Consider the following 288,358-nt stretch of genomic DNA (forward strand, 5'->3'; position numbering starts at 1 on the left):
TCAGCCCTCCTAATACTTCCCTGAGCCCATCTCGATCCAGCGATGTTGCAGGAGAGTCTCTGCAGCCCAGACTCTTCCTCCACATTGGCTGAGACAGCAGCGCGACACCTTTGGCTCCCACTGCTGTCAAAGTCAGTGAGCCAATGAGGAGAGAGAGGGGGCAGGACCGAACCGTGCCTTGTAAATTAAAAAACTGATACTTTAGTATCACTTTAAGGAAAAAAACACCCCACTAACTGTTCCCTCCAGCCCTAAACACTTACCTGACTCTTCTCACTGAATCCACCGCTGTCCCGGCTTCAGCAGCACTCTCCTCTTTTCCTAGTCTCACAGGAGGGTCTGGGAGCAGCAGGAGCCATAGGTCTCTGCTGCTCTCAGTCAAACTCCTGTGGGGAGGGAGCAGGGCAATGGCCTACCAGCACTGTGTGTCTAGGTACACACACAGCCTGGTTCAGGAGTGTGCCCACACAAGGGGGCACTCAGAGGAAATAGGAAGCGCTGGCGGGGGACCGCCAAAGAGGAGGGAAGGAATCGCTCTGTCTAATATCATTGCACAGAGCAGGTAAGTATACGCTCTTTTTTTAATTTAAAAAAAGTCAGCCTTTAATGTGTATTTAAAGTGGTTCTAATGTCAAAATGTTTTTTTAAGGTATAAAACACTCCACTATTTGTTCTGCCCCTTTGCCCCTAAGCACTTACCTGACTTTTGTCACCACTTACCACTCCAGCTCTGTCCCGTTTGCAGCACTGCTCTTTTGACTTCCTAGTCTCACAGGAGACACTGAGAGCAGTGGGAGCCCTAGCCTCCTGCTGCTGTCAGTTAAACTCCAGTGGAAAAGGGAACGGGGCATGACTTACCAGTGCTGTATGTGTCTATGGATGAATACAGCCTGGCTCAGGAGCACGCCTCCATGGGTGACTCCATAGCACATGGCTTGCTAAGGGGGCACTCGAAGGAGGAAGGAGAGGACAGCGTCAGTGGGGGACTGCCAAGGAGAAGGACTGCTCTGTGAAATATTGTAGCACAAAGCAGATAAAAATAACATCTTTTTTACTTTAATTATAAAAAAAATAGCTTTTAAAATGTCACCTATGGAAAAGTCAGGGTACTGAAGTTTTTTGTTGTTTTGAAATTTTAATGCTTGACATGTTGGGTCTTATATTGTGTGCAACAAAGTTTAACGCATTTTTTATTTTAGTTTATCGCATTTTTCACTTGAAGGCATTAAATCAACCGACAAGGAGATTTCAAAGCCATTTCCACCTGAGAGGAAGGAAGAGATCCTTAGGCTGAAGATCCGTGCACAGATGGACCGAGCATGTGATTCCTTCAGCCTCAGATCAGGAGGGCCAAGATTTTTTGACCGAAGGCAAGGTGAACTCCGAATTGCAGAGGAGTTTGGCTACGTGTCCAGGTAAAAACACACACTGGTCAACATACATTGACTGGCATGCACTGACCTACACTAACAGAAGACATCCAGATGTACATAAACTGACTGGTACATGCTTTATAGAGATGCACACAGACACACAACCAAATTAGGAGAGAGTAGATCACACACACACAGATTATAGGATGAGGCCTACTACAAACATACATCCAACATTAGAAAAATGATGACTAGCATCCAGTAGGGTAGCTTAGTGTAGTTTAGTGTATGTCCTGCCCTAGAAGAGTCTACCTTGTCGTGGTGGGCAGGCTTGGAATCTCTTGGTCAAAAGTGTGTCAGTGAATGGAAGAGAGGATCACTACATCTTCACTTTTGCCCAACTGATTTCACCAAAGGACTCTTGAATTAATCAGAGTTCATGATATTAGTTGTATAAAGAATGGATGTTTATAGGTCCATGATTATACTTTCATAAACTCACAATAAAAGTTGGTATGTTTTCATTTGAATGGCTTCCTCTTTTGTTTAACCCTTTCATGACCAGGGGTCATTAACACTTGAATGCAGAGGCCACATTTAGCAGTTTTAGCTCCAGTATGCAATAGTTATCCTGTGAAAGGCAATAAACAAAGATAACTAAAATTGCAAATATGTAGGCAACCCATCAGAGGTAAAATAACAGCCCTACATTTTTTCTTCCACTTCTGGTGTGTGTTTTGGGATGTATAATAGGTATTGATGTATTTACATGTGTCTTAACCATATATGTACAGTATGTGTGTACTAAGAGTAGTGACAAGATCCTCTTTATGGAGACATCAGGAGTCTATTAGCTGCACCCAAAGAACAAAATGTAATTTTGAATCCTGTAATGAAACATTCCTTTAAACTAGGAAAAGGTATCACGTTCTCATGTTATATCCCTACACATTCCCCTCACAAAGCATCTAGGGATAGTAGGGGATGGTTTCCTGTTATCCACGGCTAGAGAATTTGCTCTATTCAGAAGAAATGTTTTTCTGCCCTCCACAATCTATACTATAGTATTGGGCCTTTCTCTAGTCTCCAATACAATTGTTAAATCCTCTATTTTAAAATATCATGCTTCCTAATTTAAATAACTTTAATAGTGCAACAGTAACCAATAACATTTTGCTCCTCAGGATATCTACTTTTGTATATACCCTATACAGTGTGCCTTTGGTCTTGTTGTCATTCAACTCCTGAGAGGAGACGAGCATTAGAGACAGAAATATATTTTTTCAATATTTTCAATATTACTGTAGGAATATAAGTAAAAAAATAGCCTTGGGTTGAGCTTTAACATTTTTTCCACGGAAACATCAGAAATATTTCCATTGAACTTGACCTATTTCCCAAATCACCTATATTTATTATAGGGGACTTCTCCATCCTGGCTAACATATACAGTATCTCACAAAAGTGAGTACACCCATCACATTTTTGTAAATATTTTATTATATCTTTTCATGTGACAACACTGAAGAAATTACACTTTGCTACAATGTAAAGTAGTGAGTGTAAAGCTTGTATAACAGTGAAAATTTGCTTTCCCCTCAAAATAAATCAACACACAGCAAGTAATGTCTATACCGCTGTAAACAAAAGTGAGTACACCCCTAAGTGAAAATGTCCAAATTGGGGCCAAAGTGTCAATATTTTGTATGGCCACCATTATTTTTCAGCACTGCCTTAACCCTCTTGAGCATGGAGTTCACCAGAGATTCACAGGTTTCCACTGGAGTCCTCTTCCACATCACGAAGCTGGTGGATGTTAGAGACCTTGTGCTTCCACCTTCAGTTTGAGGATGACCCACAGACGCTCAATAGGGTTTAGGTCTGGAGACATGCTTGGCCAGTCCATCACCTTTACCCTAAGCTTCTTTAGCAAGGCAGTGGTCAGCTTGGAGGTGTGTTTGGGGTCGGCATCATGTTGGAATACTGCCCTGCGGCCCAGTCACCAAAGGGAAGGGATCAAGCTCTGCTTCAGTATGTCACAGTGCATGTTGGCATTCATGGTTCCCTCAATGAACTGTAGCTTCCCAGTGCCAGCAGCATTCATGCAGCCCCAGACCATGACACCCCCACCACCATGCTTGGCTGTGGGCAAGACACACTTGTCTTTGTACTCCTCACCTTGTTGCTGACACAAACGCTTGGCACCATCTGAACCAAATAAGTTTATCTTGGTCTCATCAGACCACAGGACATGGTTCCAGTAATCCATGTCCTTAGTCTGCTCATCTTCAGCAAACGGTTTGTGGGCTTTCTTGTGCATCATCTTTAGAAGAGGCTTCTTTCTGGGACGACAGCCATGCAGATGCAGTGTACGGCATATGGTCTGAGCACTGACAGGCTGACCCTCCCACCCTTTAACCTCTGCAGCAATTCTGGCAGCACTCATAAGTCTATTTCCCAAAAACAACCTCTGGATATGACACTGAGCACGTGCACTCAACTTCTTTGGTTGACCATGGCAAGGCCTGTTATGAGTGGAACCTGTCCTGTTAAACCGCTGTATGGTCTTGGCCACCATGCTGCAGCTCAGTTTCAGGGTCTTGGCAATCTTCTTATAGCCTAGGCCATCTTTATGTAGAGCAACAATTCTTTTTTCAGATCCTCAGAGAGTTCTTTGCCATGAGGTGCCATGTTGAACTTCCAGTGACCAGTATGAGAGAGTGAGTGCGATAACACCAAATTTAACACACCTGCTCCCCATTCACACCTGAGACCTTGTAACACTAACGAGTCACACGACACCTGGGGAGGGAAAATGGCTAATTGGGCCCAATTTGGACATTTTCAATTAAGGGTGTACTCACTTTTGTTGCCAGCGGTTTAGACATTAATGGCTGTGTGTTGAGTTATTGTGAGGGGACAGCAAATTTACACTGTTATACAAGCTGTACACTCACCACTTTACATTGTAGCAAAGTGTCATTTCTTCAGTGTTGTCACATTAAAAGATATAATAAAATATTTACAAAAATGTGAGGTGTGTACTCACTTTTGTGAGATACTGTATGGTGTGACTAAATGGGGATCTGAACTAGGCTTGTCCTCAGGGGCAGGATGACTGGCAGCAAATGTGGGAAATATAGACAGTAATATTACACAACACACCAAGTTTATAAAGGAATGAGTCTGGATTCAAACTAAGATTAACAGTTAAATACTGTTCATCGTAATTTTTAAATTTGCACTAACAGTTACATTTTCAGGACACGCTTTCAGGGGTCTACCATCTTCTTCTATGGTCCAAGCAGTATTGAAACACAAGATCTGCAAGGATTGTTTGGAAATCAATGCAAAGTACCCATGTAAAATGAAACTTTAAAAGGAGCCCTTTGTTGTGTGCATTATGTCCTGGTTTTGTTTCTCTTATCTTCCGATATCACAAACACTTCCATTCTCTTAGTGGTGTCTAAATATCTTTTTTTTGGACTGGGATGTTCGTTTTGTCTATCTTTTTTTTTCATCCTGTTGTGCCTGGTTTAGACAACCTTTGGTTGGAAATGAAATCCAGGTTATTGGAGAAATATATTTATACATGTAGCGCTGACAACTTTTGTTTTTAGTCATAAGTGTGTTATAAAGGTATAAGTTGATCTAGTGCCATCTTATGGACAATTGAAAAGGTACAACACTTTTATGTTTCATGATTAAGAGAAGTGGCATGGAAGTGATTGATTGTTTACTTCTGAACATTAACTATGACCTACCCACAATGCTCCTGGACAAGAGAAGAACTGAACTGTATTGTGGGAGGATATAAAAGGGCTGGGAGCGGCTATCTTAAGTCTCTTGTTCCTGGGACGCGTGGCCTGCCAGCAGGACTCTGTGGGTGTGTGTGTCCCACAGGGTTGCGGCCTACCTTGTGAAGGAGCGGAGCAGCAGCAAGGATCCTGCCATCGTATCACAGTGTGCTGAAGCAGCAGAAGTGATTGTTCCGGAGACCCGTGGGGGAGGTAACCGAGGACTCCTGGTCGTTAGTGAACGGAACAGTGTGACGGCGTGGTGGTGGCTCCATACGGACTGAGAACTGCTGAAACGGAGACATCCATCTGCCCGGATCCCGTGTGGTGAGAGGGTTAACACCCGGAAGTTTGTTTAATATTACACACACTTAGAACTTTCACAGATTGTTGCTGGGACAGATAGTCCCACAGAACAAGTTGAGTTGGAGAATGTTACCTTTGCATAGACTATAATATTCAAGAGCTAACACTAGATGTCTATCTTCTTCGTATAAGAACTCTTAATCAGTTTGCTGGATTATAATTGCCTTTGTGTATTACCTTACACTGCACAACACCTCAGAAGAACTCTCTGTGGATTACAATTATCATTTCATAGCTAGCGAAGATTGAAGACGTCAAGACTATCTCTTTTATTGCAGGGCCCTGCATCTAGTTACAAAGGGTAGTGACTTTACGGTTTAGAGCAGGGGGAGCTCCCTGGAATAAATATATATTTAGGTATATTCTGTGTATGTTACCAGTACTGTCATAACTATTTACTATACTGTTACACTACGTTGGTGTGATAGTGGAGTCACCGTAATAACTTTCTATATAAAATATATCATTTACCCAAAGAAAGAAGTCATTTTGGTTATTACAGAAGTTTGTGTGCAGTGTTGTTATTTATCCTGCAGGTGGAGCTACAAGCACACAGGTAGAGGTAAATATAAATATAAGTGTATATTGTGGGTTAAAGTTGGTACTAATATCATTACAACACTGCACTACAGCTGTGTCAAGGGAATTGAACAACTTAAGAGGGGTGAAGAGAATAGAGGACAGGCCCAATAATAAACCAGCAGCTCCACCGTGAGTTATTGCTACATACAATAAACCCTTACTGAGAGAGAAAAAAAGATTAAGATGAAGTTGTTAATTGGAATACAGCTGCCATAATATTTAACAAAGCCAAGATGGATGGGATACATACAAAGTTTTTCTACAAAGATGAAATCTAAAGGTCTGATAATAACTTGATGTGCGGTCCATGATGTGAGAGCAATAATAAATAAAATTTAAATATAACAGACCCATCACATCAAGTCCACACACCATGTTAGGATAGATACCACCTGCAGACAGTTGTTTTATAGTTGTTGATCTGGCTGAAAGCTTTCTGTTCTGCCATATACAGATTGTTGGTCCTTTTGTTTTTATTTATTTTTATTTTTGAAATCCAAAGCAGGATGTGTGGATTGTGAAATGATGCGCCCCTTTTCCTTGTAAGCAGAAGAATACTTATTATGTTATGACATCAGGAAAATATTGTTAGATGGAAACTAAGGACGTGTGTTATCTAGCTAAAACTAGCAACAGAGCAAGAAATGAGAAATTATAATATTGCCAGGAAAAAGTTGTCTTTTTGAAACATAAAACTGGAGTTCTTACACAAACAGCATGATAGAAAACAAGCCATTGTAATATATTTATGCAAGCTGGATCCAGTAATGAAGGGTTCACCACGATAAATTAGAGCTGTAGATAAACGAAGAGGATATTTTGGTATTTTTTAGGTGCAAAAATAATATCAAATATATTATTTAAAAAATCATTTTTTTTATTTTGGAAAGCAAAATAAAAAGTGTTTTTAAAAACAAGACATTTGGCAAGTACAGTATATCACAGTATAGGCAGGACAGCACTGTAAGGTGGATTTCCCAACATGTTTCACCCATATGTCGGGCTTCTTCAGGGGAAGCTGTCCGGTTTTGAAGTACAAGCCTTCTAACATAAGAGACAACAAAAAAGAAAAAAAAATCATATATATGTCAACTAATTTACAGTTATATATCATATATATTGCAAAATATTACATCCGTTTAATTACATACCAGTTTATATGCACATGCACCTCTACTTTCGGGGCGAAGCTTCTTACCTGTATTGCCTAAAATGGATCCAATTATCCCCACGCTTTTTAGATGGCTATCTGCGCCAAAGGAACCATAGCTGACCAGTGGCCACAGGGGAAATAATAGGACCAGCTATAAAAAATATATATTAAGGTATATCAGAGAATGTCAGAGAGGAAAATATTTTTCCAAACTGAAAAAGATGATATAAAAAAAGAAGAATTTTTAACTTACAAATACAAATTCTGCAAAGAGCTTAATATCCAAGGGATTTTGAAATGCTGTCATTAAATTCTAATGTTGATCTTCAAAGCTGACTGCAAACCAAAAAACAGGGAGAGAAGATGTAATGGACAAGCAACTAGCTCTCGGAAAGACAAACAGCCAATATAAGAAAGAGACAACTGATTTTACAAAAAAAATATATATAACACAGTAAAAATGCTTGCTAAAGACACAGATAGTGCCCTTAATATACTGACTTCTAAACAGCCAAAAGCTAGGTCACAACAATGGCAGCCTTATGTACCCCCCATCTGGCCTGAAGGACCGGAAGCGTACGTGTAAACTGCGCCGCGCATGCGCAAGCCGCGTCATTCACGTCACTCCATCCATCGTCGCCAGGTCCTAAGACTCAGTTATAGAGACAGGGGGAGTGATTCCCTCTGGTTGTGGGAGGGGGAAATCACCCATGTAGAAAACAGGGAGAGATCCACGGAGGGAAGGGGAGTGATACAAAAACACAGTAGCAGCACAGTGAATCGGGTGCCCTGCCTACTAGGTTAAGACACCCTGGGCGTCCATGTGGCCTCCATGATTGCTCAAAATGGGCCAAAAGCACAGGGCAATACAATTATTGTGGGTCTAGAAGGTTACCATATCAGGAAAAGGATGGTTAAAGGGTCAAGCAAAGCCATGAGCGTAGAAAAGCAAGTGCATGTACAATAAAACTTTATTTAGTACATAATATACACAAGCAAAATTTTATATAAAATAGACTCTAATAGTAATAATGTTGATACATAATAAGAATTATTCTAACATACACTAAAAGATCATTTTGTCAAAATTCTACAGAAATTTACTAATAAAGATAGATTATGAGATATCTAATTTGATTACTATTTAATTATTATAATGCCAATCAGATTCCATCAATAGGCCAAGGGGGGGCGAATGGAGAAGGAGGGTGGGCAGAGATGTAAAGAACCAAAATGATGACAAGGGAAAGGGAAGGGGGGGGGGGAAGGAAGGGGGTGGGGAAAAAGGGGGGATGGGAAGGGAGAGGGGGGAGGGAAGGGGGGGGGGTGGGGGGGGAAAGGGAGGGACGGGGGGATGGGGAGGGAGAAGGGAAGGGGGGAAAAAGGATGGGTAGGGGAAAAAAGGGGGGAAAAGAAGAAGAGGGTAAGATAAGAATACAAATAAAATATAATAATAACAACATAAATTCAGAGACAGTAGGTCAGGAAGGCAGCAATGTAAGCAATTACAGTATTTAAAGAAAGGGTTTATAACTTAACATTTAATTTAATCCAGGGTAAGTTGTAGCTTTCAGTAAATGAATCCAATGTGATTCTAATTGCAATCATTTTTGTTCATTGCTGCCTCCCCTGACATCAGTAGGAATATGTTCTAAAGCCATAAATTTTATGGTATCCAATTTGAAGCCATGGAACAATCCAACATGGCGACAAATTGGAGTTCCCATTTTACGTTTTCTAATAAGAGATACATGGTCATTGATTCTTTTAAGGAAGGGACGCTTTGTCTTCCCGACATAAAAACACTTGCATGTGCATTGCATCATATGAACAATGCCAGGAGTTTGGCATGTCACTCTGTATCTGATTTTGTGAATATGGCCATTTGGTAGTTTCATTTAATTATTATTTAGAACAAAGCGACAATTGTCGCATTTCCTGCAAGGGAAAGATCTAGGAAACAAAATAGATGAAGATGGAATTTTATAGTGACTTTGAGTTAGTCGATCTTTTAAGGATTTGGCACGTCTATAGGTAATTTCTGGTTGTTTTCCAACATACTTACTTACTATAGGATCTGCCAATATTTATTAATAATTTGTCTCACCTGTCTATGCTGTTTGGTGTAGGATGTAATTATTCTCACTGGTTGAGATGTAGATTTGTTTTTTTTCTTGTGAATCAAGGTATCTCTCACATGGACTTTAGCTCGATTAAAGGCCTTTTTTAGAGTACTATGAGTATAGCCTCTCTCTCGTAAATGGGAATATAGTAGATTAGCTTCTTTCTGAAAGTCCTCATCCCTGCTACAGTTACACTTCAGTCTCAAATACTGACTGTAGGGGATGCTGTTGATCAGGGACTTGGGATGAGAGCTGGATGCATGTAAGATGGCATTGCTTGCTGATGGCTTCCTGAATAACGATGTACTCAGGGAGCCATCAGTTTCTATAAAGATCTGAATATCCAAAAAATTAATGGATTTCTAATCGCATGACATTGTAAACTTGAGATTATATGTATTATCGCCCAATATATTCATAAACAGTTCTTGTTGAGTGCCTGACCAAATCATCAATAAATCATCAATGTAGCGATGGAATGTCACCACATAATCTAGATATTTAATAAGATCAATTGTTTCCTGCGCATAAGAAAATAGTGCTTTAACATGAGGACTTAAATAGGTGTCAGTTAGACTACTCGCGTTCTCAGTGAGACAACCACATCTTTGAGATGATGGGTCGACCGGGAGGATTGGTTAGAGACTTATGTACCTTAGGTAAGGCATAAAAGGTTGCAACGTTTGGTTCCTGGACATTTATAAAGGTCCAGGTTTGTTTGTCAATCAGATTTTTTGAATATGCCTTAGCAGTAATATTTCTATATTCTCTACAGTAAGAGTCAATAACTGTCCGTGAAATTGTTCTATACCATTCTCGATTTTGGAGAATGTGTAGACACATTTGTTCATAATTGCTACGATTCATAATTACAAGGTTTCCACCCTTGTCAGCTGACTTAATTATAACCCCAGTGTTTTTCTGTAGGGAGATCAGTGCCCCTCTTAGTGGAGGAGATAAATTGTCAGAAGAAGACTTCGACCAAGTTATTTCCTCTACCTCTTTCATTATTTGTTGCACAAAAGCCCAAATATTAGGGTTGTTACCTAATGTGGGAAAGTTCTTAGATCTCGGTTTGAATAATTGTAGAGGGGGGGAAACATCTAATTGATGAAGTCTTTTCTGATAGAATGGGAGGATTTAAGGGTGAGTCAATAGAGTCACCACCTTCCTCCCATAATTCCATCAATTCCTGTATGGCCTGGATTTCTCTAATTGTGAGGTCATTATTGCCAGTTGAAGTGGTATCATGATCTATATTGGTTGATTTATGATAGATCGTTTTGAACATTAGCCGACGAGCATATAAGTGGATGTCTTTGATAACATCAAATTGATCCACGTTAGTATCAGGACAGGAGGTTAAGCCTAATTGTAAAACTCTAGATTCATCAGTAGTTAGTACATGAGAGGAAAGATTCAAAATTTGAAATTGTTTTCCCTCATCAGAGGCTATATTGCCAAAACTCACAGATTTGCCGGACTTCGATGTTCCGTTATTGTGGTGTGGATGGTGGTGTGGATGATAGTGTTGTGGATGATGGTGTGGATGGTGGTGTGGTGTGCATGGTGGTGTGGATGGTAGTATGGATGGTGGGGTGGTGTGGATGGTGGTGTGGTGTGGATAGTGGGGGTGTGTGCAGTGGGTGGTGGTGTGGTATGCATGGTGGTGTGTATGGTGGCATGGTGTGGATGGTGGTATGGATTATGGTATGGATGGTGGGGTGGGGTGGTGTGGATGGTGTGTTATGCATGGTGGTATGATGATATTGTTGTGGAGGGTGGTGTGGATGATAGTGGTGTGGAGGGTGGTGTGGTGGTAGAGGGTGGTATGGATGATGGTGTTGTAGAGGGTGATGTGTGGGGTGGTGTTGTGGAGGGTGGTGTGGAGTGGTGTGGAAGGTGGGTTGGTGTGGTGTGGATGGTGTTGTGGAGGGTGGTGTGGATGGTGGTGTGGATGATAGTGTTGTGGAGGGTGGTGTGGATGGTGGGGTGGTGTGTGGTGGTTTTGTGGAGGGTGGTATGGATAATGGTGTTGGAGGGTGGTGTGGAGTGGTGTCGAAGGTGGGGTGGATGGTGGTGTGGATGGTGGTGGAGGGTGGTGTGGAGTGGTGTCGAAGGTGGGGTGGATGGTGTTGGAGGGTGGTGTGGAGTGGTGTCGAAGGTGGGGTGGATGGTGGTGTGGATGGTGTTGTGGAGGTGGTGTAGAGTGGTGTGGAAGGTGGGTTGGTGTGGTGTGGATGGTGTTGTGGAGGGTGGTGTGGATGATAGTGTTGTGGAGGGTGGTGTGGAAGGTGGGTTGGTTTGGTGTGGATGGTGGGGTGGTGTTGTGGAGAGTGGTATGGATAATAGTGTTGTGGAGGGTGGTGTGGTGTGTGGTGGTGTTGTGGAGAGTGGTATAGATAATGGTGTCGTGGAGGGTGGTGTGGAAGGTGGGTTGGTGTGGTGTTGTGGAGTGGCGTGGAAGGTGGGTTGGTGTGGTGGTGTTGTGGAGGGTGGTGTGGATGATGGTGTTGTGGAGGGTGGTGTGGAAGGTGAGTTGGTGTGGTGTGTGGTGGTGTTGTGGAAGGTGAGTTGGTGTTGTGGATGATGGTGGTGTGGATGGTGGTGTGGTGTGCATGGTGGTGTGGATGGTGGTGTGGTGTGCATGGTGGTGTGGTGTGGATGGTGGGGTGGTGTGCATGGTGGGGTGGAGTGCATGGTGGGTGGTGTGGATGGTGGTGTGGATGGTGGCGTGGTGTGGTGTGCATGGTGGTGTGGATGGTGAGGTGGTGTGGATGGTGGTGTGGTGTGCATGGTGGTGTGGTGTGGATGGTGGTGTGGATCGTGGTGTGGTGTGCATGGTGGTGTGGATGGTGGGGTGGTGTGCATGGTGGTGTGGTGTGGATGGTGGGGTGTGTGCAGTGGATGTTGGTGTGGTTTGCATGGTGGTGTGGATGGTGGCGTGGTGTGGATGGTGGTATGGACAATGGTATGGATGGTGGGGTGTGGATGGTGGGGTGGGGTAGGGTGGTGTGGTGTGGTGTGGATGGTGTGTTGTGCATGGTGGTGTGATGTGGATGGTGGGGTGTGCATGGTGGTGTGCATGGTGGGGCGGATGGTGGTGTGGTGTGGATGATGGTGTGGATGGTGTTGTGGATGATAGTGTTGTGGAGGGTGGTGTGAATGATAGTGTTGTGGAGGGTGGTGTGGTGTGGATGGTGGGGTGGTGTGGTAGAGGGTGGTATGGATGATGGTGTTGTGAAGGGTGGTGTGGAAGGTGGGTTGGTGTGGTGTGGGGTGGTATTGTGGAGGGTGGTGTGGTGTGGAGTGGTATTGTGGAGGGTGGTGTGGAGTGGTGTGGAAGGTGGGTTGGTGTGGTGTGGATGGTGGTGTGGATGGTGTTGTGGTGTGGATGGTGGTGTGGATGATAGTGTTGTGGATGATGGTGTGGATGGTGGTGTGGTGTGCATGGTGGTGTGGATGGTAGTATGGATGTGGAGTGGTGTGGATGGTGGTGTGGTGTGGATGGTGGGGGTGTGTGCAGTGGGTGGTGGTGTGGTATGCATGGTGGTGTGTATGGTGGCATGGTGTGGATGGTGGTATGGATAATGGTATGGATGGTGGGGTGGGGTGGGGTGGTGTGGATGGTGTGTTATGCATGGTGGTGTGATGATAGTGTTGTGGAGGGTGGTGTGGATGATAGTGGTGTGGAGGGTGGTGTGGTGGTAGAGGGTGGTATGGATGATGGTGTTGTAGAGGGTGATGTGTGGGGTGGTGTTGTGGAGGGTGGTGTGGAGTGGTGTGGAAGGTGGGTTGGTGTGGTGTGGAAGGTGGGTTGGTGTGGTGTGGATGGTGTTGTGGAGGGTGGTGTGGATGGTGGTGTGGATGATAGTGTTGTGGAGGGTGGTGTGGATGGTGGGGTGGTGTGTGGTGGTTTTGTGGAGGGTGGTATGGATAATGGTGTTGGAGGGTGGTGTCGAAGGTGGGGTGGATGGTGGTGTGGATGGTGTTGTGGAGGTGGTGTGGAAGGTGGGTTGGTGTGGTGTGGATGGTGTTGTGGAGGGTGGTGTGGATGATAGTGTTGTGGAGGGTGGTGTTGAAGGTGGGTTGGTTTGGTGTGGATGGTGGGGTGGTGTTGTGGAGAGTGGTATGGATAATGGTGTTGTGGAGGGTGGTGTGGAAGGTGAGTTGGTGTGGTGGTGTTGTGGATGATGGTGTTGTGGAGGGTGGTGTGGAAGGTGGGTTGGTTTGGTGTGGATGGTGGGGTGGTGTTGTGGAGAGTGGTATGGATAATAGTGTTGTGGAGGGTGGTGTGGTGTGTGGTGGTGTTGTGGAGAGTGGTATAGATAATGGTGTCGTGGAGGGTGGTGTGGAAGGTGGGTTGGTGTGGTGTTGTGGAGTGGCGTGGAAGGTGGGTTGGTGTGGTGGTGTTGTGGAGGGTGGTGTGGATGATGGTGTTGTGGAAGGTGGGTTGGTGTGGTGTGTGGTGGTGTTGTGGAAGGTGAGTTGGTGTTGTGGATGATGGTGTTGTGGAGGGTGGTGTGGAAGGTGGGTTGGTTTGGTGTGGATGGTGGGGTGGTGTTGTGGAGAGTGGTATGGATAATAGTGTTGTGGAGGGTGGTGTGGTGGTGTTGTGGAGAGTGGTATAGATAATGGTGTCGTGGAGGGTGGTGTGGAAGGTGAGTTGGTGTTGTGGAGTGGCGTGGAAGGTGGGTTGGTGTGGTGGTGTTGTGGACGGTGGTGTGGTGTGGATGGTGGGGTGGTGTGGTAGAGGGTGGTATGGATGATGGTCTTGTGAAGGGTGGTGTGGAAGGTGGGTTGGTGTGGTGTGGGGTGGTATTGTGGAGGGTGGTGTGGTGTGGAGTGGTGTGGAAGGTGGGTTGGTGTGGTGTGGATGGTGGTGTGGATGGTGGTGTGGATGATAGTGTTGTGGATGATGGTGTGGATGGTAGTGTAGTGTGCATGGTGGTGTGGATGGTGGGGTGGTGTGGATGGTAGTATGGGTGGTGGGGTGGGGTGGATGGTGGGGGTGTGTGCAGTGGGTGGTGGTGTGGTATGCATGGTGGTGTGTATGGTGGCATGGTGTGGATGGTGGTATGGATTATGGTATGGATGGTGGGGTGGGGTGGTGTGGATGGTGTGTTATGCATGGTGGTGTGATGATAGTGTTGTGGAGGGTGGTGTGGATGATAGTGGTGTGGAGGTAGAGGGTGGTATGGATGATGGTGTTGTAGAGGGTGACGTGGAAGGTGGTTTGGTGTGGGGTGGTGTTGTGGAGGGTGGTGTGGAAGGTGGGTTGGTGTGGTGTGGATGGTGTTGTGGAGGGTGGTGTGGATGGTGGTGTGGATGATAGTGTTGTGGAGGGTGGTGTGGATGGTGGGGTGGTGTGTGGTGGTTTTGTGGAGGGTGGTATGGATAATGGTGTTGGAGGGTGGTGTGGAGTGGTGTCGAAGGTGGGGTGGATGGTGGTGTGGATGGTGTTGTGGAGGGTGGTGTAGAGTGGTGTGGAAGGTGGGTTGGTGTGGTGTGGCTGGTGTTGTGGATGATAGTGTTGTGGAGGGTGGTGTGGATGGTGGGGTGGTGTTGTGGAGGGTGGTATGGATAATGGTGTTGTGGAGGGTGGTGTGGAAGGTGAGTTGGTGTGGTGTTGTGGATGATGGTGTTGTGGAGGGTGGTGTGGAAGGTGGGTTGGTTTGGTGTGGATGGTGGGGTGGTGTTGTGGAGAGTGGTATGGATAATAGTGTTGTGGAGGGTGGTGTGTGGTGGTGTTGTGGGGAGTGGTATAGATAATGGTGTCGTGGAGGGTGGTGTGGAAGGTGGGTTGCTGTGGTGTTGTGGGGTGGCGTGGAAGGTGGGTTGGTGTGGTGGTGTTGTGAAGGGTGGTGTGGATGATGGTGTTGTGGAGGGTGGTGTGGAAGGTGGGTTGGTGTGGTGTGTGGTGGTGTTGTGGAAGGTAAGTTGGTGTTGTGGATGATGGTGTTGTGGAGGGTGGTGTGGAAGGTGGGTTGGTTTGGTGTGGATGGTGGGGTGGTGTTGTGGAGAGTGGCATGCATAATAGTGTTGTGGAGGGTGGTGTGGTGGTGTTGTGGAAAGTGGTATAGATAATGGTGTCGTGGAGGGTGGTGTGGAAGGTGGGTTGGTGTTGTGGAGTGGCGTGGAAGGTGGGTTGGTGTGGTGGTGTTGTGGAGGGTGGTGTGGAAGGTGGGTTGGTGTGGTGTTGTGGAGTGGCGTGGAAGGTGGGTTGGTGTGGTGGTGTTGTGGAATGTGAGTTGGTGTTGTGGATGATGGTGTTGTGGAGGGTGGTGTGGAAGGTGGGTTGGTTTGGTGTGGATGGTGGGGTGGTGTTGTGGAGAGTGGTATGGATAATAGTGTTGTGGAGGGTGGTGTTGTGGAGAGTGGTATAGATAATGGTGTCGTGGAGGATGGTGTGGAAGGTGGGTTGGTGTTGTGGAGTGGCGTGGAAGGTGGGTTGGTGTGGTGGTGGTGTGGAAGGTGGGTTGGTGTGGTGTTGTGGAGTGGCGTGGAAGGTGGGTTGGTGTGGTGGTGTTGTGGAGGGTGGTGTGGAAGGTGAGTTGGTGTGGTGGTGTTGTGGAGGTGTTGTGGAGGGTGGTGTGGAAGGTGAGTTGGTGTGGTGGTGTTGTGGATGATGGTGGTGTGGAAGGTGGGTTGGTTTGGTGTGGATGGTGGGGTGGTGTTGTGGAGAGTGGTATGGATAATAGTGTTGTGGAGGGTGGTGTGGTGGTGTTGTGGAGAGTGGTATAGATAATGGTGTCGTGGAGGGTGGTGTGGAAGGTGGGTTGGTGTGGTGGAGTGGTGTGGAAGGTGGGTTGGTGTGGTGGTGTTGTGGAGGGTGGTGTGGAAGGTGGGTTGGTGTGGTGTGTGGTGGTGTTGTGGAGGGTGGTGTGGAAGGTGAGTTGGTGTGGTGGTGTTGTGGATGATGGTGGTGTGGAAGGTGGGTTGGTGTGGTGTGGATGGTGGGGTGGTGTTGTGGAGAGTGGTATGGATAATAGTGTTGTGGAGGGTGGTGTGGAAGGTGGGTTGGTGTGGTGGAGTGGAAGGTGGGTTGGTGTGGTGGTGTTGTGGAGAGTGGTATAGATAATGGTGTCGTGGAGGGTGGTGTGGAAGGTGGGTTGGTGTGGTGGAGTGATGTGGAAGGTGGGTTGGTGTGGTGGAGTGGTGTGGAAGGTGGGTTGGTGTGGTGGAGTGGTGTGGAAGGTGGGTTGGTGTGGTGGTGTTGTGGAGAGTGGTATAGATAATGGTGTCGTGGAGGGTGGTGTGGAAGGTGGGTTGGTGTGGTGGAGTGGTGTGGAAGGTGGGTTGGTGTGGTGGAGTGGTGTGGATGGTAGTGTGGTGTGCATGGTGGTGTGGATGGTGGAGTGGTGTGGATGGTAGTATGGATGGTGGGGTGGGGTGGGGTGGATGGTGGGGGTGTGTGCAGTGGGTGGTGGTGTGGTATGCATGGTGGTGTGTATGGTGGCATGGTGTGGATGGTGGTATGGATAATGGTATGGATGGTGGGGTGGGGTGGTGTGGATGGTGTGTTATGCATGGTGGTGTGATGATAGTGTTGTGGAGGGTGGTGTGGATGATAGTGGTGTGGAGGTAGAGGGTGGTATGGATGATGGTGTTGTAGAGGGTGATGTGGAAGGTGGTTTGGTGTGGGGTGGTGTTGTGGAGGGTGGTGTGGAAGGTAGGTTGGTGTGGTGTGGATGGTGTTGTGGAGGGTGGTGTGGATGGTGGTGTGGATGATAGTGTTGTGGAGGGTGGTGTGGATGGTGGGGTGGTGTGTGGTGGTTTTGTGGAAGGTGGTATGGATAATGGTGTTGGAGGGTGGTGTGGAGTGGTGTCGAAGGTGGGGTGGATGGTGGTGTGGATGGTGTTGTGGAGGGTGGTGTAGAGTGGTGTGGAAGGTGGGTTGGTGTGGTGTGGCTGGTGTTGTGGATGATAGTGTTGTGGAGGGTGGTGTGGATGGTGGGGTGGTGTTGTGGAGGGTGGTATGGATAATGGTGTTGTGGAGGGTGGTGTGGAAGGTGAGTTGGTGTGGTGCTGTGGATGATGGTGTTGTGGAGGGTGGTGTGGAAGGTGGGTTGGTTTGGTGTGGATGGTGGGGTGGTGTTGTGGAGAGTGGTATGGATAATAGTGTTGTGGAGGGTGGTGTGTGGTGGTGTTGTGGGGAGTGGTATAGATAATGGTGTCGTGGAGGGTGGTGTGGAAGGTGGGTTGCTGTGGTGTTGTGGGGTGGTGTGGAAGGTGGGTTGGTGTGGTGGTGTTGTGAAGGGTGGTGTGGATGATGGTGTTGTGGAGGGTGGTGTGGAAGGTGGGTTGGTGTGGTGTGTGGTGGTGTTGTGGAAGGTGAGTTGGTGTTGTGGATGATGGTGTTGTGGAGGGTGGTGTGGAAGGTGGGTTGGTTTGGTGTGGATGGTGGGGTGGTGTTGTGGAGAGTGGTATGCATAATAGTGTTGTGGAGGGTGGTGTGGTGGTGTTGTGGAGAGTGGTATAGATAATGGTGTCGTGGAGGGTGGTGTGGAAGGTGGGTTGGTGTTGTGGAGTGGCGTGGAAGGTGGGTTGGTGTGGTGGTGTTGTGGAGGGTGGTGTGGAAGGTGGGTTGGTGTGGTGTTGTGGAGTGGCGTGGAAGGTGGGTTGGTGTGGTGGTGTTGTGGAATGTGAGTTGGTGTTGTGGATGATGGTGTTGTGGAGGGTGGTGTGGAAGGTGGGTTGGTTTGGTGTGAATGGTGGGGTGGTGTTGTGGAGAGTGGTATGGATAATAGTGTTGTGGAGGGTGGTGTTGTGGAGAGTGGTATAGATAATGGTGTCGTGGAGGATGGTGTAGAAGGTGGGTTGGTGTTGTGGAGTGGCGTGGAAGGTGGGTTGGTGTGGTGGTGGTGTGGAAGGTGGGTTGGTGTGGTGTTGTGGAGTGGCGTGGAAGGTGGGTTGGTGTGGTGGTGTTGTGGAGGGTGGTGTGGAAGGTGAGTTGGTGTGGTGGTGTTGTGGAGGTGTTGTGGAGGGTGGTGTGGAAGGTGAGTTAGTGTGGTGGTGTTGTGGATGATGGTGGTGTGGAAGGTGGGTTGGTTTGGTGTGGATGGTGGGGTGGTGTTGTGGAGCGTGGTATGGATAATAGTGTTGTGGAGGGTGGTGTTGTGGAGAGTGGTATAGATAATGGTGTCGTGGAGGGTGGTGTGGAAGGTGGGTTGGTGTGGTGGAGTGGTGTGGAAGGTGGGTTGGTGTGGTGGTGTTGTGGAGGGTGGTGTGGAAGGTGGGTTGGTGTGGTGTGTGGTGGTGTTGTGGAGGGTGGTGTGGAAGGTGAGTTGGTGTGGTGGTGTTGTGGATGATGGTGGTGTGGAAGGTGGGTTGGTTTGGTGTGGATGGTGGGGTGGTGTTGTGGAGAGTGGTATGGATAATAGTGTTGTGGAGGGTGGTGTGGAAGGTGGGTTGGTGTGGTGGAGTGGAAGGTGGGTTGGTGTGGTGGTGTTCAAGAACAAATTGAACCTAAAGCTAAAATGGGACTTTAAATGAGGCAGTGAACTACACATACGCCTCCATCCCCAATACATTGAACAAAAGGGAAAACTAAATGGTGGGACTTTAAATGAAGCAACCACTACGTTGTATAAACCAATCAGTATACCAATGTTTATTAGTTGCAAGGTTTGTACATAACCCAAGAAATAATAAATAATAAACTAATATAGCAATGCACTAAGGGTCTAAATGAGCGGATCTAGACAATACAATGTAGTACACGATAAGTTCATTAACAAGAAAACAATGTATAACAGTATAATATGTTAATGAACAGTGGTTGACAGGATCAGGACATTCCACATCAATGCAAAGCTGATATAATAATGTACATAGTTTTAACCTGGGTATGTAAACCCCAATGGTAACAACAACAATATTAGGGTATAAAAGCAAGGGTAGATTGATTAATAAAAGTAGATAAAGTATAATACAAATATTGGATATAGATACTGTGACAACGCATCATAGGAAAGCTCTACGCGTTTCGTGGTTATACCACTCGTCAGGAGCAGATGCAAAATTAGGGGGTATCTATAATGAAATACAATTACCAGAATGGGTATAATATAAAATATACAATTGTAAAAAATGTATAAGAAAGGGAAACAAAAAAAGGATCCCAAACATTCTCACCTTGTTAAACTATAAAATATATGTAAATATACATGAAAATGGTATCCTAGGTAAGAGACATTATAGGGCACGTCAACCCCGGAAGCTGAGATGGAGAACCTCAAGGCACGGCAAAGGAACAGTGACCAGTAATGATTGTATGACAGGATGAGCCAATTTTTTAACTGTGGTATATCTAGTGTTTAGTATGAATCGTCTTGTAGCTAACTCCCAGGGGTATCTGTAGGAATCAATAGGTAAAAAATAGTAAGATGATAGAGTAAACCAGTTCCACAGCTAAAAAAATTGGAGAAAAAACTCCCCAAGATTGAAGTGTGTGAAAAGATAACAAGATAAATAAAAAATGAAAAAGTGTAGAAAGTATAAAAATAGGAAAGTGTAAAAATGAAATAAAGATGTGATAAGGGTATGTTTCTAAAGTATAGTGTAGCATAGGTACCTGTATAAATAGGTGTAGATAGTTTAAAATCCAAAAACCGTGCAGCAATAAATGCTTAGTGAGAGAAGCCATTAATAGTGTGAGCATGAAGATATGTGAGGTTTAAATAGCGGCCGTGCACTGGGGACAACCATCAACGTCACGCAGCGTAATCAAAGGGGGTGGCGCCGCCGTCCGAGCCACAATGTGTGCTCAGCGTTTGGCGCCAAATTACCCTTCCTGGAATACGCAGATGGACAAACGTGTCGGCGGAATGGCGTCAAGATGTGACGTCATCCGTAGGACACGTGGGCGTGGCGTCGACCCACAGCGGGTACCTACCCCACCCCCCGCAGGTAGGAGGGGAGGGAGAGGTCACGGTGCGGGTCGCAGCTTCCGGGTATGACAAAAGAAACCTCACCCCAAGCTGGTAAACATGGTCCCTGATGAAGGAATTGGCGTGGTGGCTAGAAAGGTCACAGATTGTAATAGAGTAGATATAATGTTTTAGTGATCTGCTTCCATCCCTAGTTGTATACAAGAACAAATTGAACCTAAAGCTAAAATGGGACTTTAAATGAGGCAGTGAACTACACATACGCCTCCATCCCCAATACATTGAACAAAAGGGAAAACTAAATGGTGGGACTTTAAATGAAGCAACCACTACGTTGTATAAACCAATCAGTATACCAATGTTTATTAGTTGCAAGGTTTGTACATAACCCAAGAAATAATAAATAATAAACTAATATAGCAATGCACTAAGGGTCTAAATGAGCGGATCTAGACAATACAATGTAGTACACGATAAGTTCATTAACAAGAAAACAATGTATAACAGTATAATATGTTAATGAACAGTGGTTGACAGGATCAGGACATTCCACATCAATGCAAAGCTGATATAATAATGTACATAGTTTTAACCTGGGTATGTAAACCCCAATGGTAACAACAACAATATTAGGGTATAAAAGCAAGGGTAGATTGATTAATAAAAGTAGATAAAGTATAATACAAATATTGGACATAGATACTGTGACAACGCATCATAGGAAAGCTCTACGCGTTTCGTGGTTATACCACTCGTCAGGAGCAGATGCAAAATTAGGGGGTATCTATAATGAAATACAATTACCAGAATGGGTATAATATAAAATATACAATTGTAAAAAATGTATAAGAAAGGGAAACAAAAAAAGGATCCCAAACATTCTCACCTTGTTAAACTATAAAATATATGTAAATATACATGAAAATGGTATCCTAGGTAAGAGACATTATAGGGCACGTCAACCCCGGAAGCTGAGATGGAGAACCTCAAGGCACGGCAAAGGAACAGTGACCAGTAATGATTGTATGACAGGATGAGCCAATTTTTTAACTGTGGTATATCTAGTGTTTAGTATGAATCGTCTTGTAGCTAACTCCCAGGGGTATCTGTAGGAATCAATAGGTAAAAAATAGTAAGATGATAGAGTAAACCAGTTCCACAGCTAAAAAAATTGGAGAAAAAACTCCCCAAGATTGAAGTGTGTGAAAAGATAACAAGATAAATAAAAAATGAAAAAGTGTAGAAAGTATAAAAATAGGAAAGTGTAAAAATGAAATAAAGATGTGATAAGGGTATGTTTCTAAAGTATAGTGTAGCATAGGTACCTGTATAAATAGGTGTAGATAGTTTAAAATCCAAAAACCGTGCAGCAATAAATGCTTAGTGAGAGAAGCCATTAATAGTGTGAGCATGAAGATATGTGAGGTTTAAATAGCGGCCGTGCACTGGGGACAACCATCAACGTCACGCAGCGTAATCAAAGGGGGTGGCGCCGCCGTCCGAGCCACAATGTGTGCTCAGCGTTTGGCGCCAAATTACCCTTCCTGGAATACGCAGATGGACAAACGTGTCGGCGGAATGGCGTCAAGATGTGACGTCATCCGTAGGACACGTGGGCGTGGCGTCGACCCACAGCGGGTACCTACCCCACCCCCCGCAGGTAGGAGGGGAGGGAGAGGTCACGGTGCGGGTCGCAGCTTCCGGGTATGACAAAAGAAACCTCACCCCAAGCTGGTAAACATGGTCCCTGATGAAGGAATTGGCGTGGTGGCTAGAAAGGTCACAGATTGTAATAGAGTAGATATAATGTTTTAGTGATCTGCTTCCATCCCTAGTTGTATACAAGAACAAATTGAACCTAAAGCTAAAATGGGACTTTAAATGAGGCAGTGAACTACACATACGCCTCCATCCCCAATACATTGAACAAAAGGGAAAACTAAATGGTGGGACTTTAAATGAAGCAACCACTACGTTGTATAAACCAATCAGTATACCAATGTTTATTAGTTGCAAGGTTTGTACATAACCCAAGAAATAATAAATAATAAACTAATATAGCAATGCACTAAGGGTCTAAATGAGCGGATCTAGACAATACAATGTAGTACACGATAAGTTCATTAACAAGAAAACAATGTATAACAGTATAATATGTTAATGAACAGTGGTTGACAGGATCAGGACATTCCACATCAATGCAAAGCTGATATAATAATGTACATAGTTTTAACCTGGGTATGTAAACCCCAATGGTAACAACAACAATATTAGGGTATAAAAGCAAGGGTAGATTGATTAATAAAAGTAGATAAAGTATAATACAAATATTGGACATAGATACTGTGACAACGCATCATAGGAAAGCTCTACGCGTTTCGTGGTTATACCACTCGTCAGGAGCAGATGCAAAATTAGGGGGTATCTATAATGAAATACAATTACCAGAATGGGTATAATATAAAATATACAATTGTAAAAAATGTATAAGAAAGGGAAACAAAAAAAGGATCCCAAACATTCTCACCTTGTTAAACTATAAAATATATGTAAATATACATGAAAATGGTATCCTAGGTAAGAGACATTATAGGGCACGTCAACCCCGGAAGCTGAGATGGAGAACCTCAAGGCACGGCAAAGGAACAGTGACCAGTAATGATTGTATGACAGGATGAGCCAATTTTTTAACTGTGGTATATCTAGTGTTTAGTATGAATCGTCTTGTAGCTAACTCCCAGGGGTATCTGTAGGAATCAATAGGTAAAAAATAGTAAGATGATAGAGTAAACCAGTTCCACAGCTAAAAAAATTGGAGAAAAAACTCCCCAAGATTGAAGTGTGTGAAAAGATAACAAGATAAATAAAAAATGAAAAAGTGTAGAAAGTATAAAAATAGGAAAGTGTAAAAATGAAATAAAGATGTGATAAGGGTATGTTTCTAAAGTATAGTGTAGCATAGGTACCTGTATAAATAGGTGTAGATAGTTTAAAATCCAAAAACCGTGCAGCAATAAATGCTTAGTGAGAGAAGCCATTAATAGTGTGAGCATGAAGATATGTGAGGTTTAAATAGCGGCCGTGCACTGGGGACAACCATCAACGTCACGCAGCGTAATCAAAGGGGGTGGCGCCGCCGTCCGAGCCACAATGTGTGCTCAGCGTTTGGCGCCAAATTACCCTTCCTGGAATACGCAGATGGACAAACGTGTCGGCGGAATGGCGTCAAGATGTGACGTCATCCGTAGGACACGTGGGCGTGGCGTCGACCCACAGCGGGTACCTACCCCACCCCCCGCAGGTAGGAGGGGAGGGAGAGGTCACGGTGCGGGTCGCAGCTTCCGGGTATGACAAAAGAAACCTCACCCCAAGCTGGTAAACATGGTCCCTGATGAAGGAATTGGCGTGGTGGCTAGAAAGGTCACAGATTGTAATAGAGTAGATATAATGTTTTAGTGATCTGCTTCCATCCCTAGTTGTATACAAGAACAAATTGAACCTAAAGCTAAAATGGGACTTTAAATGAGGCAGTGAACTACACATACGCCTCCATCCCCAATACATTGAACAAAAGGGAAAACTAAATGGTGGGACTTTAAATGAAGCAACCACTACGTTGTATAAACCAATCAGTATACCAATGTTTATTAGTTGCAAGGTTTGTACATAACCCAAGAAATAATAAATAATAAACTAATATAGCAATGCACTAAGGGTCTAAATGAGCGGATCTAGACAATACAATGTAGTACACGATAAGTTCATTAACAAGAAAACAATGTATAACAGTATAATATGTTAATGAACAGTGGTTGACAGGATCAGGACATTCCACATCAATGCAAAGCTGATATAATAATGTACATAGTTTTAACCTGGGTATGTAAACCCCAATGGTAACAACAACAATATTAGGGTATAAAAGCAAGGGTAGATTGATTAATAAAAGTAGATAAAGTATAATACAAATATTGGACATAGATACTGTGACAACGCATCATAGGAAAGCTCTACGCGTTTCGTGGTTATACCACTCGTCAGGAGCAGATGCAAAATTAGGGGGTATCTATAATGAAATACAATTACCAGAATGGGTATAATATAAAATATACAATTGTAAAAAATGTATAAGAAAGGGAAACAAAAAAAGGATCCCAAACATTCTCACCTTGTTAAACTATAAAATATATGTAAATATACATGAAAATGGTATCCTAGGTAAGAGACATTATAGGGCACGTCAACCCCGGAAGCTGAGATGGAGAACCTCAAGGCACGGCAAAGGAACAGTGACCAGTAATGATTGTATGACAGGATGAGCCAATTTTTTAACTGTGGTATATCTAGTGTTTAGTATGAATCGTCTTGTAGCTAACTCCCAGGGGTATCTGTAGGAATCAATAGGTAAAAAATAGTAAGATGATAGAGTAAACCAGTTCCACAGCTAAAAAAATTGGAGAAAAAACTCCCCAAGATTGAAGTGTGTGAAAAGATAACAAGATAAATAAAAAATGAAAAAGTGTAGAAAGTATAAAAATAGGAAAGTGTAAAAATGAAATAAAGATGTGATAAGGGTATGTTTCTAAAGTATAGTGTAGCATAGGTACCTGTATAAATAGGTGTAGATAGTTTAAAATCCAAAAACCGTGCAGCAATAAATGCTTAGTGAGAGAAGCCATTAATAGTGTGAGCATGAAGATATGTGAGGTTTAAATAGCGGCCGTGCACTGGGGACAACCATCAACGTCACGCAGCGTAATCAAAGGGGGTGGCGCCGCCGTCCGAGCCACAATGTGTGCTCAGCGTTTGGCGCCAAATTACCCTTCCTGGAATACGCAGATGGACAAACGTGTCGGCGGAATGGCGTCAAGATGTGACGTCATCCGTAGGACACGTGGGCGTGGCGTCGACCCACAGCGGGTACCTACCCCACCCCCCGCAGGTAGGAGGGGAGGGAGAGGTCACGGTGCGGGTCGCAGCTTCCGGGTATGACAAAAGAAACCTCACCCCAAGCTGGTAAACATGGTCCCTGATGAAGGAATTGGCGTGGTGGCTAGAAAGGTCACAGATTGTAATAGAGTAGATATAATGTTTTAGTGATCTGCTTCCATCCCTAGTTGTATACAAGAACAAATTGAACCTAAAGCTAAAATGGGACTTTAAATGAGGCAGTGAACTACACATACGCCTCCATCCCCAATACATTGAACAAAAGGGAAAACTAAATGGTGGGACTTTAAATGAAGCAACCACTACGTTGTATAAACCAATCAGTATACCAATGTTTATTAGTTGCAAGGTTTGTACATAACCCAAGAAATAATAAATAATAAACTAATATAGCAATGCACTAAGGGTCTAAATGAGCGGATCTAGACAATACAATGTAGTACACGATAAGTTCATTAACAAGAAAACAATGTATAACAGTATAATATGTTAATGAACAGTGGTTGACAGGATCAGGACATTCCACATCAATGCAAAGCTGATATAATAATGTACATAGTTTTAACCTGGGTATGTAAACCCCAATGGTAACAACAACAATATTAGGGTATAAAAGCAAGGGTAGATTGATTAATAAAAGTAGATAAAGTATAATACAAATATTGGACATAGATACTGTGACAACGCATCATAGGAAAGCTCTACGCGTTTCGTGGTTATACCACTCGTCAGGAGCAGATGCAAAATTAGGGGGTATCTATAATGAAATACAATTACCAGAATGGGTATAATATAAAATATACAATTGTAAAAAATGTATAAGAAAGGGAAACAAAAAAAGGATCCCAAACATTCTCACCTTGTTAAACTATAAAATATATGTAAATATACATGAAAATGGTATCCTAGGTAAGAGACATTATAGGGCACGTCAACCCCGGAAGCTGAGATGGAGAACCTCAAGGCACGGCAAAGGAACAGTGACCAGTAATGATTGTATGACAGGATGAGCCAATTTTTTAACTGTGGTATATCTAGTGTTTAGTATGAATCGTCTTGTAGCTAACTCCCAGGGGTATCTGTAGGAATCAATAGGTAAAAAATAGTAAGATGATAGAGTAAACCAGTTCCACAGCTAAAAAAATTGGAGAAAAAACTCCCCAAGATTGAAGTGTGTGAAAAGATAACAAGATAAATAAAAAATGAAAAAGTGTAGAAAGTATAAAAATAGGAAAGTGTAAAAATGAAATAAAGATGTGATAAGGGTATGTTTCTAAAGTATAGTGTAGCATAGGTACCTGTATAAATAGGTGTAGATAGTTTAAAATCCAAAAACCGTGCAGCAATAAATGCTTAGTGAGAGAAGCCATTAATAGTGTGAGCATGAAGATATGTGAGGTTTAAATAGCGGCCGTGCACTGGGGACAACCATCAACGTCACGCAGCGTAATCAAAGGGGGTGGCGCCGCCGTCCGAGCCACAATGTGTGCTCGGCGTTTGGCGCCAAATTACCCTTCCTGGAATACGCAGATGGACAAACGTGTCGGCGGAATGGCGTCAAGATGTGACGTCATCCGTAGGACACGTGGGCGTGGCGTCGACCCACAGCGGGTACCTACCCCACCCCCCGTTGCTTCATTTAAAGTCCCACCATTTAGTTTTCCCTTTTGTTTGGTGTGGTGGTGTTGTGGAGAGTGGTATAGATAATGGTGTCGTGGAGGGTGGTGTGGAAGGTGGGTTGGTGGAGTGGTGTGGAAGGTGGGTTGGTGTGGTGGAGTGGTGTGGAAGGTGGGTTGGTGTGGTGGAGTGGTGTGGAAGGTGGGTTGGTGTGGTGGTGTTGTGGAGAGTGGTATAGATAATGGTGTTGTGGAGGGTGGTGTGGAAGGTGGGTTGGTGTGGTGGAGTGGTGTGGAAGGTGGGTTGGTGTGGTGGAGTGGTGTGGAAGGTGGGTTGGTGTGGTGGTGTTGTGGAGGGTGGTGTGGAAGGTGGGTTGGTGTGGTGTGTGGTGGTGTTGTGGAGGGTGGTGTGGATGATGGTGTTGTGGAAGGTGGGTTGGTTTGGTGTGGTTGGTGGTGTGGGGTGGATGGTATGGATGGTTGTGTTGATGGGTCCTGGCATGCTGATCTCGAAGCCTACAATCTATACGAGCCTGCAGTGTAGTAGGTTTCCCTGTAATGTGTATAGAAATCCCTCCCATATCCAGAGTCAGTGAATGTTTACACACACAGCTTTACATCTTCTGTAATGAAATAGAAGAATATGACTGTAGTGTGACCCCCTCATAGAGGCCTGAGCCCGCTGTGTCTCCTCACACACCCACGGGGTGGGTCGCCCAGTAAACTTTGAGGCCCAGCTCGTAGCTAGCAGACCAGCACTGAGCTCTCCTACAAGCGGAAGAGTTAAAGCTGGGGGGGGAGGGGGCGTAACCTTGCTTCAGACAAACCCCGCCCAGATGCACCGCCACGCCTCATTTCGATCCGCTCGCCCAATGAACGCGAGCTGGGGGAAATGCGGGAAAATCCGAACACAATAAAAGCGAGAAAAAAAGGGGCGTCCTGCCTTATAAGGCGATGTGCACGCATGCGCAGAACATGAGCTCGGTCCGCCGGGTTCCAATTTGGAATGCGGCCCCGGAGATAGAGCTCAGGGGAGAGGAGCAGCAAGAGCGACGGGACCGGAGCACCGCACAACTCCGCCCTTCCTCCGAGCCGAGGAGTCAGCCCCCCGGATCCCGGAACTTTGCTGGATGCTCTGATCACGGGACCATGTTAGGGCACCAACAACAACAGCCGCCAGCACCGGCGCCACCGAGCAGCTTCTACTACTCCCCGGGAGGGAGCGGAGGGGGACTGGAGGAGAGCCAGCTGGTGACCTATGTGGAGGAGTACATGGAGTGTATGGAGACTCTACCTATGGACATCCAGAGGACCATCTCCGTCCTGCGGGAGATCGACACCAAGTACAGAGGTAGGTGAGCCGACACACGTGGCCGGGGGTCCCCCTTCTTTATACAAGGGGGGCATCGCCTCCTATAGGGGAACGAGCAGCATTCCTGTACTGCTGGAACCCCCGACACTCGCCGTCCTGTCTAGGTGTCACTCCTGAGCCTCAGTCAGCCATTTTGGAAGCTGGAAGTAGTGGTAGCACTACAGGTTTCAGCGTGCCGTGTGCTGGGGGATTTATTGATGTCCTGTGTGTACTATTACTGGCTGTGCTGGAAGACTCCAAAGGGGTTTATAGACTGTCTGTGTATAACTGGGTGAGCACCATGGCCGTGTGTTACATTTGTACCACCTCTTCTGTACTGTGATGGCTGGATACTGACAGGGGCGTCACTTCCGAGGCGGGGCTCTGCCCAGGAACACTCGCCCCCTGACCGTCCCCGCCTCCTCTGGGCGGGGCCTGCATACCACATGGATAACGTCATGTCATCCCCACCCGGGCCTGACATGGCCCGCCCACTCTATACACGGCAGCCTATGGATACACTCGGGACACGCCCCCTCCCCCTCGGGGCATGTCACTTATAGAGCCTTGTGTCATCTTTTCATCTAATGCACACATGGCAGCTGGCCGCCCCTGTTTATATGTAGCTTGTTATTGCTGGGTATGCGGCCCGTCTCTAGGCCTTGTGTACAACGCAGAAAGAAATAATGAGAAAGGTGTGTGTGTGTGTGTGTGTGTATATATATATTTTTTTTTTTTTTTTTTACGGGTCTGACCACGGATGCATTGTTATCTATCTATATTATCCTGCCAGGTATTGTAGGAGTGATGTGCACTTCCCCTCCAGCTTTGTCTGTACCTCTCTATGGCCTTTCAGCACATTGTGTAGTCTGTTTAAACTACAAGTCGGTGAACTGTGGAGGCAGGACTTGGGGAGATGAACCCCACCAGCTCTTATGGAGAAGGGGGGGGGGGGCTTTATCACCATGCTACTCCCTAAATACAAGTGTAACGTGTTCAAAAGGTGAACTTTAAACTAGGACAAGGCCTCTTTTACACCGAAGCCTAAAAAAAAACTTTTTTTTTTTTTTTTTTTTCTAGGCATACAGGGTTTTGTGGTGGTTTATTTTTTTTTTTTGTTTTTTGTTACTGAAGTAAATGCAGACCATTGTTCTTAATGTCTGTACACACAGATTTGTGAACATGCACAGCATATAGATCAGCAAAAAGGGGGGAAAAAAAACCTGCATTGCTGGGCAGTATTTATGCACATATATATGCAAATATGTGAGTACAACACCATAAAATCTAGAACACACATTTACTATATAGACTATCCTCGCATTTTTATGCAGAAATTTTCTACTGTTAATACATCAGCACCATATACAAATACCCTTACATCTGAGAGCAGTCATTTATTTTTATAGAGATGTGTAAAAAAAAAAAAAAATATATATATATATATATATATATATATATATATATATATATATTTCTAGCTAAAATGAGAATCACAATTTTTTTTCGCTTACAATAAAGATCACGATTCTCTCGGCGTAACATCTTTTCGCATCATACCAAAAAATTGGGCTAACTTTACTGTTTAGTTTTTGTTTTTTTCAAAAAAATTGCATTTGAAAGACCGCTGTGCAAATACAGTGTGACATAAAATATTGCAACAACCGCCATTTTATTCTATAGGTCAGTGATGGCAAAACTTGGCACTCGAGATATTTTGGAACCATGTTTCCCATGATGCTCAGCTACACTGCAGAATGCATGAGCATCATAGGAAATGTAGTTCCCAAACATCTAGGGTGCCAAGGTTCACCATCACTGCTCTAGGGTCTCTGCTAAAAAGAAAATATAGGATGTTTGGGGGTTCTATACTGATTTTAACAAGTGTCAGAAAAAGGTTTAGTCTTTAAGCACTATAAGACCATACATATACTGCAGCTGTGCGGCTCTTTTGTATGAAACGGCGTACCTGTACGTCATTTCGTGTAATAGATACAGGGCACACGGCTCAGGAGCTGATGCGTGTGCCCGGCGGCCGCAATGTACAGTACTGTATGGCCATTTCCCATTCGAGAGGAGTCGATCTAGCGATCAATTCTTCTCAAACAGGAATGTCGGAAAGTTTCATGTTTGATTAGCACTGCAGTGCTGATCAGTGTATTCTGAGAGCAGAGGAGTGCCCACTATCAAATTACAATAGCACAACAGGGAGGATTCCTCTTTCCACCTCAACTGTGGAAGGGGGAACCCATTTGTTTTGTTTAATATAACATTAATGCTTGTGGATTGTAGTGGATAATTACAAGAGAACCGTTATGGCAATGCCGCTTATTGTATATTTTATTGTACAAGGCCTCTGTCCTCCAACGGTTCAGTTATGTGTTAAAGGACTGGTGTGTACATGCTAAACCCAATCTCAGGTTTGATATACATCCTTACATATATGGTTAGCATTAGACATGAGCAAGAGATGTCCTTATGAGGGAGCAAGTGACCTTCTACCTTGATGCAGTGTATGAGCTGCTGTGGCCAGTTGCCAGGCCCTAAGACAGTCACTCGTAGTAGGAGAGCATGTCAGCAACCCATTGTAAGTTTATTTGCCACAGCCACCATCACATTCAAAGTTTAGATTCCACTTATTCTACAGTTTTTATGTATGAATGCACTTGAATTAAAGGTATAGTTCATCTTTTGAAAAGAAAATACATGCACCCCCATTGATAGAAGTAATCTATATTTTGCATTGAGGCCTGCAGAGCATTGCAGCTACGATCAGTGCAATGAGTGGGTTCCTGCTAACCCTTCAATTTCCCCCACTCCTTGTCCCACCCAGCCCTTGTTCTGTATAGAGGTGGGTACCTACCATTGCAGGGCTGAATGAAGTAAACCCCGGACTACAAGTGAGGTGACTTAACCGCACTTTTACTCCATTGAGATCTACAAGTTCGTCTACCATGGTGACAGATGAGACTTGTAGTCTTCCCATCCACAGATCCTTGTGAATGGATGGCACAACTGTGTGGGCCAAGCATAGGTCTTTTTAAATTCAAACAGATGCTACAGGAAGAAAAACTGTGATTTAGGTAAGTATGGGGTGGTTTAAGGTTCTGGTTTGGGGAATGTGACCGTGTTTAATTTTGTCATAACATTTTCATCTAACATCTTCATCCTGTGTAATTTTTGTAATACTTTATAGGTCTGCCACCTTATAGATATTTATTGTTCCTTTTTTCATCTGCAGAGGCGCTAAAGGAGATTGATGAGGTCTCAGAGAAGCATTCAAATGAAAGTGATCCACACCAAAAGAAGCGTTTACTGCAGCAACTACAGAGAGCTCTTATCGTGACCCAGGAACTGGGCGATGACAAAATTCAGCTTGTCACACAGGTGCTGGAATTGGTAGAAAATAGGACTAAGCAGATTGATGCCCTTGGTAAAGGCTTTTTTGAGTCGGATGAAGGTGAAAAACCTTCTTCAGAAAAGTCCAAATCTGAATCCAATACAGCCGAGCGCTCTACCCGGAGACCTCGCAGGCAGCGCAATAGCGAGAGTCGGGACTTGTGTCACATGGTCAATGGAACAGATGATGGTGACGAACCACCGAAGGAAAAGAAGGCCAAGTCTTCCAAGAAGAAGAAACGAGCCAAAGCCAAGCAGGAAAGGGAGGTGTCCCCGATTCCGTTTGTAGTTGACCCTAATGAGCCAACATACTGCTTGTGCAATCAAGTGTCCTATGGGGAGATGATAGGATGTGACAATGAGGAATGTGCCATAGAGTGGTTCCATTTCTCCTGTGTCGGACTTACCTATAAACCTAAGGGCAAATGGTACTGTCCTGACTGCAGAGGGGACAATGAGAAAACCATGAACAAAAACACAGAAAAAACAAAAAGGGACCGGAGGTCAAGATAATATTATATATATATTTTTTTTGTGGGTTTCTTGTATAGTTTTCTGGACTTCTCTTTTTCTTTTTGTATGTGGGAACAATGTTTTAGGTATAAGTGATACTAATTTTATTAGCATTGCAATATTAAAATTTGTTATGGCTGTAGTTACATGTTGTCTTTGTAAGATTCTCTATAGGGTAAGCACACAAAGAATTGCAGTCAGCTAGTTAGTAAACCACTAAATATTTAATCATAGTAAAATGTTTGCACAATTTGGTCTGTGCAGCACCAGATTGGAGAACAGTGAACATTAGAACGCAAAGCTTGAAGGAGCTGTAAACCCTCACATATACACAGTGAAGTGAACAACCTCAGATGATACACAGATGAAAAATCTCCCTAAATAAGTTTTACATGTATATCTGGTGTCTTCAGCTTTATATATTCTTTAGAAAATGCTTATTGTTAGAGATTTTCTCTTCCTTTTCAGCACTGTGGATGGATTCTTGGCATACAGCCAAGACAGCTGATTGGCGGAAAGGCACACACCCCCTCTCCACATAGACGAAGACTTGCAGAGCTGTGCTGTGACAAGTCAAGCTCTCTGCTAATCTATTTATAGCAACCTCCCACAACACAAATTTCAGGCTGGTTTTATCTTGGTTGAGGGAAAACTTGTCAGAAGTTATCATGCTGATAACAGAGCAACCAAACAGCAGAAAGACACAGGACTTAGTGTTTTGGAGAGAATCAAGAAACCACTACAGATATGTGCTTAGGTCAAATTTCATGAATCGGGTTTACATCCACTTTAAACTCCTATAATACTTGTATTTTGCTTGGACTTGGAAAGAAGTGAAGCCAAATACTGCAGGCAACAACCATTTTCTGAGAAGGCAATGGCAGCCTGCAAATTTCTCTCAGGCCTTCTTTAAAGGCGTGCCTCAATGTTTTTTGGGCAATTGCATTTTTACCTTCAATTTTTTTAAGACTGTTTTTTGTACTTGCGAAAAAAAAAACCTGAACACCAGGCCAGCCTACAAAAAATAGCATAACTACCTGCCTATCTCTTCATCTGTGTCAAACAGCGGCACTAAATTGCTGAAGACTTTTCCGCATTCAGCACACTTGGGTGTGTCCCATGATTGGTCTCCTGTCCCTCTTTGTGGTCCCCTCACTTGTGAGTCATTTAGTGACACAGGATCCGGTGGATGAACCAGAGTTCAGTGGGGGGACCACCCACATCTGTTGGAAGTTTGATTTCTGAAGGTGTCTCAGAATGATTATCTGTAACGCGAGCAGAGCTCTGTGGCATGGGCAGCAGGACAGATACCTAGTCATGCTTTTGTTTGCAGTCTTGACTTGTGTTTTAGTTCCTCATACATGGTGATGGTTGCTTTAACACTGTAGTGTCTGCCCTGGGTTTCCTGCAGCCCTCACTGGCTGCCGATGCTAACCGCCATTATAAATCTCCTATAGTGACATGTAGGTGAACAGGAGGAACGGTCGTCCAGTTAGGATGTACATCGTCAAGTACTAGGATTGGTATGATTTTCTTTTATATGCAGTGCAATGTCCCAGAAAACTCACTGACACAAAGAAATTAGGAATTACACTATACATATGTACAGCAGATGATTTTACTGGAAGAAAAATGTACAATATGTTTTACTGAAAGTTCAGTATGCAAGATCAAGTCTGTTTAAAGTATGATTTCCTTAATTGTATAGTATGAGCCTATATGCATCCTAGCAACCGGTTTAGAAGCTACATCACAGTTGTAGTAGGTAAAGGGGTTGGTTTGCTAAAACTGGAGAGTGCAAAATCTAGTGCAGCTGTGCATGCTAGCCAATCGGCTTCTAACTTCAGCCTGTTCAATTAAGCTTTGATATAAAAAAAAAAACAAAAAAACTGCAAGCTAATTTGATTTCTATGCAGATCTGCGTCAGATTTTGCACTGTCCAGTTTCAGTAAATTAACCCCATAGTAACACTGGCAAATGAGTGCACTGATTCTCCCGAAGTGCTGGATAAACTCATAGTAGCTGCTGCCACTGAATAAGCACACTATTATAAATGGAAGGTGAATGTTCCAAAACTTTAGTGATGTATTTAAAAACTAAAGTGGAGAGATTGTCCATGGCAGCAAATCATCTTAATTGTTTAATTTGAAAAGAGAACTTAACTGGCTGCTGTGGGCATTGCCTCCCATTTCCTTTTGCTGCTGTATGTTGGGCCCTTTCACACAGAGCGGAATCAGCGAGGGTTCTATCTGCTGATCCCCACTGAGTAGGCGCATGGCTGGCTCCTGTTGGCTCTGTTTATGCAGAGTGGACACAGACACAGCCTGCTCTCTATGTGCAACCAGATGTAAACAGACCACTTGTCCATTTACACCTGACTACCATCGATCCGCTAGATCAGGGATATGCAATCCGCAGACCTCCAGCTGTTGCAGAACTACAAGTCCCATGAGGCTTTGCAAGACACTGACGGCCACAAGCATGACACCCAGAGGCATGATGGGACTTGTAGTTTTGTAATAGCTTGAGGTCCGCTAATTGCATATCCCTGAGCTAGATGGATGGGGAACGGATCCCCAGGTGTCTGTTTTATATTGGATTGGATGTCAGCAGGTGTAAACGGACACATGTCCATTTACACCTGCTGCTTCATAGAGGACAATGGAGAGTCCTATTGGGTCCACTTAACTGACAGGCAGACCCAATCGGTCTGCTTGTGTGAAAGGGGCCTTACAATGAAGAAAACCTTAGCTACTGCTTAAAGTGGAGTTCCGACATTTATTTATTTATTTTTTTTTTTATGTCAGCAGCTACAAATACTGCAGCTGCTGACTTTTAAAATATGGACACTTACCTGTCCAGGGCGCCCGAAGCTGATCTGTGCCTCGCATCTTGGGTGGAGGCGCCGCCACCTTCGATAAGGGAATCGGGAAGTGAAGCCTTGCAGCTTCGCAGCCTGGTTCCCTACTGCGCATGCGCAATCCCACTGGTCCCTGCTGTCTTCTGGGACCCATGTGTCTCCCAGAAGACAGCAGGGGGGATATGGTGTAGATATCCATGGATACTGCGGCTATCTATGCTCGGAAGTGGGAGCAAATACCTGGATCTGCCTCCCCCCCACCCTGAAAGGTGCCAAATGTGACACCGGAGGGGGGGGGGGGGATTCCGAAAAGCAGAAGTTCAATTTTTGGGTGGAACTCCACTTTAATGAGCTGGTTTACAATAGAAAGGAAAATGTATTTCAAAGGAAAGACCTTACAGGGTTCAAATGTTGAATCATCTTTTGTACCACAGTTGGCTTTATAATAGCAGTTGTGCCTATTTCTTTAATGGCTAACCTGGAATGGTGAGCTTTAAAGAATACCGTATATACTAGAGTATAAGTCGAGGCCCTAATTTACCACAAAAAAATGGGAAAAACTTATTGACCCGAGTATAAGACGAGGGTGAGAAATGCAGCAGCTACTGTAAGTGGAAAAGAGGGTCAACAATGCCCATCTGCAGCTGTATACCTCCCTGTGTCCTGTGTATATGTGCATGTTTCATATGTCCTGTGTATGTGTGCATCCTACCTGTGTCCTGTGCATGCCTCTGTGTGCCGCTCTGCACCGATCAGCATGTGCTATTACTATTCGGCGGCCATTCACTGTTCAAAAGCCGTGCCTCCTGCCCGTCTGTGTTAGGCAGAAAACTCAATTTCCCAGCAGTCAGCCTATCACGGACATTCTCTCATCCTCATACCACGGACAAGGATGAGAGAATGTCCATGATAGGCTGTACACTGACTGCTGGGAAATGGAGTTTTCTGCCTATCACAGACAAGGAGGAGGCGCGGCTTTTGAATAGTAATAGCACACGCTGGCCGCCGTCTGCCTGCATGACACGCTGATCATGTAGGCAGACAGCAGTGACTCGAGTATAAGTCGAGGGGGGGCACTTTCAGCCCCAAAAAAAGGGCTGAAAATCTCGACTTTTACTCGAGTATATACGGTAACTCTCAGTAGGAATGTAAAAAAGATTATTAAAGAATACGTACACTTCTTTAGGACCTGTGCCTATCTGATGCTTCCCCTCCACATATCAATACTTACTGAGATCTGCGTCCTTTGGGGATTGTTTACATCCCTGGCTGCAAGTCTTACTTTTCAGGCTGTGCTCGTCCAGGTCTGCCTCCCAATTGGGAAGATGGCCCCATAGAGGTCTATAGAACTGTAATGTGCAGGTGCAGCCAGCAGAGGGAGCCTTACAGCTGACAATTTCACTCTCTGTGCCCTGAATAGATGGCAGTGGGTCTGGGCTTAGCCTTCAATACACAGGAGAGATGAGGAGGTTTAGTGCTGAAAAATAGAGGGGGGTGAGGCTCAGTGCTAGCTGTACCTTTTACCCCAGATTGGGGACAAGTGTTATGTGCACAGCATTCTCTGGGGGAATTTTTTTTTTTTTTTTTTTTTTACATTTTTGGTAAAAGTTCTTTTAAAGCGGAACTTAAGTCTTAGTTTTAAAGACTGCGACTAGGCAGGTTTTTGCAATATCTCTTCCGCAATAAAATCTGCCTGCTCGCAGACTTTAGAATGTACACGTTCTGGCACAGATCCAGTGTGGCGGGAAGACTGAACTCCTGTGCATGCACAAGAGTGAAGTTCACCTGCACCGGCCAATGAAAAATGGCTCGGCCCAGCACCCAGAAGATGACGTTGGCGAGGGCCGTTGGCTCTTTGTGGGAAAGGTAACTATTGTGGACTTTAAGTGTAAAGCATTGTTCATATTATTAATGCTACCTGGACCATTTATGTGTAAGGCCTCTTTCACACTTGTGCGACTTGGGACTGCAAAGTCCCATGACAACTCGTACTCCATGATTTCCAATGAGTATCATTCATATCTGTGCGACTTCAAAGTAGTCCCTGCACTACTTTGGTCTGACTTTGATGCAACTTGAGGTCCATAGACCTCAAGATTACACAGTCATTGCTTCAAGTTGCGGCACAAATCGCACAAGTGTGAAAGGGGGAAAGTAAGATTTTAGAATCTTGGGGATTGACAGTTACCACTAGGGTTGCACTGATTTTGATGCCGACACGAGTACTTGGACTAATGCTCTGATACCTGAATACCTTTGTGTTGCGATTTGAGCCCATACAAAATAAATGGGCTCAAATTACACTGCAAAGAATCTCATGCCCTCTTAACAGGAATGTGGTGCGATTCCTGTCTGAATTGCATGCAGTTTCCCGCACCGCTCCTGTGTGAACCCAGGTTTGGACTTCAGCCTGGGTTCACACAGGAGTGCTGCAGGAAACCATATGCGATTCAGACAGGAATCGCACTGCATTCCTGTTCAAATCACGTTTATTAAAGTTGGGTTCACACTTATACAGGTTTCCAATTTGCATAGCAGGAGATTGTGACCGTCTCTCTATGGAGTCGGTTTACATATCACCGGTGCGAATTTGCACAGGGGTCCTGAGTGCCTTCTGGTCTGTTTCAGATCCAAATTCAGACCAAAAATTCAGGCTGAAACGGAGAACGGGGACGCACCGGACCTCTGCTGTGTGCCGCATGCTGCAATAGTGTGAACCCAGCCTTAATGTGACTATTCCTGCCATAAGCATACAAGCTTTAATAATATAGAAATATTTACACACACTTCAAAATATAGCTGGTTGAGTACTGCAGCCATAGCATTACCTTGTTTCTCCTCTGACATTATATACCTGTGTATGATCTGATTTTATCGTACTGTAGCTGGCTGCATGTTACTGATGGTGCGTGTGATCCGTGCTAATATCCATGTTTACGACAGCTGCATTTCACCATGTTTAAGACATTTCTCATAGCCCATATGTAAAGTAATTAATATTAAATGTATTTATGGTTTTGGTACTGAGTATGGGAAAAACACTGTGAGTAATAGGCACCACATCCCTGAACAGAAATATAAATACAGAAAAGACTATAGGGATTTTAACGGTGCAAGCAAACTATGCATAGAGAAAAGAGTTTTTTTCCTAAAAAAGCAATTTATTATTCCAATCATTAAAAGAGGACGTACAAATTATACATAGTATCAAAATTTACAATTCTAAAAACATGGTGGTCAGATGGGATTGGAGTGTGTATTGTAGTTTGGCAGATGATACTTATTGCATACTAGCCCATGTTTCGCATTGTCGCTTTTTCAAGGGATATGCAAACTGGTAGTGATATCATCCGACACTCTTATTGATTCTAAAAGATAGAGAGATTACATAATTGACATGTACTGTTAAATTAAAGAAAAAACATAGAAAAATGTAACACACAAACTGCTACGCGTTGTCATCACTGAGCCAGCCTTAATTGTAATGCTTACCCCCATGTTCACCCAACACAGAGCCTCGTCAGAACCAGTGCGTACACACCCAAACCGGGGCAACGATGCGGCCCAAAATTTGCAACCACAGGGAACAGAAGGATGGAGCTGTGTATAAATTTGGGAAATGCCATAAATCAAAAAAAAGGAATAGTGTAGGGATATTAGAAAATTATATACCAAGATTGTAGAGATATCAGTGAAAAAGATATTCAAAGATATCACAGAGTCTTGGTAAATCACAGAAAGTGTGTTAATAGGATTGATTGGGTTAAAGAGAAAATATCACACTTACTCTGTTGATTGATCAGAGCAATGCCCAAAGAATGGAAATATTCATCAATTTCAATTGAGATTGTCGTTATGGGAAGTACTGCAATTTTGCTGGTAAATAAAGCTAGAGAGTAGAGTAAAAAGAAAGGGAAATTTTTACCACAAATGGAGAGATTAATTGGTTAATTACAAGACTAAGGCCCCTTTCACACGATCAGACCGTTCAGGTCCGCCTGTCAGTTTTGACGGCGGACCTGAACGGGCGATCCATGTTAGCCTATGGAGCGTCGGATGTCAGCGGAGACATGTCCGCTGACATCCGACCCGGTCCGATCCGCTAAAAGCAGACGTATGGCTCTACGTCCAGATCCGTCGCTGGCGGATCGGGTGAGATCTGATGAAAACGGACATGCTGTCCGTTTTCGTCCGATCCCTCCATAGGCGGCAGCGGCGCCTGACAAGCCCCTCCCCACTCAGTGAGCAGAGAGGGACCTGTCATCCGCCGGCTCAGCGGAGATCAACGGACAGATCTCCCGCTGAGCCGGCGGACCGAGGCGGGCTCCGTAGAAACAGAGTCCGCCTCGTGTGAAAGGGGCCTAAGTGGTATAGGCAAGGTTGAGATTTCTCCCTGGGGTAATGATGGGGGTTTAAAATTATCTCGTCTATTCAAGTTGAACTCCAGTAAAGGTGGACACATTGTCTCAAAAATTTGCATACTAAGGCTCGGTTCACACAGGGACGACTTGTCAGGCGACCTAGTCGCCTGACAAGTCGCCTCCTGTTCTGTGCTATGGAACCGTTCTAAGGGGAGCGACGCAAGTCGCTCCGACTTAGAAAAAGGTTCCTGTACGACTTTGGGGGCGACTTGCATAGACTTCTATACAGAAGTCGTTTTGCAAGTCGCCCGGGCAGTCGTGTGCAGGTCGCCTCAGTGAGGCGACCTGCAAGTCGTGCCGCCTCTGGTGTGAACCGAGGCTAAAGCAGCAGTTTATACATTTCTGAACTAGATTCTATGGGATCTAAAAGTGGTAGATAGGAGGTAAAGAAAAGGGTAAATATAGAGCGGTGTGTGGTGTATTCACCAGTCACTCACACTGCTGGGAAATAAGCTCCATCCTCCGGCGCTGACAGACTAAGCTGTCAGATATGCCGGCTTATATGCTGTTCCCCATCGAGCTGGCGCGTGACGTAGCCAGCTCGATGCGGACGTGTAGGCGCCAGTGCGCATGCCCGGGGGGGCCGGGGATCCTCGTCCAACTACAAACCCCACAAGGCACCGCGGCCGCGGACAGAGCCGACATGCGCAGATGCTGCGCACGGCAGCTCCGGCCACCGACACAGCGCGTCAAGGGCTGATGGGACAAGGGGAGGGACACCGAAGTGGACCTAAGCTGGAACCGATCCACCGGGAGAGCGCGACGCAGTGTGGGCACATCTCATGGATGTGCCCCGGGCGTTCGTGTGGAAATGCGCAGGCCCCACCGGTCCCAGTGAGGGTGGGAGGCTGGGAGCGATCTGGCAAAGGGGGATCAGAGAGGTAACAGATCGGATAGGAAAGGACCACAGACCTTCCAATCCGATCAGTGAGTCAGAGAGACAAGGCATTTAACACACATAAATTAAATCAACACTACGTACAAATTATCCATATCACATATTGTTACACAATGGTTAGGTATTTGAGTAGAAAATGACATATCGTTTTAAATACATACAATTTGTAATGAAAATAATTAGTCGTGTGTATATACATAAAAAAAGGGGGCAAGGAAAGAAGGGAAAGGTAATGGCAAGAGTGGGTAGGTGTAAGATGGAAATGACACCAAAAAGTATTGCATCGGTAGCCCTAAGGGTGTAGATCCAGCAGGCTTCAAGCTGGAGCAGTGAACGATCGACACTGCCCCCTCTTTCATCCAGCGGGATGTGTTCCAAGGCCCGGAATTTGATTGTGTTAGGATTAAAGTTGTGACATAAACCCACATGCCTGGCAATGGCCGTGTTCATTTGTTTTTTAAGGATGGGTTTAATGTGATCCCTGATCCTTTTAAAAATCCCGCTGGACAAAAGAGGGGGCAGTGTCGATCGTACACTGCTCCAGCTTGAAGCCCGCTGGATCTACACCCTTAGCCTCGGTTCACACCAGAGGCGGCACGACTTGCAAGTCGCCTCACCGAGGCGACCTGCACACGACTGCCGGGGCGACTTGCAAAACGACTTCTGTATAGAAGTCTATGCAAGTCGCCCAAAGTCGTACAGGAACCTTTTTCTAAGTCGGAGCGACTTGCGTCGCTCCGATTAGAACGGTTCCATTGTACTGAGCGGGACGCTACTTGTCAGGCGACCTAGGTCGCCTGACAAGTCGTCCCAGTGTGAACCGAGGCTTAGGGCTACATACTTCCCGGGTTTAAATGAGAGCCTCAGTTACAAGCCTTTCCTGTAAATCTGTATAGCTACCGATGCAATACTTTTTGGTGTCATTTCCATCTTACACCTACCCACTCTTGCCATTACCTTTCCCTTCTTTCCTTGCCCCCTTTTTTTATGTATATACACACGACTAATTATTTTCATTACAAATTGTATGTATTTAAAACGATATGTCATTTTCTACTCAAATACCTAACCATTGTGTAACAATATGTGATATGGATAATTAGTACGTAGTGTTGATTTAATTTGTGTGTGTTAAATGCCTTGTCTCTCTGACTCACTGATCGGATTGGAAGGTCTGTGGTCCTTTCCTATCCAATCTGTTACCTCTCTAATCCCCCTTTGCCAGATCGCTCCCAGCCTCCCACCCTCACTGGGACCGGTGGGGCCTGCCGCATCCACACGGACGCCCGGGGCACATCCATGAGATGTGCCCACACTGCGTCGCGCTCTCCCGGTAGATCGGTTCCAGCTTAGGTCCACTTCGGTGTCCCTCCCCTTGTCCCATCAGCCCTTGACGCGCTGTCGGCAGCCGGAGCCGCCGTGCGCAGCATCTGCGCATGTCGGCTCTGTCCGCGGCGCCTTGTGGGGTTTGTAGTTGGACGAGGATCCCCGGCCCCCCCGGGCATGCGCACTGGCGCCTACACGTTCACATCGAGCTGGCTACGTCACACGCCAGCTCGATGGGGAACAGCATATAAGCCGGCATATCTGACAGCTTAGTCTGTCAGCGCCGGAGGATGGAGCTTATTTCCCAGCAGTGTGAGTGACTGGTGAGTACACCACACACCGCTCTATATTTACCCTTTTCTTTACCTCCTATCTACCACTTTTAGATCCCATAGAATCTAGCTCAGAAATGTATAAACTGCTGTTTTAGTATGCAAATTTTTGAGACAATGTGCCCACCTTTACTGGAGTTCAACTTGAATAGATGAGCTAATTTTAAACCCCCATCATTACCCCAGGGAGAAATCTCAACCTTGCCTATACCACTTAGTCTTTGTAATTAACCAATTAATCTCTCCATTTGTGGTAAAAATTTCCCTTTCTTTTTACTCTACTCTCTAGCTTTATTTACCAGCAAAATTGCAGTACTTCCCATAACGACAATCTCAATTGAAATTGATGAATATTTCCATTCTTTGGGCATTGCTCTGATCAATCAACAGAGTAAGTGTGATATTTTCTCTTTAACCCAATCAATCCTATTAACACACTTTCTGTGATTTACCAACAAGACTCTGTGATACCTTTGAATATCTTTTTCACTGATATCTCTACAATCTTGGTATATACTTTTCTAATATCCCTACACTATTCCTTTTTTTTGATTTATGGCATTTCCCAAATTTATACACAGCTCCATCCTTCTGTTCCCTGTGGTTGCAAATTTTGGGCCGCATCGTTGCCCCGGTTTGGGTGTGTACGCACTGGTTCTGACGAGGCTCTGTGTTGGGTGAACATGGGAGTAAGCATTACAATTAATGCTGGCTCAGTGATGACAACGCGTAGCAGTTTGTGTGTTAAATTTTTCTATGTTTTTTCTTTAATTTAACAGTACATGTCAATTATGTAATCTCTCTATCTTTTAGAATCAATAAGAGTGTCGGATGATATCACTACCAGTTTGCATATCCCTTGAAAAAGCGACAATGCGAAACATGGGCTAGTATGCAATAAGTATCATCTGCCAAACTACAATACACACTCCAATCCCATCTGACCACCATGTTTTTAGAATTGTAAATTTTGATACTATGTATAATTTGTACGTCCTCTTTTAATGATTGGAATAATAAATTGCTTTTTTAGGAAAAAAAACTCTTTTCTCTATGCATAGTTTGCTTGCACCGTTAAAATCCCTATAGTCTTTTCTGTATTTATAATTAATATTAAAGTTTAGTCAGTGTTCCTTTTAATAGACACTTTACTCTGTGCAAAACTATTTTATTATAATTGATACTGAGATAACAAATATCTGTCAATAGTATGCATACAACTTGTCATGTGACTATTGATACAACTTGTGTGCCTGCCAAATGAAAGTGGCGTTTTGTTTCTTTCAACAAAACTATTTGTGACTGCTAAGGCCCACTTGCTCAGCCGGGGATCGCTCCACTGAGCCCTAAGCAGACGGTTGAAAAGTCCGTCTCCACTCATTGTGCAGAGTGGAGATAGACCCAGTCCCCTTCTCCCCTATGGGGAAAGTGGGTGAAAACAGACTGCCTGTCCATTTTCACCCGATCATATCTGATCCGCCAGATGGATGGAAAATAGGACCACCATCCGTCTGGATTTTGTGGACAGGATTGGATAGTGGCAGATGTCAGCGGACAGAATCAGATGATGTCAGAGGAAATGTCCCTGCTGACATCCACCCCTCCATAAGGGTGAATAGAGGGTCCAATCAGGTCCGGTCTGCCTGAAAAACTGATAGGCATACCTGATCAGACAGCACGTGTGAAAGGGGCCTAAGCCATCTGAATATGTGGAAGGAACCCTCTAGTACTGCAGCTAGGAAGCAGGAGGTTTTCTACAAGTGAGAGCTGGGAGGAGTACAATGGAGCATTTTTCAATGACTGTATGAAGATGAATGAGTGCAGGGCCCCCTCCCCTCCATGTGCTGCTGCCAAGAAACAGCAAGTGCTCTTTTTTCCTTTTATATTCTTAGTGTAAGAACAATGTGCAAAAGTGCTCAGAAACAATCTGTTTTCTGACTACACTTAACTGACAAACTCTTCCAATTGAGGACTGTTTTAATACACATTGTATACCCAGAGAAATTTTGCTTAATTGGGAACAGTTGATCAGTAAAATGTATTCAGACTACTGAAAGATCATATCGATCTTTCTGCAAATATACAGTGGGGTTGATTTACTAAAGACAAATAGACTGCACTTTTGCAGGTGCAGTTGCTCCAGAGCTTGAGGTAGAGCTCTGCCGACTTCCATCATCCATTCATGTGCAAGCAAAAATGCATTTTTCTTTAATTCTTTTTTTTTTGCATGTGATTGGGTATTCATTGTAAAGTGAGGCTTTGCCTCATTTACTAAGCTCTTGAGCAACTGCCCTTGCAAAGTGCTCAGTTGTTTTGCCTTTAGTAAATCAACCACAAGCAATAGGATCAGAGGGCCCAATACTAGGCAAAGAACAGTGATGTCTGATATTCCGGAATAACCTAGGATAGGTGTATTCTTATTTAGGGGGAATAAAAAAAATCTGGTTTGTTGCTATGGGTTACTTCACATCATCATTAAAAGAGAAGTTCGCCTTTTACACATAAATTTTAAAAAATGCAAATTTTTTAAAATGTATTATTATTTTTTTTTTTGCACTTAATATTTTTATGCAACAATATAATATACACGGATTTCACTTTTATAAATGTACACGCTTTAGTAACATTACAGTATTGAAGTTGGTATATAATGAGTAGTAAAGTCAACTAAGAAAGCAAATTAAACTAGAGAAACAAGGTTGGGTACATCTCATAAAGGTAAGAAACATAGGATAAATTTACATTAATGGAAGCAATTTAAACATCAAGGGTGACTTCCCAAAGGGTGGAGTACCAGTGGGGGTTATCGTGCCACTATTACAGATGAGCAGTACAAGCTGTGTGGTTGAGCCATTCTGACCACTGTGCACAGAAGGATTGGCTTTTGCCATTTTAAACAGAGAACATGAGTTCGTATTGGGTCCGAATGTTGAGGTGTAGCAGAAATTAGGCAAAATCTGGTGGTTCTAGGCATTTCCAACTGGATGCAATCACTTTCTTTGCAGCGATCAAGCTATAAATTATAGAAGGAAGATGGAAGTTAGGCCACTGTTCGTGCCGTAGTAGGAGTGCCATAGCTGGGTCAGGGGTTTGTTTGTAGCCAGTAATTGTAGAGATGAATTGGAACACCTGCTCCCAAAAGAGGGTGATTTTGGGGCAATGTCACCAGATATGCAAGAGGGAGCCTGTCTCACCACAATTCCTCCAACATGATGGCGATGTAATTCTGGAGAATTTGGAGAATTTTTTAACTGTAGAATGCACAGCGCTTGTTTTACGCAGCGGTGTGCATAGGCACATTACAATTAATGGGCTGTATTTTAGCTCAGAAAAAAAAAAAAAAAAGCTGCACTGAGCTTTTTCAAGCTGCAGTGTGCAAGAGGACTTACAAATCATGCTTCAACAAAGAGAATCTGCTGTTTCTCTGTTAAAAAGATTGAGATCAGAGCAGAAAAAAACACAATCATGTGATTAGTCTTATATCTGTGTGCCCTTTATAGCTAGAATAGCACATTTCTTGTCTGAGATATTTGTAAGTTTCCACTTCCTACTGTACAGCCCTCTGTTCACTGCAGTAAGGAATGGAGTTTGGTGAGAACAGAATTCCAATACTTCCCTTTCACCACCCACATTAAGGCCCAGAAACACCCATGGTAACCACCCATAGCCTGCCCTTGTTTCGTCAGATTAGGTGACCCGTCAGAATATGTAACGGAAGTGACGTTCTGTCGCCGCCATCTTGCTACACCCTGCACTCCTCCACAGTAAGAATACACTGAGAAGGGGGCAAGCGGACATCTTGTTACAGCCACTGGAGTTTAGCATTTCACACTTATTTTTAACAGTAAACAGGGCTTACAGGGTGAAATACAGTATCTAGAAATCCGACGGACTGTGTAGATTGCACAGGTTTGCTAATCTGACAGAACATCTCTGATTTCATAATTCAACATCTAAACAGTCTGACAGATTTCTAAATACTGTATTTCACCATACAGTGCCTTGCAAAAGTATTCACCCCCTTGGCATTTTTTTGTTTTGTTGCCTCACAACCTGGAATTAGCATGGATTGTTTGAGGATTTGCATCATTTAATTTACAGAACATGCCCACAACTTTGAATATTTTTTTGTTTTTATTGTGAAGCAAACAACAAATAGGACAAAATAACAGAAAAAGTCAATGTGCATAACTATTCACCCCCCTATAGTCAATAATTTGTAGAGCCACCTTTTGCGGCTATCACAGCTCCAGTCGCTTTGGATAAGTCTCTATGAGCTTGCCACATCTTACCACTGGGATTTTTGCCCATTCCTCCTTGCAAAACAACTCCAGCTCCTTCAAGTTGGATGGTTTGCACTTGTGAACAGCAATCTTAAGTCTCACCACAGATTTTCTTTTGGATTGAGGTCTGGGCTTTGACTAGGCCATTCCAACACATTTACTTGTTTCCCCTTAAACCAGTGGTCATCAACCCTGTCCTCAGGGCCCACTAACAGGCCAGGTTTGCAAGATAACTGAAATACATCACAGGTGATATTTGCTGCTCAGTGATTGCAGTATTCTAGTCTGCATCTCCCCAAGGTAATACATAAAACCTGGCCTGTTAGTGGGCCCTGAGGACAGGGTTGATGACCACTGCCTTAAACCACTCAAGTGTTGCTTTAGCAGTGTGTTTGGGGTCATTGACCTGCTGGAAGATGAACCTCAGTCCTAGCCTCAAATCACACACAGAGTGGTACAGGTTTTGCTTAAGAATATCCCTGTATTTAGCACCATCCATCTTTCCCTCAACTCTGACCAGTTTCCCAGTCCTGACTGCTGAAAAACATCCCCACAGCATGATGCTGCCACCACCATGTTTCACTGTGGGGATGGTGTTCTTTGGGTGATGTTATGTGTTGAGTTTGCACCAGACATAGCGTTTTCTTTGTTTTTGTTTTTGTTTTTTTTTACAAGAGAAGACATAGCGTTTTCTTTGATGGCCAAAAAGTTCAAGTTTAGTCTCATCAGACCAGAGCACCTTCCTCCATACATTTTGGGAGTCTCCCACATGCCTTTTCGCAAACTCAAAACGTGCCATTTAGTTTTTTGCTGAAAGTAATGGCTTTCTTCTGGCCACTCTGTCATAAAGCCCAACTCTGTGGAGCGTACGGCTTATTGTCATCCTATGTACAGATACTCCAGTCTCTGCTGTGGAACTCTGCAGCTCCTCCAGGGTTACCTTAGGGTCTCTGTGCTGCCTCTCTGATTAGAGCCCTCTTTGCCCAGTCCGTGAGTTTGGGTTGTGCCATATTCTTTTGGTTATGATAGATTTGATGGTGCTTCTAGGGATCATCAAAGATTTGGATATTTTTTTTATAACCTAACCCTGACTTGTACTTCTCAACAACATTGTCCCTTACTTGTTTGGAGAGTTCCTTGGTCTTCATGGCAGTGCTTGGTTAGTGGTGCCTCTTGCTTAGGTGTTGCAGCCTCTGGGGCCTTTCAAAAAGGTGTGTATATGTAATGACAGATCGTGTGACACTCAGATTGCACAAGGTGGACATCATTTCACTAATTATGTGACTTCTGAAGGTAATTGGTTGCACCAGAGCTTTTTATGGGCTTCATAACAAAGGGGGTGAATACATACGCACATGCCAATCATCAGTTTTTTATTTCTAAAAAATAATTGTATGTATACATTTTTCTAATTTTACTTCACCAACTTAGACTGTTGTGTTCTGATCCATCACATATAATTCAGATTAAAAAAAACTAAAGGCTGTAATGTAACAAAATAGGTAAAAAGCCAAGGGGGTGAATACTTTTGCAAGGCACTGTATATGCTCTGTTTACTGTTAAAAATAACTGTGAAATGCAAAACTCCAGTGGGTGGAACAAGATGTCTGCTTGTTCCCTTCTCGGTGTATCCTTACTGTGGAGGAGTGCGGGGTGTAGCAAGATGGCGGCGACGGGACATCACTTCCGTTACAAAATCTGACGGGTTGCCTAATCTGATTAAAAACCCTGAAACTACAGAGGCTCAAAGGATCATGGGAGATGTAGTATCAGGACTGGTAAAGGAAGGAAACAGGAAGTCAGAGAACTTTGAAATTTAGCCAGGAGAAGGAGTGACATCATTTACACAGAAACTTGCTTTATACAGCTAAAGGAGGTAAGTTACACACAATCTGATACGGGGGTTGTGACTAATTTACATGCACAATGCATCTGTTGTTGGGGAGGAAAAGCTGGAGTTCTCCTTTAAATAAAGGTACTCTGCTAATAAACATGGTATCCAGATAAAACAGATCACCTTACAATGCTGTTTTAGAGCCTTGCACCCTCAAAGTCTCTGCATGGTACTAATAGCTCTTGATATTGCTCAATAGATAAGCTCTTATAAATATTTCTTTTTTGCAGTAGTAGAAAAGAGATCTGTATTCATTTTCAGTTTCTAAATCTTTAGAGGTTGGTCTTTGTCATCAGGCTCATCCTCGCTGCTTGTAGAATCCTCGCCAAACAGACCTACGCCTCTGGTGAGGTTATTGTCTTTATCCTTTGATGCGACTTTCAGAGTGATAAGGGATGGAGTATCACTCATCCCAACAAGTATAGTCTTTCTATCAGCAGCTAAGGACAGACAGCAGATTTTACTGTCAGGGGTGAACACAGAGACTACCTTGCCATTGACCAGGTTCCACAAACTCACATCGCCTATAGAAAAAGACAAAATAGATCAAATAAAATTACAGCCATTTGACCGCTGCATTTTCTGATTACTAATATATCAAATTTTTTGTGAATTAAATTTTCTATATTTTAATGGAAACCTATATTGAGATAGAGGGCCCACCACTGCTGACCTCTGTAATCTCTAGTTATCTGTCTCTGGCTTTATAACATTGACCTAGAATGGAGCCTGCAAAAGTGATTCTAAAGGAGTTGTAAAAGCAAAAGGTTTTTTATCTTAATGCATTCTATGCATTAAGATAAAAAACATTCTGTGTGTAGCAGGCTACCCAGCACCCCCTAATACTTACCCTGAGCCCCTTCTCTATCCAGAGATGTCCACGATTCCCTTGGCCATCTGGGACTCTCCTGATTGGCTGGGGCACAGCCACGGCGCCATTGGCTCCCGCAGCTGTCAATCAAAGTCAGTTAGCCAATCAGGGGGGCAGGGCCGGGTCGGGGCTCCGTGTCGAAATGGAGACACGAAGCTCTGACTCGGCTTGGGTGCCTCATAGCAAGCTTCTGGTCTATGGGGGCACTCGTCAGGAGGGAGGGGCCAGAAGCAGGGAAGAGGGACCCGGGAAGAGGAGGATCCGGGCTGCTCTGTGCAAAACCAACTGCACAGAGGAGGTTAGTATAACATGTTTGTTATTTTAATTTTTTTTAAAGTGAGACTTTACAATCACTTTAAACCACACAATGTACATACTTCTGGGACAGTAATAAAGGACTGAACCCACTGGGTCAGCATGGCAGCCAGGAGCTAGTATTTTTTAGAAGTGGCAGCCTTCACAATTTTTCAATCAAGGTTTCTCTTAAGAGTACTAACAAGTATCCAAAGGACACACTTAAAATGTAACTTTAATCTAAAAATAAAAGTCCACGAACAGGCAGGATTTTTTAATTCAGAAGACACCTACTGTATGTCTCTGCATTAAAGTTCACTTACCTGCTTGTCCGCACTGTACCATAAGGTGTGCATGTGCAGCTCAGTGTACAAGTCTGGCATCTACCAAGAAGGATGAACTCCTGTGCAGTGCGTGGGAGTAACATCATCCTAGCCCATTCAATCAAAACAGTTGAAGATTAGAACCCAGAACAAACCAGGTCAGAAGATGTCAGCACAATATGGCAATTTACCCAATTGGTTTAAATTGGAAAATGTATGGATCCTAGCTGACAGTTGTGTAAATCTTATGTGGATATCTAGTTCCACATATCTATATATCTATCTATATTTAAACACAATGCTGTGAAAAAGTATTTGCCCCCTTTCTGATATTTTTATTTTTTTTTTGCATATTTGTCGCACTTAAAAGACTTTTTAAATGATGGTTTCATTTATTAAGGCAAAAAAGCTGTCCAAACCTGCCTGGCTTTATGTGAAAAAGTAATTGCCCCCTAAACCTAATAACTGGTTGGGCCACCCTTGGCGGCAACAACTGCAATCAAGCATTTGCGATAACCGGCAATAAGTTACATTGTTGTGGAGTAAATTTTGGCCCTAATTGTTTTAATGAGGCCACATTGCAGGGTTTTCCAGCATGAACGGCCTTTGTAAGGTCATGATACAGCATCGCAGTTGGATTTAAGTCCAGGCTTTGACTAGGCCACTCCACAACCTACATTTTGCTTTGTTTGAACCATTTGGAGGTGGACTTGCTGTTGTGTTTCGGATCATTGTCCTGCTGCATAACCCAAATGCACTTGAGCTTGATGTCACGAACTGATGGCCGGACATTCTCCTTTAGGATTTTCTGGTAGAGCTCAGAATTCATGGTTCCAACAATTATGGTAAGACGTCCAGGACCTAAAGCTGCAAAGCAGCCCCAGACCATCACGTTACCACCACCATGTCTGACTGTTGGTATGATGTTCCTGTTATGAAATGCTGTATTAGTTTTATGCCAGATATAACGGGACGCACACCTTCCAAAAAGTAAAATTGCTGTCTCATCAGTCCACAGAATGTTTGCCTAAAAGTCTTGGGGATAATCAAGATGTTTTTTGGTAAAGATGAGATGAGCCTTTGTGTCATTTCTGGTCAGCAGTGGCCTTGGCCTTGGAACTCTTCCATGGATGCTATTTTTGCCCGGGCTCTTTCTTATTGTTGAATCGTGAACACTGATCTGAGGCAAGTGAGGCCTGCAGTTCTTTAGATGTTGTTCTGGGTTCTTTTATGACCTCCTGGATGAGTCGTCGTTGTGCTCTTGGAGCCATTTTGGTTGGCCGGCCACTCTTGGGAAGGGTCACCACTGTTCCAAGTTTTCTCCATTTGTGGATAATGGCTCTCACCACGGTTCGCTGGCGTCCCAAAGCTTTAGATATGGCTTTGTAATCCTTTCCAGCCATGTTGATGGCTTTTTTTCTCATCTGTTCTTGAATTTCTTTAGATCACGGCATGATGTGTTGCTTTTTGAGATCTTTTAGCATGCTTCACTTTGTCAGACAGCTTCTGTTTAAGTGATTTTTTTATTCAACAGGTCTGGCAGGAATCAGGCCTGGGTGTGGCAAGTGAAATTTAACTCAGCTTTCTAAAAAAATGTGATTAATCACAGTTCATTCATGATTCAGCATGGGAGGGGGCAATCACTTTTTTAAATAGAGCCAGGCAGGTTTGAACAGCTTTTTTCCCTTAATAAATGAAATAATAATTTAAAAAATGCATCTTGGATTTACTCAGGTTTTCTTTGTGTACTATTAAAATTTGTTTGATGATCTGAATCATTTAAGTGTAAGAAATATGCAAAAAAAAAAAATCAGGAAGGGGCAAATACTTTTTCACAGCACTGTATATATCTATATATACACACAGTGGATATAAACAGTCTACACATCCCTGTTAAAATGTCAGATTTCTGTGATGTAAAACAATGAAACAAAGATAAATAATTTCAGAACTTTTTCCGCCTTTAAAGTGATCTATAAACTGTATAACTCAGGTGAACAACAAACTGAAATCTTTTAGGTGGTGGGAAGTAAAAATAAAAAACTAAAATAATATGGTTGCATAAGTGTGTATATCCTTCAACTAATACTTTGTTGAAGAACCTTTTGATTTTATTACAGCACTCAGTCTATCAGCATGGCACATCATGACTTGGCAATATTTGCCCAGGTTCTTTGCAAAAACACTCCAAATCTGTCAGATTGCAAGGGCATCTCCTGTGCACAGCCCTCTTCAGATCACCCCACAGATTTTCAATCAGATTCAGGTCTGGGCTCTGGCTGGGCCATTCCAAAATTGTAATCATCTTCTGGTAAAGCCATTCCTTTGTTGATTTGGATGTATGCTTTAGGTCGTTGTCATGCTGAAAGATGAAGTTCCTCTTCATGTTCAGCTTTCTAGCAGAAGCCTGAAGGTTTTGTGCCAATATTGACTGGTATTTGGAACTGTTCATAAGTCCCTTTACCTTGACTAAGGCCCCTGTTCCAGCTGAAGAAAAAATGCTCCAAAGCATGATGCTGCCACCACCATGCTTCACGGTGGGTATGGTGTTCTTTTGGTGATGTGCAGTTTGGAATTATGGCCAAAAAGTTATATATATATATATATATATATATATATATATATATATATATATACACACACACACACACACATACACACAGGGCTTTTTTTCTCAGAGAATAGGTGCAGGAACTCACCCTCCCCAGCTAACTCTCTGCCCCCAACCCCACCAGGAAGAGAAGTAAGGCGGCTCCAAATCTACGTATTGCTCAAGGCTCAAAAATGCACAGAGTACAGCACTTAGTAGTGCATAACACAGAGCTCAGGAGAGTGTACTCTGCAACGATGAGGTGTGTGTATCACACAGGGCACAGAAAAAAAAAAGCAGCACAAGGGACAGTACTTACATATCTCCCCTAATGTAACCATCTATTGCTCACCTCTGTGCCCAACATTCACATCTCACCTCTGCAACCCTTGTCCACAGCTCACCTATGCCCCCCATCCACAGCTCACCACTTCTTTCCCCCCGTCCACAGGGCACCACCTCTTTTTCCCCCGTCCTCAGCTTACCTCTTCTTCCCCCCCATCCGCAATTTACCAATTCCTCCCCCTGTCCTCAGCACACCTCTTCTTCCCCCATCTGCAGTTTACCACTTCTGGTGAAGGTGAACACATGGAGGAGAGTCAAAGGTGAACACATGGAGGAGAGTCGTGGCTTTGGGTCAGAGTGTACATCCCTAGATTGGAGTGTTTGTGTGCCTGGCTCCATCGAGCTCCGCCGAGTGGCTGTCAGTCATTACAGGAGGATTTCGGAGGTGCCGGAGATCTATCAGTCCTCGCAGAGGGCTTAATCTGCCTGCGTTTACGACCTCGCTCTTGAGGGGGTCCACCGGTTCGGGCAAGGGTTCCCACACACATAGAGTGGGAGCTTCTCCTCAGACCTGAGAATTTCTCTCCTTCTCCCCCTCTTCTTCTTTTGGTGAAGGTGGACAATATTGGAACTTACTACCTCAATTGATTTATTTTTTACTTAATTTTTTGCTTCTTTTGTCACAATCAATTTTTTCCTTCACTTATTTTGTGCATATGGACTTTTGTGAATGTTCACTATTTATAAAATTTCATTGCATTACATATCACTTATTGTGTGATTTTTTCATATTAAGCGCAACTTATGTTTTTATTACCACTTCTTTCCCCAGTCCACAGCACACCACTTCTTTCCCCCGTCTGCAGCACACCATTTACTTCCCTTCACAGCAGCACACCACTTCTTTCCCCTCTCTGCAGCACACCTCTTTTTCCCCCGTCCTGAACTTACCTCTTTTTCCCCATCCTCAGCTCAGCTCTTCTTCCCCCCATCCGCAGTTTATCAATTCCTCCCCCGATCCTCAGCACACCTCTTTTTCCCCCATCCGCAGTTTATCTCTTCTTCCCCCTGTCCGCAGTTCACCAGTTCTCTCCCCCCCCCCATCTTCAGCACACCACTTTTTCCCCCCGTCCGCAACACACCTCTGTACCACTGCCCAGAGCTCAGTTCTGCACCCCTGTCCACAGATCACCTTAGTACCCCCGACAACACACTTTTGTACCCCCTGTCAACTCTGCACCCCCCCACTTTCCCCCCATCCACAGCTTACACCCCAAGTCCACAACTACAGCTTGTCTCTACCCCCTTCCACGTTTCACTTCTGCACCCCAATCCACAGCTCTCTTCTCTTAAACTCTCCAACTTTCACCTCTTTACCACAGCCACCTCTAAACAACCTGCCAAATTTTGGCACTGTACCACCCCCCCCCCCCCCACTACTCAGCTCTCACTTTGCACAAACTCTTCCCCTTTTCAGCTCTCACCCCTTCTCACAACTTCACCCCTCTCTTCACAAATTCACCCCCACTGCGGTTCACAGCTGTCAAATCCCCCACCCATGCCTCTGTGCACAACCACTCGCCCCCTCCCTTCTCCTTCCATAGCTTTCGCTCACCTCTTCTTAATAGCTTGCTGTGCAGTGGTTAATGGTCTATTGAGTGTGCGCGATTTTTTCCAACACAGTGTAGTCCCGGATCCTGTCTTGCCCTGCCTCGCCTCTCCCCGCCTCACCTCGCCTGTCAGACTGTGTAGCACAGAGCCGAGGAGGAGTTTTAGACAGTTTTTACACTTCACTCGGCTCTGAACTACACAGGCGGGCGGGACAGAAGCCGGCTTTCGAAGCTCCAGAGAAACGTAAAACAAAATGCTGTGGTCACGGCATGGGGACTTGGGGCACCCACTGAAACATGTACTGCTCTACACATGTCCTGAGTGCCTGACACTGCCTTCTGTGTTCAGTGACAGGAAGGAGAGGACAGGGCTGCCAGAGGTGGTGGAACGTCGTTTCACCACGTCTCGGCAGAAAAAAAAGCCCTGTGTATGTATGTGTATGTGTATGTATATATATATATATATATATATATATATATATATATATATATATATATATATATATATATATATATATATATATATATATATATATAAGAATCCTCTTCGTTAGACATTTCTGGATCATTGTGCTTTTGTATTTTTTTTCGTCACAAAAGATTACTTTAGATTCAGTATTTTACATTATGTGCACATTCACGGGTTACAATCAAGAAATTAGTCCCGTAGCAGTTTGATCTTACTGCTTTATCAGCCAAAAGATTCTGTGCAGCCAGTCCTGCAATTTGTAACTGCTCTGCCACACTGCACAGGCAGGCCACACTACGTTTATAATTTAGTGATGATTCAACATTCTATGTTACTGCTTCACCTGCAGTCTGCACAATGGACAATGAATCTGCGGCATCACCTGTGCTCAATTAGCAGTGAGCTGACTCAGAGGCCCGGTTCACACTGGTGCGACAATCGCTCCGACTTCGAAAGCACAAGTTGCATGACATGTAAAAATCAACGTTTCACTATGAGAGCTGTCTTAACAGGTCCGACTTTTGTCGGTCCGACTTTTGAAAAGGTTCCTGCACTACTTTGGTCAGACTTGGGTCTGATTTTAGCGCATTGAATTTAATTGAAGTTGCATCAAAACCGGATCAGCATTTTAACTGATCCAACTTGTGACATACGACTTGTGCTCGGAGGCAATGTTAGCAATGCAAAATGTACTGAAAAAAGAAATTGTGTGGGGGTCCCTCCCCAATCTATACCAGGCCCTTCGGGTCTGTTATGGATTTTGAGGAGAACCCCACGCCAATATTTTTTTTTAAACTTCGTGGTATCCCCCCCAAAATCCATACCAGACCCTTATCCGAGCATGCCGCTTGGCAGGTCAGAAAAAAAGGAAGGGGGGGTGAGCGAGTGCCCCCCCTTCCCCTCCTGAACCACATGCCCTCAACATGGGGGGTGGGTGCTTTGGGGTTGATGAGGACAAGAGCCTTTTCCCCACAACCCTGGGATGTTGTTGTTGGGGGTCTACGAGCGGGGGGCTTATCAGAATCCAGATCCCAGCCCCCCTCCATGTGAATACATAGTACCCCTACCCATTTACCCAAAAAAAAAAAAAGCGTAGTGTAATAAAAACAGTCTTTGACATGTCCTTTATTAAAAAATGACTAATGTCCCCTGTGGTAGCTCCAACGTCAATCACAAGAACTTCCTCCTCCGCCGCCGACCCACTGAAAAAAAACAACTCCTCCTCCTCCCGCCATTCTATCAGCTCTGGTGTCTGACAGTTCTTATATAACTATAGGGCATGGCCATCAGTTGACATCAACCGGAGATCTTGCCCCCTTGCGACATCACCGCCCCGGCATGATGGGTCCGTGGCGTCACAAGGGGGTGGGGGGGTCTCCGGATGATATCACCAGATGGCCACACCCCCAAAGTTATATAAGAACTGCCAGACACTGGAGCTGACAGAATGGCAAAAGCTAGCGTTGGAGGAGGAGCATTTTTTTTTTCAGCGGGTCGCCGACGGTGGCAGCGGAGAAATTTATTATGATTGACAATGGGGCTACCACGGGGGGAATTAGTCATTTATAATAAAGGTACTATGTACCGAATGCTCATTCACATAGAGGAGGAGGGGGGAGAACTAGGGACCTCTTGTTAAAGGCGGCTTCCAGATTCTGATAAGCCCCCCCCACCCGCAGACCTCCACAGCCATGGGTTGTGGGGAAGAGGCCCTTGTCCCCATCAACAAGGAGACACAAGGTGCTTTAGGGAGGGAGGGGCAGAGCCCCCCCTGCCCCAAAGCACCTACCCCCCATGTTGAGGGCATGTGGCCTGGTGAAGTTCAGGAGGGGGGGGCGCTCGCTCGTCACCCCCCCCTTTCTTGACCTGCCAGGCTGCATGCTCAGATAAGGGTCTGGTATGGAATTTGAGGGAGCCCAAGGCCGTTTTTTTTTTATTATTATTTTGGCTTGGGGTTTCCCTTCAAAATCTATACCAGATCGAAGGGTCTGGTATGGACTGGGGGGGTCCCCCACGCCATTTTTCTTTTATAAATTTGGCATGAATTTTCATCCATACCAGAACCAAAGGAATTGTTTAGATTGGTCAAAGGACAAGTCGCACTCATCTCAAAGTCGGATCAAAATCGGATCCTGTTCATTAACCACTTGAGGTCCGGGCCATAGCCGAATGACGGCTAAAGCGCGGACCTCAATCTCCGGGAGGACGTCATATGACGTCCTCCCCTATGCACGCGCACCGCGCGCACCCTGCAGGGCGCGCGGTGTGCGCGCTGTGATCACCGAGTCACGGAGACTCGGGTGATCACAGATCCGAGTAAGGGGCCGGTCCCGGCCCCTTACCATGTGATCAGCTGTCAGCCAATGACAGCTGGTCACATGATGTAAACAAAAGCTCGGTGATCGGTTTCGTTTTCTCCTCACGCTGACAGCGTGAGGAGGAAAAAAAAGCCGATCACCGGCTCATGTCAAAGGGACATCGGTCCCAAAGAGGAAGGAGGCACAGATGCCTCATCTGTGCCTCCAAGTGCCATCTGCCAGTGCCCACAGTGCCCACAAGTGCCACCTATTAAAGCTCACAAGTGCCACCTATTAAAGCCCACAAGTGCCACCTATCAATACCCACAAGTGCCACCTATCAATGCCCACAAGTGCCACTTATTAGTGCCACCTAGCAGTGCTGCCATCAGTCAGTGCCCAATCAGTGCCCAACACTGCCACCGATCAGTGCCCATAACCGCCACCCATCAGTGCCCATCACTGCCACCTATCGGTGCCCATCAGTGCCGCCTCATCGGCGTACATAAACGAAGGAGAAAAATTAACTGTTTGCAAAAATTGATAACAAAATATTAAAAAAATATAATTTTTAAAAAAAAATTCTGTCTTTTTAAATTTTTTTTAACAAAAAATAAAAACCGTAGAGGTGATCAAATACCATCAAAAGAAAGCTCTATTTGTGGGAAAAAAATGATAAAAATTTCATTTGGGTACCGTGTTGTATGACCGCGCAATTGTCATTCAAAGTGCGACAGCACTAAAAGCTGAAAATTGGTCTGGACAGGAGGGGGGTTTAAGTGCCCAGTAAGCAAGTGGTTAAAGTCGCATGGAAGTCGGGCCAAAGTCGCAGGGCAAAGTCGGATCAAAAGTTAAGCGACTTTCGTGTTGCACCAGTGTGAACCAAGCCAGAAAGCAGGAAAACAGGACAGGAAATAGAAAAGTTGCTGTCAAAAGCCACAGTATGCAGTGTTTCTAGCACTATTCTGGAAATACCTACCAGATAGTAAAACTGCCTTGGACCCTCCTTCTATGATTTGAATTCTGCTGTCAACTGTGAGGTTAAGGTTTTCATATCCAGGGATGATCTTATGTTTATGCGTGAAAGGATCCCAGACCTTTATCCTAAAAATTGGAAAAAAAACAAACACATCAGTGCAGTCTGACATAATTCAAGAATGTGTGATAAATTGACAAATATATGTGTAAAATTTCATATTTTTTTTTCTTTTTACTATGTTTTTATTGAAAGTTTTCAGATTTAACAATAAAAAGGCAAATTAATACAAGGTACAGTGGGTATAGAAAAGAATCACCTCCTTAAAAAAAGATAACATTTTGTTGCTTTGCAGCCTAAAATGAAGCCAGACACAGTTTTTGTTTTATCCGGCTGTATTTATATCCAAGTGAAAGATATAACACCAGCATGTCAGGAAAAAATTCTAAAATAGAATCACTGAGTTGGAAAAAGGATCACCCCCCCAAAAAAAAATGACTCAATCAGGTGTAACTAATCACCTTCAACTGTGATCAGCTGTGGTCATTTTGATTAGCTCAGCATGAAAAGAGCTTTCCTGGAGCATTTCAGTCCCTGGTAGTGCAACTGAAGCCAACAATCAACTGTGTGGCAACGCACTGTCACTGGGATCCCGGGATCTCCGGGATAAAGATGTGGACAGACACAAGTCAGGAGATGGATACAAAAAAATGTAAAGGCTTTATCAATGCCTAGAAGCACAGTGAAGTTTATTATTAAGAAGTGGAAGGTATTTGGTACAACACAGACCCTCCCTGGATCAGGACGTCGCTCCAAACTGGATGAAAGAGCCAGGAGGAAACTGGTCAGAGAGGCTACCGAGAGGCCTACAGCAACTCTGAAGCAGTTTCAGGAATTTATGGCAAAGAATGGTCACTGTGAGCATGTGACAACAATAATACAAATTCTCCACAAATGTGGCTTGTATGGGATGGTTTCAAGAAAAAAATCCACTCCTCAGTAAAGGCCACAAGCAGTCACGACTGAGCTTTGCCAAAACGCACCTTGAAGATTCTGAGACCACATGGAAAAAGGTGTTATGGTCAGGTGAGAGTAAAAATTAGTTGTTTGACCTCAACACCAAACGCTATGTATGGTGGAAATCCAATACAGCTCACCATCCAAATAACACCATTCCTACAGTAAAGCATGGAGGTGGTAATATACTGGTATGGGGGGTGTTTCTCTGCAGCAGGGACTGGAGCACTTGTCAGGATAGAAGGAAAAATGGATGGGGCAAAATACTGTCAAATTCTTGAGGAAAATCTGCTGCCCTCTGCCAGAAAGTTGTCAATGGGAAGAAGGTTTACCTTCCAACATGACAATGACCAAAAGCACACAGCAAAAATGACCACACAGTGGTTGAATGAGAAAAAGTTGAATGTCCTTGCATGGCCTAGTTAGAGCCCAGACCTAAATTCCACTGAAAATCTGTGGAATGAATTGAAGACTGCAGTCCACAAACAGTCACCTTTAAATTTAACTGAGCTTGAGCAGTTCTGCAAAGAGGAGTGGGCAAATATTGCAAAGTCTAGACATGCAAAGTTAGTAGAGACATATTCCAACAGACTAAAGGCTGTAATTAAATCAAAAAGTGATTCAACAAAATACTGACACAAGGGGGTGATCCTTTTTTCTTTTTTCCATCCACTTTGATGTTATAAGTTGCACTGAGTAAATACAGCTAGATAAAACAAAAACCGCGTCTGTCTTAATTTCAGGCTGCAACGCGACAAAATGTGATTAATTTAAAAAAGGGGGGAGGAATTCTTTAATATACCCACTGTATATACAAAATGCATATATTAGAGTTAAAGTGAGACTAAACTCTGGTTTAAAAAACATACAGCATATTCTGTTCAAGTATGTACTCTTAACACAACACCTGTTAGAGGGTGACTATGTTAATTCTCCATGGTCCCACTGTATGTAGGAATGTAGCCACCCTCACTTTCTGACTCACGATAAACTATGGACTATGTCAATGTTTCTCAACCCTTTTTCTGTCACGACACCCTTTAGAACTATGTACAATCCCAGGGCATACCAGTCTGAGGGCTTGCATGCTTTTTTGTGCATTCCCGCACATCACATTTTTTCATGGGCTGCCCTATGCATGTGAAATACGCAAAAAGGTACCACCCCCCTCCTAGCACAAATCACCCCCCTCTAAATCCCCCCTCCTGGCACAACCCTCAATTCCCCCCTCTTAGCACAACCCCCCAAATACCCACTTCTGACACAATCCCCCCTCCCAAATTCCCCCTCTTGTCTGTATACCGGAGTTAACACAGGATCGCTTTCAGATCTGACTTCACAGGGTTAGATTACTGCCCCCACCCACAATTTCTGGTGCCCGGATAGGAGCAGTGTTGGGAGGAGATAGGGAGTGGTAATTAACCCTTGTACATTCAGATCTGAAGTAAACCTGTATTAGCTTGTGTGAGGCGGGAGAGAGCACAGCCCGCACCTCCTGCCAGCTCTGTCCTCCCCCCTGCTGCTATCTGTACTAAAGTCGGCAACCCAAAAAAACAATGCAAGCCGCAAAGACCACTTTTATCTTGTAGCGGACTGCCGGCCGAACACAAGGATACCGGGGTTATGGCAGCTAGCTGCTGCCATAACAACGATATCCATCCTCAAAGTGGGGACGTATATCGGCATTCGGCGGTCCGGAAGTGGTTAAAGGAGAATTATACAAAAAAATGAATAGTTGAACCCACAAGTGCCTTTTTTTTACTACTACTCTTTTATATTGGTTTTTGAAATTTACAAATGCAGCAATTTATAATTTGGATGAAAGATTTAGCACTGGGAAACACTTTTTTTTAAACATAAACAGTACACTTTATGTACAACTATATACAGTATCTCACAAAAGTGAGTACACCCCTCACATTTTTGTAAATATTTTATTATATCTTTTCATGTGACAACATGAAAAAATTACACTTTGCTAAAATGTAGTGAGTGTACAGCTTGTATAACAGTGTAAATTTGCTGTCCCCTCAAAATAACTCAACATACATCCATTAATGTTTAAACCGCTGGCAACAAAAGTGAGTACACCCCCAAGTGAAAATATCCAAACTGGGTCCAATTAGCCATTTTCCCTCCCCGGTGTCATGTGACTCGTTAGTGTTACAAAGTCTCGGGTGTGAATGGGGAGCAGGTGTGTTAAATTTGGTGTTATCGCTCTCACTCTCTCATACTGGTCATTGGAAGTTCAACATGGCACCTCATGGCAAAGAACTCTCTGAGGATCTGAAAAAAATAGGATTTTTATAACAGCTTACCTGTAAAATCCTTTTCTTTATCGTACATCATGGGACACAGAGCCATAGTAGTTACTATGTGGATTATAGACCACCTTCAGGTGATGGACACTGGCACACCCTAAGACCCCTTTCACACTGGGGCGGTTTGCAGGCGGTATTGCGCTAAAAATACCGCCTGCAAACCGCACATAAACAGCCTCCGCTGTTTGTTCAGTGTGAAAGCCCGAGGGCTTTCACACTGAAGCGGTGCGCAGGCAGGGCGGTGAAAAAAGTCCTGCAAACCGCTTTTTTGGAGCGGTGAAGGAGCGGTGTATTCACCGCTCCTGCCCATTGAAATCAATGGGACAGCGCGGCTATACCGCGGCAATACCGCGGCTATAGCCGCGCTGTACGAGGGATTTTAACCCTTTTTCGGCCGCCAGCGGGGGTTAAAACCGCCCCGCTAGCGGCCGAATACCGCTGCAAGAACGACGGTACAGCAGCGCTAAAAATAGCGCTGTTGTACCGCCGACGCCCCCACGGCCCCAGTGTGAAAGGGGCCTAAGACAGGAAGTCCACTCCCTATATAACCCCTCCCACTACTGGGAGTACCTCAGTTTTTGTAGGAAAGCAATACACGTGTATACCAGAAAGGGAGGGACCTCTGTGTCCCGTGATGTACTTCAAATGAAAGGATTTTACAGGTAAGCTGTTATAAAAATCCTATTTTTTTATGGTACATCACGGGACACAGAGCCATAATAGTTATTATGTGGGCCAACTGAAGGGAGGGAGACACAACAAAAATAGGGCATCATGAGACCAGAGGTCTTATACTGCTGCCTGCAGCACACTGTGCCCAAAGGCGATATTCTCATGACCTTTTACATCTACTTGATAGAATCTGGTAACTGTATGGACTGAAGACCAAGTTGCGACCTTACAGATTTGAGCCATGGAGGCTTGGTGATGCACTGCCCAGGAAGTCCTAACAGCCCTGGTGGAGCGCGCTTTAATATGAAAAGGTGGAACTTTCCTCTTTAAACCATTAGGCCCCTTTCACAAATAGCGCTGTTTTACCGCCGACGCCCCCTACCGCCCCAATGTGAAAGGGGCCTAAGCTTGAACAATCACTTGTCGAATCCATTTAGAGATAGTAGATTTCGATGCTGCCTGTCCTCTTTTAGGACCTTCAGGCAACACAAACAAAACATCCATTTTGAGCAGTCACCTTCAAATAGATTTTGACTGCTCTCACCACATCAAGAGAATGTAGTGACTTTATTTCCGCAGAATGGGGTTCTGGGAAAAATGAAGGCAGAACCATATCCTGGTTTAAATGAAAACCTGACACTACCTTTGGTAGAAAATTAGGATGAGGATGCAATACAACCTTATCCTTGTGAATAATTAAATATGGCTCTTTACAAGAAAGAGCAGCCAACTCTGATACCCTTCTTGCAGAAGATATGGCTACCAGAAAAACTAGTTTCCTTGTCAAAAAGGGAATATGTCGTATCGGCTCAAAAGGCTGTTTCTGTAATGCCGACAGGACTAAATTCAAGTCCCAAGGGTTCAGGGGTGACCTAACCGGAGGATTAAGCCGCGTTACCCCCTGAGTAAAGCTACGAACCAAAGAGTGTGAAGCAAGTGGTCCCTGAAATAATACCGATAAGACCGAAACCTGGCCCTTGATAATACTCAAGACCAGTTTTATTTCTATTCCCATCTGTAGACTTTCAAGAATTCTACTTATGGCATACTTCCTGGGGTGTCAACCGCTGGATTCACACCAGGAGACATATGCCTTCCAGACTCTATAATATATCACTCTGGAGGCTGGGTTCCTTGCATTAACCAGAGTAGACATCACTGAACCTGACAACCCACACTTCTTCAGAATCAGAATAACACTTCTGCCGCTGCTATTAATGCTCAGCCTGATGCTTTTAGAAAAAGTGTCAGGGAATGCCTGTGTCACCAACCTCTTATATTCCCCTTTTTGCTATTGTGTCCCTCCGACATCTGCAGCCAGCAAAAAATGGAGTGTTGGAGGACGCCAATGGTGTGCTAAGCCCCGCCCCTTCCATCACATCGCGGCCCCCCCTCTCTTTTCAAAAACAGGGTTTTCCGATGGGATCAGCCTGTGTATGTGTGTGAGTGTGGGGGGGGGGTGAGGAGGAGACCTGTAACAAGCCGCCGTGCAGGGGCGGTGAAAAAAATGGAGCCTTGCAGGAAGAGGGCGAGAGCTTTGTCCAGGTGGGGGTGTTTCGTGGAAGAAAATCCCCATCTTACCGGAGGTCTGAGCTGTTTGCTGGAGGGAAACCTGCTGCTTCTGTGACAAGCGTGATGTTTGAGGAAAGCATGACAAGGTACGTGCTCTATACAGCCCCCAGTGGTGACTCTTAGGCATGTTAACATTTACTTTCTTAAAGGAGACATATCATCAGAAAATTTAAATATTCCTTAGAAACCTCCACTTACCTTTCCCGCCGCAGGGTTTTCTGTGGTAAAAACCAACAGACCCAATCTTCACCTCTCACAGTGGGCTCCGTTACAAAACCTTCAGGAACCGGGGACCCTCGGGGAACCCACACTCCTGTACCTGTAAAACACCCCGCCAGAAAAAACTTTATGGCTGAAATAACCAAAGCGCTGGATCCCGGGGTCCAGCTCTCTAAAAAGAGAAGCGTTACAGGCAAAAACCTTGTTTCTTCCTCCACGAGGTCCGGGTACCATTCAATTCGGCCTGAAAAGACACTTTGAATGGATCCAGCTGCATAGCTGGCCCCAGCAAGGATTGCTCCAGTGGAGCTCAGCACAGCACATCCCCGTGACCAACACCTTAGACACTGCTGAAAAAACTGAGGTACTACCGGTAGTGGGAGGGGTTATATAGGGAGTGGACTTCCTGTGCCAGTGTCCATCACTTAAAGGTGCCTATAACCCATATAGTAACTACTATGGCTCTGTGTCCCGTGATGAACGATAAGAAATAATTGCTGCTCTACATAAAGGTGGCCTAGGCCAGTGATGGCGAACCTTGGTACCCCAGATGTTTTGGAACTACATTTCCCATGATGCTCATGCACTCTGCAGTGTAGTTGAGCATCATGGCAAATGTAGTTCCAAAACATCTGGGTTGCCAAGGTTCTCCATCACTGGCCTAGGCTATAAAAAGATTGCAAATACCCTGAAACTGAGATGCAGCACGATGGCCAAGACCATACAATGGTTTAACTTAGGACAGATTCCATTTAGAACAGGCCTCGCCATGGTCGACCAAAAAAGTTGAGTGCACGTGCTCAGCGTCATATTCAGAGTTTGTCTTTGGGAAATAGAATTATGAGTGCTGCCAGCATTGCTGTAGAATTTGAAGTGGTGGGGGGGTCAGACTGTCAGTGCTCAGTCCATACTGAACACACTGCATCAAATTGGTCTGCATGGCTGTCGTCTCAGAAGGAAGCCTCTTCTAAAGATGATGCACTAGAAAGCCCACAAACAGTCTGCTGAAGACAAGCAGACTAAGGACATGGATTACTCGAACCATGTCCTGTGGTCTGATGAGACCAAGATAAACTTATTTGGTTCAGATGGTGTCAACGTGTGTGGCGGCTACCAGGTGAGGAGTACAAAGGCAAGTGTGTCTTGCCTACTGTCAAGCATGGTGGTGGGAGTGTCATGGTCTGGGGCTGAGTGCTGCCAGCACTGGGGAGCTACAGTTCATTGAGTGAACAATGATTGCCAACATGTACTGTGACATACTGAAGCAGAGCATGATCCCCTCCCTTCAGAGACTGGGCCGCAGGGCAGTATTCCAACATAACGACCCTCAAAACTCCTCCAAGACGACCACTGCCTTGCTAAAGAAGCTGAGGGTAAAGGTGATGGACTGGCCAAGCATGTCTCCATGTCTCCAGACCTAATCCCTATTGAGCATCTGTGGGGCATCCTCAAATGGAAGGTGGAGGAGCGCAAGGTCTTTAACATCCACCAGCTCCGTGATGTCATCATGGAGGAGTGGAAGAGGACTCCAGTGGCAACCTGTGAAAGCTCTGGTGAACTCCATGCCCAAGAGTGTTAAGGCAGTGCTGGAAAATAATGGTGGCCACATAAAATATTGACACTTTGGGTCCAATTTGGACAGTTTCATTTGAGGGTGTACTCACTTTTGTTGCCAGCTGTTTAGACATTAATGGCTGTGTGTTGAGTTATTTTGAGGGTACAGCAAATTTACACTGTTATACAAGCTGTACACTCACTACTTTACATTGTAGCAAAGTGTAATTTGTTCAGTGTTGTCACATAAAAAGATATAATAAAATATTTACAAAAATGTGAGGGGTGTACTCACTTTTGTGAGATACTGTAGATCAGAACAAAATGAGGGATAAGTGATGAGGAAACAGAGACAGAGGAACATTGTTCCAAATTAGGGACAGTCCCTCGAAATCAGGGACAGTTGGGAGCTATGCATTTAGGTTTACAGTAGAGGTATAGGGAAGTCCTTACTTGTTTCCTGAGGTAACCCCAAAAACAATTCTGTCAGCTGTGTCAGTAATGGCCATGCAACAGATATTTGGCTCATTTTTCAGTCGTTTTTTGACCTAAAAAAATTAAAGAAAAATGTCATAAAGAAGAATTTATGCAAACACGCTTCCTCAGAAAATGTGTAAATTAAAGCAGTATTAAACCCAAACCAAAAAATGTAATATATTGCAGCTTTAGATGTGGTAGTTTTTCTTTTTTTAAGCTTTTTTCCCCTCTGTTTTCACCTGGTGCTCTGGCCAGCATTACACTTCCTGTATTAGAGTGCCCCCACGCTGGATGAATGAGCAACAGAGACACCTTTGGATAGCAGCATTATCAGTCTGGGGAGGGGAGGGAGTGTCATGCTAGGTTGGCGTTATTGTTCATTGGAACATGCGCACAATCGTAAGAGAAACGCGCTGCTCTTTAGCAGATGTGTGAGGGTGCCATTTAATTAGAAAATAGAAGAAAGAAAGCCTAAGAGCAGCACAGTGGCTAAGTGGTTAGTGCTACCGACTAGCAGCACTAGGGCCTCTGGTTTGAATCCCCACCACAGCATGACCTGCATGGAGTTTGTATGTTGTCCCTGTGCCTGTGTGGTTTCCTACCACACTGCAAAGACATGCTGGTATGTTAACCAGATCCTTTGCAATCAATGATTCATTATCTGAATGGTCTAAAGTTTTCCTGACAGAGGCTGCTTTTACTGACCTTCTAAAAATGCTAGTTTGCTGGCTGTCCTGCTCAGCCTCGTTCTTTAGTACAAACTGCATTTTCAGAGAGCTGCAATCTCATCCCCTACATATAGGCAAGGTAGCTTTTAAAACAAGCAAATGATTACATTTTTAAAATTAGGCCACATCTTAATGAAACCAAGTCACCTGTCACAAGAGAATTATTTAGGCTACCATTGTTTGTCTCTCTATTTAAAAATGTTGTTTGCTCTTCAGTTGGCCATTGGCTTGTCTATCGAGATGGTAGGAGGCATGCACAATCCAGATGTTGGCAGCCCAAAAGCAAATTGAGGGAGTGCCCAAGGCAGGCTGACAACACTGCTACTATTTGCAAGCCAGTGGCTTAGTGTTGTCAGTCTGAATCAGGAAGTGCTGTTCCTAGTAGGATCTCCACATAAGAAACTTTGCAGCAGATTCAGAAAAAAACTATTTCCTTAAGAAAACTATATACTGTGGGGGTTATTTACGAAAGGCAAATCCACTTTCCGCTACAAGTGCAAACTACAAGTGCAAAGTGCACTTGAAATTGCAGTCGCTGTAGATCTGAGGGGTAGATCTGAAATGAGGGGAAGCTCTGCTGATTTTATCATCCAATCATGTGGAAGCTAAAATGCTGTTTTTTATTTTCCTTGCATGTCCCCCTCGGTTCTACAGCGACTGCACTTCCAAGTGCACTTTCAGTGCAATTTCAAGTGCACTTTTCACTTGTAGTTTGCACTTGTAGTGCAAAGTGGATTTTCCTTTCGTAAATAACCCCCAGTGAGACATGATGGTAAACATACTGAAAAATAGACAAACAATAGCACTTAGTCAGAGGACGATGGGCATCCCTAGGGTAAAGGAACATTCCATCAGGAGAAAAATGAACCACGGGCCGACTGATCACTGCACTGTTGTTGCTGCTTCACTGTCCAATCACAAGCTGGGGGCATGGAGGTGACCGGGCTGAATTGCTTAGTATTGCTGAATTGTTTGCAGTAGAGGAAATTTAGACCACTAACCTTGCTCTGCTGTCTGGTAGGGCTGCAGAAATCTTAGGACTGGATGGACAGAAATACAATTTTTTTATGTGTATAAAATTCAACTGTATATAAAAGCTGAGGTTTAGGTTTGGCAATTTTTTCACATTCTTACACTGGTCCAGCTTGGACTAATGTAAGTACAGTGGGGACGGAAAGTATTCAGACCCCCTTACATTTTTTACTCTTTTTTATATTGCAGCCATTTGCTAAAATCATTTAAGTTCATTTATTTCCTCATTAATGTACACACAGCACCCCATATTGACAGAAAAACACAGAATTGTTGACAATTTTGCAGATTTATTAAAAAAGAAAAACTGAAATATCACATGATCCTAAGTATTCAGACCCTTTGCTGTGACACTCATATATTTACTCAGGTGCTGTCCATTTCTTCTGATCATCCTTGAGATGGTTCTACACCTTCATTTGAGTTCAGCTGTGTTTGATTATACTGATTGGACTTGATTAGGAAAGCCACACACCTGTCTATATAAGACCTTACAGATCACAGTGCATGTCAGAGCAAATGAGAATCATGAGGTCAAAGGAACTGCCTGAAGAGCTCAGAGACAGAATTGTGGCAAGGCACAGATCAGGCCAAGGTTACAAAAAAAATTTCTGCTGCACTTAAGGTTCCTAAGAGCACAGTGGCCTCCATAATCCTTAAATGGAAGACGTATGGGACGGCCAGAACCCTTCCTAGAGCTGGCCGTCCGGCCAAACTGAGCTATCGGGGGAGAAGAGCCTTGGTGAGAGAGGTAAAGAAGAACCCAAAGATCACTGTGGCTGAGCTCCAGAGATGCAGTCGGGAGATGGGAGAAAGTTATAGAAAATCAACCATCATTGCAGCCCTCCACCAGTCGGGGCTTTATGGTAGAGTGGCCTGACGGAAGCCTCTCCTCAGTGCAAGACACATGAAAGCCCGCATGGAGTTTGCTAAAAAACACCTGAAGGACTCCAAGATGGTGAGAAATATGATTCTTTGGTCTGATGAGACCAAGATAGAACTTTTTGGCCTTAATTCTAAGCGGTATGTGTGGAGAAAAACAATCACTGCTCATCACCAGTCCAATACAGTCCCAACAGTGAAGCATGGTGGTGGCAGCATCATGCTGTGGGGGTGTTTTTCAGCTGCAGGGACAAGGCGACTGGTTGCAATTGAGGGAAAGATGAATGCGGCCAAGTACAGGGATATCCTGGACGAAAACCTTCTCCAGAGTGCTCAGGACCTCAGACTGGGCCGAAGGTTTACCTTCCAACAAGACAATGACCCTAAGCACACAGCTAAAATAATGAAGGAGTGGCTTCACAACAACTCCGTGACTGTTCTTGAATGGCCCAGCCAGAGCCCCGACTTAAACCCAATTGAGTATCTCTGGAGAGACCTAAAAATGGCTTTCCACCAACGTTTACCATCCAGCCTGACAGAACTGGAGAGGATCTGCAAGGAGGAATGGCAGAGGATCCCCAAATCCAGGTGTGAAAAACTTGTTGCATCTTTCCCAAAAAGACTCATGACTGTATTAGATCAAAAGGATGCTTCTACTTAATACTGAGCAAAGGGTCTGAATACTTAGGACCATGTGATATTTCAGTTTCTCTTTTTTAATAAATCTGCAAAAATGTCAACAATGATTTTAGCAAATGGCTGCAATATAACAAAGAGTGAAAAATTTAAGGGGGTCCAAATACTTTCCATCCCCACTGTATGTATGTTCCATACCTGTGGGATCCCACCACTGCCATGATCTCCACAAATTTTTGGGTCCTGTGCCAAGCGGCTGCCCTGCTGCATTGTGAGCTTGCTTGGCAGGGGCACCATTCAGGGAACACTTTTTGTATTTTCTCAATGTCTGCAAAGTGTTCTCTGATTGTGATGTCACCACCCTGATTCTACACCTCGTCCAATCACAGAATGCTTTGCATTCATTAAGAATACGCAAAGTGTTCTCTGAATGGCACCTGTGCCAAGCAAGTGACCTCTGTTCACAGTGCAGCAGGGCAGCCACCCAGCCCAGGACCTAGAGACCTAGTGGTCAGGACCTAGTGGAGATCATTGTAGTAGTGGTACCTACTACAGTGATTTCCAGCTTCCAGGGGAATCCCACAGATATAGAACATAATGAACATACTTACATTGGTCCAACCTTGACCAGTGTAACTATGCAAAAAAGTACCATACCCGAACGTCACCTTTAAGCTGTCTGCCTGAAGTTCAGGTTTATGTAGAAATAAAACCTATTAAAGTCAAATATATAACAATTAATATATTACCAGTCCGTTGTGAAGGTCCCAGAGCGTTACATAACTATTTTTTTCAGCATCACAGTAGTTGGATAGGGCCAGGTAGCTGCCACTGTATGTCAGTGCAGCATTGTGCAAGAACAGCATTGATGTCTTGTCTTCTAGTGTGTGCAGGTGGCTCATCGTGTCCAAACTGAACACACAAAGGTGATGTGCATAGTATGAACATACGATCACCTGGAAAAACAAGACAACATTCAGAGGGACTGCAGAGTAACTGTTTATTTTCCTAACCAAACACTGAACAAAACATCTTCCATTATCAGATTTTTGTAATGTTAAAAAACAAAATGATCTCTATTTACTGTGTGATCAAGGTCGCTGTTAATAATCATGGAGCCCCATACAGCCTACCTGACGGGGCCCCCCCCCTTCAACCCCGCCCTCGACCCCACCCCTGACCCTGTCTTGAAACAAAATGTAGGTCTGCTGTTGCTTAAAAAAGCATGCGGGACCAACGTGCGTGTTTGCAATTGCGCATGAGGACAGAGGAGCGGTTTAAAATTCTTTAAAATTTAATTTTTTTATTGATTTTATTTACCACACGAAGAGCAGGCATTTTCTGGCATTTCTTATTTACATAAAAATCAGAGTTTTTTTTTTTGCTAGAAAAATAGTTGGAACCCCCAACCATTATATATTTTTCTAAAGCAGAGGCCCTAGAGAATAAATTGATTTTGCAATTCTTTATGTCACACGGTATTTGCGCAGCAGCTTTTCAAATGCAATTTTGGGGGAAAAATACACTTTTAAAAATGTTATTTATTTTTGACGCTTTAAAAGCCTTTACGGGTTACCACTTTAGATGTACAGAGGAGGTCTAGTGCTAGAATTACTACCTATGCTCAAACGTTTATGGTGATACCTCACATATGTGGGATGTTCGCCGTTTGCATGCCTGCGGGACTGACGCACGCGTTGCTAGCACAGGGGAGCGGGGCACTTAAATTTTTTTTTTCAACTATTCATTTATTTTATCTTTACACTGTTGCCTTTAATTATTTTTATCACTTATATTGCTATCACAAGGAATGTAGACATCCTTGTGACAGCAATAAGCATGTGACAGGTACTCTTAATGGAGAGATCTGGAGTCCATAAGACCCCAAATCCCTCCTTTACACTTGAAAGCATTCAAAACGCCAAGATCGGCATTTTTGACTTTCGACTTTCAAAAAATGACAGCGTTAAGATGCCGGTAAACTGGAAGTAATGTCATGTCATCGCTTCCAGGTTACAATAGCGGAGACCTGATCAAAGCCGATCCTGGCTTTCTTTGGGAAAGGTCTCCTAGTGGGACGGGAGAGCCTGAGCTAGCTGCGGAAGGCGGCAGAAGGGGGTGGCATCCCCTCCCACTGTTTGTAATAACAATCGAGTGGCTGGTCAGCCGTATCGGTTGCCATTACAAGAGAGCCAACCGTCAGCTCTAAAGAAACGGTACGGGAGTGATGCTTGCAGCTGCAGGCATTATCCAGGTACAACCACTTGAAGTCCAATTACTAGGTATGTGATTTGAGGCAAGTGGTTAAGAAAAAAAGTTTTACATTGTATCTTTAATTTTTTTCTTTTTATCTCTTTTATTGCTATCGCAAGGGATGAACAACATATTGATGAAGGGATAAACAAATGGTTGTTTTCATATTGCTATCCTGAAAGGTTCCCTTTATATATTCAAAAAGCCATTGCAGGATGCTGCATTATTATTATTTTTTTTTTTACAAAAAATAGCCAAATCTGATGCTTTTATCACATATTTTCTTTATTTTATATAAATCCTGATATGGGGTTTCTGGTATACAGTTACCTTTTCATTGTCACTAAGCAGGTACTGATCAATTGCATTATTCTTCTCATTTGCCAGCTGCTGCATTTTTTCTATTTCCTTCTTCACCTCTCTTTCCCTTCTGCGTTTCTTTGCAGTTTTGGTCTCATTGCGTCTTTCCCATGGTGTCAGAAGGACTGAAAAGCACAAAATGCCCTGTAAGGTTTCGACACAAAAGTGTTGCAAACACATGAAAGCTGTAGAAACTTCTGGTTGCAGAAGTGACTTACAAATACATAATAGTAACTTATGCTGGCTATACAGTTTTGATTCTTTAAAAATGTTAGATGGAAGCATTTTCCTACGAAGGTGACATGCACGCACATGTACACAAAAACACATACTCCAGAGACAGCCCTGATTGGATGACAAGATATCAACATCAGTATTGCTAATCTTCTCCAGCCTCTTTCAGCCACTTCCTGTCTACATGCCCTTGTTTCAGCTTAGGCTGCATGTCATTGCTCGGGACCATCATCCTGATAGTGTTAATGGAGGACCATGCCTACTCAAAGCGTGGCTTGTAGTCTTTTGGGCCACAGGAGCAGAGCTGGTTTTCACCTCATAACAGGAAGTGTTTAATCAAGGATTTTTATGACAAGATCACCAACTATTTTTTAAATAAAAGCTGCAGGTTTAAAAAGACTGAAAGTTACTTTTGAAATTACATTTAGGCCACGGTTACACTATTTATTCCATTCCATTAACCTAAGCACATTACATTTATTTATTTACACAGGCAGCTTGGGGGGTGGTAAAAAACAGGCAGCTGAGCCCCCCCCCCCCCCCGGTTGCCTAAACTGTAACACTACACAGCTGGATAGGGCTGTACACATGAAATGGTTGTGATGTTTCATGAGCCATGGCCTCTTTAACTTGAGATACAGAGTTTGACAACAGACGGCACCGCCTGTCAAACTTGACCATTGAGTTTAATGGGGCTGCACCACAACCGCAAGCCAAACACTTGGCTCGCAGTTGCAGTGCTGTCCAGCAATGTAAAATTTCCATTCTGTAATTAAAAAACAAAAAAGTAAAAAACAAATAACAGCCATTAAGGAGGCTGTAATAGCACCTTCTGAACGCTTGTCAGATGCAGCTATACCTCCTACTGAAAAGCAATTCACCACGGGCAGTAAGTTTTCCGCAAATGTAAAAGAAGGCTAAGGCAGCTCATTCATTTCAAATGGAAAAACAGACCTGCACTTCTTTTCAATGCACTGCACCACAATGCACAGATGTTGCATTAAGATGTGTTTGCAAGGTGCATTGGGTGTCAAATGAAGGACACCAAAATGCAACGCACCATGGTACAGCAGCCAACAGGTCTAATGCCGGACAATCCGACCGTGTGTGGGCTTCATCGGACCTGCAGCGGACTTTTTCGGTCGAAAATCAGACGGACTTTAGGTTTGGAACATGTTTCAAATCTTTCTGACGGACTCGAGTCCGGTCGAAAAATCCGCTCGTCTGTATGCTAGTCCGATGGACGAAAACCGACGCTAGGGCAGCTATTGGCTACTGGCTATCAACTTCCTTATTTTAGTCCGGTCGTACGTCATCAAGTACGTATCTGTCGGACTTTGGTGTGATCGTGTGTAGGCAAGTCTGTTCGTTCAAAAGTCCGTCGGAAGTCCGTCGGAAAGACCGCCGGACCTTTGATGCCGAAAAGTCCGCCCGTGTGTACCAGCATAAATGTAGCTTAACATTTTAAGGTTTTCATGAACTTTTTGTTTTTGAGTTTCAATTCTAACCCTCCCTACCGATAATTTCAAAAATCTGGAGAAAGAAGGTAGACTGAGTGTTTTGCCAATTGCTGTACACAATTATTGCAGATATTGCTCTTATCAAAACATTTTTTTTACTGATTTTAAGGCTGCCTGTCACTGTTTATTTTCTTATACATACTGATATTTGCATACCTCCCAACTTTTTGAGATGGGAATGAGGGACACCTATCAGCAAAAGTATGTAGGCATAGGACACACCCCTTGCCACACCCCCTTAAAGGAGAATTGTACAAAAAAATAAAAGATTGGTGAAACCCACAAGTGTTTTTTTTACCACTACTATTCCTTTATATTGGCTTTTGGAATTTACAAATACAGCATTTTAGAAATCAGATGAAAGGTTTAGCTCTGGAAAACACTTTTTGATAGATAAAAAGTGCTTTCTTATATACATTTATATAGATCAGACCAACATGAGGGACAAATGAGGAGGAATGAGGGACAGAGGGACTCCAAATCAGGGACAGTCCCTCAAAATCAGGGACAGTTGGGAGCTATGCATTTGTAAGTGTAGACATGTCCCTTTATAAGGACTTTATACCTGTCTCTTTTACAAGGTTCTTCTGCTGCAGTAGTTCCTTGTTGGTGTCCCCTTTGTATACATCACGTTCAGTCAATAGATCCATTGCCAAGTGCTTGTCCTTAAACTGAGGCCTTAGCCGATCCTTTATAAAACCCGTATCCATATTCCAGATGACAAAATGATCTCTGCAGAAGTAGTTGAAGATTGATATTCACTGTGTGACCTTATCATACATGTCAGGTAATATTTCTGTTACCTATGTGGGAGTCCAGGCAAATAGCTAAATGCACCACTAATTTACCTACATCTTTATTATTTTACCTACCAAGGGATTTGTAATTCCCTACAGATAGTCTTCCAGTTTACACACCTCTGCCACATTGCACAGTCAGGAAGATCACTCAAATATGTTCCAGATCTGCAGTTTCCCAAATCCTGTCCCTGCTAATTGGATACAGATAGTTTTTGCTGATTCATAATCCAATAAAGTCCAGTGAAATCAACATTGAAAGCGGAACTGTGCTGCTGTGCAAATTGCTGTAAAGACTATCTGTACAGAAAACAATTTAGCACATAAATAGCAAACATAAGAAATTACTTGGAGTAAGTTTTCGACTGTTCCATTGTTTGCTGTTGAGGACCCAAGTAAACTCCTCCAAAACATTCACTTTTGCATTGGATGTTACATATATTTTATATAAGAATGATTAGAAAATTAAAGTGTGTCTATACCAATTTTATTCTTTAAAGTGGTTGTAAAGGTAGATAATTTATGCGCTCGGCCCCTAATCTCCATGCAGGGTGCCAGACCCATGGATTTCAATGGGGTTCTTTTTTATTTGAAACACATGATTAGAGCCTGAGGCTCTAATTGGCTGAGTACTGCGCCCCGAGCCCACCCAGTTGTGTGATATTAGCAAATTAATATTTGCCAATTTCTTCCTGCTTCTCCTCCTCTAATTCTCCAGTCTTAAGACCCAATAGCTGGGGAGTCCTAAGACCTGATTGGCCGGGAGTCCTAAGACCTGATTGGCCGGAAGGAGAAGCGACTGCTGGGACTCAGGAGGAGATGCAGGGGGGAAGCCGATGAAGCCGCAACCTGGATGGGGTAAGTGCGGGGCTGCAAGCGATCGATCATTTATTTGCTGCCCCCCCCAAAAAAATTGAGCACCAGCCACCACAGATAAAAATATCTAATATCTACACCAATCTTGATCCAGCAATGTTGCAGGAGAATCTCGGCTGTCTGGGACTCACCCTCCTCATTGGCTGAGACAGCAGCGTGGCGCCATTGGCACCTACTGCTGTCAAAGTCGTTCAGCCAATGAGGAGAGAAAGGGGGCAGGGCAGGACTGCGACTCTGAATTGACACAGGGAGCTGTGGCTCAGCTCGAGTGCCCCCTTAGTAAGCTGCTTGCTGTGGGGGCACTCAACAAGAGGGAGGGGCCAGGAGCTCCAAAGAGGGAACCGAGAAGAGGAGGATCTGGGCTGCTCTGTGCAAAACCACTGCACAGAGCAGGCAAGTATAACATGTTTGTTTTTTTTAACTAAAAAAAAAAAAAAGGAGACTTTAGTATCACTTTAAGTTTTAGATAGAACATGGAAAGGTTAGAACCCCTAACAGGTTTTACTGCTATTTAGGGCTCTGTTAGAGAGATTTCCCTTACTGCTCAAGTTTTGAACTTTTTACCAGTAAAGTAATCTCTCAAATTGCAGTAAAACTTGACAGCGGTTCTAATCCTCCACCACTCTATCCAAACCTAAAAATGCTTTGGCTATAGATACACTTGGGATACACTATAGCTACACATAAGAGTTAGAGCATCATATTTAGCTTCAGGATAGTGGGAACAGAGGAGGTGGCAAGTGGGAGCTGATGAGCATAGCCTTTGTACAACAGTTTTTTTATTTTTAAGTTTAATTTATCATTTTAATTATTTAACTAACATGAAAAAATACTTATAAGTGAAAGAAAAGACTACTATAAAGCAGATATTAGTATTCAGCTTACAAGTTATATTAAACATTTTCATTATTTAAAACACCCAGTAAATGGGATATCTTTGCAGAAATGTATGCCTCTTTTTATTTTTTTTTATTAAAAACATTTTTCTGCACATCATAATCACACACAGGTTCATGTCAACCAGACAATACAAAGTTAAAGTGCAGAGTGAAAAAGCACAAAATCAAGTATCACATTTTCAAAGATATACAAATATCTATAGACTAACGGCAAGGTGAAGTCTAAAGAACAGCAAATATAGGTCTCTACCCCCTTCATGTAGAACAACACCAGATACATTGAAAATACATGGGGGCGTGGGTAAAAAGGGAGGGAAAAAAGGGTGTCCAGCTTCGCACTCCTTTAAAGGAGAAGAAGGAGAAGTCACGTGCAAAAGGAAGGTGGGAGGCCTGGGAAGGAATCATCATCTGGGATTTAGTATAAACTATGACCAACTTAACCATCCCAGCAAAAATGTATTCTAGGAGTTGAGCTTAGCCAGTCCAAGAAGTAGGTTGTACAGGTAGAAGAAAGAAAAGAAAAAAAGGGGGTGAAGGATTGAGGGTAAGAATGGGGGGGGGGGTCCGGGCCTCTTTTCATTACATTTCTGACTTGTATTAGCTCTAATCCAATGTCCAACTGTACTAACTGTACAACTGCTTGAGTCAAACTGTTGGATCCACACTTTCATGTGCATAATTGGAACAAGAGTGAGACACAAATGTTTCCCTGCTCCCACACTATACCATACCTCTACAAATGTCTGACTTACCTATTCTCTGAGAGACCCAGAAGAAGCCCTCCATCGAGTATCCTATATTCATGCTTTGGACATGGAATAATGTAAAGACCAGTCTTCCTGCTGACATATTTCTTCTTTAGCAGGTCATATGTCAAAAGAGTCTATAGCAATAAAAATATGTATTTTATATTTCACATAGCAAAGATTATTATAGTAAGCAAAAATGGGGTCTCTGAAGCTTATGATTAAATTATATAACCTTAAAATGATGTATGTGTAAGGGCCCTTTACCAAAATGATGCCAGAGTAAAATCCTGCAAAGCACTACACTGACATAACATTCAAAACAAAAAAAATCCTGTATAAAACCTTTTTATAAAGAGGTTATGGGACTGCTTTGACTCTGTTCCTCCACCATAGCAGCTAGGGTAATGAAGTATTGGGCTCCACCACATCACTTCCTCCTACAGGCCCAGCAATGTCAGTACCTCCTATAGGCAGATAATGCCTGCAAATTTTAGAAAGCGCTGACATAAACCATGCAGTTAGCTGTAGCACTGTGGGGAATGGGTGACAATGCTATTGAAATTTCACCACCTTTCTGGCAGTGTATCCAGCCCTTACTGAAAATGAAAAAATTCTATGAAAACTGTAAGGGTCAACAGATAAGCATCTTTGATGTCCACAGAAGACAGAAGGTCTCTCTGGTAAAGAGAGACAATAACAGCTATGATTGGTTCCATGCAGAATTTCCAAATTCAGATGAAGAACTTTAGAACTTTTAGACAAGGCTGAGTGAATGCTTCCTTTGGGTATGGGAATGGTGATCAAGCTGGAGTAAAAACTTTTGAAACCATTCTACCACAGGAACTGGGGCTATGACACTTTGATCTAAATACCAGAGAGGGCTCATACAGATCTGCTAATCTGTGTGGTTGAGAAAACGAGGAGGGTGCAGGCAGGAAAACTCCAGTTTGTAGCCTTGGGATTATACCTGCTAAACCCTAGCATTGGAAATACAAGTTGCACAAGTGTCCACAAAGGAGTCAATTTTCCCCAACTCTGGGATGTAGAGGCACACCTTCAAACCCAGGAAGGCTTGTTCAAGGAATTATTATGTATTGGGTGCCAGATCTTGTAGGTGGACTGGGAAAAAGGCTTAGAGGGAGTTGTTGAGGAGTGGAGAACAGAAAAGGACTGTTTCTTAACCGTCCACCAAGTCCACCAGAAAGAGGGAAGACTTAGAAGTTTATTCCAAAGGCCTCCACTGCTGATGAAGATAGGTGCTCATGCCACCAGTAGAGTCCTAGATAAAAATAGTATCTAGAAATAATCCAAACAAACCACAAACAAATCTCTGAAAAACCGTGGGGAGCAAATTTTTCTTACAAGTAATTTTCAGTCCAGCAAACTTTATCAAGGTGCCCATGCATAAGTACTAATAGGAAAAGCATGCACTAGCATACCAGGATGCCATTAGTAGACTAACATAGCCGAAATAAAAAATTACAGCCATTTGCCCATGTTTACTATAACCACGGAATTGACCAGAATAGAGAGATTTCAATAAAGGCAATTTGACCTGCCAGCCATAATTTGACAAGGTACAATTAAAGCAGGATGTGGCATTTCCAAATTTTGTAATAAAGTCACAGACGAAAGGTCAGACTTCATTATGTGCTCAGAGTTAAAACAACCAATGCCAGAGATAGAATGCACATAAAGGAGAAAAACAAATTCTTTGATTTGGACGTAATAGATGGTCAGAGAGGACAAGAGAGGGGTTCTGAGCAAACCACAGATGTTCTATATTACCAAAGGCAATCAGTAGGCCTGTAATGGGGCTCCGGCCAATACGTTGTCTTCTCTAAATATATTTCGGCCATGGAGAAACAAATGGAAGCATTCCACTGAGCACTCACAAATGACAGGAGTAATTACTGTATTGAGAACAACAGAGTCAAGATCTGCATCAGTGTATGGTGCTTCTTGGTAACCACTTCACACAAAACTCTACTGCATCTTTTACAATCAATGAGAAGGAGGAGGGAGCTTTTAAAACTAGACACCACAAGTACAAACTCATACCTTCCAACTTTTTTGAGATAGGAATGAGGGACACCTATTAGTAAAAGTATGTGGGAATAGAACACACACCCTGTCACGCCCTCTTAAAGAAGAATTATACAAAAAAAAATGATTTCTTAAACCCACAACTGTTCGTTTATACTGGCTTTCGAAATTTACAAATGCAACAATTTAGAAATTAGATGAAAGGTTTAGCACTGGAAACACTTTTTGAAAGATAAAAAGTGCATTTTATATACAACTATATAGATGAGACCAAAATGAGTGACAAATTAGAAGGAAAGAGAGACAGAGGCTTTGTTACAAATGAGGGACAGTCCCTCGAAATCAGGGACAGTTGGGAGCTATGCAAACTGGCTGTGGTCTATTACTCTGTGGTCTGCAATAGCATGGGGTCATCTGTGCTCCCTAAAGCCCAGAAATGCTGCGCTGGAATGTGTGGTAGCTGTGCAGCACCAGGCTGCATGACGAACTTTCACAGGAGACTCCTTTAATCCAACACAGAATAGCTACAAGTGTGCCCACCTGTGTTTGTGCGCTCAGTTACATGTGCACATTTCCACCTGTGTCATCGAGAAGGAAGGGCAGTGAAAAGTAAAACTGCAACATTTTCCATAAGTTTAATTAAGAGGAGTACTCCCCCATGTGGCCAACTGCAAAGTACATAAGCAAGCCTAGGGTAAAGAAGAAATATTTCCACAAAGAAATAACTGCTAGCATAAGCCTGCTAGAAATTCACAAGAGTGAGTTGCAGAGACAGGGACAGAAAATCTGTCTCAGCTCTGGTCCAATAACTCCTTATGGAATACCTAGTCATGCTGGGCTGACCTGAATAGTGGAGCCCTGTGTGAACTAAAACAGAAATGAGTAGTCACTGCCAAGTGCAGTGCTGTTGAAGAGAGAACACTATCATAGATTGTGATCTGGGATTCTACAATGTTTGGCTACCTGGAGTTTTTTTCCGGTTTTCCATATCTAGCTGTAGATAACTGGAGAATCTTCCAGAAAATCAGACCTGTCAGAGAGAGCCAGTAACTGGGAAAACCACAGCTTGGTGGCTGGCTGGAGAGACTTCCAGTAACATATCTGGCATGAATCTACCAGCAGCTGATGATACTGTAGATGAAAATTCTCCAAATGAACAGAGAATAGCCGACCTAAACAAAACAAGTCCACTCTCCTGAGGACACTTGCAACTAAGGCATGATGGTTGTGGACAAGGTTATTATGTGCTGGCCAAATGGGTATTGCCAGTGTCCATTATTCTTGTAGATGGCAGTATAACCCCAACAGTTTAAGAATTCATGTGTCCCTCAGTAGAGTAGAAGGAGCTGTATATGTTTGGTTTGTAATAGCACTTTAAGCTATTAACTAGATACTGTGGGGTACAGTAGGCATGTTACTACAATCAGCCTCCAATTTGATCATACTTGATTATGTGACACCCAACAAGCCCTGTTACTTTAAGTGGACCTGAACTCAAAAAGCAAAGATTTGCTGTGTTTATAGGAAACATTTACAAATGCTATTTGTGTCTAAACAGTACCCTGAATGCCTTTTGTCTAAATAATTCTTCTGAAAAATAGCAGTGCACTCAGTGTAGGGTGACCACATGTCCCCGGTTTCCGGGGACAGTCCCTGGATTGAGGACACTGTCCCCAGACGACATCTGTCCCTGGATTCGGGGGGGTGCCTATACTTATTGCTGACAGCCTAGCCCTAGCAGGACATGTAGCAATGTCAATATCCATCCAGCGTGGTTTGGATTGGTGGGCAAGCCGGGAGTGTACGGCCGCAATGACACAGAGGGAGTGGAGCTGTCAAAACCAAGCACTGATGTCGGGGATGGGTGGGGCCGATATACTGAGCTCCGCCCCCTCTGTTAGACAGCCCTGCATAAACAAACAGATGGAGTTTATGCATTGGTGGGCAGGGAGGAAGGTGGCAGGGGGCAGGACCAATTGTAACTAGTGTACATGTACCCACAGCAGTGTATAATTCAGGTTTATTATACACCGCTATGGGTACACATGCAGTAGTTACAATTGGTCCCACCCCCTGCCACCTTCTTCCCCCCCACCAATGCATAAACACTGGTGTTCTGCTGAGAAAGTTCCCCCCCGGCGGATAAGGACTCCCCTGTACTGCGAGCCGCCAAAAATAGCCAAAGCTGAACACCTGTGAGTCAGCTGTACATGGCGCCTGTAACAGGGCTTCGCTCGGCATATTTTTATTCTAATTCTATGTCCACTTGGATGGTGGGGCTTGAACCTGGACTCAGTGCGCAGGCACCGTGTAGAGCTGATGATCAGCTGTTCAACTTCTGAGACTTTCAGCGGCTCCGTAGTCGTTCGTACTGCGCAAGCACAGCTCAGGGTTGTCCTTATCCGCTGGGGGAACTTTCTCTGCAAGACACCGGCTATTTGTCTATGCACGGGCTGTCTGACAAAGGGGGCGAAGCTCCACATATTGTCCCCTGAACATCCAGACATCAGAGGTTGGACTTGACAGCTCCATTCACTCTCACTACTCAGTCAGTCTTAGGGCGCAAATGGGAAAACCTGGGGGTGTGTCTTGGATGTCCATATTAGAGATCAACATCTCTGTCCAGCAACCTTCCCTCGGGAGCTACTGACCTCCCCCTACAGAGCAGCACATATACAGAGACCAGCTGTATCCACCAATCACTGCACCCAGGGCATAACAAATCATCAAGAGAGGAGGGGAAGCTGTGCAGTCACCAAGCAGAGACACAGCTTGTGAAGATAGCAGGTTTTCTCACTCTTCTATCAAAACTCCATCTCAACTATCTGCTGCTCTTCTCCCCCCTGCAGAATCCTCACAATCTCTGGAGCGCACACACCACACACACACACAATGTTGCATACCTTGGCATTCCCCTCAGCAGCTGCTTTCTGTTAACTAAGGATGTACCAGAACAGTCTTTACAAGAAATCCTCGCTGCATTTATGGCACCTCTCACAGAAGTTATTAAGCTTTGGGTCACACTGTGCAGGCTGGTTGCAGGAATCCCATCTGTTTCTAAATTGCGCTGCTCTTCTGAGATGTCTGGGGAGTGCCATTCTGAATGGCAGCCCCGCACATCTTAGCCCATGCTGCGTTTGCCGAAACCACAGGAAAATCACATGGTCAAAAAGACCATGGGTTTTTCCCTGCCACTGCGTTTTTTGAGGAAAATGCGGCATGGCAGTCCATTCAAATGAATGGGCTACCCTGCCCGCACAAGTGTGAACCAGGGCTAAAGAAGAAGTAGGGTCAAAGCTCATTTGACTGTACCACTCCTATGGATCACAGGAGTGCAGTTTGTTCTGCACTTCTATGACCCAGATTCAGCCAACAGCGGGCTGAAGTCCGCTGTCGGCTGATATCACAGAGCTGGTACAGACTCTAGGAAGATTAAAGTCAGGATCCACCCAGATGCCTGACCAGCAGCTGGATCCGCCTCTCAGCATTCCACCAAGAACCTGAGCTCCCTCCCCCTCCACAGCCCAGCACTCCATTGAGCATTGGAGGGGCCGAGCAGAGAGTGACTGACAGTCACAGCTCTCTGCTCAGAGCGGAGGGGAGAACTGAGTGATCAGCGGTGTTTGATCACTCAGTTCTCAGTGTGGAGCCAGCATGGGACAGATGCAGTATCAGAATGATACCGCATCCACCTAAGTATGTAAGGGTTTCTTTTCCTTAATTCCTGAATTTTTTTTTTTTATCCAAATCCTCAGCCACTTGTTGGGTATTTGTATTTTTAAAGTAACAGTCTTTCATTCCCTAACACTGCACCCTCTCTCCTACCGGACGCAACATGGACATTTTAGTTTGCCTAACTGGCCAACACATAGCAGGCAGGTGGCAGGAGGAAAGCACAGGGCCAGATCTAGCCTGTCTGATGTTGGGGTGCAGTAAAAATTGTGAGAGGGCAGAGGATGGGAGATCAGCAGGCTAGTCTACAGAGGGCCAGCAGGGCAGATAAGGTTAGCAGTTTGCATGGCAGTGTACAGCAGCACCCACTGTCACTTTTTTAAAAGGCTGTACGGGGCTCCACCCAAATAGCTACATTAGTAATTTACAGATTCCTGTGAATATATAAACCATTGAGTACCATCTTCCACCATGGCATATGGGCTTGTAGTTAGCAGCTAAAAACATGGCACAGTAAAGTGGAGAGGACCGCTAGTTTAGTGGGGCAGAACCACCTCAAAAGTAGTAAAACAGGGACGGCAGGACCGAGAAGGAGAGTGGTGGGTCGGCAGCCTATGCAGGGAGAGTGTGAAGAGTCTGGGGAGCAGTAGTGCCATGGTCCCAAAGCCAGAAGATGTGCCGTCTGCTCAGGTGATCGGGTGAGAACAGGGCATACTCATTGCTGCTTGCTGCAGAGTACACTGCTGTGACAGGGAGAGGATTGCCATACAGAACAGCAGCAACTAGCCAATAAGGAGATGGATGAGACTGTTTCTTTGCAGAGAAGCAGCAGAGATCACAAATTAGATGTCTGCTATCAGGGCTTTAGGGGGACTCAACTGAAATCTGGGGGGGAAAATTCTTGCACCGGCTCTGGCCTTGCACCCCCGGCTTGACCACCAATTCCTGGCTGTGCTGGATGGATGTTCAGTTCACACTACTGCATGCCCAACTAGGCTGCATTCTTGCCTCGGCTCCTTTATGCTGGTAATCAGGATTTTAGAAAAGAAGTGTGCTATGTTTAATTAATTGGTATTTTTACAGTTTAACTAATTCCTGAACCTTGCACTCTGTACAATACACTCCTGAACCTTGCACTCTGTATGTAATGCATGCCAGAACCCTGTACTCTGTACATAGCATCCTCCTGAGTCCTGCACTCTGTACGTAGCATCCTCCTGAATCTTGCACTATGTACGTAATGCACTCCTGAACCTTGCACTCTGTACAACGCACTCCTCAACCTTGCACTCTGTATGTAATGCATGCCTGAACTTTGCACTCTGTACGTAGCATCCTTCTAAGCACTGCACACTGCATGTAGCATCCTCCTCAACCTTGCACTTTGTACATAATGTACTCCTGAACCTTGCACTCTGTACAGCGCACTCAACAGTGCACTGTAGAGCACACTTAATTTTTGCCCTGCACGTAGCATCCTCCTGAGCCCTGCACCCTGCACGTAGCATCCTCCTGACCCCTGGACCCTGCACATAGCATCCCCCTGAAGCCTGCACCCTGCAAGTAGCATCCCCCTAAAGCCTGCGCGTAGCATCCACCTGAAGCCTGCGCATAGCATCCACCTGAAGCCTGCGCGTAGCATCCACCTGAAGCCTGTGCGTAGCATCCACCTGAAGCCTGCGCGTAGCATCCACCTGAAGCCTGCACGTAGCATCCTCCTGAACCCTGCACATGCAGGGCCAGTGGTTACCAGTATACAGAGGACATAGCAAATCAAGTAAAACCACTGCAACTGAAAATAAAATCTCAAAAACAATAAAAGAATCTTGTTAGCAGGTTCCCTCATCTAACGCAAATCAATAAAAAGCAAAAAATGCAGCGCTGCCCTACACGTCATCTAAAAAAATTTACAAATGGACTTATAAGTGCAATGGTAACACCTATAGATGAATATGCAGTGTAAATCAATCAATGTATTGCAATATGAATATAGTAGTGATGGTGTCACCCCCTCTGTTTGAGAAATTTCAGAGCTTCAATGTGCAAATAATGGTGAAACCCCCTACATACAATAATAATAACAGCGATGCAAATCAAGCAGTGTAATAGAACCTAGTAGTGATGGTGTCACCCTCTCTGCAAAAGGTAAGAAATATTGCAGAGCTGCAATGTGCAAATAGTGGTGAAAACCCCCTATATATAATCATAATAAAATGTACAATTGATGTACATATTTTACATTTTATTATTATGATTATACATAGGGGGTTTCACCACAATTTGCACATTGCAGCTCTGCAATATTTCTTACCTTTTGCAGAGAGGGTGACACCATCACTACTATGTTCTATTACACTGCTTGATTTGCATCGCTGTTATTATTATTGTATGTAGGGGGTTTCACCATTATTTGCACATTGAAGCTCTGCAATTTCTCAAAATATTTTTGCAGAAGGGGTGACACCATCACTACTATATTGCAATACATTGGTTGTTTTGCATTGGATATTATTTTATAGGTTTTACCATTGCATTTATAAGTCTATTTGTAGAATTGTATAAAGGAAGTGTAGAGTTGTGCTGCATTTTTTGACTTTTTATTGGTATATAGAGGCTAGAACATACTGATCACCATAGTACGCCATGAAGAAACCTCCACTTTCTGACCGCGGCAACTTGCTGGCCACAACCACTTTTGGCCACGCCCACAGGTAGCGCACCGCATTAGCACCCTCACTTTTACCTCAAACACCACCATAGCACCCCCAAACAAAAATTATCTGGAGCCGCCCCTGCCGGGATTAGATTTGAATTTTGCCGCCTCATCCCACCCTTCAAGTTTTTTTCTCTATCTTAAGTGTAAGAAATAACATATATATCATACAATGATTCCATAATTACATACCACATACACTGCATATATCATTTAGGAAAATATGCTTATAAAATAATTTATCATTTGCCAATAAAGAAAATTTTAAACAATGTCCCCAGATTTCATTTTAAAAATCTGGTCACCTTAACTTAGTGGTATGTAGGTGTACTAAGGCGGTAGTATGCCTAAAGCCTTATAGCTGTATATCTTCAGTGTGAGATTTAAGGTACTACTGCCTCTGATCACTAATTTCATGGCATTCGGAGTGAGATTTGGTAATGCCACTACTGTGCTGCCCACTGTTTTCCTTGCTGGTGGCTGAATCCTGCTTCTACCAAGATGACCACCTCCACACAGAGACAGTGCACAGTGTAGGCCAATGGTAAAAATGGTAAGTCATTAATGGGGAAAGCTTAGTTGAAACGAGTAAATACTGGTAGCTAGTAATTTGCCTGCTGGCTGTCTTTTTTTTTTTGGTTTCTTCCAGGTAATTTCCTCTTTAACCACCTCACTACCGGGCACTTTCACCCCCTTCATGCTCAGGACAATTTTCAGCTTTTAGTGCTGTCGCACTTTGAATGATAATTGCGCGGTCATGCAACACTGTACCCCAACAAAATTTTTATTATTTTCTTCCCACAAATAGAGCTTTCTTTTGGTGGTATTTGATCACCTCTGGGGTTTTTATTCTTTGCTAAACAAACTAAAAAAGACCGAAATCTTTGAAAAAAAAAAAAGTTTCTTTGTTTCGGTTATAAAATTTTGTTTTCTCCTTCACGGACGGGCACTGATAAGGTGGCACTGATGGGCACTGATGAGGAGGCACTGATATGTAGAATTGATGGGCACTGATAGGCGGCACTGATGGGCACCAATAGGCAGAACTGATATGCAGCACTGATGGGCACTGACAGGTGGCTGTGATGGACACTGACAGGTGGCACTGATTGGCACTGACAGGTGGCAGTGATGGGCAGTACTGATGAGGTACTGACAGGTGTTACTACTGGGCACTGATTGGCACTGTGATGGGCACCTACATCCATTTCTGATGGGGCACTGACTGGCAGCTGATGGGCACCTTTTTGGCAGCTGTGGTGGCACATCTGATGGGGCTGTGCTGGTAATCATTGTGCTGATTATCAGCACAGACCCCCCTCTGACAAGGAGAGCCGCCGATCAGCTCTCCCTGTCCGCGCGAACCGAGGAAAGCCATTTACTGGCACTTCCTGGTTCACGCGATAATCAGCTGTGATTGGTCACAGCTGATCATGTGGTAAGGAGCCTCAGTCAGAGGCTCCATATCACGATCGGAGATGCAGTGTGCGCGGGGGCACGCGCTGGCATGTTATCCTGCTGGACGTCATATGACGCCCAATCAGGATAACAGAACCAGTGGTTAAAGTAGAAATATAGGCAAAACTTTTTTTTTTGGATATAGAAGGGTAGGGTAATTCCCCCTGACATTTTTTTTATACCATCTTTGTCCCATTGGAGAGCTTTACCTTTATTCCTGTCCCATAGCCAAAATAGGAAGTGAGGGGAAATCCCTGCAAATTAGAGGAATCTCCCCAGGTCACCAGAACTGGTGTCCCCATTGGAAGAATTCCCCTCTATTACTTTTCTCACAATTAGGGATTTTTTCACTTTCACTGTCAATGATTATGGTAAACAGGACAAATAGAGAGGGTGAATCTCCCCAAAGGGGGCAAAGGTAGCAATAAAAAACAGGTATTCTAATCCCTCCACGCTATCCAAACTCATAGTGTCCAATCAGAATTTGTCTTTCAAGTTATGTGAATACAGTAATAAAGACATGTTACAGGTTGTCGTGGACTATTGCACTTTGTAAAAACCAAAACTCTTTGAATGTCTTTCTCAGTCTTTCTCAACCTCTTTACTCCAGCTGAACCCTTGTAATAATTTTGAGGTCTCAGGGAATCCCCTGCTAAAATTAATCAATCAGAGATCAGGGGAATGAATGCCCCGTACATTCATAGTCAGTGGGAAGGGTGAACTTCTTACAGTGGTGGATGGAATGCCACCCTTACAGACCACTCAAAAGATCATTGGTGTTATGCCATTGGTTCTACCAAGTATCACCATACCCAGAACTATGCAGACACCATGAAATTGGAGGTCAATCAGCCACAGCACAGGGAATTCCTAGCAACCTCTGAAGGAAAACTAAGGTTCCATAGAACCCCAGTTTAGCAAGGCTGGTCAAACAGAAAAGATGGCCAATTTCTTTATAACAAAGTTACATTTTAACATTCCCAAATGGGAAAAACATATTCTTTAAGTACCCAGAAAACATAGGGAAATGGTATAGGCATATTAACCTTAACTACAAACCCTGTACTATTATGAAGCAACAATATTAAATTGTATAGTAGAAGATAATTTATTGTGCGCTGTACCTGAAATATAGGCCTAGGTGTGTCAGTGAAGGACGCCATTCCCCTGTCAGTGAGGATGTAGAGCTTCATGTCTCTGACCAGAACAACATCACTGCTCTCCATCAGGCCTCGCTCCACTCGAACTGCACTGCCCTTACATTTTGACTTCAGAATATTCCACACAGTGACCACTCCAGGTCTCACACTCCTGCAGATCGCATATCTAAGATGACAAAAGCACAAAGCCTTAATTCACAATATGCACACTAATACACTTGAAAATAAATGTAATTTCTTTTTATATTCGAGGTTATCACAAAAACTATCAATGTGTGTATCACTGACACAACATGCAACTTTAGACCAATAGAAATTTCTCACATTTTCACTTAACTTTCACTTGACTTGTGGTCAGAGGTGTTTTCAGATTAACCACAGATTTATTCAGATGTAGGTTTACTACATGTAAAGTGTAACTAAAGGCAAAACTTTTTTTTTTGTTTAGTTTTGCATAGAGTTGAGAAGGGTTAGAAAACCTGTCAGTTTTTATTGCTGTCAGTTCCCCCAATAGGGAGATTCACCCTCTCTATTTGTCTTATTTACCATTATCATTGAACGTGAAAGTAAAAGAAAATACCAAATTTTGGATTGACTTTAGAGGGGAAATCATCCAATGGGGACATTAGTTCTGGTGACCCTGGTGACATACCCAGATTTCTTCTCACTTCCTGTTTTGGATATGGGACAGGAAGTGAAGGGAGATCTCCCCAATGGGACACAGATGGGGTAATAAAAAAGACGGGGGTTATAACCCCCAGTTTTGCCTTTAGTTACACTCTAAAGTAGAACTCCAAAGCGTGATTATTGCTGTTTCTGTCCCTATTATGGAGATTTTCTATTGCTTTTTATGCTGCTGACACAAAATGGAACACCTTCTTTAGCATAGTGGAAAAGGATTACAATTTTCGTTACGGTTTTATTACTGGCAATACCCCTATATGGGAGATTTTCCCTTACTTCTTCACTAAGGGACAGGTGTTTCCAGAACAGGAAGTAAGGAGAATTTTCCCTTACAGGCACACAGACAGCAATAAAAGTTTGATAGAGCTACAAACCCTAACCCATTCTATTAAAAAATGTGTTTGGAGTTTAACTCACAGATTCCCATAGCTCTTCACAATGCTTATTTCAATAAGTCTAATTTTCCTGTATATACCTGTTGGAAGGCAACAAATAGAGGGGATCCGTAACCACCCTCGAATAATATTTATTTGCACCAATTACTTCAATACCTTATCTGATCAAATACTGTACTACTACTAATGGTATCATTATGTTTAAAATATAAATTGGTAACATACCGCATAGAAAAGACATCTGCAGGTGCTTGCAAGTCAAGTTAGATTTTCTGCAGAGCATTCATTAAGTACCTAATACTGGGGAAACCTGATATCCAAATAGCTCAATAGTCACAATCTCTGCCTACATTGGCCAACAGTAAGGCCCAGGTGGCAGGTGGAAGCAGGCACTGCTGGTGACCACATGAGGCTCCAGTATTTGGGAAAGTGGCTAGGTGTCCCTGAAGCTCCCTGCCCTGCCAGCACTCACAGACTTCATTCCCATACAGCCTGAGCGGCTCACACACACTTTCTTGGTTTCCAGTATTTTGGACTCGCAGAGAATCTAACTAGATGTGCTGGTCTTCTATATGTAGTAAGTTGAAATATTATCATTTTAACATTGGCACCGTTTTAATTGAAAACTGCAATTTTATGAGAATAATCTTACAAATAATTGTCAAATAAATCTCTAACAATTTCCTGAACCCACAATTCTTTGCCTAGCTCATTACAGTCAATCACTGGCGTCAAGAAATCTCTGTAAGTGCAGTCACCCACCTTGGAAAGTTCTTCATTGTAACAATCTCTTGGACCCCATCAGGTTTTTTATTCCTGTTGACATTGACAGTCAATGACTGGTCATTTAAACGATTTGCTAGGTTCCATGACCTTAAGAAACTCTCTCCATCACAGAAAGCTAAACAGTAGCGAAGATCGAAACATATTCCTATAACATTAAAATAGATATGGCACATTAATGGATCTTATGATCTAATTTATTCTATCTCTAAATGATATCCTATTGTAATTTGATGCAAATACAAATCAAAATTGCTACTGCATAGTCCAGACAATCCTTTCATTTTCTGGACTATATTCTAGAGCTGCCACTTTTTAATATACAGTAAATACTTAGAAAGTGGTACACTTCCTTGTTACATGTTCCCCTCACTGCTTCTGAAATCTAGTGAGAGTTTAGACACGGCAACTAGCTAGCTTCACATATCACATGGAAAGCATACTAGGAACAGTCAGTAATCAATTTATCAGTTATGCAGCGTACACACGGTCGGACTTTTCGACCGGACTTGTCCAACGGACGCCGACGGACCATATCCAGCAGACAATCCGATTGTGTGTGGGCTTCACTGGACCTTCAGCTGACTTTTCCAGTCGCAAATCTGACAGACTTTAGATTTGGAACATGCTTCAAATCTTTACGTCGTAACTCCGCCGGACCCAGAAATGCACTCGTCTGTATGCTAGTCCGACGGACAAAAACCGACGCTAGGGCAGCTATTGGCTACTGGCTATCAACTTCCTTATTTTAGTCCGGTGTACGTCATCACGTACGAATACGTCAGACTTTGGTGTGATCGTGTGTAGGCAAGTTTGTTCGTTAAAAAGTCCTTCAGAAGTCCGCTGGAAAGTCTGTTGGACAGGTCCGGTCAAAAAGTCCGCCCGTGTGTATGCGGCCTTAGAAATTTTGTCAGTATTGCTGCCTAATAAAATAGGCAGGGTCAGGATTTTTATATCACAACCTTTTGCAAGAAAAATGCCCTGGTTGTGCCCTATGCATGCATAGGGTGTTACTGGTCCCATTTATTGCTATTGCTGGAGCCACACTCATAATAGCCCCAGCCATGAAATGGGGTACAGCCCCTAGGAATAAATGCTAGTTATTTATGGTGATTTTCAAACATGGTATATGCTAAGGGCCTTAGGTCAGGCTTTTGGCAAATAAAACGCATGCATCGATTATACTTTATTCGTGTTTAGGGAGCTCCACTAACCTCCTGTAGGCACAGAAGACAACTTAACCATGTGTTTATGATCTTCAGTTTCCAAATTCCACACCACTATCTCTGTGGTGTTTGTGTTAGGCAGGCAAGAAAAAGCAACCACATGAGATCCTTGACGGTTTACAGCAAACTTGGTGATAAAGTCATTCCCACAGCCTTTCACAGTGCGAATATATGCAAACGTATTCACACTGAACAGCTCGATGTGCACCATGTCATGTGATTTCAGCGATGGATACCTGTAACATTTTTCAGAATGAGGTTTTAAATTAAAAAAAGCAATAAGGATAACTGATAAACATTTAGTTACATAAAAATAAAAAAGAACTTGGGTATACAAGTGTTTTTTTTCTGTTGTCCTTTGCTTAAAAGAGCAGATGAATGGTGGAAGGATTACTTCAACGATTTCATACACAAATTTCTCCACTGAGCATTGGGCATTCCATGGTGATGGTTGGTGCATGTCCTTTCTAATGAAAGAGTTGTACAAGCACGCACCTTCAGATTGTTTATATACAAAAGGGAAGGACAATGATCTAGTAAACTCTGGTGCTGACCTCTCCCAGTGGAAAACAGTAGTGATCCATCTCAGAAATTCCATTGTCCCATTGGGAAGGTTTAGGCACAAGATATCTGCAGCTGTTATGCCCCGTACAATGTCCGACCGTGTGTACAGGGCATTAGAGGGAAGGCCTACATATACAAACATTCCCAATCTGACTGTATTTTGGCAAACATCATTCTTCTGTCATTAGTGCCTTAAACACATTGACAGTGATTTTGTACACATAGGTTTATAAAATGCAGATGGGAGACTCCACTGCCAGCCATAATTTTATTCAAAGCGCTTTTCTTACTACCGAAATGTAAGTTGTTTACTTATTTTAATAAATCTGTTTTCCAAACGGTATTATGCTATGTGGCCCCCCTTCTTTATCCTTATATGAACTATCCATCTGAGATGACTCGTGGGAAGGTTTGCCATTCACTTTGAGTTCCGTCAGAAGTGTGGACATGTATTGAAGCTTTACCATCAGTCGTGAGGTTCCTCCTTTTGATTACCCGTTGGGGTTACAAACTTGATTGACTCATTGAACGTATGTTCCTATGAGTTCAATCCTTCTGGTAAGCCTTCATTTTGTCCTTATGTGGAGGGTCCATCACACTTTTGCATGTGTTATCCACGTGGTGAATAAGGAACTATACATATCTTGGGACTAACATCGGTCCTTTTCAACTTTTAAAACATCTAAAGAAACATCAGAGACTTTATTTTGCTCATTTTGTTTATTTGTCAAGCTAACATATTTTGTAACTTCTGTTGTTTGACACAGATGTTCTTCCTTTATTCTTATATTTTTATAAGTTTTTTTAAACCCACAGCGCTACACTTGTATATGCATTATAAAATGCAGATGGGATAGTACAAGTACTCGATAGGATACTGTGTACAAAGTTAAAGAATTTGTACATGCTACTGTAATGCCCTGTACACACAGTCGGACATTGATCGGACATTCCGACAACAAAATCCATGGATTTTTTCTGACGGATGTTGGCTCAAACTTGTCTTGCATACACACGGTCACACAAAGTTGTCGGAAAATCCGATCGTTCTAAACGCGGTGACGTAAAACACGTACGTCGGGACTATAAATGGGGCAGTAGCCAATAGCTTTCATCTCTTAATTTATTCTGAGCATGCGTGGCACTTTGTGCGTCTGATTTGTGCACACACGATCGGAATTTCCGACAACGGATTTTGTTGTCGGAAAATTTTATAGCAAGCTCTCAAACTTTGTGTGTCAGAAAATTCCGATGGAAAATGTGTGATGGAGCCCACACACAGTCGGAATTTCCAACAACAAGGTCCTATCACACATTTTCCATTGGAAAATCCGACCGTGTGTACAGGGCATTACTGTTGTGCATGTTTCATGAAAGTATTAAATGCAAAATTATTATACTTAGTTGAGTATACTGATATAGGTAAAACATTAAAATAAGTACTTCAAGCATTCTTGAAATGCTTTACTTCACAAAACAGGTTTTGTTATTGGACATGTTCATTAGTCAATTTGAAAATAGGTTTTTGTAGACTACTTAGTGTCTGCTAACAGTGAACTCATGCATTGGTATCAAATGGCTCAAATGTCTGAATGTGTACAGAACGCCCCCCAGAAACATAATTTCCTGCTTGTGAGATTGGCTCACTGATTTTCCCAGAAGTCTGCAAAAGTCAGATTACAGGCATCCCCTTCAACAAAAATTTCATTTTGGTGAGATACTCCCAATATAAAATCACATCTAAAGGGATGCAGGCACAGCAGCTTTCCTCATTAGAGCCCTGCAGGTGAAGCAGCTGACTAATAATTAAGAAACCACTCCCATTAGATTAATTAATATGGACACAGAAACACACAGGGATTTCTTCAGAATAACAAAAGGTTATCTGCAACAAAGTTTGTTAAAATTCTTTTTTTTCTCAACAAAAGTGGAGGTATTCTTTAAGTGGTGGATTGATGGGACTAGTAGTTTATACAATAAAGATAAGGTTATTTGTGATTTATTTTAAGTTTACAGAAAGTGACAAGGATACACCATTTCAAGATCAACGGGTATTTTCTGTACTTGCTGAGAATGTTCCTAGACATTTAAGGGCTGGTAAGCTGCAATGCTTTATATTTTTGTTTTTGAGTTTAGATACACTTTAACCAATATTGCCTATTTAGGCCTCTTGCATGCGACCATAAAGTACAGTGTATGAGTGTGCAGGGTACCTTTGTTGTTGTGACACCTGGGAGCTACAGCTACAGAGCGTTTTTTGCTCCTAAGAATGCATGCATAGCCATCAGCACCATCATGTACACAAACACACGTATGGGCGTATTTTTCAAAACTTAAAATTTTACATTTTAGCCACCTCCCATCCGCGCTATAGCCGAAAGACAGCTGCAGCGCGGAACTAATTTGTCGGGAGGGCGTCCATGGATGTCCTCCTGTGCTCAAGCTGCCTGGGCGCCCCCTGCAGGGCACGCGTGGCGTGCTCGGTGATCAGCGAGTCTATGAGATCGAAGTAAGGGGTCAATCCCGACCCCTTACCACATGATCTGCTGTCAGCCAATGACAGCTGATCATGTGATGTAAACAGAGCCAGTAATTGGCTATTTTTTCCTCTCCATGCTGGTAGTGTGAGGATAAAAAAAAAGCCGATCACCGGCGGCTGTGAGAGGGACATCAGTCCCGATTGTGGAGAGCCTCTGCAAAGGTTTCTGTACCACCTACCAGTGCCCACCAGAGCCACCTACCAGTGCCCACAGTGCCACCTATTAAAGTCACCACCAAAGTGCCTCTTCACCAGTGCTGCCTATCAATACCACCTACCAGTGCCCATCAGTGCCACCTACCAGTGCCCATCAGTGCCACCTATCAGGGCCCATCAGTGCCACCTATCAATGCCACCCATCAATGCCACCCATCAGGGCCCATCAGTGCCGTCTTATCAGTGCCTATCAGTGTCGCCTAATCTGTGCCTATCAGTGTTGCCTTATCTGTGCCCATCAATGCAGCCCATCAGTGCCCATCAGTTCAGCCTCATCAGCGAATATCAATGAAGGAGAAAAATGACCTGTTTGAAAAATTTTATAACAAACTATGAAACATGTTTTTTTTTTCAAAAATTTCAGTTTTTTTGTTTGTTTAGCAAAAAATAAAAACCCAAGTGGTGATTAAATACTACCAAAAGAAAGCTCTATTTGTGTGAAAAAAATGATAAACAGTACAGTGAGTACAGTGTTGTATGACGTGCAATTGTCAATCAAAGTGTGACAGCGCTGAAAGCTAAAAATTGGTATGGGCAGGAGGGGGGCTTAAGTGCCCACTAAGCAAGTGGTTAAAAAATATGCCCAAACGTGCGTGAGTACATGCCACAACAACAGACATGCAGTGTTTTACACTATACGACCATATTTTGTACTTTAGGTCTTGTTCCAGAGACCTTAAACAAATGGACCAAAATATATAGTCAATATATTGTTGCTGTTCACATAATTCACATATAAAATATATAATATCAAAGACAATTCAGGTTTTTATTTTGAATTTAATTATTATAGTTTATTATCTAGTAAACTTACTGGTAGTTGTATCATGTTACAGTGTATGTTTTACCTAATACTGCAAAGAGAACTGCCGTGCAGTAATTCAGAACAACCAATGAAAAATCAGCTGCAATTATTAGGATACTATGAAAGTGGTAAGTGAGGATTTCTGATCAGTTCTGTTGGTTCTCACATAAGCTCATGTAGTATAATTTATCTTCAGACAGCAATGGAAAGAGTAATGTCAGTAGGTCTCATTGGTCACTGTATACCTGCAGATGACTAGGAAATACTCCTTGGTTACAGCCACACCCTGAACTGAAGCTACTGGGTCTTGAGCAGTGAGTTTGGCAACAACAGCCCCTCGTCTGGCACTCAGCACCATGGCTTCCTTCCCACTCCTGTCACAAAAAAAGGAAAAACAAAGAATAACGTCTCCATTGCACATTCCTCTCCTCATAGTCATGCTGCACTGTGACCCTGAGAAAGCCATGCAGTGCCTGGGAAATATGTACTTTCTTTGTATTGGGCTTATCTTTTACATTTGCCAGTTCCCTTTTTCCAACTAAAACAAGCCTTAGTATGAAGATTTTGAGTTACCACAGAGGTACTTCCCATAATATCCCATGTACTCATATGAAGACCTATATGGTAATTTTTATTACCCCCAAGTAGCAGAACTGTTTGGGTTCTATGGGGCTGATTTACTGAAGACAAATAAACTACTCCCTTTGCAATGGATTTCTCCCCAGAGCTTAGTGAATGATGTGAAGCTCTGCTGACTTTCATCAGCCAATCGTGCATGCATGTGATTGGGTATATTTTGCAAAGTAAAACTTCACTACATTCACTAAGCTTTGGGGTAAATTCCCCTGCAAAGTGAACGGCCTATATGCCTTTAGTAAATCAACCTCTATGCCTCTTCCAACATTAGGTACAAATAACTGAGGGGATACAGAGGGGTTTAGTTTACTAAAGGCAAATAATTTGTTTATGTTGCAAGGGAAAATGCACTTTTGGGAATTTTGGAACTCTCTACTGCAGTTGCTCTCAGACTGCATGTTAGACACCACTTGGAGATGTATTACAGTGATGAGTACAGATGGGAGTTGTGGATCCAGCATCCCCAGGTTGCAGGACTTTGCAGGTTTTGCTGACAGCTGTACTGCATATTCCAATGAAAGCACGTGATGTACAGTATCTCGCAAAACTGAGTACAACCCTCACATTTTTGTAAATATTTTATTATACCTTTTTATATGACAACACTGAAGAAATGACACTTTGCTACAATATAAAGTAGTATGTGTACAGCTTGTATAACAGTATAAATTGGCTGTCCCCTCAAAATAACTCAACGCACAGCCATTAATGTCTAAACCGCTGGCAACAAAATTGAGTACACTCCTAAGTGAAAATGTCCAAATTGGGCCCAAAGTGTCAATATTTTGTGTGGCCACCGTTATTTTCCAGCACTGCCTTAACCCTCTTGGACATGAAGTTCACCAGAGCTTCACAGGTTGCCACTGGAGTCCTCTTCCACTCCTCCATGACGACATCACGGAGCTGGTGGATGTTAGAGACCTTGCGCTCCGCCACCTTCCATTTGAGGATGCCCCACAGATGCTCAATAGGGTTTAGGTCTGGAGACATGCTTGGCCAGTCCATCACCTTTACCCTCAGCTTCTTTAGCAAGGCAGTGGTCGTCTTGGAGGTGCGTTTGGGGTCGTTATGTTGGAATACTGCCCTGCGGCCCAGTGAGGGGGATCATGCTCTGCTTCAGTATGTCACAGTACATGTTGGCAGTCATGGTTCCCTCAATGAACTGTAGCTCCCCAGTTCCGGCAGCACTCATGCAGCCCCAGACCATGACACTCCCACCACCATGCTTGACTGTAGGCAAGACACACTTGTCTTTAGACTCCTCACCTGGTTGCCACCACACACGCTTGACACCATCTGAACCAAATAAGCTTATCTTGGTCTCATCAGACCATAATCCATGTCCTTAGGCTGCTTGTCTTTAGCAAACTGTTTACAGGCTTTCTTGTGCATCATCTTTAGAAAAGGCTTCCTTCTGGGACGACCAATTTGATGCAGTGTGCGGCGTATGGTCTGAGCACTGGCAGGCTGACCCCCCACCCCTTCAACCTCTGCAGCAATGCTGGCAGCGCTCATACGTCTACTTCCCAAAGACAACCTCTGGATATGACACTGAGCACATGCACTTAACTTCTTTGGTCGATCATGGCAAGGCCTGTTCTGAGTGGAACCAGTCCCGTTAAACCGCTGTATGGTCTTGGCCACCATGCTGCAGCTCAGTTTCAGGGTCTTGCCAATCTTTTTATAGCCTAGGCCATCTTTATGTAGAGCAACAATTCTTTTGTTCAGATCCTCAGAGTTCTTTGCCATGAGGTTCCATGTTGAACTTCCAGTGATCAGTATGAGAGAGTGAGAGCGATAACAAGAAATTTACACACCAGCTCCCCATTCACACCAGAGACCTTGTAACATTAACAAGTCACATGACATGACATGGCTAACTGGGCCCAATTTGGACATTTTCACTCAGGGGTATACTCACTTTTGTTGCCAGTGATTTAGACATTAATGGTCTTAAAGGGGACAGCAAATTTACACTGTTATACAAGCTGTACACTCACTACTTTACATTGTAGCAAAGCGTCATTTCTTCAGTGTTGTCATACGAAAAGATATAATAAAATATTTACAAAAATGTGAGGTGTGTACTCACTTTTGTGAGATACTGTAACTGGCTAAATGTACTTGAAGTAGACAGTGCTTCCACAGTGCTACTTTACCGCACTTTGGAGTTCCTGCAGTTGTTAATTACATTGTTTATCAAATTTATTGCAGTATTTGCTATTTACCCTGGGTGTAGGTCTCTTTAAAGAAACCCTGTCACCAAACCACACTTTTTAACAAACATTTTCTTATGTTTTATGCATGTTTTTTACCTTTAAAAATCTCTAGTGGAGACACCCAAAAGCCCTGAGGTTGCTCCTGGGCACCACCATCTTGGATGTGATGTCAGCAGACTCACTCAAGTGACATTCTATAGTATTCCCCTTCGCTCCTCCCCTGACAGCTACATAAAAGAATAGGTAGCAAGGTAAAGGGAGGGACAGAGAAGCTGGGCCAGCAAAGAAAGTATAATATAAACATGCTTATGTATTATGGTTGGTATACAAAAATACTAATTATTCTATAATTAAGATACAAGCAAAAGAGTTGAAAAACAACCCTTAGATTTTGGATGCCATTTTTTCCAAAAGTAGGTTTTAAAGCTGAAGGCCAGGCAAACAGATAAAAACCCATTATCTATTGTGTATTTCAATGCAGCCACCTTTTCTTAAATAAACGTGTGCCAGATAGCACAGTCAGGAAGGTGTCATCAATTTCTCCGATAGCTTTAATAAAAACAGTGGTGTTGTCTTATTGACACCAGCCTAATGATAGTGAAAGAGCAACAAGAAACTGATACCTAAACAACTTTGTTCACTATTCTTTCTCCTCCAGTCAGCATGTCCCCTGTCAGCACATGTGCATGCAAGACATCCTGATTGTTGCTGTCCCTGCAAATTCCAAGCAGCCCCCTCCCACCCACTAGTGCTCCCCCCACTAATGCTCCCCTCACAGTGCAGTGGTGATTAAATACCTTCTAAGGAAAGCTCTGTCTCAAAAAATTTCAAAAATGTAATTTGGGTACAGTGTTGCATGACTGAGTAATTGTCATTCCAATTGTGACAGCACTGAAAAATGGCCTGGACTGGAAGGGGTGAAAGCGCCCAGACTTGGGGTGGTTAAAGAATTAGGGGTTTTTTTCAATGTCACCTTCAAAGTCACATTAACCGCTTGCCGACCGGCTCGCGCTGATATACGTTGGCAGAAGGGCACGTACAGGCATATTAACGTACCTGTACGTCGCCCTATAAGAAGCGGCTTGCGGGCGCGCCGCGGGCTCCATGAGTGTGATCGCGGGTCCGGCGGACTTGATGTCCGTGGGGATACCCGCGATCGTCTCACGGAGAGGAAGAACGGGGAATTGCTGATGTAAACAAGCATATCCCTGTTCTGCATAGTGACAGGACACTGATCACCGCAATCGGGAGCGGTGATCAGTGTCATGTCACACATAGCCCATTCCCCCCCCCACAGTTAGAATCACTCCCTAGGACACACTTAACCCCTACAGCACCCCCTAGTGGTTAACCCCTTCACTGTCAGTCACATTTACACAGTAATCAATGCATTTTTAATTGCACTGATCGCTGTGTAAATGTGAATGGTCCCAAAATAGCGCCAAAAGTGTCCGATCTGTCCGCCATAATGTCGCAGTCACGATAAAAATCGCTGATCTCCGCCATTACTAGTAAAAAATCATTATTAATAAAAATGTCATAAAACTATTTTGTAGACGCTATAACTTTTGCGCAAACCAATCAATAAACACTTATTGCGATTTTTTTACCAAAAATATGTAAAAGAATACGTATCGGCCTAAACTGAGGAAAAAAATGTTTTTTTATATATTTTTTGGGGATATTTATTATAGCAAAAAGTAAAAAATAATGCGTTTTTTTTTCAAAATTGTCGCTATTTTTTTTGTTTATAGCGCAAAAAATAAAAACCTCAGAGGTGATAAAATACCACCAAAAAAAAGCTCTATTTGTGGGGAAAAAAGGACGTCAATTTTGTTTGGGAGCCACTTTGCATGACCGCGCAATTGACAGTTAAAGCGACGCAGTGCCAAATTGCAAAAAGTGCTCAAATGGTCCGGGGCTGAAGTGGTTAAAAGGACTCTCTCCCTGTTGTACAATGTTTGTTTCTTGTACTCTATGACAGTGTCCAACTTTCCATGCTCTTTTATGAGAACAGCTTGCCTATTAGCCTGGCAAAAGGCAATCATTTAAAATCAAGATCCGCCCCCTCCCCACCAAACTTCACTAGGGTTTGCATTTAAGTTCAAGATTTCAAGCAGGATCTAATTAACCCCTTACAAATTAAACTCGTGCAGATTCGCTTACACCTACTGACCTGATTTAATAATTTGTTCTTTAGAGCAGGTTGTAAAAAGGGACAGCTGTTACCCCTATTCCAGTGTTTTCTACAGCTTTACCAAAATGTTCAAAATCTGAGGTTAAACTATAGTACTCTGGGAATGTTAAAGAGGAGTTCCACCCAAAATGGAACTTCCGCTTTAAGCGCTGGTGACTCCCTGACATTCCACATTTAACATGTCATTTTTTTTGGGAGGGAGTGGGTACCCTGTTTTTACTGGCACCCAGCTCCCACTTCCTCCCATTTGGCACCGCAGCACCCGAAGGAAGATCACCTCTCCCCCCTCCCTCCCTGCAATCCTCTGGGACATGTCACAGGTCCCAGAAGATTGTCTGGCCATTCACAGCATGCAGCGCAGCTCGCGCATGCGCAGTGCATGCCCGGATGTGAAGACACACCCGGGCTCCCACAGTTAGAATGCCGGAACCGCAGAGAGGAGGGATAGAGGAGCAGGACTTCTTACGCCCGCATCGCTGGACCGTGGGACAGGTGGGTGTCTAAAATGAAGCTTGTCTTTAAATGAAGCTTGTAGCTGCTGACTTTTAAATGAGTGGAACTCCGCTTTAATCTATTACAAATACACATTAGAAAATTTATACAAAATTTCTCTGAAAATAATTCAAGAAAATGAAAATGAACCACGATATATAAAACAACATTGGATCTTGTGTAAAGTGTGCACTTATGGTTAATGTTCTTTCTGACCAACAGTGTACATTACTGTGTTTTTTACATTCTAACTTCTATGTTGCTGAAATGATAGCTTTAGCTTTTGTCAGGGTAAACATTCTGCTCTTACCTGTAGGCGAACACAATGTAGTCTTTCACTGAATTTTTGGAGACCAGTATGGAGAGATTTTTATGAACAGGAGTCTCATCGGCAGGAATGCCCAGTTGACAGATCAGCTTGCAGGAGTCTGCCAAATCAAATACCTAAAATATACAGAGCTGTATATTAATACAAGTACATGCTCAAGTTTGGAAGCAGTTTTCTAAAAGCTGTTATCACCAAAGATATACATTTTCAAAATGGTAAATAACACTATAATTCATTTAAAGAGTATACTGTATAAACTCTACCAATACATTTCTCTTATTTAGGGTTTTATTATATCTGCATGACAGGTGCAAAAAAAAGTAGCTATTCATCCAGCAAGAAATCTTATGAGCCGAAGCTCTCTAGACTGTTATTAGGTTGTATTGTTCCTGGCTTTCTCCATAGACTACAAAGCACCTCCAACCGTTATTAAGAAAAAAAAGGAAGCCCTAATGCAACAAACTTTACATTTATCAAAGATAACAATCCTGTTACAATAATGGACAGCTAACCTTAACCAGATGGCTTCCATCAAAAAATGCCAGAAGGAGCTGCCCATCCATGGCAGTGGTGAGAATTGGAGCATCTAAACAATCATGCTGCACATACACCAATTTTTGATGGCACATGTCCCATACTTGAAAGCCATGGTCCTCAGTAATTGCAACTATTTTATTCTGCATGCCCACAGTGATAGAGTCAATTTTCCTTCCAACTCCATGGAGAGTGAATACTGCTTTGCCAGTCTCCAAATCCCAGACTTTTAAAGTGCCATCTCTGGATGCTGTGACTGCCTGGAGACCAGTCTGAGTTTCTGCAACTGCAGTGATGCTGCCTGTGTGGCCTGTGCAAAAATAAAATGACCAAATATATTAGGATCACAAAAGGGCTTCTTTAAAGTTATAGTCAAAGTTATTAATGATGGAAAAAAAATGCTGCGCTTATCAAAAACTATTCTGCAATAGTTTTTGATAAGTCTCAAACCCACATTGTAGTATTAACAATAAGACAATATAAAAAAAATCGAAAATATATCTAGCGTGAGTAATACACAATAAAATAATACAGGAAGCAGCTATCACCAGCAATTGCATACACCAACCTGTGCTAAATGCATTAGTAACTATATATAACCCCTAAACAGTGCAGTGTTACCATATAATACAAATCAACAGTAATAAATAGTAACAAAATATCTATTATACATAAGTGTATAATAATATTCCATACTAATGCAAAAAAAAAAAAAAAATTTGTGTAATATAATAGTCCATACCCAAGCAAAAAATTGTGATAAATAATGATCAATAATGTGATAAATCTAAGGATCCATGCCATACCAGAAGAAAGAGAAGACCTAAGGAAAATAATAAAATATTTAACCCTCTCCTGGAGAATATAGTAGAGGATGGCCTCAAGATAGAAAGAGTTCATAGGATCAGAAAACCTCAAAATATATCAGCAGACTTACCCCGAGATGTTATAGTGAGATTTCAACTATATGAAGAAAAAGCACAAATTTGGGGGAAAATGAGAGGACGGCCACCACTAAAATATGATGGCGCAGACCTCCTAGTCTTTACAGACCTAGTGCCAGAGACACTAGCCAGGCGAAGACTCCTCAAACCCTTACTCGAACAAATGCGAACAAAGAATATTAAATATAGTTTTCCAGCATGTTTAACCACTTCAGCCCCGGAAGGATTTACCCCCTTCCTGACCAGAGCACTTTTTACAATTTGGCACTGCGTCATTTTAACTGCTAATTGCGCGGTCATGCAATGCTGTACCCAAACTAAATTTGCGTCCTTTTCTTCCCACAAATAGAGCTTTCTTTTGATGGCATTTGATCACCTCTGCCGTTTTTATTTTTTGCGCTATAAACAGAAAAAGACCGAAAATTTTGAAAAAAAATCCAATAAACTCAATTTTAATCATACATTTAAGCCAAAATGTATTCGGCCACATGTCTTTGGTAAAAAAAATGTCAATAAGTGTATATTTATTGGTTTGCGAAAAAGTTATAGCGTCTACAAGCTAGGGTACATTTTCTGGAATTTACACAGCTTTTAGTTTATGACTGCCTATGTCATTTCTTGAGGTGCTAAAATGGCAGGGCAGTACAACCCCCCCCCCCCCCCAAATGACCCCATTTTGGAAAGTAGACACCCGAAGGAAATTGCTGAGAGGCATGTTGAGCTCATTGAATATTAATTTTTTTTGTCCCAAGTGATTGAATAATGACACAAAAAAAAAATTACAAAAAGTTGTCACTAAATGATATATTGCTCACACAGGCCATGGGCATAGGGCATATGTGGAATTGCACCCCAAAATACATTCAGTTGCTTCTCCTGAGTACGGGGATACCACATGTGTGGGACTTTTTGGGAGCCTAGCCGCGTACAGGGCCCCGAAAACCAATCGCCACCTTCAGGATTTCTAAGGGCGTAAATTTTTGATTTCACTCCTCACTACCTATCACAGTTTTGAAGGCCATAAAATGCCCAGATGGCACAACCCCCCCCCCCCCCCCCAAATGACCCCATTTTGGAAAGTAGACACCCCAAGCTATTTGCTGAGAGGCATGTTGAGTCCATGGAATATTTTATATTTTGACACAAGTTGCGGGAAAGTGACACATTTTTTTTTTTTGCACAAAGTTGTCACTAAATGATATATTGCTCACACAGGCCATGGGCATATGTGGAATTGCACCCCAAAATACATTTAGCTGCTTCTCCTGAGTATAGGGATACCACATATGTTTTTGGGAGCCTAGCCACGTACGGGGCCCCGAAAACCAATCTCTGCCTGCAGGCTTTCTAAGGGTGTAAATTTTTGATTTCACTCTTCACTGCCTATCAGTTTCGGAGGCCATGGAATGCCCAGGTGGCACAAACCCCCCCCCAAATGACCCCATTTTGGAAAGTAGACACCCCAAGCTATTTGCTGAGAGGCATGGTGAGTATTTTGCAGCTCTCATTTGTTTTTGAAAATGAAGAAAGACAAGAAAAAAAAATTTTTTTTCTTTTTTCAATTTTCAAAACTTTGTGACAAAAAGTGAGGTTTGCAAAATACTCACTATACCTCTCAGCAAATAGCTTGGGGTGTCTACTTTCCAAAATAGGGTCATTTGGGGGGGGGGGGGGTGTGCCACCTGGGCATTCCATTGCCTCCGAAACTGTGATAGGCAGTGAAGCGTGAAATCAAAAATTTACGTCCTTAGAAAGCCTGAAGGCGGTGCTTGGTTTTCGGGGTCCCGTACGCGGCTAGGCTCCCAAAAAGTCTCACGCATGTGATATCCCTGTACTCAGGAGAAGCAACAGAATGTATTTTGGGGTGTAATTTCACATATTCCCATGGCATGTTTGAGCAATATATCATTTAGTGACAACTTTGTGCAAAAAAAAAAAAAAACAAAAAAAAAAAATTTGTCTCTTTCCCGCAACTTGTGTCACAATATAAAATATTCCATGGACTCGACATGCCTCTAGGCAAATAGCTTGGGGTGTCTACTTTCCAAAATGGCATTTTATGCACAACATTTAGAAGCTTATGTCACACATCACCCACTCTTCTAACCACTTGAAGAGAAAGCCCTTTCTGACACTTTTTGTTTACATGAAAATTTTTTTTTTTTTTCAAGAAAATTACTTTGAACCCCCAAACATTATATATTTTTTTAAAGCAAATGCCCTACAGATTAAAATGGTGGGTGTTTCATTTTTTTTTTCACACAGTATTTGCGCAGCGATTTTTCAAATGCATTTTTTGGGGAAAAAACACACTTTTTTAAATTTTAATGCACTAAAACACACTATATTGCCCAAATGTTTGATGAAATAAAAAAGATGATCTTAGGCCGAGTACATGGATACCAAACATGACATGCTTTAAAATTGCGCACAAACGTGCAGTGGCAACAAAATAAATACATTTTTAAAAGCCTTTAAAAGCCTTTACAGGTTACCACTTTAGATTTACAGAGGAGGTCTACTGCTAAAATTACTGCCCTCGATCTGACCTTTGTGGTGATACCTCACATGCATGGTGCAATTACTGTTTACATTTGACGCCAAACCAACGCTTGCGTTCGCCTTAGCGCGAGAGCAGGGGGGGAAAGGGGTGCTTTTTTTTTTTTTCTTTATTATTTTTTTGCTTTTTTATCTTATTTTTAAACTGTTCCTTTCATTTTTTTTTTTTTTTAATCATTTTTATTGTTATCTCAGGGAATGTAAATATCCCCTATGATAGCAATAGGTAGTGACAGGTACTCTTTTTTGAAAAAATTGGGGTCTATTAGACCTTAGATCTCTCCTCTGCCCTCAAAGCATCTGACCACACCAAGATCGGTGTGATAAAATGCTTTCCCAATTTCCCAATGGCGCTGTTTACATCCGGCGAAATCTAAGTCATGAAATGCTCGTAGCTTCCGCTTTCTTAGGCCATAGAGATGTTTGGAGCCACTCTGGTCTCTGATCAGCTCTATGGTCAGCTGGCTGAATCACCGGCTGCATTCTCAGGTTCCCTGTTGAGACAGGAGAGCCAGAGAAAAACACAGAAGACGGTGGGGGGGGCATTCCCTCCCACTGCTTGTAAAAGCAGTCTAGAGGCTAATTAGCCGCTAGGATTGCTTTTACATGAAAGCCGACCGCTGGCTGAAAAGAATGATACCAAGATGATACCTAAACCTGCAGGCATCATTCTGGTATAACCACTCAAAGTCGTGAATGGCGTACCTGAAGACAAAAAAATGGTTAACAATAAAACACAGTAAACGGTAAAGTATTAAAAATTGCATACCTGAAAAGCAAACATTATAAAACAATAACAATAAAACATTGCAGAATAGAATACAGTAAAAAAGAGCAGAACAATAGAGAGAGAATAGAGAGAGAGAGAACAATAAAAGGACATCTATTTTTTATTTTTATTTTATATATATATATTTTTTTTTTTACACTTTTTTTTGTAACAAACTTTTATAACTGTAACCGGTTCCAGGTTCGGGTCTCTCAAAATGCGATGGCATCTTGGGAGACCCTGTGAAAGTGTGCCTAGTCTGTGCAATGCTGTACCCTACGCTAACACTCAACTAGTGTATGGTAGCGTTCAAAACATTCACCAATGCAAAGGCCAGGATTGTCAGGACAGGAGGGACAATAATAGCAGGTGTCACGCCTATATCCTCGCTTGCTGCAGACACAACATCTTTTTTGGGGGGGTTCGTTGGGTAGGGGTACTCGGGAGGACATAAATAAAATGCCTCTCATGCAGCCGACTGCAGTTGGTTGGGGATGTGAATGGGGGAAGTACGGGCACTGCAGAAGTGGTGGGTTCCCAATTAGGATTGGCGAATGCAGCAGGAAGGGCACTATGGGCACAACGGGCCTGTTTGTCTTCTTCTTGGTGGCAGCGGGACACTACTTGTGCTTGCCACCTCACCAGCTTGAACTGCACTTATGGGACTCGCCACGTCACCAAGTGTTACTGCAGTGCTAGTTTGACTATGACCGGGGTGTACTAGGCCGCTGGTGCTTGCCAGTTCACCAAAACGCTACCAAAAAAACTGTTAGCGATCGCAGGGATCAGGCCTGACTCTGCGAACGCTGCAGTTATGCGTTTAGTGTTTTGTAAGTGACAGTGATCGATACTGCACTTGGGTGGGCTGGGCTGGGCCGGGCGGAGGGGCAAAACGCAGGTGCTAGCAGATATCTGGGCTGATCCCGCTAACACTGCGTTTTTGGGAATCCTAAACTGCTGGGGACGCTAGTATAAATCTGATCGGATCAGATATTGATCCGTTCAGATACTATACCACTAAGGGAGGTGTACGGTGCGTGCGTAGGTGTTAGCGCTACTGGCACTAACCTGACGCTGCCTGGGGCTGGTGCTTGTCAGTTCACCAAAACGCTACCAAAAAAACTGTTAGCGATCGCAGGGATCAGGCCTGACTCTGCGAACGCTGCAGTTATGCGTTTAGTGTTTTGTAAGTGACAGTGATCGATTGATACTGCACTTGGGTGGGCTGGGCTGGGCCGGGCGGAGGGGCAAAACGCAGGTGCTAGCAGGTATCTGGGCTGATCCCGCTAACACTGCGTTTTTGGGAACCCTAAACTGCTGGGGACGCTAGTGTAGATCTGATCTGATCAGATATTGATCCGTTCAGATACTACACCACTAAGGGAGGTGTACGGTGCGTGCGTGGGTGTTAGCGGTACTGGCGCTAACCTGACGTTGCCTGGGGCTGGTGCTTGCCAGTTCACCAAAACGCTAACAAAAAAACTGTTAGTGATCGCAGGGATCAGGCCTGACTCTGCGAACGCTGCAGTTATGTGTTTAGTGTTTTGTAAGTGACAGTGATCGATCGATACTGCACTTGGGTGGGCTGGGCTGGGCTGGGCGGAGGGGCAAAACGCAGGTGCTAGCAGGTATCTGGGCTGATCCCGCTAACACTGCGTTTTTGGGAACTGCTGGGGACGCTAGTATAGATCTGATTGGATCAGATATTGATCTGTTCAGATACTATACCACTAAGGGAGGCGTATGCTGCGTGCGTGGGTGTTGGCGCTAATCTGACGCTGCCTGGGGCGACGCATATCACCGCCGGGCGATCAGGGGGCTAAATCTTTATTCGGTAATAAACGGCGGGTGCCCTGACACTATAAAAAATAAACGAACTAACCAGCGTCACCCGTAACGGTTATACGGTGATCAGTGGTGAAAGGGTTAAGTAGGGGGCAATCAAGGGGTTAAAACCTTTATTAAGTAGTATATGGGGTCCCTGTCGCTATAAAACACTGACGGCGAACCTAAATATTTACGTCCCTAACTAGCATCACCAGCGACACTAATACAGCGATCAGAAAAATGATCGCTTAGCGACACTGGCGACGGGGGGTGATCAAGGGGTTAAAACTTTATTGGTGGGGGGTTAGGGGGGTACCCTAGACCTAAAGGGGGCTAACAGTAACTGTCCCACCACACTAACTGTCACAAACTGACACCATGCAGTAATCAGAAAAAAAAAACTGCTTGGTGTCAGTGTGACGGGGGGGGGTGATCGGGGGGGGATCGGGGGATAATCGGGGGGGGATCGGGGGTGTAATGTATGCCTGGCATGTTCTACTGTGTGTGTGTGTGTTTGTGTAACTCACAGTGCAGTCTTCCCTCCTCGGCGCCGGAACGGAAAATGCCGAGCCGAGGAGAGATGACATCATTTCCTCTGCCTCTGTGTACAATACAGAGGCAGGGAAATGATCCCATTAGCCAGGAGCGATCGTGAGGGGGGGGCCACGAATGGATGGCCTCCCCCTCACCACCGATCGCCGTGGAGGATTTGCCGACCGCCGCAGGCACCGATCGGACCCCCCACCCGCGGGCAGGCAAGGACGTACCTGTAAGTCCTTTTGCCTGCCCGTGCCATTCTGCCGACGTACATCGTCGTGCGTTGGTCGGCAACTGGTTAATAGGTCAGAAGAACAGAAGATCAATGAGATTAAGGTTTCCAGAAAATCTACAATAATTCTGTAATAATTTGGACTTACAAGCTCCGGTTATCCCAGGATGGGCAGAAGAAGAAATATTAATACAGAAGGAAGATGAACTTTGGCAAAAATCGCAGAGAGCCACTAGGAAGACTTAAAAACAAAGACAAAATCTAAGATTTACCTTAGAGACTGGATAGAAACAGGTGGAAAAAAAGTGGGATTAGATAGAAAGAGCTCAAGCAATATGAGCAGAAACATAAGATGAAAGGGCAAAATGTTTTAAGCAAAATAGGTTGGGGTGAGCGTGAGGGGGCACAGAAGGGGAGGGGGGAGTTAGTGGGGTGAAAGGGGGGACGGAGGGTTGGGACACGTGGATCACTGATGCACTCCCGGCCCACCTCCCCCTTTTTGAGATCGGGGGGGGGGTTGGAGGGGAGGCGTGGTCAGAGTCTCACCCCAGGATTAGAGAATCATTGGTGGAGGCGGATTGTGTTTCCACCCATGGTTCTAGGCCCGGAAAGGGGCAAAAGGGGGGGTGAGTGGAGGGGGGGAGTGGGGAGGGTAGAAGGGAGGAGGGTGGGGGGTGTCCAGAGATCCCTATCCATGTGTATCACATCAATCATTTCCCTGATAGGTTAGAAAGAGAGTGCTGTGATCTAAGATGACATCAATAAAATTGATATCATATAATGTTTGCGGGCTTAATACGCCAGCAAAGAGGCATAAAATCTTAAAAGAGGTTAAAGCTGGGGTAATATTCCTTCAGGAGACGCATATCTCCCATGAGACCAATGTAAAGCTGTTTTTGAAATAAATCACCCAACATGGTTTAATGGGGATTCTACAACAAGCAGAGCAAAGGGAGTAGCCATTGGAGTGGCCAGATGGGTGCGGTTTATATTGGAGGAAAGGATGACAGACCCAGAAGGGCCATACCTCTTCCTAAAAGGAAAACTATATGAAATGGAATGTATACTGGCAAACATCTATTGTCCCAATAAGAACCCAAAAATTATTTGAGGCAGGTCATAGGGAAGTTAATGGACTTTAAAAAGGGAAGTGTGATTATGGCAGGAGACCTAAACTTTTGCTTGGATCCAAGTGTTGATAGTACGTCACGGGCACAGGGGACTAGGAATGCAAAACAATAAAAAAGAAAATGTATCAGTCTCAATTGATGGACATATGGAGAGTGCAGCACCCCAAGACACAGGATTATACGTTCTACTCCCCTGTGCACGCGACATACTCAAGGATCGACTATATAATGGTCGAACACAGTTTACTAGAGTTGGTGACTAAGACGAATATTGAAATAACAATAATGTCAGACCATTCCCCGGTGAGCATGGAAATGAAGATACCGGGTGCTCAAAGACAATTAACTTCTTGGAGATTAAATGTAGATATAATACAGGGTATAGAAGAGGAAGAGAAAATAAAAGAAGAAATAGAACAATATTTTAAAATAAATGACACAAAAAAGATAACGGGGGCCACCCTTTGGGAGGCCCATAAGACTACCGGTATATCAGGGGCATCCTGATAGAGATAGGATCAAGGAAAAAAAAGGAAAGGAAAAAAAAGATGGAAATATTAATTAAAGAAATCCACGAATTAGAACAGAGGCATAAAAAAAGATAGAAGGGGAGGGGCTCCAGGCACTAGTGATAAAAAGGAACAAACCAAAAGACCTATTGGATCAGGAGATGAGGAAGGACTTCAATAGAATCGCAAAAGAAAGATATTTATGGGGAAATAAATTGGGGAAACATCTGAATATTGAAGAAGAAAAAAACATTAAACTAAACTATATAGAAAAAATACAAAATAGCACCAGGGAGATGGTATTCTCAACAACAGAAATAGCGAAAGTGTTCCAGAACACTTTCGCTATTTCTCCAACAAAGGATCAGCAAGAAATAGCAAGATCTGAAAAGATAAAAGAGTTCATAAAAAGTGCCAGACTACCTCAAGTAGCAGAGAATAAGCTACTTAGAAAAACCCATAACAGAAGAGGAGATCAATATAGCATTGAAGGAATCAGCATCGGGAAAAAGTCCAGGGCCTGACGGATTTATGACTTACTATTACAAAAAATTTAAAGAAACCCTATTACCTAAATTATGTTCATATGTGAACGGATTGGGAACAAATTATGGGATGGGAAGAGAAGCCCTGTCAGCCTCAATTACAATTATCCCAAAGGAGGGAAAAGATAGTACACTATGTTCAAGTTACAGACCAATATCTCTGTTGAACGCTGACACAAAGTTATTCGCAAAAGTATTAGCTACCAGGATGAAAGAGTTGATGATCGACTTGGTACATGTGTACCAAGTAGGTTTCATCCCCGGCAGAGAAGGGAGAGACAATGGGGTGAGAACATTGCTCTTGCTTCAGAAAATTAGATAGGAAAATACCCCAGGTCTACTCCTGTCGATTGACGCTGAAAAAGCATTCGACAGCGTAGACTGGGGATTCATGATGAACACCTTGGAAGCCATGGGGATGGGCCCAAGTATGGTCCAATGGATTAAAACATTATATAAGCATCCTACTGCAAATGTGAAGGTCAACGGAACTTTATCTTCCCCTTTTGAGATGTACAACAGTACAAGGCAGGGGTGTCCCCTATCACCCATATTATTTGTACTATCATTAGAACACCTACTAGCAACAATAAGGAACAACCCAGACAAAATAGCAGCTTATGCTGACGATGTATTTTTTTATATTTTATATTTCTAACCCTAGGATTACAATGCCCAATCTAATGAAGACCCTGAAATATTATGGCGAATTATCAAACTTAAAAATAAATCTTTCTAAAACAGAGATCTTAAATATAAATAAACAGGAAGAAAAGTGTTTACAGCAAGAATTTCAATTCATATGGAAGACAGAACTAAAATATCTAAGAATAAGATAGTCAGTGCGGAACATATTCCAGAGGTTAGTACTGGGGGCATTAGTGGTAGGTTGACCAAAGCACATAAACCTAAGGCAAGTATAGTAGCAAGTCCTAGTTGCAATCTCAGAACACCCAATAAGAGGACAATATGCGACCAGTCTAAACTACGTGGCATGTTCACCAATGGGAAGTGTTATCATAATGGGGGATTTTAATTATCCAGACATAGACTGAGCGGAAGGAACCACGCATTCATCTAAGGCTCGCCAGTTCCTAAATGTCTTCCAGGACAATTTTATGGGTCAGATGGTAGACGCACCAACTAGAAATACAGCGTTACTGGATCTACTGATTACCAACAATACAGACCGGATCACGGATATGGAAATACGGGGCAATTTAGGTAACAGCGATCACAGGTCAATTGGCTTCAGTATAAATCACACAAATAGGAAACATAAGGGGAATACAAAGACACTGAATTTCAAAAGAGCCAACTTCTCTAAACTACAAACCTTACTAGAAGACATTAATTGGGATAAAATCGTAGGAACAAAGAACACGGAGGAGAGATGGGTTTGCTTTAAGAGCATATTAAATAAGGGCATTAGCCAATGCATCCCATTGGGTAATAAATTTAAAAGAGCGAACAAAAGTCCTGGATGGCTTAACTCCAATGTAAAAATTCATATAAAAGCAAAGGAGAAGGCCTACAAAAAATACAAGGTTGAGGAATCATCATCAGCATTCAGACTTTATAAAGAATGCAACAAGAAATGTAAGGGTGCAATAAGGATGGCTAAGATAGAACATGAAAGACACGTAGCGGAGGAGAGCAAAAAAAATCCCAAGAAATCCTTTAAGTATGTAAACAGTAAAAAAGGAGGACAGACCATATTGGCCCCATAAAGAATAAGGAAGGACATCTGGTCACAAAGGATGGGGAGATGGCGAAGGTATTGAATTTATTCTTCTTCTCAGTCTTCACGAGGGAATCAAGGGGCTTCAGTAACCAAAACTGCAGTGTTTATCCTCATGACACATCACAGGAAGCGCATCCATGGTGAACAGAGGACAGAATTAAAATTAGACTTGGGAAACTTTATATTAGAAAAATCACCGGGACCAGCTGGCTTGCACCCAAGGGTACTTAGGGAACTCAGTCAAGTAATTGCCAGACCATTGTTCCTAATTTTTACTGACAGTCTACTGACTGGAATGGTACCAGCTGATTGGAGAAAAGCCAACATAGCACCAATATTTAAAAAGGGTCCAAAATACATCCTTGGGAATTACAGACCAGTTAGCCTAACATCAATAGTATGTAAACTCTTGAAGAGGATGATAAGGGACTATATACAAGATTTTAGTAATGAGAACGGTATCATTAGCAGTAATCAGCATGGATTCATGAAGAATCGTTCTTGCCAAACCAATCTATTAACCTTCTATGAGGAGGTGAGTTGCCATCTAGATAAAGGAAGGCCCGTAGACATGGTGTATCTGGATTTTGCAAAAACATTTGACACAGTTCCCCATAAACATTTACTGTATAAAATAAGGTCCGTTGACATGGACCATAGGGTGAGTACATGGATTGAAAACTGGCTACAAGGGCGAGTTCAGAGGGTGGTGATAAATGGGGAGTACTCGGAATGGTCAGGGGTGGGTAGTGGGGTCCCCCAGGGTTCTGTGCTGGGAACAATCCTGTTTAATTTGTTCATAAATTACCTGGAGGATGGGGTAAACAGTTCAATCTCTGTATTTGCAGACGATACTAAGCTAAGCAGGGCAATAACTTCTCCACAGGATGTAGAAACCTTGCAAAAACATCTGAACAAATTAATGGGGTGGGCAATTACATGGCAAATGAGGTTCAAGGTAGAAAAATGTAAAATAATGCATTTGGGTGGCAAAAATATGAATGCAATCTATACACTGAGTGGAGAACCTCTGGGGGAATCTAGGATGGAAAAGGACCTGGGGGTCCTAGTAGATGATAGGCTCAGCAATGGCATGCAATGCCAATCTGCTGCTAACAAAGCAAACAGAATATTGGCATTAAAAAGGGGATTAATTCCAGCGTTAAAATGATAATTCTCCCACTCTACAAGACTCTGGTCCGGCCGCACCTAGAGTATGCTGTCTGGTTCTGGGCACCAGTCCTCAGGAAGGATGTGCTGGAAATGAAGCAAGTACAAAGAAGGGCAACAAAGCTAATAAAGGGTCTGGAGGTTATTACTTATGAGGAAAGGTTACGAGCACTGAACTTATTCTCTCTGGAGAAGAGACGCTTGAGAGGGGATATGATTTCAATATACAAATACCATACTGGTGACCCCACAATAGATAAAACTTCTTTGTGGAAGGGAGTTTAAAAAGACTCGTGGCCACTCATTAAAATTAGAAGAGGTTTAACCTTAAACTACGTAGAGGGTTATTTGCTGTAAGAGCGGCAAGGATGTGGAGTTTCCTTCCACAGGTGGTGGTCCCAGCGGGGGGGAATCGATAGTTTCAAGAAATTATTAGATAAGCACCTGAACGACCGCAACATATAGGAATATACAAAAAGTAATACTGACATATAATCACACACATAGGTTGGACTTGATGGACTTGTGTCTTTTTTCAACCTCACCTACTATGTAACTATATAACTCTCCTCTAATATCACTGAAAGAAACAAATTATTTGGGGAAATTATTTGGAGATTGGATAAAAAATGAAAATGCACGACTAAAGGATATAACAGAAAAGGGGAAAATAGGCACATTGCAAGAATTGAAATACAAGACAGAGTTGATGGTGATTGATGAATAGACATGTGCATTCGTTTTCGTCTAAATGCATTTTCGTCCAAATTTCGGGTATTTTCGTTATCGTTTTAACAAACGATAACGAACGTGCAGAATCTGAAAACCAAAAGATCCAACATAAACAAATGCTTTACTTTCATTTTTGTTGCGACAACAGTTCGATATAAATAGGAGATTCGACATGACGCTGACAATAGCAATCTGTGTCCATCGAACCTGTGGTCGAATGTGCCTAACCTTAGCTCTATTAGTCCAAGATTATTCTATATAGAGAGAAAAGATTCAACATTATAGAGACAATAGCAAAAAAGGTCGAATGTGCCTAACCTATTCATTATTTGACATAGAGAGAAAAGATTCAACATGAAGATTCGACATGAAGATTTGACGAAGCAGTCACGGCGAGTGGATATTCATGGTCAAATGCTCCGCCCATAGGCTATAGAAGAATTCTAATGTTGGTTGACTAGTAATAATAATTAATAAATATAATTATTACTAGTGTCATACAATATTAGAATTCTACTATAGTTTGTAGGCGGAACATTCGACCGGAAATGTACGATTGCGACGTCATACAGTTTAGCTGCTCCGTCAAATCTTCTTAGAACATTTGACAGACACCATAAGCCTTCAATGACAGTTTCAACCTTAATTATTTTGGATTTTCGGACGAATGCATTTTTTAACGGAACTAAATAAATAAAAACGAATTTTGGGAGTAACTAAATAAATTTATTTTTCGGACGAAAACGAAATTCCGAAACAAAATATTTCAGTGTGCACATGTCTATTGATGAATGGCGGTACCTCCAGTTGGGAACACTTTGTCATGACTTTACCACAACCATTAAGACCAGCAGATCTAAGGCTGCTGGAGCGGCTGAGTATGGCATCAAATACAAAAAATGGTATATCACGGATTTATAAAATTCTAATAGCAGAGGAAGAGCTGGAGGCCCCGCCATTCATAAAAAAATGGGAAAGAGAATTGGGAACACGAGGGAATAAACAAATATTAGAAAAAATTTTGAGAGTGGCTCATAGCTCCGCAGTCGACACTAACACAGCTGAGATGAACTATAAATGCATTACAAGGTGGTATATAACCCCAGACAAAATAAGTAAATATCAAACAGGGAAATCACCATATTGTTGGTGGGGATGTAAAGTAGAGGGAACGATGGCACATTTATGGTGGGATTGCCCAAAAATAAAAAGTTATTGGAAGGAGATCTTGCAGTTAATAAAAGAAATTACCAAAAGAGAGATATTGGAAGAACCGTGGACATGCTTGTTCCATGGGATAGAAAGTTCAGTAAAGCAATTGTCATGATTATGCCGTAATGTTTGTCTGTCAGCTTATCCCTCCATGTGTTCAGATTAAGAGGCCAGCCACTCTCACCTGGCTGCTTAAGTAATCTATCCTCAAAGCATGGCTCCACCCCAGCCCATATCAGGGAACTCTATATTAACCTGTGCACTGCAAGCCAGCTGTGCTGATCAATAGTGTGTGTTTAGCTTTCGTGTGCGACTTGCTTTGTCTTCTACGTCTGATTCCAGTTACCGATCTTGGCTTGTTCTTGACTATACTTACCTGCTTGTTACCCCGATCTTTGGCTTCCTCCTAAATAACCTTACCTGCTTGTTGCCCTGACCTTTTGGCTGTCTCCTGACTATCCTTTGTTGTTGCTGTCTGCTGCTTCCACTCTACCTCCCTGTAGTCTACCGTGAGCGTGAGCTGGGAGGCCCTAGGGGTCACAACCTGAGCCAGACTGCAGCTAAATCCATCCCCACAACTAGGGGCTTCTGGTGAACACCCGCTGTCTCTTAGACTCCGTGCCCTGGAAAATCTCATGCTCTAGCTCCCAGTGTCATCCGTGTAGGTACCACAGGGTACCTGCTCTCCTGTATATCCTAGAGCTCCATCCGCAGCAGTCAGCTGTAGGGTCCACTACCTTGCGGTGCACTCCAAACCCCAACGGGGTGCATCTGTCACCTGGACTCAGGTGACCTGACAACAATATAAAGAGAGGAGGGAATAGAGGAAATGATGAATAGATGGAAAGATTGGAAGGTGTTTAAAAAGACGATGACATATGTAGAGGTTGTAGGAGGATAAGACAGGGTAAAGGAGGAGAACTGAGAGAAAGGGAGAAAACTCAGATAATGGGATGGATGCGGGTCGGATTCACGGGGGGATGTAAAACACATACACTAAATGTAATCATGTTGAATTTACGGAATTTGTTTTTGTATGTGGATATAATTAAAATAAATAATAAAAAAAAAAATAATGTGATAAATCATTACTTATCACAATTTTTGCATGAGTATGGACTAATATTATACACCTATATAAAAGACTGGGATATATTAATTTGTTACTATTTATTACTATTGATTTGCATTATATGGTAGCGCTGCACTGTTTAGAGGTTATACAGTATATAATGACCAGAAATATTATTTTGTTTGCTTGCTAAGTAATGGCTAAGTGTAACACTTACAACACAGAGATCACCGTACTCCCTCTGACAGTGCCTTTATTTGCTATTGTCATCAGAAGGATAATATCATCCTTGTTCGGGCATTATTTATGGTCATCATCCATTTCCTGGACTAATATGGAGGCTTGAAAATATATTTCAAAAATGTATACCGCGCTGTTGCTCTAAATAGAGTATATAAAGCAGCCATCACAGCCAAAGACAAATAGCAAAAAAATATAACCCAAAAAGAAAATGCAGCGCTTATATATACAGTTGAAAATGATTGGTAATAACTACGTGACCAATTATAACACAATATAAGTGTGAAAACACTAGTGAAATGTAAAGGAAAAAAATATATATATAAATGATGTCCACCAATGTGAAAGGAAGGGAAGAATTGAATCAAAAAAGTCCTGGTATCAAATGAACTCTGTCATTATGTTGAAATCACAGAGGCATCAATGGAAGTATAACGAAAGGAAGAAGTTGCAAGAGGAACCACCACCAATTGTGTGAAGGCTTACCGGAAACAATGGATTTAAAGGGGCATATACCTCTTAAGTCATGCAGGCTTGTGGTGATATACACCGTTTACAGTGGAAACAATTGCAGATAAAGGTCACCTCGATCACAATACTGGGTCTAGACGGTGCTGGGCATCAGCAAGTTTACAGTAAACAAACGAATGAGGTTCACATGGAGGGAAGGAGGACGAAAGGATATCCATGTGCTCACACAATGAAACCAAAAATTAAAGAAAGGTTCCACTTAGTGTGATATTGTTTAAAAATGATTTAATTAAAAAGAAGGTACGCTCACATTTCAGATGCAAATAAAGGCTCTTAAGAGACATGGAATAGCGCAATGATGTCCTGCCAACATCACTGCACTATTCCATGTCTCTTAAGAGCCTTTATTACCAATCATTTTCAACTGTATATATAAGCGCTGCATTTTCTTTTTGGGTGCTATGGAGGCTTGAGCTGAATGTACACTGAGTTTTTTTGTGTAACTGAACGAAAAAAAAAGCAAGTGTATGCAGGAATCTTCCTTGCTGTGCTATTGTATTCTGACAGCCGGGACCCCTCCACTGTCAGAATGTGCAGGCATTGGCTTCAGAGGCTGATTAAATGCAGGTTTTCCGGTAGGCCTCTTTCGAACCAGGAGGGCTACAAACAGATTAGAATTTTCAATCAGTGTGTACCCAGCTTTACAATTACACAATTATGCAAATCTTGTTGCTTGTGCAGTTCACAAAAGTGACACAGATCAGCGCACCATTGCTGCAGATTCACACTTTAGTTGCAAAGTTGGTAGCCTGAATAGTTACTGGGGGAGAGGAAGGACAGTTCAGAGTCCAGGGTTACCCCTAGCAATCTGGCATGTGGGGACGGACTGATAGTTGGGCCATTGATCTTGACAGAGAAGTCAGGGGAAGGACGTGGCGGAGGAAATATTTTGAGCTTGGGTTTGGATAGATTGAGTTTGAGGAAGTGGTGTGACATCCAGTCAGATATGTCTGTTGGTAAATCAGTGATACATGAGGAAACGGATGGGGTGAGCTGAGGGAGAAAGAAATAGATGTGGGTGTCATCAGCATAGAAATGGTATTGGAAGCCATGGGAGGCTATCAGCTGACCCAGGGAAGAGGTGTAGATCGTGAATAGGAGAGGCCCAATGACAGAACCTTGGTGGACCCCAACAGCAAGAGGAGTAGGAGAGGAGGAAGTGGCGTTGTAAGTGATACTAAAGGTGCGGTAAGATAGATAAGATTCAAACCAATGGAGAGCCCAGTCACGGAGACCAAGGAAATAGAGTTTTTTTTAGGAGGGGGTGGTCAACTGTATAAAAGGCAGCAGAGAGGTCTGAACCCGCTTGCGCTATCCCACCAGGAAACTGTATAAACAGGCAGCCAATCATAGGTAGCGGAGGCATTCCCTGCCCCGCAGCTTTACGTATACAAAGAGTGTGTATACATGCTTATGATTGGCTGTCCGCTTTGACAACTTCCTGGCAGAATAGCTCAGGTGGGTTTAGATTGTGTCTATGCCCGCATAAGCTCATAATATATTGAGTTTCAGTAACAGCAGTTCTACATAATTAGACAAAACCCAGAAAATTAACTATTCCTAATTTTAACAGTGCTGCTTCAAAGGAAGGCAAAGTTAAAAGCGTGAAAGATGCCAATTTAGGATACCCCTAGACAAGAGGTAAATGCTTATGGACCTGGGCAAACACCCCCTGCCCAACCAATCTCAGGTGGAAAATACAATTGTATGCAATGAATTTAGCAGGACAGTTGTAGTTTTTACTTGAGATAAAGCTGGTGTTGTGTGCCTAGAGTAAAAACCATGTATGAGTTGCCAAAAACATTTGTTTATGTTTATGGGCACATCTTTCTCACAAGATCTTTCAGTGGTTAGAGCCACTATTTGACATTAGTGTGAGTATCTGAGTGTTGTCTGAGTAGTGTGTGTGGATCGTTAGTACTTGTGTATTGTGTACTGTATACTTGAGTATTGCGAGTGCACGTAGGTCTGCGACTGTTCTGCAAGTGCACGTAGGTCTGTGAGTACCTGTGTATTGTCTTGTTGTGTACCTGTGTATTGTCTTGAGTATTAGTGCCAGGAAGCTAGCTGTTAGGTAATTTGGACAGGGTAAAATCCCCAATCCTCACTAAATTTAATAGGTACGATGCCCGGCGGGTGTGGAGAGGTGACTCTTTGTACATCTTGCCGCATGTATGCGTTCCTTGATCATCCGATCGAGGGCGAATACTGCTGTGCAAAATGTAAGCACATTGTTTCCCTGGAAGCCCAGGTTCTGAATCTGGGGAAGCAACTGTCAGCACTGAGAAGTCCCTCCATACTAAAGGTGAGCCAGGAACGTACACGGCAGGTGCCGGCAGGGGCCAGCACAGAGGCGGGTGGAGACAAAGAGGTGCAGGCACTAGCAAAGAGTAGATGGGTGACAGTCAGGAGGGGTAGAGGGGGAAGTGCCAGGGAGGCCGATCCAGGACTGGAGCATCCCAATAAGTACGCTACTTTGAGTGACATTGGTGAAACCAGTCTGGGACCAGCACTGCTGGAGCTGAGGGACTCTCCTAGCTGCCGGGGGAAGAACTCCTCCAGTGAGAGTGGGGGGGCAGCAAAGGGAAAGGAAAGACAGATTCTGGTGGTAGGGGACTCAATTCTTAGAAGGACAGAGAGGGCAATCTGTAACCAAGACCTGAAGCGCCGAACAGTATGTTGTCTACCAGGCGCTCGGGTTCGGCACATCACGGATCTTGTGGACAGATTACTGGGAGGGGCTGGGGAAGACCCGGCTGTCATGGTGCACGTTGGCACCAATGACAAAGTCAGAGGCAGATGGAGTGTCCTAAAGAACGATTTTAGGGACTTAGGAGCTAAATTGAGGAAAAGGACCTCCAAGGTAGTATTCTCAGGAATATTACCGGTACATCGAGCCACACCAGAAAGGAAGAGGGAGATTAGGGAAGTAAACAAGTGGCTGAAGAGCTGGTGTAGTAAGGAGGGGTTTGGGTTCCTGGAGGACTGGGCCAACTTCTCAGTCGGTAACCGGTACTATAGAACGGACGGACTGCACCTAAATGAGGAGGGTGCAGATCTGCTGGGAATGAAGATGGCCAAAAAGTTAGAGGGGTTTTTAAACTAGGCGATGGGGGGGAGGGTCCAGAGGCAGAGATAGCCAGCACGGAAGATATTCCAGAGGGTAGTATTGGGGGCATTAGTGGCAGGTTAACCAAAGCACAAAAACACAAGGTGAGTATAGTAGCAAGTCCTAGTTGCAATCTCCAATCACCCAATACGAGGACAATATGCGACCGGTCTAAACTATGTGGCATGTTCACCAATGCCAGGAGCATGGCAGACAAGATGGGTGAACTAGAGATACTGTTGTATGAGGAGGATTTGGATTTTGTGGGAATTTCAGAGACCTGGTTCAACAGCTCTCACGATTGGCTGGTAAACATTCAAGGGCATACCCTTTACCGCAAGGATAGGGAGGGTAAAAAAGGGGGAGGGGTATGCCTATATATCAAGAATAATGTACAAGTGAATGTGAGAGATGACATCACTAAGGGAGCTAGGGAGGAGGTGGAATCCTTATGGGTAGAGCTCCAAAGGGATGAAGCTAAGGGGAAAATAATACTGGGAGTATGCTATAGGCCCCCTAACCTGAGGGAGGAAGTGGAGACGGATCTCCTATCACAAATTGGATTAGCAGCAAGGATGGGAAGTGTTATCATAATGGGGGATTTTAATTATCCAGACATAGACTGGGTGGAGGGAACCGCGCATTCATTTAAGGCTCGCCAATTCCTTAATGTCTTGCAGGACAATTTTATGGGTCAGATGGTAGACGCACCAACTAGAAATAAAACATTACTGGATCTACTGATTACCAACAATACAGACCTGATCACGGATGTGGAAATACGGGGCAATTTAGGTAACAGCGATCACAGGTCAATTAGTTTCAGTATAAATCACACAAATAGGAAACATAAAGGGAATACAAAGACACTGAATTTCAAAAGAGCCAACTTCCCTAAACTACAAACCTTGCTAAAAGGCATAAACTGGGATAAAATATTAGGAACAAAGAATACGGAGGAGAGATGGGTTTGCTTTAAGAGCATATTAAATAAGGGCATTAGCCAATGTATCCCATTGGGTAATAAATTTAAAAGAGCGAACAAAAGTCCTGGATGGCTTAACTCCAATGTAAAAATGCATATAAAAGCAAAGCAGAAGGCCTTCAAAAAATACAAGGTTGAGGGATCATCCTCAGCATTCAGACTTTATAAAGAATGCAACAGGAAATGTAAGGGTGCAATTAGGACGGCTAAGATAGAACATGAAAGACACATAGCGGAGGAGAGCAAAAAAAATCCCAAGAAATTCTTTAAGTATGTAAACAGTAAAAAAGGGAGGACAGACCATATTGGCCCCATAAAGAATAAGGAAGGACATCTGGTTACAAAGGATGGGGAGATGGCAAAGGTATTGAATTTATTCTTCTCCTCAGTCTTCACGAGTGAATCAGGGGGCTTCAGTAACTAAAACTGCAGTGTTTATCCTCATGACACAACACAGGAAGCACCTCCATGGTTAACAGAGGACGGAATTAAAATTAGACTTGAGAAACTTAACATTAATAAATCACCGGGACCAGATGGCTTGCATCCAAGGGTACTTAGGGAACTCAGTCAAGTGATTGCCAGACCGTTGTTCCTAATTTTTACAGATAGTCTACTGACTGGAATGGTACCAGCTGATTGGAGAAAAGCCAATGTAGCACCAATATTTAAAAAGGGCCCAAAATACATCCCTGGGAATTACAGACCAGTTAGCCTAACATCAATAGTATGTAAACTATTGGAGGGGATGATAAGGGACTATATACAAGATTTTAGTAATAAGAACGGTATCATTAGCAGTAATCAGCATGGATTCATAAAGAATCGTTCTTGCCAAACCAATCTATTAACCTTCTATGAGGAGGTGAGTTGCCATCTAGATAAAGGAAGGCCCGTAGACGTGGTGTATCTGGATTTTGCAAAAGCATTTGACACAGTTCCCCATAAACGTTTACTGTACAAGATAAGGTCTATTGGCATGGACCATAGGGTGAGTACATGGATTGAAAACTGGCTACAAGGGCGAGTTCAGAGGGTGGTGATAAATGGGGAGTACTCGGAATGGTCAGGGGTGGGTAGTGGGGTTCCCCAGGGTTCTGTGCTGGGACCAATCCTATTTAATTTGTTCATAAACGATCTAGAGGATGGGATAAACAGTTCAATCTCTGTATTTGCAGACGATACTAAACTAAGCAGGGCAATAACTTCTCCGCAGGACGTGGAAACCTTGCAAAAAGACCTGAACAAATTAATGGGGTGGGCGACTACATGGCAAATGAGGTTCAATGTAGAAAAATGTAAAATAATGCATTTGGGTGGCAAAAATATGAATGCAATCTATACACTGGGGGGAGAACCTCTGGGGGAATCTAGGATGGAAAAGGACCTGGGGGTCCTAGTAGATGATCGGCTCAGCAATGGCATGCAATGCCAAGCTGCTGCTAACAAAGCAAACAGAATATTGGCATGCATTAAAAGGGGGATTAACTCCAGAGATAAAACGATAATTCTCCCGCTCTACAAGACTCTGGTCCGGCCGCACCTAGAGTATGCGGTCCAGTTCTGGGCACCAGTCCTCAGGAAGGATGTACTGGAAATGGAGCGAGTACAAAGAAGGGCAACAAAGCTAATAAAGGGTCTGGAGGATCTTAGTTATGAGGAAAGGTTGCAAGCACTGAACTTATTCTCTCTGGAGAAGAGACGCTTGAGAGGGGATATGATTTCAATTTACAAATACCGGACTGGTGACCCCACAATAGGGTTAAAACTTTTTCGCAGAAGAGAGTTTAACAAGACTCGTGGCCACTCATTAAAATTAGAAGAAAAGAGGTTTAACCTTAAACTACGTAGAGGGTTCTTTACTGTAAGAGCGGCAAGGATGTGGAATTCCCTTCCACAGGCGGTGGTCTCAGCGGGGAGCATTGATAGCTTCAAGAAACTATTAGATAAGCACCTGAATGACCGCAACATACAGGGATATGTAAGGTAATACTGACACATAATCACACACATAGGTTGGACTTGATGGACTTGTGTCTTTTTTCAACCTCACCTACTATGTAACTATGTAACATTACATATCTAGAGTTATGGTAATGCCCATAGATGTTAGATGATGACCAGATCTTCTGGTCTAATATCTATGGGATACCTTCAAACTTCCCTCTATGGAAGATTAAATGGTCAGTTAGAAAACCATTGTTTTTGTTTTTGTTGTTGGATTTGAGTGCAGTTTATTTCAAGGTAGCAGCTAGCAAAATTCTATGAACATGCATTATAAACATATGTAAATGTACCTGTGATGTCTTTGACAAATATCTGCGTGATGTGAGGAAAACTATGTTTTTTAATTTTAAATGCATATGACTATACCATATAGGAAATGCATTAAAATCCATAGAAAAATGTATGCAGACACATTGGAGAAAAACATACCAGCTATTGTGTCACAGGGAATTCCTCCTGGTGGCAGAAGACAGGTGAAGGAAGGCAGAAACGTGGCTACTGAGGACTGTTGGCACTGGGATAGCAAAGATGGCAGTAAAGGATATTTTCTGGGATCGCCTAAGATCAAGAAATAGAATAGCATTGTTATGTGGTATGACTTCAGGCCTCATGCACTGTTCCAGTACTGTGCTGAGGCATGTAACCAGTAAGTAGTGCACAACTACAAATTTCAGCAAACAGCAGTAAGCCCTAGTAACAAGAACCTGGACTTGTAGTTCTATGACTACTAGTATACAGGCTACCAAAGACTTCCCTAACTACATGCAATAGTAAATGAGGGATATCAATACAACATACTGACCATTACTTATATATTACAAATTATTTTAGCATATGTTTGCAACTCGACAAACATGATTTACTAAAATGTATAAAATAAAAGTATTTCTTAAAAATGTTCAACAACCAAACAATGGATATTGTTAGAACAATTATATTCTGACATTCTCTTTCATTGCCTGCCCTGGGTCTGACCTGAATTTGTCTCTGACCTTAAGAATCATTCCACTATAGGTCCAATTCTCAGAGTTCTCATGCTGAACCAGGGACTGGCAGACCTCAACTCCACATCTTACAGATTGATTCCAGTGTTGGGCAACCCAGAGTTCCAGACAGGTCCTAAGGATTGGCACTTACAGACTTATGCCCCGTACACACGGTCGGACTTTGTTCGGACATTCCGACAACAAAATCCTAGGATTTTTTCTGACGGATGTTGGCTCAAACTTGTCTTGCATACACACGGTCACACAAAGTTGTCAGAAAATCCGATCGTCCTGAACGCGGTGACGTAAAACACGTACGTCGGGACTATAAACGGGGCAGTAGCCAATAGCTTTCATCTCTTTATTTATTCTGAGTATGCGTGGCACTTTGTCCGTCGGATTTGTGTACACACGATCGGAATTTCCGACAACGGATTTTGTTGTCGGAAAATTTTATCTCCTGCTCTCCAACTTTGTGTGTCGGAAAATCCGATGGAAAAAGTCCGATGGAGCCCACACACGGTCGGAATTTCCGACAACACGCTCCGATCGGACATTTTCCATCGGAAAATCCGACCGTGTGTACGGGGCATTAGAGTCTGAGAGAGTCTAACGTCCCGTACACACGATCGGATTTTCCAACAACAAATGTTGGATGTGAGCTTGTTGGCGGAAAATCCGACCGTGTGTATGCTCCACTAAACATTTGTTGTCGGACTTTCCGCCAACAAATGTTGGCTAGCAGGTTCTCAAATTTTCCGCCAACAAATTTTTGTTGTTGGACTTTCCGATCGTGTGTACACAAGTCCGTCACACAAAAGTCCACGTATGCTCAGAAGCAGAAGCGGCTGGTCTTGTAAACTAGCGTTCGTAATGGATAATTAACATTCGTGACGTGGCAAATTATGAAATCTCCAAATGCAGCGCACAATTCTCTTCTTCTTTAATGGGATAATAATGAAGCTGCTTTGCTGGTGATACTGATGGAGTTATTGCACACGAATTTTCAAAGGCTTTTTTTTCAAGTGATATCAAGAATAATAATAATAATAATAATAGCGCTAAATGAGAAACGCAAAAAGAAAAGCGCGAATCAACACTACGTTCGTAATTGTTGGCCAACATTTGTGTGACCGTGTGTATGCAAGATAAGTTGGAGCCAACAACCTTCGATCAAAATTTCATGGTTTTGTTGTCGGAAAGTCCGATCGTGTGTACGGGACATTAGAGACTATTTGCACTTCTATCTTCTTTTCCCCCCTTTTCTAATACTCTATTCCCCCCCACCTGTTTTTTTCTTATTGTCTTTCTCCATCTTTTTCTTTGTTGGTCTTCCAGCTGCTAGCTCTCTGGATCCTTTTCTAACTCCTCTTTTTGGTTTTCTTACTTTATATTAGGACTAGGTGAGAATAATTCCACAATTTGGCTTACTCATAATTTGCTTTTATGCAAAGAACAGTGATGTCATATCTTTTTAGATTGTTTTGTCCTTCTTGGATCTTGTACATGTCTTTGGGAATGTTTCCTTGCCTGTATTCTCACATTATGTTGGTAGTTCTGTGTTTACCACCCTGTCCTTTTAAAAAATCTATAAATAAAGGATTAAAAAAAAAATGTTTGTTTTTTGTTAATTCTTTAAAAAAACTGTAAAAGGAGAGTTTCCAGGACGTAGATACAGAATTGAGCCACACACACACAGGAGCTGCTGTTGACTATTAGGCAAGTATTCCTATGTTCTAATACTTTAACTGCAGGTGCCCATAGCTTCTTGAGTATTTAAATCCTTGTGACAGATGTATCTCTGTCCTATTATATAAGAGAGAAGAGCCGGCAACTCCAAAGCCTTTGCTGTAAAAATGTATTGGCTATATATGAGCATTAAAAAGCAAACAGCTGATGCGTTTCGGCATGAGCCTTAGTCATAGCAAGTTTACAATGAAATAATAAAAACATTTATAGAGAAACAGATACAAAACTCCACCCTCTTCTGAGGCACAAAGAGAGCTAATTACCTCATTATCTCTCAGGAGTGTACCCTATGTATGAGTGCGATAGTGCAATCAGCATGGTTGCTTAACAGCATGGTGCTTCTTAGGCCCTGGGATTACTTTCATACATAGGGTACACTCCTGAGACATAATGAGGTAGTTAGCCCTCTTTGTGCCTCAGAAGAAGCACCATGCTGTTAAGCAACCATGCTGATTGCACTATCAATTTACATTTTACAATTTTTAATGCTCATATGTAGCCAATACATTTTTTTCATCAGGGGCTTTGGAGTTGCCGGCTCTTATATATTGTATTTAGTGTGAGAAGACACATTGAACCTTTGCACCTGTGCTGCAGACTGATTGGATTGCTTCTGTTGAGAGCGCTGCATCTTTTATCTTATCTCTGTCCTATTATTATTATCTCACACGCACAGTACCAGATACTGTAGCTACCGTAGGTCACCTTCCAGTATATTAGTAGGTGAGCCTGTTTATTATAATAGAGTTTATATGCAGCTGCTGTTATTTTAGTTAACCCTGTCTCTTCTGGTCTAGGATTCTTTAGCTAGATTTAGCTTAGGGCCAGCCTAGTCTAGAGCCAGGTTAGGTATCTGATGGCCACTTGTTAGGGGTCCAGTTGCATGACAAATTAGAAACTACTAGAGACTAAGACACAGAGTAGATAGGCTGACTCTGAGTTCCAGTGCCACACCACAGTTTCTCTTGGTGAGAAGCTGCGTTCCAGGCTGGTTGGACAATGGTTGGAGGATCTCCCCATCATGGCTGATCTGATCTTCAGGTCTCCAACACAAAGACAGATTCCACATCACAATCATCTTCAGGGGCCCCTGCAACTGTGCTGCAACTTTCATCTGGAGGTATCTTTATTAATAACTATATACACCCAGATTTATGTGCACAATTTCGTCATGACATATGTTTTGCTTTTTGCTCATAATACCTGTTTGGATGTACAGTTGTGCTCATAAGTTTACATACCCTGGCAAAATTTATGATTTCTTGGCCATTTTTCAGAGAATATGAATGATAACATAAAATCTTTTCTTTAACTCATGGTTAGTGTTTGGCTAAAGCCATTTATTATCAATGAACTGTTTACTATTTTTAAATCATAATGAAAACTACCTAAATGACTCTGATCAAAAGTTTACATACCCTGGTGATTTTGGCCTGATAACATGCACACAAGTTACACAAAGCTATTAAAGGTAACCATCCTCACCTCTGATCTGTTTGCTTGTAATTAGTGTGTGTGTGTATAAAAGGTCAATGTGTTTCTGGACTCCTGACAGACCCTTGCATCTTTTTGAATCAAATCAATTTTTATTGCTTTTATATACATACATCACAAACAACATTCCACCCATGTACGTAAAAAAAAAAAAAAGGCCAACAACATTCCACCCATGTACATAAAAAAAAACATCCAAAAACAACCCTAAACTTCCCCCCTCTCTCTCCTCCCTATTGGTCGTAAATGTATCTATTTATCTACTCCCATCTCATTATCCATCCAAAATATCAGAACATCTTCTCCATATCTTTTCGAATTTCCCTGGGCAATCTCTGTGTAGAAAGATATATCTTTCCCTAATTAGGGTTTCTCTTAATTGTATTTTCCATTCGGCTACTGGAAAAATGGGGATATCCATTTTTGTGTTATAAGCCTTATGGGTCTGGAATAGACTCCTTATTATTGACACAGTGCTGTCTTCGGGGATCCCAGAATCATCCAGGGCACCCAGAAGACATACCCCTGGCTCTGGAGACAACCAGTCCCAAAAGCGTTGTTAATCATAGACACAACCTCATAACAATAAAGTTTAGGGCATCTCCATAGCATAGGTATTAAATTAGCAGGGCTCCCTTTACATCTAGGGCATTTGGCTGTATCTCTACGTTTCCATTTGAATAATTTTTCTGGTGTATAGTGAGCCCTGTGTAGGATAAATAATTGCGGATGGGGAGGCCAGGGGTATTGCCGACAGTGCCTGTGTCCATTGTTCATCTGAAATTGGCCCTATATCCCCAGACCATGCTGACCTTGCTGGTATGTCCACCATTTCTTGAAATTTATCAAATAATATATCATATAATTGTGATATCAGACCCTTTTTTCTTTCTGTCGTATGCAACAAGGCTATTATGACTGATTTATTACATTTCAATTCGTGTGATCGACCCTGTGCTTTTAATGCATGCCTAAGCTGTAAAAATTTAACACATCTTTGATTTGGGATATTATATTTGTTTCTTAATTCAATAAAGGTTTTCAACACATCTTCCTGGAATAACTGTACCATATACCTTAACCCATAAACTTCCATATCTCGAACCCTTTTAACCACTTGCCGACCGCCGCACGACGATGTACGTCGACAGAGCGGCACGGGCAGGCAAAAGGACTTACAGGTACGTCCTTGCCTGCCCGCGGGTGGGGGGTCCGATCGGACCCCCCCCCCGGTGCCTGCGGCGGTCGGCAAATCTCCCCCGGCGATCGGTGGTGAGGGGGAGGCCATCCATTCGTGGCCCCCCCCTCGCGATCGCTCCCAGCCAATGGGATCATTTCCCTGCCTCTGTATTGTACACAGAGGCAGAGGAAATGATGTCATCTCTCCTCGGCTCGGTAATTTCCGTTCCGGCCCGAGGAGAGAAGACAGGTATGTGAGTGCACAAACACTACACACACAGTAGAACATGCCAGGCACACTAAACACCCCGATCCCCCCCCCGATCGCCCCCCGATCCCCCCCCAATCACCCCCCCCTGTCACAAACTGACACCAAGCAGGTTTTTTTTTTTTTTTTTTTCTGATTACTGTATTGGTGTCAGTTTGTGACAGTTACAGTGTTAGGGCAGTGAGTGTTAGGCCCCCTTTAGGTCTAGGATACCCCCCTAACCCCCCCTAATAAAGTTTTAACCCCTTGATCACCCCCTGTCACCAGTGTCACTAAGCGATCATTTTTCTGATCGCTGTATTAGTGTCGCTGGTGACGATAGTTAGGGACGTAAGTATTTAGGTTCGCCGTCAGCGTTTTATAGCGACACGGACCCCCATATACTATCTAATAAATGTTTTAACCCCTTGATTGCCCCCTAGTTAACCCTTTCACCACTGATCACCGTATAACCGTTACGGGTGACGCTGGTTAGTTCGTTTATTTTTTATAGTGTCAGGGCACCCGCTGTTTATTACCGAATAAAGGTTTAGCCCCCTCATCGCCCGGCGGTGATATGCGTCGCCCCAGGCAGCGTCAGATTAGCGCCAGTACCGCTAACACCCACGCACGCAGCATACGCCTCCCTTAGTGGTATAGTATCTGATCAGATCAATATCTGATCCGTTCAGATCTATACTAGCTTCCCCAGCAGTTTGGGGTTCCCAAAAACGCAGTGTTAGCGGGATCAGCCCAGATACCTGCTAGCACCAGCGTTTTGCCCCTCCGCCCGGCCCAGCCCAGCCCACCCAAGTGCAGTATCGATCGATCACTGTCACTTACAAAACACTAAACGCATAACTGCAGCGTTCGCAGAGTCAGGCCTGATCCCTGCAATCGCTAACAGTTTTTTTGGTAGCGTTTTGGTGAACTGGCAAGCACCAGCCCCAGGCAGCGTCAGGTTAGCGCCGGTCGCGCTAACACCCACGCACGCACCGTACACCTCCCTTAGTGGTATAGTATCTGAACTGATCAATATCTGATCCGATCAGATCTATACTGGCGTCCCCAGCAGTTTAGGGTTCCCAAAAACGCAGTGTTAGTGGGATCAGCCCAGATACCTGCTAGCACCTGCGTTTTGCCCCTCCGCCCGGCCCAGCCCAGCCCACCCAAGTGCAGTATCGATCGATCACTGTCACTTACAAAACACTAAACGCATAACTGCAGCGTTCGCAGAGTCAGGCCTGATCCCTGCGATCGCTAACAGTTTTTTTGGTAGCGTTTTGGTGAACTGGCAAGCGCCAGCGGCCTAGTACACCCCGGTTGTAGTCAAACCAGCACTGCAGTAACACTTGGTGACGTGGCGAGTCCCATAAGTGCAGTTCAAGCTGGTGCGGTGGCAAGCACAAGTAGTGTCCCGCTGCCACCAAAAAGACAAACACAGGCCCGTCGTGCCCATAGTGCCCTTCCTGCTGCATTCGCCAATCCTAATTGGGAACCCACCACTTCTGCAGCGCCCGTACTTCCCCCATTCACATCCCCAACCAAATGCAGTCGGCTGCATGAGAGGCATTTTTATGTCCTCCCGAGTACCCCTACCCAATGAACCCCCCCAAAAAAGATGTTGTGTCTACAGCAAACGCGGATATAGGCGTGACACCCGCTATTATTGTCCCTCCTGTCCTGACAATCCTGGTCTTTGCATTGGTGAATGTTTTGAACGCTACCATTCACTAGTTGAGTATTAGCGTAGGGTACAGCATTGCACAGACTAGGACACACTTTCACAGGGTCTCCCAAGATGCCATTGCATTTTGAGAGACCCGAACCTGGAACCGGTTACAGTTATAAAAGTTACAGTTACAAAAAAAGTGTAAAAAAAAAAAAAAAAAAAAAAAAACACAAACAAAAATATAAAATAAAAAATAATAGTTGTCGTTTTATTGTTCTCTCTCTATTCTCTCTCTCTCTATTCTCTCTATTGTTCTGCTCTTTTTTACTGTATTCTATTCTGCAATGTTTTATTGTTATCATGTTTTATCATGTTTGCTTTTCAGGTATGCAATTTTTTATACTTTACCGTTTACTGTGCTTTATTGTTAACCATTTTTTTGTCTTCAGGTACACCATTCACGACTTTGAGTGGTTATACCAGAATGATGCTTGCAGGTTTAGGTATCATCTTGGTATCATTCTTTTCAGCCAGCGGTCGGCTTTCATGTAAAAGCAATCCTAGCGGCTAATTAGCCTCTAGACTGCTTTTACAAGCAGTGGGAGAGAATGCCCCCCCCCCCACCGTCTTCCGTGTTTTTCTCTGGCTCTCCTGTCTCAACAGGGAACCTGAGAATGCAGCCGGTGATTCAGCCAGCTGACCATAGAGCTGATCAGAGACCAGAGTGGCTCCAAACATCTCTATGGCCTAAGAAACCGGAAGCTACGAGCATTTTATGACTTAGATTTCGCCGGATGTAAATAGCGCCATTGGGAAATTGGGGAAGCATTTTATCACACCGATCTTGGTGTGGTCAGATGCTTTGAGGGCAGAGGAGAAATCTAGGGTCTAATAGACCCCAATTTTTTCAAAAAAGAGTACCTGTCACTACCTATTGCTATCATAGGGGATATTTACATTCCCTGAGATAACAATAAAAATGATTAAAAAAAAAAAAATGAAAGGAACAGTTTTAAAATAAGATAAAAAAGCAAAAAAATAATAAAGAAAAAAAAAAAAAAAAGCACCCCTGTCCCCCCTGCTCTCGCGCTAAGGCAAACGCAAGCGTCGGTCTGGCGTCAAATGTAAACAGCAATTGCACCATGCATGTGAGGTATCGCCGCGAAGGTCAGATCGAGGGCAGTAATTTTAGCAGTAGACCTCCTCTGTAAATCTAAAGTGGTAACCTGTAAAGGCTTTTAAAGGCTTTTAAAAATGTATTTATTTTGTTGCCACTGCACGTTTGTGCGCAATTGTAAAGCATGTCATGTTTGGTATCCATGTACTCGGCCTAAGATCATCTTTTTTATCTCATCAAACATTTGGGCAATATAGTGTGTTTTAGTGCATTAAAATGTAAAAAAGTGTGTTTTTTCCCCAAAAAATGCGTTTGAAAAATCGCTGCGCAAATACTGTGTGAAAAAAAAAATGAAACACCCACCATTTTAATCTGTAGGGCATTTGCTTTAAAAAAAATATATAATGTGTGGGGGTTCAAAGTAATTTTCTTGCAAAAAAAAATAATTTTTTCATGTAATCAAAAAGTGTCAGAAAGGGCTTTGTCTTCAAGTGGTTAGAAGAGTGGGTGATGTGTGACATAAGCTTCTAAATGTTGTGCATAAAATGCCAGGACAGTTCAAACCCCCCCCAAATGACCCCATTTTGGAAAGTAGACACCCCAAGCTATTTGCTGAGAGGCATGTCGAGTCCATGGAATATTTTATATTGTGACACAAGTTGCGGGAAAGAGACAAATTTTTTTTTTTTTTTTTTTTTTTTGCACAAAGTTGTCACTAAATGATATATTGCTCAAACATGCCATGGGAATATGTGAAATTACACCCCAAAATACATTCTGCTGCTTCTCCTGAGTACGGGGATACCACATGTGTGAGACTTTTTGGGAGCCTAGCCGCGTATGGGCCCCCGAAAACCAAGCACCGCCTTCAGGCTTTCTAAGGGCGTAAATTTTTGATTTCACTCTTCACTGCCTATCACAGTCTCGGAGGCCATGGAATGCCCAGGTGGCACAAAACCCCCCCAAATGACCCCATTTTGGAAAGTAGACACCCAAAGCTATTTGCTGAGCGGTATAGTGAGTATTTTGCAGACCTCACTTTTTGTCACAAAGTTTTGAAAATTAAAAAAAGAAAAAAAAAATTTTTTTTTGTCTTTCTTCATTTTCAAAAACAAAGGAGAGCTGCAAAATACTCACCATGCCTCTCAGCAAATAGCTTGGGGTGTCTACTTTCCAAAATGGGGTCATTTGGGGGGGGGTTTGTGCCACCTGGGCATTCCATGACCTCCGAAACTGTGATAGGCAGTGAAGAGTGAAATCAAAAATGTACACCCTTAGAAATCCTGAAGGCGGTGATTGGTTTTCGGGGGCCCGTACGCGGCTAGGCTCCTAAAAAGTCCCACACATGTGGTATCCCCGTACTCCAGAGAAGCAGCAGAATGTATTTTGGGGTGCAATTCCACATATGCCCATGACCTGTGTGAGCAATATATCATTTAGTGACAACTTTGTGCAAAAAAAAAAAAAAATAAAAAATAAATTGTCACTTTCCCGCAACTTGTGTCAAAATATAAAATATTCCATGGACTCAACATGCCTCTCAGCAAATAGCTTGGGGTGTCTACTTTCCAAAATGGGGTCATTTGGGGGGGGTTTGTGCCATCTGGGCATTTTATGGCCTTCAAAACTGTGATAGGTAGTGAGGAGTAAAATCAAAAATGTACGCCCTTAGAAATCCTGAAGGCAGTGATTGGTTTTCGGGGCCCCGTATGTGGCTAGGCTCCCAAAAAGTCCCACACATGTGGTATCCCCATACTCAGGAGAAGCAGCTAAATGTATTTTGGGGTGCAATTCCACATATGCCCATGGCCTGTGTGAGCAATATATCATTTAGTGACAACTTTTTGTAATTTTTTTTTTTTTTTTTGTCATTATTCAATCACTTGGGACAAAAAAAATGAATGTTCAATGGGCTCAACATGCCTCTCAGCAATTTCCTTGGGGTGTTTACTTTCCAAAATGGGGTCATTTGGGGGGGTTTTGTACTGCCCTGCCATTTTAGCACCTCAAGAAACGACTTAGGCAGTCATAAATTAAAGGCTGTGTAAATTCCAGAAAATGTACCCTAGTTTGTAGGCGCTATAACTTTTGCGCAAACCAATAAATATACACTTATTGACATTTTTTTTACCAAAGACATGTGGCCAAATACATTTTGGCCTAAATGTATGACTAAAATTGAGTTTATTGGATTTTTTTTAGAACAAAAAGTAGAAAATATCATTTTTTTTCAAAATTTTCGGTCTTTTTCCGTGTATAGCGCAAAAAATAAAAATGGCAGAGGTGATCAAATACCATCAAAAGAAAGCTCTATTTGTGGGAAGAAAAGGACGCAAATTTCGTTTGGGTACAGCATTGCATGACCGCGCAATTAGCAGTTAAAGCGACGCAGTGCCAAATTGGAAAAAGTGCTCTGGTCAGGAAGGGGGTAAATCCTTCCGGGGCTGAAGTGGTTAATTCCCCATAACTACTATTGTACCATATTGGAGTATATAACGTATAGCCCTTTATTTCAGTCATTTTTTTCATTTCCTGCCATACTTTGTCAAATAATTTACCTGTTATAAATATTTTATCGACAGTTGGTTTCTGGTCTCCAATAAAGAAATTAATGAGTATTCGTCATATACCGATAGCAACAAGCTCTGTATAGGATCAGAATTTGACACTACTGTCCATCCACAAAAGTGTTGTAGCTGTGAGGCTAAAAAAATCATTTTTTAGGATGGGGAATCGCTAGTCCTCCAGCTTCTCTGGCTAGCATTAGTGTAGTTAACTTTATGCAAGGTTGTTTTTTCCTCCAGATAAGTTCTCTGAAAAGAGATTCAGTTTTTCTAAACCAAAATACTGTGATCCATACAGGCGAATTATGGAACACAAAGTAATTATGGGATCCAAATCATTATAATAAGATTTGCTCTGCAGATCACTGTCAATGGGAGCTTACACTACCTCTGAAATTTATCCCTACATTTTGCTAATAAAGGTTTAAGATCCAAGTTAATATAGTCTTTTACATTTTGACATATCAATATCCCCAAGTATTTCACTGTATGTTTAATTTGTATTTGGGAGGCTTGATCTGATAGAAGGTTTTTTAACTCATCTAATGGTAATAATACAGACTTATCCCAGTTGATCTGAAAGCCCAAAAATAGCCCAAATGTGGAGACAAGGCTCATAAGTTCCGTTAATGACTTTGAGGTGTCCCCCAGGAAAATAAGAGCGTTGTCTGCATATAGGGCCATTTTATCCTCTTGCCCCACCCAACGGAACCCAATTATTTCTGCTGATTGTCTAATGGCGAGGGCAAGAGGCTCTACGGCTATGGCAAACAATAGTGGGGACAGGGGACAACCCTGCCTTGTCCCTCTAGACAGAGTAAACAAGCTGGATATTGTATTATTAATTCGTACCCTTGCTTTTGGGTCCCTGTATAACATTTTTACCCATTTTAAAAATCCTGGGCCTATACCAAAAGCCTCCACTACAGCCCATAGTTATTCCCACTCCACCATATCAAAGGCCTTTTGGGCATCTAAGCACAGCATTGCTCTAGATCCCATATTATCCATGGGTAATTGCATATTTAAAAAAAGTACGAATATTTGTTGATGCTGCTCTCATTGGAATAAAGTCCGTTTGGTCCCTATGGATTAGAGTGTTAATGTATCTTGATAACCTATTTGCGAGGGCCCTAGCCAATATCTTGACATCTGAAGGGAGGAGAAAGACAGGACGATAAGACTTAGGTAGCAATGGGTCCTTACCTTGTTTTAGAATCGCTATTATTATTGTTTCCTGCATTGACTCTGGAAGTTTTTGTTTTCTGAATGCATCATTTAATACTTCCAATAACAAGATCCTTCCAAATTTTTTATAAATAAATTTCCGTCGGTAGTCCGTCCATCCCTGGTGCTTTATTATTATGGGTCTGTGCAGCTAGTACATAGTTCTTAACTTAGCTGGATATAACATTGAGTAAGTAATTTGTTTTAGCTGCAAAATGCGCTCGACTTCCAAAAATTTTCATTGTTTTTTCTGTACTTCAAATGAGAAGTCTAGGTAAAAGGATATTTTATTACTTTTGTACTCAATATTCCCTCATCGGCATGCCTTGGACAGGATTAGATCTCTATCTCTATAATTTAGCATTTTAATAATGATTGGCCAGGGATTGCTTCTGGAAGGAAGTGGGCGACTAGGGATATGATGGGCCTGTTCAATTGTAAAAAGTCTTGAAAAACCCTCCGTACCCAGTGCATCCATTATCCATTTTTAAGAAAAAAACGGTCACTGATTGACCTTCTTCATCCTCTGGAAAACCCAGAATATGAACATTATTACGTCTTTGCCTATTTTCCAAGTTATCCAATCTCTGTGCTTGATCCATTATTTGTGCTTTGGTTTGTTAAAGTTCTCTTTTTATGGAAGGCAAGGCATCCTCCGTTGTGCTAACTCTGTTCTCCAAGTCCATGGTGCGCTCACAGATTTTTTGGTTCTCCTGTCTTATAACCGTGATATCCTTTTTAATTCCAGTATTTGACTTGCTAGTGATAGTAGAGAATTATTACATGCTTGTACCCTTTATTAGGGTATTACCGGCAGTATTACCATGCTGATTTAGGCTTCCAGAGGCTTGATTCCCCCCCAGTACCCTGTAGATCATACTTCTCAGTGCTCTCTTGTTGGCCTTGGTTTTGAATGCATAATGCATCAGATATAGTATCAGACACAGCATCAGATATGCATCTTCCCTCCAGAGCCCAGGAGACTTGGGGGACCCTAGTGCTGTGTTTATTAAGATCTTCCTGAATATTCTCTTTTAAGTCCTAGCTGGGACATATTACGTGTTTCAGTCCCCAATTTTAATAGATCTTCCACGGCACTTTTTTATAGATTTCCTGGGTTTGTATTTTAGTTATACTCTCACCGATCTCCTGTTGCAGGCCTTTACCTCCATGCAGCCTCTTGACTTCCTTTTTTCCCCCCATTCCTCCTCCCTCTCTTACTAGTCATCTTTCCAGTTAACAGTTTTTAATTCCTTATTTTATCGCCTCACCGGATGAGTCTATTCCTTCACCAGTCCAGCCCGCACTTAGTACAGAACAATATCAGTTCAGTGATAATATCAATTCAGTATTTAGTATTCAGTGTTCAGTATTAAAGTGGATGTAAACCCAATGTCATCCTTACTAAACTACTGCCATAGGGGTTATCTATAAGGATATACATACCTCCTGCACGTATCTTTACCTGTCAAATGTCTCCCCTCTGTCTGTTATTAGACAGGAAAAACTGCATATTCTGTGGGTGGGTCTGTTGTCTGGAGCTCGGTGGGTGGAGTCGTGATGTCAGTAGACTCCCCACCCACCTCTACACTCCCCTTGTCAATATGCATTTTCTCCTCTGTATTTCTAACACTGAATTTCTGCTGAACTTCTGCTATGATCTGTAACATCCAGTGAAAAGACAGGAAAGTAACCACATGACTTCAGCATGCCAAATCATGCTGAGGTGTGGAACAGCCAATCCTTGCAGAGCTGCTGAAGAAAGGAGTGGAATTTAAAAATACTGGGAATTTAAAAAATAATGGGAATTTAAAAATACTGCATGTGTCTTATGCTAATGCACGAGATGTAAATCACCTGTCACTCACAGCAAGGGGGAGTATTTGACAAAGTTTTTCTCAGTTTGTCAAGATTTTTCTCACTGAACAATAAAAGAGGATTGCTCAGAGATGGATTAACTCTGTGTGGCAAGACTGGGCTCAAATGATAACAAATATTATACTCTACAGTATGATAAAAAAAATTCGGGTTTACATCCACTTTAAGCACAGAGTACTATATTCAGTGTTAGTATCAGTTCAGTATTCCGTATTCAATACTCAGCACAGTATTCAATTATAGTATCAGTTCAATATCCAGTACTCGGCATAATATTCAATATCAGTGTCAGTTCAGTATTCAGTACTCAGCGCAGTATTCAATAACCATATCAGTTCAATATTGAGTATTCAGCACCGTATTCAGCATCAGTACCAGTTCAGTGTTCAGAACAGTATACCATCAGTTCTGTATTCAGTACTCAGCGTAATATCCAGTAGCAGTATTATTTCAATATTCAGAATTCAGAACTCAGCACGGTGTTTGATATTCAGCACAATATTCAGCACAATATTCAGTGCTATGACTTTCCTGCAACTTTCAGATGCTTAAGACGCTTAAAATGCCAGCAGGCTCTTACCTGTATTATTCTTCACAGGGAGTTTTTTGCCCTGTCATGCAGCAATTAAAAAAATAAAAATAATAATAAAAAAAACACACCACACTGACCAGGAGATTGCTGGTTTATGGCTGGCTTATAATGTTTATGAGTATACTGTTGCTGTAACTACAGGTGCAGGTACAGCTGCAAATATAGTGCAAATACAATGCAGGTGCAAATATATGGCTCCTCCTCATTCCTCGTCCTCAATCCGGGGGGTGCCACACAGTTGAACAACAAGCAGGTAACTCGATAATTTGTAGCTGGTTTACTACGGCTGTTTTGATACTGTTATGATATTATGCTATAGCACCAGTTTATAGCATAGCATATGGTACTGTATAGAGCTGTGTTCCTACTCCACTTCTCCACTCCTTGGCCCCTGTTCCTGCATAGCCACCGCCGTAAATGTAACACACGCTGTTACAAGACAACCACAGGGGTCAGATGGGCGGGTGTCTCCTCTTCTCTCCTCACATCCCTCCCTTCCTCTCCCAAGACTTAGAGTCCAGTGCCTGCCACAGCAGCGTAACAGGTGTGAAACAGCTACCGAGGTCAGGAAGAGCGGGTGGCTCCTTGCTTCTCCTCTCCCCCCTCCTCCTCTCCCCAGCCTCACTGTCCAATGTCCAACACAGGAGCGTATGACTGCTCCAGGACGGCACCGGGACAATCAGAGGTTTAGCGGCTCCAGGACATAAGTCTGGCAGCTCCGAGATGAGAATGTGTTGCAAGTGTATTACCGCTCCGGACGACTCCTATACTCTATAATCTTATAATATAGTCATAGGTTTGGTGGCTCCAGCATCGTCGGGGATTTACAGTCAGCCAGATATCCCGATGATGGTAGTCAGACTTTCATGTTAATGGCGGCACAGCGTGGGTCTGCTGAACACGCCCACTCACATTGCTTCCGTCTCAGGCCACTTTCCCCTTCTTGACCCTTGCATCTTTCATCCAGTGCTGCACTGACGTTTCTAGATTCTGAGTCATGGGGAAAGCAAAAGAATTGTCAAAGGATTTGCGGGAAAAGATAGTTGAACTGTATAAAACAGGAAAGGGATATAAAAAAGATATCCAAGGAATTAAGAATGCCAACCAGCAGTATTCAAACTCTAATCAAGAAGTGGAAAATGAGGGGTTCTGTTGAAACGAAACCACGGTCAGGTAGACCAACTAAAATTTCAGCCACAACTGCCAGGAAAATTGTTCGGGATGCCAAGAAAAACCCACAAATAACTTCAGATGAAATACAGGACTCTCTGAAAACAATAAGAATAAGAAGGCACTTGACAATAAGAAGGCACTTGAAGAAAGATGGGCTGCATGGTCGAGTCGCCAGAAGAAAGAAATTATTACGCAAATTCCACAAAGTATCCCATTTACAATACGCCAAACAGCACAGAGACAAGCCTCAAACCTTCTGGCACAGACATTTGGAGTGATGAGACCAAAATTATGTTTTTTGGCCACAACCATAAACCCTTTATTTGGAGAGGAGTCAACAAGGCCTATGATGAAAGGTACACCATTCCTACTGTGAAACATGGAGGTGGATCGCTGATGTTTTGGGGATGTGTGAGCTACAAAGGCACAGGAAATTTGGTCAAAATTGATGGCAAGATGAATGTAGTATGTTATCAAAAAATACTGGAGGAACATTTGCATTCATCAGCCAGGAAGCTGCGCATGGGATGTATTTGGGCATTCCAACATGACAATGATCCAAAACACAAAGCCAAGTCAATCTGTCATTGGCTACAGCAGAATAAAGTGAAGGTTCTGGAGTAGCCATCTCAGTCTCCTGACCTCAATATCATTGAGCCACTCTGGGAAGATCTCAAACGTGCAGTTCATGCAAGACAGCCCAAGAATTTACAGGAACTGGAGGCTTTTTGCCAAGAGAAATGGGCAGCTTTACCATCAGAGAAGATAAAGAGCCTCATCTACAAATACCACAAACGACTTCAAGCTGTCATTGATGTTAAAGGGGACAATACACGGTATTAAGAACTGGGGTATGTAAACTTTTGATCAGGGTCATTTGGGTAGTTTCTGTTTTCATTATGATTTAAAAGGAGTAAACACAGTTGGTTGATAATAAATGGCTTCAGCCAAACACTAACCATGAGTAAAAGAAAAGTTTTTGTGTTATCATTCATATTCTCTGAAAAATGGCCAAGAAATCATAAATTCTGCCAGGGTATGTAAACTTATGAGCACAACTGTATATATTCTTATTAATCTTTTCTGATATAAAGCTGGTATTATTTCCATACAGGTGTGTATCTATATACTTATAGTTATAGTTTCATGCTGGTTGCAATAGCTCCTTTTTTGCCAATTACTTTTATTAGATTACTAGTTAATTTTCCAGGAAGGAAATCTCCTTGGTTCACACAAGCCCTGTACTGAGTGGTGGCACTGCCAACTGTATTATCAAACCCATTCTTCCACTGAGCAAAGGTTCTGGTTCTCATAATTACCTACAGATTTAGCACAGTATCCTGTTAGGGGAGGGCCATTTATCATAACCTCCACCAAGAGAGGGCTACACAGTCTAATCACTGGGGCTCTTCTGTCACTTTGACAGCTGGTCCACTGCACTCTGTTTATCATGAGTGGTTTCAGCACTCCTAAAACAAAGACAGGGGAGTACCACTGTTTACACGGCTTCCCCAGTGTAATCTTCAGGACTGAGCTGTCAATGCAGGAGCGGATGGATGCAGGAGCGGTTCCAGCCCCAACTGTTCCCCCCCATAGTGCAATCCTCGAGGTAGGTGCCCATCCTTCCTCTGCCTTGCCTTGATGGCACGTATCCTTTAGCTAAGAAACTTATACAAAGCTAATAAATAAACATGTTAAACAATGATCAGGATGATAAATAAATCCACACTGGTCCTTAATATATACACTCCTATAGTACATCTATATTAAGATGAATGAATAGTTAACCATTTGTGATATTTTCCTTTAGGCACATGATATGTATATCAATTAATTATATGATTTGTATATATTCCTAAAGTAAATATGAAACCTCTGTCAACTCACGAAAATACATGTAATCGGTTTACGAAGGTTATAATTTCTTTTGTGTAGATATCATTAAAAAATATGCCTTACCAGGAGCAACAGGTTTATCCAAAACTTCTATCTGGTGGAGTCGTCCTTTCAGCTGAGAAGCCAGTTGACAGGGATCTGTCAGCAATACTTTGGTAGATAACTGGAGAGTTTCAGACAGCAGATTCAAATCAAGTGATGGTCTGTTAGGCAAAATATATCACCAGTGTGTGATGATTAGGAGGATATACAGATTCTAGTAAAAAGTTTATGGGACCAAACAACAGTATAAAAAAAAAAAGTTAAAGTGTATTTCCACTTTTGCAGGCACATTATATATAGGAAGGCCAGTATGGGGGCCTGAAATTATGGGAGGGGTCCGGGGGGTATTTAAGCAGACCACCCATACTAGTCTTTGTCGGTTGCAGTGCGTGGTATTACGTCACCAGGCCGACTCTGCCAGCTCACTGCGTGTTCGTGAGTATGTGTTTTCGAATTCCAGGGTGTTGCAGTTCCCCGTTCGTGGGTTTTCGTTGATCGTTTCATGCTCGCTGTCACAGGTAGGATTCGTTATTACCCCTCCTACAAATGAACCATTGGTTATCATGTTCCCCGTTTGTAAACTGTCGTCACCACATGTTGTAAGTCCCTTGCCTTATTCCCACCGCTTTGTAGAAAATGTTACCATATCATTCATATGTATTCGTACCTAGTAGGTTTTTCAAGAGCCACTACCACCCATTCATAAAGATTTTGTACCTTATTTGAGTCCAGTCACATCTGCGACGTAATGACTCATGTCAGCCCACTGTTCAGGACCATTCGTATCAAGACGCCTCGGTGGCACGAACAATACAAATCCACAAAACTCACTCACGCTACAGCCACTTCCAAATCAAGTCGCATTGGCGGCGTATGTCCCAAATCCTCTGCCCTGCATACCACAACATTCAATGACCCTCCAGCCCGATCTGAGTCTAGTCACATCAGCGGCATAACGATTCAGATCCTTGGCACTTAAAACCCCACCATTACTCACACTACAGCCCGATCCAAATCTAGTTGCATCAACGGTACATCGATTCGGATCCTCTGCGCTACAAACCTCACCATTACTCATGTTCCAGCCCGATCCGAATCTAGCCGAATCAGTGGTACAAACGCAGCGGCACAACGATTCGGATCCTTGGTTCTACACACCACACCCCTCACACTCTCTTCAGCCTGATCTGAATCTAGTCACATCAGTGTGACATCGCCGTGGCACATCAATTCGGATCCTCGGCTTTACATTACTCTTATCAAGCAAAAACATAAACATCTCACTCCATCTATTCGTACGTTGTTGCGGTCAGTCATTCCTACATGCTCAAATTCCACTATCTTTGTTTTCACGCTTCCTGATAAGGCTGCTTACTTGCAATCATTGCTAGCATCTCTGCAAGTGGTTTAAATCGGCCACTCTTCGTCTCCAGTGGCATATTGGCCATTCACCTATTCTCTGTCGCTTCCCCTTTAGGTCAGTAGAGTTCTAGTTGGTCCATCCTGCACCAGGTTTGGACGGTATTCCCTCAGAAAAAAAAAAAAAGTGTGTTCATAGGAAAAAAAACAAGAAAAAAAACACACACTGACGACAGGGCTCGCACCTTCACCAGGGGGCCAGCCATGCCCCAAACAGCTCTTTGCAACCCGCTTTTTTAATCAATTTCCTATGTCACCTTATAAAAAATTGGAGAAGACTCCGCGCTTAGGATCAGACAAGGTGTGAAGCCTTGCCTAATAGACCCCCTAAGGGGCTAATTAATGTGAGTAAGGGAAGTGGAGTAAATGGCGCTCCCTATATGTGGGGAAAAAAACTATTCCCTAGTTTTCAAACAAATATGTGCACACTAACACACTAAAGTGCTCAAATAGTTAAATGGTAGTGCTACAGTCATAAATATCAACATGTGATCTACAAATACTAATGCAACCAAACCAAATCATAAATAACAAATATATAATAAGTGACCAGAATGAATTACTCCTGTGTATAAAAAAAACTATGGATACCAAAAAATGACTCCCAAATCCATCAGAACAATTCATCAAAAAATTAATATACAGTGGGGACGGAAAGTATTCAGACCCCCTTAAATTTTTCACTCTTTGTTATATTGCAGCCATTTGCTAAAATCATTTAAGTTCATTTTTTTCCTCATTAATGTACACACAGCACCCCATATTGACAGAAAAACACAGAACTGTTGACATTTTTGCAGATTTATTAAAAAAGAAAAACTGAAATATCACATGGTCCTAAGTATTCAGACCCTTTGCTCAGTATTTAGTAGAAGCACCCTTTTGATCTAATACAGCCATGAGTCTTTTTGGGAAAGATGCAACAAGTTTTTCACACCTGGATTTGGGGATCCTCTGCCATTCCTTCTTGCAGATCCTCTCCAGTTCTGTCAGGTTGGATGGTAAACGTTGGTGGACAGCCATTTTTAGGTCTCTCCAGAGATGCTCAATTAGGTTTAAGTCAGGGTTCTGGCTGGGCCATTCAAGAACAGTCACGGAGTTGTTGTGAAGCCACTCCTTCGTTCTTTTAGCTGTGTGCTTAGGGTCATTGTCTTGTTGGAAGGTAAACCTTCTGCCCAGTCTGAGGTCCTGAGCACTCTGGAGAAGGTTTTCATCCAGGATATCCCTGTACTTGGCTGCATTCATCTTTCCCTCAATTGCAACCAGTCGTCCTGTCCCTACAGCTGAAAAAGACCCCCACAGCATGATGCTGCCACCACCATGCTTCACTGTTGGGACTGTATTGGATAAGTGATGAGCAGTGCCTGGTTTTCTTCACACATACTGCTTAGAATTAAGGCCAAAAAGTTCTATCTTGGTCTCATCAGACCAAAGAATCTTATTTCTCACCATCTTGGAGTCCTTCAATTGTTTTTTTTAGCAAACTCCATGCAGGCTTTGGCCAGCTCTAGGAAGGGTTCTGGTCGTCCCAAACGTCTTCCATTTAAGGATTATAGAGGCCACGTTGCTCTTAGGAACCTTAAGTGCAACAGAGATTTTTTTGTAACTTTGGCCAGATCTGTGCCTTGCCACAATTCTGTCTCTGAGCTCTTCAGGCAGTTCCTTTCACCTCATGATTCTCACCAGCTCCTAATACCCCTGCAGGGGTGATAGGCATATATGGATAACCGTGGGTTGTCTCCCTTGATGGCTTTTCCAGTGGTCTGCCCGTAGCCTGTTATGACATTCCTCACTAACTTCTCCAGCTATTTCACCAGACCAGGGTTCCCAAACTGGTCTCCTGCTCAACATTTTACTGATCGCCGTATCCAAAGAACTGGTCAATAGCTTCCCAAAATTAGATCCTAAAAATATAACCAGTCATTGGAGAGCGGCAATAGTTTTTTAAGACGTCATAGGACATTACAAGTTCACTATGGATGGTCACAATGGTCCTCAGACAGTCCAGCCTTTTTGGGTTGTTCCAGGTTTTTTTCAGTGTTGGGCAGCTTATGAATGTCTTGTCCTGAATCGGGTTTGGTAATTCCTGAAGAGGTCTAGTGATGACCCGTATTCCTGCTTGGTGACCTGAGTCCTGGCTCTGTGCAGGCTGGAGGAGGCACAGCAATGATCAGCACACTGCACACTCCACACACAGCACTGAATGAAATGTACTGTCCCCAGGAACAAATTTCGGGACTTGTAGCTACACTCACTGTAAGCTCCTTCATATTTGCCTTATATAGCATAATGCACATCCCAAAGTCTCGTGCGGCATCAAGCAGCTAAATTCCTCACGACTAGGCCACGTGCACGTCGGGTGGCTCAGGTTCTACCTATCCTGACACCCGACTCCCTCCCTGGCCGCCTTCCTCGTGCAGGGGTTTACCTCAGGATTCCAGACCTGCCTTATCACGCTTCCCTACATGACCCATGAATGCAAGAACCTACTCTCAGCCACCACCGATGAGTCAGCCATCAGCACTTTGTTGCAAACCGAACTAGACCGGGGGCACATGATCAGCCCCTTTTCCAAGTCACTTTTCACTGTCTGGAGAGTTAGCCCTATTGGACTTGTCAAGGGCAAGTTTTCCAATAAACTTTGTTTAGTGTATGATTTGTCCGCGCCTCATTGTTCTCACATGCCAAGTTTGAACTCCCTAATAACCTCAGAGGAGTTTTCCCTTAAGTACTCGTCAGTAGACCTAGCTATTCAAGCTATCATTTGCATAGGAGCAGGCGCTTAGCTGTCCAAAGTAGACATCTCGGACACCTTCAAGTTACTGCCGCCCATCGAGCCATACATCTGGCGGTGGCATGGTATTAAGTGGAAAGGCTTGTACTATTTCGCCACCAAGTTGACATTTGGCTCTAAAAGCAGCTTGTGGCTGTTCGATACGTTTGCCCATTCCCTTTCCTGGATCCTGTCGCATCACGCACGTTGTCAGAAAGTGATTCACTATCTCAATGACTTCCTGCTCATCGAAAAACCCGGTGAGCCCCCAGCAGATTTAGACAGCTTGAGAGAGGTATGTAATGATCTTAATGTGCCCATAGCAGAAAAGAAAGTGGAAGGCCCGACACAGTCCATCACCTTCTTGGATGTCATGCTTGACACACACTCCATGCAGGCCAGCCTGCCTCCCGACAAGTTGACCCGCATCAGGTCGTTCGTTTACACCTTTACCCTTACTCGAGGGTGCTCCAAGAGACAGCTACAATCTTTGCTTGGCATGCTTAACTTCGCCATGAGGATCATCATCACTCAGGGGCTGTCCTTCATCTCGCTCCCCTTAGTTTTCCTCTTGCAGGCACAAGATCCCGAGCAAATTCTTAAACTAAACGCTGCAGCAATAGTGGATTTGTCAATGTGGGACGAATTTCTCAAGAACTGGATTGGTATATCAATGTTCATTCCTTCAGCATCTTCTTCTGCACCTCGGGTAGTCACAGACGCCGCAGCCTCTACAGGCTTTGCGGCAATTTTTGGCCATCATTGGTTTGCAGGGCCATGGCCACCAGAAATGCTCCTGATTCCCAGGTTTAGTCAGTCCTCCTCATTAGACATGTGTGCCATCAATAAATTAGTTTTGTTTCGTTCCGTTTTGTATTGAAATTAATTCGTAATTCGTGTCCGAAATTCAATTCAGATTCATGCGAAATACGAATTTTCATTGGGTTCGTAAAATTTTCGTAACAATAACGAAAGTTCGTTATGATAAATTTATCATTATGAGGGGCTCCCACCATCCCTGTGCTGTGCTGACTTCCTGGGTTTTTAACTTTTTAGTTTTGTTAACTTTTCGTAACAATAAGGAAAGTTCATTATGATAAATTTATCATTATGAGGGGCTCCCACCATCCCTGTGCTGTGCTGACTTCCTGGGTTTTTAACTTTTAGTTTCGTTAACTTTTCGTAACAATAACGAAAATTAGTTATGATAAATTTATCCGAAGTTCGTAAATGAAATTTCGTACAAAATACGTATGCATAAAAATTCGTATTTATGATCCTTATGAATTTCAGATTCATACGAAGCTAATCGCACATATCTACTCCTCATTATTCAAACTCTATCCCATTGTGACAGCAGCTCAAGTCTGGGGAAGCACCTGGGCAGGGCAAACAGTGACGTTTGCCACAGACAATCAGGCCACAGCTAATATCATAAATAAAGGCAGGTCCAAATCGCTAGTCATTATGTCCTTCCTGCACAGGCTGGTGCAACTATCCCTGCAGCACCAATTTAATGTGCACTGCATCTATATCCCGGGCAAGTACAATACCTCGGCTGACACTATCCCGCTTTAACTTTGCATCATTCTTTTCGCAGGAACCTGGAGCCGACCCCGCCGTATCTCTTATCCCACCTTGGTCACAGCTAACGTTGAATTAAAGCAACCCCTATACGATGCGACCCACCTTATTAATCAGTCATTATCTCGCAACACCCTGAAGGCCTACCGTAGTGCCTGGAAGTCCTATGACGGGTTCCTAGCCTCAAACCCCGGGGCAGTATCAGGAGATCTCAAGCAAATCTTGGCTTTCATATCATATTGCCACACACAGCTGGCGTTGTCACACAATACCATCAGTCTCTACTTAGCTGGCATCCAGCAATTCATCTCCTTACAGGACCCTACTAAACCTTCCTTGTTCGCTGCCCATGCAGTCAAAACCATCCTACGCGGTATCCACAGGCAACAACCCCAAACCAGTAGCAAGCGCCTACACGTCACTAGCACCATTTTCAGAGACATGTCTACCATCCTGTCACGTTCCCCTTTCAGGTTACTGCCCAGCCTGATCATTCAAGCAGCCATCTACCTGGCCTTCTATGGCTTCTTACGTCTGAGCAAGTTCGCTGTCACCAACCCCGGCTTCTAGGTACTACGCAGACGCCATCTGACACGCCACCAGAATCACTTCACCCTGCACCTCATGGTGTCCAAAATGCAACTGTCTGGTCCCAGGGTAGATATCAAACTTTTCCAAACTCACAACGCCTGGTGCCCAGTGACCATTCTAGATCAGTTGTTAGCTCATCTGTCCGACCTCTCGGAGTCTAGCCCATTGCTACCTTTCCCTACTAACCCTTTAAGTGGTAGCCAGTTCACCAGACACGTTAGGATCCTCTTGCTTAAATTAGGCCTTGACCCCGGCTGATATTCTGGACATTCCTTCCGCATTGGAGCGGCGTCAGCAGCGTCACGAAACAGGGTACCAGATCAGGGCATCAAGAATATGGGCAGGTGGAAATACGCTTTGCTTGTCTCGATACATCCCCAATCCGCAAGCAGAAATGTTACAAGCCTTCAGCAAGCTTGCCCAGTAGGACGTTATCAGCTCAAATACATAATTACCTCCCCAACCAAGTGTTTTTCCCCCTTCTCTTGGCATACCGTCCAGCAGACCAGGGCACACTTCAGGTTTACTTTATGTTGTTAGTCTCGTGACGTGTTTATGTGGTTCACATCTCTCCCGGACATAGGGCTCTATATATAATATATATTTGCAATGAAATCTGAACAATACATGCTGCATTTAGTCTTTTGTATAATCATGTTTAAAGAAACAATTAGAAATGTAAATTATTTGTATTTATGCTATGTAAATGGGAGCATCTTAAAAAACATAGTGAGAGTTTCTCAAATTAGGCTGTAGAGGTGAAAATACACTTTAACATTGTATGGAAATTTCTGTGGCAATTTACATTTTTGAAAAAAGGTTGAATGTAAATTGTTGTTAATTTTTCATTGAAAACAATATAATGCAGTATAAAACATCAAATTGCAATATCCAAAATAGAAGAAAAAACAGAAAAAGGGGGAGGTAGGAAAGTAAGAATGAAAGGGGTACAAGCAATGGTTATACTTAGGGTAGATTTAGACATGCGTCTAAATCTCCCTTTCCCCTGAAGCCCGATCTGTGCTTGGATCACACTTCAGAGGCTACTGATAGGTGGTGAGGAAGCAATGTGACACCTCCTCACCACCTGTTTTAACCCTATTTTTGCCATAAAAATCCTTCGCAACTATGTGCATTGCACCCAGGTTGCGGGGCATTTGATGCTCTTCCCCATTTGCTTGAGTGTGAAGCGTTTAGGGGGCTTGCCGCCTACCAATCACTACATGTCAGGTCAACTTTGCCATGGGCGTGAAGCAAAGCACTGTGAGCATGTTATGTAAACACCCCTGTCTGCTTCCTCTTGCAGCTTAAAGGGAGCAGTTGTCAGGCAGCAAAAATGCGGCTCAACTGCGCATTTTTGCTGCCCCCTAACCATATGTTTAAATGAAGCCTTAGTGTAAAGTAATAGAGTAATTAAGGTATAATGGTATAGAATGTTGACTGTAAACATTTTTAATATAAGGGCCTAAAGTGTGACCCCTGACATCACTAAAGGGTCATATATAATATTGAGTGAATGCAATACTACGGTATCTGAGACTGCAGACATACAATTGGAGGAGGTGGTCAAAGACTCTAGATGTGTTGCAGGAGAGGGTGGGACATTAGGCTGCTGGAGACTACTGTTATTAAATCCCCTTTATTAATCCATGCTTCCACATTTATGCTCTCTATAGACCATTAAAAAGACTTGCACCACAGCAAAATCCTAATAAATGGTCAGAGGGGAAAAAAACACATGAAGAGAAAAGGGATGAACAGCATGGAAAATGTAAGATAATGTAAAAAAAACAAACAAAAAAAAAACAAAAAAAAACAAACTAGTAGAAATCAGTCTAAAGAATATTTAACTTTCACTGACCTGAGTAAGCACTTAGGTAAGGAAACCGCAAATTACCGTCTGCAAGGGTTCATGGGTAACACAGTAAGCGCCAAGGAGGTTGGGCACAAGTTGTTTTGAACATTGTAAGTAAAGTTCATTATTTTAGTTATGGGATGTTGGGGTTGTTTTGCGAACAGAACGGAAGATGTTCACTTACCTAACAAATTTAGTATTCACTTTAAATACCCAATTATGTGCAAGGGAAATAAAAAAATATAAAAAAACAGGACTTCTGCTAGCAAATAATTGGATGATTAAAGTGAACACAGTATTATTATATTACAATAAGTGAAAATTCACTTTGCAAAGTAAGCGGCTCCTTCTCCTTTAGTAAATCAACCCCATTGTGTTTCTGAGATAAAATAAATGTTCTTTTTTGGCATAGCACTCTGATAACCCAGAAATGGATAAGGGGAACTGCTCACTGTAAAACCCAGCTTTTGTTTATCGAAGCAAACTGAAGAAACAACAGTCTACAACGTACTTGATACATATGTTTAGAAACATTGTAACAATACTTTTAAAATATTAGGATCAATAAACTGTATATTTGGAAAAAAAAAAACATGATTCCATTGTAAGTTTCTGTAAGCCATTCAATAAAAACTTTATTGGTAAAAAATTAGGATAGTCGAGATATATGGAGCGGTTTTAGGTCTCGCAAAGGACAATTGCTTGGGTCACTGTATTCTTCAAATATTGTTTTTTTTTCTTATGTGGATACAGTAAAACCTTGGCATTTCCCCAAAAGATATGATAGAAACTCAGATGATTCGTTCCACAACCATTTATTCATAGGTCTTTCAGTTTATAGTCCATATAAAAAGATTATAGTGATAGGTTGTGTAACCATGAAATGTCCATCCCCAATGGCAGCCTCCACAGGGGAATTAGAAACAAAATCCAACAGGAGCTACAGAGTATAAAAGAGAAGAGAGGCATCTCTAAGTGTAGCAATATGGTTACATTTAAGGGGACAGCTTTACCCCAGATGCTTGCATACTTAGATGTGCCTGTTTTAATCATCAACCATGTGAGTTGCTAAATGTTGTATCTTCATTAAATGTAACCATATTGCTACAGGCGCCTTCACTTTTATACTCAGTTGCAACATGATGCTACTTGTATATCAAGAGATCACTTGTTGATTAAGTCCAAATTTATTTAAAAATGTTGCTTGTCTTGCAAAGCGCTCTCAAACCAAGTTACTCTCAAACCAAGGTTTTACTGTAATTCCTATTCTGTTCTACTTGTATATGAGCTGAAATTTCAATGAACATAGGTTAAACTTAACAACTTGCCGACCGGCTCACGCCAATATACGCCGGCAGAGTGACACCGCTGCGCAAATGGGCATACCAGTACGTCCCTCTGTAAAAGCCGGATAGCGAGCACGTGTGCCACCGGCCCATGAGTCCCGCGGACTCGATGTCCACTGGCGGCCCGCAATCAGGGTGAGGAGAGGCAGAATGGGGGACTGCCTATGTAAACAAGGCATTTCCCATGACAAAGATCTACTGTTCCTGGTGATCGGGAACAGTAAACTCTGTCATGTTTCAGTAAGCCCATCCCCCCTACAGTTAGAACATGCTGAGGGAACACAGTTAACCCCTTAATCGCCCCCCCGTGTTAACCCCTTCCCTGCCAGTGTCATTTTTACATTGATCAGTGCATTTTTATAGCCCTATAGGGCTAGTTCATTGTCTCTTGTATTGCCAAAGGTTCTTGTGTGCCTGTGTTCTTGTTTTCAAGTTGCAGTGTTCCAAGACTGACCCCGGCTTCTGACCCTGGCTCTGTTCATCATTAACTTTGACTTCTGGAATCCCTGACTACAGCTTCACCTCGACAATCCTTTGGTAAATTCCTGTCAAGCCCCCGTGCACAGATTCACAGCCCAGGTAGCTTTTTACCTTGTTATCGTGGGCTGTGTGTATTTTCAAGGGTGAGCATACATCTCTGCACTATGGACTCCAACCAAGGTAAGCCCTTACAAATGGTACCTTATGGCGGCAGCCAATGGACCGGCTTGTTGATAGTTTTGCTGCAGTGATGGAATCCTCATGCTTTCCCTATGCATTCCCTATGAAATCCACGCAAACGGGGAAGGGGGAGGGAAAACCCAACTTTAGTGTGGACCGGGAGGCGATGTAGAGCCTCAACCAAGTCCCTGATGGTATCCAGCAGTGTGCGGCAGCACAGCTAGCCAGCCGTAGGTGGAAACAGGGCCGGGAGACAGTCAAAGCAAGCCAGGAACCAGTAAGCATGCGACTCCTGGGCGTGACATCAAGATTCAAAGAGAGGTTTGGAGCTCTAGATGGTGGAGAGCAAGTTGAGGAAAGCAAGGAGAAAGCGTGGCTGTTGTCTTGATAGCGTGTATTGGGGCGTGAAGGGCCACGCCCTGATATGCGTTGTCAAGACAACAGCCACGCTCACTGTTGGATACCATCAGGGACTCGGTCGAGGCTCTACATCGTCTCCCGGTCCACACTAAAGTTGGGTTTTCCCTCCCCCTTCCCCGTTTGTGTGGATTTCATAGGGGATGCATGAGGATTCCATCACTGCAGCAAATCTATAAATAAGCTGGTCCATTGGCCACCGCCATAAGGTACCATTATAGTGGTGAGCAAGCTGATTGTCTACCATCTATGCAAAGGAGAATTTTCATTGTTTTTTTTAATAAAAAAAACATCTTATTGCAACAATAAATTGATAAATGGTTCTTCTTATTGATTTTTGCTTGTTTATCTGTCCGCACATGACTGGCTCGAATAGCACTTTTCCTTATGGTTACCATTGACTGTATGCACTTTTATCACATCTCTCCTGGTGTGTTCATCCATATAGCTGCTTACTGGGCACAAGAATTACTCCCATTGTTACAAATGTCCCAGTTTTCTGGTGCCAGACATTCTTTTGCTGTTTTCAGGGAGTGTACATAGTTGTCCCAAAAAATGATTGCTGTTCTATTCATCCCATAACTCCCATCCCCATCCAAGGTTTATCCCTCAATAAAATAAAATAAAACAAAGTTCACTGACTGCTTTATGTCTCAGAGTGCCTGAGAGTGAATGCAGGGCTGGGCAGGGTGACAAACAAACCACAATTCTCAGCAGCCCCTACGGGGGTACCGCTACACTATTTATTGTACTTATTGTGCGTGTACCAGTCAATATAATCAAACTCTTTTGCATCAGATGTTTAGATACCATTAGTGTTTACTATCTTACCGCTCAGGATTAATGGCAGCCTTTATGTCTTCTTGGATCTCTACAATAGACGTAGCCCACACTTTATGGAGAAGGTACTCATAATTAAATATGCACTCTGTTATCAGCCGGGAAATCTGGTTAGACTGGACCAGGTGATAAGATATCCCAAGGAGTTTACGTAGGTTAAACACAGGAACGGTCCTGTTCTCTTCCTTTACCAGCCATGAGAATGGCATCATTGGCACCTCACTTTTATTGAGTTTATTGCGACTACGACTCTCTAGGTAGTAGTTTGTAAATGCAGAGTGGATAGCGATCTGATACTCCTTTGATTTCACATATCGATTTAAACAAACTGACCTGAACTGGCTGTGTGCCCAGTCAAGAACATAACTATTATCCGTCCTTTGCTCAACCAAGTGAACTCCAAAGTCAGAGCGCAGCTTTTCCCAAAGTGCTTCTGGGAATACTGACACCATAACACCCTGGTATTGTTTAATTTCATCCATGACACCTTGGTCTAGAGATAACAAGTCCAGGAGCTCTTCTCGTGTGATGCCATTCCTAGATAGGGAAATGTAAGATGCAGTTTTCTTTACCATTTGTTCTCCATGTATCCTCTCCAGTCTTCCTAGAATCCAAGAGTACATTTTTGAGATATTAGGATACAGATAGATATCCGAGTCTGGGGTATACGATGTCCATAACTGAGACTCCATATATGCGCAGGTCACAAACAGTGGAATTGGACAGGCTTCACAAGCCTGAAGCAATACTGCTCTTTGGTTACTGGTAAGTTTACGGTGATCCTTAGTCACGCAAATGTCAAACATTTCATTTATTTCTGCTGAGCTTAGTGGTGGTATCTGGATAACATTCTGCTCTACCGTAAGTTTCTGTAAAAATAAAATAAAATCTGCTGTTACATTAAAGATTAAAAAAAAAAGTATGGGAATGTTTTTTTTTTTTTAGAATCATATTTACCTAGGTGGGTGCAGCATCGGTCCGATGCGGCATCTATCCCCCCGCCAGCTGTAAGACTGAGAACTGAGTGATCATACACTGACAATCACTTGGTTCGCAGAGCTCCCTGAGCAAAGAGCTAGTGCTGTTCAGTCATTGGCTCTCTGCCTTCCTGCACTCACTGGAGCGCTGGGTTGTAGAGGGGGTGAGAGCGGCCGGCTCTGGCTCTCAGCGGCTTGCTGAGAGGCTGAGTCTGGTGCCGGTCCAGGTATGTTGGCGGATCCGGACCCAATGATCACAATCTTGCCCGAGCCTGGAGCTCTGTGACGTCAGCCAACAGCGGGTCACAGGAGTGCAGACCATTTTTAAATAGAACCTGTTTTTATTGCATACCTTACGTTAGACCCAGTAACATGAATCAAAGGGATTGGCCACAGACCGTAAGGCTGGGAAGGACAGAGAATGATGATGCTGGCCATTCTCCAGCCAGGAAAATAATCAGGCTCGATCTGACTTGCTGCAGCTTCTACTGCACACACATACTAATGCCTGCAATATTTTATACAATTCTAGTTTGAGCATGTGTTTATACAAAAACTCCCTTTAGGACAAATGTGGATAAATAAAAATTTAGTCTTCAGTTACAAAAAAAATCCTGTCAGTGTTGGAGGTGGAGCATGCTTTAGTTTAAAATAGAACTATAGGCAAAACTTTTTCCTGGTGCCTCCATGGCAGCATAAATATGACAAGCTCCGCCTTGGCTCATCCCCCAGGATCAGTGAATATTATAAAAGAATAGTGTTAGAGCACCCCCAGCATTCTCCTTTTTTTCCTCATACCTTTCATCAGTGAATGTTGGTCGGGTGTCCTTACCTCTGCAATCGGCAGCTTCCATCCAGTCTCAGCCTTTCCCGGATGCAGTCCCTTGGCTCGGGCTGCTAAACGCGCTGAAAAGCAAGGAAGTCCCTTCTGAGGGTCTTTTGGGACATCTAACTGCCAGGGGCAGTAGTTCTGCTTATGAGGATGAGGCTTCAGCTCATGGGGCAATGGAGGGAGCAGCTATCTCTTATCCCTTTTTTTCCCCCTCTTTATACAGGTTCCCCGGGCCCCTGTTTCCTTCTCATCTTTCTCATCTTCTTCTGAAGTGTGTGTCTCCTGTTCCTTCCCATTATTGCACTGGTGTGTATAGGGGGCGGGGCACACCTCGCGCTGTCTTTCCTCTGCCTGCCTGGCGTCCTCCTCGGGGATCTGCGCATGCATGGGCATCTGTGATGCTCGGCGCTAGGGGGCGGTGTGGGTCCTGGCGCCGCCGTCTGGAGCATGCGAGGTGCATCCGGAAGCCGTGGCGGCCATCTTAGAAATGGGAAAAATCTCCCATATTTTGCCATTAGCTTCCAGGTGTGTTGGATGGGAGCGTGGTTTGTTCCCGTCCACTATTTATTGATCCTAGGAGCCTCAGTAGGTCGGTCTGCTTCTCTTTGGCGGTTCCACTTTGAGAGCTCCTGGAGTTAGTAAGGATTTGCTAAAAGGTGAGCAAAATCTTTAAAAAAAAAAAAAAAAGGAGGGGGAGAAGGGGCAAAGGGGATGGGGATAAAAACCCATTTTTGTTCTTTTTTTTAAAAAAAGGGTATATAGCTAATAGAGGATGAGTGAGTGAAAGAGAGGGTTCTATCCTCTCTTTCCCTTTTTTTCTCAAAATTCCCTTTACCTTTTTCTTAGCTGCTTCTTCCACTAACCTTCACAATCAGCCACGCGCCGTCTGAGCAAGACTCTACTTCACTCTTAAGGTAAGGACCTATGGCTAGGTAAGTCTTAGTAAAAAAACAAAAAAAACAAAAAGAGGGTGCACTTATGCTGGTACATTTATGTATTTCAGCCCTGTATGCCAGAAGATGTCCAAGAGGACCTCGGGGCGTGGGGAGGACTCAAGCCCCAGCCCGGATAGATCTTCCATGTCTAGACACCGTCCAAGCGGGGGAAAGTCATCCTCAAAGAGGAAACGATCTTCTCATTATCCATGGCCAAGGTCCGCAAGGTGTCAAGCTTGTGGCGCCACCCCACTGCCAGGCAAACTAGTCTGAAAAGGCTGCTTCAGAGAATATGCAGCTGACAGGGATTCTGAGGGTCAACAAGTGACCGACTTGCTTAAAAAAGTGGTGAAGGACTCTCTTGTAGAATTATTGTCCACGGTTCCAACACAGCAGATACAGTCACCACCTCAGGAGGAGATTGAAAACATCTCTCTCCCTGGCCCTTCTACGGTGGAGCTTTCTCTGGCCGAACAAGGTGCCTCTACTAAACAGATGGAGGGAAATGTCCAGTCAGATGAGTCCTCAGATGATCCAGAGACCTCAGGGTTTAGCTTTTCCAGAATGGAAGCCATAGAAACCAAACTGGACATTACTGTCTCAGACACCAACCAGAATGCTGCCCACATACAGGTCCTCCAGGACCAACTAGAAACTGCCCTAGTACAGCCTTATGTTCAGGCAGTGAAGCTGGCTATCGGCTGGGAGGAGACTGACGCACCTCCTAAGAAGTCAAAAAGCTATTTCCCCTTTCTAAAAAAGCAAGTCTCCTTTTATCCTTTGATGGACGAAATCAGAGGTGTCATCGAAGAAGATTGGAATAAGACAGAAAAGAGATTTCCAATTAATCGGTTGTCAAAGCTGTACCCCCTAGCCGAATCAGATTCCGCTCTGTTGGATGGCCCACCGGCAGTGGACGCAGCAGTAGTGTGCCATGGCGAAAAACATCAGGCTTCCTATGGATGATTCAGCTTCATTTAAAGATCCTTTAGACATAAGGATGGATTTGGATCTAAAGAAGGCCTATCAGATGGCTGAAAACGCATTTAAGCCAGCAATAGCTTTGACATCTGTGTCCAATGCGGTGCGTCTTTGGACAGAAAATGTAGAAGCGGCAATTCATCAAGATGTCCCAAAAGACGATATAATAAAGGCTCTGGATGAACTAAAGCTTTCGTCAGACTTCATCCGGGAGGCAGTGATTGATTCCATCAGGTGTTCCACAAAGGCAATGCTACATAGTGAAATGGCAAAACGCGCATTATGCTTAAAACCATGGGCAGCAGACATCGCATCCAAACAGAACTGGTGCAAAATTCCGTCTGACGGGAAGGCCTTGTTTGGAGAGAAGTTGGACAAGGCCATCTCCCGTGTCACAGGAGGTAAATCCGGCTTGCTCCCACAGGATAGTAGAACCAGGCGCACTAGAACTTTCGCTTCCAGGTTTCAACATTTCAGGAACAGAGATTTCAGGCAGTCTAGGCAAGGAAGAGGCTCAAGACAAAATTGGAAAGGCACACAATCCACTTTCATAAAGTCTCGCAGACAAGAGGTTACACCTACCCTGCAGGATTCCACAAAATCCTTTTGACGCCAAGTTAACCCAGGTGATCCCAGTGGGAGCCAGACTCAAATACTTTCCTGAGGTTTGGGTCAGAAGATGTCAGGATCCCTGGGTGGTTTCGACTACCCAGTATGGTCCTTTTTGGACATTTTTAAGCCAGCCACCCAAGGGTTTCTTCACCCCTTCAAGAGTACCATGGGTCGGCACAGAAAGCAGAGGCTCTCTTTCAGTTCCTTCATTCTCTACAGGAACAGCAAGCAGCCGTGCCAGTACCTCTCTCCCAGAGATTCTCGGGTTTCTACTCTGCCCTTTTTCTGGTTCCCAATAAGGCAGGAGTCTGGAGACCCATTATAGGATCTCCAGCCTCCGGAGGTTCCACTACCTAGACGACATTCTACTTTTAGCGGGAGATCCAGCTCAGTTAACGAGACACAGGGCACTCCTTCTGTCAACTCTGGCAGAATTTGGTTGGGTAGTAAATCAAGCAAAGAGTCACCTCACTTTCTACCCAGGAGATGATCTATCTGGGTGCCCGCTTCAATACCGCCAAGGGGACAGTATCCTTACCTCCGCAGAAAGTGTCAGTCATCACTCAGAAAATGAAGAGACTGAGACTGCGTCAAATTGCCTGAGCCTATTGGGAACAATTTCATCCTGCATTCCAATGGTCCCTTGGGCCCATTGGCACCTAAGATGTTTTCAAATGGGATTCCTGAACCAATGGAGCAGATCCTATCTCTCCCAATGTATATGCCTAACAAACCCAATGCACAGGGGCCTACATTGGGGGACAAAGAGGGAGATGCTGGTAAAATCACACCCTTTGGGTCACATCTCTTGGACCACGCTTACCACAGACGCCAGTGTGGTAGGCTGGGGGGCCTACTGCAACCATATTGTGATACAAGGGAGATGGGCCTTCAATACAGCAGGGGTAGTGCCCAACATCCTAGAAGTCCATGCAGCATACCTTGCTCTGATTGCTCTGACTCAACAGATCAGAGGAAAAGCAATAGTACATCAAATGGACAACAGGGCTTCAGTGTCATATATTCATCACCAAGGAGGAACTCACAGTAATTCTCTCCTGAAAGAGGTAGAGCCCATCATCCTCTGGACAGAAAGGAATCTGTTCGATCTGAGAGCAGTTTAACTCCCAGGTCATCTAAACTCGGAAGCTGACCGCCTGTCACAAAAGTTTGTGGATCCCAACGAATGGTCACTGCATCCGAGAGCCTTCGATTGCATAGTAGACCTCTGGGGTCTTCCTGAACTGGACCTCCTTGCCGCAGCAAGCAATGCGAAGTTACCGAGATTCATCACACATGCAGTCTAGCCTATGCTTTCCCCCCACGGCCTCTTATCTCCAGGTTTCTTGCAAGGCTTACGATAGAGGACACAATGGTAATAGCAGTCCTTCCATATTGGCCGAGGCGTCCTTGGTCTCCGACTGCAATGTCCCTGAGTATTCAACCTCCGGTGAAAATACTATGGCTACCTCGCTTTCTTTCGCAGGGTCCTCACATCCACCCGGACCCACTCAGACTGACCCTGCACATTTGGATGCTGAAAGGCAGAGGTTCCAGGCGTTAGGATGCTCGGCTAGTGTCATCTCAACCTTGCTCAAGGCTAGAAAGCCATCAACAAATGAACATGTATGATAGAGTGTGGAAAAAGTTTAAATCCTTTGCGATCGGTAGAAACTTCAATCCAACCCTCCCTGATCCCTTTCAGATACTCGATTTTCTATAAACAGGCCTAGACTTAGGCCTGGGGTTAAGCACATGCAAGGTGCAAGTAGCAGCCATCTCGGTGGCCACCAACAGAAGATGGGCCAAAGATCTTATGATAATTCAGTTTTTCAAAGCCGTTAAGAAAATACGTCCACCTATAAGACAAAACTTTCCCACATGGGACCTATCTGTTGTCCTGGAATCCCTAACCAACCTACCATTTGTTCCAAATGAATCAATATCTCTGTGGAATCTAACCCTAAAGCTATCCTTTCTGATCACTGTGGCATCAGGTAATAGAGTGTCAGAGCTGCAGGCCTTAGGTGCAGACCACGATCATATTAAATATCATCCCTAAGACCACCACTACCGCTAGTATCTTGGAACCTTGGGATCTACCAACATTCTCAGATCCAGAATCCAGCTCTCTCCATGATTTGGATATCGCATCCATATTGGCATGCTATTTGCAGGCCACGGCCCTCTTCAGGAAGTCTCCCAGACTGTTGGTTATACCCTGGAGCAAAAATAAGGAGGCAACTCCTAGGACGATAGCCTCCTGGATAGTTATTTGTCATAAGTATGCTGCCATAGAGGCACCAGGAAAACAGAAAAATGTGCCATACTTACTGTAATTTTCTTTTCCTGGTGCTTATCCATGGCAGCATACAAACCTACCCTTGGTATTCTATATTATGGAGAATGCTGAGGGTGCTCTAATGCTATTCTTTTATAATATTCACTGATCCTGAGGGAGGAGCCAAGGCGGAGCTTGTCATAGGTATGCTGCCATGGATAGGCACCAGGAAAAGAAAATTACAGTAAGTATGGCACAATTTTCAGGGTTTTCTTTTTCATTTTGGATAGAACAAGGGAGGGTTGTAACTTCTGTCAGATTTTTTTTCCCCATCTGTGTCCCATTGCAGAGATTTCCCCTCACTTCCTGCTCCATAGCCAAACAGGAGGTGATAGGAAATCCCTGGAAATTAAGGGAATTTCTTGGGGACCCCCAGGTCACCAGAACAAGTGTCCCCATTGGAAGATTTTCCCCTCTATTTCTTTTCTGGGGACAACCCAAAATGTAATATTTCCATTACTTTCACTCTCAATGATAATAATGGTAATGTCCTTAACGGGGGCACAAACAGCAATAAAAACTGACAGGTGTTTTAATCCCTCTCCACTCCATCCAAACTAAAAAAAAAAAAAAGATTTTGCCTTATTAGTTATAGTTATTATATACTATATATCCTAGTATAGTTATACTTTAAGTTAGACCCTTAAGTCAATTAAAATAAAAGTAATATATAAACAATAAAACCTAAACCTCTGAACGCTACTACAAAAATATAAGATGCAAAGTGTGTCAATAAAAAATAAATAATAATGAATCTCTTAGTGAGTTGCAGCAAAACACTCAATGTGTTCCCAAACCAATGGCAATAAAACGTGATAAATTGTGTTGCGCTACTCAAAGATATATCAATAAATCATGACTACCTCGGTTATGCGCCATCTAAAGGTGAATGGACACTGGAAAATGGGCAGTTTCTGCCTATAGGTGGAGCATAACCGAGGTAGCCATGATTTGCTCTGTGTAGTTATTTATGTGCTGTGGATATATTATTTAGTAGGGATGAGCTCGGTGTTCACCCGTTCTCCCAACAGTGAATATTATGGGGTGTTCGTGGCAAATTTGAGCGCCGAGGAACGCCCCATAATGCACTGTGAAATCGCAGTGCATTGATGTCCAATGCTTGGCAAAAGCATGCACCAGCTTTGGCCAATCACAGCGTGCTCTGCCAATCATGGCTCAGGGGGACTAGTCCACGCCCCACACTATATAAGGCTACTTACATAGCAGCTGTGTATAGTGTGCGACTGTGGACGGAGATAAATTGAGCTAGATAAGGCAGGTTAGTTAGTGGCAGTATCACGTGATGTCAGAGGGGGGTGGGGTCACCCAGTTACATCACTGGATGGTCCCGCCCCTTGCCTATATAACAGCCGTCACAGCCAAGAGACAGCAATCGACGGGATGCCTCCCATCGAGGAGGAGATTTTATTTTATTTTTCAGGCCTGTCGGCGCCGTGATTAAAGATGGATGGACATTGCAGGACACTTTTTTTTAATAAAGAAAACTGTCTTCTGTTGTTTTTACTTTTTTGACACTTTTTTGGTGAATGGGTAGGGGTACATTGTACCCCATACCCATTCACATAGGGGGGCAGGATCTGGGGGCCCCTTTGTTAAACGGGACTTCCAGATTCCGATAAATCCCCCCGCCTGCAGACCCCCACAACCACCGTTCAAGGGTTGTGGGGATGAGGCCCCTGTCCCCATCAACATGGGGACAAGGTGCTTTGGGGGGGACCCCAAAGCACCCTCCCCATGTTGAAGGCAAGCGGCCTGGTATGGTTCAGGAGGGGGGGCACCCGCTCGTCCCCCCCCCCCTTTCCTGGCCTGCCATGGCTGCTTGCTCAGATAAGGGTCTGGTATGAATTTTGGGGGGGACCCCACGCCATTTTTTAAAAAAATTTGGCGTGGAGTTCCCCTTAAAATCCATACCAGACCCAAAGGGCCTGGTATGGATTTTGGGGGAGGACCCCACCCCGTATTTTTTTCAATTTTAGTGTGGATTTCCCCTTAATATCCATACCAGACCTGAAGGGCCTGGTGTGGACTGGGGGTCAACCCACGCTGATTTTGTCATTGACTTTTATCTATATTGCTGTATATATGCTATATAATACGGCAATACATTAAAGCCGCAAGCAATTTTAAATAACATTTTTTCCTGTTAAAAATGCAATTTTGCTGTGGCACAGTAAAACACATGAGAAAGATGCGCCACTTTACAGGCAGACTAAGGGGAACCCCCCCCCCCCCCCCCCCCGGGCACGATATTTAAAGGAATATTTCATTTTTATTGTTTCACTTTAAGTATTATTAAAATCACTGCTCCTGAAAAAATGGCCCTTTTAAAAACTTCTTTTTGCATTGATACATGTCCCCTGGGGCAGTATCCTGATCCCCGAACACTTTTTATGGCAATAACTTGCATATGAGCCTTTAAAATGAACACTTTTGATTTTTCACATTCGTGTCCCATAGACTTTAACTGTGTTCGCATGAATTTTTTGTCTGTTCGCATGTTCTGGTGCAAACTGAACGGGGGGGTGTTCGGCTCATCCCTATAATTTAGTAGTGTAACACAATTTATCACTGTTTAATATATAAAGAAGTCGTATTATTTTACTCTTTTACTCTTGTATCACAATTGTAGACACTCTATCCTACCATGCATCCTATTGCACATGTAAAATGATTTTAGGTTCATATTATATAAAATATTTCTTTGACAGTGTTGGGTATAAGGCACGCTTTAGTTTCTCAGTCATTTAGGCGCTCACTCTTCCATTCACATTGTAAGTTAAAAAAAAATTCCTTCACAGTCAAAAAGCAAAACAACAAATTTGAAGTTTGTGATAGGTAACCTTGCTAGCTTATGGATCATGAGAGAAATTGGGTGGAAAAACTATTTTTTTTATTGTGTAAGTTGTACATCTCTAGTCCTAGTCCTAGAAAAGCAAACAAAAAATGTATTACCTGTAATTGTTTAAAGGAGGTGCAATCTGATTCACTGCCACTGGGAACAGATACAATGAAGTTGACATTTGGAGGTAGTTCCTTGGGTATCCAGGAAAAGTTTGTGTGATTTCCTGATAATGCATCCAAACCATCCAGAATCACCATTAGAGGTCTACTCCGAGGAACAAACTCCAGGACTGTTGAAAATTCATTTATTAACCCATTGATATTCTAAAAAAGAAAAAAAGGAAAGAAAAAACAAATTCCCCATTATATACACTTATATATGAACTTCATTCAGAGTTTTTAAACCTTTTACTGAGGCATATTTATAATTAAATAAGCTCAAAAGATGTAAAAAATATCCTAAAATATACAACACATTAATATATTTTAGCCCATTCAAAGCAAACAGCTGTACAGTTTCATTTAGACGTGTCCTAAAAATATGAATGTCAGTAATAGCTATTGTTCAGAACACATTTGATTTCATAATCTCCAAGCTATGGCATTACTTGTAAAGAAGAACCTGAAAAATATTGAATCTGCTGAATAAACTGACTACCGAAGTAAGTATGACAGTGAGCTTTATTTATCAGAGACTATGCCTATGGAAGATGGAGAAAGAAAAGTAGCATGACACCACCTGTACCCAGTGCTGTGTTTTGGCCTAGGCCAACAAGGCCCAGGCCTAGGGCGGCACTTTGCAGGGGGGCGGCAAAAAAGCCGCCCCCCCCCACCAAAACGGCATCCGCATCCTCCTCCCGCACAGCAGGGCACATCAGAGGAGTAAAGCTTAGCAGTGCAGTGGCGTCGTGGCTGCAGATGGGGCCAGAAAGCAGTGTAAGCAGGAGCCGTCAAGCCGCCCCCGTAAAGCCGTGATTCTCTCTCTCGATTGGTCCTCTGCTGTGGCCAATCATGGGGAGGGAAACAGCGGTCAGGAAGCTGGGCGGCGGCACGGCAAAACCAATTAGAGTCGCTCTCTCTCTCTTCTCCCTTCAGCTGACAGAAAGGGGAGGGGGGGCAAGCGGGGGAGTTCTCTGGTAAATGGAGCAGCAGCGTTGTGACAGGGAGAGGAGAGCTGTGGGTTGTCTGTGTATCTTCCCCGCTCGCCCCCCCTCCCCTTTCTGTCAGCCGAAGGGAGAAGAGAGAGCGGCTCTAATTGGTTTTGCCGTGCCGCCGCCCAGCTTCCTGATCGCTGTTTCCCTCCCCATGATTGGCCACAGCAGAGGGCCAATCAGAAGACTCTGGGGGCATCATGGGAAAAGAAGTCCCTGAAGAGTGGCGGCCCCTGTGTGTCCACAAACATCATGCTACAGCCTCCAGCATGCATGCACTCTGCTGGGGGGTGTTACAGGAGGAGAAAAAGAATACTGTGCTGGGGAAGCCAGATAGGGAGCCACACTGTACCCCTGTACCCGCACCACCAGAGCCACGCTGTACCCGCACCACCACCAGAGCCACGCTGTACCCGCACCACCAGAGAGCCACGCTGTACCCGCACCACCAGAGAGCCACGCTGTACCCGCACTACCAGAGCCATGCTGTACCCGCACCACCAGAGAGCCACGCTGTACCCGCACCACCAGAGCCACACTGTACCCGCACCACCAGAGAGCCACGCTGTACACGCACCACCAGAGAGCCATGCTGTACACGCACCACCAGAGCCATGCTGTACCCGCACCACCAGAGAGCCACGCTGTACCCGCACCACCAGAGCCACGCTGTACCTGCACCACCAGAGCCACGCTGTGCCCGCACCACCAGAGAGCCACGCTGTACCCGCACCACCAGAGCCACGCTGTACCCGCACCATCAGAGAGCCACGCTGTACCTGCACCACCAAAGAGAGCCATGCTGTACCCGCACCACCAGAGGAGGAGAAAGATGAAGCTACTGCCAGGGTAGAGACATGCTACGCTACTGACTAGAGTCGGCCTGGGCAACCCAGAGTGAGGGAACGTCCAGCCAGAGAGATCACTGTTACAGTTTCATCGGGTCTGGTAAGAGAGCCTGTTGGCCATTATCCATTACTGTTCCCAGGGACTGAGCCATTAGGAAGTACCTAACCTGATATCCTCTAGGCCAACCCTAGTGACGCCACTGTCCCGGAGCCCACAAGTTCCGGCACTGAGTTTCGGTAACTGGCCAGACAGGGATGCACCAGCGTGGGCACCCAGGACATTTGCTGCCCGGAGTCCCACAAGGTGTGATGGGCTTTCCGTGGTAGCCGACACCTCTCTCCCCACTGTCAGCCACACACACTCCTCGGCTCCCCCTCCCTTCTCCTTCTCGGTTCCAATGTTCTCGTGTACACAGCCAGGAGGAGGAGGAGCCACAGAGGAGGGACACGACTTCACTGCAAGAGCCTCCCAAAGCACCCAGCACACATCCCCTTACCCCCCAAATGAAAAGATGTCGCATCCCTCACTGTCCTCCTCCCGCGGTGTCCCTCTGTCCTCCCATGAAGATGACAGGGCGGATCTTAAAAAGGAAGGGGTGTGGCCTTGACAGGAAGGGGTGGGTCATAGTTAAATTAGGGGGTGCGCAAGCTTAGTCAGGCCTAGGGCAGCACAAAACCTAAATACACCACTGCCTGTACCCCTTAATCCAGGAAGAAACAATAGTGGTCACTTAAACAAAATGCCACATGGCCAATTTCAGGTTTACCCCACAGAATCTGTCTGCTACCCTTAAATCCGCAGCATCTTGTGACTATTATATGTTTTCGGCTGTAATTTTCCAGGACACATATCGATGTAATTGGTGGTTTGGGGGCAATACAGACAATTTGTAGCAGGGGCTTTTGAAGGCTGTTAAAAGAACCAGTACACCCATGGGCTGCAGAAGTCCCAGGCCAAAGAACCAAAACTTTGGAATTAAACTGCTATTATACCTTATGTTGTGTTCACCGAATTTAACCATATATAAATAAGTTGGTACATGGGAATGCCTTTTCATGAAAAACACTGTTGCTTAGAAAATACTTTCTAAATGAAACAATAAAAAACATGATGATCAAAAAGCCTATTGTGCATAAAATGTAAAATCTGATTGCTCATCAATGGGCATTAATCTATTAGGTAAATAAAGAATATGCATTTTCTGTTTCAATGGTTTTTATTAATTGTTTTAGTAAAACAATAAAGAACAGTTGGTAGAACAGAGGACAATCCTCGCTTGCTCAAAGTGTGTCAGATAAACAGATAAACAAAACAACAAACAAATGTGGGGCTTAATGCAGATAAGTCAAGACCCGACACGCAGGTTAGGTCTGCTATGTGGCCCCCCAACACATTTTAACTAGAATGTGAGGCAGGACAGTAACCAGTTCTCAGCTACTGGCAGAACGTTTAAACTACATGAACTCTATGATGCAGTCGTTCTACCAGCCACCTACTGCGCTGTGTGTATGCAAGATAAGAATATGCATTTTAAAGTACAGGTAAAATAGAAATCCAGTAGTTCATTAAAAATGCAAGATTATCAGTGATCTAGCCAACATACTTTTAAGGCCGGCCATACATGGGTTGAATTTCAAAAGAATTTTCGTTCGAATTTCACACCAATAATGGGCTGCAGCAACAGCCAATTTTCGTGCGGTCATCGAATTTGAGTAATTGGGCATGTTAGAATTTTTTTGAAAAACAAGTTATTTTCTAATCAATATTGGGAGAATCGTGCGAGAAATGTAATCAAAAAAGAAATGCGCATATGCAAGAAAAGAAAATTCCCGGAAAAAAAAGAGGATTCCCAGCCACGAAAATGATTTTCTGTAACAACAGGAGGTGAAAGTTGGTTGGTTGGTTGAATTTCAAAATCAATGGTGGCACCATCGGATCACAAAACGCACAAAATTTCTGATTTTCAAAAGAAAATTCTTTCGAAATTAGACCATGTATGGCCAGCCTTAGTAAATGTGGGGGGAAAAATGAGTAGTAAAAATTATATCAGAATCAAATTTTATGATAAACAGATCTATATGTATACTAATATACGCTATTTGTGTAATGTATGACACTTCCAAAAAGGAATTGCCTTTGTCGTCCTATGAGTTTATTGTTTTGTATTGTGACATTTTTTGTTCCTAGTTACAGTATATTAAGGCTGGTAAAGTCAACCACAAATGACACAGCTGGATGTAAATGTGTAGAGATTACCTCTGAGAAGCAGGTTGGCAAGTCATATATATCTGCAATCTGATAGCAAAGACTTTGTAGCAACAGACGAATATCTCTGCTCTCACCAGTAGCTCCTATAAATCGAGCCATAACCCTGATGTCCCTGTATATGGAAATAATAGCATGGGTGAACTTTTAAAACCATACATTTGTGAATTGTAGTCATATTATCAGCTAAAAGAAAAACAGTAAGAATTTGCAAAGTGCAATTACACCTGGCAACTGATTTCAGTTTCATGTAGTCAGTTCAATTAACCGCTTTAGCCCCGGAAGATTTGACTCCCTTCCTGACCAGAGCACTTTTTGCGTTTCGGCACTGCGTCGCTTTAACTGACAATTGCGCAGTCATGCGACGTTGCACCCAAACAAAATTGACGTCCTTTTTTTCCCACAAATAGAGCTTTGGTATTTGATCACCTCTGCGTTTTTTATTTTTTGCACTATAAACAAAAATAGAGCGGCAATTTTGAAAATTATTATTACATTATTTTGTACTTTTTGCTATAATAAATATCCCCCAAAAATATCCCCCAAAAATATATAAAAAAAACACTATTTTTTTCCTCAGGTTAGGCCACTATGTATTCTACATATTTTTGGTAAAAAAAAAAAAAATCGCAATAAGCGGATATTGAATGGTTTGCGCAAAAAGTTATAGCGTCTACAAAATAGGGGATAGTTTTATGGCATTTTTATTATTAATTTTTTTTTACTAGTAATGGCGGCGATCTGCGATTTTTATCGGGACTGCGACATTATGGCGGACACATCAGACAATTTTGACACATTTTTGGGACCATTGCCATTAATAAAGCGATCAATATGCTACTGTAAAAATGTCACTGGCAGTGAAGGGGTTGACACTAGGGGTTGATCAAGGGGTTAATGTGTTCCCTCGTGTGTGTTCTAACTGAAGGGGGGAGGGGACTGTGCAGGGGAGATGAGAGATCATTGTTCATACTTTGTATGAACAGACGATCTGTCTGTTCTTCCCTCAGAGAACCGGAAACTGTGTGTTTACACACACAGATCCCGGTTCTCCGTGTATCAGCGGAGATCGCGGGAGACTGGAGGTGATCGTGACCACCGGGCACTCGTATCAGCTTGGGGGCGAGTGGGGGGGGGCGCACGTGCATGCCCCCTAGTGGCCACAGGGCGAAGCAACGTTACATAACGTCATTTCGCCCAGGCGTGCCATTCTGTTGCAGTACAACTGCGGCGGCTGGTCGGCAAGTGGTTAAGAGGTGATATCTGATTTGCTGCCCTGAATTAGGACCATCACCACTGTTCTTTGTACTGCCTTATTAAATAGGTGAGGAAATATCTATTATCTATCTCTATAATAATAGATCTTACCCAGAAATCCAATGTGTTGCTGATACTGCCAGTTTGGCCATAAGAGCACTCTTGCCGCTTCCAGGCTGCCCATGAAGAACTATTAGGTGTCTGTTGCCAGCCTTTATCTTCTCCTGAAGATCCAGCAGGAAAGATTGACGACCTAGGAAGCTGCTAACACTACAGCACAAAAAAAAATTCAGTTTTAAGGAAATAACATTGAATAGAAAGATCTCTCATGTTTCACCAACATTGATTATATATGCTTTAAATCACATGTTTGTCACATTATAGAAAACAATGAAAGTTAATTTGAATGAGACCAGAATGAATACTACTACTGTAGCCATAAGTCTCAAAATTTTGTTTGGGTGACAACAAGCTTAGCATCCATGTTGTCACCATAACTATGAAAGGAAAACATGTATACTAATGCACACTGCATGCATGATATATGGCATTTCCGAAAAAAAAGAAAAACATTTTTTTAGTGAAGTTCAGAAACTGCCCATTTTCCAGCCTTAACAAGGTTTATATATGTTCACCTTAGCTTGTCCCCTCAAGTTTGTTAAGACAATTAAAAGTACATATTCAATTTTCATAACTATTTAATCGACCAAGCCAAATAAATCTGCTATTCTAGACTTTAAGATGAAACAGGAAAATAAGCATAACGTCTTTTTATTAAAGCTATCAAAAAACAGGAGATTTACTTCTCATTTTAGGATAACAGGTATGTCTTCATAACTTTACACACTTTGACTCTGTACATCATGACTGCTAGTTTATAGCACAAATACAAGTGAATTTATAATGTCATAGACATCTGCAGAATTATTGATCCAAAGGTACCAAAGGAATGATTTGCATTTGTTAATCCTGATACTATTTTTCTAGGGTGTTTTTTTGGTTAATTCAAGCTGTTTGATTATAATCCTAGCAGTGCACTGTCAAACATGTGGAGGAATGGCTAATAAGGCAGGCTCTCTGAAACTCTCCTTCCCCATACTACAGGTGCTAAAGGTGTCCCTCATGAGGAACCCCATTCTGGTGGTCTTGGGGGTATTGTGCAGTAAGCAGATTAACTGAGCGATCTGAGTGGCTGTCACTTTTTTTTTTTTTTATAATTGTATTTTTATTGGGTTATAAAGGAACATAGATGAAATTGTTACATAATGAACAATAGATTAAAAATGTTACAAATGAACAATGTCCAAACAATACAGAGCACAGGGGTAATCTGTATATCAAATCAAGAATCTATAAGATAATCAGCTCATAGGTAAACAATAGAACATAAAACCAGAAAGCAATCAAAAGGATACAAAAAACGAAAAGTACTGTGGAGAGTAAAAATTTTTACCCCCTAAAAAGGCACCAAGTAGTTTATGTAGGAGAAGGAAAAGGGGGGAGGGAATAGAGACATAAGTGATGCGATGGTACCAGAAATCAAGGTGTGGCAATTGGCACATGTGTCCCATATTCCGATCTATCCCAAGGTTCCCAAACTTTATTAAACTGGGAGATCGAATCATGTACTGAAGCTGTCAAAAACTCCATCCCCCGAATCTCCGCCACCAAATGAAGGAATCTGGACCACGGGGGAGGCGCAGTAGACAGCCAACACAATGGGATAAGCCTTTTGGCTGCTAATAAAATGTAATCGATTGACCCTTTTGGATAAGTATGAAAAAGGGAGACCCAACAAACAATTCAAGGGGTCCAGCGGGAGGGACACATCCACCACCCTCTGTATTAGCAGCATCACATCATGCCAAAAGGGTTGGATCAGGGTTGGATCAGGGAGCAGTGCCAAAAAATATGGAACAAAGAACCTATGTCAGTTTTGCATCGCCAACAGCGTGGCGAAACTGAGGAATCGTATTTGTGAATGATGTCAGGGGTCTTGTACCAAAACATAAGGATCTTAATGGACGTTTCCCTTTGGGTTACACATTTAGAGGACTTGAAGATAGAGGACCAAATCCTATCCCACATTTGAACCATGACAGGTCGAGACAATAAATGTGACCATCTTCTCATATAGTGGTGTGTGGTCTCAACAAGAGGGGTCGACTCATGGAGGATACAATGAAAAAAAGATATTAAATGTAATTGATGAGGGCCCTGAGCGCATAAATATTCAAAGGTGGTCGGCTTGTCAAGAGTCAAGGTTGGAGACTTGGAGAGAAAGAAATATCTAACCTGTAGATAGAAATGGAAAAGGTGGGAAGGTATATCAAATTTCTCACGTAAGGTATCAAAAGTATGTAGTTGTCGTGTGATTGGATGGACCAAATTCCGGAGCTGAAAAAGAGGGGGGTTAAGCCGGCTGTCACACTCTGAATAAAGGAAGGAGGATACCTGCAGAGACGTTCCACTGCTTTGAGAGAGATATATATGCTAATGCCGCGTACACACGAACTGACTTTTCGACCGGACTGGTCCGTCAGACCGAGTCCGGCAGGCAATTCGACCCTGTATGGGCTTCATCGGACCTGCAGCTGACTTTTTCGGGCGAAAATCTGACGGACTTTAGATTTGAAACGTTTCAAATCTTTACGTCGGAACTCCGCCGGACCCAGTTCCTATCGAAAAGTCCGCTCGTCTGTATGCTAGTCCGACGGACGAAAACCGACCCTAGGGCAGCTATTGGCTACTGGCTATGAACTTCCTTATTTTAGTCCGGTCGTACGCCATCATGTACGAATCCGTCAGACTTTGGTGTGATCGTGTGTAGGCAAGTCCGTTTGTTCGGAAAGTCCTTCGGAGGTCCGCCGAAAGTCCGTCGGATAGACTGTCGGACCAGTCCGGTCGAAAAGTCTGCTCGTGTGTACGCGGCATAAGGTTAAACTCTTATCTGGTAAGAGTTTTTTCATGAGGGGGTTCTCCTGTACACCCCCCTCTTTATCTGTGCACGTGTGATGTTGGCTTTCTTCTGGCGACAGCATTTCTTCATTTCAAGTGATCTTTCCATAAATGATCTAAAAAGGACTCGCTCTTTCTCTACAACAATTAATAACATACTCTTGTGTGTTTATCATTCTTCACAATTTTATATTTTTTATATTTTATATAATTTTTATATCTATATATATTTTTGTACGGACTACATAGAATGGCCATATACTGAATAGATTGCTCATGTCATGTGATTAATCATATTTACAAGTGCTGCCCGTGTTCATTGGACATTTTTTGTTTTAATTGTGATGCAATTCTTTTTTTCATAAAGAGTTTTTTTAGGCAGCAGCTGTTGCCATTATTTTGCCCGTTAGATTCAACCTGTCTCATCTTGTTTCATTACTCCAAAAGCGCTTGTTTTTTTTGTGGGAATAGGCCTGGTTTCTCATTTATTTATTTCAAAGTTTTACAACTGATTTACTGTTTTTTTTTTCCCGTTATTTAAAGAGGAAATGCAATCTGCTGACATAATTTGTAATAAAAACATCTTTGCCATTCTGAAGCTTCCCTCCAACCACTTTGCATATTATTTTATATATACTGTGATTCTGTATTTGCCAAATATGCTGCAGAAATCTCCCTCCACCCCTCCACTGAGTTTGGCTGCAGCCATTTTAACTGTGGGCAGCTGAAGCTGCTGCCTGTTCACTTCCTGGATTTACACAGACACACAGAGGCACCCTCTTATGACTCATCCCCCCTCCCCTCCTGGCAAACTCTCACGAGAGTGAGAGAGAGAGCTGTGCATGATGTCATAAGCCTAGGCTTTTTACCAGACAAGAAACAGGAAGTGGGCTGTATATAGTATTTACTGGCAGAAAAAAAAATTACTATTCAAAGTTAAAACAACAAGGGAAGATTTAATAGATGGAAAGTTGAAAAAATGACTGAAGGTCTGCTTTAACTCTTAGTGAATTGACCCCTAAATTATTGAAACCAGACTCAACCAGGCAACCAGCATTTTTTTTAGAGGTAAGCCAACAAGTTTTTATGAACTGATATCTTAGAAAAAAATGAACATATGAAAGGGATATTGTTATATTAATCTCCAGACCCACTGACAAAATTTAAAATATAACTTCACTATATACAATGGTATCTGCACATGAACATATGAAAGGGATATTGTTATATTAATCTCCAGACCCACTGACAAAATTTAAAATATAACTTCACTATATACAATGGTATCTGCACATGAGCCCGGAAACAACATATGAAAAAAACCAAAGATAGCAAAATAAAATAAACAGCTCTTTAATGGGAGTTGGTAGTCAGTTACTGTCCCACATTATTCGGTTCTGTATATACAAGTCATATATGTACTGTAGTACAGCGCATTGAGAATTCTGAGTGCATTTATTTCATCATACTTAAGTATCAGCGGTCAATAGTAAATATTCAGGGTCTCTTTTCCCTGTAGCATTGCATATAACCAGAAAGGACAGTAACAACTGCCATTCTGAGACCATACTTGGCACAACATTGCAGAACTTACAGAGTGTGGCAGTGCTTGGCATGTTCCAGAATTTCTTCATTCCTCTGATATCTAAAGAATTGTTTCCTAGTCCAAGTTTTCTCTGGAAAGCTCGGCACATTTGTCATGCTAAGCAACAAACAAAAAAAGCATCAGTTGTCAATAAACATATTATTTTATGTATTTAATAGATAAAAAAGCAACATAATTTCATCAGCATAGTTTGGGCAATAGTTGTAATTTTTTAATTCTAAAACAATAATGATGTTTCTGAAATGAAACATTATGTGTAAATGGTACATGTTATCTTTATGGAGCTTTTCCACAACTGACCTGTTGAAGTGACCAATGACCTTTCTCTGAAAGTCGTTGCAAAGACGTTCCAGATAATATGCATGAGACCTGTTACTAACAGGATTTATCCCATCCCATCCCCAGCTGACGCTGTACTCGTAAATGTTTGTGTGGCGCAGCTGAAAAATATAATTTAGATAATTATATAAATATACATACCTTTTTATGTTTTATATACTTCCCATGATTTTACATGTGAAAGTGAAATAATATGCAGTGCTACAGTGAGAGAACCATTCACCCCAACCCAACCTATTACATTCATATAAATACTCAAACCTAAACCTACACATTCTCAATCTAAATTGGGGAAAACATATATCTTTTGTTGATGTACAGTATCCCTGGTGTAAACTAAATCCAGGATCCCAACACTAACTCCTTACCTACTGTGTTACCCAAAAGACGGTAAACAAGTGGGGCAAAAGCCCACAGTTGTACTTGATCAAAGCCATGCAATAAAGTTTTTTTTTTTGTAAAAGGTATAAACTAAGTGAAAACTTTCGGATCAGCAACAAAACATGTATAGGCTGCAGTGAGCATTGCTATTCCATTAGAACAGGAAAGACTAACCAAGTGCAGTCATTGTGGCAAATTTAGTAATTGCAAACTGACAGTCCGTGCCTAATTGTAAGATGGGCAAACTGTTTCAGCAGTTAGTAGCACACATAAACTTCAGAGGGAAAGATACAGATTGGGTCAATTGAGTACTCATGCCCCATTGGCTGTCAGTATGAATGGCTTTCTGAGATATTACCAGCACCAATGTCTGTTTCCTCTACAGCTGAGCCCCAATTGCAGCAACACATAGCATGCTCCCCCACCTTCCTGATTATTTTTCCTTTTATATTGCTCTGATGTACACCCATTGTCTTTTTGCCCTCATTGTAGGAGTGCAAGCTGTGTAGAGAGTATGTCCAGTAAGGCGTGTAGATGGCATCCATTGCCACCAGAATGCATCTATCTGTACACTCCATTCTGTCCTCCTCTGTCTTTAAAATCATTAACAGCTACTTTTTTAGAAAACGTAAAATGTAAGCTGGACAAAATGAACTTCTTATGGTTAAATTTAAGACAATTTCCTAATATCCTTCTGATAATTGAATTATCATTCAAATTACCACAAAATCTTGTTGCCTTGGTGTCACTTTTTTACTTTTGCTCAATTCTTTATTCCTCATATCCAGAGTATTTCTATATCCTTCTACAACACTTTGTGTAAAATGTCCAAAGCATAACTTTTCTTAACTTAGGAGACACACAAACATGTAATCTACTGTATGCCCTTCTCATCTACTGCAACCTCATGTCCTGTCAGTAACAAAACTTTCACCTCTATAATCTATTGCGAAAGTTGCTGTAAGACGTATAACTCCCTCTCAACCATGTCTGAGCTCTTTTCGTGCAACTCTTTGCCAATCTGATTCCTAGCTTACACTGTAGTATTCAAGGTATTATTTGTTCTCAAATACCTAAAAAAAACTATTTTCCAACTGCATGCATGGCCTCTTATATGACCATACACACCAAACCCTCTCCTAATAAACTAACAACTAATGTCCTCCTGCTCGCAATACTATTAATTCTCACCATAATTTCAAGCCATGTTCATTGTCTTTATTACTTTTTCAAAGTCAAAAGCATGTTCTTAAAATTTGTAATTGGCAGCCCTTCATAAGTTGATGTACAAACCACATAAAATGTTACCACTTTACAAATATAGAGCAATAATCATAGCCATTGAAAGTTACAATAAAAAGATTAATTGATTAAGAATGAAGAATTGATATAACACACTTCAGAAAGGCATTAAGTTTACATAATATCAGAATCCAAGGTGCAATGTAGAACCTAGCATTTCCTAAACTGAGATGAATTTGTTTTCTACAGTTCTGAATGACACAAATCGATTGTTTCAAGTAGTAAGTACTGCAAATATACTGAGGCATTCCCAAAGAAAAAAATCAAAGGTGGAACACCTCTGGAGGAGAACATCTGGAAACCCAAATTGTAGTTTACTCACTCTCTCATGCAGTCTTTTGATCAGAGTCTGTTGGGCATCATGAAGAGTCATATTTATTTCAGGTTTGAGGGGAAGGATGTCAACGTAGTCTGAAGCTCGGTTACTGGACAGGTTATATTTAATGTCATTTATAATCCTTTTAAAGCAATGAAAGTAATCTTCAGGGATTCCACCAACTTGAAAAGCTTGGTCTATTTCTTGCTGAACAACTTAAAAAATTAAAAATGAAAAGTATGTTAATTTCATGTATAAACCAGATGTTGCAACTTGCAAGTAATTAGAATTGGTGGCTCTAGCAGGTTTGCTCAATACTGAAATTTCAGACACTGTATTTGGCGCTTTTGCATGCTGACTGTACCTTTGCTACAAAGACTCTATAATTAGAAAAGCACCTACTAACACTTAACCCTCTCCCAGCTTGAGATTTTACCGCCCAAGGTTACTTCAGTCTCCTTTGGAAAGGGGCCTATGATGCTCTGTAATGTCTGTCTTCTGCCCTTTATGTTTTTCTGAGTAAAAGAGCATTATCCTTACAAATTTGATAGGCTAGTTTCACCTATGATGCTGTCTATAGTACTTCAGTGGCACATCTTTATTGAATTGGTCAATGAGGTATGTATGTGTGGTGTGCAATGTCTCACTACTTCATTTGAAAAAATGGATTTTTAAAACAGCTTACCTGTAAAATCCTTTTCTTGGAGTACATCACGGGACACAGAGCACCATAATAATGACTATGTGGGTTATACGCTTACCTTTAGGTGATTGGACACTCGCAACCAATAGTAAGATGGTTCCTCCCATATAACCCCTCCCACACCGGAAGGACCTCAGTTTTGTAGCAAGCAATGACGATCCCAGAAACAGGGGAGGGACCTCTGTGTCCCGTGATGTACTCCAAGAAAAGGATTTTACAGGTAAGCTGTTTTAAAAATCCATTTTTCTTTATCGTACATCACGGGACACAGAGCACCATAATAATGACTATGTGGGATGTCTTAAAGCAATGCATTTGAGGGGGGGGGGACACATCATCCCTAGACCCAACGGATCCCAGAGATTATAAAGCAGCCTGCAACACGCTGTGGCCAAAACCAGTCTCATTTTGAGATCTCACATCCACCTGGTAAAACCTGGTGAACGTATGAACTGAAGACCAAACGGCTGCTTTGCAGACCTGAGCCATAGACACCTGCTGGCTTACTTCCCATAATGCACTAACCCCTCTAGTGGAGTGTGCCCTTAAATCCCGGGGTGGAACCCTGCGTTTTAATCCATACGCCTGGACAATAGTCAGGCGAATCCACCTGGATATAGATTAACTTGTTGCCGGTTGTACTCTTTTAGGACCCTCAGGCAAGACAAAAAAACAGTCAGTTTTCCGAAAGGGAGCTGACATTTCCAAGTAAACCTTTATCGCTCTCACCACATCCAGTGAGTGAAGCAACCTTTCCTCCCTAGTTTTAGGGTTAGGAAAAAAGTAAGGTAAAATGATATCCTGATTCAAATGAAATTTGGAAACTACCTTTGGTAGAAAATCTGGACGAGGACGCATGACCACCCTGTCCTGATGAAGAACCATAAAAGGTTTCTTGCAAGAAAGGGCGGCCAATTCTGACACCCTTCTAGCCGATGTAATAGCTATTAAGAAAACTAACTTCCTGGTCAATAGGACAAAAGGAATATGCCTAATAGGTTCAAAAGGCTGACTCTGTAAGGCTGAAAGCACCAAATTTAGGTCCCAAGGACACAAAGGTGGTTTAAGCGGTGGCCTCAGGTGCGTTACTCCCTTCACAAAGGTTCGCACCAAACAATAGGATGCAATTGGTCTCTGGAAAAAAAACGATAAGGCCGAAATCTGCCCCTTAATTGTCCCTAACGCGAGCTGCAAGTCTACTCCTGTTTGAAGAAAAGCGAGAACTCTTCCAATCGTATACCTACGAGGGTTCCATTTCCTTTTCTCACACCAAGAAATGTATGACTAATATACTCTGTAACAGATAGCTCTAGAAACTGACTTTCTTGCATTTATCAAAGTGGACAAGATTGAACCCATAATACCACGGTCTTTCAGTAGTCTGGTCTCAATAGCCAGGCCATCAAATTCAGCAACCATAAAGAAGGATGGAATATGGGCCCTTGAGACAACAGGTCTGGGCGGCAAGGAAGGACTAACGGGTCCCCTACTGCCAATTTCACAATCTCCGAGTACCACGACCTCCTGGGCCACGCTGGGGCCACTAAGATCACCTGTTTCCGTTCCTCTCGTATCCTGCGCAGTAAGTGCAGCAGAATCTGGATCGGAGGGAAGGCATATATCAGGGAATACTGATCCCAAGGAACCACTAACGTGTCTGTCCCGACAGCAAGCGGATTCTTGGTCCTGGATACAAACCTGTCTAGTTTGGCATTGAATCTGGATGCCAGCAGATCCACATCTGGGGTTCCCCAGTATTGGCAAATCTGTAGAAAAACCTCGGGACGCAGGGACCATTCCCCTGGTAACAATTTCTGGCGACTTAGGAAATCCGCCTGCCAATTGTCCACCCCCGGGATAAACACTGCCGACAGAAACGGCACATGTTCTTCTGCCCAGGTCAGTATATGATTTACTTCTGTTTGGGCTGCCCGACATCTGGTACCTCCCTCGTGGTTGATATATGCCACTACTGTGGAGTTGTCGGACTGAATCCTGACAGAAAAACCCTGCAACCTGGACGTCCAGAATCGCAGGGCCAGACGAGCTGCCCGGATCATGCTCCCTGAACGGATGCTTCCTCTAGGACTGCTCCCCAGCCGAGAAGACTGGCATTCTTGGTCACCACTTTCCAGGCCACTGGTGGGAAAGACTTCCCCTTTCTTAAGTTGCTGGTTCTTAACCACCAAGATAGACTCCATAGAACCTGTGGAGATAGAACCATAGGCCGATCCAAGTTCGAGCAGACTTGTCCCATGCCTTCAGGATACTGTTCTGAAACATTCTGGAGTGGAACTGTGCATATGGCACTGCGCTGAAAGCCAACACCATCTTGCCCAATAACCTCATGCACAGCCGAACAGAAGGTATTGGATCTTTCTTCACCTTCTGTACAAGCTCCACTATGGAGGCGACCTTTAAGGGTGGAAGAAACACTCTTTCTTGAGCAGTGTCCAAGACCAGACCCAGATATACCAAGGCTTGGGTCAGACAAAGAGCTGACTTGTCCAAATTCAGTACCCAACCTAGGCGTTGTAAAACCCGTACTGTTCTTGATACGTTTAGAACTAGCATAGGGCGAGAGCATTCCCTTAGAAGTAGATCGTCCAGATATCCTATTATGGAAACCCCTAGAGATCTTAGGGAAGCCAACACTGGGGCCAGAATCTTTGTGAAGACCCTGGGAGCCGTGGCAAGACCGAAGGGCAGTGCCACAAACTGGAAATGACTGCGCTCTACAGCAAAGCGTAAGAACCTTTGGTGAGGACCGAATATCAGCACATGAAGGTACGCGTCCTTGATATCTATGAACAAACAAGATATTTGGGGGGCACATCCTAAAAGATGCATTAAAGCTGGTGCAGCCATAAGACCATACAGCAGAGAAAAATATTACAGCGCACACATGCAAAAAAGACATTTACCCCTAGCAGGGCTAGTTTAAAACATATTTAAAAAAATATGGGGATTTGGTCACACCATATTGCTATATGGTGCTAAGCCCACTTACTGTGACAAAGTACCCCATGGTCCTACACTATCCATGGATTGGGAGATCCTGCTTCTCTGAACCGTGAGAGCAAACACCTCAAAGTTCTCCCATATAGAAGAGTGTTTGCTCTCATGGTTCAGAGAAGCAGGATCTCCCAATCCATGGATAGTGTAGGACCCACTAATTATGGGGTACTTTGTCGCAGTAAGTGGGCTTAGCACCATATAGCAATATGGTGTGACCAAATCCCCATATTTTTTGCTAATATTTTTTAGATTGTCTAGGTGTTTTAAACTAGCCCTGCTGGAGGTAAATGTCTTTTTTGCATGTGTGCGCTGTAATATTTTGCTCTGCTGTATGGTCTTATGGCTGCACCAGCTTTAATGCATCTTTCAGGGTGTGATCCCCAAATATCTTGTTTGTTTATTGTATGGATTCTGACCAAATCCCTTTGGGTGCAGAGTACCCCACTCTAATTCATTAAGTGCCTCTCATTAGTGTCCACTTGTGTCATGGGTGGAGACCTCAAAGTTCTCCCATATAGAAGAGTGTTTGCTCTCATGGTTCAGAGAAGCAGGATCTCCCAATCCATGGATAGTGTAGGACCCACTAATTATGGGGTACTTTGTCGCAGTAAGTGGGCTTAGCACCATATAGCAATATGGTGTGACCAAATCCCCATTATTTTTGCTAATATTTTTTAGATTGTCTAGGTGTTTTAAACTAGCCCTGCTGGAGGTAAATGTCTTTTTTGCATGTGTGCGCTGTAATATTTTGCTCTTGATATCTATGGACGCCAGATAGTCCCCCTTTCTCAGGGACCTTATTACTGAATGAACCGATTCCATACGGAAGGATCGGACGTCTATAAAGCAGTTGAGAGCCTTGAGATCCAAAATGGGCCTTACTTCCCCATTTGGTTTCGGCAATAGGTTTGAGTAAAACCCTTTGAATCTTTCCTCGTGCGGGACCTCCACAATTACTCCCTGCAACAGCAGATGGTGTAAAGCTAGGAGTAGGCATCTTCTTTTCTCTGGATCCGCCGGAACCCTTGAGTGTAAAGCGGAAAGCGGTTTGGGGGAAAAATTCCGGAACTCTATTTTGTAACCGTATTTCACAGTGGAAATTACCCATCTGTCTTGAACCAGTTCTTCCCAGGCCTCCTCAAACAGCCGAAGCCTGCCCCCCACCCTTGAGAGCGGGGGCGCCCCTTCACAAGGTAGACTTGGAGTTGGGCTTGGATGGCTTTTGGGTCCAGGGTTTTTTCTGACCCTGAGGTCTTTTAAACCCAGACGGCTGAGGGGAAGAGGCACCAGGCCCTGGGGGATTAGGAATTTTGTAAGAAGGCTGCTTCCCCTTCTTTTTAATAGGAAGCAGAGCGCTCTTTCCTCCAGAGATCTTCTGGATATATCTATTCAGATCTTCGCCAAACAGGCACTCTCCATGAAATGGAAACGCAGCAAGTAGCCTTTTACATGGTGTCTCAGCAGACCAGTTCTTTAGCCACAATACTCTGCGCATATGAACTGATAGTAATGCAAAACGAGACATCTGTTGGATTGAGTCCTTTAAAGCGTCAACTGCAAAACACAAGGCACGAGGCATCTCTGACAGTTCCTTAGCAGATTCCTCCTGGCAAGGTATGTTCTTCACTAACCTCTTAAAGCGATCCTTTAGGGATTGACAAATCCCAATGGCTGCAACAGCAGGCTGAACTGCTGCACTAGCAACCGAGAAGGAGGCCTTTAATAAGGACTCTAGCTTCTTATCAGCTGGATCCTTGAAAACCTGGGCATTATCCACTGGACAGGTTAAATCTTTATTTACAGAAGATATGGCAGCGTCTACCAAAGGTGTGCTCCATTTCTTCCTGAACTTTTCCTCCATAGGGTATAAAACAGAAAACCTTTTGGGAGGTAAGTATTTTCTGTCAGGATGCTCCCAATCCGCATAAATCATCTGCTCCAGTAACGGATGCAAGGGAAAGGCTTGGGAAATTTGTTTATGCCGCAAAGATCCCAGAGTGGAACAGGAAAGTGCAGACTCCTGAACCGGGGGTAATTTAAACCCAATTCGTACCATCTCCATTAGAGATTGGATAAACAATTTCTGGCAATGGGAGGCTGAAATTGGCTCTTCAGAGCCGGAGTCCTCAGCCGAGGAATCATCAGCCTCTCCTACCTCCTGGTCCTTCATGACCACTTCCTCGGGATCCTCTGCCCATTCTGGTTCCAGGTTACCTGAACCCATCTGGCTATAAGAGTCCTGGGGCTCTAGTGACTCACTGCTTGGCCCAGGCTTGGGGGAAGGAGATCTATTACGCTTCCTTCCCCCCTGTGTTACAGAGGCGACCATGCCAGCTATTTTGCCTTCAAGACCCGCTAAGGCAGATGCCAAATCATCCTTTGTAACATAAGCCGAGGCAGGTACATTGGTAGTGGCCACTATGCCTGACAAGTGCAATGGCTCAGGCAGGTCAGAAACCACAGGTCCTTCAGTAGAAACTGAGGCTGCATTAATATGGGGTTGGTCTCCTGCTTTTTGTGGAGGGACTCTTACCCCTGGGCTCTTACCCCTGTTCCCTGTTCCTCGTTTTTTGGAAGACATAGCTTACACACGAGAAATAACCAAGGAGTACTCCCCACAATTTACAACCAGTCTTTAACCTGTCACCGTAGTGTCCAAGACCATCCGACTCACGTGCCCACCGTTCGCTCTGCCTCCTCCACGTGCACGCCAGGAGCTCCATGCTTAAAAAGCCCTAGCATGGAAGTGAGCGCGCGGATCAGTGGCCGGCGACCCGCCCACCGCACGGCGCCTGCGCCGTCCTGACACACACGGCACCGTGACATGGACCGCATCGGCGCACGCGCACACCAGCGGCGCACTCGCACGCCAATTTTAAAAATGCGCGCCAACCGGCCTCTGTAACCCCGGACACCGGATCAAGGCTACTTTGGCACAAAAAAATTAATTTTTTTCAAAAACAAAAGGGGAAATACATATCTGTATATATATAAGAACCCCAAAGGGGAGAACTCACCATCCCATGCAACAGGGCCTGTCTTGCCAGGCCCAATCTTCCCCCATCACGGTGGGTAGCGCCTCTAAGGACCTTCAGGAACTGGGTCCCCCATATATTGGGGTCCACACCCCTGGACCTGTAAAGCACCCTTTGTGGTTTCCTTGGGCAAAGTAGACCAGGAATCCCAACCTTTAACAAGGGTCCAGCGCCTAAATAGGACACATTACAAGCAACACCTCGTTCTTGAGCCGAGGTTCGGGTACCATCCACTTTAGCTTTAGTAAGCCATCCGAATGGATCCGATTATAACGTCCTCAGTGGGACATTCTTTGAAGAAACTGAAGAGCTTCATTTTCCGTGACCATCACCTTCAAGACACTGGGGAAAAAACTGAGGTCCTTCCGGTGTGGGTTATATGGGAGGAACCGTCTTACTATTGGTTGCCTGCAAGGTAAGCGTATAACCCACATAGTCATTATTATGGTGCTCTGTGTCCCGTGATGTACGATAAAGAAATATTTATTTTTACTTCCTGTGTATCTGATCTCAGACAGAAGAGGAAATTAAGGAAAATCTCCTCACACCCAATCTATTAAATGGAAGTCACCCAGAACAAAAAAGCAAAAGTCCCCTAACTGAAACACAGGTAGCAATAAAAACTAAACTCTGTAATACAGTGAGGAAGGTTTAGAACCTCTGCCAGGATTTTAATGCTGCCTGCATTTTAGGCAGATATCCCCTCACTTTCTGGAATATAGACAGCAAAATATGACAGAAATTCTGACACTTAATAAAACATTTTAGCTGGATTACTCCCCCTGCAAAATATCTCTATTTTTAACCATGAAACTAAACCCTGTAATCCTTGACATTTACCCTAACCTAACCTCTAAACAAAGACCTAAAGTAAGACTAAAGGTAAGTAATGTAAAGTGGGGACATTTTAAAAACCATATCAGCTTTATATTACTACCTTTGTCTCTTCTGGCTAGATTAACCCTCTCTACTGATCCTGGGGGTCAGTGTCCCAGATCAAATGTGAATGGACCACCAAAACATTACAGCAGTTCCTGGAACGTGAATAGATAGAAAATCTTCCAATGGACGCACTATAGCAAAAATTGTCTAAGAGAGGATTCACTTTGGAGAGATTTCCTCTCACTTCCTGTTGTCAGGGTGGGGAAAAAATGAAGGGAAATCATCCCAATCGGACACAGACAACAGCATAAAAAAAAAAACTTTTGGTTTCAGACATACTTTAACACTAAACAAATCCCTTGTTTTATATACTTAACCTGTTCTGTAACAGGATACCAATGCTGAGTTCTCAGCACAACTTTCTCAGACAGAAATGTAATACAAAACTTGCATATTGTTACAACATGAAGGTATGAATTATTTGTTGTGTTCTTGTACCTGGTTTCAGGAGCTTTTCTGTTGCCTCTTTACCAAGTGCAAGCAGGCTGTATTCCTGGAGTATACTGTATAATCTTTGCATTGTACCTAACCATTTACTCTTGGCCTGTTGCCTGCGTGAAGGATCTCGGCTAAATATGTCTCCATAATATGTGCTGCAAATTGAAGAAAATAATAAAAGTTAGTTGCAAATATCTCATAGCAGCTAACATCAGTAATACAAAGAAAGGGTACAGATGCCCAGAACCTCAAAAACTCAGAGAGCATGTGGGACTCTATTAAAAGCTGCTGAAATTAGCAAGTAAAACCAACTTTATTCTACTTTGCTTTTCAGTAGTAGGCACCATAACAATGTTTATCCTGTATACACATTTTCCAGTATATCCATGCTGAATGGAACTGTATATTCACAACAAATAAAGCTGACCCACTGCAGTACAAAGGAAGCTCCCACTGCATAAGTCTCTTTACTTTTATCCTGGTTCAGATCTGCTCCTCTAATGAGCAATGGGGCTACTTTTAGGTGAAGAGGTTTAACTAGAGAAATTCAGATCCCTAAGCTGTCATGTAGAACTTTGAGGAAACTACAGAAGTTTGCTGTCACAGTACACACTTTAGATTTTCTATTATTATTTTGAATGTGTACTACCCAGCCATTCTAGGTGCAAATAGTTTTTAATTTCTAAAATAACCAGGACAAGACATGAACCAGAGTAGCAAGCAAGGGATCAATGCAGTGCTTGACTTTTAATACCAAGCAATGTTCCCGCCCAAACCTTTTATTGCTGCTAAAACAGGAGCATGCAAATGGTTATCTTTTAGCCACATTTGCAGATATACCTGATAATATTTTTATTAGCTTACTATGATCATTGTTAGGAAAGACATGTTAATTTAAGAGCTGAATAATACAAAAAAAAAAACAAGACAAAAAAGACTACATTTGGGCTGTTGAACCACCTAATATATACATGTACAGTTAATAACAAATATAAATAGCAAACATTACATGTTTGGTTCCATGTGCAACTTTAACATATCTACCTAATAGGTTGAAGTCTATATACACTGGGTATAGCATTCTCATCCAGCTTAAACCATTGGTTCAGAAGAGAGAGGTCTCTATCAAATTTAAGAGAAGTTTTTTTCTGACTGGGGTCAAACAAGTCCTTCTCATCTTGGTCTTTAGAAATTTCAGTATTTGCAGGGTCAGTTGTAGGTATGTCTTCAGTGGAATTTTGCCGATTTGGTGACTCAGAGGATGTACCATCATCTTTCACAGGTTGTAAAGCTTCCTCTTCACCAGCAGAATCCATTGCACTGGTTCCACTAAGCTTTCTCTTTGCTGCTGCCAACTTCATTTTCTCTAATGTGGCTTTGATACCTTCAAATGATTCCTTTGTTAATGTAGATGGGATGTTCAGTTGGTCATATTTCTGTCCTAAAAAACACTAACAATATGTAGAGGTTAAACCTTTAAATTAGTATATGTGATTAACAGAAAGAAAAGAGAATTTGTAAATATACATACATACATACACATGGCCAAAAGTTTGCGGACACTTGACCATCACACTTATATGAATATGTTGGACATCTATTTCCAAAACATTGGAAATTAATATGGTTTTTCTCCCCCCTCCCTTTGAAGCTTCAACAGCCTCCACTTATAATGTCAGACATTGAGACATAAGTATTCTGTAGATCTACTAATTTTTACAAAGTATAGCCAAAACCGTTCATGAATGTACCGCCTTATTATTTTAATAGATCACTAACGTGGCTGGAAGATTGCTATTTGTTAAGTAAAGAATGTTCAGCCTTCTAGCACTGTTGGATTCAAAGTATCTTGATATATATCCTTGCTATTAGCAAATATTAGCAAATATTAGTCTATAGTCCTTCCTACTGCCAAGTATGTAATGTAACCCTCCTAAAAAGTGAAATAATGATCTTACAAAGAAAGCTGTGTGTCCTGCTTCCTGACATTTTTGTAGAGTCTTCAGGTGTAAGAAGGTCATAACATGATCATTGCTGATTCCATCCTTCAAGCCCCATCTAAGATCAATTATACGAAATTCAATCCCTTTTTCCTTAAAGTAAATATAGAGCTCTGGATAAGACTTTGTGAATAAGGCATTGCGCTCTGGAAAGGAATCTGAAAAAAAGATCATGGAGACATATACACATTCCATCATTTTTTAATTCTGAGCATTCCGGGGCTTTAATCAACTATAGATGCATGCGTTCACAATAGAAAGAATCTCTGCCTATAACAAATGCAAGTGTCAATATCTATGAACATTTCATGACTGCTAGAAATGCTTAAGAAACTGTGAGAATGCCCAAGGATGCTTCTAAATGAACATTTGTGAATACTACTCAAAGAAGCCAATAAACTCCTCTTTAGACCCAAGAGCAAAAACTTTGTATATCCCAGCTTACCAGTACTTAGAATTGGTGGCTGCTTTTGTTTTCTTTTTTAACCACTTCGCATCCAGGCCATTTCTGACACTTCGCTCCTACATGTCAAAAATCATAATTTCTTTGCTATAAAATTACATAGAACCCCCAAACATTATATATGTTTTTTTTAGCAGAGACCCTAGAGAATACAATGGCGGTCATTGCAACTTTTTATCTTGCACTGTATTTGCGCAGCAATTTTTCAAACGCGTTTTTTTTGAAAAAAAAACAGTTTCATGCTTTATAAAAAAAACAAAACAGCAAAGTTAGCCAAATTTTTTTGCATTGTGTGAAAGATGAAGTTACGCTGAGTAAATAGATACCTAACATGTCACGCTTCAAAATTGCACACACTCGTGGAATGGCGCCAAACTTTGGTACTTAAAAATCCCCATAGGCGACGTTTTAAAATTTTTTACTGGTTACATGTTTTGAGTTACAGAGGAGGACTAGGGCCAAAATTATTGCTCTCGCTCTAACGTTTGCGGCGATACCTCACATGTGTGGTTTGAACACCGTTTTCATATGTGGGCGGGACTTACGTATGCCTTTGCTTCTGCGTGCGAGCTCACGGGGACAGGGGCGCTTTAAAAAAAATTTTTATTTTTTTTTATTAATTTTACTTAATTCTTATTTTGACACTTTTAAAAAAAAAATTTTGATCACTTTTATTCCTATTACAAGGAATGTAAACATCCTTGTAATAGGAATATGGCATGACAGGTCCTCTTTACAGTGAGATATGGGGTCAATAAGACCCCACATCTCACCTCTAGGCTGGGAAGCCTAAAATAAAAAAAAAAAAAAAAAAAAACGATCACCGCTTCCCAGCCGAAGCGGCGCCGTTTTTTTGAATGCAGAGGCCGGGCGTGACGTCATAACATCGCGCCCAGCCTCCGAATGATCATAGAGACTCCGGCGACCATCTGGTCCACCGGAAATCTCTATGGTGAACATCCGGCGCCTGCGGATCCCCTATCCAACTCACCGATCGCTGAGGTGAGTCGGTAGAAGCACCGGAGGGCGGCGGGAGGGGGACGTCCCCTCTCGCCGCCCGTAAGAACGATCAAGCGGCGGAACAGCCGCTATGATCATTCTTATGGTGTATGGAATCGCCGGCTGAAAATGCCGGTATCTGAATGAAGTCTGTAGCCTCAGGCATCATTCAGATATAACCCCCGAAAGTCGAGGCCGTCATATGACGGCCTCCGGATGCCAAGAGGTTAAACTTTTTCCCTCAATCTTCACCTGGTGATTTCGCCAGTAACACACTTTTCTCAGGATGACACTCACTCATTGTACAGTATTTATGCAGTAGCAGTGTTGTCACTATAGAACAGGAAGTGTATTAGTACTACAGACAGGAGTGTTGCTAGGGCTGGACACCTAGGACTTTTGCCATGCATCATCTATGGGGTGTCCCCAGACCTTGAAGCCACAATACCCAGCCACTGCAGCAAACAAGTTTAGAGCTGAGGGAAGCTTCCCTTAGGCTCTTCAACGGCTCTGACATTTCACATGACACAAATGAGAAGGAGACTGGAAGGAAGAACATGTCCCATTCCCTGCTATATCTGAGATCTCCATGTTCAGGAAGGGAGAAAGAATTGTACTGGGGGACAGACTGGCCTGGAGAGATAGACAAGATTAATGCTGGGGGTAAGAGGACTAGCGCTAGCACAATATTGAATTACCATGGGATCTTTAAGCTACCAATACATCAAAACTAACTCTATAAAAATGTGTCTAGTCATAAAATTCTTTACTAAAAAGACACAAGTAGAAGTTGGCATCACATTGAATATATAAGTACAGATATGAATGTAGCCCCATTCCCCCAATTTGACCCTCTTGTGTATCATCATCCTTTTTGAATTGTGTGGAAACATCCCAGGACAGAATTTGACTCAGAGGAAAAGATCTTCGCTTGGGAGGGGGGACTGGGGATGAGAGAATTTGAGTGGGGGGAGGTTTCCAGGGTGAGAAGATTTATGTGGGGGAGCAGGGGAATTGCTGGAGGGAGAGGTGGTTAGTTTATAAGTGTTTTAGTGATAGGATGGAGAATTGCGGGGGGGGGGGGGGATTTGGGTATAGTGAGGATTTGTTTTAAAGAGTTTGTGCTGGGGGGGGGTCAGTTCTGGTTGGGACATCTGGGTTTGTTCTAGAGGAAGATTTGTGCTTTAAGGGGGGATTTGGAGAAAGAGTATTATTGATTGGGGAGGGGGAGATGTAATGGGAGACAGAATTTCTGCTTGGAGGAGAGGATTTGTGCTAGGAGGTTTAATTTTGGGGGCAGATGATTTTTGCTAAGAGGGGGGATTTGGGGGAAAGGTAATTTCTGCAGGGTGGATAGGGGGAGAGATGATTTGTGCTGGGGGGGGAGGATTTGTGCTGGGAAGGTGCGATTTAGGCAGAAAGCATTTGTTTTAGGTGGTGGAATTTGGAGCGGGGAGGACTTGTGCTAAGAGGGGGGCTTTGGCAGGAAAGATGGTTTGCGCTAGGGAAGATTGGGGAAAAGATTTAGAGCTGGAGGAGATTTGTACTAGGTGGTGGAATCTGGGTGGTAATCTGGTGGGTGCTAAGAGCGGGATTTTGGCGGGGGATTAGTGCTGGGGGGAGACTTGGGCGAGGAGGGGATTTATGCTGGAAACGGGGGATTTGAGGAGTGTCGTGATGGGGGGGATTTGGAGGTGAAGGGATTCAGGGGGAGAGGATTTTTGCTTGGGAATGATTTGGGGGAGGAGAGGATTTGTGCTGGAGGTGAGAGATTTTGGATTGGGGAGGGGTGTTTTAGGGGGGGAGAGGATTTGTGCTGTGAAGTGGAGTTGGGGGGGGGGTTGTGCTAGGAATTGGAGAGTGGAGAGGGGGGGGGTTGCTTGTGATAGGAGGTTTCACAACCTGAACTCTTGCAGTATCTTCATTTTGTACTCCTGACCTCTGTGCTCTGCATGTTACACACACTGGTTCCAAGCATTTTGTGCACTATGTACTTCATACATGGGTATTGGGTGAACCTTGTGAAGACTCTGGTCTGAAAAAAGTGTGTGAATCCAAAACCTCTTAGGAAAAATGTTAACTCATCGGGGAGTAAGAATTTAGCCACACACTCTCGCTCTCTAAGGTACCCCCCCATTACAGAATGCTGGTTATGGCTTGAAGACCCTTATTCTGATAAGAAGAGAGTGGAGTCTGGAGTCTATATGGAGCCACAGGTATCTATCCTTGCCTTCCTCCTTCAACTGATGGTGAAAATACAAATCTTCAATCACCATAAATGTGACTGACAAATATGTTTTACATCCTCAACTACAAGGACACAGCCCTGGGGTAAATGTTAGCCTACTTGACCTCTGATGGTCCTCATTGGCCTCAAAGTGGTAGAGGACCGCTTCATAGGAACATATCAGTGCTGTCTCCTATTGTTGAAGAATAGGTTTTAAATATTTATGGTTTCAAATGCCAGAATTATACTTTTGAGTACTGTTACAAAATTTCAGTTAATCTGGTGCTTCACTGGGTAAATACATGGATTGTAATAACACACCTTTTTGACGTGAAAAGAATGGCTATAGCTCTTTTGCAAATATATATATTTTAGTAATGAACCTGATCTTATGACAAAATGTACACTGTCTGCAAAGTAAAGTCTATGTCACCCTAATACTGCTGTTTGTGGGAACAACTTTTGATATGTAGCGCTGGTAGATTTGCGATCTACCATCTGATAGGTAAATTTAGTAAATTGCTTGTTAGGGGAAGTTAGATTTGCCTCTGTTCCAGCTTGGCTGACGTTGCATGTGTTTCCATACTGGGCCGGTGTGTGTCGTTGTTATTATTGGCTAGTGTTGGAAAGGCAACGTGTCAAAGCGTATGGATGCTCTTCTGTTCCGGAGACAACTCGGTGGAGGTGGTCCTCCGAGTGGGATTCTGGGAGAGGGTATTTATGGGACAGACGCCATGTTTTAGGGTCGTTTTACAGCCACCTGCTGGCCCTCCTGGCCGACAGGTATGCGTTAGAGTGCTACCTCGTGGGCCTCCGTTCCGGAGGCCCGCGTCGCTGCGGCGCATGGGTGGGCCCAGAAGCTTGTCTGGGGCCTACCACAGCAGCCGAGGAATGGTCCTGAGCTGTCTATCCAGAGTGAAGAAGCTGGACAACCGAGGAGATCCCAGGGGGGACCCGTCATGAAAGGATCACGCAGAGTGCTGGTCTGGAGAGGGGCCTGGTGACTCGGTTGGAGGACGTATCCTAAAATAACTTTACAGCATAGTGTTGCCGGGTTTGGCTTAAAGGTTCAAGCACTGTGACTGACATTCACCACAAAACCAATACATCCTGTGGCAGAGGATCGTACGGGTTCATCCCAAGCAAGTCTGTGGCAGAGACTTTTGTTCGTGCTACGCACTGGCTGCTAGGCAAGTGAGAGAGGCCTATCCAGGGGAGCAAAGAGTGTGCCCCACGAGGGGCACTGAAAACGTACTCAAGTGTTGGTGCTTGTATCGTCCGGAGGTAAACTCAACGGAACCCTAGACCCGGTGCCGGTGAAACAGAGGGAAGGAGAGTGAAGGCAACAAGCCCGCTTTAAACCAGCAGCTCCGCCGAGAGTTATTGCTACAGATAGAAAGATGCTGAGTGATATGGCATATTGTTTATTTAATGTATAACCAGCCCAGTGTGTGTATGCTTGTGACAGGAGTGTACATGTGTATTCTCTGCAAGACAGACACATTTCTCATCTCATGGTTTTGATAGGTGAAAAAATGTAGCCAATTAAATTAAATTAAAATAAAGTACTCACGAAAAAATATTGGTGTTTAGCATTGTGGCCTTCTTCAAAGTAATTGCCTCCTTTTTATTTTATCATGTGAAACCTAAGCAGAACTACTAATGTTATATATACTGGTACCTTGGTAACCTCCACAGATGTACACCATGAAAACCTTCTGCTTTGCAGTATAGGGTACATTCATAATTCCCTGTATAATTTTGCGCTCTGTCCCAGAGAAATGTTCAAGTACTTCTTCCTCATCTGTGTCAAGACTTCCAAAGGATATTTCCACTCTACCAGACTCATTTGGTGCACTGGTGTCATATTCATCAGAGAAAAATTCTGCAGTGTTATTTTCATAAGTTCCATTCAGCTGCATCCCTTTTTGTACTGTGTCATTTGTTGATTGTTCAGGCTTTGTAGTGTCATATGTTGCAATAGTCCAACCTTCTGCGCTATCTTTTCTATTGAATTCTAGACTTTTGTTTTCCAGTTCACCTTGAAAGCTGGAGGAGGCATTCTGAAAGGAAGAGTCTTCTTGTATAGCGGGTCCTTTTCGAGACTGAACAACAAATGTATATTAGTAATATTTAGTAGAAACATTTCACCTACATCACAATAGCCTAGGCTTTGAACATTTATAATTATACAAAATTTTTGCTTCATTGATTTTATGTATGGACTATGTATTTATAACCCTTGGCATGTGAAGCATCTTTATGTCAATTCTCTCAATTGGCAACCTATGGACAATAATAATTGAGGGAAGGGTCAAGAACAACATGATGCTCCTATTACCATTCATCAATGCTCATAGTATCTAGAGCAGTGGTTCTCAACCTGGGGGTCGGGACCCTCTCGGGGGTCAAATGACCATTTGCCAGGGGTCACCAAATCCTGGGCTGTTCCTGAAGCCCGCGCCACTCTCCCAGCCTTTTTGCGGCCGCCCAGAAGGGCTGTCCCTGGAGCCTGTGGCCGCCCAGCTGGGCTTTTCCTGGAGCCCGCGGCTGCCCACTCAGCCTCTTCGCAGCCACCCATTCAGTTCACAGCATGGCTGGGGGGCGGAGACTAGAGGTCTGCTGACTGGTGAGGAATGAAGTGGGTGGGGCTGGAGGAGACCCTATCTCCTGATTTCGGCATAGGTGTCACTGCTGAGAGACACCACAAAGTCGGAGACACAGTGAAGCCAGAGACACAGTCAGTAACACTACCTGTGATTATAGTTGCCATTAAAAGTTCCCACTACAGTTCTCAGATCAGCAGATGACCTTGATCAAGAGCACCTAAGTTGGCTGATCAGAATCTCCGCCAGCACTGCCACTCATCCCATTCCCCCCACCAAGGAGTAAGAGAAGGAATAAAAATAGAGAATACATGGAAGAGAGATGAAAAGGGGGAAGAACAAAGGAAAAGGGAGAGAAAGAATAAGAGAAAGAACAAGAAAGATGGCTAGAGAGAGGGATGGGGGGGGACAAGAAATTAGGATAGCTAGAGATAAAAGAGAAAGAAATGTATCATAAGGGGTTTTAATACTGTACGAGTGGAAGGGACTCAGGAAGCGCTAAATGTCCGTGGGTTAGGGGCACAAATTACTTGTCTTGCCTTGGAAGCTGACAACCCCCGCTACGAAAATAATTTTACTGTTAGGGGTCCCCACAACTTGGGAGATTTCATCAAGGGGTCATGGCACTATAGCGGTTGAGAACCACTGATCTAGAGAATCAGACCCCTGTGGAACACTGAATGATTTACATAAACAATAAATACCTACCTTTAAGACAAATGATTCAGTGCTCTCCTGGATGTATTGATTTTCATCTCCTGTTCCGGCTTCGTTACCGACTCTTTTCACTCTCCGATGATACAGGCTATTCTAGAAAGAAGAAGGTGGTACATTAGAGATCATTCATTTAAAAAAACACAGTGCAAGTCTCAAGCTATCGGACATAGGAATGTCCAAATTAGGTATTCCAGGGGTTGCAGCGGTACAACTAGATCCTGTATAAAGCCCATAGATTAGTCAGTTCTCTTTGCCCATCCAGCGGGTTAAGCGGAAAAAAAACTGAGCGGATTTCCCCCATCCACACATTCAAGGAGGATGGGAGAATACTCCTCACTGAGCTAATGTATTCTGACAACAGGGAGACTTTGCTTCCATCAGACTATAGCCGGCAGTGCTGATCAAGCAGGGAAAATCTATAATGGCGGTTGTACAAAAGTTGATCGATAGGTCAATATCTCTACAACCACAGTGACCATACATGGATCAAAATTTGGCCGGTCCCTGCTGAATCGGTAAAATTTCAATCCATATATGAGAAGCTTAAGAAACGGATCTATGAACACAGATGTTGTCTGAAAATATTTCAGAAAATTTTTGGTATGTGGCAGACAGAATCTTTTACTTGCTGTCCATTAGACACAGCTTCTACTTGATTTTAAACAGTGGCTCTTATGGGTATTCAGGCTGTGGTGCTATATACACATTTGTGATCTGGTATGTCTATGGGTACTTTTTAGTTCCAAATATCCTTATACTTGAGATAGCACACAACACTTTTGGTTTTTGTTTTCATAGTTTCTCCACCACATATACTCAAATTATACTGTGTGGGCTTTGCTATAATATTTTGCACTTATTCATCTGAACAGTCTGCGATTAGGTCTCTCATTTCATTTGTCTTCAGAAAATTGATTAATTGACAATTGTCTATGTAATAACTTCATTATGTGTATGCTATATTGAAGAAAACTTGTCTTATCTCTTTCTTTGACTGAATATTACAACATATGTAGGTGCATGTCTTTTTCAGCATTAATGTTGTTTCTTTTTTTCACATTTTAATACTAATAAAAAATCCTTTGTATTAAAAACATGGAGTGTAATGGAATGTGGAGTCCGTCTTCCAGAATACAAATAAAATACATTAACTATAAAATTGTATTTAAAAAAAAAAATCTTAATGTAATCTATTGTTTATTATTTCCTCTTGTTGATTGATTGGGAGGCACAGTGGTGTAGTGGGTAGCAGTAAAAAGAGTCGCTGGTTTGAATCCCAACCACGACACTACCTACCTGGAGTTTGCATGTTCTCCCTGTGCCTCCGGGGTTATGGCTAGCTGCCATAACCCTGGCATCGCCGTGTTCATCCAGAGGTCCGGTACAAGATAAAAGTGGTCTCTGCGGCAGATTCTCCGCAAGATCACTTTTATCAGCGGCGGGACGGGCCCCCCCCCCACACACACACAGCTTACCGGAGCCATCGGCAGCGGCGGAGGCAATCCGGTCCTTTCGGCAGCTGTGCATGGAGACAAGTGAGGGGAACCCGTCCCCATGACACTGCAGGGCGGAAGCGACGTCAAAAATGTCACTTCCGCCCATAACTCTTAAAGGGCCATTTTTTTTTTATTGCATTTTAGTGTAAATATGAGATCTGAGGTCTTTTTCACCCCAGATCTCATATTTAAGAGGTCCTGTCATGCTTTTTTTCTATTACAAGGGATGTTTACATTCCTTTTAATAGGAATAAAAGTGACACATTTTTTTTTTTTATAATAAATAAAAGTTAAAATAAATAAGAAAAAAATAATTTTAAACACGCCCCGTCCCGCCGAGCTCGCGTGCAGAAGCAAACGCATACGTGAGTAGCGCCCACATATGAAAATGGTGTTCACACCACACATTTGAGGTATTGGCGCGATTGGTAGAGCAAGAGCAATAATTCTAGCCCTAGACCTCCTCTGTAATGCAAAACATGCAACCTGTAGAATTTTTTAAATGTCGCCTATGGAGATTTTTAAGGGTAAAAGTTTGTCACCATTCCGCGAGCGGGCGCAATTTTGAAGCATGACATGTTGGGTATCAATTTACTCGGCGTAACATTATCTTTCACAATATAAAAAAAAATTGGGCTAACTTTACTGTTGTCTTATTTTTTAATCCAAAAAAGTGTATTTAAAAAAAAAAAAAAGTGTTTGGGGGTTCTAAGTAATTTTCTAGCAAAAAAAACAAACTGTTTTTAACTTGTAAACAACACATCTAAAAAAGGGGCCCAGTCCTTAAGTGGTTAAAAAAAAAATGTGAGTTGGGGACCTTGGATTGTGGGCTCCTTGAGGGTAGGGACTGATGTGAGTGTGTGATGTATTTGTGGAGCCCTACATAAATTGACGGTGCTATATGGGTAACTTAAATAAAATAATAATGTAATGTACAATGTACAGGAATAGGGACAATTGTAGACACGCACCGACACTCACTCAGGATGGACTGGTGTCTTTATTCAACCTTACTAACTAGGCAACTATGTAAATTATTACTAACACAACAATGCTAAAGCACATACTGATCCTAAAAACTAAACTTCAAAATATTTAACATATAAAATATACCCCTAACTAAAAAAAATACTGTGCACAATGTTATATTTGGAAATCTTGATGAATAGTTTAATCGCATCATTAAATGTTTACGGGATAGAGCAAAAATGAACCATAAACCGTGCAACTTATATTAATGCGAATAATACCCTAGGCATATTTACTGAGCAAATATATATTGTGAATGAGCAAGCAAACAACAAGCAAATAAAGTGGTGATGACTAACAGCTGACCACTGTTGATCTCTCTATAGAAACTGTACCCATATTAATACAAGAGCAACCTCTGCTTTAAGTGCAGTCAATACAATATTAGAATGTTAGAATGCATTCATATCTTTTCATAAACAGCTTATAGAATAATTTACAATGAGACTATAAGCTTACATAGAGACACTTCTGGAACACCATTGCAACCGATGGCCATTTTGTATATCTACAAGTTGAACCTGTTAAAATTTGCCTTTGCTAATTTTTATGTGTTAATGCAAGATGTGCCTGCGAAGGAACCCCATGGACAGTTAATTAAACGAGGAAACAGTAAACTAGCAAGAGTGTCAAGGCTGATTTAGAGATATAATGATAATGATTTGTAGACAGTAACATGAGCTGACATTTTCGGTTTTTATGTACTGGTACGTCTATGCCCCTCTTCACACAGATGGCGTGATATAAAAAGGATAATAGTAGTTATATGTTTTTCCCACTGAGCCTATTCTTCAAGATAAAAAGATTAGTTTCCAATGCATAGATATCTCAAAATTTTAAATAGAAAGCAGCCAGTTTATGCAGTTTTGGCATTTTATTAAGAGCCTCTAGGCAAATACTTCTGAAGGGAGCCCCTGTGACAAGCTAAAAACATACTGGGGGTATCATATCCCAGCTGCTTTAATACTGCCTTTACATTTCCCTGAACTGCACTAATAATTATGCCCCGTACACACGATCGGATTTTCCGACAACAAATGTTGGATGTGAGCTCATTGGCAGAAAGTCCGATCGTGTGTATGCTCCATCGAACATTTGTTGTCGGACTTTCCGCCAACAAATGTTGGCTAGCAGGTTCTCAAAATTTCCACCAACAAATTTTTGTTGTCGGACTTTCCGATCGTGTGTACACAAGTCCGTCGCACAAAAGTCCACACATGCTCGGAATCAAGTACAAGACGGAAGTGCTCGGTCTTGTAAAACTATCATTCGTAATGGAGATATCACGTACGTCTTGTACGTCACTACGTATGTAATTGTTGGCCAACATTTGTGTGACCGTGTGTGTGCAAGATAAGTTGGAGTCAACATCATTCGAACAAAAATCCACGGTTTTGTTGTCGGAAAGTCCGATCGTGTGTACGGGGCATAAGGCTTACTCTGGATTTTTAATCTACTGCCTTTGAAACCACCATAGTATGTGGACTAAAAGTAATCATGAAGAAGATGATAATGATGAGCAAATTACATTTTTATTTTTAAGCATAACATAGCATGCCCCTTACTATTTCCTTTCTCTAGGGCCATATTTATGATAATAGCTCTTATAGGCCAATTCCCAAAGCAGCTGAGTAGGAAGAGCAGTACCAAAGAATGTCTTCTGAATCTCATTGAATTTTTTATATTTTAGGATTCAGAAGGTTATTCTGTACATATAGACAACTCTGAACTGAATATTCTGCACGACTGTACTGCAATTTTACCATTCAACCATACAGCATACAGGTGAACAATACAAATAGGCAACAATAAGCATTTATAAAGTGGAAAGCAACTATGTACACCATACAAATGGCATCAATCAATTGCCTAATTTTGCATAGGACAAAGATAAAAATATACAGGCCTGTCACAGCCACATTGCAAAAGACACACAGGGGTATGCCAAGTCATTTATATACTAGAGATAAAAATTAATGACACTAGTTACCTTTAAATGAGACTTAATCTGTGTATTTGTCACTCCATTGACTCTCTTGTAAGGAATATTCCAATGGCAGTCTTCCAGCTACCAGAATAAATAAATGGGTAAATAGATAAGGAAAGCAAAATCAATGTTCCCAGGCATTCTACCAAATTCCTAGACATTTAAAACATTTCAGAATTTCACAATTTGTTTGTATAATGTATAGTACATACATTACATACACGTACATGTAGTACACCACAGCTTTCTTTACTTGTAAGGTTCCAACACAGAAACCTACAGACCAGTCTTCCTGTAATGTCCTTTAGTATATCTATTACAACTGGGGGTGAACATGGTGGTCATGTTTTGCTCCTGAATTCTCCAGGAGTACTAAAGACAATTCAGGAGGATGATGCATGGTATGGAATCTCGTTTAAACAGATTGCTTTAGAAATGATAATAGTGGAAAGATGGTATGGAAACTTCAAAGACAAATTTCTTTACTAATGACATAAAAGGTAATTTACTCCAGCAACAATGTTACCAATGTTACCACACCATATTAACCCAACACAATATCAGATTAGATTATTATTATTTATTTTATCGCAGTCATAATTCTCGCTTTCCCATATAATTTGTGCTGGAAACGTTCCTTCTAAAAATGCAGGACAACTTAAATTGATCATCGATAACCATCTCTGTGATATCTTTTGTAACTATTGTATTGAACCTTACAATTAATTGGATGTTTTTATCATGTGTATTTTCTATGTGTAAATTTTGTTACAATAAATTTACTCTTTATTAACTTGTGTGTAAAATCCCTCTCTGGTACCGCAATAATCCATCATGTTGGTTCTCTATCTATGCAAAGTTGAATAAGGATGAGGTACCCCCATAGCCTTAATGTTCTTTTTTCTATATATAACTTAAATAGATCATAAGATATTGCTTTGTGAAAAAAAAAAAAAAAAAAGAAAAAAAAGAAAGAACGGGAAATTTAAAAGTATGTCACATATGAGAACTGCATGCCACTAATGACCTCCTTCCTAGAATGCTTGTTGTCTAGCTGTTATGCTGTTCTGCTGGCCTCAACAGTTTTTAAGGACAACAATGAGAAAGTATTCATATTGGTACTACACACAGTCAGTAATTCAAAGTATGTAAAGCGGAGGTCCGCCCACCGCTTCAAAAATTGAAAGCCAGCAGCTGCACATACTGCTCCTCTCTCCTATTAGCCCGGCGGCGGGGAAAGGAGGAGGGAGCCGAGTGGTGACGTCAAGGGCCGCGGCGCAGGCTCCCAGAAGTGGGGACAGGATACCTGTGAAAGACAGGTATCCTCCCCCCCCCCCCCCAAAAGGTGTCAAATGTGCCACAGGAGGGGGGGGAGGAATCAGATGAGCGGAAGTTCGACTTTTGGAAAACATTTTCAAAATGAGAGGGTAGCGACGCCACCCTTTACGTTTCTTCTTTGGGTGGACGTCTTTGGAAAGCATAATTTGAAGCAGCTTGCCTAAATACTTATTCTTCCTTTAAAATATGGATTGAATAATGTGCCTTATCTAAATGTCAAATCTCGCTAGATACAAATTAGTTTGTACGTACAGTATATCAACCAAAATTAATTTTGCTTGGAACACCTAACCCATTGAATAAACCATAATACTTATACTTTAGGAATGTGCTGCACTCACGCTGACATCTCGCAGACCGTTGTTCTTGTTTAGTGACCTCTGAGTGTCCGAAATCTGCATGGAAAAGAATAGGTCCTGAATAGATTTAGTTCCTTGGTCGCCCCAACTGCTTCTCTGTAAAAAGAGAAATAAAAGTCAATGGGTATGTAAAAATTCCCACAAGATAGTTGCAAAAAAGAACTAATAAAACACAAATATACTGTATACTGTATATATTGTTCCCCATTATCCTTGTTTGTGATGACAAACCTTGGTACCCCAGATAATTTGGAACTATAGTGGTACCTTGGATTATGAGCATAATTTGTTCCAGAAGAATGCTTGTAATCCAAAGCACTCGTATATCAAAGTGAGTTTCCCATAAGAAATAATGAAAACTCAGATAATCCGTTCCATTGGCACTGCTAGTGTATGCAGTACCGCATGTAACCAGAAGTGGGGGGGGGGCATTCAGAAACACTCTGAGCCGCTCGGATGCACTCTGAGAGCCTTGGAAACACTCGGGAACAGAGTGTTTCTGAGTGTTTCCCAGTGTTTCTAAGCGGCTTTGAACGGCTCCGAGCAGCTCCGAGTGTCACCGTCGCCCCCACACCTCTGGCCAAATGCAGTACTGCACACCCCAGAGGCTTGAAGCCTGCTCATTTTTCGAGACAATGCTCACAAACCGAGTCTGGAGTTTAAAAAAATATTAGCTCATATTGCGAAATGCTCGTAAACCGCGTTACTCGCAATCCGAGATATTACAGTACATTTCCCATGATGCTCATGCACTCTAGAGTGTAGTTGAGCATCATGGGAAATGTAGTTCCAAAACATCTGGAGTGCCAAGGTTCACCATCACTGCACTAGCCTCTCTTTCTTAGTTCACTTCACTATACACAGTGGACCATAAAAGGAAGGCCCCACTGCAAAGAATCCTTTTTTTTTTTTAGTTTTGAATACAGTGAAGAGGATTTGGAACACCTATCAGGTTTTTATTGTTGTCTGTGCCCCCATTAGGGAGATTCACCCTTTCTATTTTTCATGATTACTGTTATCAAGTGAAAGAAAATACCAAATTTGGGTTGTTACAAAAACAGTAAGGAAGGGTAAATCTTTCAACATGGACACCAGTTCTGGTGACACTGATGACAACTAGGGATTCCCTCACTTTGGAGGGATTGCTTTTCAGTTTCTTTTTTGGCTATGGGACAGGAAGTGAAGGGAAATCTTCCCACCTGGACTACAGAAGGCAATAAAAAAAACAGACGGGGGTTATAACTTTTCCTTACTCTATCCAAAATGAAAAAAGGTTTGCCTTTAGTTCTACTTTAAGCAAAATGTACATTAATTGATTTCACATTATACCTGGAGGTGTTCTGAAATATTTCTACAACATGTTAAGGCCCCATTGAACTTTTAGTTTAAATGAGCTAAACACATACCAGGTACATCAAAACAACAGTTATGCAAAGTTTTACAGTGTGATTTCTTATGTAGCAACCACAGCCTTTGCTAACATGCCTTCAAAGAAGGATCTTCCATCCTCTCCTGTGCACAACGTAGTAGTAATTGTCTCTCTGCAGAGATCCCCCCTCCCACCTTCGAGTCATAGTTAGAATTCTCCAATCAGCAGGGACTATAAGCTTTGCTGCTTGCAAAAGTATAGAACTGTTTTAGTAGAAGGAGTGGGTTTGGGGCAAAGAGGAGTCAGACCTCTGCAAACATGACCACTGCTTTTATATAGAGAGCAAGGGTTCTTTTCTACACCGCGCTGACATACGACATGCTTCTACTCAGGTTGTGATTGCTTACTAATGAAAATGAACTATAACACTTTTGTGTACCTTTTGTTTTGATGTACATGAAATGTATACAGAAGATTTACATTGAATTTTCACTTGGGGTTTAATTCGTATCATATTCTCAATAGCTTTTAATTTCATAAAAAAATTTGTCTTCGCTTACTAAGCTACAAATGCCCTGTTGTAAGGCTCAGGCAGATTCTACACTTACCCTTATTGAGTGTGAGATAATAGGAGATGTTTTGCAAATAGGAGGGAAAGCAATGTCTTCTTTCTTTTCCTGTAAAATAAAAGACATCAAGTAATACAATAAAAGTGCATCTTTTGAGGTTAGATCAGGGTCTCAGTTGCATAATCCAGTAATCAATCAGGGTCACAGGAGTGCAGAAATAAGTGCATTCCTGTCATCCAGAAGAGATTCATCACCAAAAAAGCTAACATCATTGGTGACCACTTCAGAACCTGGAGTGGATAAACCTTAACTGCAGCATTCTTGCTGGATAATATGGAACTTTAAAATGTATGTTATTGTCCTGTAACCATTAACTCCCAACCGTCATTTGTAGCAACTGCCATCTTTTAGAACCAAATCTCACAGTCCCTCTTTTCTCATCAACTGCCTTCTTTTTGGTCTGAGGTATAAACTAAGACCGCTATAAAAAAAAAGCACTATTTAATTATCAAATGTGTTATACTTCATTAAACTTTAATCCAGAGATAAGCAATTAGCGGACCTCCAGCTGTTGCAAAACTACAAGTCCCATCATGCCTCTGCCTCTGGGTGTCATGCTTGTGGCTGTCAGGGTCTTGCTATGCATCATGGGACCTGTAGTTCTGCAACAGCTGGAGGTCCGCTAATTGCATATCCCTGCTTTAATCCATTCTCTTAAAGGTTCCTACCAGTACCTTGTGTTTTTCACATGCATAAGATGTGGCCTGTATTTAGTAGAGTAAAGTAAATCTTTCTGTCTGTGGTCCAAAAACTGCTACGTCTTGTGAAGAGCTCACTGAAGCATTTACAAGATTTTTTAGATTACATTAGCACTCCCACTTTTGTGTTGAAATACACAGCAGATGGCAAGGCATGCATTGGACACTGCCTGACCCAGAACAGGAAACTGTCTTGGGCAGGCTAAGTAATTAAATACATCGACATAATGGGAATTGATCAGCCAAACTGCAGCTAAACCATATGAGCCCATCCTTTCCAACTAAAGGGTGCCTAAATTATGATCAGTATCATTTATCGTTTAATTAATTGATCATGTGAATTATCATTATATTATTTGTATTCACATTTATTGACCCTTGTATTAACTGTATCAGTTATGTTCATTGTTTGATTATTTTGCATTGACTGCACCAATCATGTCCATTGATTAACTATATTAAATACTCTTTAATGAATTTTATTATGTAAGATCTTTATGATTACGCTATTCCGTATACATTATTAATGTTTATCTAATATCATGGACCACCCCTAGGGGATTATGACATTGCATTAAATTAAATCTATGTGTACACTAAACAATTAGATATGTACTCTCTGACATGCCTCATCTAAAGTCTCAATTCCAATTCCTAGCCTTTTCTTTCAACCAATTAGGGATGGAGGCATGCCATTGTTATACAAAGGCTGGGACAGGTCACACTTGTCCTTAACATTGCATAATCTGCATGCTACCTTTTTTCTTTATGTTTTTGTATATTCTAAACAAGTCTTGTTTACTTTCTCAATTTTTTTTTTTCAGATTTAAAAAAAATTAAGTGGGGTTTTCCTTAAAGTGGATGTAAACCCGAATTTTTTTTTTTTAATGTCATAATGTAGAGTATAAGATTTCCTATCATTTGAGCCCAGTCTTGCCACAAAGAGTTAATCCATCTCTGAGCAATCCTCTTTTATTGTTCAGCGAGATAAATTTTGACAAAGAGAGAAAAACTTTGTCGAATCCTCCCCCTTGCTGTGAGTGACAGGTGATTTACATATCTCGTGCACTAGCCTAAGACATGTATTGTATTTTAATTCCCACCCACTCCTTTCTTCAGCAGCTCTGCAAGGATTGGCTGTTCCACACCTCAGCATGATTTGGCATGCTGAAGTCATGTGGTTATTTTCCTGTCTTTTCACTGGATGTTAGAGATCATATCAGAAGTTCAGTGTAAGAAATACACAGGAGAAAATGCATATTGACAAGGGGAGTGTAGAGGTGGGCGGGGAGTCTACTGACATCACGACTCCACCCACCGAGCTCCAGACAACAGACCCACCCACAGAATATGCAGTTTTTCGTCTCTCATAACAGAGGGGAGACATTTGACAGGTAAAGATACATGCAGGAGGCATGTATATCCTTATAGATAACCCCTATGGCAGTAGTTTAGAAAGGATGACATTGGGTTTACATCCACTTTAACGTTCACTTCACGTATTGATAATGGTAAATAGGACAGAAAGTTTGAATCTCCCTAATGGAGGGGCACAGGCATAAATAAAAATCTGGCAGGTGTTCCGATCCCTCCTCACTATATCCAAAATGAAAAAAAAGTTTTGCCTTTAGTTAAACTTTAATTTTAAAAAAACTTCAGAAAAAAAGTAGTGGAAAAAAAAAATAAAAAAAACAATTGTAGGTTTAACTAATCATTTTTTGACTATTAATGACTCATTGGCAGATGAGTGTTATTTTCTTGCATACTTTGTGCTAAAAGGAGTTAAGGTGGTAGGTATGTTATCGTATACGACAGAGATATGCAATTAGCGGACCTCCAGCTGTTGCAGAACTACAAGTCCCATGAGGCATAGCAAGACTCTGACAGCCATAAGCATGACACCCAGAGGAAGAGGCATGATGGGACTTGTAGTTTTGCAACAGCTGGAGGTCCGCTAATTACATATCCCTGGTATACGATATTAAAGCTGGGTGTGCATTGATCGAAATTCGTCCGGTTTAACAGAGACCGGATGCATTACAATCCATCTTCCTGTTCATGAGAAGTCTATCTAATGGAACATTTTTGTTCAATCAGGGCTACAGCCATGGTTAGTGTATTCTGACAGCAGAGGATTCCCCGCTGTCAGAATACAATAACACGGTGGGAAGGATTCCTCTACTCACCTTGCTTGTGTGGATGGGGAAATCCATTCAGTTTTTTTCCCATCAGCCCACTGACTGATGGTAAAAAAATGACCCATGTATGCCCAGCAAAAAAGAGAGGAAGCATCCACTTATACAGCGTAAAAACTATAAGCCTTTTCCAAGTAATTTAATAGTCATTTTTATGATGGTTTATTTGAATGAGCAAGTGAGTGAATGAGTGAGATTGTGATACCCAAAACAGGAAAATGACCAAGTTACAGTTTAGTAAGCCTTTAATGACTGCAAATGTTTGTAAAGTTCTGAGTATGGAACATGCTCATATGTCATTGTCTCCACTTAATCCACGTAACTGTATTCTTTCCTGGTGAATGTCCCAGTGGTGAATGCAGCTCCAGTATACTGTAACATTTCTTAACCTCACTCACTGCTCAGTCAGGTAGATGCAAAGATTTCCAATAATGATGCAATAAGGTTCATCTATAAAAACTGCAGCTGATTAAACACAGTAATGAAAGACTGAATTGCTGCCAACCACATTCATGTCTTTGTTGTTATGGAGCTTCTTTTATATATAAAAAACACTCTTAGGAAATCAATATCATGTAGATGCAATACAATTCATGAGAACATGTTACAAAAACAAATCTCAAATGGTTCATACACAGGACCTTCAGGCTTTGGTGAGCGTTTCTGTGTTACATACTGTACATTTTATTTTGCCCTGTTTTACACATCTTTTTGCCATCCCTCTTTTTCCTAGTAACACAGTAAATAGGGCCTATCTAAAGTTATAATAAGAAACCAAACCTGTTTGAAAAAATAGTCCATAGCAACCTGTCAGATCCTATCGTTTATATTCGAATTGGTTTCTGACTGCCTGATAGAAGATACATCACCACTTTGTCTATACTGCATTTTACAATTAAAGACCCACGCATGCTATGCTAGTAGATCTCAAGCTGTAATTTGTATTTTTTCTAGTGAGTGGTGACTTCAATCTCACCTTCCTAAGCCTAAATGTATGGTATTGTTTTTATTTTTGTTCAGATCAGCACAAGGGATTCACACTCATTTATATTCAATGAGAAGTGTTCCTTGTACCTGTGGCTGCCATCTTAGTTTCCGTTTCCTCCATCCTCTGCCAACTATACCCCCACAGTGGTAATCTTCTAGTGCTGCGGGGGTTAAAGTGGTAGTAAACCGCAGATTTTTTTTTTTTTAAACCTGCAAAACAATAGCATAATGTGCTAGTATGCATCAAATACTAGCACATTATGAAATAACCTAGAAGGAAGTCCTCTAGAGGCGAGATGTCACAGCTGGCAGGGCTTCCAACTTCACCCGGTCTTCTTTCCAGGTTCGAGTACTGTCTGATTGGCCAAACTGCGATGATGTCACTCCCAGGCATGTGCGCAGGAGTCATGGCTGCAGCATGGAGCTTTGAAGGGACGGCACGGGCATGAGCCGATGACATCACCAGCTGCATCCAGTGTGAATATCTCCTAAACAGTGCAAGAAGATTTAGGAGATATTCACTGTACCTACAGGTAAGCCTTATTATAGGCTTACCTGTAGGCTGTAGGTACAAGTGCCAAAAAAAGACTTTACTACCACTTTAATACGAGCTGCTGGACCTGTCATAGGTACTCATCAAAAGTGCCAACTATGCCCAAATATGCCCCCTCTTTCCACCCCCCTGTTGCATTCAAAGAAGCTGTACCATAACTTGCATCACTGCAGGGGTATCAGGTTGGCAAAGGAAGAAACATTTAAACTAATACAGCCACCAGCACAAGGGATACTTCACTTCAAAAATCTTTTTACAAAACTTAGACTTTAAAGCTGAACCTACATTCAGTTTTGCACAATTGTACAGCCTCCTCCCCTGTACTAAAATAGCTTACTCTGATTTCACTGCAAACTGTGAGCTTCTTACAGTGTGCATTAGAAGCTTCAGCTAGTCAGATACAGCCTTTCCCCCTCAGCCTTAAAATGATTGTAAAGTCTTGTTTTAAAAAAAACAAACAAGTGTATTCTTACCTGCTCTGTGCAGTGGATTTGCACAGGGCAGCATGGATCCTCCCCTTTTCGGGTTCCTGTTCACTGCTCCTGGCCCCTCCCTCCTGTTGAGTGCCCCTACAGTAAGTAGCTTGCTATGGGGGCACCAGAGCCGAGCTGCAGCTCCGTGTGTCCATTCAGACACAGAGCTGTGGTTCGGCCCGCCCCCTCTCTCTTCTGATTGGGTAACTGACTTTGATTGACAGTAGCAGGAGCCAATGGCACAGCTACTGTGTCTCAGCCAATCAGGAGGGAGAGTCCCGGATGGCTGAGGGACTCGTGGACATCACTGGAAAAAGATGGGGCTCAGCTAAGTATTAGAGGGGATGAGGGGAGCTTCTACACACAGAAGGCTTTTTATCTTAAAGTGGAGTGCCACTCATTTTTGTGTTTATTAAAAGTCAGCAGCTACAAAAAGTGTAGCTGCTGACTTTTAATAAACACATACTCACCTGTCCCACAGTCCAGCGATTCGGCTGCCTGAAGCCTCGCTTCTGTCCCTCGCCTCTCCGTGGTGCCGGCATTGCAAGTGTGGGCACCTGGCTGTGACAGCTTGCTGCTGCACAGCCGGGTGCACACTGCACATGTGTGAATTGCGCTGCGCCTCCCCATTGGTCGGGCAATCTTCTGGGACCTGTGATTTGTCCTAGAAGATTGCAAGGAGGGAGGGGGGAAGGAGAAGTGGGAGCAGATTCCTGTCAAAACTAGGAGTGCTTAAAGCAGGAATGCATTAAAGTGGATGTAAACCCTCACATATACGCAGTGAAGTGAACAGCCTCAGATAATACACAGAGATGAAACAAATCTCCCTACATAAGTTGTACATGTATATCTGCTGTCTTCACCTTTTATATACTGTTTAGAATATTCAGATTGTTTTTAGAGATTTTCTTATCAAGTTTAAGCGCTTGCTGACCAGCGCACGCCGATGTACGTCGGCAGAGTGGCGCTGGTAGGCAAAAGGGTGTACAGATATGTCCCCTTTAACCGCATGCCGACCAGCCGCCGCAGTGATACTGCGGCAACATGGCTCAGCTGCGTCAATCGCTGTCATGGTACGTCGGTACCATAGACGGCCACTAGGGGGGGCGCGTGCGTGCCGCCGGAGGCACGCGCGCTCGCCCCCCCGAGCCGATGCGAGTGCCCGGCGGTCTCGATCGCCGACGGGCTCCCGCGATCGCACAGGGCACAAGGAGAACCCGGAACTGTGTGTGTAAACACACAGTTTCCGGTTCTCTGAGGGGAGAATGAACAGACCATCTGTTAGTTTCCCTGCGTAGTCCACATCCCCCTTCAGTTAGAACACTTCCTAGAACACACCTTAACCCCTTCACTGCCCCCTAGTGTTAACCCCATCACTGCCAGTGACATTTTTACAGTAATCAATGCATTTTTAATCGCACTGATCGCTGTATTAATGCCAATGGTCCAAAAATGTGTCAAAATTGTTCGACGTGTCCGCCATAATGTCGCAGTCACGATAAAAATCACCACCATTACTAGTAAAAAAAAAAATAATGATTAATAAAAATGCCATAAAACTATCCCCTATTTTGTAGACGCTATAACTTTTGGGCAAACCAATCAATATACACTTTTTGCAATTTTTTTTACCAAAAATATGTAGAAGAATACGTATCGGCCTAAACTGAGGGAAAAAAATGTTTTTTTTATATATTTTTGGGGGATATTTATTATAGCAAAAAGTAAAAAATTATGCATTTTTTTCAAAATTGTCACTCTTTTTTTGTTTATAGCGCAAAAGATAAAAAACGCAGAGGTGATCAAATACCACCAAAAGAAAGCTCTATTTGTGGGGAAAAAATGACGTTGAGTTTGTTTGGGAGCCATGTCGCACGACCGCGCAATTGTCAGTTAAAGCAATGCAGTGCCGAATCGCAAAAAGTGCTCTGGTCTTTGGCCAGCCAAATGGTCTGGGGCTGAAGTGGTTAAGAAGCGGTGTTGCGGGAGCGCGCCGGCCACAGTCTCCGTGACCATGGGTCCCGCGATCGTGCCACGGAGAGGAAGAATGGGGAGATGCTTTTGTAAACAAAGCATTTCCCCATTCTGCCTAGTGACAGGACAGGGATCACAGCTCTCTGTCATGGAGAGCAGTGATCGCTGTCCTGTGTGTTAAAGCCCAGCCCCCCACAGTTATGCCCCATACACACGGTCGGATTTGTCGACGGGAAATGTTCGATGGGAGCTTGTTGTCGGAAATTCCGACCATGTGTAGGCTCCATCGGACATTTTCCATTGGAATTTCCGTCACACAAAATTTGAGAGCTGGTTCTCAAATTTTCCGACAACAAAATCCGTCGTAAATTCCGATCGTGTGTACACAATTCCGACGCACAAAGTTCCACGCATGCTCGGAATTAAGTAGAAGAGCCGCACTGGCTTTGAACTGCTTTTTTTTCTAGGTTCATCGTACGTGTTGTACGTCACCACGTTCTTGACGTTCAGAATTTCCGACAAGATTTGTGTGACCATGTGTATGCAAGACAACTTTGAGCCAACATTTGTCGGTAAAAATCCATGGATTTTGTTGTCGGAATGTCCGATCGTGTGTATGCGGCAATAGAATCACTCCCTAGGACACACTTAACCTCTTCACTGCCCCCTAGTGGTTAACCCCTTCACTGCCAGTGTCATTTACACAGTAATAAATGTATTTTTTTAGCATCAATCGCTGTATAAATGACAATGGTCCCAAAATAGTGTCAAAAATGTCCGATGTGTCCGCCATAATGTTGCAGTCCCGATAAAAAGCGCAGATCGCCGCCATTACTAATTAAAAGAAAAATTAAAAATAAAAATGCCATACAACTATCCCCTATTTTGTAGACGCTATAAATTTTGAGCCAACCAATCAATATACGCTTATTGCAATTTTTTTTACCAAAAATATGTAGAAGAATACATATCGACCTAAACTGAGGAAAAAAATTGTTTTTTTAAAATATATTTTTGGGGGATATTTATTATAGCAAAAAGTAAAAAATGCTGCGTTTTTTTCAAAATTGACGCTCTTTTTTTGTTTATAGCGCAAAAAATAAAAACCGCAGAGGCGATCAAATACCACCAAAAGAAAGCTCAATTTGTGGGAAAAAAAGGACGTCAACTTTGTTTGGGTACAACATCGCATGACGAATCGCAAAAAGTGCTCTGGTCAGGAAGGGGGCAAAATCCTCCGAGGCTGAAGTGGTTAACACTGCAGTGAAGTCTGGGCATACAGCCAAGACAGTTGATTGGAGGAAAGGCACACCCCCCCCCTCTCCTCATAGGTAGAGACTTTCAGAGCTGATCGTTGAATCGTTCAGGGCTCTGCTAATCTATTTATAACATCCTCTCAAACACAAAACTCCGGCTGCTTTTATCATATGTGATGGAGAACTTGTCAGGAGTTATCAGGCTGATAACAGAAGAACGGGGCAGGAGAAAGCCACGGGACTTAGTGCTTTGAAGAGAGATAACAAAACACTGCAGATATATGTACCCAGCTCTATTTTCATGAACTGGGTTTACATCCACTTTAAGATAAAAATCCTTCTGCCTTTACAACCCCTTTAATGTCCCAGTTTTATTAATCAGGGATACTCAGCCATTACCGAAGGTGGTCTGTATACAAATTTAACCTGCCTAGAAACGCAAACTCATGGAAATTGAAGAGAAAGCAAGAAGTAAAAGTTGTCACTGGAACAGGGATTAAGATACATCTTTCAATAGAGATACCTGTTCCAGTGACAACTGTTAAAGAAGGGATTTCCTCTTAATTGGTAGAGCTTTCCTCATGCTTCCTGTTGGATCTCCACAATCTCCTCAATAGAACATAGCAAAAAAAAAAAAAAAACGTTAAATGAAAAAGAAAAGAAGGATTTAGGTTATACACACAGCTTATTGTCTATGTATTTATTGGTGTTGCAAGTACATACAAGGTTATTTTGTAGGAAATTTCTTCATTGATGTAGACCAGCTCAAGTAAACTTTCTTAAGAAAATGATGGCTCGTCTTCTGAAAATGTTTGTTGGCTGGCTGTCCTGCTGACTCTTTTACTTCATTGCTTTGCTTCACTAACTGGAGCAGGTGCGCACAGTGTACTGACCTTTCTCTATCTTTGCTAGTATACATTTTTGGGAGGAAGCAGCAATGGCAATTCACATATTTTGCTCATAACAGATTTCCGTTAAAGCTGAATTCCATAGAGATATAAAGGACTGCTCTTAATCCGTCAGTGTGTTCCTTTAAAAATATTTATATATATTTTAAATTATATATTTTAAATTGAGCTAGTAAAAATTAAATTTAATTAATATTTATTGTCAGAGACAGCCGACGCACAACAGGACATTGTCAACGTCTAAAAGCATGATACAAGAGACGGTCAGAGATTGCAGATATAATACAAACATCGCACACATGCTACAGAGGATGGTCAGAGACTGCAGACATGTTACAGGAGCCTGTCAGAGACTGCAAACATGCTATTGGAGTTGTTGGAGACTGGGTACATGCTTTAGGAGAATGTAAGACTGGAGACATTACACGAGGTTGCTAGAAATCAATAGTATAACAAGACGATAGAGAAACACAGATTAGTGTCTGCAGGGGCCCAAGGACCACACAAAAAGTGCCAAAGAGGTTGGGCATCAGGACATTATACTCTATATATCTTTATGATATCTTCCTATATTTACAAAGCCAGCAGGATGTAGACTGAGAAAGGAAGGATGGAGCATAGAGAACCAGTCTCTACTGCAGTTTACGGTACTATTATTATAACATCGGCGGCCTGTGATGTCACATACAAGCATTTGGAATGGATGCGCAACGATGAGCTCAGGTCAGGGGTATTTTCTGAAAGCAGTGGGCCTGTGTGCAGGATCATAAGTTGGGCCCCCGCAGCTGAGAAAATGTGCGGCGCTCTGCGCTACAGGAAAAGTTGGGTGTGATTTTCATTGCGCTGAATACTGGCTCTGGCTTAAAGGGACACAGAGTGCAGGGGTTCAGTAATAAGTGACGCAAAGGTTCAGAAATAATTTCAACACAGTCCCCACAAGCTCAACAGTAATTCCACAAACTGATTGCGGTTTTCTCGATCACAGTAAAATCCCTTCTTTCCGAGATTGGTAGTGGCAACCAAGCGAGTCATCTTCCTCCAGATGGTGGGCGGGGGTAGCAGGACTGTAATTGGCTTTAGCAGTGTCCAATGACAGTCCTCCTCCTCCTGGAAACAGGGACCGCCCCCCTTCTAGCAGAACTGCACCCAATCTCTTCTCCATCACAAAAGCGGACGATCGCAGCTACAGCAAAGTTAGAGAACCAAACAATGTTTCCCATTATTTACAATGTGTGGGGGCACAGTGCCTCCCCCTCAGTGCAGGTGCGGCGTGAGGAATTCTGAAATTGGAATGCATTAGTGTCTCACTGACACTTCCCTGCACTGCTCTGCTAATAGGGAGGGAGTCGAGTGGCGGCAAAAGAGGCTTGGCGTTCCGCTTGTGGCACCAGTGCCGGGGGTTGCCTACCCCTGCCCTAATGACTGTTGTTATAAATGATAAAGTCTAACTTCTGTCAAAATATAGTTATTTTGTTTTGGATAGAGTGGGAACGTTTTAAACATTTTTGTGAGGTGTCCACTACTATCTGTAACCTTTGTTTTTTTCTCAAAATATTTTTATTGAGATCAACAAAAACAAACAATGCAACACAGTGGTTCCAGATAAAACATTGTCAATGGCAATTAACCATGTGATCTCAATCCACCATTTAAACAATTATAATTTAACTCAGTTTTTCCTTCCTTCCCCTCCCCCTAACCCACATAATACACTTTTCAATAAGAGTAGTATTATCACTCACAACCTAACTGGTATACATCATGGGTATAATCTACGTCTATATTAAAGTAGTAGTCTATCTAAAACCAAATCAACCGGAGAAAGGCCTGGAGTGTCTAGCCACGGAGACCATATGGCATTGAACTTGGAAGAACGACCGCGGTGTTGAAAGATGTATTTTTCCAACCTTAGGGTGTTCTCTATTTAGTTAATTCATTCTCATAGGGTAGGAGGGTAGGAGGGTAGGAGGGTCTATCACCTTCCAATGTCTGAGGATAAATTTATGTGCCTGGAAGAGGGCCCTAGCTATAATGTGTTTGGGAATCCTGGATGACCTTCCCATAGAGGATAATCCTAATATGCAGGGCTTGGGATCCAGCTGGATACTGACCTAAAACACCTTGTTAATGGTTTTACCAACTCCCAACCAGCAGCGATGTAGCTTAGGGCAGCGCCACAAAAGGTGGATGAGATCTCCATGGTCCCTGGAGCCCCGAGTACACTCAGAGTCTTCTCTTACTGCGATTCTATACAACCTTGCAGGCGTATGGTGCACCAGCAAGACCATATACAATTGGGACAGCCGCTGTGCCACATTAAGAGAGCACAACTGTACTGCCTGCAGAGCTTCCTCCCACTGCTCATTCTCGAATGTGCCCACATCTCTTTTACAAGTGGCCATCACTTTCACTGGGAAACCTTTCAAGTGTGTAGACAAGAGCATAGAATAACACTGCGATAAAAATGCCTTATATTGGGAGACTTTTGTCATATAATGGAATATGGGGGCTGGGGACTGAACCCACAATACTCCTTCCGACTGTGCTCTAACTACATGGTGTAGCTGCACATAGGGGAAATACATTGATTGAGGGAGGCTGAATCTGGTCTGCAAATCGGTAAAGGAGCGCAATTTGCTGTTGGAAAAAACGTGTACCAATTGTGTGACTCCATACCTTTGCCAACGTGCTCCACACTGCAAATATTGAAGTTCCTTATAATACCCATTGTCACAGATATGACTGTAACCAGTAACATCCTGTAATTGTCTAGCTTTATTCCATATCTTCTGCATCAAGACATGTGGGAAAAAGCTTGTTAGATTTAGTGTAGGCCAGAGCCTCCAGGCCCATGGCCACATTGTGCATTCATGTCATGTGATGCAGAAGAGCTGTGTACAGTCAAGCATGGTGGTGGGAGTGTCATGGTCTGGGGCTGCATGAGTGGGGAGCTACAGTTCATTGAGGGAACCATGAATGCCAACATGTACTGTGACATACTGAAGCAGAGCATGATCCCCTCCCTAAGGAGACTGGGCCGCAGGGCAGTATTCCAAAATGATAACGACCCCAAACACACCTCCAAGATGACCACTGCCTTGCTAAAGAAGCTGAGGGTAAAGGTGATGGACTGGCTAAGCATGTCTCCAGACCTAAACCTTATTGACCATCTGTGGGGTATCCTCAAACGGAAGGTGGAGGAGCGCAAGGTCTCTAACATCCACCAGCTCTGTGATGTCGTCATGGAGGAGTGGAAGAGGACTCCAGTGGCAACCTGTGAGCCAATCAGTGGCAAGAGGACTTGTTATGCACCGGCAAGAGGACTTGTTATGGATTTTGGGAAATGTTGTCCTTAAATGGGCACAGTACAAAACAGGTGAAGTGAGGCTGACGAACCTTTAGATTTCACTACCCAGTATTCCCTGCACAACAGAGGAGGAGGGATAGAACTTTTCCGGAGAATTCTGGAGAGATCTGACTCTTTCGCAGGAGAAGCCAAGCCATACGGGCCTGTGGCCTTGGTTGGGAATGTGCAGAGACCAGGGTGCCATCTCAGAGCAGTGCAGAGGATGCAGACCTGTTGCCTTTGCCGAGCTTGTGCAGAGATTGGGTACCCTTGCTGTGTCCATAGGCACCTGAGGTTTAAAAGAGAGAGAGAGATTGCTTGCTGAGCTGTAACCAGAGCTGAAAGGATCCGCAGAGAGATTGCTTGCTGAGCTGTAACCAGAGCTGAAAGGATCTGTTGCCATGAGTGTCTACAGCAAGGGTGAACCAGCGAGGACTAGACCGGAGAGACCGAGCGTTGTGAGGACCGATTCGGGAGCAAACCGCCAAATGATCTGGACCATATTCCTGTGTACCAGGAGGGGTGAGTTGAGCCATCTATGTTTATCTCAACACTGACACAATGTGATAGAGACTGCTCCATCAGCCATGCACACTCTAGAAGGGACAACAGTGCATGCACTAACTTACAGAAGGGCCCCAACAAAAGCCAGCTAGCACTGACAATTAAGAGCCAGGTACCTTATAGCCACCCCCAGGGGTGCCCCTCTGTCAGGAACGCATACACCCACTCTATATGGGGGTATGGGGGTTGTATGCTTAGTGTGGACACAAGGACTTTTATTTTTGGGTTAGTTTTTTGCCAATACTCTTAACCCTGTTTGCAACAGTTATCATTTTGCGTCATTACAGTTTTGTTGATTGCCTGCCATCTTATGGGTCAGCATTCACATCCTCTAGTACAGCATCTTTAAACTTGTTCAATGACCCGCACCTAACTTCCGCTATCAGTAACATCGAGCGATCTACGGTGCACTTACGATAAGTGCCTGGCTTGTAAGTGTGATTCTATTTTCTTTTAACTGCATTGCCATAGTTCATCCTTTCAGTCTACCATCCAGTGGCTTATGGTCAGTTTTCTGTGCATTATTATAGAGTGGTAGTATACTAACTTTTAAGTTACATACTGTAATGCCCTGTACACACGGTCGGACATTGATCGGACATTCCGACAACAAAATCCATGGATTTTTTCTGACGGATGTTGGCTCAAACTTGTCTTGCATACACATGGTCACACAAAGTTATCGGAAAATCCGATCGTTCTGAACGCGGTGACATAAAACAAGTAAATCGGGACTATAAATGGGGCAGTAGCCAATAGCTTTTGTCTCTTAATTTATTCTGAGCATGCGTGGCACTTTGTGCGTCAGATTTGTGTACACACGATCGGAATTTCCGACAACGGATTTTGTTGTCGGAAAATTTTATAGCAAGCTCTCAAACTTTTGTGTCGGAAATTCTGATGGAAAATGTGTGATGGAGCCCACACATGGTCGGAATTTCCGACAACAAGGTCCTATTACACAGTTTCCGTTGGAAAATCCGACCATGTGTACGGGGCATTAGTGTGTCAGTGGGGTCCAAGCAGCTTAACCGCTTGCCGACCAGCCGCCGTCATTATACGGCGGCAGGTCGGCACGATCCCGCGAACTGTCGTAGCTATACGTCGGCTCGCAGGATCAGGATAGCAGGCGTGCGCGCCCACTGCACAGTGGGGGTGCTGATGCTCCTGGCCAACGGTCGCGATAACCACCAGCCACGAGCGATCATGAGCACGAGTGACAGAACACAGAAGTGTGTGTGTAAACACACAAATCCGTGTTCTGTTCTGAGAGCAGTGACAGATCGTTTGTTCCTATTAGCTAGGAACCACGATCCATCACTTCCTCTAGTCAGTCCCCTCCCCCTTCAGATAGAATCAGCTCCCAGGGAACACAGTTAACCCCTTGATCGCCCCCTAGTGTTAACCCCTTCATTGCCAGTGACATTTTTACAGTGATCAATGCATTTTTATAGCACCGATCGCTGTATAAATGCCGATTGAGCAAACCAATCAATATACGCTTATTGCGATTTTTTTTACCAAACATATGTAGAAGAATTCATATCGGCCTAAACTGAGAAAAAATTTGCTTTAAAAAAAAAAATGGGGATATTTATTCTAGCAAAAAAGTACAAAATATTGTGTTTTTTTCAAAAATTTCGCTCTTTTTTTGTTTATAGCGCAAAAAATAAAAACCACAGAGGCGATCAAATACCACCAAAAGAAAGCTCTATTTGTGGGAAAAAAAGGATGTCAATTTTGTTTGGGTACAGCGTTGCACGACCGCACAATTGTCAATTAAAGCGACACAGTGCTGAATCGCGAAAAATGGCCCAGTCATTCAGCAGTCAAATCTTCTGGGGCTGAAGTGGTTAAAGAGTCATGGCAGAACAGAGAACCAATTATTTACAGTGGCTCCTGGGGAGGTAAGCACCACAATCGTTATTATTAAAAGCATGTGCACATACCTGGGAACTTTTGTAAATCAGTGGGCCTATGAATGGTGGCAGGAGGACCAATGATTGCAGCTTACTACAACGAACAGAAAGTTTAATGCCTGTGCCCATACTGTCCCGCAGCAAAATATAGAGCATACAGTGGGTGAAAGAAGAAATGCCCCGGCCTTGGTGGTGTCACTGGAAAGAAAAAAATGCTTCTTGAAGCGTAGATGGGCGATCTGGGGCTCAGATGCTCACCTCTATCATGACCCCCCCCCTCTCCCCCTTTTCCCCACCTTCCTTGTTCTCACAGTTCAGACCTCTTTCTTAGTACAGTACCCATTCAGGAATAAAGACAGCTTCTTCTTCCTGTCTCTGGTCAAGTGACAGGAAGAAGGGCAGCCCACCCTCACTCTCCAGCAGGCACCCATACTTCTCTCTTTTTCCCACAGTAGATTGCAGAATCTTACCTCCAGGATCTATCCTGGTCCCTGCTCTGCCTGATGAGAGTAATGTTGCAGTCACTCCTATCAATCACCAGAAAGCCACAGAACTAAGCCTAGTGACCAGACAGTCAGGAACATAAGCAACTATGTGACATCTTTGGGCAAAAGCCAGCAAGTTCTCAGATATGCATATGTATAGTGGCAAACCACACCATGCCAGGCCCTTCTCATCCTAGCTAGCAATATAAATTAAACTTTCAATAAATACACACTGCCTGACCTGCCAAAATCTGAAGAGTGTTTATAGGGCATCGCTTCAGCATATTATCCAGTGCATGTTGTCTATACAATAGACCTTACTCATGCCAAACTGTATCTAAAGCCATCTTTTTGTTTTGTTTTGACTAGAGTAGGGAAGAGTTAAAACCACAGCCAGGTTTTCATTGCTAGCTGTGTCCCCGCTGATGGAGATTCAGTCTCGGGATTTGTTATGGTCACCACTGTCCAGGTGACAACTGTCCAAGAGGTCAAAACCCTGACTTTAGAGAGATTTCCTTTTACTTTCTCTTGTGTTTTCAGGACAGGAAGTAAAGGGAAATCTCCCCTATGGGACACAGATGGTAAAAACAAAATCTTTTTTTTAAGTTTTAACTGTTGACTAATTAAACCAAAGCAAATAAACAAAATAGTTTTGCCTTTAGATATGCCTTAAATGGCATAAATAAATTAAAAAAATAACATATATAATAAATATATGTATATATATATATAAAGGATTTGGAATACTTACTTTTGGTACATGTTTGCGAGAAGTAATACCTTTCATATACAGTGTCCACATTCTTCTGTTTCACTCTCTGGTTCGGCACTATGTTATTACCATAATTATTCATTGAATAATTCAAAAAGGTAAAATTACAAATAGCTATAGTCCAGGGAGAGAAAAACGTAAAAAGCTCTTCTGAGGATATAACAGATCCTGTATAGTATACGTATTTAACAATGCAACATAAAGACTACTAATATATAATCTCCCCCTACAGGGAAAAATATGCACAAGTGCTGCTCTCTGTGTTAACCAATGTCACATATATCCCATGAGTGACAAAATCCAAATGTCCATTTGTAATAAAGGAATACACCATATGGTTCAGGTTAGCAGATCTTTTGTTGCCATGATTATCAATGTCCAGTGCTGTTTAATTTGTTAAATGAATTATGTCAAGTGACGACTGATAATCCAGACAGAAGCTTGATTAATGTGCTTTGCGAGCAGAATTGTCGTTTTTGGAAAACAAATGCACCTGATGGGAAGAATCGTGCTGAATCCACATTTAGAAAAGTAAAAAAGGTCTCTGTTCACCTGCTGAAGCTTATTAAATGAATGTCCAAAGGAAGTCCTTTAGCCAAAGCCAAACTGACGTCCCCTTAGCAACACACACTCTACCTGTTTATGCTCTCCCCTGGAGGGAATGACAGCTCACCTGTTAATTACACACCCCTCCCTACGTTTATTTAACAGCAGATCAGCGCTGTCACTCATCTCAACCACAATGAAGGAAGTAGGATAACTACAATTCCAAACATTGAGTCCTTACACACACATCTCTAATCTCAGGTTGAATAATGAGCTATTAGGCTTGTATATGTCTATCCAGTATTAAGGTAGTATTGCTTTTGTAAAGATACATTAAATGCAAATGATCACACTAATTATATATACAATAGATTATCATGAAAACTATTTATAGGGAATGGATTAGGAAAACAGTAGTGCTATATAACTTTTCACTTGTACGATCAAAGTTCTAAAATATTTGGCTTCCAATTTTTTTATATTAAAACAAGATAATAATAGAAAAAAAAATCATAAAAGCCATTCAAATTAAATAGCTCACTTACAGAATACAACAGAAAAATGCTTTACTATAAACTCAATGCAGTATGGGCAACATCATAGACATAAAAGGTCAATGCAACATTTCATGATCTCTTAATAGCATCAATGCCCACCCTGATTTTCTCAAGTAATTGTATAGGTTTTATGTATGATTCAGAAACATTACTGCACACCCTTGTATATTAGGTTCTTGGTTATAATGACTGGCAACAAAACTGCTTCTAATTTCCCTGCAATGTGCTCTGTTTTGTCACCACCTTACACCTCATATGCCAATACTGTTAGAAAAAGCCTCATCCCTTAGTGGATGGAGGTTTCCATGAGAGATAATGTCACTGGAAGGGAAGACATGCGCTGTGATCTCTTTTTAGATAATCCACAGTGCTTTGCCATGTGTTAAATGTTTATTTTCAAGACCCAAATGATATATATATATATATATATATATATATATATATATATATATATATATATGTATATATACGCACAAACACACATATATATAATTATGGTCAAAGCCCTTCAACCAGGATGGATGTGAACCACATGAACGCGCCACAAGACTTACATCATGAAATGGACCTGAAGTGTGCCCTGGTCTGCAAGGAAAACCTTATCCGGAGGTGAACCATGGTTAAACTAATGAATTTGAAACCATACATGGAATTTAAAGGGAAAATGGCTTTGAGAACAGTTGGTCTGAAGCTATGTGGGCCGATGTGCCTCGTTGCGACTGGATTTGAACTTGACCATAGGGTGAGCTGTACTGAAGGGTGTCTGTCAATGACGTGACAAATCATACAGTGATCTGAATTTAAAAGTGAACCTTTGCGTCGCTGAGGCGACCGACATCGAACAACAGTAGAGCGTATGACGGGATAAAAGAAACAAAAATTCATGAATGACCCGAAACAAAGAGACCGCCGGACCTAAGGAGAACATGACAGACAACATACGAAATAAGACCACTGAATGATTGAAGTGATGATGACACGAACTGGGGCGCTGTAACTGTGACTTGACAGTAACCGAACTGTGGAATATGGGATGAAAATGAGGCCAAAATGAAATGAGCGAAAAGCCGACATGAATCGGAGTGCTGCTAAAGCGACTGGACTCGGACTGGCGTGTGGGGTATATGAAATGAAATGACCGAAATGTTTGCCATGACAGAGGCACGAATCGATGTGTCGTAACTGTGACTTCCCAGTGAACCAAACTGTGGAATATGTGATGAAATGAGGGAGAAATGGAATGAGCAAAATTATTTATTTATTTTTAATGAAATGACCGAAATGATTGCCATGACAGAGGCACGAATCTGTGTGTCATGATAGCGACTGACAGCAAACCTTTCTGTGGAACTGGAAATAACAATGGCTAACACGAGCCGACGTGAATTAGTGCGTCGCAGATGCGATTGAATTTGAATCATAGTGAATGGTATATGAAATGAACAAATGAAATGTTTGCCATGACAGAGGCACGAATCGGTGTGCCGCGATTGTGACTGACAACGAACCGGACTGTGGAGCATGGAATGAAATGAGATGAAATGACTAGAATGAGCGGTACAAATCGGTGCATCGCGGATGGGACTGTATTAGAATCGGACATGACAGTGGCATGAATCGGTGTGCCGCGATTGTGACTGATAACGCTGTTGAGCATGGAATGAAATGAGATGAAATGACTACAACGAGCCGGTAGGAATCGGTGCGTCGCAGATGCGACTGGATTCGAATCGGATAGAAGGGCATACTAAATGAACAAATGAAATATTTGCCATGACAGTGGCAAGAATCAGTGTGCCGGAATTTGCGACTGATAATGAACCGGACTGTGGGGCGTGAAATGCATGAGACGGAATGACTAGCACGTGTCAACACGAATCGGTGTGTCGCAGATGCGGCTGGATTCAAATCGGAGTGAAGGGTATGTGAAATGTAACAAATTAAATGACTTGCCGTGACAGAGGCACGAATCAGTGTGCCCCAATTTGCGTCTGACAATGAGCCGGACTGTGGAGCATGGCATGAAATGAGATGACAAAACTAGCCGGGACGAACCGGTGAGTTGTTGATGCGACTAGATTTGGACCAGAGGGTAATGCAAACTAAAATAACTGAAATGATAGACAGTGTGTTTCTAAAGTGAAATAGGCCTACTACATGGTGTGAAACAACAAGGTACGAGAATGTACGAATGAAACTGATGAAAAACAGCTCGGTGTTTGTGCTCACGAACTGAGCGACAAGTTCGTGGTTTGCACGAGGCTAAAATAAAGCCGCATACGAATGACTCTCAAGTTCCTTAGCTGGGTTTTGATGACACTGGCAAACAATGGTGTATTGCATCATTTTTGCATCAATTTTTGCATCATTGACTTTGAGGTTGCCGGCTCTTCTCTCTTATAAAAAGTACTTAGTTTGAGAAGACACACTGAGCCTTGGTACTTGTGCTGCAGACTGCAAACTAGGATTGGATTGCTTCTGTTGAGAGCGCTGCATTTTTCATCTTTCCTCAGAGATTTGGGGTATTTTAGACAGATCTCTCCATAAAGAGGACCTGGCATTCTGTATTGTTATCACAAGGGATGTTTACATTTACAAAAGTGATCATTTTTTTTTTTAAAGAGACAGTTTATAAAAAATGTAATAAAAGAAATTAAATTTGTTTTTTAAGTACCCCCCCATCCCCACATGCTCACACGCAGTAGTGCATGAATACATAGGACACACCCACATATGTAAACGGTGTTTGCACCACACCTTTGAGGTATTGCTGCGAACATCTGAGTGAGAACAATAATTCTATCACTAGACCTCTTCTGTAACTCTAAACTGGTAACCTGTAGAAATTTTTAAAGCTTCGCCTGTGGAGATTTTAAAAGCGTTTGTTACCCCAACACTTCATATTCCTTATATGTGGCTGCTGTACCATGTAGTTGCATGAGAAAGTATCCTGTTCTCTTTGTATTGCTTCCTTTGTGTGAAATCCCTGGTAATCCTGCCATCTCCTTGCTTTCCTATTAAACGCTGACCACACTAAGCAGGAAAGCACATCGCGATCAGTTCTCTAGCTATGCTGGGAATTCAGCCCTCCTAAAATGATCAGACTTGTCCTGACACGCCCCTGCCACACAGCCATTTACTGGGAAGCTGTGTGTTGCTGCTTCTCCTCCTCCCAGCTCTTATGCAGCTGAGAACAGAGGGAATGTGATCACTTATAAAAAAGAGAAAAAATATATTTATAAAGTTTTTTTATACCTATACACAAATGTTTTGCATTTTATTTCTATTTTATACTGAATGGGTTGCTTTACAAGGTGATCATTTACAATCACTTTAAGTACCGTAGTTTGGCGCAATTCCACGAGCGTGCGCAATTTTAAAGCATGACATGTTAGATGATGTCACGCCGAGTGAATAGATCACTATCATGTTATACAAAAAAATCTGGATATATACAGTTTTATGTTTTGTTTTTTTAAATTAATTAAAGTGTATTTTTTGCAAAAAAATTGCATTTGAAAAACCGCTGCGCAAAAACCGTGTGACATAAAAATTTGCAAGAACCACAAAACCACCATTTTATTCTCTATGGTCTCTGTTAAAAAATATATATATAATATTTGGGGTTCTAAGTATATTTCTAGCAAAAAATACAGATTTTTACTTGTAAGCAACAAGTGTCGGAAAAAGGCCTGGTCCTTAAGGTTGATTTGGTTTCTTTGGTTTAGTAGGTAATTAATTTTTTAAACTGCATACTGTATCTATGTTTGTACAATTATTTGTACCTTTTAAAGCAGTAGTAAACGGCACCAATTTTTAAAAAAAAAATTTTAAACCCTGCAAGGTAAAGGCATAATGTGCTAGTATGCATCACAGACTAGCACATTATGAAATAATTAATTTAGAACAAAGCCCTCCTGCAGCACGCTGTCACCGCTGAGGGGGCTTCCATCTTCTCCCTGGTCTTCCTTCCGGGTTCGCGTGCCCTGGCCATCTGATTGGCGCGCTGCGATGATTTCACCGCCCGAGGCACAGGGCTCTGAAGGGAAGGCACAGGTATGCCGTCCCTTCAGAGCGCATGCACCAGTGACATCACAGGCTGCATGCAGTGTGGATATCTCCTAAACAGTGCAGGTTTAGGAGATATTCACGGAACCTGCAGGTAAGTCTTATTATAGGCTTACCTGTAGGTACAAGTGCAAAAAAAAAGAGTTTTTACTTCCACTTCAATGATAAAAATCTGTGTTGATACATTTTCAATAATATATATATATATATATATACATATATATATATATAGTATTATACTCAATGTATTTTCAAATGTTCACCAAAAGGTGAGTCTCTGTTTAATAAAAAAGTGTTTCTGCTATGCTATTATAAAAAATAGAAGGTATTGTGCACTGTCACCTGTTGGTAACTATAATAAATGGCTGCTGCTATCACCAAATGTGTTTCCACACCAACAGTAAATAAATTAATAAATAATATGTGATAACGCTGCCCAGATAATAATTCAAATAAATTGATTCAAACATTAACTAAATATATACAGTGGAGCTATCCCAGCAGGGGAATCAAATCACTCTAAGAAGAACTGAGGACCATTATCTGGTGTATGAGATTGATCTCTTTCTATGCATTATTGACTCCTATGTGGGTCTAAGATAAAGGTGAGCACTGGCTGTCAAGTGGTGAAACACCGTGTGATAATTATATGTAACATGCTACACAAAAAATTTTCGAAATAACAGTACCTACGTCCTAAAAATTTAAACAGAATATGGCAAATTTAAATGAGGCATATAAGGACTTTTATGGTACGATATGAACTCACAATACACAATAGTTTAAAAAAAGATATCAATTTATTCAATCCATTAACATTAACCACTTGCTTAATGGGCACTTAAACCCCCTTCCTGCCCAGACCAATTTTCAGCTTCCAGCGCTGTCACACTTTGAATGACAATTGCGCGGTCATGCAATGCTTTACCCAGATGACATTTGTATAATTTGTTTCCCACAAATAGAGCTTTTTTTGATGGTATTTAATCACTGCTGTTTTTTTATTTTTTGCTAAAAAAATGAAAAAAATACCAAAAATAACTATTTCATAGTTTGTCATAAAATTTTTAAAACTAGTAATTTTTCTCCTTCATTGATGTGCACCGATCAGGTGGCACTGATGGGCACTGATAGGCTGCACTGATTAGCACTGATAGGTGGCACTGATAAGGCGGCACTGATGGGCACTGATAGGTGGCACTGATGGGTGGCACTGATGGTTAGCACTGAAAGGTGGCACTGGAAGGTGACACTGATAGGCAGCACTGATCGTGGCACTGATGATGGGGCACTGATGGGCATTAATTGGCAGCACTGGTGGGTGGCACTGGTGGGCAAATGTAGGCAGCTCTGTGGGCACTGGTAGATGGCACTTGTGGGCACTGGTGGGTACTGATAGGTGACATTGCTAGGCACTAGCAAGTGGCACTGGTGGGCACAGATGAGTCAGTCATGGCTCTCTGTGTGAGGCACTGATGTCCCTCTGACAGAAGTCGGTGATCGGGTTTTTTTTTCCCTCACGCTGAAGGTATAAGGGGGAAAAAAAATACCGATCTTCTGTTTACATCATGTGATCTGCTGTCATTGGCTGACAGCTGATCAAATGGTAAGGGGCCAGGATCTCATAGACTTGCTGATCACAGAGCGAGCCGGCAGGGACGCGCTGACAGCTCATGCTCGGGAGGATATCTACGGACGCCCTCCCGGCAATTAAGGCCCGTGCTGTAGCCGTCTTTCGGCTATAGTGAGGGTGGGAAGAAGTTAAAATTGCACCCATAAACAAAAAAGGTGGTAAGAGTGAAAATAAAAACACACAGACAATAGTCATGAAACATTAATTCCTCTCAAGAAGATTGGATATTTATGCAGATATCATTGCAGTCAGAAAAAACTGAATTCAAAAGAATCCAATCTAGCATTCTACATGTTTTACAGTAAACCGCTTCTTCAGAAGTTATGATCCAAGAGGAATATTTATCACTGGGTCCCAATCAGCGACAAGGGACAGCATAAAGCCAAGAACTTGGCTGTCTCCCGGGTGAGCGCAGGAGCCAGGTGAAAAATATAAAGAGTAGGTTCTAAAATTTAACAAAGGTGTTAGAAGGGATGGTAATAAAGGCAGTGATAGACATAACAAGACTGCCTGAACAATTGTTTGTTCAAAAAGATCTAGTAATCACTATATATTCTCATAGGCAGTTACATCTGGGATGCTTTCAACACAACTGGGATAATCATGGTGTCACAACAAAGGATATGAAGTAGGTATAATAGTAAGGGTTAATTAGTTGCAGACAGCCCAGATATCAGGGATACATCTCTGTTGGTAACACCCAAGAATTTGAACGACTGTAAAGAGAGATACAGATGGATCAAAATGATCAGAAATCACAGAAAACCACCTGCAGCAAAGCCGCCACAATCCATCCTAGTGGACAGATTATGGCAGGCGGTTAAACTGGATGGACTATTGTCTTTATTCAACCTTACCTACTATGTAACTATGTAAATGGGGAACTACACTGCAGAGTTTGACAATGAAGTCAGACTGCAGGAATTCCAATGGTTATTAAAGTTGGAATCTAGGACCTGCTATCATCATTAACTTTTTGCAATGCAGTATAATTAACTGTCCAATTAGTGTGCAGATCAGGCTTCTGGTATAACCTGGCCTGTTCTGCTATAGCATCTTTCATGTACACCAGCCAGCTTTTGGGTATACACATAGGGTATGGTTCTTCTCCCTCACTTCAAGTTTGAGATGAGAGATTATATGGTTTTACCCAAGGTGGATATTTATCAGTAAGGATGTTCTAGGGATGGGAAAGGTAATCAGACAGGCTGAGGTTGGTATTAAACAGGCAGGTTTCATACCAAAAATGAAGGACATAGTTAAAGACAAACCAAAGGTCGAAGCCAAGTAAATAGTGTGGGACAAATGTTTAGTCATGGTAACATCAAGTCTAGAAACAGCCATACACTTGTAGAATTGTGTACAAATGTTTGTACAAATAATTTCATTTGTCATCAGAGACTTGCTGTCATTCGAAAAGACTTTTTTAGATTTTTTTTCTCCTTTTTTTAAATTTTTTCATCACTACAACCTAAAATGACCATCGATTGGACCCAAATATCTATTAGAAAATCAAAAAACTTTCCAAAAATGCCAATTTCTGACCTAAATTCTTTGGGTATATGACCAGCTTTAGGAGTCACATCACAAACAAATGGGCACACATTGTTTAAAGCTGAACTCTGGGAAGACACTTTCTAAAATGCGCTGGCTTACTATGGGTAAGGTCCAGTGAGGTGCATGCTACCTCATGGACTTATCTCTTTTATTTACTATTGACACTTTTACTGGATGCTAGAAGTACATATATTACTATACTCCCAGGGCTCTGACAGGAGAGCTGCTGCTTTCTCAGCTCTGCCTGCCCTTGCGCTCTTGTAAATTAAAGAGATAAATCAATGTGGTGGCATACACCTCGTTGCATTTAACCCATTGTAATTTGGCATATTTTAGAAAGTGGCTGAATTCCTGGAGTTCAGCTTTAACCACTTTTCTACCAGAGCCAATTTTTCAGGTTTTGTACACATGTCTAATCTAATTAACATTTTAGGCCTGAAAATTAGTTCAACTCCCAAACATTATATATTTTCTGACCCTGGAAAATAAAATGGTGGTAATTGCAATTTGTATGGTATTAGTGCACATGTTTATCAAACACATGTTTTCAGCAAAAAATACGCTAACGTTAATATTAGTGCACCCAAACACAATATACTATGTAATTTATTTGTAAAACATAAAATATGAGGTTGCCATCAGTACATAGATGCCAAACACAACAAGACTTAAAATTGCGTATGCCAATGAAACCATAGTACCCCAAAATTGTCCATGGGTGACGCTTTAAAAGCTTTTACAGGTTGCCAGTTTATCATGAGTGATGGCCCTAGAATTATTGCTCTCACTCCAACATTCACAGCGATATATAGTACAATTGTTGTTCCTGTACGTTGGGGTACCCGCAGCATGCGTTTATGTTCCTATGTTACTTTTTTCTGTGGTTTTTTATATGTTAATTCTTTTTATTTTTGCATGTATTTATTTATTTAGACAGCTATTGGCTCCCTATTGGTGTTACTGTACACAGGGGCCAATAGCCCCCTATGGGATAGCATTGAGTAATGACAGGTTCTCTTTGCTTAGACATCAGAGGTCTATTAGGGTTCTATTATTATATATTTCCTGCCCTCCACGGAAGCTAAAAGAGCACTGGTCATGCTCCATCATCTTATTATCGGGCCACAGCAGCTGGAGGAAGTGACAACCGAACCCGAAAGCGCCCTAATACATGTCACACATGTTCATGCACTGGAGGGGAGTTCAGTGAATAGATGGTTTTTGTCTGTTCAGCCTGCCGACACCCACCATGCTGGTCTTGGGTCAGCAGGTGGGACCATGGAAGGAACAGATGAGCAAGAGAGCAGTACCTTCAGGGGGCAGTAGAAGTGACCAGGTGTCTTTACAGCCACACATATAACTTCCACTTGACAGTACATTATTAACTGAATATCTTTAAACACAGTGTTTGAAATCTTGTTCTACCAGCTGGCATTTATAAACACGCTGGTAGACAAGTGGTTAAGTACAACAAAGCAGGAACAAAAAGCATGGAAAGCATCTAGAGTACAGAAGTAATACAAGCATGTAGGTGAATTCAGACAATTAGTACCTTTTCATAGGTTCATGTTTGCGATTCTCATATCATATTTATCATCATTTGTTGATCTCTGGGTATTTAAAAGCACCAGCTACAGTCAAATATTGTTGTCGTTTATGTCAATCTTGTATAATTCTTTTAATTCGTTTTGGACAGAATCAAAGAATATATGGCTTTAAATTGCTCCATAGCTATCAGTGCCATACCTAGTGTTTTCTAGTGCAGTATTTTAAAGGTTACCATCGTGCTGTCTTTTGTTTGCAGATTTCTGGCTGAACTCTCCTTTAACCCTTATGCCCTGGTCTTTATCTAAGGACTATTTCTAGCATCACACTACAGGCTTTGCAGGACTTCACATTATATGAATGCTGGTATTTCAGGACAAGAAGAGAAACTGGAACCGAGGTTTCAAAAATCACACTTTCATCCAAGGCCTTGTGCAGAAATGAATGTGAGACTTCTGCAACTAGAAGATTACATATTTATACTCTCTATTTGTTCTATTCGTTCTCCTTGATTATACAACCTCACCCCAGAATGTCCTAAATATAGTGCTAATCTTGTTCTTTGATCCTTCTACCCCTTTTGTTATACTGTAGGAATGTTTCACATGAAAATATGGCTAAAAATATCAAAGGCAGCATATTAACAGTACATACGTGCATCAGTCTACCAGATGAAGTGGAGCATCTCCGCACTCCAATAAACGTATTCTCTCTAAAATGTTTTAGTTTGACTTCATTGTTCTTTTTGTTTGGTGAATTAGCAGTTTGACTTCTTTTCTTTTGATCCATTGCTCCTCTCTGATTTCTTGATATATATATTGATCGTAAGCTGTGGACACACTGTAACAGACAGCTGTGCAACAGAAAGTTCAATAGGGAAAGAAAAAATAACTTAGTAATCTATTTTATTTTTTAACATTTTTTTTACAGCAGCTGTAAAGATTGGTCAATCCAAATTGTCTGTAAAGCCAGACATGCAAAAAGGGATAAAAAATTCCCATGAATTAGTTTTACATATATAATCATTATTGTTTCTTTGTATTATGTGTTATGAGTGGTATTCTTAGGATTACCTTTATGTATTTAATTCTGCTTACATTTTTTTGTGCTTTGAGTGGTATTGATTAATGATAGAATGAACAAGGACAAAATGTTGTTAGTGGCAATACTGGATAAATATGCTGCCACCTTGTGTTCATTTTACATATATATATATATATATATATATATATACACACATATATATCTCACCTAAAAGACAGCTTAACATAAATAATTTGTTAGTGTTTTAAAAATTTTGTTTCTGTGTATAATTTGTAATCATACATATACACAAGAAAAATCTGTATTTTCTGATTTCCTACTTTGCAGTGGTAGACAATGGTCATAATTTACTGCTGCTTCTCAAAGCACAAGGTTATGCATCACATATATTAGCACAAGGAATATAGACAAAGTACACACCCCTGCCATGTCCCATATTTTGTGGACTGCTAAGACTTATTATGCATAAAATGAATGGTTAACCCCACATTTGATTTTTTATTTTAGGCATAAGGTAGAGTGATTGTATTGGATAAGCTACCCTCCCTCTGTGAGGCAGTCTACAGATCTAGGACTATTGTCAGACAAGGCTGGTTGTCATGTTTTTAAAAAAATTAATTCAAGTCAATGAAGCAGAACATATTGGCATGTAAAGATTTGTTAGTTGACATTTTGTGTTTAGAATTTAGAAAGTATTGAGGTCACTGTGACAGCCAGACAAAAAGACATTTCCGAATGCAACTCAGAAATGGTAGCCCCCATGTGTCTTCAGGACACAAAATACAATATGGGCTACGTAAGAGTAAGTATGTAGAATATTAAAGGCCTGTCAAAAGTTAATTGCATTAGTTACTCAAGATATGTGCTACACTATACACTTTAAATATGGCAAATTTCAACCACCTACCAATAAAATGTAGAGTAAAATAAGCAAAAAAAAATCTCAAGCAGACATTTGAATTTATTATTATGTATAATGTAATTATGTATAAGAAAAAATATAAAGGGTATATCTGCGCTAGGAACTAAAATTTAATAAGCAGCTGTGCACTATAACCCAGACAGCAGGCACAAATAATATGTAAAAAGAGTGCAGCTCTAAAAATTAAAAGTGCATTTGTGCGAATACAAACAAATATCAAAATATACTAATATGCAAACAATCAATTGTATATAAACAATAATAACCATGAATAAAGTTTGAAGACACATATGCAGAATTACATCACATGTGAATAAAGTGCAATTGTGCAAACAAAAAGTTCATATAAAGCTGGATTCCATCAAAGAAAGTCTCATGGAAGAAAAGAGTGTTTGGAAATGACGATTATACACCTGAAAAATGGAGGCTTACCGGAAGGCCAGCGACCCCCTCTTACTCACTGTGACCTCTCTGAGTAAGAGGGGTTGCTGGCTCTCCGGTAAGCCTCCATTTCTGATTATGGTGATGGGTGTCACGCTGTCAGGTGTATGTTCGTCATTTCCAAACACTCTTTTCTTCCATGGGACTTTCTTTGATGGAATCCAGTTTTATATAAACTTTTTGTTTTCACAATTGCACTTTATTCACACGTGATGTCATTTTGCATATGTGTCTCCAAACGTTATTCACAGTTATTATTGTTTATATACAATTGATTGTTTGCATATTAGTATATTTTGATATTCGTTTGTATTCGCACTAATGCACATTTAATTTTTAGCGCTACACTCTTTTTACATATAGGGAAAAATATAACAGCCCATTATTTTAGCATAGCCAGGCTTATGAAAGGCAGATTCTGATTAGGCACTATAGATTAGTACACGTTTTTCATACCCTGGATTTAACCAAAGTCCACATTTGTTCCTGATACAGCTATATTAGTGAAAATTGTTAATTCAGACTACATTTTTACCTGTAATTTTTACAAGGACATAAATGATGCAAACATTTTCAGATCCCATATAACGTAATTGCCTTAACAGGGTTGTAAATGACGCTGTTACATTGTACATGTACCTCTGTCAATTGATTAGAAATACAAAAGCTGGGTGTTTATCTGACACAGGGGCATACCTCTACCAGACAGCTCATAGGATTTACATAAGAATGAAGGCTCATGAGTTAGTTGTTGCAAAACCACAACATTACAATCACATTTGGTTTTTGAAGCATTATTATTGGTATTGCAATTACATAACAGAAGTTGCTAAACTAGTTCCTGTCAATCTATGAACATATTTTACCTTTATGCTTGTGAATAGCGGTAGCAGCTAAGACTTGTCAGTGATAGATGAGCCGATACACAAGACAGCAATGATTACAGTCCCATTATGCTCTGCTGGTGAAAGGCACTGCTTGTTGCTTACACCAAGAAACAGGAACTTGCTGGGTGAAGTGAAAAGAGCAGTAGGCTGATCAGTCCCAGCTTATTCATTCCTATGGAAACACAAGTAATACACTGGAGGGAAAAGACTTGGGGAAGAAGGATAGGCTCAGCAAAAAAAACTCTTTGAGGCTCTAATTCTACATTACGCTCCATGTGGGTGAAAGGTCTTGCAAAATCTGGTCATCCTTCTTATGAACCTTGGTCACACCAGTGCAACACAGGACTGTCCAAAGAAGTGCAATTAGATTAAATATATATATATATATAATTTATATTTATTTTTTTTTACCACTTCCCATCTGGTTCAATTCTGGCACTTCACTCCTACATTTAAAAATCATTATATTTTTTCTAGAAAATTACTCAGAACCCCTAAATAATATATATTTTTATTTAGCAGAGACCCTAGGGAATAAAATGGCAGTCATTGGACCTTTTTATGTCACGCGGTATTTGCGCAGCAATTTTTGAAAAAAAAAAAAACAGTTTCATGAATTAAAAAAAAATACAGTAAGGTTAGCCCAATTTTTTGTATAATGTGAAAGATGATGTTACGTCGAGTAATTAGTTACCCAACATGTCACGCTTTAAAATTGCACACACTGGTGGAATGGTGCCAAACTTTGGTACTTAAAAATATCCCTAGACAACGCTTTCAAATTTTTTACAGGTTACCTGTTTAGAGTTACAGAGGAGGTTTTGGGCTAGAATTGTTGCTTTTGCTCTAACGCACGCAGTGATACATTACATGTGTGATTTGAACGCCAGTTACATATGTGGGTGCGACTTATGTATGCGTTTGCCTCTATGCACAAACATACGGGGACAGGAGCGCTTTCATTTTTTTTTTTTTTATTCTTTATTTTATTTTTTTTATTCTTTTTTTTATTTTTTTATTTTTACACTTTCTCTTTAAAAACATATTTTGATCACTTTTATTCCTATTACAAGGAATGCAAACATCCCTTGTAATAGGAAACAAAATAAACTCTCTCTGCCTTTCCAGCCACATCTCCAGGATTGTTTACTTCCGCAGGCCCGGACGTGACGTCATAACGTTGCGCCCGGGCCTCCAAGGGTCATAGAGATGACTGGGGACCATCTGGTGACCGAAAAGCGACTGATTCATTCTCCAGCTCGCCGGTCGCAGGGGCGAGACGGGAGAAGCACCGGAGGGCAGCGGGAAGGGGGGTCGTAGCCTCCCGCCACCTGTAAGAACAATCAAGTGGTTGAACTGGCGCTATGATTGTTCTTACGGTGCACAGAATCACCGACTGAAAAAGATGATGTCTGGATGATGCCTGTAGCTGCAGGCATGATTCAGATATCTCCACTCAAATCCAGGGCGTCATATGATGGCCTACAGGCGGAAAGTGGTTAAGGCAATTTGCATGTGCTGATGAGCTGATTTTTTAATACAGACGTTCAAAACTCTACTTTAACATGTGTGGCATGGCAAATTATACTCTACATGCACTTCCAGTCAAGTGTGGGGTGAACGAGCGCTTAGATGGGTTTCTATGAAAAACAGTGGCTGATATCAGCCAATCAGGTGAGGATAATTAAGCATGGTGTATTAGGAATAGTTGCTAGAGGCTACATTTTTTTATTCAGTTGCTATTATTTAGCTGCAAAGAATTTTAGTTTGAGGAATTTTCTGTATTTTTCCTAGACTTTGGAACTTTTATTCCCGGGTGTTACTAAACAAACTATTTTTTTTACCTGCAGAATTTGCCTAGGATTAGCTGGGGTATGAGATAGACAAGCACTATAGACATCTATGGGGCTTTAACATGCCTGGAGGCCATGGCAGTCAGATCTCAGTTGGGCAATGCTTATGGCATTATTTGGCCCTTATATGGCCCTGCCTACACTGTATTTACACGGTTGACTGGAGCCTACCACTGCTGAAAAACAGCAAAAATTAAAAGAAATACAAAAATTGGATGTTTAGCACCTGATGTGTTATATACTGTATGTGTTTGTTGCTTTAACTTGAAAACAGATTTTTTTTCACTCCTGTTGCACAGTGCAGGCCAATGGCCAGAGCTGACTTTGTAGGTTTTCTCCAATAGTGTTAATTTACTCCATACTGACACAAAACTTTTAAAGAGATCCTGTCACCACAGTACACATCGTAGGCTGAATACATATAGTAAAAGTAGGCAGTTAGAGTGAACTATAGCCCTCTGTTTTGTATCAATCGGTTCATTTATCAAGAATAATTTTCTCAGTTCTGAGCCACCTTTTGGAAGTGTCAGAGGTTCTCTCCTCCTCTACAGTCCCCCACCATTGCATCACCAAGGCTATGGCAGTTAAATTAGAAACCTCAAGTGAGAGTTTGTTCAAAAACGCCCTGAGGCTTCCATCTACCTTGCTCGGTGTTTGCCTTGCAATCCATTCTTTTCACCTCATCATGCTATAAACATTGAGACCTGTATAGGAAAAACATTGTCCTCTGGAACGACAGAAAATAGGTAATCTTCCCATCCCCTGTGGTGTCATCACCCTTACTGTTTCTCATGCAACATGCCTACCAGGTAGAATATGTACACGTGCAACTAACATGTTTTTGTTTTGTCCTAATTTTGTGGAAAGGAAAGGGTCAGGCTAAGCTGGCAGACGTTTTCCAAAATGGTCGAAAATCTCTGTCAGTGGAAGTGTTATTTATCACTCCTACACTAGCATAAATGACCCACTGTTCACTCAAACATGACCATGTGCCCATAAATTAGTAGCTGCTTCAAGTAATTTATGGCCTTCTGAAGGGCAGGTCCTATAATTGATTTGACAGTAAATCAGTCTTAAGTCGTAAGGCCCAGCTCCTCTTGGAAACAAACTTGTTGTCATTTTGAGTTTCAAAACAGCAGAGAATAACATAGTAGATAATGTACTCTATTGGTGATTATCTGGACACCTATTAGTGTAAAGCCTGCAATTACTGTACAGGTGGCTTCTGTTAGGAAGATGGATGACTGGAAATACCACTGACCTTCATACTCATTTTATACAACCGTGACATAAATTTGTTGGTGTATTTTAGTTTTTAGAAGTTTCTGAGCAACACTTGAGAATGTAATGATGGTAAAAGTTAATTAGCTTTTTCTATCAATTCCATTTACATAGTTACATAGTTACATAGTAAGTGAGGTTGAAAAAAGACACATGTCCTGGGGGGCGCATGTGTGGAGCCTGACAGGACGGTAATGTACGTAACCATACAGAGGAAAAGCAGTAATACAGCGGAAACCGTTGGCTCTAATCCCGCTGCCTTCATCCTCATCCTCTTGAGACCCCAGAGTTCCGTGGGCGATATAAATCATGGTAATTGGAGGTAATAAAACCAAGTTTAACCACCTCAATACAGGGCACTTTCACCCCCTTCCTGCCCAAGCCATTTTTCAGTTTTCAGCGCTGTCGCATTTTGAATGACAATTGCGCGGTCATGCTACACTGCACCCTAATGAAATTTTTATCATTTTTCCCCCACAAATAGAGCTTTCTTTTGGTGGTATTGGATCACCTCTGCGGTTTTTATTTATTGCGCTATAAACAAAAGAAGAGGGACAATTTTTTTTTTTAACAATTTTTTTCCTCAGTTTAGGCCGATACGTATTCTTCTACTTATTTTTGGTAAAAAAAAATCGCGATAAGCGTATATTTATTGGTTTGCGCAAAAGTTATAGCGTCTACAAAATAGGGGATAGATTTATAGCATTTTTATTTATTTATTTTTTACTAGTAATGGCGGCGATCTGCGCTTTTTATTGCGACTGCGATATTGCGGCGGACATATCGGACACTTTTGACACATTTTTGGGACCATTCACATTTATACAGCGATCCGTGCTATAAAATTGCATTGATTACTGTGTAAATGTGACTGGCAGGGAAGGGGTTAACCACTAGGGGGTGATCGAGGGGTTAATGTATGACCTAGGGACCTAGGGAGGTGATTCTAACGGGGGGGAGGGGACTGACTGGGGGAGGTGACCGATCGGTGTCCCTATGTACAAGGGACACGCCATTGGTCTCCTCTCCTCTCTGACAGGACGTGGATCTGTGTTTACATGCACAGATCCACGGTCCTGCTCTGTTACCCTGCAATCGCGGGTGCCCGGCGGACATCGAGGCCGCCGGGCACGCGCATCGGGTCCCGAGCGACGCAGCGGGTGTGTGCGCGCGCCCCCTAGTGGCTCGGGAGGGCGATCACATCATATGACGTCCACCCAGAATAAGAGAAGCCTCGTCCTGCCGTCATATGATGGTGGGCGGTGGCTTAGTGGTTAAAACCGCCTCCATTAAAAGCTCTCGGGAGCGGGTTTCCCCTAAAATGGTGCCACCGTCTGCCTCACAGAGCGCCTCAGCCCGCACACAGAAACAGAAACTGAAACAGCCTTTGAAACAAATTGTTGTAAACCCAGACTCTCAAGATGAGTTTGATTTAGAATTTTCATCTTCACAAGACCCTCCACAAGCAGCCTTTGTTACACCTACTCTTTTAAAATAATTTGAAAAAAATTTGCAAAAAGCTCTGAGACAAACATCAGAGCAAATCACATTCAATCTTACTAAAGAAATTAGACAATTGGGTACCCGCACGGCAGCACTAGAAATTAAAGTTGATGAGATTGAACTCGTCACACAAGATAACTCCACAGAATTGGAATATCTTAAAGAAGAAAATCTAACTTTGCAGTCTAAACTAGAAGATTTTGAAAACAGAGCCAAAAGGTCAAATATCCGAATTAGAGGAATCCCAGAAACCGTATTGGATTTACATTCAGCCATTACAGCCCTTTTTCAGGAATTCCTACCAGCATTGCCAACAGATCGCCTTGAAATGGACAGAGTCCATAGGGCTCTTAAACCAAAGAAAATAGATGGTCCTCCACGCGATATTATTGCAAAACTCCATTTTTATCGCACAAAAGAGCAATTGCTATCTGCTGCTAGGGAGAAAAATTCTCTTTCTTTTCAAGGATATGAGTATCAGTTATTTACTGATTTATCTCAACTGACCATAAATAAGCGACGTTCCATGAAACCTCAATTATCAATACTACAAAAACATCAAATTATATACCAATGGGGTTTTCCATTTTCCATCCAGTTTGTATACCAAGGCACAAAATTTGTCTGTAGGTCCCCTGAAGAATTGTAGCATGCATTACAAGACCTGCATCTAGTGGAATCTCCATCAACACCAAGCTCTTCAAACCGAAGATCAACCTCATCGGCCTTCCGACATTCCTCCCAACATGCAGAAAAATCTGATAGGCAACTTCTCTTATGGGCTTGTTGATTATCATCCCCACCATTGGATCAAGAAGACATAATGGACTGAAACAGAGTTCTGATTATAGATGGATCTGTCTTCACTTCACCCACACAGTCTTAAGTCAGACGCCGAAAGGCGGTCGATATGTTAAACCTGTTAAAACATGTCTCAGGAATTCTTCGCATCTTTTTGTGTTTTTTTTTTTTTTGGTTGATCAATTTTAAATAAGCTTTTTCAGTATCCAACAATTTATTTATTTATTTTTAATCTATATATGGAATTTTTCAATAATATACTTTTATTTATATTTAAGGTGGTTCCTTATTCCTCTAACTATATCTTTGTAAATATAGCACAATTTTTAATTTTATTCTCCACAGATCCAGGCTCTTTGCCTGAGGGGGTACCATATTGATTATTCTTTCTTTCCATGTTTTTCAACCAATTAATTTATAAAGAATTACTATAGTTAGATAATTACCAATTTCATGAATAGATTTCGCTTAGTTTATGAGACTCCCCCTCCCCACATTCTAACTTTAATTCCTTTATACGAATGAAATTTCCAGAGAGTTTTTATGATTTTTTTATTTTTTTTTTATTTAACTACTCTATTATCTAAAATTTATTTAGTTAATCTAATATCTTTTGTTGGCCCTCCAGGGTTTCTTGTTTACAATACATCATTTTGATGTTCTTTCATAGGGCTTTTCCTTTGTACACCGTAGTGATGTGTACCCCACTTTGCCTTCCTCAGTCGCCCATTAATAATATGTGGACGTCTGACGAGGGTCCTTTATCCCCTGTTTTCAGACTATACTGCAAATTAATTCATGTACTAATACATATTATCTATTATTTTACAGGCTTTTATTTCTTTCTATTATATTCTTGCATCTTCTTTACCATGGTCACCTCGTATGCTTCAGTACACCTGAGTTGTGTGGGTGTGGGTGAGTACCATCTCTCTTCTCATTTACCATGGCACCATTAAACATTCTATCCCTGAATGTTCAGGGCATTAACATTCCACAGAAAGGCTACAAAGATTTCCGATTCTTTCAGTCACAGAAAGCACACAAGAAACCCACTTTACAATAAATTCCACACCTAAATATATGAGCTCAGCCTATCCACAAATATTTACAGCTTCAGCTACCACTAAACAACGAGGTACCCTAATTGCCTTCCATGGATCGATCCCTTTCACCCCCAAATCTGAAACAAGAGACCCTGAAGAAAGGTACATCATCCTAAGTGGTTATATTATGGATACAGGAATTACTGTGGTATCATACTATGCTCCTAACAAACAATCAATGCCTTTTTTTTATCACATCTCCTACAAGTTATATTCACACACAAAATGGGTACAATGAGTATATGCGGTGACTCGAATTAGGTCCTCCTGCCATTTTTAGATAAAATACCATATACTCCTACAAGAAATACTACTACACAATCTTTCCTCACACCTCCTTTCAAAATATAACCTGGTTGATTCTTGGAGAGAAAATAATCCTGCTAAAAGAAGATACTTATTATTCACATCCGCACAGGACACTTTCAAGAATTCATCATATATTACTAACCATAGGTATGTTACCAGAAATTCTTATATCAAATATTATTCTAATCCCATGGTCAGATAACAACGCGGTATATACTTCCATAGCATCTCCTATTTCTAAATCACAAGACCCAACCTGGTATGTTCCCAACATCTTGCTGAAAAATCCATCTCATCGTATTCAAATTGAACAAGCACGAAAAGAATATTTAATACATAATAAGTGCTCTGAAATTTCCCCGCTAACTTTATGGGAAGCACATAAACCAGTAATGCGTGGAGTTTTCCAAAGACAATCATCATTATTTAAGAGAGATCGTAAGAAAATAGCATGTAAATTAGAATTGGAATATAATACAGCATTTGTAATCTTTCAAGAAAAACCCTCTTTGTCCTCTAAGACTCATCTAGAAAACGCTCGCCTCAAATATGATTTATTTCTTACAGAAAACACTGACAAATCTCTATGTCGCTCTCGGCATACCTCCTTCATGAAATATAATAAATCCAATACTTTGTTAGCTTGAGCTTTAAAATCCCTAGACAAAAGAACAACTCCAATCAGACTTAAATTAACGAAAGATACCTATACAAGTATATAAACAAAAAAGTCAGTGCTACTACCCATACATCACATAGAAAGCAGAGATCCCGGGTGCTCGATCCACAGTCGCTGGCTCAGTAGGGAAATGAGGAAAAGATGATCCGCACTCCGGTGATTGCTCTTAAAAAGTGTAATATTTATTGACAAGCCACAGGGACCAAACGCAAATGAGAACAGTTGACGCGTTTCAGCCTATAAGGCCTTAGTCATAACCACTAATGACTAAGGTTATGACTAAGGCCTTATAGGCTGAAACGCTTCAACTGTTCTCATTTGCGTTTGGTCACTGTGGCTTGTCAATAAATGTTACACTTTTTAAGAGCAATCACCGGAGTGCGGATCATCTTTTCCTCATTCACCTATACAAGTAATCCCATCAAAATTGTCCATAAATTCAGATCCCATCTAGCATCCTTATATTCTGCAACTAAAGACTTTAATTCTACCATAGCAGACGCTTTTTTCTCCCAGCTAAAACTTAACCAAACCCAGAAACTTAATCTTGAGGAGTCTATTTCGATAGAAGAAGTAATGAATGCAATTAAGGAATTAAAATTAAATAAAAGACCAAGCCCAGATGGCTTTTCAGCTATATACTACCATACATTTGCTGAAATATTATCCCCACTTCTAGTGAATGCTTATAATTTAATATTAGAAGGATATTCCTTCAGGCAAGAATCACTTATGGCAACCATATGTATGATCCCAAAACCTAATTCAGATAATACTTCCTGCTTAAATTATCGTCCCATTTCTCTCTTGAATCTTGACATTAAAATATTAGCCAAAATAATGGCATTTCGACTTAATAAAACAATAGGAAATTTAATTAATCGAGATCAAGTGGGATTTATACCCACCCTTCAAGCTGGAGACAATATAAGAAGAGCAGTTCTTTTGGCACACATCGCAAAAACCAGACACATTCCCTCTTGTTTCCTTTCCCTCGACATTAGGAAAGCTTTTGATTCCGTATCATGGTCTTATTTGTATTATATAGATAAATCAGTGCAGCGCTAAATTGATAACTAAAAACAATTATTGAATCAGAATACAATAAATGAAAAGTTCATAGGTTCGTGTGTTGAAACTCATATGTAGATAGAGAGGCACACAGACGTCAATGGTGATAAAGGGTGCTTCATGCAAAAGTTTGGGGTGCAAAAGTTTCATGCAAAAGTTTGGGGTGCTCCTTGATCCGTGCTTACACCATATGTTTCCGTGCTTACACCATTTGTATTATACACTCCAGAAATGGGGCTTTGGTCCCCATTTCATTAAATGAGTCGCTGAACTTTAAAACAAAGCTCAAGCAGTAATAAAATATGCAGGTTATAAATCGAATTCCTTTTTAATAGAAAGAGGCACACGTCAAGGTTGTCCACTCTCCCCCCTCCTATTTGCGCTCTTAATTGAGCCCCTGGCCCAATACATCAGATCGGATTCCAAAATAACCGGAATAGACTTAGGTGGATATCAACACAAACTTTGCTTATTCGTGGACGATATTTTATTATTTTTATCATCCCTTCAGGTTTCGGGTGCCAATTTATTACCTATCCCTAGTAGATTCGTGAATATCTCAGGATTAATTATAAACCCTAAAAAGTCCCAAGTCTTGAATATATCCCTATCTGCAAACGAAATGGATATTGTCAAAATATCTCTCTATTTACATGGGCAGAGAAAACAATACCCTACCTCGGTATAAAATTATCAGCATCCATTTTGGACCTTTTTGCAACCAACTATCCATCAATCCTAAAACATGTGACAAATTTAATGAATCAATGGTCACATCTTCCAATAACCTGGTTAGGTAAGATTACTACTGTTAAAATGTCAATACTTACCAAATTACTATATTTATTTAGAGTTCTCTTGATTCCAGTTCCTGCATACTTCTTACAAATAATTCAAAACAGAGTTTCAAAATTTATGGGACTCATCTAAACCACAAATCCCTTCTCATACTTTATTTCTCCCTAAATCTTAAGGCGGCCTGGGCCTTCCAAACTTCGCAGCGTACTACAAAGCAGCTCAAATCGCATTTTTAATAAAATATCATACAACATATGAAATTCCCTTGTGGGTAATGTTAGAAGCAATCGAATGTGACCCTCTATCGGTTTCAAACCTGTTATGGCTTCACCCCAAGGATAGACCTTATGGAACTAAACATTCTATTAACCTTTGGGATAGATGTAAATTCACACATAACCTCCAATCCCCACATAACCCTCTCCTCTCTTTCAATAAAAATCCCGCTTTTTACCCAGCATGGTCTCCCCCAAGTCTTTCAAAATATGGAATTCCTTAGATGTATCAAGGTTACATAAATTCATCACATCTTCTGATATCATCTCATTTCCAGACTTAAGAGAGAGGTTTGGAATTCCTCAATCAGAAATTTTCCGATACCTTCAAATAAAAATGTTTTTTAAACCAATTTTAAACACAGACACTTCACTCAAGCAATTCACTAATTTCGAAGCCTTTTGCTTAAAAGATCCTCTAGCTAAGGGTCAAATTTCCTCTATTTATTCCCAATTGATTACTAAACCTAACTCAACTAGACCAACATACACCCAAAAATGGGAGGAGGATTTGGGACGAACATTTACTGACTCAGACTCAACTAAAACTTCTCCTAATATCTTAGCGGTAGAAACAAATTACAAGGTCTTGACCCATTGGTATCTTGTACCTTCTAGAATTGCTAAATACACCCCTTAAAGTTCAGCGCATTGCTTTCGTGGATGTGCGGACTTGGGCACTCAATTGCATATCTGGTGGGATTGCCCTATAGCCCAAATTTTCTGGAAAAAAATATTTGAAATTGCCACCAACTTATTCGAAAAAACAAGATTTCCAAACCCGGCCACGGCAATACTTAATTTAAAACCGGAAAATATACATCATCTACAGTTTAAGCTTTTTATCCAACTCATTACAGCAGCTAAACCAAACGTTAGCGAAAGCCTGGAAAACCTTGTCTATAGTAGTAGCTGAGACTACACATAGAATGATTAACTTTATGATCTACTCTAAAATGGATGCCATTGATAATAATCTAATTCCCAAATTTGAAAATATTTGGAATCCATGGATTAAATACTGTCTACAATTGTCTAATGACATACAGGTTCTAATGCCATGGTAGATAATATTATTGTTAAATGGATGGATTTTGGTCCTCATCCACTTCCAAGTGATTTCTTGACCCAACCTGGTGAACATCTCCCTATCTTCTTTCTCCTCTACCTTCTTCTTTTACTCTTTCTCTTATTCTTATTCCTCATGTCAATGTTACAAGTGTTGTAATTCGATGCTTAGCTCAAGTTTATCTCAATTTGTTTCTTCCATCGTTTATCCATAATTTGTTACTATATATTTGATGTAATCTGTTTCGTTATGAAATACCATTATCTCTCATAACCTTATCTCTAACTCACATATTGTAACATATGACTTGCATGCATATTTAATAAGAACTTCACCTTGTAACAAATGACATATGCTTTAATATGTTTGTTAAGCCTCTAATTGTACACACTAATAAAATCTTTTGACAAGGAAAAAAGACACATGTCCATCAAGTCCAACCTATGTGTGTGATTTTATGTTAGTATTACATTGTATAACCCTGCATGTTGTGGTCGTTCAGGTGCTTATCTAATAGTTTTTGAAACTATCGAAGCTTCCCGCTGAAACCACCACCTGTGGAAGGGAATTCCACATCCTTGCCGCTTTTACAGTAAAGAACGCAGTTTAAGGTTAAACCTCTTTTCTTCTAATTTTAGTGAGTTGCCACGTGTCTTATTAAACTTCCTTCCGCTGAAAAGTTTTATCCCTATTGTGGGGTCACCAGTATGGTATTTGTAAATGGAAAGCATATCCCCTCTCAAGCGTCTCTTCTCCAGAGAGAATAAATTCAGTGCTCGTAACCTTTTCTCATAACTAATGTCCTCCAGTCCCTTTTTTAGTTTTGTTGCCCTTTTCTGTACTCGCCCCATTTCCAGAACATCCTTCCTGAGGACTGGTGCCCAGAACTGGACAGCATACTCCAGGTGAGGCCAGACCAGAGTCTTGTAGAGTGGCAGAATTATCGCTTTATCTCTTGAGTTAATCCCTTTTTAGTGCATGCCAATATTCTGTTTGCTTTGTTAGCAGCAGCTCATTTCTGAGCCTATCATCTTCTAGGACCCCTAGGTTCTTTTCCATCCTTGATTCCCCTAGAGGTTCTCCCCCCAGTGAATAGATTGCATTCATATTTTTGCCACCCAAAAGCATTATTTTACATTTTTCCACATTAAACCTCATTTGCCATGTAGTTGCCCACCCCATTCATTTGTTCAGATCTACTTGCAAGGTTTCCACATCCTGCTGAGAAATGATTGCCCTGCTTAGCTTAGTGTCGTCCGCAAATACAGGGATTGAACTGTTTACCCCATCCTCCAGGTCATTTATGAACAAATTAAATAGGATTGGTCCCAGGACAGAACCCTGGGGGACCCCACTTTCCACCCCTGACCATTCCAAGTACTCCCCATTTATCACTGCCCTGTGAACTTGCCCTTGTAGACAGTTTTCAATCCATGTACTCACCTTACGGTGCATGCCAATGGACCTTACTCTTTATGAATCCATGCTGATTACTGCTAATGATACCGTTTTCATTACTAAAATCTTATATATAGACCCTTATCATCCCCTCCAAGAGTTTGCATAATATTGGTGTTAGGCTAACTGGTCTATAATTCCCAGGGATGTATTTTGGCCCTTTTTTAAATATTGGTACTACATTGGCTTTTCTCCAATCAGCTGGTACCATTCCAGTCAGTAGGCTGTCAGTAAAAATTATAATAATGGTCTGGCAATTACTTGACTGAGTTCCCTAAGGACTCTCGGGTGCAAGCCATCTGGTCCCAGTGACTTATTAATGTTACGTTTTTCAAGTCTATTCCTAATTCTGTCCTCTGTTAGCCATGAGGGTGCTTCCTGTGATGTGTCATGAGGATAAACACTGCAGTTTTGGTTACTGAAGCCCCCTGATTCCCTTGTGAAGACTGAGGAGAAGAATAAATTCAATACCTTTGCCATCTCACCATCCTTTGTAACCAGATTCCCTTCCTCATCCTTTATGGGGCCAATATGGTCTGTCCTCCTTCTTTTACTGTTTATATACTTAAAGAATTTCTTGGGATTTTTTTTGCTCTCTTCTGCTATGTGTCTTTCGTGTTCTATCTTAGCTGCTCTAATTGTACCCTTATATTTCTTGTAGCATTCTTTGTAAAATTTGAATGCTGATGATGATCCCTCAGCCTTGTATTTTTTGAAGGCCTTCTCCTTTGCTTTTATATGCATTTTTACATTGGAGTTAAGCCACCCAGGACTTTTCTTCGCTCTTTTAAATTTATTTCCCAATGGGATGCACTGGCTAATGCCCTTATTTAATATGCTCTTAAAGCAAACCCATCTCTCCTCCGTGTTCTTTGTTCCTAAGATTTTATCCCAATTAATATCTTCAAGCAAGGTTCCTAGTTTAGGGAAGTTGGCCCTTTTGAAATTTGGTGTCTTTGTATTCCCCTTATGTTTCCTAATTGTGTGATTTATACTGAAGCTAATTGACCTGTGATCGCTGTTTCCTAAATTGTCCTAATTGGCGCGTCTACCATCTGACCCATGAAATTGTCCTACAAGACATTTAGGGAACTGGCGAGCCTTAGATGAATGTGCGGTTCCTTTCTGCCCAGTCTATGTCTAGATAATTAAAATCACCCATTATGATGACACTTCCCATCTATGCCGCTAATCCAAATTGTGATAGGAGGTCTGTCTCCCCTTCCTCCTCCAGGTTAGGGGGCCTATAGCACACTCCCAGTATTACTTTCCCCTTAGTTTCATCCCTTTGGAGCTCTACCCATAAGGATTCCACCTCCTCCATAGCTCCCTCAGTGATGTCTTCTCTCACATTCACTTGTACATTATTCTTGATATACAGGCATTTACATTATTTCAGAAAATGTTTATCTACTTATTTAGGGACAATGCTGTAATCATGTGTATGTATTGAAGATAGGGTACTTTTATGCATGTCACACAATTCTCAGATGGCCCCATCATCATTTTTGTCTACAACAAGGGAGTATATAATATAGAACATTACTGAAGTTTTACCAGTAAACAATGTATTGTGAAGTTTTCCATATACAGTATCTCCAAGACGACCACTGCCTTTCTAAAGAAGCTAAGGGTAAAGGTGATGGACTGGCAAAGCATGTCTCCAGACCTAAACCCTATTGAGCATCTGTAGGGTATCCTCAAACTGAAGGTGGAGGAGCGCAAGGTCTCTAACATCTCTGTGATGTCGTCATTGAGGAGTGAAAGAGGACTCCAGTGGCAACCTGTGAAGCTCTGGTGAACTCTATGCCCAAGGCAGTACTGAAAAAAATAATGGTGACCATACAAAATATTGACACTTTGAGCTCATATTGAACATTTTCACTTTGGGGTGTACTCACTTTTGTTGCCAGCGGTTCAGACATACATGGCCGTGTGTTGAGTTATTTCGAGGGGACAGAAAATTTACACTGTTATACAAGCTGTACACTCACTACTTTACATTGTAGCAAAGTGACATTTTATCAGTGTTGTCACATGAAAAGATATAATAAAATATTTACAAAAATGTGAGGGGTGTAATCACTTATGTGAGATATTGTTTCTGCATGTTTTTGACTTGAATAGACAAGTATGAGTTTATTGCAGCACAATTTCAAAAGAAGCCAGAACACACTGCAGTTCTTATCGCTGTGACAGTGGAGCAGTAGCTCACAGGTGTTCAGGAGGCAGTACTTTCGCCTTGTGTTTTTTGTTTTTTTTTTACATTATTTTTGTCTAATCGCAATTGCGGAGCCGTGCTACAATTGCAAGCCGAGCAATCGGTTGCAATGCGGCTCCATTAGACCAAGTGGGCAAATTTGACAAGTGGTGCGACTTGTCAAACTTTGTTAAAAATTCCACAGTTGTGATTCAAAGTATAACAGCCGCAGCATATGAAAAGCCCTATCTAGCTTTCAATTTACAGTTTGGATGGGTGACTGGGGGGCAGGGGAAGTAAAACTGGGGCTCAGCTGCCCATTTATACCACCCGTTTGATAGAGACTGAAGACTTTTTTTTTTTTACTTACCCTCAAAGTGACATGATATATGGGATCATGTACCACTTGCTGCCGTTCTCAGTAAGGCATTACAGTATACTCATAAAAAGTCATGCATGCTAATTTCAGGTGTGTTGACCTGCATTTTGCCATTTAAAGTTGACTAACTATAGGTAAAACTTTTTTTTTTTTCGTTTTGGACAAAGTAAGGGAGGGTTAAATTGTAAGAAAGATATAGCGTGGACTGAGAATGAGATGCCATATCATATCGTGTTCTCATTGGCATCATCCCAAATTGAATAGAAGAGAAAATGGGCACAGGTAAAAGGGGTGGGACTTTACATATGCCTTTAAGAACACATCACACAATGCATATAGATTAAAAAGGTTCTTTATTAAGTTTATACAGATAAAAGATGCCTAATAGCATACAACAATACAGTTAGTACCATAGGGTATAGCATACATATCATAGAGCACAGAGGTATAAATTCAATGAGAGCTTGGTATGGTTTATTGCTTTTCGCAGAACTTCTGTTTCTTCAGGACCATTCAAGCATATATAATATGTAACTCAGCCCTTTCACACCAAGGCGCTTCAAAAACGCCCTAAAATGTGTTAGCGTTATTACCGCGTTTTTACAGCGTTTTAGGGGCGTTAGCGGTAAAATTAATGCTGCAGGCGTTTTAACAGCGTTTTTCAAGCGTTATTGAAGCATGTATCATTGATGCTATCTTTCTGCTTGCATGTTTATCCTTTGTGAGATCATGTAAAACATGCAGTGTCTTGTAAAATAACAAGCAGTGTCTTGTTTTACTTCAAATCTTCATTTTTCTGGGATTAATTCTTTTTTTTTGGCACTTTAATTTTGTTTTTTTGGCACTTTGATGGTCTGTTTAATCATTCTGACCTTCCCACAAGTTCAGTCCTGTTGTTGTAGATGCTCTCTTTTCTGCTTGCATGTTTACCTTTTTGTGAGACCATGTGAATTTTCTACAGCTCAGGGCAGATTATAGGCGTTATTCAGGCGTTTTTACAGCGTTTTCAATTCATTTCAATGGAGAGGGGCGTTTTTAAAGCGCTTTTTTCAACGCCCAAAAGCTGCTCCAAAGATGCTGCTTGCAGGACTTTACTCAACGCCCCGCCAGTGCAACGGTGAAAGGGTCCATTGAGATGCATGAGGAGCATTTTATGAGCGTTTTATGAGCGTTTTATGAGCATTATTTTTAGCGCTAAAACGCTGCAAAAACGCCTTGGTGTGAAAGGGGTCTTAACTTTAGTGAGAGACAGGTATAATATACAGTATATGGCATCAGAATATGGGACCGCAAAATCCTGAAATCACAGAAAGCAGTAGACACAGGTATTAATCTGCATATATAGTCAGTATTGCTAAGGGCCCTTTCACACTGGGGCGGTGGGGGCGTCGGCGGTAAAACAGCGCTATTTTTAGCGCTGCTTTACCGTCGTTTTTGCGGCGGTATTCGGCTGCTAGCGGTGCAGTTTTAACCCCCGCTGGCGGACGAAAAAGGGTTAAAACCACTCGCATAGCGCCCATATAGCCGCGGTATAGCCGTGCTGCCCCATTGATTTCAATGGGCAGGAGCGGTTTAGGAGCGGTGAATACACCGCTCCTTCACCGCTCCAAAGATGCAGTTTGCAGGAGTTTTTATTTCTCTCCTGCCAGCGCACCGCTTCAGTGTGAAAGCCCTCAGGCTTTCACACTGAAGAAACAGTAGAGGCAGTTTTAGGTCGGTTTGCAGGCGCTATTTTTAGCGCAATAACGCCTGCAAACCGCCCCAGTGTGAAAGGGCTAACACTCCCAAAGTGGTGGTCTGGTTGACGTGTTTTGCGGAACTCCTGCTTCTTCAGGACCATTCAAGCATGTATAATTTGTGACTCTTAATTTTAGTGAGAATAATTAGCTCCTACAGGCATCATAAAAAGAAAAGAAAAGGGGATAGCACCTACCAACCCATGGGAATAGCCCACCACATCCAGATCTGTGGTAACAGGTATAATATACAGTATATGGGATCAGAATATGGGACTGGAAATCCTGAACACACAGAATGCAGAAGACACAGGTATTAATCTGCATATATAGTCAGTAATGTTAACACTGCCAAAGTGGTGGGCCCTGTATTCAGGTGTCTCCCATGAATCACTCCATTAGCAACCAGAGTCCATATCAAACAGATGTGAAATGTGAGAGTTAAAACCCTTGTCAGATTTTTTTTTTCATCATCTGTGTCCTATTGAGGAGATTTCCCTTCACTTCCTGTCCCATAGGCACATCCTGTGTATGAACATGGTACCTAGTTTTAGGTTTTTGGTCATCAATCACACACAATTTTGAGCTCATGACTGTTGCAAATTGAATGTTAACAAATAGAAAAGACTATCATTCTGACTCCAGCATTTTTCATTCTTGTCCCAATCATTTTTGGCTACTACCATTTATTGATATGTAAACCACTTTATTAAATCAGAAATTTGTGATCAATAACATCTAGTTAACATCATTCAATTTTTGACAAGTAATGTGTTCAACAATGCTATACCTAGGTCAAGCTGGGCTCCTCCACATCTTCTTCCTGGGTGGAAAGCCCAGGTTGGACCTCAGGAGCCTCAGCTGATGTGGAGGGAAGTGTTGAGAGCGATGGCCTAGGTTCCGTCTGGTTGGACAAAAAACACAGGCTGTTGTAGGACCACAGCTTGGGGACATATACGTCATCTGCTGATGCTCCAGATCTCAGGGAACCCTGAACCTTCTTGCGCCCCCTATTATATGTGCTCCTCAGGCTACCAATTTTGGCCTTCAAATAAGTGATGTCTGCCATGGGATACACAGGCTTCACTAATTCCAACAGTTTCTCCAGCACTGCCTTCCTCTTTAGCTTGTTAGAATAGTCCCTGCATTGGACTTGCCAAAGACATGGCAGCTCCCTGTATTTGTTGATAAAGTTGGGCAGGAAATCAGGGGCTGTAAATTTATCAACTATTTTATCTGCAAGACACAACACAAGACAACCCCTAATGTCAGGCTAAACTCTCCTAATCTTGTCCCAATATAGGCCTCAAACTATAAGCAGTATTGGCCACTAACCACTGATGCCCCAAGTTACAATTGTACCTTCGTTTGAATGATTGGCGCTAACGATCCTCTGTCCTCCACTCACAGATCGTACGTACGTCGCCCACGTGTAATGCTTTATATACACTGAGCATGCGTGAAACTCCGCCCCTGTCCTTCTTTCTAGTGTATTCTCCGCCTCTTCTCTTTCGGGGCAGTGGGAGAGCTCATGGCGGAGACACAGCAGGTGTGTGCTGTGAGCAACGAGGAAAGCCTGGAGCAAGGCAGTTACAGATCCAGGAGGAGATATAATGTCCTTTGAAGAAATGGTGGAGATGGTGGACATCTTGAAGAGGACAGACTATGATGGGAAGCATGGGCTGTACATAAACCCTAATGTGAGAAAGGCTAAGATCACGGCTAAAATTGTGAGAAGTCTGCACAGGAATTTTGGGGTATGACGATCCAAGGATCAATTGAGGAAATGCTGGTCAGACCTGAAATTGAGGGAGCAAGATCAGTATAAAAAGATCAGGAAAGTAATGCAAGTACTTGTCATGTTTTCCTATTATTATTATTACTTTCGTGCTGGTCCATGTGCTTTTCTTTACTGTTGTACAGTTTAAAATGCCAAGTTTGAGGCTCGTGGACACAGGAATCATTCGTATTAAACATCGCTCGTTTGATCACTATTACGTCATTTTGGGCAGATGCAGGTTAACTACATTTGTTCATGCCTATTTGGATTAAAATAAGTTTATTACATTGTTGTCTACATGTGTTTGAAACTATAATGAAATGACAACTTTATTCAGTGTCAGGAGAGGACACTCAGCAGCTGTTTACACATCTGGACGCAGGAGCACTAGTGTGGGACACCATAACAACCTTGTTATGGTGTCCCACGCAGGTGCTCCAGTGGAGACTAGGGGTCTCTCCATGTGTGAAACTTGCACAAAACAGGTAAGTATTCCAACTTTTGAAAGTGAAAAAATCATGTCTTCAGCTTGGAACTCTGCCAAAACAGACAATTGGACAACACTTCCAAGCAATGTTTCATATTACTATTTCTAGCCTAAAATATCTGTCTGCTAAGTATACCTTTTTTTGTATTCACATAGGGGAGAAAAGAATAGGGACATCTGAGGACACCAGTAACGCCACGCCTAATGAACAAAGGGAACTCACCACACACCATGAAGATGTGGATGCAGAGGTTCAGGAAGTGCTAGGTGAAGTGGTAGAAATGGCGTTGACAACAGGTCAGTGTCTGAGACCACAGCTTCAGGTAATAGATGGATGCCCGCATATTGATAATACATGGTGTTTTTTTTTTTAATTCTAGGTGACATGGATGTTGTGGAAGAAGAAACTCACTTCAGCAGTGCAAGTGCAAAAATACTGATCAGTGAGATCATGGTGTGCAATCGTGATTTGCAAAAGATGAAACAAAACATCCATGATGTTCACAAAAGACTGAGCAACATCATTGATATTTTAGGCAAAATCTAAACCAAAAAAACATTTTTAAAGTTGTCGTTATGTTGTACATATTTTTACAGTTTTAAATGAATTGCAAAGCCAAATTTTGAAGATGCACACAGTGTCTCAACATGTGTTATCTCCCATCATGGGATATCAATGTACGTGTTTTGTGGGTGCAACCTCTTCCTCCAAACTAAAGTAAGTGAGAGGAAGGGGTTGCACCCCCCGAAACACGTCCATTGATCCCCCATGATGGGAGCTAGCACATGTTGACACACTGGGGCTTATTTCAAAAAGTCAAAACCACTACAAGTGCAATGCAAGTGCACTTGTAGGGCAAAGTGGATTGTCCTTTCTGAAATAAGCCCCAGTGTGTCAACATGTGCTAGCTTCCATCATGGGGGATCAATGGACGTGTTTCGGGGGTGCAACCCCTTCCTCTCACCTACTTTGGTTTGGAGGAAAGGGTTGCACCCAGAAAACGCGTACATTGATATCCCATGATGGGAGATAGCACATATTGACACACTGTGTTTTGTGGCTTTAGCAAAATAGATGTAGGGAAAATACACACATTTTAGGCATGGGATCATGAGGGAAATCCAAACTTTGAGTCCCAATTTATGTGCATCTTCAAAATGTGGCTTTTAAAGGGGTGAGATCACCCCATCTGGTGAAGGCAAAATCAACAGTTTTGAAATACTAATGTCTCATATGGTCTTCACTTTAGCAAAGTTGAACTTTGTAAGTTCCTGAGTTGGGGATGTGTATGTTATGTTTTTAAACATGCCTGTTTAGCCCCAAAAAAGGCAAATTTATGTCAAACATACATGTTATTCACCAAGATGTTGGTTTGTTCCAAAACCGTTTATAACGCACATGTGAATATGCTTGGAGTAAAATGTTTTATACTCAACAATGTGTGGCTTCTTATTTCAATGCTCAATACCAGTTTATTTTTTAAGTTGGTGTAGTTACAGTGACAATGGGGGTTATTTACTAAAGGCAAATTCACTTTGCACTACAAGTGCACTTGTAGTGCAAAGTGGATTTGCCTTTAGTAAATAACCCCCACCGTGCTGTAAAATTTGCCAAAATCAGGCCATTTTAGGGACTACAAGCAATTAATTCATGGAGTTGCAAAGGATGATTATTTTTATAATTAATGCATTACATACATTAACAACAATAACATTGTGTGTGTGTAGCACAACATAATAGTTAGCTGAAGAAGAGATTGTCACCTCATGTATCAAGTAAGTTACGTTTGTACTATTGAAGAAAATGGCCAAAATTAAAAGGCCATTTGAGAACCTAGGAGACAGATAAGAAACACAAACAGTAATATAAATGAAATATGAGTTTAGTTTTTCAAAAAAAATGTATTCACCATCTGCAAGATTTTCTTGTAAATCAATTGCCCCACTACCCACAAAGTAATCAACATAGTTTTGCTGGACTTCGCGGGTGCTTTAGGGGGGCAAGCCAGGACGGCCACTTTTGAGCGCTGTCGTCAATATAGGTAATGAAAAGTCGGCCTCAGTCGCAACTGAGGCCAGATAGCTGGCTGCATTATTGCAAAGGTAGTTGTACAGAATGCAGCAACTCAACACAATGTGATTAAGTTTGTATTTGGCCATGTTGATGGCCGTAAGGAACAGCCTGAACTGGCTGGCTATTATGCCAAAGGCATTCTCAACCACTCTTCTGGCACGAGCCAGCCGGTAATTAAAAACCCTCTGCTCTGGGGTCATGGTTCTCATGGGAAACAGCCTCATCAGATGTTCCCCCAGAGCAAAGGCCTCATCTGCCACAAACACAAACTAGAGGCCCGCAACATTATCCTCCAGAGGTGGAAACCCCAAGGTGCCATTTTGTAGACGCCAGTAAAACTCCGTCTGGGCGATCACTCCTCCATCAGAGATACGGCCATTTTGCTGTGGTACTGTTATAAACACAGGAAAAATGCGCCACTTTACAGGCATACTATAGACACCCCCCAGGCACGATATTTAAAGGAATATTTCATTTTTATTGTTTCACTTTAAGCATTTAAAAAATCACTGCTCCCGAAAAAACAGCCGTTTTAAAAAAAAAATGTTTCCATTAATACTTGTCCCCTGGGGCAGGACTCGGGTCCCCAAACACTTTTTATGACAATAACTTGCATATAAGCCTTTAAAATGAGCACTTTTGATTTTTCATGTTAGTGTCCTATAGACTTTAACGGTGTTCCAGTGGCTTTCGAATTTGCCCGGAACACCGCATATTGTTAGGTGTTTGCAGAACATCCGAACAACCAACATCCGGCACGAACTTATGCTTGGGCCAAACCATTCGCCCATCCCTACTGAATTGACCTGGGGTTCCTCTCTTCACTTGTCAGCGTCTTCATGCTTGGTGACTATTGGAACCATGGTCTCTCATGTCCTTGTTTTGAGTGGCTCAATGGAGAAGATATCCATTCCACTGGGTTTTTCTTCAACAGTGGATATGCATACAACTAGTTATATCTCACAGACACCTAGTACAAATCTTCTCAGTTGCCAGACAGTGGCACTAGGTCAAGTTCTCCATCCAGCTCTGGAGAAGCTCAAGTTAGCAGCTTGATTTTGAGAGGCGAAGGTTCGTGGATTTAGATTGCTCATCGAGAATGGTGGATGCCCTCATGAGAGCATGGAAGAGCAGCATGAACAAAGTCTTCAACAAAGTCTGGCAAAATTCCAAGAATTTGCTACGTCAGAAGTATTTTCTCTAGGGAGGCAAGAGTTTGTCAGGTCCTCGATTTTCCACATTTTTCTTCAAAGAGATCTCGACATGGGCCTGAGTGCAAGCACACTCAAAGGACACATCTCTTCCACGTCGGCCCTTAGCGGGACTCAGTGGTCCTCTTTAATTCTTAAGGCCGTAGTAAAGCTAAGGCCTCCCAGGGCCCCCATGTTTCTACATGGGACCTCACATTAGTACTCAACTACCTGTCTGCTCGAAAATCCATGATGGAGTTGTCATTTTGGGAATTATCATTGAAGACTGCTTTCCTGGTTGCCAAAGCCTCAGCTAGGAGTTGGTGGCTCTAGGGTATAAAGAACCCTATACACTAAGTCCTTCCTGGTGGACAGCATTATTCTGCTCCCAATGGTGGATTCTATTACAAAGTGGCCTCAACATTCCATCTATGTCAAGAAATTGTATGCCTACTTTTCATCTGGAAGATGGACAAAAAGTCCTTTTGGATGTTGGGGAGACACTGAAGATGTATATCCATTCTACCCCAACTTTCAGGGCATCAGATTGCCTGTTTGTGGTTTCCAGAGGTTCACGCAAGGGGGCCAGAGCTTCGAGCAGAGTGATTGGGAGTTGGCCCTTTCGGAAGAAATAACGGCACGCTCCACAAGAAGCATCACAACCTCCTAGGCAGCGGCCTGGAGAGACTCAATGAAGTCAATAAGCAAGGCGGCAACGTGGTCATCCATACAAACCTTTATTTCTCAGTATTATTATTGACAACTGTTAATTTTGGCCAAACGGTTATCTCATTAGCCAGAAGCCATAATTGACCCTATTTTGTTTCCGTGTTATCCCACCCTGGGTAGCTAGTTAGTTCCCAGTAGTAAGCTGACAAGGAGCTGTCAGGAAAACTGAAAATTTAATATCAAATACTTACCGCAATTTTCCTTTCCTGACAAGCTCCATGTCAGCACAAACTCCCACCCAGGTGCAGAAATCGAGTTATTGAACGCCGGCCTGAGGGCCGGAGTCAAATTTATGAGTTAGGTCTTGTAGGTGGGGGTATGGGCGGAGCATACCCAGTAGTAAGTTGACATGGAGCTTGTCAGGAAAGGAAAATTGCGGTAATTATTTCATATTCAATTTTCCGTTTTATACACAATGCAAAGGATTACCCTTAGGTTCCACAGTGAGTATAACAAGCATGCCTTACTGCATATACAGACTGATTTTACTGTTGTGGGTTTAGTAACGCTTTAGGTATTACATAAAGGAGAAACATTAAAAACACAAAACTACATTAAATAACATTTTTTGAAATACATATTTATTGAGGTAAGAATAGAGCGGTTATAAAACAATGTCCCCAGCAGACAAATGGGCATCAAAAATATAGCAAACAAAAGTGTTTCCAATATAATCACAGAAAAATGTGCAAGCATCTGTCCCAGGAAGACACAAATTGCAATGTCACATGGAACTTAATTAGGTTATGCAGTAGCCAATAAAAGGTAGCGTAAGGAAAGAGAAGGGAAAGGTAGCAGAGAAAGAAGTAGGAGAGGGGAAGGCAGAACAAGGAAAGGATCTCGGTAGAGATATTAAAAAATTGCATTAGAGCATTAATGCATCCGAGGTAGAGAATGGGCAACAATGTCAATTATGTTTAGACATAATTTCCAAGTAGGTAGAGGAGTATGTTAAAGCAAACCAACAGGCCCATATTTTATCCAATTCAGTGGCTGTGTTATGGTATTTATAACTGTGATCTTCCATGTGGTATATGTGGTCTACTACATGGAACCATTGTTTCACGGTAGGAATGGCTAATTTTTTCCAAAAAAGCGTAATAAGGGACTTTGCTGCATTTAGAAAGTGAGGAGTGATGGAACATCTATATAGGCCTGTTGATTCACCTGTACAGTAAAAGAGTATAGCCCAAGGGTCATTAGGAACTGCAGAACTGTAAATTACTTCTATGCAATGCAAAATTTGGGACCAAAATTAACTTATGCATGGACATTCCCACCATACATGTGCGTGCATGGCAATGGTGCCACATCCCCTCCAGCAGGTGTCTGGTACCTCAGAAAATATTTTTTGCAGCTGGGCAGGTGTGCAATGCCATCCTGACAGAAATTTGAAAATAATTTTGGAGGCTTTGGACAAAAAGGAGGAGGTGTGGGTCAATTGCAGTATCCATTACAGGGGTTGTCCTAACCCTGCCTGTGAAGTAATGCATTTTTTCCAATGTATACAATCTACTACAGCAATACTGACATTTAGGCTAGATCCACATTAATGTGGTCAAAATGGGTAGCTCTCTAGCAGACGCAAGGTGGGTGCAATTTACACAGCACCATGCGAATCGGTGCAGCTCGATTTTAAAAAAAGGATCAGGGACTTCTTACCCTGCTTTTCTGTGAATAGGGTTTAACAAGAAAAACATGACAAACTCCCAGCTGCCGGGATTCCTTTAATCTATACCAGACCCCTATCCAAGATGAGAGCCTGGTATAGATGTTAATGGGGACACCCATACACAAATAATGGCATGGGATTCCTCCTCTAATTCACATCAGGCCTGTCAGGCCTGGTATGAATGTTAAGGGGGGCCCCATGCAAAAAATGCAGGTACCCTCACATTCTATACTATTTGGGTCTGATACAAAATTTTATGGGGGAACCCCACACAAAATGCAAGAAAAAAAAGAGCATGAGTTCCCCAAAAAATCAATACCAGACCCTTTTCCGAGCATGCAGCCTGGCAGGCCAGGAAAGGGAGGGGCAAGCATTTTTTTTGTTTTGTGTTTTTAAAGGACTTGTGAAAAACTGTCTCTGTGCTTCTTTTAATGCTTACATTTTTTTTGATTGAGTAAGGGTAACCCTTACTCATTCACATCGGGGGTATCATCTGGGTGCCCACTTGTTGTTAAAGCCCGCCCTCCCCCCTGATCCTCCTCTCCTCGGGTCCCCTACCCGTGTTCCTGGCTCCTCCCTCCCCACCTGCCAATTGCCCCCATAGCAAGCTGCTTGCTCTGGGGTATTCATACATTCTCGCTCCCAAGCCCTGCTCTATGTGTCCATAAGACACACAGAGCGGGGCTCAGCCCCGCCCCCCACTCCCTCATTACTGGCTGTGATTGACAGCAGCGGAAGCCAATTTGTCCTGCTGCTGTATCTGAGCCAATGAGAAGTGAGAGAACTGAGAGAGCCTTGGATCTTGTGCACATCGCTGGATCGAGATTGGGCTCAGGTAAGTGTTTTGGGGGGGCTGCCCCAACAGCCAAGGTTTTTCTGAACTTATGTTTGGACTGAACTTTAAACTCATCCCCAATGGCCAGCTTACTGGCCTGATCACCAGGTGAAAATATGCAGCCATGACATTTAAAGTATATTAAAGTCACTGTAAAGGCTATTTAAAAAAAAATAACAAACAGGTTTATACTTACCTGCTCTGTGCAATGGTTTTGCAGAGCAGCCCTCATCCTCCTCTTCTTGGGTCCCCAGCTTGTGCTCCTGGCTCCTCCTCTCTTTGATGTGCCACCATAGGAAGCTGCCTGCCTTTGTCTATAGCAGGGATATGCAATTAGCGGACCTCCAGCGTTTGCAGTCCCATGAGGCATAGCAAGACTCTGACAGCCACAAGCATGACATCCAGAGGGAGAGGCATGATGGGACTTGTAGTTTCTGGAGGTCCGCTAATTGCAAATACCTGGTCTATAGACACAAACAGTGAGGCTCTGCCCCCCCCCCCCCCCCCCCGCTCCAGCAGGAGCCAATGTTGTCTCTGGCCCTTTAAAAAAAAAAAAGAAAAAAGAGGTCCTTAAGTGCACTGTGTTCGGACACCGGACACAGTGCGACGCCGGACACAGTGGACTTATGGGTAGCGCCACGTCTATGCAATCACGAGATTGCAGACATGGCGCTGCATTCGCGGGCGTTTAGCCCGCCTTGCGGCGTTTTCTGAAGCGCCGAGTAGCTTCCGCCCGGCCATAGTAATATATACTACAGGCCGGGCGGAAGTTACTTGGCGCTTCAGATTTGATTGACATCTGACCTGAGTTAGATGTCACTTCCTGTTTCTTTCTCCCATCGCGTCCGAGAGAGGAAACAGGAAGTATGCTGCTCCATCGCCGCTGCCAGTGGAAGGAGACACCACAGGAGAGGACAACAGCAAGGTAAGTACCGCTGTGCGGAGAATGGGATGAGGGGGCGTTCGAAGTGACAGAGGCTGCATTTAATGGAACACAGGCATGCTGCATTTGGGGGAACAGAGGCTGCATTTGGGGGGGAACAGAGGCTGCATTTGGGGGGGGACAGAGGCTGCATTTGGGGGGACAGAGGCTGCATTTGGGGGGACAGAGGCTGCATTTGGTGGGACAGAGGCTGCATTTGGTGGGACAGAGGCTGCATTTAATGGGACACAGGCATGCTGCATTTAATGGGACACAGGCATGCTGCATTTGGGGGAACAGAGGCTGCATTTGGGGGGGGACAGAGGCTGCATTTGGGGGGGACAGAGGCTGCATTTGGGGGGGACAGAGGCTGCATTTGGGGGGGACAGAGGCTGCATTTGGTGGGACAGAGGCTGCATTTGATGTGACACAGGCTGCATTTGATGTGACACAGGCTGCATTTGATGTGACTCAGGCTGCATGTAAGGAGGGACTCCGCTGGGGGCACCTGATGTAAGGACAGACTCTGCTGGGGACGCCTGATGGCATCTGGTTGTAGGCAACGTGGCTAGTGACACGCTCAGGGCTTCCACTGATTCTGCATTATGGTGAGTTGAATGATTTAATTTTATATTATAATGTAATAATAGAAATAATGCGCTTCAATCATCCTGACACCATAACAACCATGGTGCCGGGATGATTGAAGTGCTAACAACAGGTGTTTGGAGTATCTTTATCTGCTGATTGTTAAACTTTCTAGAATACACATATTTCTATTGTTGTGTAGGATCTGGGCCTGCTGTCCCTCCATCCCTCTCTTCCTCTCTTTCCATCCCTCGTTCATCTCAGACGCTAACCACACCACATTAGAGCCACGCCCACTATTTCGCTGAAACCATGCCCATTTTCATCAAGTGGAAGGGGTCAAAAGGGAAGGGCGGGGTCTGGCGCTCCCCCATCCAAAAACTTCACCAGCTGCCACTGCTCTACTGCTCTCAGGCACAATGCTGGATCAAGATCAGGCTCAGGTAATTATTTAAGTATTTAGGGGGGCTGGAGGGGTAGCAAAACATGAAAGGTTTTTACCTTAATGCAGAAAATGCATTAAGGTAAAAAAACATGTAGCCCTTGCAATCACTTAAAAAATGGGGTTTAGAAATAGTTTAAATTGCTCTCCTAAGGCTCAAGACACAGGAGTGCCTACTGCACAGGAAATGCATTGCTATTTTTTGGGTGGGAATTCAAGACAAAAGTTAACTTTTTCAGGGTACAAAAGGCACACTTAAGATTTCCAGATATGCCCCATAAGATAGTATATATTCCATTTTTAAGTTCAGGTCCACTTTATGTAAGCTCAGATAATGCTAAAAAAATGTTTACACAGAAAGGTTATGGTTACCACAATGAAAACATATGTACAAAATTACACAGAGGGATAATATTGTGATTCTTAGGCAAGTTCGCATTTGCTAAATCACTGTTGTGTACATATACAATGTATATAATGTTATGTAATTATATATAGATGACGTATGTTAACTACTTAAGGACCAAGCCTCTTTTTGAGATTTGTTGTTTACAAGATAAAATCATTTTTTTTGCTAGAAAATTACTTAGAACCCCCAAACATTATATATATATTTTTTTTTCAGACACCCTAGAGAATAAAATGGTGATCGTTGCAATACTTTATGTCACACTGTATTTGCACAGAGGTCTTACAAGTGCAATTTTTTTGGAAAAAATACACTTTTTTTGAAAAAAAAATAAGACAATGGTGGAATGGCGACAAACTTTTACCCTTAAAAATCTCCATCGTCGACGTTTAAAAATTTGTACAGGTTACATGTTTAGAGTTACAGAGGAGGTCTAGTGCTAAAATTATTGCTCTCGCTCTAATGATCACGGAGATACCTCACGTGTGGTTTAAACACAGTTTTCATATGCGGGCGTGAATTACGTTTTCGTTCGCTTCTGCGCGCGAGCTCAGCTAAACGGGGCACTTTAAATTTTTTATTTTTTTAAATTATTATTTATTTTACTTTTTAATTTTTATTTTACACTGTCCTTAAAAAAAAAAAAGGGTCACTTTTATTCCTATTACAAGGGTTGTAAACATCCCTTGTAATAAAAAAAAACATGACAGGACCTCTTAAATGTGAGATCTAGGGTCAAAAAGACCTCAGATCTCATATTTACACTAAAATGCAATAAAAAAAAAAAAAAAAAAAATGAAATGTCATTTTTTTTTTTACAAAAAAAAAATTCCCCTTTAAGAGCATTGGGCAGAAGTGATGTTTTACGTCGCTTCCACCCTCCAGTGCTATGGAGCCGAGCAGGGACCATCTTTCCCTCACTTGGCATCCAGGCAGTGAGGGGAGCCGAAGCGGCAGAGACGACCGGAGCGCTGTAGATATATATATATATATATGTATATACACATGCACAGTATATATACAGCATCTCACAAAAGTGAGTACACCCCTCACACATGTGTAATGCAAATTCCTTTAAAATGTACTGTACATGTGTATTGTACTTTGCTAGTTTAAACAAACGTGCTTGCAACTGTTGTCACTTAAACAGAAGAAACAGACAGCGCAAAACCTAATTACTAAAACTCAGCAGCTGGACACTGTAGGTCAATATACAAAACCTAAAAAGACATACACAAAATATAGCAGTGCAGCGCTCAATACAGGTCAGATGTATACACATAAAATGTACATATTAAACGTACATAAATAAAACGCATGAGGCAAAGTCCCAAAAAGTATACTGTATCTTAGTCCGAGGAGATCAAAAGCTGCCCACTTGCAGAAGAGGAATCCCTCAGTTGGCAAGGAAAAGGTGCAGTGATAGGATAAGATTGTATTCGTTGTATCACCACCAATGTGAACCTCCACCAAGGGTCTAGGCTGCTCACCTTATTGAGTGGACCTCCTGCGTTAACAGCAAGGTCACTCATGCATTCCCTTCCACAGGGTAGATTATGGAGATAGGGGTCCACAGGCAGTATCCCAAATTCAGTCTCATCGGTTGATATATATCATGTTAAAAACAAAAATAACAGGACATAGTGCTCTCCATACGAAAAGGTATAAAATTTATTAAATAAGAAAAATATAACTCACAAAACAAGCACTGTTTCCCAGTGCAGGAGTATACAGCATAAAATAAACCAGATGGGTGGCTGTACTGACATCACAGAGCCCCTCGCCCCCCGTTGTCAGCATGATCCCTATTGAGTAGAATATAATTGTAATTTTATTAACAACGTAATTGATCCTTCTAATCCTCCTTCCCTGCTACTGTAATTTAACTCCTTGTAGCTTAACTCCTTGTAGCTTGTAGGTGTAAAGTACACCTTTTTGGTAAGATTCATTATTGAAAAACCTGAATGTTGCCATCATCTACCAAAGGAAAAAAATTCCAGGTATACCTGTCGCACAATGAAGATCTGTTGAGCCTTTCCAGGAGGTTGTTGAGTTCTTTAAACATTAGATGTTTCTCTTACTGGACACCACTGTAATTATCATCTCAACAAAACCTGCAACGTGTAAGTAAGTAGTGTTTGCCTGGTGAAGAACATTCCATTTCAGTGTCAAGCTTTGTTTGCTCCAAGTTAAAACATACTAATTAACAATGGTTGTCAGTGTAATCCGCTACAATCAATGATTGATCTTTGATTCAGAAGCTTATGTTGCAACCAGGGCTGGACTGGGACAAAAATGTGGCCCTGGACTTCATCCAGACCAGCCCAGGGCAGAACACATCAGGGTACAGTGCACATCAGGGCACGGTACATCAGGGAACAACACATCAGGCCACATCAGGGTACAGGGCACAGCACATCAGGGTACAGAGCCCAGCACATCAGGGCACAAGGCACAACAGGGCACAACATATCAGGGTACCGCACACCAGGCCACATCAGGGTACAGGGCACAGAACATTAGGGTACAGAGCCCAACACATCAGTGTACAGGGCACAACACATCAGGGTACAGAGCCCAAAACATCAGCGTACAGGGCACAACACATCAGGGTACAGAGCCCAGCACATCAGGGTACAGTGCACAGCACATCAGGACACAGCACATCAGGGTACAGGACATCAGGTACAGCACATCAGGGCACAACACATCAGGGTACAGGGCACAGCACATCAGGGTACAGAGCCCAGCACATCAGCGTACAGGGCACAACACATCAGGGTACAGGGCACAGCACATCAGGGCACGTCAGGGCACAGTACATTAGGGTACAGGACACATCACATCAGGGTACAGGACATCAGGGCACAGGTCACAGTACATCAGGGCACAGCACATCAGGGCACACGACACTGAGGCACAGGACATCAGGGCACAGCACATCGGGGCACATCATGGCATGGGGCACATCAGGGCACAGGACATCGGGGCACAGCACATCGGGGCACAAGGCACATCAGGGCATAGGAAATCAGGGCACAGCACATCAGGGCACGGGACACATCAGGGCACATAGCACATCAGGGGACATGGCACATCAGGGCAGGGGGCACATCAGGGCATGGGGCACATCAGGCCACATGGCACATCAGGGCACGGGGCACATTAGGCCACTTGGCACATCAGGGCACGGGGCACATCAGGCCACATGGCACATCAGGGCATGGGGCACATAGCACATCAGGGCACATGGCACATCAGGGCATGGGGCACATCAGGGCACATAATGGGGCACATGGCACATTATGGGGCACATCAGGGCACATAGCACATCAGGGCACGTAGCACATCAGGGCACAGGGCACATTATGGCACATTATGGGGCACCTCAGGGCACATTATGGGGCACATCAGGGCACATCGGGGCACATAGCACATCAAGCCACATGGCACATTAGGGCACAGGGCATGAGGAACATAGCACATCAGGGCACATAGCACATCAGGGCACGGGCACATTGGGGCACATCAAGGCCACATTATGGCACATCAGGGCACATGATGGGGCACATGATGGGTCACATCAGGGGGCACATCATGAGGGCACATTATGGGGCACATGGCACATTATGGGATCTTACTAGCCAGCATGCAGAGTAGCGCAGGAAGCGTCTGTACTAGTAAGTTCTCTCTCTCATGTCATCACGCTGCTCCCTGGCGGCCCCTCCTCTCTTCTCGTCTATCCCCATTGGCTTGTAAGATCATCTGGGATAGACGAGAAGAGAGGCGGGGCCCACCGGGGAGCAGCGTGATGACATGAGAGAAAAAACTTACTAGTACAGATGCTTCCTGCGCTACTCTGCATGCTGGCTAAATCTCGATCTACCCGTCAGGCAACAGCTGTCAACGGTTGACGGGTAGATCGCCGCGCACCGCAAATGCGGCTGAAACCGGCCCACCGGGAAACTCCCGGTAGTCCCGATGGCCAGTCCATCCCTGGTTGCTACATTTAATTAATAAGACCACAATTTTGGATTCTTCATAGTTGCTGTTATTATGCTTTATATCAGTTCTGTCTAGCACAAAAGGGCCCAAGGGCAACATTTGTATCCACTAGTTGAGTGAAGGGCCGCATCTAAATCAATCATTTTTTCAATTCAAAATATCTGCTGACAACCATAAATATTGTAATACAACCAGGAAAATACACGGAAATAACAGGATAATCCACTTCCAGGAAACTCTACCATCATGTCTGTTCCAATTCAATTTAAATGGCACCCCTATGCACCATCACAACAGATGTGTGATGCGCTGTTCTGCATGACTAAGGCCCCATACACACTATTAGATTTTCTGCAGATTTTTGTCTTCAGATTTACCAAAACCATGTAGTGCAAGGGCCTTCCTGATTGCATACAAATTTAAACTCTTATGCCTCGTACACACGATCAGACTTTCCGACAACAAAACCGTAGATTATTGTTCGAAGGGTGTTGGCTCCAACTTGTCTTGCATACACACGGTCACACAAATGTTGGCCATCAATTACGAACGTAGTGACGTACAAGACGTACGACGGCCGATAAAGAGGAAGTTCAATAGCCAGTGCGCCACCCTTTGGGCTCCTTCTTCTAATCTCATGTTTACCTCTGTAAGTAGAAGTTTAGTGAGAGACGATTTGCGCTTTTCAGCCTTGTGCTTTTCAGTTTGTCTCTGCTTTTAAGGTTGTGCTTGTCGGTTCGTATCTGTTCTTCAGTGTGTGCTTGTCAGTTCGTTTCTGTCTTTCAGTACGTTCTATTTATAGTTCGCTTTTGAATTTCAGTGCATGCTTGTCCGGTCGTTTCTGATTTTCAGCTCGTTCTTGTCAGGTCCTTTCTGATTTTCAGTGAGCTCTGTCAGTTTGTTCTGAGCAGCCATTCGTTTATTAGCTATGTTGCGGTTACGTACTCGTCATAGAGTTCGTGCTGTGGTTGGGCTTGGTGTTGGAGTTATTGCTTTCACCCAAGTCCAGTCAAGAAAAGGGGTAGGAGGGGTCCTTGGACCAAGAATTGGTTGCTTGATCATGACCAATTCTGTCATATGCCTTTGTTGCGGAAGCTCCAGGAGAATAATCCTGATGATTTCAGGAATTATCTCCGGATGACAGACCCCGTCTTTCACCGTCTCTTGGCTTTGCTGACCCCTTATATTACGAAGCAGGACACCTGCATGCGGCAAGCCATCTCTCCCGAGCAAAGGCTCGTCGCCACCTTGCAGTACTTGGCGACGGGGAGAAGTCTCCAGGACCTGAAGTTCATGGCTCGGATCTCCCCCCAGGCTCTGGGAATCATTATTCCAGAGACCTGTTCTGCCATCATTCAGGTCCTGCAGAAGGACTACATTAAGGTAAGTTTTATCCTTTAACATCAAATTCTGTCTATTTAATGTTTGCTAATGTATTGTTTTTATTTCAGCATTCCATAATTACCATGAATGTAATATGCTGTGAATGTCCTCTTTGCTCCTTTTTTGTCCTTCATGCATATTTGCCTTCACTAACCTCCCCAGCATGCTATCCTGGGTCCATACACACCTAGCCTAGTCACTTAACAATATATTTTGTCAGCTCCATTGTAGTGCTTACACTAAACACCCCCTAAAATGTGTACAAATGTTCTTTTTGTCCTTAAATTCAGGTGCAAGAGGCTTTTTTTGGGGGGCCCAAACTCATTTGGAACCCCCCTCCCCCCCAACAGCCGATACCAATACTCTATCTGCTGACTTTGCCAAACCCATACACACTATACCTACATCTTTTGTGTTCATATTTATGGATGAATTCACCAAAGCATGTAGTACAAGTGCCTGCCTGAATACTTTCAAATGGTACTGTTTAAAGTTTTGTTCTCCTATTATCTTGATAGGTAATTGCAGAATGTAAAAATGTGCTTCAATTTGGATAGTGTGTATTCATATTTTTGGATTATGACACTTCTTACCTGTCCAGTGGGCTGCCAATAGTGTAAGTGTAAGGAGGGGCTGGCCAATGTAACACACATTATTTATGCATTCAGCTCTCAATGAAGTGGAGAGGGTTACCTGTCTAAAACCTCTCCCCCCATCCTAAAATTTTTACCATGGGCCATCAGAGGGCATGAGGAATCTGATAAGTGGACCTTATACTTTTGTCTTTAAATACTCATTTCAATAAATGTTATACTTATGTTGGCCAAGAATATTTGTGTCTAATCTGCTTGCAATGTTATGTGCAAAAGTATTATTTTTTTTTCTTTTTTCACTCCACAGTTTCACAGGAATGGCAGACTGTGGCCTCCCAATTCCACCACCAGTGGGACTTTCCCAATTGTGGTGGTTTGATCAATGGGAAGCACGTCTGGATCGTCCCACCACCCAACTCGGGGTCATACTACTTCAACTATAAGGGGTTCAGTAGTATCGTGATGTTGGCGGTGGTGATGGCGAATTATGAATTCCGTATTCCGAATTACGTAGGGAAGAATGGCCGTATGTCTGATGGAGGAGTGATCGCCCAGACAGAATTTTACCAGCGTCTCCAAAATGGCACCTTAGGGTTGCCACCTCCAGAGGATAAATGTGGCGGGCCTCAAGTTCATTTTTGTGGCGGATGAGGCCTTTGCTCTGGGGGAACATCTGATGAGGCCGTTCCCCCATGAGGACCCTGACCCCAGAGCAGAAGGTTTTTAATTACTGCCTGCCCGTTCCAGAAGAGTTGTTGAGAATGCCTTTGGCATAATGGCCTCCGGTTCCAGCTTTCCCTTACGGCCATCAACATGGCCGAATACAAACTTAATCACATTGTCTTGAGCTGCTGCATTCTTCACAATTACCTTTGGAAGAATGCAGCCAACTATCTGGCCTCAGTTGCCACTGAGGCCGACTTTTCACCTGGAGAAACAATGACGGCGCTTGAAAGTGGCCGTTCTGGCTTGCCCCCCAAATTGCCAGCAAAGTACGGCAAAACTATGTTGAGTATTTCATGGGTAGGGGGGCAATTGATTTACAAGCAAATCTGGAAGCTGTATAATAATTTTTTTTGAAAAACTAAACTCATATTTCATTTGAATTACTGTTCGTGTTTCTTATCTGTCTCCTAGGTTCTCAAATGGCCTTTTAATTTTGCCCATTTTCTTTAATAGTGCAAACGTAACTTATTTGATACATGAGGTGACAATATCTTCTTCAGCTAACTATTATGTTGTGCTGTGGGTCTGCTACACAGGCACAATGTTATTGTTGTTAATGTATGTAATGCATTAATGATAAAAATAATCATCCTTTTCAACTCCATGAATTAATTGCTTGGAGTCCCTAAAATGGCCTGATTTTGGCAAATTTTACAGCACAGTGGGGGTTATTTACTGAAGGCAAATCCACTTTGTACTACAAGTGCACTGCAAGTGCGCTTGTAGTGCAAAGTGGATTTACCTTTAGTAAATAACCCCCATTGTCACTGTAACTACACCAACTTAAAAAATAAACTGGTATTGAGCATTGAAAGAAGAAGCCACACATTGTTGAGTATAAAACATTGTACTCCAAGTACATTCAGATGTGTGTTGTAAATAGTTTTGGAACAAACCTACATCTTGGTGTATAACATGTACGTTTGACATAAATTTGCCTTTTTTGGGGCCAAACAGGCATGTTTAAAAACATAACATACACATCCCCAACTCAGGAACTTACAAAGTACAACTTTGCTAACATGAAGGCCATATGAGACATCAGTATGTCAAAACTGTGTTGATTTTTCCTTCATCAAATGGGGTGATCTCACCCCTGTAAAAGCCAAATTTTGAAGATGCACACAAATTGGGACTCAAAATTTGGATTTCCCTCATGATCCCATGCCTAATATGTGTGTATTCTCCCTACATCTATTTTGCTAAAGCCAAAAATCACACAGTGTGTCAACATGTGCTATCTGCCATTATGGGATATCAATGTACGTGTTTTGTGGGTGCAACCCCTTCCTCCAAACTAAAGTAGGTGAGAGGAAGGGGTTGCACCCCCGAAACACTTCCATTGATCCCCCCCATGATGGGAGCTAGCACATGTTGACACACTGGGACTTATTTCAGAAAGGACAATCCACTTTGCCCTACAAGTGCGCTTTCAAGGGCAATTGTATTGCTCTTGTAGTGCAAAGTGGTTTTGCTTTTTTTAAATAAGCCACAGTGTGTCAACATGTGCTAGATCCCATCATGGGGGATCAAAGGACGTGTTTCGGGGGTGCAACCCCTTCCTCTCACCTACTTTAGTTTGGAGGAAGGGGTTGCACCCACAAAACGCATACATTGATATCCCACGATGGCAGATAGCACATGTTGACACACTGTGTGCATCTTCAAAATTTGGCTTTGCAATTCATTTAAAACTGTAAAAACAGGTACAACAATAATGAAAACTTAAAAATTTGTTTTCGGTTTCGATTTTGCCTAAAATATCAATGATGTTGCTCAGTCTTTTATGAACATTGTGGATATTTTGCTTCTTTTCCAAATCACGATTGCACACCATGATCTCACTGATAAGTACTTGTGCACTTGCACTGCTGAAGTGAGTTTCTTTTTCCACATCAGCTAAAAAAAAAAAACACACCATGTATTATAAATATGCAGGTATCCATCTATTACCTGAAGCTGTAGTCTCAGACACTGACCTGTTGTCGACACCATTTCTACCACTTTACCCAGCACTTCCTGAACCTCTGCATCCACATCCTCATGTTGTGTGGTGAGTTCCCTTTGTTCATTAGGCGCGGGGTTACTGGTGTCCTCAGATGTCCCGATTCTTTTCTCCTCTATGTGAATACAAAAAAGGTATACTTAGCAAACAGATATTTTAGGCTAGAAATAGTAATATGAAACATTGCTTGAAAGTGTCATTCAATTGTCTTTTTTGGCAGAGTTCCATGCTGAAGACATGATTTTTTCACTTTCAAAAGTTGGAATACTTACCTGTTTTGTGCAGGTTTCACACATGGAGAGACCCCTAGTATCCACTGGAGCACCTGCGTGGGACAGCATAACAAGGTTGTTATGCTGTCCCACACTAGTGTTCCTGCGTCCAGATGTGTAAACAGCTGCTGAGTGTCCTCTCCTTACACTGAATAAAGTTGTCATTTCATTATATATATAAAAACCCAAACTAGAGTCAAAGCTGCGCTCAGATCTAAAGAAACAAAAAACAAATGTGGAAGAAAAAAAGCTGCCAGCACCTAAAAAGTCCAGTATCTGACTCCTAAAGTATGGTAAACAGCAAAGTGCAGCGCTATAAGTATATATGTGACATATAAAAAAATATGGTCCCACCAAGTGACATAATATCAATCCGTAGATAGATGAACAAAATCAATCATAAACAAGCTTAGTTCACAAATGCGTGTGAAAAAAGTATATAAAACAATATATATAAATAGTCCAAAGCATAATATTGAGTCCACAAAAAGATAGGGAAAAAAAACACCCATCCAAGAGAGATGTGATAAGGAGAATTAGTAGATGATCCACCAAGGAGTGTGTGAATAGAGTCTGCTTACCGGACGGCGATGACTGCTATTACAGCAGTCTCGCCCAGCATAGGGATTATGGTCTCCCAAAACCACAGGTACAAAGCGGGACCAGTAGCTTTAACACTCGATCACAACCGGAAATAGAAAGCAAAACACATCCATAGCGCAATAACGTATGATAAAAGGATTTAATAGAATAAAGGAATTGCACTTACAATTTAGCAGAAAAAATGTAGCATGAGAGGTATTAGACACAGCGGCGGTGTCTCTGTGTACCGCTATTCACTTCCTGTACTGCAAAGCCCGTCCGAGAACGTGATGACGTCACCGTCGTAGGCTCCTCCCTACGCGTTTCGTCACAATAGGACGTCGTCTGGGGATTGGCCGGGTGACAGGTCATCACGCTTGGGCATATAAATACATAGAAGACGCCATTTTGACTACTGGCAAATGTGGTATGTGTAATGGCGATTAATCCAAAGGGGCCATATTGACTTTTGGCCATTAATGGTAAACCTATGTATAATCAGGAAGTGATAGGAGGCAAGATCGCCATCTTGTGGAAATAAAGGAAAATTGCGGATAGGGTTCTGCACAGGAAGAGAACAGGGGCACGACAGATACACTCGCCATAAATACATGAACACAAGTAAGCTCATGTCTGATCTCCATAAAAGACCCGACATGGGTCAAAACAAATCAGATGGGGAGATGAGAAAAAATTAAAACCTATATTGATCACATGATTTTAATAATAAAAAATAAAACATAAAAAACTTATACCTAAAATGTAATGAAAATACATTACAGCACATGAGCTTACTTGTGTTCATGTATTTATGGCGAGTGTATCTGTTGTGCCCCTGTTCTCTTCCTGTGCAGAACCCTATCCGCAATTTTCCTTTATTTCCACAAGATGGCGATCTTGCCTCCTATCACTTCCTGATTATACATAGGTTTACCATTAATGGCCAAAAGTCAATATGGCCCCTTTGGATTCATCTCCATTACACATACCACATTTGCCAGTAGTCAAAATGGCGTCTTCTATGTATTTATATGCCCAAGCGTGATGACCTGTCACCCGGCCAATCCCCAGACGACGTCCTATTGTGACGAAACGCGTAGGGAGGAGCCTACGACGGTGACGTCATCACGTTCTCGGACGGGCTTTGCAGTACAGGAAGTGAATAGCGGTACATGGAGACACCGCCGCTGTGTCTAATACCACTCATGCTACATTTTTTCTGCTAAATTGTAAGTGCAATTCCTTTATTCTATTAAATCCTTTTATCATACGTTATTGTGCTATGGATGTGTTTTGCTTTCTATTTCCGGTTGTGATCGAGTGTTAAAGCTACTGGTCCAGCTTTGTACCTGTGGTTTTGGGAGACCATAATCCCTATGCTGGGCGAGACTGCCGTAATAGCAGTCATCGCCGTCCGGTAAGCAGACTCTATTCACACACTCCTTGGTGGATCATCTACTAATTCTCCTTATCACATCTCTCTTGGATGGGTGTTTTTTTTCCCTATCTTTTTGTGGACTCAATATTATGCTTTGGACTATTTATATATATTGTTTTATATACTTTTTTCACACGCATTTGTGAACTAAGCTTGTTTATGATTGATTGATTTTGTTCATCTATCTACGGATTGATATTATGTCACTTGGTGGGACCATATTTTTTTATATGTCACATATATACTTATAGCGCTGCACTTTGCTGTTTACCGTCATTTCATTATAGTTTCAAACACATCTAGACAACAATGTAATAAACTTATTTTAATCAAAATAGGCATTAACAAATGTAGTTAACCTGCATCTGCCAAAATCGTCGTATTAGTGGTCGAATAAACGATGTTTAATACGAACGATTCCTGTGCCACGAACCTCAAACTTGGCATTTTAAACTGTACAACAGTAAAGAAAAGCACATGTACCAGCACGAAAGTAATAATAATAATAATAATAATAGGAACACACAACAAATACTTACTTTTTTGCAGCACTTTCCTGATCTTTCTATACTGATCTTGCTCCCTCAATTTCAGCTCTGACCAACGTTTCCTCAATTGCTTCTTGGATAGTCGTATCCCAAAGGTGCTGTGAAGACTTCTCACAACTTTAGCCATGATCTTGGCCTTTCTCACATTAGGGTTTCCGTACGGTCCATGCTTCCCATCATAGTCTGTCCTCTTCAAGATGTCCACCATCTCCACCATCTATTCAAAGGACATTTTTGAGGCCTTATATCTCCTCCTGGATGTGTAACTGCCTTGCTACGGTCTTTCCTTGTCATTGCTGATAACAGCACACACCTGCTCTGTCTCCGCCATGTGCTCTCCCACTGCCCCGAAAGAGAAGAGGCGGGGAATACACTAGAAAGAAGTACAGGGGAAGAGTTTCACGCATGCGCAGTGTATATAAAGCATAACACGTGGGCAATGTACGTACGATCTGTGAGTGGAGGACGGAGGAACGTTAGCACCGATCGTTCAAAGGTACAATTGTAACTTGGGGCATCAGTGGTTAGTGGCCTATACTGCTTATAGGTTGAGGCCTATATTGGGACAAGATGAGGAGAGTTTAGCCTGACATTAGGGTTTGTCTTGTGCTGTGTCTTGCAGATAAAATGGTTGACAAATTCACAGTCCCTGATTTCCTGCCCAACTTTACAGACAAATACAGGGAGCTGCCATGTCTCTGGCAAGTCCAATGCAGGGATTTTCTAACAAGTTAAAGAGGAAGGCAGCGCTGGAGAAACTGTTGGAATTAGTGAAGCCTGTGTATCCCACGGCAGACATCACCTATTTAAAAGCCAAAATTGGTAGCCTGAGGCGCACATATAATAGGGAGCACAAGAAGGTCCAGGATTCCTTGAGATCTGGAGCAGCAGCAGATGACGTATATGTCCCCAGGCTGTGGTACTACGACAGCCTGCGTTTTTTGTCCGACCAGACGGAACCCAGGCCATCACTATCTGCATAAGGGGGGCCTTGAGAGGAAAGGAAGTCCTCCTCTTCCTCCTGCTGTTCTGCCTCAAGTGCCCTGTCCATGACTCCATGAAGTGTGTGCTACAGCAGGAAGACCAGAGGGACAGTGTCACTGATGCATGCATTGTCGCTGCTCACCATCCTTGTGGCCTCCTCAAATGGTGACAGGACAGTGCATGCATCCTTAATCAGTAGCGACTGGAATGGCAAAAAGAAGCCAAGCTCCCCTGAGCTTGTCCTGGTGTTATACTCACACAAGTACTAATTTATGGCCATCTGCTGTGTGTGGAGCCACTGCAGCATTGCCAATGTTGAGTTCCACCTGGTGGGCATGTCACAAATGAGACGGTTGGTGGCCAGGCTGAATTCCTGTTGAATGTCAGCCAGCCGAGCACTGGCATTGTATGAACGCCGGAAATGGCCACAGACTTTTCTGGCCTGCCTCAGAAGTTCCTGTAAGCCTAGGTACCTGGTCAAGAAATGCTGCACCACCAAATTCAGGACATGTGCCAAGCATGGAACATGGGTCAAGTGTCCCTGTCGGAGGGCAGAGAGAAGGTTTGTGCCATTGTCACATACAACCATTCCTGGCTCAGGATGCTGTGGCGTCAACCACCTCTGAGCCTGCCCCTGCAGAGCTGACAGAATCTCTGCCCCAATGTGGCTCCTGTCCCCTAGGCAGACCAACTGAAGCACCGCATGGCATCTTTTAGCCTGACTGCTTGCGTGGCCCCTTGAAGGCTTAGGGAGCACTGCTGGTTCAGAGGACAATTCTGCAGAAGAGGCCATAGCGGAAGAAGAAGAGGAGGGGGTGGAGCAGAGATGTGGCAGAACCACCACCAGCTTTTTGGAGGAGTGGTGGCGGAACAAGCTCCAACACTGAACCCTGTCCTGCATCCTTCCCAGCTGCCAGCAGAGTTACCCAGTGCGCCATGAAGGAAAGGTAACGTTCCTGATCGTGCCTGCTGGACCATGAGTCAGCAGTAAAATGGACCTTGCTGCTGACCGCCCTGTCCAACGAGGCCAAAACATTGAATTCCACATGACGGTACAGAGCTGGAATTGCCGTATGTGAAAAAAAATTGTTTTGGAACCTGCCACAGTGGTACAGCACATGCCACAAATTCACGAAAGGGGGCAGAGTATACCAGCTGAAAAGGCAGCAGTTGCAGTGCTAGCAATTTTGCCAAGCTAGTATTTAGACGCTGAGTATGTGGATAGCTGGGACAATATTTTTTTTTTTTTTTTTTTTTTTTTTACGGTTTAGCAACTGGGGTAGGGGAATTTGCCTGCTGATATCAACTGGTGGTGTACTGCTAGCAGATTGGCTGCAACTTAGTACTTGTGGCACCTATTTCTATACCTTCATTCCTCTCAGTGCAGGTTTTTAAGAGGACTGGAGGTATAGCAGGGGTTGTGATCACAGATAAGGAGCAAGGAGAAGTCCACCTTTTTTTACTATGTGGGTCATTCAGGTGCTTTTTGGATATAATAGATGGGGAAATGGTGCTACCCTATATGTGTCTTATAATGATTACCTATGTCATAAAATGAACGAGGATATTACTATCCCAATGTTTCTACCACACTGTACTTAATTCCATAAAAGTGCATTAGGTTTGTAAAAATAATAATACTGAGTGATAATGGTGTCCAGTGTCTAAACTGTGACAATATGTCCCTTTGGCAGACGCCCTTAATGTGTGGTAATGTGTAACATCCAGAGACAAAATCCCTTTAAAAAGAATATCACTAGCGGTGCAAACTCAAACAGGTCTCAATGTGTACATACATTATATACAGTACAAGAATTAGTGTTTCAAGGTGGAATGTTTGTGGAGTGCCACCACTTACTACACCTATATATTCGAAACCTGTACCCTGCATGGGCTAATTGTGATTAGAGCATAGAAAAGATTATATGTATCTCAAAGCGTATGTGCTGTGACCTGTTTAAAATAGAATATACATATATCAAAACTGCATTTGCAACTATATAATTGTGACAAGAGAGCTATAAAAAAACTATGAACAGAGTCCAATGGATCAAAAATAAATAAAAAATAATAAGTAAATTATAAAGCGTCCCGACTGTGTGCAGTCCAAACTTTTTTTAAAAAAGTGGGTGAATATGTCAACGGTGACTTCTGTGCTCTTCAGAGACAAGAAAAATTGGTGACTCCAGGTGCTCCCCCCCAATGTGATCCCCACTCACCAAAAGTAGTCACCCCTGCAGGGGTAGCAGGCATAGAGTGGGTTTCTAGAGTGAAGATTCCTGTGTATTTCCTGGTTGCCTCCGGTTGTCCGTGGGTGTATCCCAATGGCTCGGTGTGGGGTCTCCAGCAGGCTTTGTTCAGGGATGGGCTCCTCCGTATTTCCTCAGTAGATCAATGTGTTTTCTTGAAATTGTGCAGATGCTGAATGCAGATCCTCCTTCCTTCTGGCTCACAGCACCGCCCGCATACAGCACTAAGTGAGCACTTAGTGCTGTATGCGGGCGGTGCTGTGAGCCAGAAGGAAGGAGGATCTGCATTCAGCATCTGCACAATTTCAAGAAAACACATTGATCTACTGAGGAAATACGGAGGAGCCCATCCCTGAACAAAGCCTGCTGGAGACCCCACACCGAGCCATTGGGATACACCCACGGACAACCGGAGGCAACCAGGAAATACACAGGAATCTTCACTCTAGAAACCCACTCTATGCCTGCTACCCCTGCAGGGGTGACTACTTTTGGTGAGTGGGGATCACATTGGGGGGGAGCACCTGGAGTCACCAATTTTTCTTGTCTCTGAAGAGCACAGAAGTCACCGTTGACATATTCACCCACTTTTTAAAAAAAAGTTTGGACTGCACACAGTCGGGACGCTTTATAATTTACTTATTATTTTTTATTTATTTTTGATCCATTGGACTCTGTTCATAGTTTTTTTATAGCTCTCTTGTCACAATTATATAGTTGCAAATGCAGTTTTGATATATGTATATTCTATTTTAAACAGGTCACAGCACATACGGTTTGAGATACATATAATCTTTTCTATGCTCTAATCACAATTAGCCCATGCAGGGTACAGGTTTCGAATATATAGGTGTAGTAAGTGGTGGCACTCCACAAACATTCCACCTTGAAACACTAATTCTTGTACTGTATATAATGTATGTACACATTGAGACCTGTTTGAGTTTGCACCGCTAGTGATATTCTTTTTAAAGGGATTTTGTCTCTGGATGTTACACATTACCACACATTAAGGGCGTCTGCCAAAGGGACATATTGTCACAGTTTAGACACTGGACACCATTATCATTCAGTATTATTATTTTTACAAACCTAATGCACTTTTATGGAATTAAGTACAGTGTGGTAGAAACATTGGGATAGTAATATCCTCGTTCATTTTATGACATAGGTAATCATTATAAGACACATATAGGGTAGCGCCATTTCCCCATCTATTATATCCAATACCCGAATAGTCCCACCAGGGACTCACTAGGGGAGGCTGCAAACCCTGCCATTCCTAAGCGCGGACTAATCACATATATTATTCAGGTGCTTTTGCCAACGGACTGCATATGTCTGGTCAAGCATGTGGTGCCCAAGCGGGTGCTGTTCTGGCCACACTTGATTCCCTTCAGACAAAGATTGCAAACAGCAACGGTGCGATCTACTGCACGTGTCAAAAAAGCCCACACCAATGACATTTTGGAAGTCAGCGGGGAGTCAGCAGCGCCCTGCACCTGTGGAGCTCTGTGGTGTGATGCAATAGGGTGGCTGCCCTTAAGCTGGCCCCTGGAGGACATTCTCCCTCGTTAGAGTTGTGCCTCCTCCTCCTCACTTTCTTCCGCTCTTCTCTCAGGCACCCAAGTACAGTCAGTGACCTCATCCTCCCCTCCCTCCTCATCACTGGGGCAAACTTGGCAGTATGCTGCAGCCAGGGGAACATGACTGCTAGTTTCTTGTCCTTCTGTGGCACCCCATCTCCCTAGGCTCAAGTTACTCCCTTCCTCAACCTGGGAACCAACATTGGAGCCTTCAAATTGCTGCGCATCCTCCATCAGCATGTAACCGACACTATGTTCGAATAATTCTGGTGACTCCTCCATGCATGAAGGCGGGGCTACGGAAGAAGTAACTGTGGACAAGGAGCCGGTGGAAAAGGCCACTTTGGCGGCTGCATTGGAAGCCAAACTAGCATGAGCCTGGGTGACAGAGGATGAGGTGGATGAGGCGGCTTAGTTATCCACTTCACCAACTCTTCTGCATGTTGTGGCTCAAACTCAATAACACAGCCAGCAGCAAAAAAAAGGACAAGCGTGACCCACCTGGAGAGGATGCATCATGTCCGCCACCACCACTTTTCACTGTAGACACAGAGGCTGCTTACCCTCTTTTAGTGGCCTGTGAGGGTCTGCCTCTCCTTGGTGGCCTTCCGGACATGGATATTTTTTTTTTTCCACACCACACTACACCGTATTATATACTGTGCACACCGCCTGAATTGTATTAGAAACTGTACACACTGTATTATATACTGTGTACACCGGACGCACTGTATTATATGCTACGTACACCTCCTGACTTGTATTAGAAAATGTACAGACTGTATTATATATTGTGTACACCGCCAAATGCACTGTGTATGTGTGTGTGTATACTGTATATATATTATATATATATATATATATATATACATTCATTCTACATTGAATGCAGAGTGTGTGTGTATATATATATATATATCTATATGTATATATCTATACATATAGATATATATATATTTCTATTACACACACAGTCATGCTCAAAAGTTTGCATACCCTGACAAAAATTTGGAAATTTTGGCATTAATATTGAAAATATGACTGATCATGCCAAAAAAACTGTCTTTTATTCAAGGATAGCAATCACATGAAGCCATTTATTATCACATCGTTTTTTTGGATCATTTTTAAATCATAATGATAACAGAAATCACCCAAATGGCCCTGATAAAAAGTTTACATACCCTGGAATGTTTGGCCTTGGTACAGACACAGAAGGTGGCACACACGGGTTAAAATGGCAATTAAAGGTTAATTTTCCACATTTGTGGATTTTTAAATCACAATTAGTGTCTGTGTATAAATAGTCAATGAGTTTGTTAGCTCTCACATGGATGCACTAAGCAAGCTAGACACTGATGCATGAGGAGGTAGAAAAGAACAGTGAAAAGACCTGCGTAACAAGATAATGAAACTTTACAAAGATGGAAATGGATATAAAAATATATCTAAAGCCTTAAATATGCCAATCAGTACTGTTTAATCACTTATTAAAAAGTGGAAAATTAGGGGCTCTTTTGATACCAAGCCAAGGTCAAGTAGATCGAGAAAGATTGCAGTCACAACTGGCATAAGAATTGCTCAGGATACAAAGAAAAACCCACAGGTAACCACAGGAGAAATACAGGCTGCTCTCCAAAAAGATGGTGTTGTTGTTTTTAAGGAGCACAATTCAACGATACTTGAACAAAAAAGAGCTGCATGGTTGAGCTGCCAAAAGTAAGCCTTTACTGCGCCAATGCCACAAAAAAGCCAATGAGGCATGTCAAGGTGTTGTTGGGCATATTGCAACCAGGCTTTTTTGTGGAACTTGTACAGTACAGTACAGTATGATTAAAAAAGGATCCAAAAAATAATGTGATAATAAATGGCTTCATGTGATTGCTATCCTTAAATTAGAAAAAAAAAAAAAAAAAAAGAAAATCACAATTTCTGCCAGGGTATGCAAACTTTTGAACACAACTGCATATACTAGACTGTGTATGTATGTATGTATGTATGTATGTGTATATATATATATATATATATATATATATATATATATATATATATATATATATATATATATATATATATATATATATATATATATATATATATATACATATATACACACACACACACACACACAGTATCTCACAAAAGTGAGTACACCCCTAGCATTTTTAAAAATATTTTATTATATGTTTTCATGTGAAAACACTGAAGAAATTACACTTTGCTACAAGGTAAAGTAGTGAGTGTACAGCTTGTATAACAGTGTAAAGTTGCTGTCCCCTCAAAATAACTCAACACACAGCCATTAATGTCTAAACCGCTGGCAACAAAAGTGAGTACACCCCTCAATGAAAATGTCCAAATTGGGCCCAATTAGCCATTTTCCCTCCCCGGGGTCATGTGACTCATTAGTGTTACAAGGTCTCAGGTGTGAATGGGGAGCAGGTGTGTTAAATTTGGTCGTATCACTTTCACTCTTTCATACTGGTCACTGGAAGTTAAACATGGCACCTCATGGCAAATAACTCTCTGAGGATCGGAAAAAAATAATTGTTGTTCCACATAAAGATGGCCTAGGCTATAAGAAGTTTGCCAAGACCTTGAAACAGAGCTGCAGCACAGTGGCCAAGACCATACAGCGGTTTAACCAGACCGGTTCCACTCAAAACAGGCCTCAACATGGTCGACCAAAGAGGTTGAGTGCACATGATCAGCGTCACATCCAGAGGTTGTCTTTGGGAAATAGACGTATGAGTGCTGCCAGCATTGCTGCAGAGGTTGGAGGGGTGTCAGTGCTCAGACCATACGCCGCACACTGCATCAAATTGGTCTGCATGGCTGTCATCCCAGAAGGAAGTCTCTTCTAAAGATGATGCACAAGAAAGCCTGCAAACAGTTTGCTGAAGACAAGCAGACTAAGGACATGGATTACTGGAACCATGTCCTGTGGTCTGATGAGACCAAGATAAACCTTTTTGGTTCAGATGGTGTCAAGCGTGTGTGGCGGCAACCAGGTGAGGAGTACAAAGACAAATGTGTCCTGCCTACAGTCAAGCATGTTGGTGGGAGTGTCATGGTCTGGGGCTGCATTATTGCTTCCGGCACTAGGGAGCTACAGTTCATTGAGGGAACCATAAATGCCAACATGTACTGTGACATACTGAAGCAGAGCATGATCCCCTCCCTTTGGAGAATGGGTCACAGGGCAGTATTCCAACACGATAATGACCCCAAACACACCTCAAAGACGACCACTGCCTTGCTAAAGAAGCTGAGGGTAAAGGTGATGGACTGGCCAAGCATGTCTCCAGACCTAAACCCTATTAAAGCATCTGTGGGGCATCCTCAAATGGAAGGTGGAGGAGCGCAAGGTCTCTAACATCCACCAGCTCCGTGATGTCGTCATGGAGGAGTGGAAGAGAACTCCAGTGGCAACCTGTGAAGCTTTGGTGAACTCCATGTCCAAGAGGGTTAAGGCAGTGCTGGAAAACAATGATGGCCACACAAAATATTGACACTTTGTCCAAATTTGGACATTTTCACTTAGGGGTGTACTCACTTTTGTTACCAGCGGTTTAGATATTAATGGCTGTGTGTTACGTTATTTTGAAGGGACAGCAAATTTACACTGTTATACAAGCTGTACACTCACTACTTTACATTGTAGCAAAGTGTCTTTTCTGCTGTGTTGTCACATGAAAAGATATAATAGGATTTTTATAACAGCTTACCTGTAAAATCCTTTTCTTTTGAAGTACATCACAGGACACAGAGCCATAGTAATTACTATGTGGGTTATAGTCCACCTTCGGGTGCTGGACACTGGCACACCCTAAACAGGAAGTTGCCTCCCTATATAACCCTTCCCACTACTGGGAGTATCTCAGTTTTGTAGCAAAGCAATACACGGGTATACTAGAAAGAGGGGCGGGACCTCTGTGTCCCGTGATGTACTTCAAAAGAAAAGGATTTTACAGGTAAGCTGTTATAAAAAAAACTTTTTTTTAATCGTACATCACAGGACACAGAGCCATAGTAATTACTATGTGGGATGTCCCAGAGCAATGCCAACTGAGGGGAGGGAGACACAACCAAAGTAGGGCACCGTGAGATCAGAGGATTTATACTGCTGCCTGCAGTACACTGCGCCCAAAGGCGACATCCTCATGTCTTTTTACATCCACCAGATAGAATCTGGTAAATGTATGGATTGAAGACCAAGTTGCGGCCTTGCAGAATTGAGCCATGGAGGCTTGGTGATGCACTGCCCATGAAGCACTAACAACCCTAGAGGAGTGCGCTTTGATTTGAGAGGGTAGAAATTACCTCTTTAAACCATAAGCTTGAACGATTACTTGTCAAATCCATTTAGAAATAGTAGATCGATGCTGCCTGTCCTCTTTTAGGACCTTCAGGCAACACAAACAAAATATCCGTTTTCCGAATCTGAGCAGTCGCCTTTAAGTAGACTTTGACTGTTCTCACCATATCAAGAGAATGTAGTGATTTTTCTTCCATAGAACAGGGTTCTGGAAAAAATGAAGGTAGAACAATATCCTGGTTTAGATAAAAACCTGATATTAGCTTCGGTAAAAAGTTGATGAGGACGCAATACTACATTATCCTTGTGAACAATAAAAATGTGGCTCTTTACAAGAAAGAGCAGCCAATTCTGATACCCTTCTTGCAGCAGATATGGTTACCAGAAAAAATAGTTTCCTTGTCAAAAAAGGACCAAGGGAATATGTCATATCGGCCCAAAAAAAGACTTTTGTAATGCCGACAAAACTAAATTCAAGTCCCAAGGGTTCAGGGGTTACCTAACCGGAGATTAAGCCGTGTTACCCCCTGAATAAAGTTATGAACCAAAGAATGCGAAGCAAGTGGTCATTGAAATAATACCGATAAAGCCGAGACCTGTCCTTAGAGAGCACTCAAGGCCAGCCTTATTTCTCACCCCATCTGCAGAAAGTCAAGGATTCTACCTTTGACCTATTTCCTGGGGTGCAACTCCTGGTTTCACACCAGGAGACATATGTTTCCCAGACTCCATAATATATAATTATGGAGGCCGGCTCCCTTGCATTAACCAAGGTAGAAACTAGATGAACCTGACAGCCCACGCTTCTTCAGAGTGTGGGTCTCAATAGCCAGACCGTTAAATTTAGCGTCTGTAAAGTAGGATGGAACACTGGACCTTGAAAGAGAAGGTCTGGCCATAATGGTAGGGTCCATGGGTCCCCTACTGCCATCTTTACGATCTCTGCATACCAAGATTTTCTGGGCCCCGCTGGGGGCCACAAGAATCAACGACTTCCCTTCCTGCTTGATCCTGCGAAGAAGTCGTGGACGCAGGCAGAATAGGAGGGAATGCATAAATCAGTGAGAACCGATTCCACTGGAATAGCAAAGCATCTGTTCTGCATGCTAGCGGATCCTTTGTTCTTGACACAAAGTTGTCAATTTCTTTGTTGAACCTGGACGCAAACAGATCTATGTCTGGGATCCCCTATTTTTGACATATTGACAGGAAGATATCGGGATGAAGGAACCATTTTACCTGGAACAACTGCTGGCAACTCAAGTAGTCCACCTGCCAATTTTCTATTCCTAGAATGAAGACTGCCGATAGGCAAAGTACATTGTGTTTCTGCCCAAGATAGGATATGATTCACCTTTCTCTGTGCCGCACAACTTCTTGTGCCCCCTTGGTTATTAATATAGGCTATTGCTCTGGCATTGTCGGATCGAATCCTGGCAGGACAATACCATAAACTGAACGTTCAGGCCCTCAGGACCAAGAGCTCTGCCTGAATTTCTAAAATGTTAATGGGCAAGGCCATTTCTGATCTGGGCCACTTCTCTTGGACAGTTGCCTCTTCCAGGACTGTTCCCCAACCTAAACAAAAAAGGTTGGCATATGTTGTTACCACTTCCCAGGTAACTGAAGGAAGGATTTTCCCCTTAGTAGATTTTTGGATATTAACCATAAACTGAGGCTCCGGCGCTAACCAGGCCCAACCCTGCTTAGCCTCCAAGATCAGACGAGATCGGGCGCTATCAGGGTGATGTGGCCATATGCTTTGGAGTCAGACACATTGGGAATGTAGAGCTTGCACCCTTTGTTTCAAGCAGATAGGATACTGTTTTTCAGCAGTCTCGAATGAAACTGAGCATAAGGAACAGCCTTGAATTAAGCCACCATCTTTACCAACAACCTCATGCAAAGTTGAATAGAAGAAATTCATCTTGCTTTGACCACCTAAATCAGTTCCTTTATGGTGCCTGGGGTAAGAATACCTTTTTTTGGGTGTACCTATGATCGGACCCAAGTATTTTAGCCTTCTTCGTGGTTTTAAAGAAGATTTCTCCTAGGTTGAGAATCCAACCTAGATATTCCAGGTAGTTGAATGTGGTGACCATACTTTGGTCTAAGCGGGCTACCGACTGGTCTATCAAGAACAGATCGACTAGGTAAACCATAATCGTTATACCTTGGGCCCTTAATCTGGCTAGAAGTGGGGCCAGAACCTTTGTACATACTCAAGGTGCAGTAGCTGGACCGGAAAGCAGAGCTGCACTGAAAATGGAAAGTTTTTCCACCTTGAAAAGTAGATATTACTAGTGAGCAAGGAAATAGGCATATGGAGGTATGCATCTTTGATGTTGATCGACGCCAAAAGTTCTCCTCCTTGTAGGATGGAGATAACCGATTTGGATTGACTCCATACGAAAAAAGAGTGGTTATATTCAGGAATTGAATTTAGATTTTTGAGATCCAGAATGTCCATTCGGTTTTGGCACGGCGAAAAAAAAAAAGAGTTTTGAATCAAACCTCAACCTCTATTCTTACATGGGGTGCCCCATGATCACTTTTTTCTTTTTCTCTGGATCCTTAGAAACGTTTCATCTGAAAAAACGGGGAGAGGGGAACTCTTGGGATTTCAGTTTGTACCCTGGAGCTATTGAGGAAGTCCCCCATTCGTCACGACACTCTTCCTGCCAGATCCTTGAGAACTGCAGAAGAATTCCCCCTATTCAATTGAACCTGACGATGGAGGCTGATGCCTCTAGCACAGGAGAAGGAGCTTTAAAAACGAAAATACATTTACTCCATTTCTTAAATGGCAAAAGGGGTGCGTTCCACTAGAATTTCTTTGGATGTATTGTCCAAAATATCCCCAAATATCTGTTTCACCGCAAAAAGGAAGACTAGCCAGGAGCTTCTTACAAGGCGCTTAGCGAAGGATGCAAGGCCTGAAGGATAGAATCTCTCATAGCAACTATTGCAAGCATAAAGCTGCCTCCTGGGCCTGCTGAGCAGGATAACCTTGAACACCTGTTTAAACTGGTGTCTCAATGATTAAGCAATTACTGTCAGCGTAGGCTGAGACACTCAATCTGCCACAAAAAAAAAGTGTTTTTTTTTCAATAGGAAGTCAACCTTTTTATCCAATAGATCCCTAAGCTTTTGGGCATTGTCTGCCGGACAAGTCAAACTTTTCCACAGAGGATATAGCAGCGTCAATTGCTGGTATACCCTACTTAGTGAATTTCCTCCACCATAGAATAAAGTGTGAAAACTTTTTAGGGAAAAAATGCTTATCTGGGTGATCCTCTCAGATACAAAAAAGTTTTTCCAGCAATGAATGGACAGGAAAAAGCATGTACAGCTTGAGGAGGCTTTAGTGAACCCAAACACTCAGATAAGGGTACATAAATGTGGAGTGATCATTTAGCAAGAAATTGCACCATCAATCTTAAGATTGGAACAGCCGATTCTCCCGCACCTCAGAGTCATCAGCCTCACCACGGTCCCATGAGGGAATTCATCTCCTCCTGCCCCTAGTTCCTCAGTTTGAGGGTCCTGGTTAATGGAAGAGAACCTGTCGCATTTTGACCCACACTGGGATGCGATTAAAGTCGCTAAACTTTTTTTTTAAATGATCATAAAACAAACAGGGGCTGCAGTGTTAAAAACAGTTGCAGACATTTCATAGCCCTGATGCTCACTCTTTCAACCCTCCCTTCTGACCATAGCCCAATGCACAAAGCAGAGGTACTACCAGAAGAAATCGCATTCACTGCTTGAGCAATAGTCCAGCTACTGCCGCTGCTATTAATGCTCAGCCTGATGCAAATAGTAAATGTGTCAAATAGGAAATGCCTGTATCACCAAAACCTCTTTCATGCTCTTCTTTGCTCTTATGTTTCTCCGACAATTTTGCAGCCAGCATAAATGGAGTTTTTCTTTTTTTCAAAAAACACACTCCCGCGCCAAAGCCGTGCTAAGCCCCGCCCCCACCGTCGCATTCGCGTCCCCCTTCTTTCTTTTTTTTTTTTTTTAAACTTTTTCTCGCGCAAGCACAGGCCTCCAATCCAACGGGATCAGCTGAGTGAGGGAGGGATGGCGTGGAGGAGACCTGGAAGCCGCCTCTGCGTAGGGGCGGTGAAAGAAAACGGCATTGCCGATCATTTTTAGTTCTCCCTTATACTCAGCCTCTTGAAGAGGGGAAGAGTTCAGCTCAGGTGGGGGGTGTCTGGAGGAAGCAAAACCCCCCAAACTTACCAGAGGTCTGCCTGCTAGCCGGAGGAAAAAAGTCTGCTGCTTCTGTGACACAGCGTGACTCTGAGCACAAAGCATGAGAAGGTACGTGCTCCATATATAGCCCCCAGTGGTGACACTTAGGCATGACAACATTTACTTTAAAGGAGACATTTGATAAGAAAATTTAAAAATTCCTTAGAAAAACTCCACTTACCTTTCCCGCCGCAGGGTTTTCTTTGGTAAAACCAACAGACCCAATCTTCATCTTTCACGGTGGGTTCCGTTAACAAACCTTCAGGAACCGGGGAACCTCGGGGAACCCACAATCCTGGACCTGTAAAAGGCACCCCGCCAGTAAAACTTTATTGCCTTAATACCAAAAGTACTGGATCCCGGGGGTCCAGCTCTCTAAAAAGAAAAGCGTTACAGGCAAAACCTTGTTTCTTCAGATACGAGGCCCGGGTACCATTCAATTTGGCCTAAAAGACACTTTGAATGGATCCGGCTGCATAGCTAGCCCTAGCACAGATTGCTCCAGGAGCTCAGTACAGCACATCTTCACTTGTGACCAACATCTTAGACACTGGTGAAAAAACAGAAGATACTCTCAGTAGTGGGAGGGGTTATATAGGGAGGCAACTTCCTGTTTAGGGTGTGCCAGTGTTCAGTACCTGAAGGTGGACTATAACCCACATAGTAATTACTATGGCTCTGTGTCCTGTGATGTACGATTAAAGAAAATAAAATATTTACAAAAATGTGAGGGGTGTACTCACTTTTGTGAGATACCGTATATATAAAATAACTCAACACATAGCCATTAATGTCTAAACCACTGGCAACAAAAGTGAGTACACGCCTAAGTGAAAATGTCCAAATTGGGCCCAAAGGGGATGATTTACTAAAGGCAAATCCACTTTGCACTACAAGTGCACTTGAAAGAGCAGTGGCTGTAGATCTGAGTGCACTTGTAGCGCAAAGTGGATTTGCTTTTAGTAAATATTTTGTGTGGCCACCATTATTTTCCAACATTGCCTTAAGGCTCGGTTCACACTAGGGGCGGCACAACTTGCAGGTCGCCTCACCGAGGCAACCTGCACACGACAGGGGCGGCGACTTGCAAAACGACTTCTATATAGAAGTCTATGCAAGTCGCCTCAAGTCGCCCCAAAAGAAGTACAGGAACCTTTTTCTAAGTCGGAGCGACTTGCGTCGCTCCGATTAGAACGGTTCCATTGTACAGAATGGGAGGCGACTTGTCAGCCGACTAGGTCGCCTGACAAGTTACCCCCGTGTGAACCGGCATTAACCCTCTTGGGTATGGAGTTCACCAGAGCTTGCAGGTTGCCACTGGAGTCCTCTTCCACTCCTCCATGATGACATCACTGAGCTGGTGGACGTTAGAGACCTTGCGCTCCTCCACCTTCCGTTTGAGGATGCTCAGTAGGGTTACTGTATTGTCTCCTTTTTATATTGTAAAGCACTGCATAAACTGTTGGCGCTATATAAATCCTGTATAATAATAATGCTCTGCTTCAGTATGTCACAGTAAATGTTGGCATTCATGGTTCCCTCAATGAACTGTAGCTCCCTGGTGCCGGCAGCACTCATGCAGCCCAGGCCATGATACTCCCACCACCATGCTTGAGGGTAGGCAAGACACACTTATCTTTGTACTCCTCACCTGGTTGCCACTACACACGCTTGACACCATCTGAACCAAATAAGTTTATCTTGGTCTCATCAGACCACAGGACATGGTTCCAGTAATCCATGTCCTTAGTCTGCTTGTCTTCAGCAAACTGTTTGCGGGCTTTCTTGTGCATGATCTTTAGAAGAGGCTTTCTTCTGGGACGACAGCCATGCAGACCAATTTGATGCAGTGTGCAGCGTATGGTCTGAGCACTGACAGGCTGACCCTTCAAGCAATGCTGGCAGCACTCATATGTCTATTTCCCTAAGACAACCTCTGGATATGACGCTGAGCATGTGCACTCAATTTCTTTGGTCGACCATGGTGAGGCCTGTTCTGAGTGGAACCTGTCCTGTTAACCTGCTGTATGGTCTTGGCCACCATGCTGTAGCTCAGTTTCAGGGTCTTGGCAATCTTCTTATAGCCTAGGCCAGAGGTCTCAAACTGGCGGCCCTCCAGCTGTTGCAAAACTACAAGCCCCATGAGGCATTGCAAGGCTGACAGTTACAAGCATGACTCCCACAGGCAGAGGCATGATGGGACTTGTAGTTTTGCAAGAGCTGGAGGGCCACCAGTTTGAGACCCCTAGCCTAGGCCATCTTTATGTAGAGCAACAATTCTTTTTTTCAGCTGCTCAGAGAGTTATTTGCCATGAGGTGCCATGTTGAACTTCCAGTGACCAGTATGAGAGATTGAGAGATTGAGAGCGATTAAAACCAAATTCAACACATCTGCACCCCATTCACACCTGAGACCTTGTTACACTAATGAGTCACATCACACCGGAGAGGGAAAATGGCTAATGGGCCCAATTTGGACATTTTCACTTAGGGGTGTACTCACTTTTGTTGCCAGCGGTTTAGTCATTAAAGTTGCTGTCCCCTGAAAATAACTCAACACATAGCCATTACGCTGTTATACAAGCTGTACACTCACTACTTTACATTGTAGCAGAGTGTCATTTCTTTAGTGCTGTTGCATGAAAAGATAGAATAAAATATTTACAAAAATGTGAGGGGTATACTCACTTTTATAAGATACTGTATATATATTAATATTGTGTATATATATATATATATATATATATATATATATATATATATATATATACACACACAGATGTATATATATTGATACACCAGCTGAAGTGTATTATATACTGTACACCGCATATATAGTCTACATTGAATGCAGAGAGTGTGGGTGGGTGTATGTGTACATTATATATATATATATATATATATATATATATATACACACATACACACACTAGACTGTGTACACACATATATATATATATATGTTTATTAATACACTGCCTGCACTGAATGCATATATAGTCTACACTGAATGCAGAGTATATATATTTATTAATACACTGTCTGTATGTATAGTCTACAATGAATGCACAGAGTGTGTGTGTATGTATGTATACGCAAGCCACTAACTGCCTAATCTAGCTTAAGTTATTTCTAGCTCCAACACACTACATACGGCCGCTGTGTAAGCAGCCTTATATAGTGTGGAGCGTGGAATTAGCCCCCTGAGCCATGATTGGCTAAAGGCACCCTGCCTTTGGCCAATCATGGCTCTCACAGCAGAGCACGCTGTGATTGGCCAAAGCATGCAGGTCAGGTGCATGCTTTGGCCAGTCATAAGACATCAATGCACTGTGATCTCGCAGTGCATTATGGGGCATTCCGTGGTGCTCGAATTTGCGCGAACGCCCCATAATGTTCAGTATTCGACGAACGGGCGAACACCGATGTTTGACTCGAAACCGCGGGACCATCCCTACATGGGATTGCTTGTCAGGAACACACAATCGATTTTGCATGCGTTCTGCAACACGCAGTAATGTGAACCAAATGTTAGACTGGGGTGCCTCGAGACTAAAAATAATTTTCAAGGGCGCCTGAAAAAAGGTTGAGAATCATTGTCCTTGAGCGTGTCTTTCCATAAGGGGTTATTGATTTGCCTGCATTGAGAAGGGGGGGGAGGTGGTCCATAAAAGAGTCAATTTCTATGGGTGTCATTTTTTAGGCTTCTAGACTAACCCAAAGAGGGGTGCCCCCTCATATATATATATGAGGGGGCGCCCCTCTTTGAATATGTGTATGTATTGTAGGGTCTGGAACCCTGATATCACCACCCCTTTATTAGCATAGCAGGAAGGAGGTATTTTACACCAAACGGACAGTCAGTATACTTGCCTGGCTACTTCTCACTGTATGTACAGCTTTAGAAGATGTGCTCATGCACCAACCTGCAGAACAAGAATCTTTGCAGGGGCGGTTATGTTGGCATACTCATGGACACGTACTTCTGATTCCAGACTTGGTGCCGGAAGGCCTAATTAAAGAAGAGTGCTGAAACAGGAGGTTGTTGATGATCTCCAGCTGTTCCGTGTGACCTGAATCTGCATTTGTTCCTAATTTCCCATTGCTTGTCCTTAGATTTTCCTTTGCTTTGACTTCCTGTTGTGACCAGACTTGGTTCTGACCTTGGCTTACCTGTCTACCCATTGCTGATCTCAGCTTGGTTCGTGACCACGATCCTGCTAAATACCCATTGCTGACCTTGGCATGCTTCCTGACCACGTTCCTACAGAATACCCATTGCTGACCTTGGCATGCTTCCAGGCCATGATCCTGCCAATTAACCCATTGCTGACCTTTTGCCTTCTGCCCACACCTCTGCTTTCCAGCTAACCGGATACCTGCCTCCTGGATTATCAGCCACTTGCCACCTCAGTCTCTGCCCCCAGCTTTTTGTGGGTTCTCTGGTGTTCCTGTCAGCGGTTGTTTCAGTCTGCTCCTCTGAGGTAGCTTCACCTGTTTCTCCTGTGATCTCCTCAGCAATCACCTATCAGAAGTGAGCAACTGTGGACCAGACTCTTGGCACTAGTGCCATTTTGTGCCCTTTCACTCCCTGTCGCTATTCCAGGAGTGTTTGGACCGGACTTGTAAGGAAAGCCCTCTCATCACCTCATCCCCTAACCTACTACATAATTAGTACATAATGCCGTGATGTGATGAGAAGTGGAAAATATCCTCTCTGCTTCTCATTGCAGTTTCACAAACTTCTGCACAGAGGGAATAAGACAAGATAATCATAATTGTTTAATATACACCTCTGTGTCTAGGTTGGAAAAGTAGTACATTTTGGCTATCCCTGTTCTCCCCAACCCCAATAACTGGTAATGCTTTCAAGATTACACTATTGATATAGCTTTATTCAGCAAAGCTGGGATGCAATCAGCATGCAGGAGTTTGGAGGTCCCCTTGCTACATGTGATGTAAATGCCCAGGTAATGCAAGCTTTTATTTTTATTTTGAAAATGGAAAGAAGTGAAGACACAATTTCCCTTGGCTGATATTGAGGGCTTTCCATTTCTTGTGATTAACATGCAACAAAAAGCTGGTCAGTAGGTCAATCAATTTGGGAAGCAACGTTATTGGATCTGTAGAGAAAATAATGGCAAACTGGTAGATTTTATGGTTGTGTCCCATGACTGCTAGAGCCTTAATATTTTGGTTTTGACACATTTTTATTTCCAAAGGCTAAATGGCAATAGCAAAGAGGAGAGAGAACATTGGGCTCTCTTGGCGCATTCCCTTTGCGACGGGAAACCTTTAAAGATCAGAACCCTACATAATAGTTGGAAGCAGAGTGCTAATATCCTCTGTTTCTGAAATGAGGACAAACAACTTTTTTTTCTAGGATAAAGAATAGTAAGGCCACCTAAAGGCCTTTCATATGTCTAGGTAAAGCAAAAGGTTCAATGTTTTTGAGCTAAATGGATGAGATGGTGTACTCATATATTGTCCACTAATTGTCTACTGGGCATGAAAACTACATAGGCTTTGCCAACAACCACACCTATACCTTTATTTAAGACTCTGTTATGAGAGAAGTCTGGGGGCTGCCATTGCCATTTAAAAATGCTAAATGCATGCAATTTGAACAGGAATACGGTACAATTCTTGCCTTAATCACATGCAGTTTTCCCTCACTGTTCCTGTGTGTACCTATGCTGGTCATATTGACTTCAGCCTGGGTTCACACAGGAGCGATGCCAGAAACTGCATGCAATTCAAGCAGAAATTACACCAAATTCCTGTTCAAACTCTCATGTGATTCTTTGCAGTGCAATTTGAGATCAATAATTTTCTATAGGCTCAAATCACACCACAAAGGTGTCGGTATCAGCGAGAACGTGACCAAAAGTATCGATACTCGTACTAGCAGGTTAAAAAAAAAACAGCATCGTTGCAACCCTAGTCAAAAACCACAATGCAGGTATTACAAAAATACACAGCTGCATAAAAATTCATGTACAAGTCCATACTGATAAAATCTGGAGGTGGAATATGCAACAGGGAGAACAATACAGTTATGACAAAATACAGGGGTTGATTTACTAAAACTGGAGTGCAAAATCTGTTACAGCTCTGCATAGAAACCAATCAGCTTCCGGGTTTATTTGTCAAAGCTTAATTGAGCAAGCTGAAGTTAGAAGCCGATTGGCTACCATACACAGCTGCACCAAGTTTTACACTCTCCACTGTTAGTAAATCAACCTCACAGTGTTCAAACACCTACTAGATCAGCAGTGGATTGAGTATATGAACAGATAACATAGTTCTCCAGAGCATACGGAAGAATGATGGGTTTTACACATGCCAAGAAAAGGGAGAATTATACTTAGATACAGGAGCCCGAATTCTCATTTTTTTCTACATAGTATAGGGAAGGGTAGTGATAGAGGGAAGATCGGTAGTAGGAGAATAGGGAAAAGAAAAGGGGGGCATGGAAGTGGGGGAGTAAGGGAGGTTACCGAGCACCTGGGATTACAATAAGCATGACGATAGGCATGTGCTCTGGGTAGGGTCCAAACAGAGCCAGAGAAAATATGAAAGCATTTTTATAAGTAATCATGTTCCCGTTCCCTCTGTTCTCAGCTGCATAAGAGCTTTGGGGGGGGGGG

At 42.6% G+C, this 288,358-nt stretch overlaps 2 protein-coding genes and 1 long non-coding RNA gene across 5 annotated transcripts; 1 reads left to right on the forward strand and 2 right to left on the reverse strand.

Moving 5' to 3' along the window:
- Positions 1-6,974: 6,974 nt before the first annotated feature.
- LOC141113709 (uncharacterized) lies at positions 6,975-7,809 on the reverse strand. The gene is made up of 3 exons (XR_012236806.1): positions 7,525-7,809; positions 7,317-7,422; positions 6,975-7,162 (listed from the first exon to the last, which is right to left on the reverse strand). It is a non-coding gene; the product is annotated as an uncharacterized lncRNA (long non-coding RNA).
- Positions 7,810-27,720: 19,911 nt separating this feature from the next.
- ING2 (inhibitor of growth family member 2) lies at positions 27,721-32,254 on the forward strand. Of its 2 annotated transcripts, none has more exons than XM_073606991.1 (2): positions 27,721-28,203; positions 31,445-32,254. In XM_073606991.1, the coding sequence occupies exons 1-2, from the start codon at positions 27,807-27,809 to the stop codon at positions 32,113-32,115; spliced, it is 1,068 nt and encodes a 355-aa protein (XP_073463092.1). In that variant the 5' UTR covers positions 27,721-27,806; the 3' UTR covers positions 32,116-32,254. The 2 variants fall into 2 exon arrangements, with proteins under 2 accessions (XP_073463092.1, XP_073463099.1); XM_073606998.1 differs by lacking the exon at positions 27,721-28,203 and adding an exon at positions 28,637-28,898.
- A 13,530-nt stretch (positions 32,255-45,784) lies between these two features.
- Positions 45,785-229,229, reverse strand: LOC141113726 (uncharacterized). 2 transcript variants are annotated; one of them, XM_073607010.1, is made up of 32 exons: positions 229,093-229,229; positions 226,474-226,672; positions 199,763-199,831; positions 197,768-197,881; positions 196,092-196,169; positions 191,568-191,669; positions 189,935-190,358; positions 184,523-184,722; positions 183,609-184,015; positions 182,565-182,719; positions 174,435-174,643; positions 172,391-172,530; positions 172,079-172,186; positions 167,638-167,796; positions 166,261-166,384; positions 162,116-162,328; positions 152,456-153,333; positions 141,001-141,140; positions 123,593-123,721; positions 101,288-101,619; positions 100,758-100,891; positions 95,149-95,277; positions 90,768-91,015; positions 89,533-89,701; positions 87,656-87,857; positions 76,646-76,776; positions 73,887-74,053; positions 71,538-71,692; positions 69,704-69,910; positions 65,653-65,747; positions 57,848-57,972; positions 45,785-48,653 (listed from the first exon to the last, which is right to left on the reverse strand). In XM_073607010.1, the coding sequence occupies exons 2-32, from the start codon at positions 226,606-226,608 to the stop codon at positions 48,394-48,396; spliced, it is 6,138 nt and encodes a 2,045-aa protein (XP_073463111.1). In that variant the 5' UTR covers positions 226,609-226,672; positions 229,093-229,229; the 3' UTR covers positions 45,785-48,393. The 2 variants fall into 2 exon arrangements, with proteins under 2 accessions (XP_073463111.1, XP_073463120.1); XM_073607019.1 differs by lacking the exons at positions 226,474-226,672; positions 229,093-229,229 and adding an exon at positions 215,893-216,475.
- Between the last annotated feature and the right edge of the window lie 59,129 nt (positions 229,230-288,358).

This window comes from Aquarana catesbeiana, linkage group LG01, assembly GCF_042186555.1.
Source record: "Aquarana catesbeiana isolate 2022-GZ linkage group LG01, ASM4218655v1, whole genome shotgun sequence".
Taxonomy (NCBI): domain Eukaryota; kingdom Metazoa; phylum Chordata; class Amphibia; order Anura; family Ranidae; genus Aquarana; species Aquarana catesbeiana.

Bases quoted from the DNA above. Each gene is read 5' to 3' on its own strand.
- LOC141113726 (XM_073607010.1), bottom strand. From the start codon at position 226,608: ATGGATCAAAAGAAAAGAAGTCAAACTGCTAATTCACCAAACAAAAAG. The intron at 191,670-196,091 runs GTAACTAGTGTC...TCTTCTTTCTAG, and splicing joins AGATTAAGTCTCATTTAAAG to AATAGCCTGTATCATCGGAG. The intron at 76,777-87,655 runs GTACAGCGCACA...TTATTGCTATAG, and splicing joins CACCTAGGCCTATATTTCAG to ACTCTTTTGACATATGACCT.
- ING2 (XM_073606991.1), top strand. From the start codon at position 27,807: ATGTGCACGCATGCGCAGAACATGAGCTCGGTCCGCCGGGTTCCAATT. The intron at 28,204-31,444 runs GTAGGTGAGCCG...TTTCATCTGCAG, and splicing joins GATCGACACCAAGTACAGAG to AGGCGCTAAAGGAGATTGAT.